General features: G+C 44.2%; 6 protein-coding genes and 1 long non-coding RNA gene across 14 annotated transcripts; 4 read left to right on the top strand and 3 right to left on the bottom strand.

Moving 5' to 3' along the window:
• Positions 1–4,693: 4,693 nt before the first annotated feature.
• MAP6D1 (MAP6 domain containing 1) lies at positions 4,694–20,394 on the top strand. The gene is made up of 3 exons (XM_069023902.1): positions 4,694–5,196; positions 15,495–15,612; positions 18,276–20,394. The coding sequence occupies exons 1-3, from the start codon at positions 4,694–4,696 to the stop codon at positions 18,351–18,353; spliced, it is 699 nt and encodes a 232-aa protein (XP_068880003.1). The 3' UTR covers positions 18,354–20,394.
• A 3,098-nt stretch (positions 20,395–23,492) lies between these two features.
• Positions 23,493–72,619, bottom strand: YEATS2 (YEATS domain containing 2). 5 transcript variants are annotated; one of them, XR_011152902.1, is made up of 32 exons: positions 72,559–72,619; positions 71,669–71,781; positions 68,456–68,553; positions 68,266–68,358; positions 65,028–65,270; positions 62,749–62,864; positions 61,432–61,593; positions 59,642–59,753; positions 58,096–58,140; positions 56,890–57,076; positions 54,947–55,186; positions 52,876–53,034; positions 50,360–50,463; positions 47,756–47,863; positions 46,534–46,707; positions 45,086–45,344; positions 44,154–44,315; positions 42,765–42,883; positions 42,264–42,419; positions 41,358–41,531; positions 40,406–40,601; positions 37,600–37,731; positions 37,250–37,348; positions 36,154–36,265; positions 34,730–34,803; positions 33,607–33,686; positions 32,467–32,668; positions 30,879–31,105; positions 29,659–29,733; positions 28,196–28,269; positions 26,794–27,102; positions 23,493–25,904 (listed from the first exon to the last, which is right to left on the bottom strand). XR_011152902.1 is itself a non-coding variant. In XM_069025108.1 (32 exons), the coding sequence occupies exons 2-31, from the start codon at positions 71,766–71,768 to the stop codon at positions 26,994–26,996; spliced, it is 4,191 nt and encodes a 1,396-aa protein (XP_068881209.1). In that variant the 5' UTR covers positions 71,769–71,781; positions 72,559–72,619; the 3' UTR covers positions 23,493–25,904; positions 26,965–26,993. The 5 variants fall into 5 exon arrangements, 4 of the variants coding, with proteins under 4 accessions (XP_068881209.1, XP_068881208.1, XP_068881210.1 ...); XM_069025108.1 differs by having other exon boundaries at positions 26,965–27,102; XM_069025107.1 differs by having other exon boundaries at positions 23,493–27,102.
• Positions 72,620–72,977: 358 nt separating this feature from the next.
• On the top strand, positions 72,978–74,914 carry LOC138114990 (uncharacterized). The gene is made up of 3 exons (XR_011152903.1): positions 72,978–73,096; positions 73,986–74,104; positions 74,300–74,914. It is a non-coding gene; the product is annotated as an uncharacterized lncRNA (long non-coding RNA).
• A 66-nt stretch (positions 74,915–74,980) lies between these two features.
• On the bottom strand, positions 74,981–97,131 carry KLHL24 (kelch like family member 24). 3 transcript variants are annotated; one of them, XM_069024956.1, is made up of 8 exons: positions 96,696–97,131; positions 94,604–94,774; positions 90,309–91,296; positions 85,145–85,329; positions 84,125–84,243; positions 82,863–83,051; positions 82,240–82,428; positions 74,981–81,056 (listed from the first exon to the last, which is right to left on the bottom strand). In XM_069024956.1, exons 3-8 carry the CDS (start codon positions 91,226–91,228, stop codon positions 80,856–80,858), a joined length of 1,803 nt encoding a protein of 600 aa, XP_068881057.1. In that variant the 5' UTR covers positions 91,229–91,296; positions 94,604–94,774; positions 96,696–97,131; the 3' UTR covers positions 74,981–80,855. The 3 variants fall into 3 exon arrangements, with proteins under 3 accessions (XP_068881057.1, XP_068881058.1, XP_068881060.1); XM_069024957.1 differs by having other exon boundaries at positions 94,669–94,774; XM_069024959.1 differs by lacking the exons at positions 90,309–91,296; positions 94,604–94,774; positions 96,696–97,131 and adding an exon at positions 86,739–87,318.
• A 17,437-nt stretch (positions 97,132–114,568) lies between these two features.
• Positions 114,569–136,092, top strand: KLHL6 (kelch like family member 6). The gene is made up of 7 exons (XM_069024674.1): positions 114,569–114,873; positions 119,875–120,040; positions 125,623–126,072; positions 127,815–128,052; positions 131,374–131,576; positions 132,515–132,728; positions 135,099–136,092. The coding sequence occupies exons 1-7, from the start codon at positions 114,614–114,616 to the stop codon at positions 135,398–135,400; spliced, it is 1,833 nt and encodes a 610-aa protein (XP_068880775.1). The 5' UTR covers positions 114,569–114,613; the 3' UTR covers positions 135,401–136,092.
• Positions 136,093–142,099: 6,007 nt separating this feature from the next.
• On the bottom strand, positions 142,100–143,368 carry GPR148 (G protein-coupled receptor 148). Its single transcript, XM_069024972.1, has one exon. It carries the CDS (start codon positions 143,293–143,295, stop codon positions 142,237–142,239), a length of 1,059 nt encoding a protein of 352 aa, XP_068881073.1. The 5' UTR covers positions 143,296–143,368; the 3' UTR covers positions 142,100–142,236.
• A 28,191-nt stretch (positions 143,369–171,559) lies between these two features.
• Positions 171,560–201,384, top strand: AMER3 (APC membrane recruitment protein 3). Of its 2 annotated transcripts, none has more exons than XM_069024351.1 (2): positions 171,560–174,583; positions 201,300–201,384. In XM_069024351.1, exon 1 carries the CDS (start codon positions 171,560–171,562, stop codon positions 174,563–174,565), a length of 3,006 nt encoding a protein of 1,001 aa, XP_068880452.1. In that variant the 3' UTR covers positions 174,566–174,583; positions 201,300–201,384. The 2 variants fall into 2 exon arrangements, with proteins under 2 accessions (XP_068880452.1, XP_068880453.1); XM_069024352.1 differs by lacking the exon at positions 201,300–201,384 and adding an exon at positions 176,731–176,783.
• Positions 201,385–201,982: the final 598 nt, after the last annotated feature.

Raw genomic sequence — 201,982 nt, 5'->3', positions numbered from 1 at the left:
GTCAGCTGTGGCTTTTCCAACTTACGTTTTTCATTTCTGTTGAGTTCCAACAAGCTTTCAGATCTTGTTAGATTTTACTACAATGATATATCCTTTTCATAATCACATGCAGGGGAAGAATGCCATACTGTGGTTTTTGACATTCTACCATGAGTTATACTGCTTTCTGTATTCTTCCAGTACATTGATTTGGGGGTGGAGGGGAGGGGGTATTCTTTAAGCTGTGCTTTCCTTTAAGGTTTTTCTAAGAATTTTAAACCTGTAACATTTGGTTCAGAATCTGCCAGTTTTAGAAAATCAGCAGCTTCAGCAAAAATAGATGAGGTGCCTGAGATCAGCAACACTGTAACCAGAAGTAACTACTAAAGTAAACCTGAGGGTGGTACCGTGACCAGTTCTCCTATTTCACAAGTAGAAACTGGATTTGGGGTATGCTGCGACTCTGTGCCTGTCCTGCAAGGATGACACTGAACCCATTGCAAAAGGCTGAAGAATCTCCCAGATATAAGCTGGTGCGTTCAAGCCCTTTAACTCTTTCCTGTCAGGTGCCTTGGTCCTCCCAGGTAGACTGACCTGCCAAAGAACATGTAGCATTTGTAAGAAGCAACTTGTGTTTTTACTTTACAGTAGTGCCTCACATAAAATACATTTTCTGTGGGGAAAAAGAATATGTAATGCTAAGTGGCACCAGTTTTAATAAATGATGGAATATAAAATTGGTGTAAACTCCCTGTCCCATGGCAGTGCTTGTTTAAATTTTTTTCTACATTAGAAAAAAGAGGCACTTGAGGATTTGTGACTTCATGTGCCTGTTGACATAAACACTCAAAAAATGAAGGAGCTGGAGTACCTAATATTCCTTTGCTCTGCTCCTGAACTTTTCTGGCTTTCAGTTTCCAATCTATGACTTAACAAAACAGGAACGGGGAGTGCTATGGTACTCTGGACAAGCATGCCAGTTCTCAGGGCTTCAGCCACAGTGCAGCCCTGCCTGCAGCAGAGAGAGGGCAGCCGAACATGCAGGGAGAGCACTGCTGCCTGCTCAGCCAGGGAGAAGCCAGCAGCAGCAGCAGCAGATGATGGCTGCCGAACAGGCTTGTCCTAAGGGAGTATTTCATGCCAGGGAAGCTCAAAAGCTGTACTTCAGACTACTTCACGTGCTGGGTTTGCATCTATTGTGTTTGTCCACTCCTTTTTTCTCTTTCTCTTCCTTGTGTTACCTCTTGTCCACTCAGCAACTTACCTAGTCTCTTCAACAATTATGTATTTGCTGAGAGTTTTTCAGAGATCATGGCTGAAAGCAGCAGGGAATAATACTGCAGGAAATACAGTGCCTAAACCCTGAAGAACATTGTATTTTACAGGTCTAGTAGAGTAAGCCAAAGTGGCGATTAAGTTCTTCAACATAGCAGCCAGTACCTCCTGCCCCTGTATCATCTGCCGAGAGTGAAGTCCCACTTGTGCTGTGTTAGACCTCCCTGCAGCGTGTTGCTGCACCCTTTCAGCTTGCAGGCAGGGACTCAAAGCACCTGAAAAAAACATCCTGGAACTGCCACAGAGGTTTGGAAGTCACCAGCTTTCCTGCCAGTGGCTGTGGTTTGAGGGTCTCATGCCTAAGCTTCACCTTAACTTTAGGCATAAGAGCATTCATCCTTCTAAAGGCTGTTCAGTATCTCAATTTTCCTCATTTATAGAGACCCTAGAGGTGTGTACCATATGTAAAGTTGTACAAAAATCTTCATGTAGCCAAGCAGTAGGTTTCATGTCATTTTGCACCTGAGCCTTTCTGCAGCATTGTTTGGTGAAGACAAACTCTTTTCTGTTCAAAATTACTTTAAAACTGCAATAGGAAAGTCGATTCTCAAGTCACTCAGACAAGGAATGCCCTGAAGTTACAACAGCTCATTAAGAGTACACAGGATACCTTTCTGGCAAGCAAATAGCCTTCCTGCAAAATGTGGCATCAGCAAGTGTCAGTATCTCAGCATTTAGTCACACCTTTGACTGATATTAGAAGAATGACAAAAAAAGCCCAAAATCCAACCCTAGAAAAAAGCGACAAAAAGAACCAATCAGCTAAAGCAAAACCAACCACACGGAAAGACTTTCCCCTCCCTTTTCAAAGAGATTATTGTGAATAAAAATACAATGTGGTGATTATGCAGACACTTGGCAGAGACAACAGCTAGTGTTTACGTGGGAAAATAGCAATAAGTATAAAGTCATGGTTAATCGTGTAGAGGCACAATTCTTCATCCTTTTTCAGTGGCTTTAAAGTCTGCTTTGGCCTTGCCATATTTAAGGAATAATTTGTTGCAGTAATCTGCTCTACTGTAATTTCACTTCAGTGTTAAAACTGAGCTTTCAGCCCCCATTCCTGGCAGCAAGAGCTGTTTTGCTTTCTGATTTGATGGCTTTTGTCTTACTGTTGCAGTATTCCACCCCTCCTCCTCCCAAGCTTTTAATCATGACAAATCTTCTAAATGCAGACAACTTTTAATCTCATCCAGCATCTTCTGGTTTTCCTGTCTGAGTTAGCCTTTGTGCCAATTTCATCCTACAAACTGTGATGAGCAGCTGCTCAAAGCACTCCCTGATGCTGTAGGTGGGCTCTGAGACATGCAGTGCCAGAGCTGAACTCAGTACTAGGAAGCGTCAGGCACAGGATGAGCAGAGACATCCAATTTATTCAGCAATGTATTTGCTAAGTCAGGCCTAGGAACAAGGATCAGAGCATCATTTGTACTGTGCCAGTGATAACATGATAAAACAGATGTTCTGTTTTCTCCCATGGCTGTAAAGTCTACTTCTCTTTACCAGATATGATTTATTTTTAAAAATTACAGCGTAGATTAGAGCAGTTCCAGAAAACCAAGATCTGCAGAAAATTAATAAATGTCTCCCTGCATATTTTTAAAAGTAAAATTATGTTTGGGGGGTTTTCAGACAACAAATGAAATGCATCCAATAGCCTATACAGTATTGTGACAAGAGTTCTGTGTTGGGATCAAAATGTTTTTACCTGACATTTCTGAGTCTCCTTGGCCCAGCTGACATGTGAGGGGGGGGTGGCGAAATCAAAACTGTTAGCAGCAGGGGAAAGTGCTAAATCAGATACTTGGGACAATAGGATCATCTGCAAAGGAATTTCTTTTTACCTCATGATTGTGTTTCAGAGAGAGGCCAAACACTCAAGGAGAGGTTCTGCCCCAGTCCATATCCACATTTCTAGTCCTCCTTTGCCCCAGGAGCAGGTGCAAATCTGGACTGAAGTGAGGTGCTAATCCACTAGGATAGAAACTGCTTAGCTGAAACAAAGCAATAAATCTTACCTTCTCAAGTTCCACTGTATAATTAATTTCTTATTAAAGCTTCATAGAATGGTGGGGGTTGGGTTGGAAGGGACCTTAAAGATAATTTCATTCCATCCCTCTGCCATGGGCAGGGACACATTCCACTATCCCAGGTTGCTGCCAGCCCTGCCCAGCCTGGCCTTGGACACTTCCAGGGATGCAGGGGCAGCCACAGCTTCTCTGGGCGACCTGGGCCAGGACCTCACCACCTTCATTAGGAAGAATTTATTCCCACTATTTAATCTAAACCTGCCCTCTTCCAGTGTAAAGCCATTACCCCTCTCTCATCAGATAACCACCTGCAATTGGATTATTACATTCTAAAATGAAATGCCTGTTCTGTTAGCCTTTCAATAGATTTTCTAATAGGTGGCATATCAGTTTATCTGCATTCTTCACTTCTACAGCTTTGCATTTCCCAGTTTGGTGACCCTTTGGGAGATTCAGCTTTGGTAATAACCCGCTGAATGGGGAATTGTGGAGGAGCATTATGTAATAAGTGGCTACAGGCCATAAGATGTCAAATTTCAAAAGCCTGACTTTATTCCCAATGTAATTCTGTCAGTTTCAATGGTTTGTGCCAGGACTGTTTGGTTTTGAACCTGAATGTACAAAAGGAAAGCTGTAATTTGCAGTCTCAGGCAAACAGTAAAGGATGTGGGCCCTGTATTAAGATATATAATAAATGCTTGGATTTTGGTCAATAGGTAGTATTTTTAAAGTGAATTGGTTGAACTGTTAATGTAAACGGAAGGAGATTATGAGAGGTGGGGATTTGTATGCAGCTCTTGGAAACCAACATCGCAAGGCTGCTGTTTCTCACCCAGATCACTTATTTTATAAGCGCCAGGTTTCGCATACAAACGCTTTCTCTAATCATAAGTGTTTACGGCTGCCTCGAAGGTATAACTCAGCAGTACCACGCAGCTAGAGGGGAGCAGCGCTCCTCGCCGGGCCGGCGCCCGTCACTGGGCGCGCTACCGCGCTCCCGGGCACAGAGCGGCTCCGAAAGCACCGACAGACAGCAGGACCCGAAGAAGCACGGGCAGAGCCGGTTCCCCCCGGGAGGCAGACGGGGGGCGCAGCCCGGCAGGGTCCGGTCCCGGCCGCCCTCCCTCGCCTCCGCACCGCCGCCAACCCCCGCAGCTGCACGGGGCTCCCGCCGGCAGCCGGGTCACGTGTGCGGGCCGTAATCCCGGCGAGGGGGTGTCGTTACCGGGGAAGGGGGCGGCAGGAGGAGGGGCTGCCGCCGATGAGGGCTGAAGCTGGGAGCGCGGCCGGCTGCGGGCGCCGGAGCCGCGGGCGCCGCTGCGGGCGAGGCGGGGGCTGCGGCCGCGGCCATGGCCTGGCCCTGCATCAGCCGGGTGTGCTGCTTGGCCCGCTTCTGGAGCCAGCTGGACAAGTCCGACCTCTCCGTGCCGCTCACCATCCACAACTACTCGGACATCGAGGAGCAGGAGGACGGGCCGCCCCAGCGCAGCGGGCCCCCTCCGCGGGGCAGCGCTCGCCCGCCCGCCCCTGCGCGCCGCCCGCGGGACCCCGCCGCCGCCGCCGGGAAACCGAGCGGCCGCAGGAAGAGCCGGGCGGCCGCCGCCGGAGAGCCCTTCGCGGCGGAGACCCAGTACCGGCGGGACTTCAGAGCGTGGCCCCTCCCGAGGAGGGACGACTTCCCCTGGGTCAGCGCCAGTAGCGGCGGCGGCGGGAGGGACGGGGCCGCCCTCCAGCCCGCCCCGGGACGCGCCGCCTGTGCCCTGCCCGGCGGCGGCGGGAGACCGGCGGTCGACGGCCCCGAGCAGCTCCGGCCGCGCTCGCAGGCGGACGGCGGCCACACAACCTCCTACAGGTAACCGGGCCCGGCGGCCGCCCCGCTCCGCCCCGAGCCGGGGCTGCTCCTGCCGCGGGCGGGGGACGCTCCTCCGCAGCGCGGGGCGGGGATGCCGGCGGGCGGCCGCGGCGCGGGGGAGCCGCCACCGAGGGGAGGGGTACGGGGGCTGCCGGCTCGCCGGCGGGCTCAGCCTCTCGCCGAAGCCGCCTTTGCTTTTGGAAGTGCGGTCCGTAAAAGCGTCGCTTATGCGCCGGGCGGATGCCTGGCCCCGGCGGCCCCTCTGCGTGCCGGGGCTGCGGAGCCGGCCTCAGTGCGCGCCGCTGCCCGCCCCGCGCTCAGGGAGAGGAGGGAGCACGCCGGGGTGGGATCCATGATGCCATCCCTGGCGCAGCAGCGCTTTACCCACCCGCTGCCGGGAGACACGGCACCTCCGACAGCCGGAGCTGCCCGCGTCCCGTCCGTGCCCAACAGCCGCATCCCTTAGTAGCATCATCGGTTTCCCTTTAAAACTCCTGGAATGTGACATTCAAGGCGAGCCAAATTACAGCCTTAAAAGATTAGTCAGACAAGAAGACATTGCAGGATATATATGGGCAATGGAAAAAACTGTCACAAATCATTTGTCTCAGAGCCTTTAAAAATTAAGTGACATGTTATTGATGTCTTCCTTTCCCTCTGAACTGTATGACCGATTACAGATGCTTGTTTTCTGGAACAAGAAGTCAGGTGGGATGCACCTAAATCCAACTTTTGTTCTTACTGACATCTCCCATGGGAGGAGAGGGATTTCAGCTCCTACAATGCTGCTGTTGAATACTGTATCAGTTTCATGTTGTTACCACATGCTCTCTCATAATGATGTGTGGCAGGTTTTAATATACCTATGAGGTATACTAATAGAGTAATTATTTTTATTCTAACTGATTCAGAAGTATTTAGGCACTTACTACCTATTACTATGTACCTAGGAGACATTTCTCTTCATCACTGCTATTCATTAGATTATTTATTACAGTGCTTTTAAGACAAACTGGGGGCCCCGGGGAGGATTACCAGCCTGCACAGCAGTGTTGCTTATCCCACTCCTCCTGCACAGGCAGCTGTCCTGCTCTATGTGCAGTTAACATGCACACTCTTAAAGGATAACTGCAGTGCTTGAATTTATGTGCTATTTTCTCCTTTGCCACATCTCACAGGACAATCACAGAGTAATTATTGGTTTTGAGGCAAAGCACTTTTCAATTTCAAAGCAGCAAGGAATTACTTCAGAGAAACCTGCGTAGAACAAGACTAGCAAGATTCATCTTCCAGAAACACATCCATCTCCACCTCGTTGTTGAAGCCTCCCCTGCCTTTTCAGCCTCACACCAGAGGAAGGCTGCATTAGACTGCATTAGAGCCACAGCTTTCCTATAGCTGTACAAATGCTCAGAGTCACTTCTCTCACCTTCCTTCCCTCTGACTTGTCTGTTCTCACATAGGGCTCTGTCATCAAAGAATGAGAAGTTTACAGATCACAGGACAAAGTATTGGCTGGGGCAAGATACCAACATGCAAACCAAAACAAAATTTCACAAAAAGTAAGATTTCAAGGTAGTTGAGAAGCTACTCACAGCTGAAAGAAGGAACAGTGCATGACAAGGATGGAGGCACAAGCCAGGGCAGCCACACCAGAAAAAAGTTCTCGTGTAAAACCTTTAAGCTGTTTAAAGGCACAGTAAACAACTGATGCAGACAGAACTCTATTAATCAAACCACTTTTGCCTTATTCCAGTAATTCCCATCGTTTCTTTAGATTATCACCTGGTACAACATCGTGTTTAAGTCCCTGTACCACTGAGCACACAGGAGTCACAACAAGCAGCAGGAGAAAAGTTCACAATAGCTTAACAGGCTGCAAGAGTCTATTTTCATTTAGACTTTTTTTTTTTAAGACTAAGCATGTACTTGGCAGAGTTACACTCATTTTCAGTTACACTTGGGTTTGTATTTGGTAGCTTCAGTGATGGCAGAGCCCAGGACCACTCTCACAGTCTGAAGCAGGGAAGAGGTGATCACAACACACCCATCTTCGGTAAGCTGAGCACTCACAACCCACAAGGACATTTCCATGAAAACCACTACAGTTCACTCCTCTCCTCTTATCATATTTTCCAAAGGCAGCACTGCAGGCTGCAAACATTTGTCCGATATTCAGGTAGTAGCCGAACAGCACCATTAAGGATTGATATTCTTCATCTTCCTCTGTATCAAAGACCATAAACACCCTCCTTGTTTATTAAACTGTCCCTTGGTGGCCATGCATAACCCCACTGTGCTCTGGCAATAGGGATCTGCCCCACTGCTTGTAGACTGTTCACCCCCAGAAGTGAGAAGGCAGCAGAGAAGTCATATCACCTATGGTATAGGCAGAGCAAGGGGGTTTCTCTTACTAAGGGCCATTGTGTCCTGAGGAGAAGGTTGGTGAACCCCATGATGTCTTTGGGAGTGTTGGACAAAGGAAGGGTGTCCTACAGAGACATGCAGGCAGAGAAGAGCAAAGGTATGAAAACACATGTTTTTTGTAAGACAGTCTCACTGCCTTGCTAGGGAGAACATTATGGAGATTCCTCCTTTTCTGCTTGCAGGAGTATCGGCCCTTTCCTGTAGGTCAGCCCAGTGAGGAGGTGGGGCAGCCCTGACGACCAGGTTCTCTGCATGGGGAGCTGTGTCCACTCTCCCAAGAAATGGGTCATTTGAGTCCTTTGTGCTCCAGGTGCTTCAGCAGGTTCTGTGCACAGCTGAGTCAGGCACACACTATGAGGCTCTTCCTGGAGGATTGGCTCCTGCAGTGTGGGCACTCCTGGTCAGTAGCCTCCACCTGTTCTTTGTGACTGTGTCAGGTCTCAGCAGGTGGCTGGGCTTGCTTAGTGTTAAAGAGAAATCAAGTCTGTCTTGAGCAGGACAGCGCAGAAGGGTTGGCATTGATACATGGTCCACTCCATGCTTTTAATGGCAATAGTGGTTTTCTTGCTTAACTCTGTAAGGTGTTGGGGCTTTTTTAGGTTTTGTAGTTTGTTTGGGTTTTTTTAATTCAGGGATTTTGATTCTGACTGCCTACTGTGTTTGTTTCTCTTAACACCCAAGTGTTGAGACCCCTGTAACATTCAGCACCATTTGACGTGCTTTTGTGTAACAGTGTAATTCTCCTGTGAGACTCATTATGCACTCTGCTTTAAGCTCAGAAGGAAACATAGCTGCACACAAAACTGTTTTGTGAAGCTGGTCAGCATGACCTAGCATTTCCCAGAACAAAATAAACCTCTGGGATCAGTGACCGAGACTGGAGGAATCTGTCTATGGCCAGAATAAAGATGAAGGTGGAGGGGGTATTGGAAGAATACCTGTACTCCTGAGCAAGCAAAGATTTTTTGTATTTTGAAAAAATAACTGAATAAAAGGTGGAAGGACAGCACAACTGCCTGCCCTACAAACTATTGCCCTGTGTCCCCAGATCATTGGGTAACTTCTGTCTCCCTCCAGTCCCTGAATTTTGGCAGGAGTTTTGCAGGGTCTGAATGAAGTCAAACCCCATGAGGCTGCATCATGGGAGCTCAGGCACACAGGCCAAGGCAAATCGATACAAGCTGCACTTGAAAGGCTAAAATGGGATGTGCTCCAACTGTGAAAGGATCCTGGAGACTGCTGCAGAGGGTTGCAGTAGATTACACCTAATTGATGCTGGAGGAGGCAGAAGAAAGTGCTGAGTGGCCTCTCTGCACCTTCCCAAGAGTTTGTCCTTTGGCATCACAGAAGTGACTTCTCCCTTCAGCAGTAAGTTGCAGGTGCTGTGTACTTTTGGCTTTGCACACAATTAATTGTAGTACTAGGTCTTGATTGCATTTAGCAGACATTCTAGAAATAGAGAAGTGCTTTACTTAGCTCCCTTAACAGAGGATAAGAGAATCTGGTGCTGTCAGCAGGTATCTCCAGCTGGCTCTGTTCTCTGGATGTCATCTTCTTACCTCGTTAGAAGGCAACAGGGATGAAGGCATAGCCTCTGTGCCAGGGCCAGTATTGCTGGGAGGAGAACCCTGTTCAAGGCTCAGCTACATGATAAGTCACTACAGACAACAGTTTTCCCTTCAGTAACCTGCCAGCTTTTGGAAAACACTTCAGACATGTAAGTGAAAACGTTGCACCAGAGCTGTGAGCAGTTGTTTTGCCTCTTTTCCCCCCACCCATCAGCTTTACCTGTATTGGCACTTGGGGAACTGGGAAATGACTGCAAATTTCTGCACACACACAATAGCGCAGGCCCCAGGCAGAGCCCAGTCTCTGCAGTTGGGGTTTCCGTGACAGGTATTTCGAGTAGGTGTGAGTCAAGAGCACCCAACTTATTTGCACTTGAGAGGCACAGCAGTGAAGAAGACCAAACTGGGGCTCTGAGATCAGGAGGGTTTCCTGCTCACCCAGAGCGAGCCATGTTGCTCTGATGAAAAGAAACCTCATAAAGAGGTATTAAGGGGAAAGGTGCCTGTTGTGCCATTGCTCATGATTTTTGGGAATAGTAGGTGGAAGATACCTCAGCAAACTGAATTCCCACCTTCTTGCACAAATACTCAGCACATGCCATTCCGTGACCATGAAGCAGACATCCCCCCACCAGGAGGGATACCACAGAATGAAGGGGAATGACGCTTTTCCCCATAACTATGAGTGCACTCACAGACTGTGTTACTTGGCTGCCTGTACATTCATCTGCCTTCAAATAGTGCCTGTGTAGAAAAACAAAGTGAACTGTGGTGACTCCTTCACATTGAAAAGCATCTTATTACAGCTGTGCAGAAAACAGAGAAAATACCTGCGCTTGTGTTCAGCAGTGTATGGGATCAGGGCACGCACCTGAGCTGGCAGGGTTAATAGTACTGTGTATGAGGAGCCCCATCCTTGATCCAGAAAGATCATTAAAGGCAAGCTTATCCTCAATAATAGCAGTAAATCTTTTATAATCAAGGCTTACAGTTATCTTTGCATTCTTAAGTATCTTGCTGCTTGGGGAAATTAATACTCAAGCCTCTGATTTTTATGGTATTTAAGAAGTAAGCTTGCTTGGTCCAGGCATTGGGATGGATCCAGAGAGAGTCACCGTGCACTGCATAGTCTGGCTGGGGCAGGGAGGGCTTGGAGGGGCATGGAGGTGTGTGAGGAGAGACAAAGCGAGGCTGGGAATAGGGGCTCAAGAGAGGGTGTCCGTTATGCAAACTATGCTGTAGAACTGAAATGTGGGATTCAAAGATGTCCCTTAAAGTAGGAGGAATTTCCTCCACTCAAAGTCCTCTCAGCCTTAGGTTAGAGTGAAAGAATGAAAAGTGGGTTAATGGCAGAAGTCAAGACCCTCAAACCTACTCACACATCGCCAGTAATATAGTTCTGATAAAAGGGAAGCAGCTGCCTGTCCTGTCACACCAGTGTAAGTGCTTCTCCCTTGGGCATCTGCCTGTGAGCAAAGCAAGCCCCTAAAACTCACCCTAAGATAACAGTTTGAGTCTTAGGGTTTTTGTCTTGAATTTTCATTCAAGTCTTTTGCTGTTGCTTCCTTCCTGTGACTTATGAACAGCTCCAGGTTCTGCCTGACCTTGCTGGATGTGAGAGTTGAGACAGGAAATATCCAGGTGGCTTCTGTTTTCCTCCTCTGTAATTCCTGTGTGCTGGTCTCTCTACCTTTCTGCTATGTCTTTTCTCTTCCCCTCTGTTTTTTTCCCTCGTTCAGTCTTTCCTTTCCCCTTTTCTGTCCTTATGCTGGGCTCTTTGGCTGGATAGGAGAATGGGCACAATCTGCCACTGTGTCTGTCCAAGGACTGGAAGGCACCCCACCGCTGTCTGACACAGCTCAGAGGAGAAGCAGTTTAATGGCTCCATTATCCAGGAGGGCTCCTGACTTTGTTTGTCATGCAGAGCTCTCACTGTGACCATGACTTGTAACATTTGCAATCCTCCATTTACCAGGAGACATCACAGCACCCTCTCTGACCTATGGAGGTCTTTGCCAACAAGTGGACTTAGCCTATCCCTTGGGAGAGCACTGCTGGCTGCCCAGCTCTGCCTGGGCAAACCAGATGCATGGCCCTAGCAGTAGCCTGTGAAGAGCTGTGTTGCAAACGGGGAGACATTTCACACCCCACACCTTCTGCCAAAACCTCTCACACACCAATCTGGCTTCTCCAGGGGACATCTAGAGTAGTATGTACTTTGAAAAGAAAATAACAGACACCCCAAGCTGTGCACAGAAGTTTCCTTGTAAAGGGAAATTTGGAAGAACGTTCATTATGCTGTTCAATTCTCACTGGTGTGCTGGGTATGAGAAGGAAGAGGGCAGAAGAATGAACACAGACTAGGTCAGGCAGCACAGCTTTGAGTTACGGTCAGCTGTACAGAATGAGCCTTTTTCTCCAATTCTTAAATAAGAAATGTTATGCAGTGGCTCAGAACCGCCATTGATAATTAATCATGTGAAGCAAACTGTGACATAAAGATGAGGTACTAAAATGACAACTGTTCTGGCATTGGTGGTGTATGACTATCAATGCTGAAGATAAATCTGTATGGAAACAGCAGCCTCAGCAATGCAAAGAGCACTGTTGGGATTCCCACTGCCTGTCTCCCTATGCCTAAAAGAAATGTCCCCCACCTTGGTGAAATTAAAAAGCCTTCTAGACTAGATTTTCACTAGGTCAGTGAAGTAAAAAGGATTTTGCAGACAGCTTTCTCAGCAAACCAGAAAACATTAGTGGAGCACATGAAATGGGGAGAGAGCTGGAGGCAGCACATAGGCTGGTCATCGTGTAGTTCGCAGCATCCAGCACCCTGAGCTGCAGCAGCAGCAGACACTGTGTTTGGAAAGAACAGAAGGATCAATCCCAAATCCATCATTCCCAAATCATGCTTGAAGTCTGCAAGGCCACACAGTGAATGATGGTGGGGGCATCTCTCCTGCCTGGCCCACTGTCTCAGCTGTTTGACAGCCTGGTACAGGCAGTCCTGCTCACCCAGGGTGGGGAGGTGGCACATAAACACCAGTTCAGTGAAACAGCTCTCATCAAAGCTGGGCTTCATCACAACACCCTGGTAATTAATAGTCTAGTGCTTTTTTTTTTTGTTTCTAGCCTGTACATTAGTTGTACTCCCACTTGCTCCTCCTCTCATCACCACAGGGGTTAAACTGTCCCAGCAGGCCACAAGCCTCCATCTCCACACTGCACTGATTCAAACCTTCCCCTGCAGACACATCCCCACACATTATAAAAGAAATGCCTTTTCTCGGGCTCTATTAACCAATTTTGAGAAGGAGCAAAGAAACAGTTGAAAAAGCAGTGATTTATATGATCAAGCACGGGGGCAACCCACACACAAAAAGCTGCTTCTTAATTCTTCCTAGAGTGAGTTAGAGGCAAAGAAAGAGCAGTACACAAAAAGCAGCCCTTCCCTTTTGATCCCGACTGTTTTAAAGCCTGCGTGCTACTCAGGAAGCCTTTCTCTTTCACAACCCCAATGGTTTAGTACTTCAAGTACCACTGGGTCATTTCTATTTAGGGAGATCAAAAATCTCACCTCTAGGTTGTAATAATGGAGGACAAAACAGAACCTAAAGAGAGCCTGGTCACTGAGTTATGCGCCTGGAGGCTTTCCCTCCATGCTAGATCCTTGGAGTCCTAAAGTAACCTGACAACTGCTGCTGTCTAGGCACAAGGGGAGGAGAGGGGTGCAGCAGGAAGAATGAAGATTATTATCTCCAGCAACAACAGTCAGTCTTACATGTTCATCCCCAGCAGCAGCTGGATGTCACGCTACACAGGGTACAACGGGGAAGGAAGACAGTCACTAATCTTGTCACTTGACATCTTAAACTAAGTAACATTAAAAACAGGTCATTTCTCTTCCCCAGGCTTTGATTAGATTGACTCCACTCATGACTCCAAGACTGGTTTCTAGTGAAGTCACCAGACTGGTATTTGGGCTCATGTTCCTTCCGACTCTTGGCTATGCAGCTGGAGATGGGAACATGTGTCTAACCTGCAAGGTTAGAGGCAGAGGAAATTTAGTTAGCTGTACTTTCTCAACCAAAGGTTATAATATTTCTTTCTTGTTTTAAGTACCTCAGCTCCCAAAAATAGCTAAGCTAAGCTCTCTGTTTTGCTCCACCCTTCACTTTTGGCTCAGAGTTCTGGGTTCCCACAGAGCAAAATCCCAGCTCCAAATCAGAAACGCTGGTGTGGTGTAGGACATGACTGTATCTGCCCTTATGTTTCTGATTCTGTGGGGAGCATTTCCTCAGTGCATGTAGGTGCCTCAGAAATAGTTTTGACTATCCAGGCTGAGAGGAGAATGGTTTGACTTCCAGCCAAAATGAGGGTCTTGTGATCCAAAAGGACTGTGTTTGGGGGCCTGCCAAATCAGCAAATGATCTGCTATAAAGCACTGAGACAGAGCTGGCTGCACAGACAGGCAGCACAGTCATTCATTGAAAGCTGGAGACACACTCCATTGCAGCGGGGAGACCAGACAGCACAAGGATGAATGGTTAGGAATCAATGCCACCAGCATTCTTGAGGAAATCGGGCTTTATGTGGAGCAGCAGGTTCCAGTTCCTAGAAACTGTGGGGATGTAATTGATGGTTTTGTACCATTTTCCTGGTATTTTGCCCAGTAGCTGTGTCCTCCCTCTGGCTGTGCAGTAGAACAGAGGTCAGATTTAACTCTGCTTTCATGCACATCTGGGATTCCCTGCTGAAAGGTTGCCTTCCTGGAGTATTGCTTGGCCAAAATCACCTTTCTTCAAAAATGCTGCCTTATCCTGAGGTGTTACAGGAAAGGAGCAGGAACGCCATCACCAGCACCAGGGGAGCTGCATGGGCACTCACCTGCTGCCTGAGCAGGCCCAAACAGCATGGTGCAGAGAGGTGTCAGCTCAGGACAGCAAGAACAAACTGATTATAAACAAGACTTGCAATGCACATAGACAGCCCTGGCTTTGCTTTCCAACAGCAGGAAGCTCTTCCATAGGACATTATCCATAATATACTAAAAGGATCAAGTCCAAACTATACATTCTAAAATAATATGCCACACTTATGCACTTTAAATTAGATATTTAAAAGAGGAATTCACAGCTATTACAAATATAGCAAATAGCATGCTTGGGAAAAAGGAAACTCAGAAAGGCTGTGATCAAAGATAAGCTTGACACATTAAAACAAGCCTATTTCCCTAGCCTGGGCATGGCTCAGGACTGTCTTACCCCTTGATCCTGTGTATAAGCAGGTAGTAAAATGCAGTTATTGAACCATGCCAGGGTATGAAAATAAGATTGTCACATCTCGGTTAATCACCTCTCCTTTTGCTACAGAAGCTGCCTGAATTGGTTGCCAGAGATACACAAACAGAGCAGACTTCTGTCTTCCTCTGAGCAACAAAACAGCTCAGTTGGCTGCTACCGCAGCATCCAGGCCTAATGGCAAGGGCATTAGTGAGGCCTGTTTGTGACAAAGGGTACAGGGAAGCAGAGGGAAAGCTGCAGAAGGAAGCTGGTAGCTGAACTAAGCAGACCCTGCAATGCTGTTCTTAGGTGCTCCTGAAACGTGCTGCCCCTTTCTCAGTGCAGTCTCTGCGCCCATTTCTCAGATGACCCTTGGCTGACTTATTCTTGGAGCAGCAGCTCCTTCTCAGACATCATCATGCGGATTTAAAGCACTTTCCCCCATCTGAAGGAAAATCATTGGCGTAAGCATCTGCCAGCTGAGACGGTGTCTGTCTTTGTATTGCATTTCAGACTGAGCTGCCACAGCTCTTGCAGCACAGCACACGCTGGCAAACATGCCTGCTGTTGAGAGAGCCACAGCCAAGTATGAGAACATCAGCAGGTTCTCTGCATATGTGAGGGCCACACACCAGACCAAGGGGTCTTACATTGTAAGTGGCCAACGTGTCAGACAATGTTTTACATTGTAAATGGTCAGTGGGCTGCAAAAAGTCACCCTGACTTCTTCTTATCCAGAAGGGAAGCATCAATGACCTCCAGGAGAGAGCACATTTTGTAGGAATAAAAGAAGAGTTAAGTCAGGGAATCCAGCTAGCCCAGTCTATGCCCTGTTCCATCTTTCAGTCTGAGCTTTCTGAGAGAGACAGGCTGGTAGTCCTCAGTATGCCTCAGACAAGTTCCACCTTGCAAGCTGATTGTATCCCACCTTGCCTTCTGGCTTTGCAACCACTCTGAGCACAAGTACCCTGTGAGAATGTTGTCTTTTACAAGTTCTTCTGTCTTGACAATCTCATTTCAGACAAGAGTATCGCCCATGGACTGGAGCAAAACCATCCAAGCCTATAAAGTCAAAACAAGGCTTCATTATCCCAGAAGACCATTTTGTTCAAGAGACAAGCTACAAGGCAGACTTTAAGGTAATGAGCAGTTTTTAAAAATCCTAAAATCAATGTGAATAATGCCCAAAGTACACATCAGGAACTCCTCATATTTGATCACTGCAGTGCATGTAGGATAAAGCCACATCCTCATTGACTACTGTTATGTCACTCCCCATTAGGTAATGTGGCCATCCCTTGCCTTCTAAAAGGCATGCTAGACAATGTCATACTGTAACTGATCATCATTCAACCCAAGACCAAAATTTTAAACTGCATGACAGAAAGTTCAAGATTTACAATTCCCTCAACTGGTTACCTTATATAAAAGGTGTGTGTCATCACCTCTCTGTGTGTAAGGTGCCATTAACACCTTCTGCACTAACTTGGAGCAGTCAGTGTGCACGAGCACTAGGGCTGCAGAGTGAGATTCAGCCTCTGGGCACAGGTGTTTGCCTGGGAATCTTTGCAGATCACTGCCTAAGGAACAGCACCTGCCCAGACAGCACAAAACTCCCCCTTGCTGGTGTGGGCAGAAGCTGCCCCTGCTATGAATGCCAAGGAGGACATAGCTGTGATGAACGGACAAGCTGCACAGCTCTGAGACTTCCTTGGGATTTTCCTGTGAGTTTCTCTATACCATCAAAGATAATTTTCTTATTGTGAAATGCATGTGCTAGTGAAAATCCCATGAGGAGACATTCTGTACTCAGCATTTTCCCTGACAGGGCCCTCCACACTCCCCATCCCCATAAGAAAGCAAAGTGCACACTGACAAGGCTCTGTTGTAGCTGCTTTTTGCATCAGACCACCAAAGAGAACAGCACCTCCCATCCAACCACGGGAGTTGTTCGCAGGCTGCACCGAGCGACTTAGAACGCAGAGCCGGGGCTGGGGTGGAACTCCCCAGCCGCAGTGTGCTGTGCCAGTAGAGGTAATAGCAGCTACTCCAGGGCCACATGTAAAAAGTAAATCTTTGCCTTGGAGGAGACAAGGAAGAAGTGTTTAATCAGCAGACAGTCAAGTGCCTCCTCCACAGAGGATTGCTGGCACACTGCTGCGACAAGGCTCACGATGGGTACAGCCAGCTATGCTGAAAGTGGGACAGTGACCTCAGGCAAAACAGAATTTGCAAACCTCACCAAAACTTCCTCCTTGCTCTGATTAGTCTGGGCTGCTTACTGAGGTGCAGCAATGAGGATAGACCTTGCATTTAACACTTAAACCTTGTATTTGACCCTTGTTAATTTAATTTTGCATTTTGACCCTAAGGGGTCAAAATACAGTGTTTTCCAATTTGTCAGATAGGATGCAAAGAAGGGGGTCCTAGATAAACCCCTGAAGGTCCCTTTCCCAGTTCTTGAGGAAGGGAAAGAGAAGACTAAAATCCCAGACACAAACACTTGCTACCAAGGACGCTGTACTCTGAATCATGCAAGCAAAGGTCCCACCTCCTGGAGCACCAAGGCACCATCAGAATCTTCCTAACAGACAGCATGGCAAAGGTGTAGTGAGGAATGAAGATGGTGCCAAGGAGCCACCAGTTCAAAGAGAAGTCAGACTCTCCCTGGTTCACACCTGGCCATTAGGACTTTCCCTCTTACCTGAAGTCCCTGGCTTTGCCAGACATGTCAGAATCAGGTTTATATGTCCTGACAGCCTACATGTAGAACTCAGGCTGCTGGTTCTCCCCAGCCACTGAGCTGTGCATATACTGTTTGTGACATCTCACTTGTTCCTTAGTGTGTCAGATGCATCCCCAGAGGAATGGAAAAATCAGAACAATGAAACAACAACAACCAGAGATCAATAGCTTTCCCTATTTCCCTATACTCTCTTTGCCTGTAGTTTTGCACTTCTTTCTTTGTTTGGATGCAGCATACCCAGCAGAGCATTCTACCCTTTCATGTTTTATGGCCAGATTCACCCCAAGTCCTGGGCTGGATGCACATCTATGGCCAATCCTACTTCAAATGCTTTGAGTTTTCAGCATTAGGGATGACAGAAGCACCCAGGTGTCCTTCATGCTTCAGTACAACTACAGCAGCTACATATTGCATGAAATTCTGATTCCACAGACATCAGAGAAAGCAACCATTGTTACCTTTGCCTTTCCTCCAGACGTGAGAAGTTTACATCCTTATCCAAGTCCATGCAGTTTAACAGCCTGGCATGTCCAGTAACCAGTTTTTCTCCTTTGGGTCCTCCAGGTCTGCACCTCTATTCACAGCAGACATAGATTGTGGCCCCATAAAGCATTACAACGGAACATTTTGATGGATCCTGGATGGCATTCTCCAAAAGGCTAAGGACCAGACACACACCACTGTAATTCCTCTCACTTAAATCCAGCACCCATCCAGCAGTGAATTTGTTGTGATGCTCATAGAGTGTTTGCCAGCAGGGCTTTGTGAAGAGGCAGCTCTTCATCTTGCAGAGGCCGAATCCAGCCAAGGCCTGCCCAGCATCCCAAGGGCTGGGTTACAACTAAACCCCTCCTCACTAGCCCAACATCACACCTCCCCTTGAATCAACCTGTGCAGCAAGGCCAATCTCACTTGATGCCTAGCCAAGGGCTAACACCTGTGTAGTGGTTACAGGGAGAGCAGATAGATCCTCATAACACCACAGTCTCCTCAAACTCTCTAGACAGTTGTATCCTGTGTCACACTAATGTTTCTCTCCCTTCCTCACCCCACTAGATCCCAGAGGTGAAGACCAGGTTCTCCCCCAACCCTTCTGCTGTTTTCCAGGCGCCATCACGGATCCTCAACGTGTGAACCTGGACCCTCCTCACACCCAGGCAGCTTAAACGCGGAGCTTCTGTTAAGATGTATCACTATGCAATTTTGATGAGGAGTGTTAAGGTCAAAGAACCGGCGTTATCGAAAGCAGCTCCAGTGATTAATGATATGCACACACACTTTCTGTTAACACAACAAACCGCAAAGCGCTTGGTTCAGAGCTGGCAAAACACACTGCAAGGAGTGACCTAGTTTTTCACAGGAGCAGGTTCATTGCTATGCCAGCTGGCATCACATTAGGAGATTGACTTTGGGCAGCAAAAGCAGGATTGCAGGCAACATCCCTACGCAGAAATACACAGGGTAGGAGGGAACACAATCGCAAGTGGGATGGATAATTAAAACCCAAACCAGTTTTATTTAGCAACACCCTCTTAAGTAGGCCACTGAAGGACAGGGAGTAGTCTGGCTGACTTCTGAGCTTCTTGAGGGGTTTTGGGAATAGCACCTCAAATGGCATCACCAGAAAGCACAGCTTCAAAGGGGCTGGTCTGAACTTCCAGAGTTGTTTTAGAAGCTGGAGAAAGCCAATGTCATTGAACTCTAAAATAAATCTGGCACATGCAATGTCTGGGGCGTTTAAGGCTGGGAAGCTGGGTATTTCCAAAATTGGAGAGCTGATGCAGAAGCAAGAGGGGACTGAACTCTAGGAGACAGCCCTGACAGCAGTGCACCAGACTGGTTTGGAGAGGAGTGCATGGATACTGTCAGGCACCCACCAGACCCCTCCAGAGGATCTAAGATACTTATGTAATTTGTATAGCTGTTCGGGTGAATGTAAATATTGTACATGAATTTTACCTAAAGCAATTTGTGATCCTTTAATGAAAAGGATATGCTTATACTTTTAATAAATGTTAACTCTTTGCATATGCAAGGTGGAAAATATTGCCTTGAAATTCCTAAATTATTGCCTGTATATTGGTAATGCTAATGCTAGGAACAACCACAAGCGAATGTTACTTAGAAATTCTTCTTAAAGAAAAATGTAATGTAGAATGTAAGCCATCTGTCATTTTTAAGATAGGCCGTTTCAAGTGTCATTGTTCTGAAGCTGATTTTTTTAGACTGCTGTGCATTGATCTTTTGCTGAGGTACACGTGTTTTAAGAAACCATTTTTTTAGCCTTTGTTCATCAAGACTTTACAATTTCTATTTCAATAACTTATGCAATATAATTAGTCTACTGCTTATTTAATGGATTTACTAATTATTTTAGAAAAAAAATTGAAAAACTTTTACTTTGTGTTTGCAACACATGTGTGTTGTCCAGAACAAAGGGAAACTATCCTCAGACTTGAACAGTGATCAGATGTTCATTCATCTGTAATGAAACAGACTTTTAAAAGGAGGATTTTTTCTTAACCTTCCTACTAACTGAAGTCTAAGGCAAATTTAATGAACTTCGGGGATTCTGCAAAAACATACATATTGCTGATAATTCCCGTAAGAACAATTTTTGAGCTGTTGGCATGTGAATAGTATTTGGAATACATGCAGACAGCATCTTCTCACTGCATGATGTGAGAATTTAATGGTGCCATCTCTATTCACTACAGTGGGACCGAACACAACCACCAGAATAGGGAACACCTGCAGTAAGCTGCATTTGGCTGGGATAAGGGATGGCTCTTCCCACACTCATCCTTGGATAAACCTACAGCAATCCCAGTGCTTGCCAAAATAATTTTTCAGGAGATTCATTTTTCAGGAAATTCATTTGAAACATTCAAACTGTGCTAAAAGTTTTGCATGTTAGATGTTTCTAAGAATTCAATCTGCTTGTTTAATCTCTTTATAATGTTTTTAACAGTTTTGTTCAAACAATTTAAGTTCATTTCAATTCTGGACTTTATTAACAGCCAGGAAAAAAAAAGAAAAAAGGAAATTGTCTATTATCTCTTCTTCATTGACTGTATTTCTTAAAAAAAATTACCCAGGTTTAAACAAATTGGTAATATAATAAGCTTGTATTTTATCAAATGGACTGGATTTAATTTAATAAATTAAAATGTATTTTGGCTATTGGTTCTCTCCTATATTTTTTGTTGTTGTTGTTGTTGTAAAATACAACCCTCAGGTATTCAACCTTGCAGTATAGTTTGTCACTGCATGTCTGTCTGCCCAGCTGCATGAGCAGGACAGCAGGGCACACTGAATGCCAAGCAAGGCGTCAGGGATGTATTCAGAGCCATCAGCAGTCAATTGCTTACTCCTGGAGCTTACCCCCAGGCACAGCCCCCAGCAAGGACAGCTCCCAAGGCACACTCAGCTATGGCCCAGCTGCCTGTCTGAGAGCATAGCTGCTTTCCAAAGGAAAGCTGTTGCTCTGCAGAATCCATAATCACTTACAGGACTTTCCCCAGACCTTTTCAAAGGGAAAGCAAACTATTCAGCAAGCAGTCCATGACCGTGAGTGGGAAGAGGGGGTGAACCAATGACACCAATGTGCTGCATTCCCTATCGAATGCACAGAGGTTAGATCCACTTGGATGTAGATGCCATGTTCTGAAGACCCCTTTCTGCAGTACCCACACTGTGCCCTGTAAAGTTTCACCTCAGTTTCATTCTGCCATCTCACATCAATCACAGGAAAAGGTGATAGCTTTGAATGTTAAAAGTGACCATTGCTTTACAGTTATTCCCAAGAACATTTCAGTCAGTAACAGTGCTGAAGACACAGCCGGCTTCCCTAGACAGTGCAACAGGTCTTCTAGCTACACCTCAAAAGACTTCCAGGAGAAAGCCAAAGTCTCACAAGCTGCTGCTCAATGAACAGAAGGAAAACTGAGCAGGTACTTACCACTGTAAGGTCCAGGGTGATGCCACTGGCTGTCAGTGTCTGCAACTTACCTGATTTGTATGAAAAACATCTGCCTCAGCCAAATTAAAAGGTATCACACCAAGTTCCTCTGAAGAAGTCAGATCTCCATGAGTTTTGCGGGCTCCAGGGAGCAGTGATGCCAGGATTGCTTCCAACATTGCTCTCACTCTAGAATTTGTCTTCCCAGTCGCTCTGGGCCCATGTCCAAGTCTCTCAAGGATTTTTGACTGTGACTCACACTGCAAGTAAGGGTTATTTGACACATAAAGAAGTGTCCTTTAAAAAGGAAGGCTTTACACCTGTAACTTTAGAATGTACTACTTCTAGGGTGACACTGAACCTGCTTGTTTTGTTTAATCCTGCTGACACCTGGCCTGTTGGGATGCTGAAGGTGAGTTTTGTGTCAGGGAGCGGTGAATACCTGCACTGCCACATGCTCAATTTAAGCTTTGGCGTGGGAAATACACCATTGCTCAGGAGAGTTCTTGTTGTGAACTTGAAGAAAAATTCACAAGCAGCACATTACTGATTTGCTTGCTTTCATAAAGTGCACATTTCTCTCTACATTACACTAATTTCTTTGTGAACAATCAGATGCAAACCTATCTCCTTTACCTTACTCAGACCCATTTCCTCTATCCTGGCCACTGCGGTAATGTCTGATCCTAAGGAGCAACCTGGTTTGCCACAAATGGATTGCTGGTGCCATGCAGCCCAGAGAGGCTGTGTTTGCTTCCGGAGCAGGAGGCACTTCTGTGGCATTTAGCGCTAACGCGGAGTTCTGCAGCATTTCCAAAGAAAGGCGCGTTGTCTACCCCCAGACACCCATGCCTCCTCCCCACAGGGCGGGGAGAACACAAAAGTTTGGTTACTTCACTTACTCTTTCGGTTTCTGTCCGTGTCCAGGGCCGGTGTCCAGCGCTGGCAGGGGGCGGTGGGATCTTTGAGGGAAGGGAGCTGAGGAGGGGTCTCTGCGAGGGGAAGGGGAATCATGGAGGAGGGGTATCCCTCTGGGGGCAGAGGGGGAAGTCTCTGTGTGGCGGTCTCAGTGAGGGAATGGGGGGCCTCTGTGAGGGAAGGGAGCTGTGGGAGGGTCTCTGTGAGGGGAGAGGCAGCCCGTGGCCCCGCCGCCCCCGGGCAGCTGAGGGCGCCGAAGCCCTCGGAGGAGCCGGGGCCGGCCTCCGGCGGGGAGGAGGCAGGAGTTAGCAGTGAAGGACTAAAGATACCATTCTGAGAAAGAAAAGTCGGCAGGGAAAGCATTTTGGGCTTTTGTTCCGGTTTTTTGGTTGAGGGGGGGCGGGGGAGGGTTGGGGTTTTGTTTTTGCCTCTCACCATCCAGCTTCTACTTGACTGTGAGTTCAACTAATTTTCCGAAGTCGAGCCTGTTTTGCCTGTGCAGTGACCAGTAACACGATGGCCCTGTTTTTATCTACAGCCTGCCTCGATGTGCCCAGGGCAGTGTTGGCGTCCCCATCTGTGGGAGGATTTAAAAGATACATAGATATGGCACTTGTGGACGTGGTTAACGGTGGGCTTGGCAGTACTGGAATAACTATTGGACTTGATGACCTTAGAGGTGTTTTCCAAACGTAGTGAGTGATTCTGTGGTACGTTATCCTGACCCACTGTCTCCCGAGTTGTGAAGGGAGGAGTGAGAGCGGCTGGGTGGGTGGATGTCTGTCGGAGTCCCTTTCCCGCCATGTGGCCCTGGGCAGGAGCCCTGAGGGAGGCACGGGGTTTCCCGAGCCCCTGCTCCGCCTCGTTCCCATTGGTTGGTTTGTGTTCCCTGCGCGCGCAAGGACCCTGAGTGCAGACTGTGAGGGCTCCTCGGCAGAGCCCCGGCCACGGGCTGGGGAAATAAACATCTCTGAAACATCTACCAACAATCCGTCTGTATATATTTCTTTTCCACGGGACTCCTTGTTTGATAGGCGTGTTACAGCATCCCCACTGCAACAGGTGTCTGGCAGCTGGCCAACCTCAACCTGCTTCCTTTTGCTTTTCAAAAGTCTTCCATACAAACCAATGACTTGCTGTTTAAACAGGTTGCTCTGGAAGATGAAAGGCTGGAGGAGCTCAGCTCCTGGCTTCTCTTCCCCCAGCTTCCAAAACCAGGAGCTTTTTAAAATAACTAGAAAAGGGAAAAATTACCTTTTCCTTCAGATCAATTCCTCAACTACAAATTCTTATACAGAACTAACTACGGCATTCTGAATACACAGAGCACAAAAATATCTGTGGATCTGGAGAAACTGAGTGACAGGTGACAGTCAAGACAATCCTAGCACAGCTAATAAAAGAATTTATTGTAAACATACGTATATTACACAATTATACAGTATAATACAGATAACATGAAGGATTTAAACACTCAGCATTACAAATAGGGGCAATATTTGTAAAGAGATCTTTAACTCTTCAGAAAGCCAGAGAAATATAGAAATATACGAAACATTTCAACACACCGCACCTGTAGCATTCCACAAACACCGGAACGGATGTGTGAAATTCCACAACCTCTAACTTATCTCCAAGCAATTCCCACAGGAACTTCTCACCAACAAATTTTTCTCCCACCACTATTCAAAATGCAAAGAACTTGTTGCAAACTTTTCCTACATCTGAAGAACTAAACAAATGTGTCATTTTCTATCTGCTTTTAACAGTTTATTTTTCTTCAGCAAACTTTATATACTAATAATATAGCATCTCCTAGGAGAATAACCTGTGGTTGCTCAGAAATGTAGCAATAGATCTCCACTACAAGAACCCCATTAAGAATGAGGGGTCTGTACCTGCCTGCTTGAGGGCCAGGTTCAGGACTTTTTCTGAAACTCCATTCCTCACAGAAAAGCAGGACACAGGCAAAGAAGCCACAATTTGCAAACAGATGCCCAAAGACAAACTCCTGCATCCTCAAAAGCTGCTCTGGGTGTTACAGAATCCCAGAAATAAAACCTGCAAGACACAGGGGCTGGAAATGCGTGTGTATAGAATCCCAGAACATGCTGAGTTGGAAGGGACCCACAAGGATCACTGAGTCCAACTCCTGACCCTGCACAGGTCACACCATCTGTCTGAGAGCATTGTCCAAATGCTTCTTGAACTCAAGACAGGTTTGGTGCTGTGCCCACTGCCCTGGGGAGCCTGTTCCCGTACCCAACCACCCTCTGGGTGAAGAACTTTTTCCTGATACTCAACCTAAATCTCCTCTAACTCAGCTTCATCCCATTCCCTTGGGTCCTGTCACTGGCCAAAAGAGTGAGGAGACTGGTACCTGCCCCTCAGGAGGATGTTGAAGACCACAATGAGGTCTCCCCTCAGTGTCCTCCAGGCTGAACAGACCAAGTGACCTCAGCCGCTCCTCATGCGTCTTCCCCCCCCAGACTCTTCCCCATCCTTGTGGCCCTCCTCTGGATGCACTCCCATAGCTTAATGTCTTTTTTATATTGTGGCACCCAAAACACAGTACTTGAGGTCACTGCAGATCATAGCACAACTGAGTTTGCCCAAAAGGCTGTTCCCACAGGACTTGCAGGCTGTCATGATAGTGACAGGGATCTTGAAAATGCCCTTCATAAAAGCTTTCATAAAAGCTGTGTACAGGGATGCCTGAAAGCAGTACAGACCCCAAGTTCACTACAGCCTACAAAGCATGGGGCCTGCAGTTCTCCAGCTACCTGGATTTCTCCCAACTCAACACTGAGCTGAAACATAATCACTGCTGCTCAACTTCATCACACTGACCTCCGCTGATAAAGTAATGTCAGGGCTAAGCTCTGCCCTTTCCTTTCACAGGCAATCCTGCACTCAGCTCACCCGAACAATCCAGGATTAGCTTTTGAATCCAGAGCATCTGTAATGTCCTTCCTAGGGGGCATTTAAGTCCTTCTCTGAATGCTGTTTGGATTTCATCCATTGGTCCCATTTCCTAGATTCAGGCGTCAGGTTCTGCCACTCTTACATTCAACAGAACTGCAGCTCCCTGTTAGCTGTGATGAACTGAGAGGGGCTTTCCTGCAGACCCTAGTTTTATTTAAGGTGGAGAAGACAGGTGGCATCCCATCTGAGGTACATAGTGCTTTCTTCGGTTTAACAACTGCATCAAACTTACACTACTCTCCTTCCAAGTCTGAAACCACCCTCTAACTGAAGCATTTTTCACAGTTCCTGCACACTACTGTAGTTACGATCACCTGTCTTCTAGCCCCAAAAAAGCACCAAAAGATAACATTCTGTTCCCACCCCAGGCCAAGAAAGATAACTGTAGTTTAATGTTTATAAAAGGCTTTGTATTGTCAAAGCACGGCACCAACAAGAGCGAGGCCTCAGTACACCCCTATGAGGTAGGTATCCTGCTCCCCATGCTCAGAGATGGGGAAACTGAGGCACAGAGTGATTAAATCAAAGGCCATGCAGCAGATCAGAGACCCAGCTGAGATCAGCGCACTGGAGGTTCTGGCTGTTTGGCCCATGCTCCACCCATGACAGCACTGCCAGACAAAACAAGCATGCTGAAAGCATGACAGTCCCACAGGAGTCCCACCAACTTCACAATGGCTTATTCGCACTACCAGCAAGCACCCATGGGGCAGGACAAAGGGGTGGTGGATGTGGGGTGGTCAGGATGTTGTCAACGAAGCTTTCTTCAGCAAGATGTTGATAGCCAGGCTGCAGACATGTCTCCCTCACCAGTGGTGTTCCTGAGACAGGTAAGTGCTGGGGTTAGTAGCAGAACTTCTTCCTGCAGTCAAGATATCAGAGATCTCCCCACAAGCAGCAAATCTTTGATTTTTCAATCCTACCAGGCCTCTCTGTGTTGAACAGAACTTAAGCCAAAGCAGTGCTGCTCCCACAGCACTTCACAGTTTAGGCTGATACTTGGTGAACACTGCTACCACATTAAGACTTGTACAACACAGCTGGTCATCTGCCCTCCAGCACTCTTCAAACCTTCTGGCAGCCTGGGGAGGCATTCGCTGGGCAAGCAAGGCATTTCAGCCAGCCCAAGCCCACAAACCCTAAATACCATCTTTGTTCCTCTCCTTTCCCATGCAACACAAGTGGTCAGTCAAATCTTACCAAGCCTGATTGGGGTTTGTTCATCTTGCTTGAGGCTGTGCCAGTCTACCCTTTCCAAGGTGACTAAGAAAGGTGGCATGACACCTCCTCTAGAGAGGCAAGGAATTTGGTTAGGTGACAGCTCAGTAAGCGACTGACAGGCTTACCCAGCTGTGTTCTCAGTCATGTACATCATGCTCAGGCAAGAATGGCCAAAATTGCTGCAGCCATCAGCCTTCTGCTCCCCCAAAACCACCCTAATCTACCCATCTACTCAAATGAGCTTTAAGACCTTTAAGAGCTGCCTTTGACTTTTCTCATATTCAGAGTGCCAAAGCAAGTGCCCTGCTCACTGCATGGGGAAACCAACTTGTATGTAGACTGCATTAAAAAACATAATTTCTCATGTTAAAAACCAGGTCAGTCTCACCAGCAGAGCTGTCTCAGAGGGACCAGGCCTGTGGAGTCTCTCACAGCTAGCAACTCGATGCAAACTGACAATGTTTGTTCAGCCACTGAACATACACTTACCAAGTAAACACTGACATTTAACAACTTGATTTGGAACAGAGCATCGTTTTGTTGCATTAAGGTGCATCTTTAATTGGAGGTAACAATCTAGTAGCCCAATGTTATAAATGTATGTAATAGTGTCCTACAGAAATACTGGATTTATCAACCCAACTTCAGTCATAAATCCACCTTTCCTGTAGCATCTTCTCTGCTCTATTTCATTGCTCCTCATTTAGTATCTTCATATGTTTGTTTGTGAGGAAGTCAAGAAAGGGAATATTACAGATGGCTTTGTGAATATTCATCACTGTGATCTCTCTTGGAGTCCTGCAGGGAATGCACCAGAGATGCTATTATAATACACAAAAAAACACATGTCCATAAAGCAGCAAGTCAGTAAATTTACCAATGGGAGGAGGAAGGAGAGAAAGCAAAAATAACAATCAAAGCAAAAAAAGGATATAAGAGCAGGTGTTAGAGCAATGCAGGGAAAGCATTAAAATATCACAGCACAAAAAAAGCCACTCAGATGACTGGGGGAAACCTGTTGGGCACTGGGGTAGGAAAAGCAAGTACTGAAGTATGAATTCTTGAACTTGTATAGCACAGTTGTTGTGTATGTACTTCTATATACAACATATATACATACCTATATATTATGTAAATATTTATGTATTGCATACAAGTGAATATTTAAACTGAGCATTTTCTCATAGTGTTTGGGTTTTTTTAATCAATTTAAGCTATCCCAAATCATGCTGCTGAACAGAAATCAAAATGTGGCCTAATCATTAGGTATTAAAAAAAACCTCTTTACTGTTGAGGGTGGTGAGGCACTGGACAGGTTGCCCAGAGATGCTGTGGCTGCCTCATCCCTGGAACTGTTTAAGGCCAGGTTGGATGGGGCTTGGAGCAACCTGGGATAGTGGAAGGTGTCCTGCACATGGCAAGGGGTGGAACAAGATGAACTTTAAGGTCCCTTCCAATCCAAATAATTTTATGATTCTATAAAAATCACTCAGCATCTGAGGCAGAAAGGTGTGTATCAGTAAAATAAAGAGATTATTTAGGTTGTTTAAGTTCTGGCAGGCCACAGATAAGTTGTCTACACAGTAACCTGAGATGGACAAGAGTGAGCAGGTCCTTCCAGCGTGGCTCTGTAGAAACAGGCCATCTGCCTCTGAGGCATGGCAATACCAGAGAATCCTGCCTTGGTTTTTAATGTTTCTGTTCCCATCCTTTCCCACTAGAGAGCCACAAAATGACAAACCCTCTCTTAAGGCTTGGGTCTTCTCAGAGTATAGTCCATAAATTCCCTCACTCTCATGGTCTGAGCCACACAAAGCCTGACTAAATTCCCGAAGCCACTGAAGTCCTTAGTGCTGGTGTAAGTGGTGGCAGAGGAGCCCTGGTGCTGTACCTGTTGTGAGGAGCTGTCTGGTACGCCACAGCGAGCGCTTGCCGTAGGATATCACTCATCAGCTGTTCAGTGGCCTGAGACAAGAGACAGCATTAGGAGACAGCATGACAAAAAGAGCAAAGGAACTTGCTATTTGCTCAAGTATCAGTGTAAGAGCAGCTGAAATCTTGGCTTGCTTCAATCCTCAGTCGATCAGCATAGGGCAGTTCAAGACACCTGAGTGAGTTTTATTACTTAAGACATGAGTTTATTTAACAGAAAGAGACCCAGAGATGCACAGAGCTCAGGCTGCAGCTGCCCAGCCTGGTTTCCCTCCAGATCTGCAGAGCAGTACGTGCCCAGCAGGGTGGATCCAATGTTCCAGTGCCTGTGCTTCCAAGAGCATTTCAGGACCGTTCCTCTCACACACCAGAGCTGGTTTTGTACATGGCAGACTGCAGATAGTCTCCTGGGAGCCAGTACCTGCATCCCAGCCCACTCCCTGTGGTCACCAGGCTTGTGTCAAGACACACCCACAGAAACCTCCCAGCCTGGGCAGCCATATGCTCAACACTTGGCTTAACCAAGGTTCAGTCAAAAGCTAATTAAGGCTCCTGGCTTTCTGTGCTGTATCAAGACCAGAGGAGAGGTTTCAGGAACATTCAGTGAGGAAAGCTGGCATAACTACAATTAGAATGGAGCAACCTGATGGCTACAATCTGTGTCTACAAATGGATGTATCTGTATCAGAGTTCAACTGTGGTAAGTAACAGGAAGCACAGCACAGGCACGCACATGACTGCATGTGCCACCTGGAATCAATTAACTTTTGTAAAACTCATCTTCTGATAAGCTGCAGTCTGTATAAACAACCCCAAAAATCATCTTTGGCATGAAATGCACCAGAGTGCTGCTAGAAATAATCTGTGTTAGCCTTCAGTCCAAACCCAAGAACTCCAGATCTCTGCTGTTCAAGTTTTGGTGCAAAACCATTTCTCTATTTTTCCAGAAGTGATGAGGATAGAGAAGGAGTTTCTCGCACATGGCAGAATTGTTACTGTCCACAGGAATTCAGCAGTCTCCCAGCAGAGACAACCTGGGCAAAGTAACTGAGCAGTATTTAGGAAAATATAGCTAACCTTGTATAAAATAATCAAGTCTTACACAATCTGAAAGATTCCCCCCAGTTCTGAAGGGAAGGACAAAGCAAGGGGTACTTTCAAAATTACAGAATGAGTCAGTATCTTAGTGGTGGTGAGAATTTGCAAATCACTATTCTGTGCCAAGCCAACAAATCAGTTAGAAAACTGAAAACCCACACAAAAGTGTATGACCCTCTTTGGGCAGCTATGTATCTATCTATTAATGCAGAAAGACAGACTTTGATTTGATAAATGCATATTAATATAGATATTCCATCTTTTTTTCTAATTGCTGAGTTGATACAATTACAGACAAGCCCTTCCTGTGAAGTAATTTCTTACCTTTAAAATCATATCTTCTATTACAGATGCATAAACATTCTTTTGTACCTCAGCAGGTTGAAAAGAAATCCCTATCTATAAAATACAAGAGAAAAAAAATTAGTATATCAAATAACACAACTCACATTGTACTACAATTAGATAAGATTAACAGAAAAAAACCCTATTACAAAGGGTAGTTAAAAGAGAAGCAAGTAGACACTACAGAACTTTCAAGCAGTATAATCTCAGGCTTAATTTTAAAAAAATCTGGGTAAAATTAGCACAGCCTGTAGAAATGCCTCTGAAAGTCAGAAGAAACAAAAGCAGGTTTTAGTTTTTGTTTCAGAGTGTCCACACAAAACCCAGGCTGCACTGGGTATCTTTGGGTTGAGAAGGGAAGCTCCATTTTAAAATTGTACGTATCTTCAATCCATCTGCTCATCATCTTTCCTGCACCCAGCTATGGCCACTGAAACCACTTTAAACAGTACTCCTGGCACAGAAGTTCCACATCAAAAGAGTGTTTCATCCCTCAGTTCCACTCTCATTGTGCCCGTGCCTTTGTCACCTACGTAGCAAGAGACCAGATACACTGCAGAACCAAAGTTTTGTCCCTTGGTGTCAGCAGGTGAGGTGGGGACGGAGATCCTTTCTTTCTCCAACAATTGCTCCATGCAAACCCCTCCTGCTGCTCCCATCTCCTCTGGTACAACAGCAAGCACTCTTTCCTACAAGCCAAGTCAGTCTCCTCTCTCGCTCCTGCTGCTGTGACAAAAGACCTCCCTCTCTTTTGCCCTGAACTGGAGGAAGACATCCAAGCAGTAGAGAAATTTGCTAGTAAGTTTTACCAGAATCCCTTTTCAGGAACTGCTGTTACATAGCATTGGTCCAAGCAACAAGTCCCCATCTTCTGCATGATGGGACAGGAAGAATTCAGTCCTAGTGCTCCTCATCCCTCAATTTATCCTTGCTTTTAGCCTTTCAAGATAATTTTTCTGTACTAAGCCCTGCAAAACAGCTACTCTGAAGTGAGCTCCCAGCTGGCACTCTTCCCTTTCCCCTGCCAGAACTGGCAGCTGCATGTCTTGAGTCAGAAGGTCCAGTTTTTCCAGGGCATTTATAAAAAATTCATTTAAAAGTCCTGAGGCCTATATAGATGAAAGAAATGCAACTAAATAAATGTAAGACCACAACTAGCTTCACAATAATTCTAATTAGCTTTATGATTCACTCATTACCTTCTCAGCAGTGTCCCTCACAAACTCTGATGCAGGCAAGGAAGCCATGTAGAACTTCATCTCTTCTTGCTTCTCCTCCTGTTCTTTCTTAATGTTTATTTTTAATGGCTCGCTGAAGTTGAGAATATCTACTTCCTCTTCATGTTCTGGTTCTTGTTTCAGAAATTGCTGTAGTTCCTCCAGTTTTCGGCATAGCTCCTCACCACTGCTGTAAGATGAAGGGCATTCTGAAATAGAAGCAATCAATTAAACACATGATGGGTTAGGGAAGGCTGTTTATAAACAGATGCACACTCAAAATATGGTAAGAAACTAAGGTAATTGCAAGTTATTTTTGTAGTGCCTACCAAATATAAGGATGAATAGAAATGCAAACAGTCATTGAGAGCCTTCTAATTATATCTTCATGACACTCATGGTTCTCTCCCACATCTGCTCCTACACCAACCAAGAAGGCTGCATTTTATACAAAACCAGGCTTATGTCAGTCTCCCAAACATTCTCACAGAAGCTTTCTAAGCATTTTGGCAACTGGCAAATCAGTCTGATGCTCTTCAACTTGCTTAGAGAAGTGGAGCTTTTACTATATAGGCACAATGTAGTGCTAAATCATCTCTTACATTGTAATGAGCGTTATCATGCTTCTTAAAAAAATCAGAAGGCAGGTTCACAGTGGAACAGCAGAAGGGTAACCTCTTCTCTGCATGATTGACACAAGCCAGTAAAACCTTCAGTGCAAAGCTATGCAGTAAACAGATTCTGCTCTTCCAAGACAAACACAAATACAGTGATTTAAATAAAAATATTATAAGGTAGATGCAGGCTTCCTTTCCACCTTCAACAACTGCAATGCAGGGCCAGACTTTATAACATATAATCAATACCCTACACTTCTGTGAAATACCTTAAATCCCTGAACGATCAGAACAGAAGAACATTCAGCTTTTGGAAAGGGATTATCTGAAGGTGAAATAAGATGGCGTAACTGTGAAGAAAGGACGAAATTAAGGCATGATTTTAATACATACTAAAATGAACTGTGGGGATCCTAGAGCTGTGCTAGTGGAATAATGTAATACAAAGCATGAAGCTTCACACAAGCCAATTCACCTCACTTTTGGAGATAAATTAACTCCCACTGAGCTCCACATTGCCACTGCCAGGTTTGTTTTTTTTGTTTTGTACCTGAACTCATTCATACTGTTTGCATGGTAAGTCTTAACAGAGGCTAAGCCTACCCAAGGGCAGAAATGTCATTACTCCCTATGCTAACTTTGTGTATCCACTTATAAATGATTACATTGTGGAGAAAAAATCATCTTTCATGAGATTTATCTACACTGAGCTTTCAAGAGCCCCAAAGCACAATAAAAACCAAGAGAAGCCCCAGAGAAACATCAGGACTGACAGGAACAAGGGACAGCCCCACTTGTAGGCCTGCCCTTACAATCTCCAAGTTTTGTTATTCCAGACTGAACTAAGTTAAAGCAAAGACAGTAAGAATCCCCTTCTCCAGATGTGCTTGAACACAGGCATTTAATAAACAGTGTCTTTGGCAGAAAGGAGCTTCCTGTCCCTCCAGACTCACCTGGCTCACTGTCTATCTGTGTCAGCACATCCTCAATGGAGTCCTCATCGTTCCGCAAGGCCTCGGGGTCAGGGGGAGTGTAGCCATGGCATCGACACCAGTGCACCACGTGCTTTGTTTTCAGGGGGGTGATACTGTGAAACCTGGGATGCTTCTCTATGATTTCTTGTAGGATCTTTCTCACTGTCATTGCTCGTTGCCACTGTGACCAACCAAAGAGAAAGCTCATTACAATGGCTAGAACACTTATGGTTAGCTTACTTACAGCCCAGAAACACAATCCAGGTTGCAAGGGAAACAGAAAAGGAACATGATTTTCTCAGAAGTCAGAGTGACTTCTGACAGGTCATTTAAACTTTGCTTTATCATCCAAAAAAAATCTCAAGAAAAGAGACACACATTTACAGGGGCCTTGTCACATTCGTCTTGACTTGAAATCTCAAGTAACTCAAGTGACTCATCTCCCAAATAACACCAAAGATGGCATAGTGCAAGAAATCCACTAGGGCAAAATATGTTCTTAAAATTTGTGTAAACTCTATGATCATTTAAGCTGGCAGCAGCAGAGGATCTAATTCAGTGTTAGTTAACATCTTCCCTGTAAAACTTCACAGCAAGATGGCAAAGTTATGAAGAAATAGAGGGAAACCACAATACAAAAGGTCCAGGTTAACTGAAATATTTATCTTTGGTGAACTGACAATCTATTCCAGCACTAGTACTGCTTATGTCAGATCCCTCAGTTCTCATCCTGCAGAAAACAGACACAATCCCCTAAAAAGACAGATAAAGGATGTTGGGTAAAATTCCCTTGACTGTAACATGCCACAGAGGAGAGATGAGGATAAAGTACTATCCCTTTGAAAAAAATTTAAAGTTTTAAAATGCTTCAAAAACCATCTTACTATAAATAAACTGAAAAATGACCTTCAGCATCCTTTCTGCTTGAGAAAGCCTGCGAACAATAAACTGGATCACCGTCTGAACACAAGTCAGTGCACCTTGCAGTAAGGGATGCTGCCATTTAAAGTCAGATTTATTCAGGAAACAAAACAGACAACAAGAAGGAAGGTTCCATAATTCAGAAATCCTTCTTGCGTTCCTAGTGACTGCTTATGAAACAGTGGATGAGAGAATTACCTCGGCTGCCCTCCTCTTCCCAATATTCCAGCTGTAATACTGTTCCACTGAACCGGCACAAAAAGAGCTTACATCCTCACCTAAAAAACCACAAAATCAAAAACTCTTTTAAATTTTCAGTAAGTGAAGTAAGATGAACTCTGGGTTTGATGTTATTCAGCAAAGAGGAAAAGGGAAATGCCTTTCATGCTCACAGGCTCAATGACTGCAACTAACTCTTACACATGCTGTGCTCTGTCCAAGAGAGACTGACACTGGTTTTTGGATGCAAAACCAGCCTCCCTCTTGGTCATATACAGACACCTGTAGCTATGGGCTGTTTTAAGCCTCTTTCCCACTGCAAGCTCTATTATGTACACCTCTAAGTCTGCCTTACTAGTCAAAGTCTCTACCTCTGGAAAACTGTTTTGCTTTTTTTTTCCAAACAAACTACAACATGAAAATGAAAAAACAGTGAAAAGGTTTCCTGGCGAAAGTGCAAGAGCTGTATGTGATGAAGGCTTTACTGTGCCTCTCACTACTCCTACTTTGCTGCCTTTGCTTGCAAGGGTCTGCTCTACCCAGTCTCCACTACCACTTGTTCAAAGTGCATTAGTTACGAGAGAAAGTCGAAACATTTTCAGTTATGTACATGAGTAAGAGGAATGAAATAATAAAGTACCACACAAGATTAAAATGTTTCTCTGCAAACTATCCCCTTTTATTTAAAAAAGAAGGCAAAAACCCCAATAACAAGCACATTTCAGTGTTGAGCTATGTTACTGTATTTGCCAGCTCACTGAAACCCTAGTGTTAAATTTAAAAAAAGAAAAAAGAAAAGAAAAAAGCACATCCATTAAGGACAAACCAGGAAAAAGAAGACCTACTTGCAGCCATTATGTGAAGAAGTGCAATCTATTTCTAAGGAAAAAAACAGATGAAAGATTTTAACTGCTAACAACATACTTGACTTTACTGGAAGAACCTAATTCTAAGCATCTTCAGAATAACCCCTGGAGTAAGCTCTCTAGGAGAATGGCTTCATTTCATTCCACCTTTTAATAACTTCTGTGGCTACGGAGTATGCAAGGCATTCTGTTGATACACTGACAATACAGAGCAAAGCCTTTCATTTACTGCTTACTTTTTTCAGCAATTAATGGAACCTTCTTCACTATTGCTGTTAAAAGCTGCTGGATGTTCTCCAAATATTCTATGCTGCAAGGGATAAAAAGAATCACAGTGAAGACTGCTGTTGAAAGCAATGAATCAGATGTAAAAGATTTTAAAATCACCGCATGGTTTAAAGTCTTTAGCCCCAAGGCATTACAAATAGCAGTGTGAGGATAAACTCTTACACCCCAATCCAGTGAAGGTATTTTAAACAGCCCCTCCTCTTGCCAAAATGTCCACATCTGAAGCTGCATCTGTCAGGCTGAAGAAACTGAAGACAAGCTTGGAGAAAACCCCTGCATTATCTTGCAAGCTGCAACACTACTTTGAGAGGTCACTAGTGCAGGTTGTCCCAGTAGGAAACACAGGATACTGCATAGGAAACTTTCTGTTTACGTGACTTTACTTAACCAGACATAGTCTATTTAACTCTCAGGAACTGTATTTTCCAATTGTTATCTTATAACAGATAATTTTCAGTGTGTAGTGACTGAAGATTTATTCCTGTCTCTTACACATACTCTCCATTGGGGTAGTGTCTTCAGGGATATGCCGAGATAACAAAACTTTTCAAAACACAGAGACAGAAAAGTTGGAGGAATCAAGAGCAGAAGGAGACATCCTACACACTGCAAGAAATATGCAGAGAAAATTCTGCAGTTTGAGTTCTGGTGAAAAAAACACTAAGAAGTACTTGCAAAAGCATCACAAACATGCCACTGGATTTCACAGCATCCAGTGATCAAATACTCATTATTATTTAATTCTAATTCTGAAGCAAAGCAGCCCTCATACTAAGTAATTACAGAAGTATATGAGTTTAGCAAGACTTGAAAGGCTAGAAGGTGGACAGCTCTACTTATTTCAGATGCCCCTGTTCAGAGCTGCATTTCACTGGGCAGTGTCACCTGACTAAGGACACGCAATGGCAATATACAAGCAGAGGATGATAGAGAGATTTTAGCAGTCTGTGATTTTAAAAAAGCCCAAAACAACTGCAAATCTTCAAATAATTTTTCCTCTTTCATGAACCCTGCATACAAATCCACTCACAAATGAAACATTGCAACACTGTCTGAAACAAATGCCACCCAAGAGGATTAGTACAGATACAGCAGTGTATGGGACAGAAGATTTAATAATTTATTATAAAAATTATAATTTATATACTTATATATAAATTATAAAAATTACTATAAATGATAAAGTATTTATAATTATAAAAGTATAAATATATTATATTATATATATATACATTAATTCTAATTTATTATAAAAAGTATTTCTAGGTCAAAGTAACACTACACACAAAGTAACACAAAGCATCCCTAGAACCATCTCCATTCCCTCACTACTTCAAAGATCAGAAATCCTTATAGAGAAATGAACAATTACTTGATAACATAATTCCCAAGTTCAGAGCTCTCTTCTGTTTTAACTGCTGCTTGGCCTTCTTGGGTACCCACAGAACTGCAGTTTTGTCCTGTTGAATCAGGCTCCATCTTAACTTCAAAGAAACAGAAAACATTTTAAGACAAAAAGTACAGCCAGCTTGATAAAAGTACCAGACAGTCTTGTGAGACTCCAGTAAGACTAAAGGTCTTACATAACATCCCTTCATTTATTGTTTACATTCTCATTGCTAAGCAAGAACAAATTTGACCTTCAATGCTGCTGAAAGAGACCTACCAGAACATGTTCCCCCCACAAATCTCCACACTCACTTCTCATCCTTGTCAGAAAACCTGCATAATCATTTGCTGCTGTTTTGCATATGACTGCCTGATCTACACTGAACTGCCTGGCCAATCTGCAAAGAGTTGCATAGAAAGCTACCAAGTTTTAACAAGAAGTGACATTTCGAAGTGACAACTATTTTGAAGACATCACTGATTCTGACACCTGAACTTTCTCATGTCTAGGACAGACCTCTGGTGAGACAGAAGCAGTGAGAGACGCACCGAACCCAAATAACCAGGCAGTCTGGTCATGCAGCTGGGATGGAGAGAGACATGACAGTTCTGCCATAACTGGACTTCAGGTGTGTCAGCTCTGCCCCGTGCTTTATTCTGGGAGGGACTGTAGGTACCTCTTTCCCCTCTGTGTGCACAGGGACATGTGCTGTCTACAGCTAGTGCTGCTGGAAAGCAACCTCCAGTCCATCTGTCTGAGAACTGCAGTCTGTGGTTAAATACTTACTGCTCTATGCAGTTCTGCAAATATGGATTGAAACAGTAAGTGTTTAAGCTACACCTTGTAGCTTTCTAGAACATTCTCATTTTTCTCCATACTTGTCTATGCTGTGGGATTTGTTGAAGGGGAAGTCACTGTTAAATTCCTAGTCCCCAGGTGTCATTTTAACTTGATTTAAACTCTACTAATAATGGAAATAAAGGAACCCACAATCATCTTGTCTACTTTCATAGGCCACTTGCATAAAGCAGCATCAGCTTATTTTTACTACTCATCTTACTAAGAAATCCCTTGTTACCTTTGGCAATGGATGCTGTGGAGGGACTTGGGACAACTGTACTTGCTGTTGTGACTGCTGAAACTGCTGAAACTTTGCTGGTAGAAAGTGACTGTAGCACTGGCAATAAAAAGAAAAAAGAAAGGAGGGGGGCAACGAAGAAGAAAAAGAAAATCAAATTTCATACACTTAGACAAATTAAAATTTTCAGAAGCAACACACTCTTTTTGCAGCACAAAGTTTAGGGATGAATTCCTTGCTACAATTTCTTCTATCTCTACTTCGGACCATGTATGCCAACAGTGACCAAGTGCTACCCTGTGTCAAAGGAGATTTTCAAACACCATCTGTCATCCTCCTCTGCCCTTTACCTTTGTTCATAGGCATGAGTATTGTCTGAACACCTCCAGAAGCTGTGTTTACACCGAGCTGTTTAAGCTGGCTGGGAACTGTCAGAACAGCCTGCTGTGGACTAGACTGATTTGAGTGGATTTTTAGCAACCCTGCAAGAAGAACGGAAGACAAAATGTTAAATAAAACACACCAGTTAGTTTATCTCCAGCTACTTCTCTCCCTTTCTGCTTGAAGCAGGATGGCATGTAACCTAGCACTGCCATCCTCTTAACAAGCCACAGTTTGGTGAGCTGTCAGGACGAGTTTTCCCTGACACAAGTGATGGCTCAAACTCTATAGTGCTGCACCGCAGTGTGCACACTGTTACATGCTGCACAGCACTCTGAAAGTTATAAAGCAAATCTCCTAATTACCTAATGAATCTTAAGCAAAGTTGATGTAACAAACCTTTCAACTGAAGCAGGCTCAGCAGAGTAAAACACTCTTGTCAGGACCAGACCTTGTGTTCAAGGCTGTGATAAGCCAGTGAACTACAGCTCTGTTGTACTCACACAGCTGCTCTCAGGGAGGTATCCCAGTGCCACTCACACCTCTGCAGTTCAGCTTAGCAGCATCCACTGCAGTCAGCAGAGCACAATCAACCCTGTTCCAACTATGGGACAAGCCCAAGGCTGCTGTGCAGCAGGTCTGACAAAGGACATAGCTGAACTGAGTGTCGTGTGTCTGTCTGCAATGTGCACTGAACACACCCATAAGGATGGCTAATCAGGCTGTGAAGTACATTAAACTAGAGACTGAACTAAATCCCTGAGTTTAGTCAAGGCCAAAAGAACAAGCAGAACATTCAGATAGTAACAGCATTATCAATGGCAGCACTCAGCAACTTCAGGAGATAGCAGCACAACTCCAAGCTGTGCCATAGTTCCATGGGTGAGGAGTACTCATCACTTATCTGCCAGCTCTCTCCTTCACAAGGAGATGTCATCTCCTTGTGATGACATCCCAAGACACCACAGCCAGCAGTCTAACACTGAGATTTGGGCCTATGTCCATCCTTTCTACTGGTAAACTGGCTATTTTCCATGTAATTGTATTCAGTCTGTAGCTAACTTTTCTTCAGATTGTGGAAATTTAGCAGGCTGCTATTTTAAAACATTGACAACAATAAACTTCTTAGTTTCACCATGGCAATTTTGTAATTATGATTTGTTTTGACTTAAAGTTTCCATTTTCTTTATATTATTATTATTATTATTATTATTATTATTATTATTATTATTATTACTAGTAGTAGTAGGAGTACTGAAACACAGCTGGCCTTCCAAGTACTAGACGTGCAAGGTCTGGTGAAGATGTATTGGTTTTTAGGGATGCCCAGCACTGGTCAGTCAGGCTTTCACCAGGCAAGAAGGCTCACCTAGTGGATGTCCTTTGTGTGGGACATACTGATGTGTCAGGGTAGGACAGCAAGGGACCCAACAGCAAGGCTGGTAAGAAGGGACTTTTTCAACATACCCTATCAGCCTGGTGGGTGGGAGACATTGCTTGATATAAAACAAGGGAAAATTTGAAATCCTTTTTAAAAAGTTGCCTTTAAAAACACAAATGTTCAGAATTTTAACAGTTTTGTTTGAGTTTTTGTTTGGTATTACATTGAAATAACATGCTTTATAGCCACTGTTCCTTCTGAGATTCTTGAAGAAAGAGTTTTCCACGAAGAAGTCAATGCCTCAGGTTACAAAAAACTCCACAAACAAAATCTAGACACCACTCTCACATATAAATGGGAGTTTTAATCTGAAAGCTGTTTAGTATGGCTTATTTCCTACAAAAAACCCCACCTGGCCACTTTCCTTGCACAGAGAAAAATACTGAATTGCTTCCTGCAGGGTTCTGTCAGTCAGTCAGCAGTCTATGCTGTTTATTTTCAAGCTCTGGGTAAAATACACTCATGAGAAAGGAGAAGTTTAAAAGTCTTGAGTAGAGAGGAAACAAGAAGAGCTGCTTCAAAAAGACACTGTCAGATGAGCTCAGTGTCAGTTACTTTCTCTTTTCTGTATTTTTACTCTGCTTTCACTTTATAAGAAACCACTTCAAGTGAACAGAACATGCCAGCAGGTAAATTGATCTAAACAAAAATTTCCAGTTTTAACTCATAACTCTCAAACCTGCTGTATTTGCTCTCCCTGACATGAAAGATGATGGAATACAATAAAACTAAACACAGAGAACTCCCCTTCACGTAAGGGTAGTCCATTTTTATTACCTCATTTTATTAACTTGAATGATCCAGATCCAGCCTACTTCACCGTATTTAATGAATTTTGACTTCAAAGGCTTCAGTTCCCTCTAATCAACATCCCTCTCCTTTTCAACCCCAACAGAGCAGATGCAAAGCCTCAGAGACAAATTCTGCACATGCAACTTCTCTGTATACAGTGGAGTTTCACAAACTAATCAAGCCTGTAGTACTGCTGGTATCTTCATCGTTTCCCCACTCAGTGACACACTGTGCTCCTGATAGGGAGAAAGCATCTTCTAGTGAGAACCTGGCGTGAAAACTAAAATCCCTCTCCAATACCAAAGGGCAACTTGTGCTGTTATTTGCAACAGACACAGTCAATGCCAAAAGGATGCCAAATTATTAGAAACTTCCTTGGCCAAGCCAAAAGTGATGCCAATAAGATGTTTTAGAAAGCATGAGACTTACACACTCACAAATGCAGGTGACTCTATATTCTTCCATTTACAGTGAAGACATCTACAGAACTCACACCTGGATTCTAAACTTTCTCTAGGAAAGGTGTGAAGGGAGTTTAATACCTGATACTGTAGCTTTTCCCGTCACAGGCGTTGGTGTAGTCATCAAGGAAGCAACACTTACAACACTGGAAGTCGCAGTCTTATTCACTACTGAGGAAGTAGACTGGCTCTGGCTTACACAGGTTTGGTGTTGCTGTCCAGATGTCTTTACTGCAGGAGTTCCAGATGATGAACTGGAACCTGCATTATCTGTTTGCTGCATAAGAGGCAGAGAGGAATAACAAATCCCTTTTCATGTCACAGGTGATTCAAAAATAAGCACAACAAGGTAATAGAAGCAATAAAAGTAGCAAACCCAAATACTTATCTATCAATTGTCAGGAAGCAAGAGATTCTCAAGCTCATATCTGAAAGCCCCCCCACAATGATGGCACATATAGAATGAAGGCTGTGGCAGCATGGCATCAACTCTCCACAGGTATTTGGGAGGCACAGATTAGGAGCTAACAGAAAGAAACAGGCTCAGAGTGAATTACACACTATTTTGCTGCCTTCCTCCCCTCTCCATGAACTGCAGCTCCACTGCAGGTGGACAGCCTGCATCAATTGGATACATGGCTGCATCCACCCACAAAAGCATTCATTTTAGAAGCAAATGTTTTGCGTCCTGCCTCCCTCCATGCCAAACCAGCTCCTTCCCAGGCTGCACTGTCACAGCTGCCCTGGGGTGGAGAGCAGTGACACCCTCTGCACACAGCCAGGACCGCAGCCACCGCCGGCCTCCGACGCCTGCTGGCAGCAGCTTGGGCACCGAGCACCGTGCAGGGCCTGTGGTCTCAGGAGCACCTACAGTCTGCTTACTGCTGCTTGATGCAAGGAAGAGCAGATCCACCAGCAAGCTGGCTGGGAAGAATACCAACAGTGGGACAAAACAGTACAAGTCCTTTCCTGGGACTGTTGTGGCAAGAGTGCAAACACTGCATTACAGAATACTGGCAGTGCTGTTTCTCACCTGGGCCACCCCGTTTGTGGGGAGGGCCATGGCAGGAGCAGCAGCCGTGGTGATGACACCTCCTGATACTCTCAGCACAGTGGTGCCAGGTTTGGAGAGCTGGGATGAGGCAGGCACTGATTTTATAGACCCATCTGATATTTTCACCAGTGACGTCTGTCCACTGGATGCAGCCTTTGAGAAAGAATGCAGCATAAGGAAAACAGTCTATTAGTTTGGGCTTTAAATTATTTTAGAAAACCAAATCAAAACAGAACAACAACAACAACAACAAAACAAACAAGATAAATGCTTTTTATGTTACTAGAAAATATTTTCAAAACACTTTTGAAAAAAATCAAGTTCTGGCAATAATCACTGGAACAAAATTATCACCTCAGAAATCAACTTTATCAGTGCTGACTTCGCAAATATATGTCTATTCATCTTGAATTTTGGATAATCAATTGCAAGTACTCCTGGGGCATTTGAATTTCATAGGGACTACTTGGTAGTTTTTAGAAAGACCTTTGAGGGACACCAAACCCAAATATTTTTAAGAGCTTTAGCAGGTGACCGATTTTTAGTGTTCAAGTATTTAAGCACATTTTTTCACCTGACTCTATTCACTTTTCCAATTCCATTTCAGTAAGAAATCCCAGAGCCCATTTGCAGAGCAGCAACCCCAAGCTTACACAGATTGCAAGCTGACCCCCTCTGAGAAGAGAAAGCTGGAAATCTGTAGTCTGATGAAAGTAAGCCTTTGTGTGCTGTCCTCATCGTGGTACAGCCAGCACCACAATTGTACAAAAACCCGCATCAAACCAAACAACTGTGAAAGGAAATGCTCTCAGTAATGTGCGGCTGTGGTTCCTTTACTTTATCTGAGAAAACTAGTAAGAGAGAAACACATCACTTGCACATTACCTGTGTAAACAGAGCTGTTTTCTGTCCAGTTATCACTTTTAGGGCTTGTCCTTGTGTGGAAGATGCTCCAACTCCTACACTGCCCTGAACAACTGATGCTGGAGTCAGCTGCTTCCCAGAGCTCTGAGGCAAAGGCTGGCCAACCAGAAAGGTGCCCTGCTCCAGAAATAAATCAGGGAGGTCAGCACTTTGAAACACAGTTAAGAGTCAACAGAAATCTAGGAGTGTCAATAACAGATAAAAGCTTGTAGCTATAATGTAGCCACAACAACATTTCATCTTCTGAAACAATGCACTGCTAATTACACTGGATGCTCCTGCACTAAGAGCTGGATACAGCCTTCTTGCTGCAGAACACTTTCTGATGGAGAAAAGTCAAATAAGATCCAGACAGCAGAATCCAAGAACGTTTCACACACTACAGAACCACAGGACATCCACCTAACACCACTGCAGCATGAAGTGTCAATGTGCTTCAACTGAGATGCTTGTGCCACTGACCTGGGGTGTCTGCTTCAGGATGTAGGATGTATAGGTGAGGTGCTGGGACAAGTTACTGCTTGTGCTTTGGGTTCCTCCTCCTCCTCCTCCACTATTTGTAGAAGAACCAGACTGAAGACCTGTAACCAGAGGAAAAGACTTGACCCTTTGGTAAAAAGACAGTGTCAGCTGCAAAAGCATCCCTGTATATACAGGTACTTGAAAAGACTTTGCAAGACATTTGGTGCCATGTCTTTTTCAGCCAAGTAACATTATTCAGTAAAGAAGAGTTCAGCTGTGCTGCTGTGCTCTCTTACAGCTCAGCTAATGCCATGAACAGGAGGAGCTATTGGGAAAACTAGGAGGGCTGGTGGGCAAGCAAAGCTCCTTTCAGGCTGTTTTAAACTTTCTATCAAATGAAAATGCTGTCCAACGGAAGAACAATCTTTTCATCACTCTTTTGCAGGTCATGGATCTGCAGCAAAAGCTCTGGAAACACTCTGAATCTCACTTTTTAATTTTACTTTCACTGGCTGTCAATGCAATTTTGTTAATAGAATAATGGATCATGGATACCAAGCTGTGGCAATTTGCAGTGAAACTTTGATATTGTTACATCTCCAGAAGGAACAGCCTGAACAGCAAATTATTTGCAGTCTCTCAGTAAGAAATGAGGGTAAAAAAAATACTCATGGCTCTGTCATAAACATCACAAGCATTTGATCTTCCTTGCTGCCAATGAGATTATCAAAGCTGAACTGCCCCAGCTGCCCCCCTAAATCTCAAGCAATGGGGCTCCCAAGACAAGTTCTACATCCCAAAAATACCTTCAGCAAGAATATCTACTTTTTCAGTAGACATGTACTCTATTGCTATGTTGCTAGGTATTTACAGCCTTATATTGAACTGAATAATAATACCTCAGGCAGGCCAAATCAGAATTGGGAGCAAAAGTTTTTCACCCAATCCATCTCCCATCCCAACGCCAGCCTCAAGAACAGCATTCTAGAGAAGGCTCACAGCAAATCCTTTCATCTACACAGTCCAAAGCCTGCAGTACTCATTCCCTACAGCAGCAGCACACTGCAAACAAAGCCTCACCCACTGGACTATCTCAGCAGGCTGTGTTGTTCTGCAGGTATTTCACTGGGAGTTCCATTCACTGGCCTATTAACAAAAACCACGTTTCTGCATTGAGAGCACAGCATGAAAAGCAGTTTCACTGAAAACAAAAGCCACTTGTGAGATCTCAGACTTAAAAAGCACCACATATGGGTTGTCGTGAACAAAGAAACCCTATCCTGTTACTGATTTCCACAGCACCAGGATGCTTTATAGCAAAAATGCCAAACATATTAATTATGCAGTGATTACATTATTTAACTCATTAGATTTCCCTGCAAGACTAACTAGCATTATTTGTGGCTCGCAGTATGGCTCCTTGGGGTATCAGCAGCAGTTTTCCTTTCCCAGAAGGGTTCTTGCTGTTGGTGGTAAGGTACAGCTTGGTGCCTGGTGGTAAGTTTGCCAAGTTTGCCAGGTTGGTGGCTGGTAACTGCAGTGTAGCCATCACTAGAAAGAGAGAATAGAAAGAAATAAAAGAGCTGCTTGCAAGAAGTAGTATGCACTGAAATCTGCCCAGGATGGAAGCACTCAGTGACATGCAACTAGCCCTCAGTAATCCCTCCTTAGCTGCTCTAACCACAGATTAACTCCACCAGTTATGCACAGACACTTCTTTTAATAGGTCTGGAAAAAATCTCTCTGCGTGCAGTCCCACTTGTGGCCACAGTCCAAAGTGGCACAGCCGTGGGGTCTGCAGGCTTCCTCCAGCCCCAGGCACCACACAGCAGCTTTCCAACAGCCCAGAGCCCCAGCCCGTGCTCAGCTAAAGCAGCTGTGTGCAGATGCAGACAGGATGCTTCTGCCCATACTCCTAGTACCTCTAAGCGCTGGGGAAGATGTGGGGATGAAATAGGGACACTTTGGCTCAGGCTGGCTGGATTAATGGGGAAAGGACCATAATGCCAGGCAAAAATGTGAGACCTGGCTCCATGAAAGCCTGCTAGGTCTCCTGCACATTCCCCAGTGTGTCTATTCCGATCTCCATTCCCAGAACACTGCATGTTTTAAAGCACGTGTGCTCCCTCTTCCCCCTTACAGATAATGAATTAACATTCTCTTTATTATTAATCTCAGCATGAATTTTCCTACAGAGCTCTGTGAAAAGTAGTAGAGATACTCACTTTCAAGTTTTTCTATCATGCATAGTTATTTTGCAGTTGAATAAATCATTATATAGACCCATCGCTAGCTATTAACAAGGTGCAAAATTACTCTACCTGAGCCTTGAGATGTACTTTTCTGAGCCCCTGTGGAAGAAACTTGCGCCTTCGTTATAGTCTGCACGGGCTGAGCAACAATTGTCCCTCCGCCTCCGCTCACGATGGCTTTGGCTACACCTTGAGTCACAACCTGCTTCGAACCAACGGCCTTTGCTACCGAGGAGCTGGACTTTGCCACAAGGATCTGGCCACCACTTATTGCCACCGCTTGTTTCACTGTTGACTGCAACGCTGAACCAACGGGAACACCAACAACCTGCAACAAACAAGGATGGGATGCACTGCTGGCCATAGCCATCATGGGAATCCTAGCTGGTACACGACCCCCATTTCCAGATACTTCAGGACGTGCATGGTCACAAACAGAAGCTCTTCATTCAGGAACAAAATTAAGTCGGCAAGAGGCCAATCCCAAGTAAAACGATAAACTGTTAAACACAATCAGGATCTCAGCGCACCCACAAAAGATTAAGTTCATTCAAATTACGGGGCAATTCCTTTTTTTCTGATTTATAAGCAATGGCTTAATTCCAGCTGAAGATAAAATTTGCCTTGGTGAATTAAAGAGATGCAGAAATTCAGTTTCAACGTATTCACGGGAAGAGATTCCCTGGGAAAACTACAGCTCAAAGCAGAACCCACAAAGTGCTCCAACAATTTTATGTGTTAACAGTAACTGCAGCAGAACATGAGTTTCTGCATACCTGCTCAAACAGGCAAGAAAGGCAGCAAAAAGAACAAGGAAATGTTGCAAAAGCAAAAGAAGTATTTACTTATGCAAATGTGGAAGTTCTCTATGTAATCTCTAGTGCTTGGCATGTCATTTGACTCCAGCCAAAATGGAAAGAGGCAAGAATGGAGTCAATTTCTGATACATCTGTCATCTTGTCACTGCACTGTGCCTTCTCAGAAGCTGTGTCACTCCTGTCAAAGCAGGACTGCATTGGCATTACTCCTACAGTAAAATGGCTGAGTTGCCACTCAACTAGGACTGCTTTCACCTAATGCTAGTTCTGGCTCAGCCTCTACCCTGCTCCCTATTTGTGCTGTTCTCTTGTGTTGCAGGCCTGCATTCCTAGGAAAGAATTCACCTTTTCTTATGGAAAGACCTGGATGAGTTTCAGCAAGAGCTGATGATGGCAGCCAGCTTTCTGGGTTGACAGTCCAAAAGCACCTCCACCCCCCTGTTGCAATGGCTTGGACAGAAGCAGGAGATGTCCCTGTACACAATAAAATGCAACAGTGCTTGTTCAGCCTGCTCCCTTCCCAAGGACTACAAGGAAGCAGGATACGAGCCCCTCTGCATACAAGAACCCAGCTAATCATGGCGCTGCCACCTGGGAGCGAGGCAGAAACGACCCTGCTCCCCTGGGAGAAGCACCAAGGGTTGCAGTAACACCACAAGACAGCTCCCACCCCAGCAGAGATGCCCACGTGCCCCATACCTTGGACTGCACCGTCCCCTCACCGGTGCTCACGACGGGTTTCTGCGGGGACAGGGCCAGCATGTGGCTGCCCTTGACGGTGACGTACTGCTGCACCGAGGGCTGCGCCGCCGTGCCTGCCGCCGGCACCGCCGCCTGCTGCGGCAGCTCCCCGGGCTCCTGCTTGATTATCACCTTGGCAAGAGGAGGAAACAGTTGTAAGAAAAGCAAGCCCCTTAAACCCCTGAAAATCGCTTGTGGAGCAGCCTGTCTGCAGGGGAGGGCAGGCATGCTCTGAACTCAGACGTGGTGCCCACCACCACAGGGACTCTCGGCTCCAGGTGAGGGCTGCTCCCAACACAGCGTGTGGGACGGTGTCTGCAGTGACAGAGCAGTCCATGTTTCAGAGGTGGTCATGGAAATTACAGAGTCACAGCAATTGCTGGTAGTGTTACAAATACCAGTCATCCCAACAAGGGACTTGGGCAGAGCTGACTTCTTCAGACCCTGCATCTCAGCATGGAGCCACGACACTTTAAAGTTTCAAATTCATGTTCTGAACCTGTTTTTTATTTCTATCCTGCAACATTACAACCAATAGCTATAGACACTGCAAATGATTATAACTGACATATACACAATTCTCTTGTGTAAATGTTTTATGTTTCCCCTGGGACAGCCCTACATCTAATCCCTAAGGGCAGTGACACAAAAAAGCCTGTTTTGGGGGGATTTTTCATGTTAGATTGTTGTAGGTACTGTAACTGGTAGGAAGCATTCTTCCACCTTTTACTTGGATCACCTAACATTGCCAGAAACAATTTTAAATTCCATGTGATAATATTTAAGGAAACATAGTCAGAAGAAGCAACATCTGAGATTCACAAATCACTGTTATAATATTTAAAGAAGCTCCTGAAAGATGTTTGCTTCTACTGCAGTTTTACTTCTAGTACATCCCATTAAAAATTACTTTCAAAATATCAGCCTGAACATAACACTGATTCAAAAAGAACCCCAGAAAGGATGGAAGAGGTGATAAAAGGAAAGATACAGCAGAGCCACAGGGAAAGAAAAGAAAACAAGATACATTTTTGAGAGATGCTACAGAGCCCTTAGCAGCAAGATACATTGGTTCCAGTAAAAGTTTTACAGGCACTGGAGTTCCATGGGTTGTGGCACAAGTCAGCATGAAATGACACTACCAGGCTGCCTGTCCCAGCACAAAAGTCAGGAGGAATACCTTTGTAAAAGCTCCAAGTCCTCCAGTGACTGATTTGGGGCTTTGCACCTTGGAATGACTCCCAATGGGACAAAGGGGTGGCATGGTGGCAAAAAGAGAATCCTCCTGCTGCAAACAAGAAGACATGGTGCAGAAATCAGTGAAATGTCCAATAAAAGAAATAAAACAAGTGACTGCTAATAAAGGGCAGCACGGACCATCTGGGCAGGCCAAATTACCTGGGCAAATAAGACAATTCCAAAACTCAGTTGACACTGGAGTAAAAGGAGCCTGACTTTCTTAATAAAATCCATAAAGCAAATTTTATTTGGAAAGTTACATCTCCAACAGCAGTAACTGTTTCTTACCAAGTCATACACAGGCAAAAATACCGACTCATGTTCTCTGATCAATTTTTTATATAAAAGTATTTCACTTAAAGTTCAAATAGGCTGAGGGGGCATCTTATCAATGCATACAAATACCTGCTAGGAAGGTATAATGAAGGTCAAGCCAGACACCACTCAATAGTATCCCCTGCAAGGACAGAGTCAATGGGTACAGATTGAAATACAGGAAATTATAAGGAAAACTTTGTTGTTATTGATGGTGATCAAACAGAGTAACAGGTTGCTCAGAGAGGCTGTGGACTCTTCAGCCTTGAAGATACTCAAAACCCAAAGACACATTCCCAAGGAACCTACTCTCTTTGACCATGATTTGAGGTGGAGTGGTTATCTCCAGAGGTCTCTGCCAACCTCAGCCATTTTGTGATTCTATACACAATCTCAGAGAGAGAAGACAGTGTAAGAAGAAACAAGTTATGGAGGGGAACATTCTTCTCTCAGAGGAATTTATGCTCTCCTCTACCCGGAATGATGCAGTGACACACAGTCCTTCCAGACAGAACTCACCAAACAAACAAAGCTATGTAACTAAACTAAAAAAAACATTTCCACACCTGCAAAATCATGCACCTGGCACTTTTGGGTCTGAGGCCAGCAGAGAAGTCAAGTGCATTTGAGGCAGTTTGTTACAATATAATTGCTCTCTTTTACAATCAATGTGAACCCCAAAGCCACGGTTTTACAATCACTTGGCCCATCCTTGGGTTGGATCACAACCAGAAATCAGGCCCTGCAACTCCTGGCATCTTCCTTGTACTGACACACATGGCTGGAAACACATTAGTTTTCAAGTAGGTTGGCTGTCTGCTCTGGTTCACCACACAGCTGCACAACTGGTAGCCAATGGGAGGTGTGAAGACAAGGCTGGAGGCATAACCTGTCCTCCCAACAGCAGCTGCATTTGAGACTGGCTGGAGAAACACAGCCTGAAGTCATTAAAATAAATAAAGAAAACTAGCACACAGTGAAGAGATGAAAAGTGGTGAGTTGCATAACTCACCAACCTGTAATATCCCACTGAACTATCAGACACACTCTTCTCTTTAAAAAAACCATAAAATTACAGCTTTTCCACCAACCAGAAGACATAAATCAAATGACATTTCTGTTTACAGAAGTATGATTTTTTTAAATGGGTTCTTAAAAATATCTTCAGTTTTTACCTTTGCCCTGGAAATACAGAATTCAACTGTTACTAATGATATGGGCCTACTCTGACTCATTGAAAACTTTTCAGTAAAAACTGTCCCAAATCAGTGAAAAATAAAGAATAATGAATTATTTTCAACACAGTTAAGTGAAATCCATCTGAGCACACAGGTTTTTAAAATCTGACTAGCTAGCTGCACACTTGACACTTAAAATGCTACTCCAAACGAACTGCTTCAGACAACAATCTGCAACACTTTTTCCCCAGCAGACATAGGAAGCATCTCAGTTCCAAATGTGAAGTGATTTGCTCTCTGCAGGCTGACTGGCAAGCCTTCCCCCACCATATCCTGCATTAATACTGTGGCTTGGAGACGCTCCTGTTTCCAGCAGCACACCCACCAGCTGCTTTCAGAGCCTCGCTGACGCCACTTCCCTGCCAGAAATATCATTCCTAGCACAAGATGTGGGAGAGATTTTTATGAGAGACAGTTCAGCTCTGTACCTTTTGGGCTTTGCAGATCAGAAGCATGAACTGTATTTACTGCTGTTTGTTTACACATCCAAATGTTACTCCACTGTTTACGCAAACATTTTTCTAAATGCAGGCAGTTGTAAAACCACTACATGAGTTATTTTCAGGCTGCTAGGAACAGCTGCTGTACAAAAATAATGAATAGAGTGAAGGTTTTGAAGTAGGCACCTCTGGTTTAATCATAATCTGTCACTAGGAAAGTGAAGAAGATCAAAGTCAGCTACAGAAGAGCTTTTTTGAAAGATACAGCGTTTTGGGAGCTGTGCCCTCCATGGATTTCCTTGCAGAAAAGTAAAAGAGCAGTGCCTTTAACAGATATGTAGGCAAGCCTAATTAGAGCTGCATGAAGTGACACTATCATCTTGTATAACCACCATGTTCTCCTATGGCTCCATCTGTTAGACACAGTAAACCTTCACATGAAATGACAATCTAAGGAATTTGCCTGAAGTGCGGAATTTTTAATACTAAAAAGTCCCATTTAATAGGAAGCTGAACTTTAAATGGGAAGTACACACTTAATGAGAACATTACCTTGACAGCTGAGGTGACAAAACTGCTCCCATGGGTCTTTGACACAGGAGATCCAGTCCCGTGAGAGGCCTGACAGACACTGCTCAGTTTGCTGGTCGGGCTCCCTGCACAGCAGGAAATAAAGTAGATGCTGGGTGAGGGCTGGGAGCAGGGCCACTGCACACATGAAACCTCTTCTAACAGGGAACAAAGCATTTCATTTCATCTTCATTCTCCATGAGGTACATCAGCAGGAACTGCCACGGGCACAAAATAAATCCACCACCAAATTTCCACCTGCAGAAACCATGGCCCAGAGAAGGTACTCTCCACCCACTGCTCTGTGTGCTGCAAGCAAATGGTCAGGAACCTTCCTGGGTGGCTGAGGATATCAGTAACTGTGCAAATTTGTGAAATTAGGACAGAACTTGCTGCTGTAGATGCAAAGTCCTCCCAGAAGCCCTCTGAACCCATACTAGCCTTGGACACTGGCATGGAGGAAGGCTTGGAGAGGGAAGGAAAAGGAAGGCCAGAAAAGGAGGGAGACAAAGTGAGGAGTAACAAGAGCAAGGGACAGAGCAAGGAGGGTAAAGGAAGAAACAGAAACAAGGAATGAAGGCATAGGGTCCTCCGTGGCAGATGCTCTTGCAAAATTAACAGATTGACACATGTGCCACAGCACTCTCCTGGCCCCCAAGATGGATGGGGGTCCAGTGGTAAACTTACCCTGCATTATCAGTGTGCACACAAGACTGCTCCTCAGCAGTCTTGTTACTGCTGTTGTTGGGCTGGTTTGTCAGTTTTGTTTGTTCAAGAAACACCAAAGCCATGGAATACACACATGAAAGCAAAAAAACAGTCTCTCCTACAGTTGTTCTAAACTTAAGTTTAGAAGTAAATGAGCAGCCATTTCTGAGAATAAGGGCTTTGGGAAGGCTGGCTTTCACAGAGTATGATGATCTCACCCCTTTTCTCAAATACAATCTGCAGCCTTATCAAAAAGTGCCCCAGTGACTTTTTCTGTAATACGCGTTATGCTCAATCCAGCCTGGCTGCTGTTGGCAAAAAGTCAGTTCCACAGACCCTCTTGCTCACTCACACAGGGTCTGGTGATGAGGCTCTCTCACAACAAAGCTGTTTGGGGAGGGGAGGGTATCAGTCTTCTGCTCTGCCACTGATCTGATCTGACTCATGCAGGATACAGGGGAGGCACAAGAGTGCAGGGAGGGAGAGGCAGCAGGGAGTCTCTGCCAGGCTACTCCGTACTTACATCTCAACTGTGGTGGGAAACTGCAGCTGTAACAATAACTGCACTAACGTTTGTATGTCCAAACGACCTGGTGCATCTACACATCCTATCCTCCATGTACAAACCTCTATTAGAAGAGCCCAAATGTTACCCAAACCATGATAAACCACTTAGACAGAGTAGACAGTCAGGCTGGAGGTAAAGAAGAAATAGAAAATAAGAGGCAGAAATCCCCCAACCAATCAAAAAACCCCCAAGTAATCAAACCCTACTGGTGAAACAGCATCAGTGTTACCAAGAAAGCCCCAAAACATACTTTAAAAAATTCAGATACAGCTACAGAGTTCCTACCAATTACCATACCAATTCCCTCTGTGATGAAGTTAAAATGAACACGACAGCTGTGATCCCTCAGATAAAGGGAGCAAGCATTAGTAAAAATCATTTTTGTGCTTTCCAGCCATGCCCAACAAATGGTTTGTGTTCCATGGATGCTGCACTCCTCACTTGGCCCTGGGTGTCCTGCTGAGATGCTGCGAAGCACAGACATACACAAACAAGCCTGTTTTAAAACAGACAGCAGTTCTTGGCCATATATCCCAACAAATAAATGACTTCTGAGGGACCCTTCCTCCAGCCCCAACACAAAGATTACTGACTGACTCCTCTAGCCATCACCTGTGTCCTGCAGTTCAGCCCTCCCTATGACCCCAGGCTTTGTCACCACTGAGGGAATCCAGTCAAGAGGAATACAAACCAGCTGGAATTGGACCAGGTAGAAGCTGAGAGCAGTACAAAAAACCAGCATGGCTGTTCTCCTTGGTAATCAGGGTCTCTGCAGTTCAACACATCTACTGTGCCCCACACCGGGACCCCAAGACTGATCTGCCAGTCACTGCGACCTCTCCATGCTCTTTGCCACATCCATGCCACCATTGTCACCCAACCACCTGTGTACTGTTTCTGCCTAAATCTGTGCAACATGATCTACATCGCTTTTTCCCCTTACCTTTTCATCTGAAAAGAACAGGCTCTCTTTGAAGAGGTATCTGTGAATTCAGTTTGGCTTTACACTGTGCTGCTTCCTAAAGGAAGCTGTGCTCAAGTCTGAGACACCCTCAGCCACGCACACAGGCCAGCTGTGCAAACCAACACCTTCCTCTTTCTCTGCTGAGTGCTTTTCCATCTTCACAAGCTGAAATGCTGCTGTTACACTGATCATTTTAAAGGGAGAACAAACTTGAATGGGTAAGACTAAGCCACTGCCTTCTGTGGTCACACTACACACCTGTGCTTGTGGCTGCAGCTCCAACCGTCTGTCCAGGCTTGTCCACAATAATATACGGGTTATTAATGACTGAGCTAGCAGAGCCTTGCTTCATGTGCACCGGAGTGGACGTTGGGGTACGAGGTAGCGGAGATGGACTAGGGGTCGATATTGGAGAACCTTAAGAGAAAAAGTCCAATGCTTCTAGCTTGTAAATGTTGTCAGAACATAAAAACATGGCAATAGTAGTACTTTTGAAAATGGCTTAGAGAAGGAACATTTTTTGAGGATGCATTTCCCAGCCTGAGTGAGGTCACAGGACTTGGAGAAGGAAAGAAGAGACAGAAGGAAAGGAAAAGGCATATAAAGCACTACAGCTCATACCTACCCTGGACATGCTCTGCCTACCAGGACAAGCAGGGCTCAAAGGTAACTTGAGAAGCCATTTGGTCCATCCCCGAATCCTGAGGGATATTACCTCCATCATTCTCACTGCCAAGACCAGTGCACCCAAGGAGATGAAGAAAGAGAGCTGAGCTCTCTTGCCCTTGTGCAGCCCATGGTACAGGCACTCAGAGTGGGAACCAAGGAGTGCCCCTAAAAAGGCTGTGTGGAACAGCCTCGGGCAGCAGGAACACCTGGGTTCCTTCCCTGCTCTGGTCCCTTCACTGCTCTCAATACAGCAGAAACCCTTGAAATCAATCTGTAAAATGTGCAACTTCTGAGTAACATGGCCAGGAGAGAGAGAAACTAGAGAAGAAAAAAGCTGCATGAAGAGGTAAACAAGAAATTCAGAGAAAAGGACAGGCAAGGAAGCAATCAGAGAAAAGAGCAGCAAACACCAAGCTTCACCTGCCTGTTAATCTACTTTCTTGGCAGTTACTGATAATTAAAACAGAACATAAATGCTCATCAAATAAAATCCCCATGTCTTATAAACTGCTTTGAAATCTGAAAGGGGTAGCCCTTCTCAGCAGACAGCAGAAACTTGGAAAAATATTTAGCAGGGAAACATTTAAATAGCAAGGATCAACAAAGAATAGTCCAAGGACTTTAGGAAAGATAGGATGGCCCCTGTAATGCCTGCTTTCTAGGAAGCTTTGGGAAAAGATCAAGAGAAGAGCTTATAATGAAAGAATAAATCACTTGGCATAGGTTAAAGAGTAAATCAACCTGAGTACAATTTTAAGATGTCAAGGAACAATACTGAAATTTAATTTAAAGAAAAAACAAACAAACAAAAAAACAACACAGCCAAAACAAAACAACATTCCAGACACACTTTAAGAAAATTACCTGGGAGCAGATCACCAGAAATCACACATACTGAGAGCTGGTGCTTCACCTTCTCTACCCTGAACATCAGAAAATGAAGAGCTGCAACAGGTCACCTTGCAGCTTCGCAGCATGTGCCACAGTGAGCTGTACACTAACTCTTTCTGATGTAAAACATCATCCAGTGATTGGCAGCACACCCAGGCAGGGAAGGGACCACAAGTGAAACGAGCAAAGCAGCACCTTGGCCATGGTTTGGTTCAGAAGCTGTAACATTGCTCACCACAGCCAGCTGGCAATTTAATCCAACACAAGGTGGACTTTTGGAAGACAAAGAGCAAAGCTGCTCCATCTGATGCAATATGACAAGCACAAGAGGGTCTATTTGAGTCTACAAGGTTAAAACTAATTATTTGCCCAGTAGTCAAGAAAAAAATTTTTCTTAATCCATCCCAGCTGCATGAAAGCAGCAGGGAGAAGAATGGCTTCTTCCCACATAAAAATATTCCACAAGGAAGATGTGTTTTTGCCTGGGCATTTCTGTGGGTAGCAGTCCATTTCAAGACTATCTATTTCATACTTAAGAGCATTCAGGAACAGCTCTCATCCTGCTTTTCATCTGTTGTGAACCATTTCACACTTGTATTTGGTTTTCATGGAACATTAAGAAGTGTGCTTAGCTCCTTATTCTAGAGTTTCCTATTGTCTGATGTCCAAAGACTGGAAGAAAATCAAGGGAAGGACACAAAACAAGTCCAACTGGTTCACTCTCTTGTTTTCCCGGGGGAGGCACTGGGGTAAGTAAACTAACATTCACCTGATACAATCTTGCAACTCATGGTGATAGGCTGGAAGGACTTTCCTGGTGACTCTGCAGGGCTTGGACTCTGACCTTGAGGCACTATTTTACAGCTAGCTGCAATGGGTTGAAAGGCTGAATTTCCATGAGAGCCAAAGGCAACTTTCTGTGTGGCTAATTTGGTGGGAGTCCGTTCTATCGAGGATGGCAGGGAATAAAACGCGGCATGTCTTTCAGTTTCAGCATTCCCAGAGAATCCTGATTAAAACAGGGAAAAGAACAGAAATAGTTCTTAGGCTGATACATCTAATTCCTTACTGTGCTTCTCTACACAAGCATAACTCAGGTACGACAAACACGCTCTTGAAGGAAGGAAGGAAGGAAAAGCAACTGGTGGGAGGCGTTGAACAGGGAGAAGTGAGGTAGGGGATTGCTCCTGCACAGGCCTCTTGGATCTGCTGGACAAGAAGAATAAAATGGTAACATGCACACCCTGTTCAGCTGTGGCAGGTGATCAGCCACCTCTTACACACTTTCTTGGAATGACCTTCCACTGAACAAAAGCTGCTGCTAGTTCCAAGTGTCCTTGGTTAGGGCTCCACAGGACTAAGGCTGGGTCTCCTTTGCAGAGAATCTCGCAGTGCATTTTCTGGAGTAAGAGGTCAAGGAGTCCAGAGACTGCCTTTTGAGCTGGGCTATGGAATCCACTTTATTTGGTGTAGAAGGAGATCAATTAACCTGGAGCTGCTGAGAGAAGCCACTGCCTGCCAGTGCAAAAAGAAGGTAGGTTTACTTCCTTCCTGTTGGCTGTAGCACTGCTCAGCTAAAGATGCTACAAATCTTCCTGTTTGAATAAAAAACCTGTGTGTTTAAAATTTGGTTGAGTTTGTCCTTTTCTAGCCCCAAGAAAAGACCACATTTATACAGCAGACATTCTTCTTGCTGAGCTTGAACACCACCAGTGGCATCACAGTGCCTATCAGGAAGCACAACCATGCACGGCACCAGCATACAGCCACTCCTTGAACACAGGAGTGTCAGCAAAAATCAAGAAAAGCATCAGACCATGCTGCACCTGACACTATTTAGAAATACAGCGTTGCTGTGTCCAGGTTTCTCACACCAAAGAATGTAAACTGTAACAAACTGTAACACACACCCCGGCATCTCAGTCCAGGTAACCAAGGTCTGTCATGCAAGCCTTGACACCAAGTGATCCAGAAAGCAAAGCTCAATGCCAACAGAGGCACAGCTCTTCCTACTTCAAACTACAAATCCTAGCAGCATGCCCACGAGGCCAACACTGCCTGTTCCAGGCAATCCAAGTGATCCTAAGGCCTCAACTGCTGCTCCACTGCAATGGACCCTGACTTTCCTGATCTTACAGGGGAAGGGGAAAATGAGACCCCGATGTGCAGAGATGCCATCATCCCTCAGACAAACAAACATGACTTTTTCAATCTCTATTCCCAACAGTACAGTAACTGCAGTTACCTAGGGATTTTTGTTCTCTCATAGTCAGCTCATGTTAACCACTAACATGTATAACTGAACGCACCACTAGACCAATTCCTTAAATGTATACACAGTCCCTAAAACATTCAGAAACCTAAAAGCCCCTCTGAAAATGGTCTGCCAAAGCCAAAACTACAAGTGCTATTCAACCGCCTTTTTTCCAACTGTATCTGCTCTTCCCTATTCACTACGTTTTAGCAAAACAGAGCCTGCTCAACAAACTTCAGATAAAAAAAACGAAACAAAACCGAACCGAACTCCAAAACCAAAAAATCAGTAACAATTTCTGCATTACATTTCAGAGCACATTATGGAAAATATGATCTAGGGTGAGCAACAAGCACGTAGCACCAGCAACCTTTAAGGCATAAGAGCAATTAAGAGGAGGTATCCAGCAGAGCCAAAGTTCCAAGAACTTGCCTTTCACCTACACCCATTTGCTTTACCTTTGTCCACAGAAGCATCTGGGCTGGAGTCCCTCAATTGTTTAATTGGTGAAGAAGCTTTGACTGGTGCTGGGATACTCAGTGGCAGTGATAAAGATGTAGGAACATCAGAAAGGTCAGACTCTGAAGACTGGGAGAAGAGATACTCCTCGCCAAGGGAATGCCTGTGTAGCTCCACATCCACTACCTTCCAAAAATAGGAGAAAGGACATTAGTATTTGGTAGCTAGGTAAAGATATAAAAACCAAAAACAACGATGTCTTTTTATTTTAATGCCTAAAAACCTCTCCCTTTGTTTCCCCCACCTCTACATAACATTTCCATTCATTTCAGGGACAGTTCCCAAAGGTCCAGCAGTACTTGATGTACGACAAAAATCTTGCAACATTGAATCCCCACAGTAAAATAGCATGTCTCAGTCCATGGGGAAATCTGAACTGTAAACACTGGAAGGATTATGCAGCCTAGCTCCAAGCAACCCACTAAAGAAAGGACTGCATACCCCTGTAGAGACCGGCATAAACCTGAAGCCTGCCTTTTCTGGTAAGGCCTTGAGAAACACACCACATGATCTACTCTTCAAAAGTGTTCTTTAATCACAGTAGACATTTCACATTAATGTTTTCTCCACAAACTGAAAAGCTGAAGTAATGCGATTTCACCATAAAAATTTCTATTCACTACAGTACAACAAGGGGAAAACAGTATCAAGAAAACTTCAGAAATAAAGTGAACTATGGGTTATTAATTAAGAGTTCATTTTCCATTAATGTCCTGAATCTTGACAGATACAGAAACTTAGAAGTACTTAATATACAGCAAAATTTCAACAGAATAGTTGGGTGATCCCTTGAACTTAAATTCTTTATGTATAAGCCCCGCACCACATCAGAACACAAATCAGAACATTTCGTACCAAAAACTTCACAAAGCAATAAAATTTAAAGCTCCAGTACAAGCCAAGTTCTTTGTGAAGGAAGAGCTGGAAACGGTGTCCCCTGAACCAGGAAGGAGAAAAAATTACTGTTATCATGAATAGTGACAAGGTGTCACAATCCTTTCATTCAACAAGAGAGCAAAATCTACATTCTAGAAACTGTGAAATCAAATGGGTTTGACTCTGTGCTTAGTCCCATGCATCTTTTCTTTTTAAACATCTTTAAGGGAATCAAAGCACAACATCCATCCCACGACCCTCTGACTCACCGTTTCTGCGCCAAGTGTCTGCAGGCCTGTGTAGGTCCTGTCCAGCTGGGTAAGACAATACAATATATTAGTCAGGGCAAAGCAATATATTAGCTAGAACTTACAATACAAATTGTTTGAAAGAATTTTCAAACTAAGTTGAGCAGCAGCACATTCAGTATTTTGAGGCCATAAGGTCAGAAATCTGTGGGCTCTGATAAGTGCCTTCCCTCTCTTCTGCAAAAAATTCAACCATGACCCAAGGCCCACACTAAAGTGGAAAGGAGCAAAAAAGTTGAAGGAAATGAGATTGCTGAGGGAGTATTTCCATCTAAGAGAAGTCCTCAGTCAGGGTCCTTTTTTTATTCCTGATGTCAATATAAGGAAATAATAATGAGAAAAACTCTGAGTTTTCAACTGACCAACACAAAAGCTATGTTTAAACTACAGTTCTTGATTAAGTAAGTGTTCACACTGAGCCATCAGCTGATAAAGAGGCATAACATTCCCAGGGGTGTTAAGACACCTATAGAAGCAGCTGGGTTTGAGAGGAGCACAATGTGCCAGAGCACAGGGGCACACGAGGTGCCAGCCACGGAGGAGGGCTCAGCTCACTCTTATGCCCTCATGGCAGCCACAGGCTCAGTATGGGAACAGCAAAGATTTGCTGATTTGAGCTCCTGTGTGCCATGGACTGGCTCATTTTTCTTCTGTAGGCTGAGCTTCCTTGACTGTCCATCACAGTGTTAATAATTTCTCCCCAGGTCATATCTCCCCAAACACGTTTTACTCACCACCTGCATTAAAAGCCCTAAGTCGCAGGGGAATATTTTCAACCTCCTCTACTGTCTATATTTAGGGTTGCAATGAGGTACCTTATTTATTCATGCTTATTTAGCATGAAATTCATTAATGCAGGCAGAGTTCAAATAAAACTAAAGCTGCTCAAAGAAACAGGAGACTAACCCAGCTCAGGACTTAAGTCCACTCATGCCAGGGACTATTAATTAAAAGGAAAACGAGCAATGGCCTAGTTTTCCAGGACTATAAATAGCTGCATACTATAAATCCCAAGTGTTACAGGGGTGAATGAGTTGGAAAAGGGAGCTCCCTTCAAAGGGAACATGGGCTGAATAGGGAACCTCAGCCCTCCCTGCCAACAACAAAGATCATCATTAGCTGATAGGTGCCTGTGCTGAAGGAACAGAACAGATGTGGTAGCCACTTTACCAGGAGGAAGACAGCCCTGAAGCACCGTTAGGTTAAAGCCAGTGAAAACATGATAAAAATCTCAAATTGTACAGAAAAAACAGGTAAACATTGCTTCTCTGAGCAGCTTCAGCTGCTGCAAGGCTGGGTTCCCTGCTACTGCATCAACTCCCTATAGCCAAGGTAAGAGGCTTTCCTGGATCTATTTTGATCCTCCAGCTCAACTATTCATATGAAAATAACCAGGAGGACACTCAAAACACAGAGAGGCAAAAGCACATACACAAGCAGAGCCTCTTCTAGATTATGCAAAAGAGCTCATTTAAATGCCTTTCTCTCAAGTATTTTGTTCAAATACCTTCAAATTGTGTATGATATCAATCCTTTTGTTCTGGCTATCCTTGAAGTGTATCTGGACTCTCACTGGAAATTCTCCCCAGCCTCTCCTGGTCAGGTGAAACGGAGGTTCTCTGGAAACAAACGGTGATTACATTTTGATGCAGAAGTGGTACAGCTTTCATCTCCCTCCTTTTCAGAAAGCCAAAGACTGTTTTTCTAGCTGACAACTTAAGCTATCTTTGGGTCTGCTATTCACCACAGAGAGAGTGTAATCACAGCAATGAGAATTTTATGGCTTTGGACAGCTGAAAACATAGTTTAACTTTACACAAGGGGACAGGGAAGAAAATGGTAAAACACTGTTGGATGAGACACGTGGGAAAGAAGTGTCGTATTTTTAAAAAAAAGACAAGAAAAGGGCTGTGCTATGCCAAATGAAAAACACTTGGTTAAAAAAAAAACAGTCAGCTCACTGCAAGGTGAGCTTCCAATACAGCATTTTGCAATCACTTCCTGCTGCTCCCTATCTAGTAGCAAAAAGGCACATGTTTCATAGAACACCAAGAGAACAACATACGGACATCAAGGAAAAGTTAATCACTATCATTCTCCGAGCTGAAAAGGAAGGATTTGTAACATTTACTGTTACTCTGTATTTCAGCTTGTTATTGTAAAAGCAAATGTAGTTTCTTCAACAGAAAAAAATGCCAAAGGTTTAAAGGCAATTTTTAGTCCAGAACATTAATGTTCACTATGATAAATGGGACTGTACACCAGAAATCAATTAACAAGATGGGGTTAAAACAGAAGATAACCAGTACTTACAACTGAGAAAGGCACAAAAGAGAGCAATCAAATGCAATTTGATATGTTACAAAGGAATCTGCTTTTGTCCTGTCAGGGTTGTCTTTTCAGAAACACTACTGAGGCATACCAACACTTCTTATCTCAGGTAAGTCTTCCTGGAGTTGCCTTTTAGTAGTTTAATTTTGCCAGAATTAAATTGCCATTCTGTACCTAAGCAGTCCTTCCCACACTCCTCCCTCCAGGAGGCAGCTGAACATCCTGTGGAGAATAATTTCTTTGGGAAGACACCAACTATTTTGAAGGCATGCTCCCTCAGTCTTGTCCAAGGAAGAAGGATGAAATACTGACAGGGCATTCCCCTGCAGCAGTCAAGAGAGAACCTACCCCACACCAGGGTCACAGCTTGTGAAACAGGTGTGGAATACAGGCTTGGCAGAGCACAGGGAAGCTGCCCCATTTCTGTAGCACCAGCACCATGACACTGATGGGGAAGTCCTCAAAGCACAAAGCCAATGCCACTGATCTCACTACCATGGAGAAATATTTTGGAGTGGGATATTCATGCCCAAACACACTTGTGGCATTAAAAATATGGGCAAATCAGATTTCTGAGATGCCTCTTCCTTTTCCACACTGGAATCGGTGGGTGGTAGAAAACACTTTGTTTAGCACCAGAAGTCTAACCTGAGCAGCAGATAGTGTATGTAACACATACAGGAGAGGTACAACCCACATGAACAGCACGAAATGCAACAATTGGATGCTTTCTCTCAGAAGGTAATTAAAAAAAACCCAAGCCAACAAACATTTTTGGCACATTCACATAAAAAAACCTTATTTATTTTTACTACTGTTTTGGAGTAAGCCAAGTTAAGCCAGAGGTTAAATACAGACATGGAATACTAAACCAGGAAAAGAAGTTGTTAATTTTCTAAAAAACTTGGCACTGTAAGCCTGGCAAGCATGAAGACTGGAATAGTGACTGGAATAATTCCTTATTACCTCACTTCTACCAGGTCATTAGGTTTGTAACTGGGATGGAGGAAGAACCAAACTTTCTTGACAAAATGATTTATGCTGGGTTCCCTCCGAGAGCCTCGGACGTACACCATCCATTTATGGGTTGACTGATCATTTTCTTCTCTCTTGTCAGGGGGAATGTACCTGACAAAGAAATTAAATAACAAACACAAGATAAAATAGACAAATACTGCAAAAAGTACTTCAGGAAAGATTAGGCAAAAAAATTTGGGATATTAAAATGCCTGTGGGAACCTTGCCCCCAGTACAGTTCTGCTCATTTGTCCTTACTCTGACAGTTCATCCAGGAACAGATACAGGTCCCAAAATCTGCTCTAAGTTTCTAACACATTTCCTCTATTTTAGTGCACAACTGCCATATGAAATTTACCCATTTAAACATTTGGCTCCTAATTAAGAAGACTTAATTTTAACATTCTACCACTGTCAAATTCCTTATCCTGTCCTATTCTATCAGGAAGCAAAACCACACCAGAACACAACATCAACAACTCAGCTAGCATAAATACAAAAAAATACAATTTTTCTTATAAAATTTTAAGCAGCTTCAGTCAATACTTATTTCTGGGTCCAGCCCTAGGCAGATTTTCAAGAAGCAATTCTGACTCTAAGTTTTATTAGCAAATGTCTGATATAGTCTATGCAAAAGACTGACTTGAGTAGAGCAAAGACAGAGTTAAAGCCTGGAATTGTCCAGTTTCCTAAAACTAATACCTTTCTTCACTCATTTCCTAGAAGATCAAAAGTTATATATATTTACCTGTCTTCTTCCTTTACATATAAATAAAAAATGTATGAATTAATTTATTTAGACTATTCTGAATTTTTCTCATCGTGGTTGGTGGTGCATTATTCTCTTGGGGTTTTTCTTCTGTTTCAGAAACCCCCACATTGTACCTGTGGACACACTGACTTAGCCAACTAATTCAATTAGCCAACACACTGAATTAGGACAACTTGCTTTTCCAGATTTTCGGGGGAAAACTTCTGACTTCTACCTGATCAAAAAAGGCTGAAAGACTTTCCTTGAGAGAGAAACAGATCTTAAAACCTCTGTACACATATAAATTTATAAATAAAATAACTACTAAAACACCTGTTCCTTCCACAAAAAAACTTATGCTGAGGCCAGAGGAGGGCTGCCTTGGGTACAGTGATTATTCAAGGGTAACAGCTCATATTGTGACAGCCTAGCAATTTAATTTGTCTCCTAAATGTAACTTTCTATTCAATTTAATCCTGAAATAAAGGACCATCCCTCAGGCTCTGGATACTAACTTGGAGACGTTGCCAACCACAATCGTTTTCTTCACATAAAGTCGTGAAGTTTCATCATTTGACAGTCCGGCATTTCGTTGTCCTGGTTTTTGAGAGCTTGAAACACCCAAACTGTCCTGAGGGTAGGGGAAGAAAAAAAAGGCAAACAAAAACCCAAACATTCCTCTTAAACATCATTTTGTTTGGTGCTAGAAAAGGAAAGTGTTGTTAAAAAAAACCCAAAACCCTGCATAAATGAAAGACCAACAAGGAATCATCCCTAAAAATACTTAAATTGCTCTCTAGGCACATTTAAGCAAGTCAGGCATGTAACAATGCTTCCTTCCTAGCCAACAACACACTGCATGGCTTAACTGAGCGGACATGGTGCGACATCCCATGGAGCTGAGCCATGACTTCAGCTTGGGTTTCAAAAGCACTGCCCCTGCACTATCTGAAATAAAACTGGGCACAGCTAGAATGGCATCATGTTGGTCACTAATAAGGAACAAAGCTCAATCGCCCATGAGTGGGGGCTGAAAATCTAAATCTTTCTCATTCCCAGTCTCTGCTGCTCTGAGACACTCTGGTGTTGCCTCATGGTGAAGAATCGAGGCTGGGTTTGAGACAGGAATTCAGCTCCAGCTGAGCAGGGAGAGCAGCCATAAACTGTCTGCCATCCAGGTAAATCCACAAATCCATGGCAATACCGAGGCACAATAAATCCAACCACCCTGTAACACAGCCCCAGCTATTAAGCAGTGGCCAACACTCTCAGTACAATGATCTGACCACCCACTATGCCAACACAAGTGGAAGTGTTGTTTGCATGGGACTGAGAGGCTTTTCTACAACCCTGTTGGATGAAGTGTCTGTCTGGAAAAAACGGGACCGCCATCCTCGAGTGACCAGGGAGCAGCCCACTGGATGCACCCCACTGACCACTCGCCAGACAAGCGTGGGAAGCACTGGATTCACTAAGGAACCATTTTCCCTCCTCTCTTAATTCAGGGATGCCTCAAAGTGAAACAAGGAGTCATGGAAGGCTGGGATGGCTCCTGCTCCTCATCACTCCCTCAGCCTCCTCTGCACTGGTCAAAGATGTCCTCATGTGCTACCCCCAAGCAATACAACTGCTCCACCTATGCCCTTAGCACTGAAACAAGTTCTGCTGGTCTGGTGCTTTACAGTGTAGGTGGGTCCACATTCTGTATGGCTCATCTGCCTTCTGCTACAGACCCAGGGCAGAGTTCCAGCAAATTGCAGCCCTGCTATCAAGGGTATCATGCTGTTTAACGGAGGCAGAATCACTGCTCTTTCTGCCATGTATTAGTGCAACTTATTCAGCTACGGAATGCAACCACATTCACTGAGATACACCCATTCCTGGCTGTACTCCTCTGGCAGGCCTGACTGCTTAAAGGAACTGAAAGGAAACTGAAGAGTTTCACCTCATCTACTAAGGCACATTTCACCTGCAGACACTGAGTGAGCCTCCCCAGTGGAGCTACCTGCAGCCAACAGGTGAAGCATTTGTGTGGCTGCACAGTGAGCCACAAAGGGAGGGACTGGATCCAGGTCAAAAATAACCCCCAAAAAGCATGAAGGAACATTGACAGGATGTATTTTTACTTGGGTCAGACTGGTTCAGTTAAGCAAATGGTGATAATGCACAACAGCAAACAGCAATATCAAGAGAAAAAACAATTCTGTCCTGTCTGGTCCCAAGCTGTGCACCCAAGCTCTACAAACTCACGCTGCCAGAGTAAGCTAATCCTCCAGTGTTACTGTTAGCACTACAGCCTGCTGAGAAGGCCAAACCCCTCCAGTGGATCAACCATTCTACACAATGCAGTCCCCACGAGCACCCCAGAGCCAGGCAGCAGCATTACTTCTTGAAAACAGTGCTGAGAACGACACACATTGCTCTCCTCTGCAGGCTCTACCTCCCGACCTGACTTCCATCCATACAGCAAAGCTCTGTGCTCAGGCTGTGAAGCACCTTCTTGCCCAGAGGCTATGACCGAGAGGGTGGCAGAGCTGTGTTGACCCCACAGCTCTCCCCGGCCGGCTGAGCTCGCTTTGGGCAGGACTGAGGTAAGAGGAGGTACCCACATTACAGACACTTCAGTTGGCCTTACAGCAAAGCCAGGCTGAGGGAGTGGGAGCAAGTGGTTGGAGAGGGTAAGAAACAGATCTTCAGCAAGGTGGGTGAAAACATGAAGAGCTCCTGGTGCCAGCACTGAGTCCTCAGAGCACACACCTCCAACAACTTGATCACCACTCGAGTTTTACTTTACCCGGCCAGCATTTCTGCTCTGTCTCTGGTCCAGGCTGTTTGTCAGCCGCTCGTCTGCCTCCAAGCTGCCATTGTCTTTGTCCAGGAGAAAGTCATTGTGCTGAGAGAGCGAGTCGCTCTCGGAGTGGTTGGCAGAGGGAGTGTCTGAGCCCTGGTTAGCTGGAGACGATGATCTAGAGGGAGATTCCAAGAATTTCTTGATTGAAGGGTGATTAAGAATTGTTGCATCACATGACCGGGTCCCCTGCAACAAAGAGGTCAGGAAGATTTGGTCACTATTTCCCCACAGCCCAGATAAAAACAAAGCTGCACCAGAAGAGAAAAAGTCAAAGAATGAAGAAAGAGCAAATATTTAATCATCTGCCCTGCAGGAAAAGCATATGCTGCAGAAGAGAAAAGCTTAAAATGGTTCTGTAGAAACAGTACCCCAAACTGGTTTTGGAAGGAAGAACTGCAGCCTACTCAACTATCTAGAGTGTCCCTTTGAAAATAACCTCTTCTCTTCCTGTGCAGACACCTCCAGTCTCACCACACACAGGAAGGCCACAGCTGCCCGGCTCTTGCAGGCAAGCAGGGTAGATAAGTGCATCAGGCTCTTTAGCTTTGATACTCACTGGCAGTCTTGTCAACACCTATGAGGCAAGCTACACCCTGTCTGCTCCCAAAGCTTAACAGGGGATAAATAATAATGTGCTTAGGCATGCTTGCAAACTTTCCTCAAAACGGACACCTTAGAGGTAATCTTAGATCCTCCTAAACCTGCACAGGGGAGGACAGGGCAGACAAGTGTTTAAATCTCTGTTTTTTTCATTACCATGACAAAGGCCCTTCTTTTTCTCTTGCATTTGCTTTTTACTTCAGAAGGAGAAGAAAAACATTCATCAACTCAAAACAAGTGTCCCTTGGCCACTTCTTGACCCAAGCACCAGACCTCCCTGTCACCTCGGTTCCACCTTGAACCAAGTCAGCAGGAACACCCCTCTGCAGCAGCAGAGCACTGACAGCCTCCCTCCAGTTCCTGCAGCCACAGACTCACACCAGAGTGGCACTGGCAGCTTCTCTTACAGGCAGTACCAGCTCAAAGAGGCTTCTTCTTCCCTGCCCAAACCACCCGGATCAGCCAGGCTGGAACAATTATTCATGGGGCATGTCACAAAGGAAAACAAATCAAGAAATGGACCTGGGATTTATTTGTTGCTTTGTTTGTTTTGTTACTGTTTTTGTCTGTTTGTTTTCCTTTGCAGGTTTATTTTTAATCCACATTAAGTTCCCTGACTCAGAATTCTGCCAACATGATTGAGGGGGAGGCAGACACCAGCATCACTACAGAGCAGCAGAACTGCCCTTGAGAGGTGTTAGCAAGAGTGGAGTTATAAACATTGTCCCACCTTGGCCTTTCAAGGATCATTCCAGAACTTCCTTTCCAACTGTCCATTATGTGCACAAGTGAAGCAATTACCAGATCTCAATTACCAGCTTAGGAGAGTTACATCCATATATCCAAGGGCAGGGACACACACACATCCTGTCCAAAAAAACCCAAAGCCCAAACCAAACCCACACCAAGAACATCTTTTGTTTTACCTCTAGTCAAGTAAAATGACCAACATCTTGTCAAATAAGTTGTGGGGAAACATAATAAACCACAATCGTGAGCAATCCCAAGCCTCAAACTCAGCAGCATTGGGTTCAAGAACTGTATATATTTATGAGAACAGGTCAGGAAGCTGCAAATCATCTTCCCAGAAGTTCTGAATTAAACTACAAAGACTCTTGTTCTACCAGAAGCAGAAACGAGACAATCTTTCACTGCCTGGTCAAACATACATGAGCCACAATTAAAAACAATGAAGAAAACTGAACATTGAGAATCAGCAACAATTTCAAAATAAAGGAGAAACTGATTTAACCTGTGTGCAAATCAGGACTTTTAGAAAAAGATTAAAAATGCAATTAAAGATACAGCTAGACTAGCCATAAGCTCATAAAAACTAAAACTAAATAAAGCAAGGAGGCACCAGCAAGTTTTGTGAATACCTCAAAACTATTACAAAATATATTATTTCTGGAAAGTGTGAAAATCATCAGGGAAAAAAAGCGAACACCCTCCATGGCAGAACAAGAAGAACAAGGAACAGTACAGCTCCTGCAGAGACATGATGACAATGGATAAAGGCACTTTCAAAGATTAGAACTTAGGTCACATTCTTCAGCTGCCTACACAAAAATCAAAGGGGGCAGAGAGATCTCTAAGCCTCCCAAGGCTACCACAACCTTTTCCAACTCCAGTTGCTCAACTCAAGCTCAGAGAGGGAAAAACAAGCTGAACCTTTTTGTTTTTACCTCACTCCAAGTCCTCTGAAAAGCACAACAGAAAAACCAGAAGTAGCATTGAGAGTAAGTGCTTGGAAGAGAAATTCTTATGGGACTAGAGTGAAAACCATGTTTGTAGCACCCATCTACAGCTTCCAAAAATCACTGGAAATCAGATCAACTTGACTTGAAAAGACAGTAACAAAATGCTTACATCAGTGATGAACTACATGTCATTTGGGAGCCTGCACGAGTCATGAACACCCTGCAATTAGCAGTCATTAAGGGCAGAGTGCTCAGAACTGGGGTTTAACTAACAGGGTTTGAGGTTTTTTAATCTTGTGAATTTTTAATCACTCTGTGACATCTCCTTGATTTATCTCCTGCTTTACTGCTGCCATCAGTCTGTTCACCAACCCACCAACAGACTGAAGGCCAGGGCAAAGGGAGGATGGTTTCACAGCACTGCCCAAGACTCAAGAAATCTTGAAATCTTTATTATTTTTCTTTTTTTCCTGAAAAGTCCCCAAATACATCTGTTGCCACTCTCCTCCTGTGAAATGGGAAAACATATTCCACACTTTTCAGGGCTTTGCAAGGACAAACTGTGCAGTGTCTGAGAAACAAGGTGCTCTCAGGGAAAAACTGAGGATGAGAAAAATAATGCAGAGTATTTCAGAAACCAGAGCCAGGGGCTGCTGAACAATTTCTCAACTGCTTCTTGAAAACTCCTCTTTGCCAAGTACCCGAGGCCCAGCAGGTGATGCAAAGGTCTCCTCTCCCACTGCCACCCCATTTGCAGTTCGTACTCCACTATTTCATTAAATCACATCTCAACACCAAACATCAGCTGAACAACCACTGAACTCCACACTTTCCTTTGCAAAGATTCCCTGAAGTCTTATTATTCCCAAAGCAGTTTTTACCTCTCCAGCTTTGAGGAGACCAGCAGAGGCATAATAGTTAGCCACAATGCAGGCACGCAGCTTGTCCATCATCCTTCTGGCTTCAATCAGGCGCTGCAAAAAGGAAAGAGAGTAATGACAAGCACTGCAGCAATCCCCCAGGCCCTGAACACCAGGATCTTAGGTGTTTATAAGAACAAAACCTTTATACCTGATCTATAACTTCAATTTCATGTTCTTTACTCTTCATTTCGACAGCAAACTGTTCCTTTATAATAGTCTCAATCTTCTGCACAGTAACATCTCGAGCTGTACAAGGCCATGCGTGGAAAATAAAGAAGGAGGAAGTAATTACATTCCTATTTTTGAGACTCTATTTGAAAATAGAAAGATCAGAAAACACTACAGAGTGAGAAGTGAAGGGATAGTAAGTCCAGCACACACACACATAAGGGGACGGATCATTTTCCTGCAAAAAAAAATTATGTCTTAACAAAAACCACATGTATCTTTAAAAGCTGGCTTACGTGGAGAGCTATATTTTTCCTTTTTAGGTCTGAGATGACAAATAATAGAAAATGGGAAGAACAGGGCCAGTTTGTTTACTTCTGCCTCAGTAAAGCTGTAAACAGTAAAACTCCACCGTGCTGGCCCAGCACAGTCGCCACTGCGATAGCGCCGGAGCGAGCTGGAACACTACGGACATTTTTCTGCTCCCCTTGGCCAGATTCACATCCAGGAAATTTACACCACCTCACGCAGCAAGAATAAAACAAACTCATATTTATATGTTCAGCCCTGGCATGAAGTGCAGCCTGCTCTGGAGTGCCTACAAGCTGTTTATTATGCACAAAGGAAACTACATTATCAAAAGCTGGTCTACCTCTTACAAAATCCTCTTCCAGCACAGCAGTCAAAAAAATTTAGCCTTTCAGAAGGAGTTTACTAACCTTAGTGGAAAGTATGTAGTTTAGGATTTCAAACTGTGCAAATACCTTACAGCAAATTAGTGGCTAAGAATGGAACTGGTGTATTATCATATCTTTCTAGGACATGTGTAAACACAGGAAGAACTATTCTTTTTGCTCTACACCTGCAGTAGACTTTAATATTGCCCTTCATTTAAGTCACCTCCATTACATCAAGGGGTTTCAAAAAAGTTCTGTTTTTATCAAATTCTACGTAAGAACCTGGCAAAGCAGGAATTACACTTCTAGAAGAAAGCCTGGAAAAGGTGCTCCAGCCTGTGTCAGAAATAGAGTGACCCCTCTATAAAGCAGATCAGCAAAAGATTCTGGTTTTCCCTGGAAAAATCTCACATTGTTTCTACATGAAATAGGAGGCAACAGCACCAAGACTTTGGCTTGAGCTTCAGAGGAAATGTATGTCTTCCTAAAAAGTACATATCTGTTTGAAGAGATTTCTAATATCCCCATAGAGAGGGGGAAGAAAAGCAATTAAAAGCTTTGCTGGCATCTTCCAGATAGCATACATAGTTTTACTGTCTGATCAGGTACTTACAACAGGAGTGAGGCACCTGATGCCTCTATATGCAACCGGGGTATCCTAAATAATTTTCCTTCTTTCCACATACATATATACACACACATGCATATATATGCATATATATAATGTGTGTGTTTGTGAGTGTGTGTGTACATATATATATATATATATATATTTATTTTAGGACCAGAAGTAGTTCAAGCCTACATTAAAACACAATTATGGTTAAATCTCTATGACTAAGGCAAAATTAAAAACCAGAGGGATATAATTTACCTCCAGCCATGAACACCATGACAAGGAAATTCTCATGTAAGGCTACACTTAAAATAAACCTCAACAGATTAAGGCATGAGAGGTATGGTTCAGAGAGGGGTAACTGCATCTCTTCCCAAGGCTGATGCCATGCCACGCCAGCATCATGACAATTTAAGCACTTTAGGATTTGTGGTTATACTATAAAGGCTTTTAAGAACACTTTATATTCATCTTTTTCGCAGCTTAGTGTCAACCACAGTCCCTCATTAGGATCATGTTAGTGAAATTTGTGTACTTAAAAGGAATTCTAGTATTGAAAGCTGGAGATCTTCCATGAGAAGAAAAAAGAAGCCAATTTGGAGGAACCTCCTGAATGCAAAGTTCACTTTGGCAAGGATAGTTTTCCAAGGCCCTGAGACTCTGCCTGCTCATCATCAAGACCTTCTGAAAAGTTGTTTCAGAAGCAGACTAAAAACTCGCCTGCAGTCCCTGGGACATGCCAGAACAGAGGGTGGTGACTTCTGGCAGCCAGGCAGGGCAGGCAGCTGGGAGCAGTGACATGGCCAGCTCCAGCACAGCTGCACTGGGCCCCCACTGGCAGGGCCCCTGCCCCACGTGGCAGACAGGACCTGCCCACATTCAACCCAGAGTTCAGCCTCCTCAGACTTGTCCAGCTGTACACCATCCTCCAAAACATCACCCACGAAGCCATCCTCTGTCCCTCTCCAACTGGCAGCTCCGGCTCTATTCCTGGATCTTCTTCAGAGCCCACAGCCAGCCTCAGTTTTCTCACCTCCCTGTTTGTCAGTTCTTCCCATCACGATCCTCTCTCGCTAGCTGTGCTATGCCAAAATTCACTAGCCTACTCCCTGCCCCCAGGGCAAGAAGCTCTACTCTCATTTGCCCAGAGAGACTGCAACCTGTCCCAGGCACTCTGCCAACAGGCTGGTTCCCAAAGCAAGCACATGCAAGCGTGCCAAATGCAAACCTACTTATCCAGCCACTCACTCCATTACACTTCTTTATCCACCTTTCCTTCAGTCATGCTCCTCTTCCTCTTCTCCTGCATGTTTCAAAGCCCTTTCCTACTCCCTAAATTATTCTTTCTACACTTCATCAAAGAAGCTCGTTTCTGCTTCATCTGCCAGTTCTTGCAAACATTCATCATCTTCCAACAGCCAGTGCATGTTCTGCAGGGTCGTGGGTCTCTTTTACCCCTCCTGCAGGGTCAAGGATTTTTTTTCTCCTCCCCATGCTGTACTGTGACCTCTGTCCCCCAAAATGTAAACAGCCTGCCAATCTTTCCCAGAGCAGACTCTAGCCACAGAACAAATGCACAGGCTGGAGCACAGCTCAGCACAGGAAGATGGATTGTAAATACTTTAGGAAGCAACAGGAACCAAAGCGCTGGGGCAGTGGAGAGCTTGTGCTCCATCTCCTATCATGCACCAAAGGCTGCATCCTCACGCCTTACTTATGGTCCAGATAGCAGGTAGGGATGACTCCACATATGATACATCTTCATTTGGCTACACAGAGCTATCACTACCTGCCTTGCTCAACATCTGTCCTTTGTCCCTTAACTCCTATCCCAGCCTTTTCCTGACCGGTTTACAGACAGCATGCACATCCACAGAATTTCCCATTCCACAGCTCCTACCTGACTGTTCGGCTGCTTTGTGCCGCTTGTTGGGATGTGTGATGGTGATCTCCTCATAGTCGGGGTCCTTCTCTGCGATCACTCTCTTGATCCCAGACATGTTCTCTACTCCACTGACAGGAAAAATAAAAGCATTAACGTTTCCCACAGTGACCTTCTGGGCAGGCTTCAACCTCTCACCATGGGGAGGCCTGTGATGCAAAAGAGCAGCGGCACCTCTCTGATGGGGGCTAGTGATCATCGCCCAGGTTCACAGCTGGGAGCTGGTTGTGTTCTGCACAGCCCAGGAGCTTCAAATGCCTCCTGACACCTGTGGCTCACCACAGCCCGGGTGCCCATAGCCCCAGTGGGGCTGCAGTGGCAAAGAGCCCCCGTGCCCTCCTGGTAAAGGGCTGCCAAAGAGCCCCGTGAGTGATGCTCGGGATACCACCCGTGGTCTGGCGCGTGACTACAGGAGAGCGGGGCTCCCTCCACACAGGCACCACCGTCCCTGGAAGGGGGAATGATGGGCACCCAGGTGACTGGGGCCGGCGGACGGGTCCCGGTGCCTCGGCACGAGCCCGGGGCTCCCTGCTGAGGGGGTCACACACCGGCTGTCCCTCGCCCAGAACCGCTCAACGCGAGCCACGACCCTTCCTGTGAGGGGGCAGCGAGTCCCCTCGAGGCAGGAGCACCGCGGGACTCGACCCGCAGGCGTGAGGTGGCGCGGAGGCCGCCGGGGGGGCGGTGTCGGCGGTGCCGGTGTCGGGGCCGCCCGGGGCGCGGAGGGCGGAGCGCTGCCCGCGGCCGGTCCCACGTGCGGCGGCGCCGCTCCCCTCCCCCGCCGCGCACACAAAGCCGCCGCCGCGGCCGCGCTCCTTCCCCGCGCTCCGCCCCGCCCCGCCGCTCACCGCGCTCCGCCGCTTGGCCCGGTCCGGCCCCGCCGCCTGCACCGGCCGCCCCCGCCCGCCGCGCCGCGCCGCCCGGGGCGCTCAGCGCCGGCCCCCGCCGGGCCGTCCCGCCGCCACCGCCGCCATGAGCGCAGGGCCGAGCGCCGCCCGTCACGGCCGGGGCGGGCCCGCGCAGGCGGGCAGCGCGCGCGGGGCGGGGCGGCCGCGGGCAGGTGCCGCCTCACGGCCCGCACCGGCCGGAGGGGCCGGGCGCGCGCGGGGCGGGGGCTCCCTCAGGGCGGAGCGGCCGAGCCCCGGGGGGCTGCGAGCCCCGGCCGCGCCACCCCCGCCGCGGGCGAGCACGGGCTGTGGGCAGGGCGGGAGCTCGCCCGCGGCAGCGGAGAAACCGAGATGGGTGACGCGGTCGAGTTCCTATGTGGAGAGATGAATGCAAGTGACTTGATCCTGACCTGTTGCCTGGAACAACCGTGTTTTAGCGTGTAAAAAGATTTGAGGAAGACTTTTAATGTGGAGGATATTTCACGAAAGGAAGATCGAGGTGCTGCAGTGTGTCCAGGGAATGGCAACGGAGCTGGGGAAGGGGCTGGAGCACGAGCCGGAGGAGGAGCAGCTGAGGGAGCTGGGGGTGTTTAGCCTGGAGCAAAGGAGGCTCAGGGGGGATCTTATCGCTCCCTACGAGGTTGTAAGGAGGTGGGGGTCGGACCTGCTTCCAGGGAACAAGGGACAGGATGAGAGGACATAGCCTTAAGCTGTGCCAGTGGAGAGTCAGGTTGGACATTAGGAAGAAATTCTTCACAGAAAGGGTGATTAGACATTGGAATGGGCTCCCCGGGGAGCTGGTGGAGTCACCTTCCCTGAGGGTCTTTTAAGGAAAGACTGAATGTGGCACTTAGTGCTGTGGTCTAGTTGTCAAGGTGATGTTCAGTCATAGGTTGGACTCGATGATCTCTGAGGTCCTTTCAGCCGAATGGATTCTGTGTTTCTATGATTAGCAAAAGAAAAGACCCAAGAAAGGAGTCCTGGGCTGATTGGATTGAGGTGCAGGATAGTAGGAGCCCACAGCATGGGCCAGGATGGGAGGTCTGGCCTACCCTTAGATAGGCTTCAAAAAACCTTTATACCATATTTAGTGCTTGTAATACTTCGTATTCTCTCAAATCAGAGCTAAACTAGTACAAATGAGTGCCGTTAACGCCATGGTTTCTGCTTGGTTCTGGCCAGGCTGCAATACCTCTGTCAGGCACAGCTAATGGCATTAATGCTATGGCCTGTGGCAGTCTCATGCTTTATGCAGTGAGCCCTGAATCAGCATAAATTAACCTGTTCACTCATGAATTTGCAAACTTATTTATGAGGCCACTGATTAGCAAGTTTATGCTGAATGTTCAAAGCTTAACCCTTAAAGTCCTTTTTTCTTCTGATTTCAGGATCACTACTATCCTTTTTGACACTACTAGCGTTTCTGCCAGGCAACAAATGTGAAGTATGGCAGATTGATGGAGACTGTTCTTAAATTAGTATCCTGCTCACCAGGAGTGACTATAAGGTAGTTCAATTTTATTTTCTTCCTTATTTCTGCTTAATGGAAAGAGGAAGAAGCTGTTGTTAGAATAGTGCCACTAGTTGACTATGCTTAAGACTTAAAATATCTTAAGGTGGGCTTTCCAGCTCTCAAAAATATTTCCATTGCTTTGCAGTCTGTGGATTCTCTTTAATTTTTTTTTTTTTTTTTTTTTTGCAGGTTACTTCTTTCTGAAGTAAGCTGAGCTTCTGCAAGCATTGAACTTGATTGGAAGCTGCTTTTGGCACTCCAGCCAAGAGCCACTCTGGGGCTGTACCCAAGCCTGGCCAGACTGCAGAACTGCAGCAGGCACTGCTAGCCTGCCACATTTTCAGTCGTGCTCTACCAGTCTTGCTCCTGCTCTGCCATGTGTGCGTGGGATCTTGAAATGGCCACGCGTCTAATTTTAGGAGAATAAACCTTCTACAGGATTCTTTCCAACCTGTTTTGCCAGTCACCTTCCCAATATTTTACCTTTTCCCAATTTCCCATGCTGGGCTTGTCTTCCAAGTCCATTCACATTCTTTTCTCATCAGAATACCCAGTACTAACCAATATTTCAACATCCCACCCCCTGCTTTTTACTTTCGCCAGTTTTCTTTCAAGTTTACTCCTCTGTGCAGCCTCCAGCTTGCCTTTATTCCCCTTGGTAGCAAGTTCTATGTTGAGGACAGAAAGATGAAGAGGAAAAACACCTGGACTGGGAGACAGGAGCAGAGATCAATGGAGAGAGACTGCACAAGGGGTAGAATCCAACAAGGTAAGTGACCCCAAAAAACCAGGAGGGAGTGTCCCTCCTTGTACCACCAACCTCCCCCCCTCCCCCAGAACTTCTCCTGAACTAAATAAACCACAGTGAACTATTCAAAAGGCAAATGTTTATTAGATACACTGAACTTAAAAAAACTTTCAAAGAATTATGCAAGAAGTATATTTAAATATAACAGGTGTTACTGCAATTGTGCTACATTACAAAATCACTTTTCAACTGTCAGCACAATCTGAAGACCTTAATGTTATATGCGAGATCCATTACATTGACTCTGGCACACAGTAAGTGGTCTGAGCTTTCCTGTTCAAATGTCATTTGTGCTGCACCAGGCTGTTCTTGAGGGCAAGATCAGCTCTCTGTGGAACTACAGCTTTTATGTTTTAGTAAATAAAGGAACTGGCAAGGAATAACAAGAACTGCTGTTTTCCTCAGCAAAAAAAGGAAAATCCAAATATGATTTCATGTGAAAATATCATATGAGTAATAGTTCAGGAGGTAAACTCTCTTTCCATGGGCAAGTAGTTCCTATTAATCTGACTCCAAAGTGCTACAGGTGCACCAAAAGGAGAACGACTCATAGGTCCAGCATTTACACAGACGAAACAGTACATTACATTCAAGTCTCTTGATTTGCTTATTGCCATGCTGCACCACATTATTGCTTCTTATTTTGTATCTTGAACAAGAGGTTGATGACTTCAGAGAGTTCAGAAATATCACAGAGGCTACTGACTAATACAAGAAACTGTACATGTTAAAGACAGGAAGTCAAAGACTAAACTCAGTCCTTTGTCGCTGAGGTGTGCTGGAAACAAAAAGAAAAAACCAAATACTGATTTCCCTAGATGAAATCTGCCGTAGCACTGCAATAATGGAAGCATTCTATGTATATTCTAAACAAGAAGTTTAACTGTTCTAATTAATGAATGGCAATATTTATTTCTCCTATGAAGACATTTAACAGTCTGGACAGTAAGACAAATCATAATGAAGGTAACAAACTGGGAGGAGTAATCCAAGCTTTTTTTCACAATAGATAAAAATACAGGTGAATTCAAGGCACGGGTATTTTCAAAATTAACACACAGTATTTTCTTTGGAGCTAATAATACAAACTAAGCCCTAATTACTAACAAGCTGTACACAGGGCCTTTATGTGCATCACTTGTAACAGCACTATCAGAAAGTGATCACAAAATTATTCACATACAGATGTGCACATAAACATATAAGCTTAGACTGGATCTCTACAGTAGAAAAAAAGAAATATTCCTGTAAATAGCTTACAGTTCTTAGACAGTAATGTTAACATGAACTTGTGTGTAATGCTGCTTAGAGAAGACGGCTGACACAGAGGCAGCATGCAGAGAACATGGAGTCACAGCTGGTTTGGGCTTGGTGGGAGGCTGCTGGTTTGTGGCAATGCTCACAGCACTGACACAATCATGATCCATTTTAATTAATGCCATCTGAAATAATTCCATACTGAGGAAACTTGTGTGTTAAACAAATTTTACAAAACCTAAAACACTGCTTGGCCTCCAACCAGATAGCAGGTTTCTGCTTAGAAAGTTCATCTTAGCCTGTAGGCTCCTTTTCTGAATATACGGTGCTCAGATTTTTTTTTTAATCAGGCACAACAAATAATTTCATTTGTAATTTCTTGTGTACGTGAGACTACATTCAGATGAAAATATTCATTGTGCCTCACAGTCATCAAGCCTTGTGAGTTTCTTAATGCTCTTGAATTGGTTTTTGCCATCTTCAGTGGTAAAAAAGAGCCCCACATCTACTTGTCTAGTTGGGCAATTCAGAAAAATGAACCCCTGGCTTTCCTGAGTATCGCTGCTAGCAGACCATAAGCATATCTGCATCTTTATTGCTCCAGCTGAGTTCAGTGAATTTACAAATAGGAAACATTTTTACCACCTGAGTTTCAGCATCTGGAATTACAAACTTATGAGCATCCAGAACACCTTGGTTTCAACAAGCCCAGCCAAACTACAACCCCCAAACACACTGGGTCTGCTCCTGCCATCTCTGAGCCCACTCCAATGCATTTCTCTTGTCTCTGCTCTTTGGAGGTGGACTAAGCTCGGGCTCTGCTGACCAGCACCCCACTGTGCCTCAGGCAGGGGGAAACATCACGTCACAGGCAGTGAGTGGGCCTGCTTCTTGTTCTGTCCTTGCAGCAAGTCAAAGAAAAACAGGATAAACAAAGTGTTTACCAAAGATAATGAGGTGAACTCAACTATTTTGAGGATGAAATTGAACAGGCAGTATCATCCAAGCACAGGTGACCAAAGCTTCCTCTGAATCTCTGTTGAGGTGAGCATTTCCTCTTCCTCTATCATCAGCCTCTCTCAAAACTTTGCAATGTTAAAAATACTATTTAAAAAGCTTCAGTAAATTATGATAAGTGTCTATATCAACATAATATGCTTTAGTATCTCTGCTTCAAGAGAGTACAAACAAAGCAATCTTTGATGAGAACTGCATTGGTGCCAATTAAAAAATAACAATACAATCTGGACCCCTTGGTGCTGGAGGGAAAAGGACAGTGCCCAATCTCCCAAATGCATACCAGACACACAGTATAAAATGATTTATCTGATGGTACACATGGAAGAGATTCTACAAATTATGCCTACTTAACCATTACCAAGGAGGGAGCCTACAGGTACAACTACATGACTACCAGGCAATGTACCAGTGGCTGATGGCTGTAGAAGGGGAATGCTTCAGCCAGAAGCCAAGGGCTAGAGGCTGCAGGTGGTGCAGTGATCAGTAAGTGATTCAGAACCTTCCAGAAGCCTGGCTGCAAGAAAGCATCAACTGTCTTTTCAATTAACATCACACTGCTAAGAACAGAAGTGGACATCAAAACACAGAAGAAAAATACTCATTTTTGTTTAGCAGAGTAAAGACAACTCCTGGAATTTATTTTTCAGGTGTGACTTGGAGATGCTTGAGCCCTCATATGTATGGTTGGACTGAAGTTACATCTTTGTGCCAGTGCTCTAGAGCTACTAAACCTACTACCATTTATGATGGAAATATTTTGATTATAGTAGATGACATTAATAATTTTCTCTCCTAGCTGAGACAAAGGAAAAAACTAAAACCAACTTGCTGCTCAAGCCCATAAACTGCAAGCATCTAGATATGCATAAGAGTGAGAGTTTAAATCTTGGAATTCATCTGTATCTAAGTGAAATGCATTGGAGAACAAGTGGCTCAGGAATGCGACTTCCAAATTAATACATCCTTCTAGAAAAATGGTACATTTTCATTAAATCAAGGTCAAATTGTTCTTTTCTAGTACATCTAAAAATAATTGTTGTTACAGAGCAGGCCAGAAGTGCAAATTATTTACAGAGTTAACAAGCAAGAAGAAAAACTCGCTGCCCATTTTAAAGAAATCATTGCATAAGTAACTGACATTTAGCAGTGCTCCACACCTGTAACTGTTCAGCTTTGAGACAGGTTCTCAAGAACTGTAAGCAGAAGTTTTCTGCATCTACACTTCTGCATTTACTGGTTCATTAAACACTATCATTTTCAAAAATATGTAACAGTACATAGATTTTTAAGAAAAGACAACTAAACTATAAAATGAATCTTCAAAACCATGGAAAGCAGTATCTTGTTATTTACAGAGTAGTGCAGTATTATAAACAGAGATTAAATGACACTGTTCTACACCTACAGAATAAGGACTGTTTAAAAACAGTATAGCATGACAACATTACAAGTCTGAATACAAACAAGAGGAAATAAAGGAGAGGGTATTTTTCAAATTGCATCTCTAAGTAAGTGCTCCTATAGTCTTTGACATTTTCATTTACAATGATGGCACAAGCTATATACACTGTTAGTACATAAAAATCAGTTACAGGGCAATTACCATTGCAATCAACAGACCTTATTTACAGGTACTGAAATTGCCACTCCGAAGTAAAACTTGGTGAGCAGAAGCAGATGAAACTTAGAAAAGGATTAATTTATCTGATTCATTTGTCTTACATTACACCAAGGGATTTTCTTTTTAGGGCAATGTGAAAGTACATGCTCAGGGACTGACCTCCTGATTGCATATCAGTGATGTAATGATTTGTATTTTATCAGTATTCTTACCATATCCAAAACAGTGTTTGGTATTCAGCCAGAAACTGAAATTTGTGTCCTTTCCTGAGGTTACAAGTTAATGCATCCTGAAGTACAGCTCCCAGTGCTCTTTAAAAGTCATGACCATGTTACTGAAAATGGTGACTCCCAGTTTGGCATAGCTTCACTGAGGGTCAGAATTTCCATCTCATGAAGAAATAGTCTGGGAAAACAGATGAGGAAAGTGCAGTGGAACAAACAACGTTCCAGAGATGGTGCTTGTTTTCACCCTCCTGAGCAAGCACAGAGACCAGAACCCCGAGGCCAGGGCTGGCTGTGCAGGGGTTTCATGGGGTTTTTCTGCCCTGGCACTGACCAACTTCCCTACTGGCTGCTGTCCTCAGAATTCCTTTGAAAGGCAGTTCCTGAGGTTTTTGGTGATTTACAGGAAATTGGTACACAGACGATATTCATTTTCCAACTCTCAAGTGCTATTTCAGTTTTTATGAACTTTGTGCCTCAACTGTACAACTGTGTACTGGAAATAAGGAGTCCTAGTACAGAAATCTAGGGAGGACATAAAGAAATACCTTTACTGCAAAAAACTCGACCCAATAATGGTGGTGCATCAAAATACAGGTGCTTCCTAGGCTTCAAAATTGTCCAAAACATGTCATATGGCTACATGGACAGGTCCACAGATATTTTTCTGGTGAAAGGAGGGACCTTTCCAGAACTTCTTTATCTGTGGCCAAGCAGCTTATACAGTGGTTTAACTGTGCTACAGTAAGTGATTGTCTGAAGAAAAGCCAAGAAATACTTGGTGGATACTCTGCCATCTCTGCAGATGAGACAGCCAAAATACTAATTTATAGCTGTAGGGCACAAAGGCAAGTCCCCACCTCTGTCATAAGGTAATTTTCAGAAAACTGGGAGAATCCAGAGTTCAACATCCTTTATTTCTTAAATAGTTTAGACATTGCAGTGAGCAAAGAGTGAACCCAGTAATTTTCCAGCCTTCACCCACACTATTCAAAAAGGTAAAAACTGGGATTCAAACTTTGCCTCACAGATGCATGCCTGAACCCACTGGTTTTTCCATGTCATGTAGCCTTGTACTTCTTTGCTGGATATTTATCAACACTGTGAATAAGTTCCACAGGGTTAAGGTACATTACCATCACTGCAGACTGTTGTAGTGGTTCACCAAACCACCAGTTTCTCCTTCAGAACAAAGCATTCCTCAAAGATTCTCGTATTTGTCCAATGTAGCTTGTTTTGTTGGCGTTTTGGTTTGGTTTTTTGGTGAGTTCTTTTGTTTGTTTGTTTTTTTAAATTCCAACCCATGCGTGACCTGACAAAAAATCTACTTGGTTAAGCCAAGTAATCCACTTGTAAGAACAATGCATATGAATTAGAATTGAGCTTTTTAAATTGCAGAAAATTATCCTAGATGATTCTTTGGGATTTACTTGCAGATGTTAATTTTTCCCATTAGCAGAACTGGAAACACCTTGCAGATATTGCTTTTAAGACACAGGCACAAATGCTGAAGGCACTTTCCCCAAAAGCTTTTCAAGATTTTAATTACCAATCATACACAGGGCAAACTTTCCGACCACCAGTACAATGTACTGCTCTCATATCAGAGCCCACAGCAGATGTAACTGAACTCTGGTTACTGGATAGGTTTGTAGACTTGTTTGGTAAGTTAAATTAACCCTTTTTCTAAAGGCACAGGATATAATTTTCATATGACACTTAGGCAGGGAATTCCCACTTCAGGAATCTTTAAAAAGCCTGTCTTGCAGCAGACCACCGGATTCATTCTTCTTCTTTTTTCAAGAAAAAAAAAAATTACAGTTTAAAGCCTTTTTCATTATATCTATGAATGGTCACACAGCCATGATACGATACTGGCCTGGGCATGGCTGCTACTCCTGTGATAATGCCCGTTGCAGGGTCATAACAGAGAATAGTGTCTGTGGCTTCACCATTTTCCCGTCTTCCACCAAGGATATAGATTTTTCCATTACACACAGACATGCCACAATTCTCCTGTTTCAAGAAAACACAAGGGAATACACAATTATTTCAAAAGCAAGACTAGATTCATGCGTGTCTGCCCCAGTGCAGGAGGGCAGCACTGTAGACTGCCTTTTGTAAACAGCCTGGCCTATACTATTCCCTCCTGAAAGGGCCAGTGCAGAAAGGACAAAAATTAGGGCAAGCAGCAGCACAAGCCTACAGGAAAGACTATTTCAGGTCTAAGCATTTACTACATGTAGCTCAGACAAAGGAAACAATGGAATACAACTGAACACTGTACTTACCATTTAAAGATCTGAGATAGGGAAAGGAGGAGAGAACAAAGGTTTTCACAAGAGGGACCACAGTAGGTACTATTAATGCAAAGAATGGAAACAAGGAGAAGCAACTTAGAGGAATAACAGATAATGAAGAGGGATGTAAATGGGGAGAGGAAAAAAGGCATGACTAAAAAGAGTGCACAAGGAAAGACAGTGCTATGTCTTACTTGAAACAGAGATAGGATTTTATTTCTTCCTTAAAAGCAGGCATGGAAAAAATACTCAGTTAAATAGAGAACACAGATTAAAACAGAGGAACAGAAGGAAGGCTGGGAAAAAAGAACAAACTTCTCTTAAGGTAATATCACAGAGTGTGTGACTGGTGTTTTAGAAACATGGGGAAATGTAACTGCTACACACACACTTCACTACTGAGAGGACACATGTTCAAACCCTGCTCAGTATCCCGTATGTGGAAGTGATAGAGCTCTCACTGCTGAAGTCAGCTGCTTTCTGTGCTATACAGTGGGGCTTTTTTACACTGTAAAAACAGCCTTCCTAACAGTATTTCCTGTTACATTGAAAGGCTTTAATCAATTATAAGGAAATTAATTCCTTCAGTCTAAAGGAAAACATGCAACAGAAGGTAATTTCTGTACAATGAAATCATCATCCACTATACTGTTCTTAACCGTACCAGCTCTCAAGCAGAGTCTGGAATGGCTAACACCTAGTGACACCTAGCTGAAAAGCTACTGGTTTAGAAACTTCCTCTTCTGTGAGGTTGAGTTACGGAGATGAAGAGGTAAAGCAAGAATGAAATCAGAGATGCAATTTTATCAGGGTTAAGCAAATGTATGCTTATTTAATGCCAAGATAACAACATCAAAAACTACCTTTCAGCTGTCTACAGGTTTTTGATTGGTAATTACCTGTCTGCTGAATGTGTTCTGTACATGCATCCAGTAGTCCTCGATCGGGTCATAGCAGTAAATGGCTTTGGTGAGCCCACCAGCAACGTAGATCAGGTTGTTCAGGGACACAGCCGTGATACATCTCTTGGCAATGGGGATGGTTGCACGGAGCAACCAGGAATTGGTATCAGGATCATACGACTGAACCTGGAAGGAAGGACAGCCCCTTCAGATTGAAAGCCCAACTTAAGCAACAGCCTAGCATGCCCACACAGATTATACAAGGAGAGACAAAGCAGCAGTACCGCCCCAAAAAACCAGAGTCAATGTAAATGCAGATCCATACATCAATAATTTATATATATGCACAATATTTGACATTGTTCGTGTCATTGGCTTCACAAGTTCTGTGAATTCTTCAATGTGAGTGTTCGGAAAACAATGTATCCATGAGAAAAGACCCCAGTAACAGTGTATCATATCACTCAATTAACATTTTCTACTCCGTATTTTTTTATTAGAATAATCCCACACTCCATCCAGCAAAAAACAGTTCAAGCAGATCTCCTGTAGGATCTGGTTTTAAACCAGCAATTCTGTTTGCTGTGGATAGAAGATGCAACCCAACACAGCTAACTGACCTTGTCAGAACAGGTGTTGTCATCAGGGCCACCTCCAATGACAAAGAGTTTGCCAACACAGCTGGTGACAGCTGGGGAGCTCACAGCCTCCTTTAGGGGAGCCACCTCAGTCCAGCGATTGGAGAACGAGTCGTAGCACTCCACACTGCTCAGGCGGTTCTGCCCATCGTATCCTCCGACCACATACACCTGCACAAAGTGGTGGAAACTACCATCATTTCGTGTTTACAGTAGGTACTACATTTAAATATAAAATTAAATTGATTTAAAGCTAATTTGCTAGGTTTGTCAAGGGATGCATTCCTCAAATTTTTAATTTATACACAGGAGGAGAAGAATATGGTGTAAAAATAAAAGGTAAGGACTCCCTGGAGAGTTCCATTCAGTCACATGAGGAATGACACTGCAAACACACACCAAAGCATAGTATTATTAATACTGCAGTAGAAGCTTCCTATTTGAATAGCATTTGTTAGAAAAGGCATTTCTCTGTATTCCTCTTTTTTTACATAACATTCAACAACAACAGCAGCAGCAAACGCCCAGCTGAGTTTATCTTTGCTTTTTGGCATTTTGCTTTTTCCCTACTTGCTTACAGAAGTATTTCCTCCTCTCAGTTCGTAAACTTTACTTTCTTGTCCCTTCTTTCATATTTAGGAAGCAGAGCTCCTTCCTATTAGTGTCTACCTTCTGCCCTCTGCTTGCTTAGCTGCACGTTTCATCTCTAAGGAGATCAAGTGACACCACATGCACATCTTTTCTAACTTCCACTAAGCGAGTCCCAACTAGGGGTTTCATGTTGAGGCACATATCCCTTCAACATACAGAAAAACCTCCCATTTCCACAATCCATGGGTTTGCTTAACTTCAATATAAAACATTAAATAAAACTGCTGACATTCAGAGTAGTATCAGTTTCTGTTAATAACTACAGTAACTGTTAGGCAGCACTTTAGAAGCCCAGGCAAATCGAGACGCTTCTTTGCTTCCCAAAAAATTGCTTCTTGGAAATAAGCCACTTCAGTGATGAAAAAAAAAACTTCAAAAAATAAATGACTGAGCAGCAAGATGATTTTCATGTCCGTGGGTAGTGTCTGATGAAGAACCTAATTGTTTAAATTGTTTAAAATAATTATTTGAAAATACATATTTTTTAAATAATTTGATATTAAATACAAAGTAATGCTTAAGTGTTTTCTCCACTGTTTTCTTATATACAGCAAACATTCCCACTGTAAAAAAAATAAATATACTTCTCTTACTTTACCCAGAAGAACAGCCATTTTATGTCTCCATCTGCCTTTATTTAAGGAGGCAACTCTGATCCAAATGTTAAGTTGAGAGTTATAAATCCATACATCCCGGCTATTAATTCTTCCACCTTTAAAATGAAACATATGCCAATTTGAGTAATTACTGAATAGGTAATGCTAACTATTAACATGCCACCCTAGAGTGGGCAATGAAAACTTTATATCCCTTTTTGGGATGTAATAAGGATCTACCAGTATTTATACATTACACTGAAAAAGTAAGTTGCAGTGGCTTTCGAAGATGAAATCACACAGTAAGTTGTTTTCCTCATGCTTTCCTTTCCCATAACGCTGAGATCACACTAGATTATTTCTAGAAGTTGGAAGGCATTTTAATGGCTTTTGCCCAAGCTCTTCAGATTTCCTGTAGTGTCACTACCCGGGTGAGACCCTTGAAATCCCATGCCTGGGGCACATCCCTCCCACCCACTGCTCCTCTGCCTGCCCTGTGAGCATCTCTTTCATTTCACACTTTGTTCAAATGATAGGCACACACACCTGAGGAGAGGATTTCTTTGGTTAAACCAACACACACTGGTGTCTAAACCATCAGCTGCACCCTGTCATTGTTGCTTGCTGAAGGACTGAATATGCTGCTGGGAAAAGTCTGCTTGGGATTTTTTGTCTGTAGTTTTCCCAGCTGTTGCTGCACACAGGCTCCTGCTGTATTTTAAAGCAGCTGTAAGCCGGTCTCTTTAAATACAATTGATGTCCTGGAATCAGCTGTAAAAAACTGCAGATTCATGCCAAACAAAAACTCCAGAAAACACTTTTGTTTATAGTAAGATTGTGCTGGGGCTGGTGTTCACAGCAGAAAGTGACTTTCAGTTGAGCTTCTGGAAGTTCACAGTACAAAGATCTGCCACACCATTTAAAAAGCAAACCAAAACAAACACACCCCACAAACAGCAACAAAATGAAAACCAACCAACCAAAGAAAGAACTCTTGAATTTTTTATGACTATTCACCTGAAACAAGAATATCATTCCGCAGAGCACACACCGCATACTCAGACTTGGTAAACTCTGGAAGTTTAGCCAGTGACTTCCACTCTCCTGTCACAGGATCATAGCATTCCGTGTATGGCAAATTAAACCCTCCAACTCGTTCACATCCTCCAACAACAACTATCACCTCAGAATAACCAGTTGATCTAAAAAAGTGAACACAGAAAATTAAGATGTAGGAGATATTTATTAGTACATGGAGGCCACACAACATTATCTTCAAACTGTATGAAAATCAGAAAAAATACTATTTAGCTTTAACTTCCACAACAATGAAAAAAGAAAATAGAAGAAAGTCATTTAGTAAATGGGTTTTCACCCTTTCCAGCTGTCTCATTACACAGCAAGTTACCACACTGACAGGTGCCCTGCATAAGCGGTGGAGTTGCACTGCACAATGTTCTGTGTAAAAACCATGTAATTAAATAACACAGAAAGCCCTTACTCTAATAATATTTTTCCTTTGACTGTACACCTAGATCCAAAACAGAGTTCAAGCAGGGCCGGAGACAATGAGATGAGCGATCTGTTTCACAACGAAATCAGACTTCATTCCCCTCCCAAGCTTTACAAAATTAATAGTACTTTACATCCCTAAATATTCCAAGTGTTTAAAAGCAGAAGGAATGTAGTCACCAAAATAAGGAAAACCAAAAAGACCTTAGAGCCAATGCACAGTAAAACAGAAAACAGCAGCGACAGGAGGAAACATTAAAGAATACTGAAATAATAAGTCAAACCTAAAACCAAAAACTAAAACTCAGTGTTATAAAACTCAGGAATAAATTAGGCATTAGACAGTCTGCAATGTACCCAAATAGACCTTTAAGTTCTATTCCACACACTCATCCTCCTTCTACTAACCAGATGCTTCTGCATTATACATATTCAATATTCACAGCAGTAACAAAACTTACCCAACAAAAATTAATCCACGTTTGAATGTAGAGAATGAACCAACTACCTCTGATGTGCAAATCAAACCGCGACCACCTTTATTCCTCCTTTCAGACTTAAAATTTCTTGTCAGCGTTTGTCAAACTCCTATCTTTTCAGGGCATTTTTAAAATAAAGCACTTTGCACTGACATAGTTATTTCAAGGACAGCTGTCAGTTAAGCAAAACTGAATGCAGGACTGATTTTATTTTTGATGAGCCTTTTTGTTGTGTTGTGCTTTGTACTGTGATCCCACTGTGAATAGGTATCTCATAGAACAGACATTCATATCATTGCTGAGTACTGCAGTCTTCTCTCAATAATAATGTAAAAAAGTTATTAATGGATTTGAGGTAAAAGTTGCATGACCTGTCCCTAAAATTCCTAACATGAACTTATCACATATTCACCTATAAATCCTGATGAGGCTTTCCCTGTTTTGAAACATCATGAATAAAACTAGTTAGCCCTTCTATCTCCTTGTCACCACACACCATATTGAAATATTCCTTACATGTTTCCACTCAGAATATTGTAAACAGGCAAAGGCAATGCTAAATGGTAACATCCTATAGGATGATATAAATGAGATGTGTCTGAGGAATGGCACTTACGCACCTGAACCTGTCAGAAGAAACTCTTGTCAGCTGCTCAGCTTTGAAGTCATGCTCCTCCTTGGTTTCTATATATTTACTGTTTACTGGTTTTTGCTTTTTTGAGGAACAACTCTGAAAAGAATCTCTCAAAGGGTAAGAGAGGGGAAGTTCCTGTGCCAACAAAGCATTACCCAGGAAAAGAACTTCCATAAAAGCAAGACACTCATCTCATAATTTGCCTTAGAAGCAAGCCCAAAGACACCAGCTGACTGTGTACAAAGAGGTTTGTCTGTGTTACTTTATAGATTAGAATTAAGGTCTCCATTTGCTCACTGAAAAGATGACTGTGCCAGATTATCAATCTTTGGTTTAAATATATATGAACTGAAAATCTTTGCTCAGAGAGAGCTCTTTATGAATTGCTGTGATGGAGTTTTTCAAGAAAATATTCATTTAGCACAATATTTCAAATCCAAAGAGAACAAAAAATTTTCCTAACATTTTAGTACCTATATGACCATATTCTTTCTTCCCTTAAGAAAAATTTTCTCCATTATATTTCCTAGAACAATTCTTGCACTGTGCAGGTTTTATGGTTAGTTTCACTTCCCCCCCCCCCCGCCCAAATGACAGAGGGCACATCCATTTTTTAAAAAGGTAAAATGTGGTAGGAATACACAAAAAGAACATCCAGGCAAAGGCTAATTCCAGAAAAGAACTACGGATATACTTAAATGAAGGTTAGAAAAAACTGTTGACCTCGACCAGGAAGCTTTTTCTTGTAGCCCTCAGAAGAAACAGTGTGAGCAAAGTAACACAGGCGCTAAAACAGGCTCTAAAGACTCCAGGAGACATTATCCCACCAAGAACAGGTGCATTAAATAGAAAAGAGGGAGTGGAAGACAACAGTGTCATACGATTCCATGCATTCCCAAAAGCAGACTTTCCAGGGATCCTGAGCTGCACACACATCTCTTGGTGAGGTGAGAACACCAACCAGCACAGCATGAGCTAGACAGAAGAACTTTCAGTAGTTCAAACAAATTACATTCAAAACCATGGTAAGTTCAGAAAATAAATTACACAAACCTTTTTCTTTCTCACTGTTCAATCAATTTTGGGTAGTAAATGAGGCAGCAGACAAAATGTAAAGTGAAATAGAAACCCATCTCTAAGTGGGAAAAATAAGGGACTACATTAAAGTTTTCCAAAGGCAATGAAAAAGGACATGTCAAAATGTATAAACATCATAACTTCTAGCTAAAGAGGACGCTCATGGATTGTTACCAGACAGCTTAACAGAAGCTCTGATGAAGAGTCTGAAGATAACTCAAAGCACGCAACAGGAAGAGCCCCTCCAGTTTTGGGTATGGAAACGTGATCCTGCTCACTGCTTGGACTCAGCTTGGAGATTTCATGTGTAACACAACCAGGAGGGACAGGACAGGCTTACAGGGAGCAGGAGATTTTGCCTTAAGATGTCACTGTGTTGTTACAAGTCCATAACTGAAAGCTCTTTCACAAAGACCTGCATTTGCCAACGATGCCTTAGTGGCAAAGGGAACAGTTATGCCACACTTCAAACATTTATTTACTTCAGGTAACTCTTCACTGGCTTCAAAAAGAAAAAAAAAAATCAACTTGTGAATTGCAATGTAGTCTGTTCTTTGAAAAACAAGCAGAACCCACTGCAGCCATAGGTGCATCCATAGCCATACAACCAATCACAATTTATTTCCCAAAGTTTCAGTAAAAGCACTGATGTGGGAATTTTTTATCCTGTAGCCTGTCTCCTTTTAGAAACAGTTTATATAGAAAAGAAGGAATTTTATATAGAAAATTGCAGGAAGGCGAGCAAAAAGAAAAAGAGTTCTCCATCGTCCTCTCTTCCCCAAGGCCCCTCAAAATGCCCAGAAAAGGTGTGATGAAAACATGGGGGAAGGGGGACCTGGCAACTACTTTAAAACATGATCTCTTTTTGCTATAGGCAACAGAAACAAATAGACAACAGAAACAAATGACAAAGAACTATTCCATGAATGTAATATAGAAAAGGGGAAAAAATTCCTGCTGGGAGGCCAGCCAGTTTTTCTGTTTGTAAATTACTTCTCTTGTTCCTGCCTACTCAAACTCCCACTGCAGTTTAATAAAGTCAGCAATAAAACCAAGAGTCCCCCTTGCTTCAGAAATCACCTGTATTAGGCAAGATACTTCATTTGCAAACTGGAGGACCATTCTGGGGATGCTCAGATTCTCAAGCACATACACCCCACACACTGACAAAACTTCTGAGTGTATTTGCCTTCCTCAGCCAATTAAATAAGAAAAGGAGAACAAACACCAAACCAAATACTGCAGCTTGCAGCCCCCTCCAGCTGTCTGAATTCCCATGGTCCCTGCCTCAGGCCCAGACTGAGAAACAATCACTGCAGGAATTTCCTAACTGCTGGGTCCAAACGCTTGCAAAGACCCCCCACAGCAGTGCACAGCTTAGAAAGCCTGGGAGCAGGGCTGCAAGGACTTTTAAGAAGAGTTTCTTCTCTCATGGCAGGACTGGAAACTGGAAAGCCACTAATGGGGCAAACATTGCCAAGTATTTTTTTTCCCCTTAAGCAAGCCTTTAACACCTGCCAAAAAAATAAAGGCTCCCTGCACAGTCACTGTACAGCAACCACATATGAGTAAGAGTAAACAAAGAGGAGTAACTCCTAACACAATCTCTTTGTCTAGACCATCATTGCATCACCTTAACATAACACGATTTTATAAAAAACAGCTTAAATCAGCTGGAGTTAACTATGAACTATTGTGTCTACTATCATTGACATGAGGCTGGGAAAATATTTTTCAGGAAAAAAAGAATCATAATAGCCATTGCTCATAAATGCCACTAATGGATTCTTCCTCATTTCTTCTTGCAACCTCAGTCACCTATTTGTGTAACACATTATTAAGTGGCAGCCATTCTGAATTATTAAAATGTCACCGAATGAGCATGAAATACTTCAGGAACTGTTTCATGATTCTTTAAAAATACAATATTTGGTTTCTTTGCAGTTAAGAACCAGTTGTTCTTCTGTCTAATACAAATACATGTGCTACTCCATCTGTAAAATATTTGTGATGTAGCAAGGAAATGCTCTGAATACATAATACCCCCATCCACATCCTTTGTGGTGTGCTGTACATTTACATGACTGTTACAAAAAGAAAGATGGGGAAATTGAGTGGTTTACCTGCCACAGCACAGTAAGCTCTCTTCAAGACACTGCTATTATATGAACTACCTTAAGATCTCCCCTAGCAAACATTAACCTTAAGAAAGTATTTTACTTGCAAGGTAATATAACTTCACTTACCTTTTCTCAGAGCAATGAAGTGGTCTGTGCAAAAAGAGTCATTTATGCACATTCTCAAGAGACATGTGAGCTTCACGCATGTGGGGAAGTACAGAAGCGTAACTGCAGCAGCTCCAGAATTTAGCAAAGTACAATTATCTGCAAGAGATTTTTCTCCAGGCATGTGTATATCAAACATCTGTACATCAAATTATGTCCTTCTGCAGAAAAAAAGGTTAAAAACATTTCCTCACCTGCGTGGCCTAGTTCTGGGAGACATCATCTCGTTTCCAAGGATATGGTATCGCCTGGCTTCGTGCAGCAGCTGATAGCACTCTGGGGAATTCTGAATCAGCTGGTCCACCTCCACAGTCTGAACAAAGTAGTTGGGGTGCAAGAGAGGGAGCCTGACATGCGTCAGGAGTTCGTGGAGCACCGGCCGGCGCAGCTCGACCGCGCGGTACACCCAGCGCATCACGGCCTCGAACACCATCTCCTCCTTACTGATCACCAGCTCGTCACTGCAAATGTAATCAATAAGCTCGTCCTTCCCCAGTTCCAGGAATTCTTCGTGCTGGGACACATCCTCAAACGTCTGCAGCGCGAAATTCCTGCACTTGGTGAACAGTGTCTTGAGCGAGTGCGTATCTGCGAAGCGCTGGATGCCCAAGCAATTGCAAGGATCCAGCTGCTCCTCCAGGAACTTGGCACAGGCATCGCGCAGAACGCTGATCTGGAAGAGACTCGACGTTTCGAAGAGATACTGCACGTTCTCCGTCGTGATTTTCACCTTGCCTGTGTACACGTACTGTAAAAAGCAATCCATGGCTTCGGCAAAAATGCCATTGATCTCCACCAGCATCTCTCTGCTCTCCCTGTGGTCGTTGCAGAACATGGCTCTGAAGTAGCTGCTGCAGGCCGAGAGGACGGCACGGTGGCAGGGAAACTCCCGGCCCTCCACACAGATGATGACATCTGTGAACAGCCGGCTGTCTCGGAATTCATTGAAGATCTGGAGAATGCTTTCTGCGTGGGATGATCCCGAGGAGAAGTCGAAAAACTCAGGGCCTGACAACGATTTTGGGTCCATTTCAAAAACTTTCCGCTTGGTTGCAGGGGAATCTCGTATCCCACTATCCTCTCTATTCAGTCTGCGTCCCAATATTAGTACCATTGTTACATCAGTTGGCTATAGAGTCATTGAGAAAAATTCACAGAGGTTCTCCTTCTCAGTGCAACGATCTGAAAAATTAAAACACTTCAGTATTCAGTCTGGCACACTCTTGGCTTCATCACAGGAATTAGACAAGATACTTGTTTGCTCACCCTAAGAACTGCTGAAATTGTTGACCTTTCTTGGAGGTGGTACAGGGCAAATCAGTGTGCACCTTGCCCAGGGCAGTGCAGCTCTATCTGCCACATGTTAAATGCAAAATATACCCAGAAAACAGCTGTCCTGGATGGCAATTTCTGAACGTCCCAGCACCACTGGTACTGCATTAGTTTGCAAGATAAAAAACCTCAAGATCTCAGCTCCAGCAAATCAACTGGCTGACAGAAGCCAAAGATTTCCTGGATAATGATCCAGAGCTTGAACTTTTCCCTTTTTTCAGTGTGATCCTCACTTCAGCTAGAGCCTCCAAAGTACTAATATAACACCACTAGTCAAAAGGGGGGGGGAAGACTGAAATTCTAAAAGCAAAAATTTAATAATCACTCCATTTTCATTAGGAAGTCTATCATAATGAAGTCTTTTAACACTAGTGTTAAATAACAATCTGTGATCTCCACAAATAACCTTGATTGTAAGTTTTTACCTGTTCATTCATAACACCTACAAATTAGTTCACTGATAATCTGTGACTTGATTAAAAATTAATATACTAGCACACAAAACAGAATGAAAGATGAACGAGATTTGTTTGTGTAAAACTACTGGAAATATGAACAAAGGGCAACTTGCTGAGGACAGGGAGATTTTCTGTTTCCAAAATACTACTGGCAAATAATTATTAGCTGAAGTTTTTGCTTGAACACCTTCCAGTTTCAAGTACAAGTATAAAGGTTCCTCCCAGCACGCAAACACACACTCACATTATCAGAGCACTGAAGTTGCAAAAATCAAATACTCAAACGTTTGCACATGCCAATATTAAAGTGTGTAAGTGAAGAAAATGCAGCTGACTTTGCAAATAGCGCATGTTAGAGGTAGTGAGAGCAACCAATCTACCACAACAGGGCTTTTTGCCTTTCCCGAGCTTAAAAATGACCTGGATGAATGTACACCAAGACACACTGAGGCAGCAAGAGGCAGGCAAAGCACCCTCTCGGGCCTGGCATTGGTACAAGTCCAAATGCTTGTAATATTTATTTGTATGTCTAAAAGGCCACAAATGAATTATTTTCAAGTTTATGGAAATTTTTTTCATGCCTCCCAAAGGCTTTATTCAGTTTCCCAGACTGCACAGTCAGGAAACACCAGCTCCTCACAGCAACTTCATTTCCTGATGAGCTCCCATCCTTAGAGCTGCAATTACCCAGTCCCAGACTGGCCACGTCATCACTTAATATAGAACACAATAAACGAGCTTTTTTTAAACAGCCTTTTTACACAGCACCTTTAAAAGGCACCATCTGAACAAAGAGCAAGGAAAGAATGCGTGCTGTACCTTATTCATTGAGAAAAGAGGTTCTAAAACGATCATGTTCCAAACAAAATTTTTTACACAAATTTACATGGTAGATTCTTGGTATAGGGCTCATTTACCCTACAAAATACTTTAATTTGACTTAAAATAGGACCAGTTGTCACTCTGATGCCTGAAAAACACTGTTGCAATGAGCCTATCTAATAACTGATTGCCTCAGAGAAACTAATGAGACACAAATGGACAATCTGATCTGTAGCTGACATTCTATCCACTGTATTGCACAATTACTTCACCCTGTAATGACACAGGCCTGACAAAAAACAACACCAACAACCGCCCCCAGCACCTCACCAGCTCTGCTGCTAAAATCCTACCCCCTAAATTGAATTTCATCTGCAACTAACTACATATTACTAGCATGAGAAAGTAGGCAGAAACAAAGCAGCACCAGCAAAGGGAAATATAACAATGCAAATAAAAATATAAACACTAAAGGCTGAATTCCAGTCTCACAGATTTAAATCAGATGAATTTCACAAAAGCTAATGGACCTTTTCCAAAGAAAGTTAGCCTGAAATGAGAAGCAAGACCCTGACACATTGCATAAAAGGGCAAAGCACAGCAACTAAGTAAAAATTCTTTAAGATATCTTTCTCATTATGTGAGAAGTTAAGACAGCACTGTATTATGCAATCACTAATAACCAGAAACAAGGGCTCTGGGTTACAACTGCTCACTGAAGGAAGCAATGTCTTCCTTATGCTTGGAACATCACAAAATTAGTGGTCAGCAAATGATTTTTTTTTAATGTCCTAATGATTTAAAGAAATGGGAGAACAAAAAAAAAATCCAGAGTAAAAACTAATCAAGGGGATAACTATCATACATTCACAAATAAGATACTAAAAAGGAGAAAGAATTCCACGTCACTGCAGAACTTACTGGTTTTGTTTTTTGTACTTTCCTTCAATTTCTGCCCAGTTAATTACTTCTGCAGGTTTGTTTCAGCAAAACAATTTCACAAGCCTATCAGTAACAGTGTCACATGTTCAGCTCTATCACATATACATGCTGCCTTCCTGCAAATCTTGCTCTGGCAGTTTTAAAATGTCACCTTCCAGCTGCCTGCCCCAAAGTGGGAAAGGCAGAGGAGAACCTGTGCCTGAGGCTGAGCTGGGGAAACACGGCAAGACAGACCTGTCAGCACCTTTCCTGTATGCAGAGGTACTTATATGCCTTACCTGCCTACAGGCCCTGCACTGTAAAACACCAGTCATTTAGAGAATTTAACACTCATATCTCTCCAGTAAGTTTAAACAAAGCAAAATACATTTTTTTTCCAAAGACAAGTATTGGGAATTATTTGATCAAAGAGAAAAAAAAAATACAAAATCTACTGGATTGCTTGTCTGAGCAAGGGTCAACAAGGATGGATCTTAAGCATTCAGAGTCTGCCCATTTGAAAAACTGGAAAGGAAAAGAAGATCACACTTGCAATCAACAGGTTTTGAAAACACTTTACAAACACAGAGATGGCTCTGACATGGATGTTACCTCACGCACATATTTCTGAATTAAGCTGGGTTCACCATGAGTTCAGGTTCCTCTATTTCCTTCACCTACACTGTAGGCTTGTCTACACAAGTTGTTCCTCAGAAATACCCTACGAGCCCAATTCAGAGGCTGGTAAAAGAGCTCATAAAACGTTTGCCCTGACACCTTCTATCAGTAAATCCTCTTATGCAAAATACTTTTATGTTGCACTAAACTCCTCCTTCCTCTACTGCCAAACCGTCCTGTGTGTTACCCCCGCTCCCTTCACCCACAGCTCTGCCAGCAGCTGGGTTTCTGTGACCTGTGTGTCACTGAGCTCCCTGGGCGAGGCCCTTCAGCAATACCTTGTCACCAGCTGTGCCTGAGCTCTGCCTCCAGAGCTTGCCCTCGGGGTGCAGTTTCCGAGTACCTGAGGCTGCGCTGGGCTTCTGCGGCTGCCAGTGGAGGTGACGTCCGGCCTGTGCCCACTGCTCCCAGCACCGGCGCTCGCCTGGCGTGGCTGGACCGCTGACCGCCTGTGAGGGGAGAAAAGGAGGCGCTGGGAAGGGGCGGGGAAGGGCAGAGCCAGCAGCACAAGACGGGTCCTGCCTGCTGTCACCTGGTGCGGTGTGAGCAGCAGCACCCCCCGGTAGATAACAAGCAAGCCGAACACCCCTGAGAAACGAAACCCAACTATGGCAACGGTGTTTTCATTCCGAGGCCTGGGAACTGCAGCTCAGGTTTGGCCAGTTCCGGGTATTTTGTGATTGGAGATAAGGCGGTCGGCAGGCTCGCTTCACCTCAGGTGTGTGGTTAGCACAGTCAGAGAGAACAAACTCCCCACGGCAGCAGCCTGGCCAAACCACAGCACGTGCTCTTTTTGTTTTGAAAGGAAGACGGGGGTGGGGAAAAAAAAGCATAACCCTTCCCTCTAATAAAATACAAACACAACATTTAGCTTTCTTTCGTCTTTTTTTTTTTGTGATTTATGAAAAAGACCAAGAGGCTGTTGGTTTTATAGAAGTCTTTTTAAAATAAAAATTCTTGGTTTACAACAGATATCGAAGATCTGAATGTCTAAGATGAAGTCTTTAAGAATACCGATTAACTAGTAAGCAAGAATTCATAGTGATCAAACTGATTGACATGGTAAGACTTAGTTGAACTGCAGAAGTTTTTATTCTCATGTAAGACACTATTTTGACTTTTAAAAAAGAAAGAATATCAAAATTCAATAGTAATCCAAGCTAATGACACACACACAAAAAAGCCTTAAGTGCCCTCAAAAGTCACCCAGCAAAAAACAGGAACTGATTTGGAAATGACAGTCATCATTATTATGTAAAACAAAACAAAAACAAGCATCGAAAAGGGACACCTTAAAACTGCAGAGCCCTTTATGGGCCGTTTTGTAAGCCAAAACATCCCTCAGAAAGGCACACATCCACTGAAGTGGGGAAAAAAAGGAGGGGAAAAAAGCACACTGCGCAGTATTATTCATGTATGGGGAAGAAACCGCAAAAAAGTCACAATCCTTCCCCTTTGGGAAGGATTCAGAAGTAATCCAGATTTTGCTAAAGCAAACCAAACCAGAGCCTGAGCCCCGGCCGCAGTGTCCCCAAGGCTCTCGGGGTTCAGCCAGATGCCAGCACACCTGACACCGGGCAGTGCCCATCGGGCTGGAGCGCGGCCCGGCCGCCCGAGCGACCGGGAACCCAGCCGGGAAAGCTGCAGAACGGACCCGCCCGTGCCCAGCCCCGGTACAGCCGGGCAAGGAGCCCGCGGGAGCTGCCGCGGCTCCATCCCAGGGCGTTGCAGCCGCTCCCGCAAGGAACAGCGCAGCACCGAAACCGAGCAAAGGCAAGGAAAGCGCGGCCGGAGGCGCCGGCACAAAATGGCTCCTTCCGTCCCGCCCTCCAGCTCACCTTCACCCCGGGCCGCCCGGCGCGGCCCCCCCGCGCCCCGGCCAATCCGCGCCCGCGGCCCCGCCTCCCCCCGCCCGCCCGGCCAACCCGCGCCCGCGGGGGGCTCGGGGCAGACCCGCGTTACGAAACGGCCGCGGGGGCACCGCGCGCCCCCTGCCCGCTCTGCCCGACGGGACGGGAGCGCAGCGCCCGCCTGCCGACACCGGTGCGCGCACGGGGCCGGGGGGGGAACAACAGCAGCACCACCGCACGCCACAGGACACACACCGCCCTGGGTCCCGGGGCTCCGGCGCTGCCAACAGCCCTCCTCCACCGTGGCACCGCCGCTGCGCGCTGCCCGCAGAGCCGCGGACGCGCTGTCCCTGCCGCCGCGACTAACGGTGCCGGCCTACCCCGCGTCTCGGCCCCGCGCCCCGGCTGTCCCGCAGTGGCCTCCCCACCCTCCCCGGGCGTTCCCGGCCCGCCGCGGGGCATCGCACCCCTCGCCCCGCGCCCTCACAGCCGGGAGCGCGCCCCTCCGCCCCGCACTCACAGCCGGGAGTGCGCCCTGCCGCGCTGCGCCCCGCGGGAGCCGCCGCCGCCGGGGTTGAGTCGGGTGCGTGGACGCAGAGCGGTGCGATGCGGAGCGATGCGGAGCGATGCGGAGCGATGCGGAGCGATGCGGAGCGATGCGGCGCGCTCGGGCCTCTCCGCCGCCGGCGGTCGCGCTGCCAGCGCCGCTCAAAACAAAGGGGCTGGCGGGGCATGTGACCTCCGAGCCACCGCACATGATGTCACCGGCTCCGCGCGGCCCTGGGAGCTGTAGTTCTGCCGCCCCGCCCGGAGACGGCCCCGCTGCTGGGCGGCCGTCAGCGTCCCGGGAGGAGTCGGGGACAAACGGCGGGAACGGGAGAGCCTCGGTGGCAGCAGCGATGGACGGCAGCGGCTTCCGTCGCTGCGAGCTCTTGCCATCGCCGTCCCTTTGCCGGGGCTGGGAGAGCACACCCCCTGGGTGCCGGGACCGGGGGGAGAACACCCCGCGTACCCCCCGAGTATACCCGACCCACCCCACCCCACCCCGTGAGCAGAAGCTTCGCGTGCATGGAAGCAAGCGGTGCATCGGGACGGCACCTTCCACTGGGACAGTCCCTTGTGCCAGCTCTGGGGAGCTCTACTGAAGCCCTCCAGCAAGAGCCGTCTCCCAAACTGAAAGCAACACCCTGTCTTGGGGTAGGTGTTCAGCCTACATGACCGAAACAAAAACTATTACGTGAAAAAAATTAACCAAGATAGAATCTTTGTCTACCTGAGCTACAGCTCCACCCAATTAATTCAGAATTTCCAGTTCCTCTTCAACAGTAACACAAAACAGTGTCCCTGTCCCTGCTGACCACGGAAAGCCAAGGTCATCTTTAAGCTGAGACACGGAGAGCTCTGCTGTCACAGCTGGGGGTCGCAGTGGTGGCAGCCACTCAACAGCAAATATAAAAGCAGGACCCTGGTGTCATCGCCCTGCAATTTCATGAGCAGGTCTGAGCCTGTCCTGGAGCCCACATTCACTTAATATCCAAAGTATTTGGACACTGGCCCATGCTCCAACACAGGCTGGTGGAACATGCCTGGGAGTATGGAAATTTATTTTTGTTCTGCCCTTTAGCATAAGCAAACTTGCAAGCCCATAATGCAGAGTAGCGAGCCGAGGGCAGGGACGTGCATGCTTAAATTAAGATCATTACCTGGTACTAAATGAGGCCTTATGCAACGTCGTGGAGCTGATGTAGGCAGGTAACTGGCTGTGTTCTCCTTCCTAGAAAGATGACCTCCCCCTCTGGCCCCTTACTGCCAAGGGAAAGGAAGAAATACAGGTTCTTCTATTAGCTCCCCACTACTTTACTCTCCTAAATGTTGGATATCAATCCCAGGCATAGTATATCTTTACCTTTTGGTGAACCTCCCAATCTTCTGATCCCAGGATATTCCCTCTTGGGCCCTTCCCGGGAAGCGTACCCAGCCGTGTGCTCTTGGCAGTAGCTGACTGTTCTCTGTCACTGAAACCTGAAGAGCAGCAGTGTGTACTCAGGACTCCAGGACTGACCCCCTCCGGAGCAAACTAGGCTCAGATTTTCATAGGCTAAACGAGCTCTGCTTTCTCCTGGGGTCAGGTAAATTGCAGCTTTGCAAAACAGTTAGAATTACTGATTAAAAATTAAAAGGCTAAGTTATGAAAATAGACTGAAAATGTCCATTGATTTTGGAAAATGTCCATTTGGTCTATGTTTCCACATAGATCTTAAACCTTCAAACATTTTCCTGTGAGCTAAAACTTAGAACTGCTAAACAGACTTCATTAGAAGTGAGAGCGTTCGGTCCATTTCTCATCCTCTGCCTGGAAAAGCAAAAGGGACCCCAAACAACATAGACAGCAAAATCAGCAGCAAGTTCACCTTGTACAATACAGGTCTGTTGCAATAATGTATTTCACTCACTGAATATAGGAAATATTAATGACCTGAAATCTTACTTGTTACAAAGACATTAAATCTAAAAGTATATGACCTAAGAAAAATGTTTTGCTTAAAATAGATTTCTTATCCTGTATTTCTTCTTGTCTGCCTCAGTTCTTTGAGTTTGTAACTCTTGGGGTCAATATGAAAACGTAGAGTTCACTTGAGAAAACATAACTGGGATTAAAAGAATGAGTCAGAGGAAGGAAAAAATCAAAACAGGATCAAGATACCTCTGAACTGGCTTGAAGGAGCTATCTGAAGGGACTATGTTTACTCCAATAAAAACTGCACGTGGCAAAAATATCTTGAGTGAAGACGGTAAATGGAGCATTTAAAAAGAAAATACTAATTCAAAATACTCATTGAGCAATCAATCATTTCATAATGTGCTCATGTATGCATGTGGTCACAACCAGGCACTTCCAGCTCTGAAAGCCAACGTCACTGAGGATGTCTGAAATTAAGAATACTTGAGTTGCCACTACATCCTATTGCTCTTCATTCCTCTGCTAGCAGGGGCATTGGCTGTTTTTTCTCAAGCTGTGCCAAGCATTTCTCTCAAAATAAGCAGTTGCACGCTGTCTGAGAAGCTGAAACCAATTATTAAAGATTACTCATTTCTATAAAGCTTTGTTAATACTTTTTTAACAATGTAAAGGACTTGTAAAGCATTTAGGCCAATGTTTTCCAAACATGTCGGTGATTTTGGAGATTTTGAAGGCTTCTTCAGGGCACTGGAAAGGTTAAAACCTAAAATTAGAAGCCTGTGTGAAGGTTTTGGCATGCATCCACCAATGTTCATGTGTTTTTCCGGTGGTATTGGATTTGAATACCACTGCTGGGCGCTTTTCAGACACATAGCACTGATGCACTGGGCCACCTAAATGGTCCGTGCATTCTTCCAGGTAAAGGTATTAGCTATTTTGGAAAGTTTGTGCCTGGAAAATTTCCTCTGCTGTGGGGAGCGTGGTAGCTTTTTTCTAAAATTAAGGAAAACCCAAAGGTTTTCAAGTAGTTCATACACAGGGAAAAACCCAAAGAAAGTCCATGATTAGTGCTCATGGACACCTATGCAAAATAGTCTGGGGAAGGGCTCAGATCTGAATGAGGGAAGAGGTGAAGATGAGCCACAACAACCAGAGGAGGAGGCTGAAGAAGAATAGGAAGGGAGAGGACAGTCTAAGCACCACATCTCTTACCCTGATCACTGATCGGAGAGAAGAGAGCAACATTAAACTGTGGACAACATTAAAAACCCTGAATGCAACACGGGGAGGGTATCACTGGGTAAAAGAGAGGATTTACACATTTGGGTTAAGACAAAGATGAGTGCACACTGGCAACTAATAACCAACACAAGGAACATTATGAAGAGCTGTGCAACAAATGGAGCAGAGATGAAACAAATCCTTCAGTACAAGGAGGGAGAACAGATTCTGACATTTCTATGAAAGTTTTAGTGGTCAGAAAGCTTAAAAAAAAAAAAGAGGTGTTGTTGAGTGACATCACTGCAGAGCCTGATGCAAGTATGCACAAAATGTAATGGCAGAAGCCATTCAGCAGGATTACAAATAGTGCTGAGCAAAAGGAAAGGTGACGTTACTAGGAATGTGTGAGGAAAAGCAGAAGAGTGAGTTCAGTAACTATTGCAGAATCTGCTTTTTGAGTATGCCCAAAAAAGCACTAAGGTGCAGTAGGTAAAAAGGAAGATGTGTGTATGGAAATAGCATTTAAAAAAAAAAGGCTGGATGAAATGAAGATGAAAGTACAGCCAAGTCTCTTCATGTGACAAGGGGATGATTCTCCCCTTCCACTCTGCTCTCGTGAGACCCCACCTGAGTACTGAACACAGCTGTGGTGCTCCTAGCAGAAGGATGTGGAACTGTTGGAGGAAGTCCAGAGGAGGCCACAGAATTGATAAGGGGACTAGAGTACCTTCCCTGTGAAGACAGGCTGAGAAAGTTGGGGCTGTTCAGCCCAGAGAAGAAAAGGTTGTGTGGAGAACTCATGGCAACCTTCCAGTACCTGAATGGGCCTACTGGGAAGCCAGAGGGGAACTCTTAGTCAGGAACTGTGGTGATAGGACAAGCAGTAATGGGTTCAAACTTAAAGAGGGGAAACTTAGGTTAGATATACGGAAGAAATTCTTTACTGTGAGGTGGCTGAGGCACTGGAACAGGATTCCCAGAGAAATTGTGGCTGCCCCATCCCTGGCAATGTTCCAGGGGGCCCTGAGCAACCTGGTCAAATGGAAGGTGTCCCAGCCCAGTGCAAGGGGCTCGGAATGAGATGATCTTTAAGGTCCTTTCCAACACAAACCATTCTATGATTCCATAATTCTGTTATTCTATGATAAAAGACATCTCACAGAATACAGTCAACACACCTAAATTTTCTAAAATCCTTCCCATTACTCTGGATTCTTTCATTATCCTACCAAAAGTCCTGTGGGTCATGTTGACTTGAGCTGCTCTTCTGGGATAATCAGCAGGTACACTCATTTAGGCTGGAAGGCATTTTTCCAGGACCAGTCCCTTTCAGCCTCTCCTCTTCCCATCGCCTGTTTGAAATGGCACCTGCACCAGGAAATGTCATCTGCAACATGGGTTGTTGCACTGGCACTTGCATAGGAAGGGCCCTGGCAAAAAAATACTACTGTCCCCAGTTATTTTTTCCATTTTCTCCCTCCTGGCTGACTCTGTAGATCCCCCTTTCCTTTGGACAGTTATGCTGCGCATCCTAGCCCTTTGCTCAGGCTGGCAGTGCTTCCCTGGGTGTCTCTGCTGTGGTGAGACAGGAGGATGGGGAAGGAATGGACAGTCCCCAGAGCCAGGTGCTGTGCTTGGTCCTGCATGCCCCGTGCCCAGCTGGGTGCTGTCCCACTGCCTGCACGCTCAGTGCTCACTCCTGCTCAGCCACGGAGGTTCTGAGATGACAGTTGGTTACTTCCAGTACACACAAAAGCCACCGTGTAAAACATCAGTAACACATTTACACATTTAGCACTGCAATTAGTATTGCCTGTCCCCCTGTACACCCTGGTCCTAGGCCAGCCCATGTTCCTATCCCATGCAAGTCCCCTGTCTTCCCACTCATCCCAGTGATTCCCACTCATTCACTGCTGTAAGCACCTCAAAACAAGGCCCATGCCAACAGTCCTCCTGAGCAGAAAGTATGTGTCTAATTTTTTCCACCCAGTATCTCCCATGTTCCAAGCTTGGGAGATGACTATGGGAGTTTAATTGCAGAGCTGAGAAGAATGAAAATTGCATCACTGCTGCCATAAATACTGAACTATTTCTTTTGTACAGCAGAGTATCGAAACACCATGAAACCAGTGCCTAGCTGGGGAGGTAGAGTGTTGTGCTGGTGTTTGTCCAGTTCCTCACTTTGGGGAGAAGTAAGAAACAAAGAAATGAAAGATGTTTGAGTTCTTGTTGGTCACACAGGTGATGACTTAAAGGGAGTTGTTCCTGTGGAATGGCAGACAGACACATGCAATCACTAACCCAGCAAGAGATTAGTAGGGACCTACAAAAACAGTTCCCTGAGCCCACGTGGTGTTACTGCTGTGTTCCCACCCAGCCCCGTAACCTCAAGCCCAACCACAGCCCCACAACTGTTTGCATTAAATATTCTCACAAGAGTACTTTTTCACACATCCCTACGCCACAGGCCTTCCCTTTATGCCACGCTGCCACAGAACACCCTACGGCAGAACTCCAGCTCTGCCCTTCAGCCACACTAAATAGCTCCTCAAACCATTTGCCAATGCCAGGACCAATTAATAGGCAGGAGCATTGCACCTCTTCACCTCCAAGACCTTCGGGCATTTCACAAGTTAAATAAATCCTTTCTCCAACCCAAGTAACCATGAAAAGCTTAGTCTGACAGTGAAGAAAACAGACAGGTTTCAAATAAACAGTATTTTGAATGGGCAGATGCATGCCAGTCTCCCAGAATAGAGAATCTCAGACTTTGAAAGCTGTAAGTGACCTCCAGGCTTGCAGATCCCTGCCACCACCTGCTTCTGGTGTGCCTCTGGCAATAGGCTGAGGAATAGAAAGTTTAGAAATTGGATACCTTGGACTAATACCCTTGCTACCCCTAATAGTGACAGTGGACAGCATGTTTGCAGTTGTATGACCAGCCATTCTATGTGCCAAGGTCCTCACACTGGTCTGGGCTGCTGTGCCTTTGGGGTGGTTCTTGGGCAAATATCTAGATGACATTTGCTGTCTTATATTCTTGTCTACCCCTTCACGTTGTTCATCAACAAAGCTTCATCAGTAAAGTTAATCCAGAAGAGTTAGTTCACCAGGTGTGATTTCTTCCTCCTCTGCTTGCAGCCAGAGCTGCTGAATGGCTCAGCATCTGCATTCTATTATACACTGAGCTGCTCCTCTGTTACTGGCACAGGGGTGCAAAGCAATCTCTCTCCAGCCTGACTTGGCTCTCCAAGGATGGAGGAATAATGGATGCCAGAAGGACAACTGGCAACTCTGTCCTCAAATCCCATGCTTCCTGCTTCCTACACACAGGAGAGCAGCAGAGTAAAAGCCCCCTACTACCCAAAAATCACTGGCTGGACTCACCATTCCCAGCCTGAAAGCCGCTGCCTTGTCTAAAAGTGGTGGGTGCCTTGGGCATGGACAGCTGGGGAGGGATGTGGAATAGCTGCTGTGCCCATACATCTGCTTTGGAGCAGCACTCAAAATCCCAGCTCAGATCAACACCTCGGTCACCCCCTCCTTTGTAAACAAGCTTTTGAGCACCTGTTCTGAGATATAAAATGGGACTGTTTCTGGACCTGGAATAATCCTATGGAAAAGAGTTGTGTGCTTCTCTAAACAAAGCCCTTAGCTCTATTAAAATTCTCAGCCAGTCTAAAGCAACTTCAGATCACTGGTCTTGGACAAAGATTTGTCACACGAAGACAGGAAAGAAAATGTTAGCCAAAGTAATCCCAGGAAAAACACTCATAATGAAGGTTTGCAGATTCCAATGCAGCAGCCAAATCAACACCTTGCTTTGCCAAAGAAACATTGTGAAATCTGCGGTTTACTCTTTGATCCTAAGCCTTCCCTACCCATGTTTTCATAAGCAGTATCATTAGTCAGAAATGATTGTAAAACTAAGATCGGTTTGTCAGTGAGCTTCTGATAAAAAACAAATTGACTTGTCATGTCACGGATAGCTGCTAGACTATGCTGACATGCATTAACCTGGATTATGTAAAATATTCCATATGGTATGATAAGCTTTCTTGGACTTTTTAATTAACATTTTTGTGTATAGGATACAATATTTCATAATTTTAAAAGGGGAGGAGACTGAAATGAGGAACAAATCATTACCATAAGCAGGAAGCAAAACAAGGCAAATATATGTCTCATTTTTTAAAAATGTATGCTATATTTATATTATTCATATTTTTATCTAAAATTTAATAAACCTAATAATGGCCTTTAACTCAGAAACACACTAATAAGAGCATGAAGTTCTGAAGAACTCCTGTCTTTCCCCAGGGCAGATATTATGGAAATAGCACTGGAATATTAAAATTCTCCATTCTCTTTTTAGGAGAAAATTTTGAAGGAAAAATTAAATTTTTCTTAATCGTGATTGGCAGAAAAATTACAGTAGCACTTCTAAAGCTAAAGCTCTATAATTGGAAGTGGCAAACATTTAAAAGTTCCCTGCTTTCTCCACTCTAAGATGGCTTTGATCTCCTCTTTCTCCAATGTCACACCTCCAAAATTTCTCACACGGTCAGCTGGGCTTGTGCTCCCTCCCTGACGCTCGGTAGCGCTCAGCTCCGAGCCGGGCTCCGCCTCCTGGCTCTGCCAGCGCCAGAGCTGTCACAGTTTCCACCCTCGAGGCGTTGCGGTGTTCCCGAGCTGCGCGCCTGGCCTCGCGCGGCTGTCCCAATGCCCTACATTCCAGACAGCTTCCCTGATGGATCGCAGAGCCCTGCCAGCCACCAAGGAGCCCTCACAGCACCTCGGCGGGTCCCTGGCTATGCCAGCGCCAAGGCAGGCGCTGACTCTGGAGGCTCTCGGGGTATGTCAGCACTGCAGAGCCGCAGTCCAGCGGCTCCTGTAAGGACACCTCGCCCCCTGCTCCTGGAGCTTCCCTGCACGCTCCCGTGAGGAAAACCAGAGCTCGCGGGCACCCTCGGCTCCCTGCTGAAGGGTGACACGGCAGCGTGCCCGAGTGCCGCTGTGCCCCACGAGGAGCTTGGGGCCACGCTCAGACGCCCACCCGCAGGGTGGTCAGCGGGAGCTGCGCGGTGCTGGAGATGCAGAGGGACCAGGCGGGGCTGCCCTCGATGCCCGGGAGCCTGCGGAGAGCAGAGCCTGGGCACGTGTCCTGCCTGGCCTGCATTGCTCACGAGGAGGAGGGCTGGCTCTGGAAACTCTATATGCTTTTCTGGCCACTGCTGCTGGGAATCTGATGTTCAGAGGCAGGCAGTTACAGCTGTGTTGAGCTAAGATGACTCTGATCAGCTTAAAAACCAAACTAGCAGAGGCATAGGCTCCTAAGAGCAGAATTCCTTCAAATTTCGTACGCAGGCAGTTAAAGCACACTCAGAGAATTCCCTTCCTCAACAGGAAATAGTACAACTTTTTCAGTGCTTCCTCTTTTTATATTTGAAATATTTGCACTTCACGCAATACCTTTATTTGCATACAGATCGTAACAACTCACCTACACTGTTTCTAACTTTAGGTCATTCATAATTCACTTACGTAAAAGGCAGTAACGGTTTTTGCTACTGGTAATAATTAGCAAAATGTACTTTTCTACAGCATAATCTCTGCTCAGATAAATATTTTCCCACCTGCTCAGCTACTTAGCTAACAATCTGCCAACTCAATTCTTCCGTAGGCTGCATGTAGCTGGAAGCTGTGAAGCAGGGCTTATCCACATCCCCAAGCTCCCTGGCTCACACCATATGATTCTAGTGGACAGTGTCTCTGTCCATGACAGGGGGTTGGAACAAGATGATCTTTAAGGTCCCTTCCAACCCAAACCATTCTATGATTCTATGGTTCATACAGAGTTAAGATTAAAGACCCTTCCTCTCTAAGTAATGTTGAATTCTCTTGAAAGCTATCTAACAACACTGCCTAAAGACCAGTTTCACACAAGTTTAAATTTCTTGCTAAAGAGACAGGTAAGACACCCTGCTGAAAAACTGCAGAAGTTCCATATTTTTAACAGTATTTTAAAACCTGATGAAGCTTCAGTTGCTGTAATGATGTAGAACTAACTGAGAACTACAGTCTGTTTTCCTAAACTAACATTCAGGTTCACCAGACATTCACCATTCTTGCCACCATTAAACTGCAAGTTTAAATGTCAGGTTTGAGCTAAAAAAAGTAGCTGCAGATGGAAAGAGTCAACTGGAAAATCAGATGGATGTAGGTAGTGGTTTTGTGCAGGAGAGCACTTGTATGTGGATGTATTAAGTCAAATTGCACTTTGACCAAAAGTTATGTATTTATTAATTGAAAACATGTAGATTTCTGCTTCTTTCCAGTTTGCTTCTTTCCCCTAGACCAAACAAGGCTCAGCTTTCAGCAGTCAACTGTCAGTGAACCAATTGATTACCCCCTTCATTATGTCAGAATAGGAAACACAAGAATTAATTACAGAAACTTTGGGATAAGTTTATCCCAGGGATAAACCTCCAGGGATAAACTTATGTTCCAAGAGTAGCAATATTTGCCAATGCCACCCCTATTTTTTTTTGATAGTTAGACAAGCTAGTAAATGACCCCATGTCAGCCAGCAGTGTAAGCTGTACCATATGATGGTCAAAAGGAATGACTGACTCTGTGATCTGCTGTGTGCACCGCACAGATTGTCACACCCTCTTGCAAAGATTCCTGCTCCCTTCTGTAACCATCTCCAGAAAAAAAAATCTCATTTGGCTTCAGAAAGTTTAGATTGGACTTCATTCTTTTGCTTTGGGTCCATGTGGGTTTCTAGTCTGATAGACTCAGTCCTGCAGGGAAGCAAACAAAGCAGCCTGATGCAAGTCAGCAAGTGGTGAGGATACAGAGCACACAGACCATCACATTGGCTTCTCCGCTTGTGGTCTTCCCAAGTAGGAGGTTGAGAGGCTTTACAACCCAGGAAGGTTATCTGTGTTGCAAATTAGCAGAATCCCACCACAAGGAAGGTAAGGAAGGACCACACTGATTTTGGGGCCAGCATTTCTAAGCTTCACACAGTCGAAAAACCAAAGCAAAATTCGGTCACAGCTCTGGACCATCACTCAGAGTGTGAACTCATCAGTTAGGTATGTGTGCACAGAGCTGGCTGAGATCAACAAGCCTTATGAGAAATAGAAGTCAGCGTTGCTTTAGACATCAATCAGAGACTAGCTTTATTTCCCATGGTTTGGGGTCACTCTGGGAGCTTTTCGCAAGGCCACTCAGCAAATGCTATGAATAGACTCAGGAACTCAAGTTTTAGTCCAACCAATGTTCCATTAACACCGAACAGGCCCTAAAACACAGACCTCCACATAATTCACTGCAATGGCAGCTCCCTCCATTTCCCAGCTCCTGCCAAGCAGAACAGCTCTCCTTCATTTCAAGAGCTGCTTAGTTGGTCAGGTTTTGTTATGCTGTGGAACAAGTGTCTGAGCTATAGTGCTGTTACTCTTGCCAAGGCTGTGTTCCTTACCTTGTGTGCTGGATGACAGAGCCTGGCTGCAGCAGCAGATGGAGGTGCATGAAGAATACAAGATCAAAATATCACTGAGGACAACCTCAGGCCTCTACTTCTTCTCGCATGGACCTTGCTCCTGCTGTCCAATTATGGAGGTCAAAGGTGTAATTTACTTAGAGGAAGAATTATTTGTGCATAAACAGCCACTGGCTAATAACACAGAGAAGATGCTAATAAATTCTAATGGGTGGCAGAGCTGACAGCACTAGACAAGTGACCTGAGCATCTTGTTACATAAACTGAAGCAAGAGGGAGTCTGATGCTGATGACAAAGCCTTTTTGTGAGTAACACGGGCAAAATCTCTTAGAGAACAACTCAACTCTTAAGTTAAAAGAAAATGGGACTCTTCTTTCCTACCAGAAACTAACTTTAGCAACTTCTTTCCCTCTTCACATACAACAAGAAATGAAGTAACTGCTGCTATTTCAAAGTTTCAAAGACTGATTATCTTGAGACGGAAAAGGAGGAACACTGTTGTCATGAAAAACCTGCAGCAGTGTAAGGTGTTGTTGAAGGGACATCCTTCTTCCAGGGAGAAGGAAAACACTGTTCTGGCTGGGGAAGGCTTGTTACAGTTCTCAACTGCCATGGCTGGCACCTACTGCATTTCTTTTGGTTCTTACCTACAGCCGCATTCCTAGGCCTCAGCCCTTCCAGTTTCATTTGGATGCATCTCATCTTGGGCTATAAAATCTTAAAATACAGTGCTAAGTGATGTCTCAGCTTGTTCTGCCTGCTGCTTTGGGAGTGACCATACTGCACCCCCAGACTGCAATTCAGCTGCTTCAAATAGAACAAACACTTAGTTAAATAGCAGCCTTCCTCCACCACTCCCTCAAAAGCTAATGAGCAGGGGATCAAAGATTCTTAAGCTCAACTGGCCCATTCACATGTCAGGGTGACCTCCATAGCCAGTAACACACATGGGAGCAATGTAACAACCAGCCTTCAAATACTGAACCCAAATAATGTGGCATTTACAGCTTGGTCAGCTGGGACCTCTCTTTTATACAAGGTGAAAGCACGGTTTGGAGTCACTCATCTGGATTGTTAGCACAATGCCTGACTATCCCGAAGAAAACAATACATGGAAGCAGCAGCTTTTCTAGAAACATCCTAGTGACTTAAAACACATGCAGAAACACTGAAAGAGCAAAAGATGGACAGGTAATAAATGCACCACAGCAGGGTAACACTGCAATCTTCTCTAAATAAGAGGCAATTTTCAAGAGTGAGGGGATGAGACAGTCCAGCTTCACAAAATCACCATTGTTTGCTGACTTTGAACAACTGCAGCTGCCCAGAGGGAGGGATATGAGAAGGCTCAAGCAGTAGTTTTTGAAATGGAAGGTGGCGCTGGTTCAGCAGAGGAAGTAAACTGCAATGAAACAAAGATTCCAATTTGCAGTTTATAGAAAATCTGATCCAAAAGTTCTGTATGTATTTTCAAAAACTAAAATCCCATTTGTTCTCCCATAGCTAAATTAAGAACGTGCTATTTTAAGCTAGTGAACATTATCCCAATGTACTGAAAACACAGACAAAAATCCAGCAACTTTCCAGGGTTGACAAGATTATCTCAGGCCTCAGCTATCTTGCTTTGCACTGTGCTAGAAAACAGCTGATGGTAAGATGAGCCCTGATACATGTCCAGCTGCAGTGCCCACCCCTGCTCCCACACCAAGGAAGTCTCTGCTCCCCAGCAGGGTCCTCTGGCTGTGAGGTGTTTTCTGCAGTGCTTATTGGGATGCACAGTGGAAACAATTGCAGTGTTGTTCTACTTGAAGAAGTCAAAACCTTGCCAAGACCTTTCTTCTGCTGTTGTGTCCTTCCCCTCTTGGAGGCCAGCACCTTTAAACAGGCTCTCTCAGATGAAGGAACGCTGCCATCCACAGCCATGAGGACGCATGTTGAGCCCTGGGGATGTAGCTGTCAACATGTGGTTGGGTGGCTTCAGCTTTGAAAGCTATCTGGAGTGTAAGAAGTATAAGGCAGAATAGCCTGGAACAGAAGCCACTTGGTCACAGAACACACATACTTGGAGTATCGCTGGTGGTAACAAAATGGACGTGGTCTGGAGCAGGAGGAAGAAGACAAATGGCAAGGATCACTTTGTGTGAGCTCCAGGTCAGAAATATGAAGTCACTGCCATCTGCAAGTTCAGCAACCTGCTCATTACTTAGAGTATAAAGTTTCCAGATCCCATTGTGATACCAGGATGGCTGAGCATCTTCTTTCTCACTCCAGAAAACTTCCTGCCAGGCTTTATCTGGCCTCTTCCTTGAGACAGCCTCACACTGCCATGTTTCATAGCTGGTTCCTCTTATCTGGTCTCTAAGGGCTCTGTTAGCTAAAGTACAATGACATAGGAAGAAAAACAAGTAACAAGAACTGTCAGAAATAGGTTCCTATGTTTCTGCCTTTCTTTAAAGAATGCCTCAGCTCTTTGCTCTTGATCCATTGTTGGTGGGTGTCCCAGGTGAGATTTCTTCTGTCCTTCCTCTTAGTCCTGGCCGCAAGTCCACGACTCTTTCCTGGAACCTTCTGAATCTTTCACTTTACAGGATGGGAACCAGGACTCCTGGCTAGTCTGGGCAGATTAATCTGTCGTGGTCAAACTTTACAGTGCTGAAATGCCACAGTGATGAGATCCTGGATTCAGGAACAGACAGTTGAAAATGGGCTGGTGTTCGCTACAGACCAACATTTAAACAGGGGACATAGTCAAGGGGGAACAGAAGACGCAGAGGTAAGGAAGTCAGAGCAGAATGGAAAGCAGCCTCTGAACTCAGCTCAAATGTACTGTACAAGCAGTACAGATTCATAGGTACCAGCAGCAGCCTGTGATGTTACAGAGCTCTGTAAACTTGCTATGACACAAGTGATGGATATACATTACTTGCACAGTAATTCCAGCCAGTTATCCCGTTCTCTCAAGCTGATACAGAGTATACTAGGTCAGCTCAGTATTCCTAAGGTAAAGACAATAGACAAACAAGTTGTGAACAGACAAACCTTCAGCTCTTACCAGTTCAGTGTTCATTTAGCTAGCAGGTAATTCTTTACTGAAAACAGTATAAGAGTGCAGACAGAACAAGAGTCTAAAGGCCAAATAGAAGAATGTATCTGGAAGCTTCTACCATGAAGTAACAAGCTGGATTTGCCCCAGGATTAAATAACACATTGCTACTGCAGTCTTGGGCCATAGAGCACGTCACGAGAGGAGCTGCCTGGTTGCTGGGTTTGTTGTTCCCTTATATCTGCAAAGACACAACACCTCAGCACTGTCCTCATGCTAGTCCAAAAAGTGAAACTAGCTACTATGTTTGCAGATTAATCCCTGAGCAAGGGATTCTCTGAATACAAGGCAGCCCAGTGTGTGGCACAAAGGGCAGAGATTTTCATTGGGATGTACTAGACTGAATTTATAGCTGTTATTGCAGTTTAGCTAGTAATGAGCAGGCTGCCACAGGGCTCGCTTGCCTGCCTGTAAATTACATTCTGGTGCTCATTGGTGGTCGCTGCTGCTGTGCAGCTGATCACCTCACTGTGTTGTGCCTGGGAGCACTTTGATGACAGCCATGGTGATGGGCCTGGGCTGGCAGGTGGCCAGGGTGTCACTGCAGTGTCTGTGCTGCTGCACTGGGCAGGCTGGAACTCCAGTGAGAACTGGGGTGGAACAGACTGTGTCCTGAGTCGGAGTCCATGATGGAGCAGAGATCTCCCTTCAGCCTATGGAGCACCCCATGACAGAGCAGGGGGATTCTTGAAGGAGGATGTGACCCTGTAAGAAGCCTGTGCTGGAGCAGATTTGCTGGCAGGACCTGTGATCCCAGAGGGGACCCACACTGGAGCAGCTTGTGAACTGCAGCCCACGGGAAGGACCCATGCTGGAGAAGTTCAAGGACTTGTGGTGGTACCCCACACTGGAACAGGGGAGACAGGGATTCCCCTGCAGCCCATGGTGAAGACTATGATGAATCAGCTGTGCCCCTGGAGCCCATAGAGGACTGTGGTGTGGACTGTGCCAATGGTGGGCTATAGCAGGAACCCCTTGTTTCAGCCAGGCTGGGGACAAGGGGAGGAGTCCATTGCAATGTTAAACCCTGTAACCCGGTCCAAAAGGACCTGGGGTGGAGATTGTAATGGATACACCTTTGTTGTAAGCCATGATTTGAGTTGTATGTTACAGGAATTACTATAACAGGAACCACCCCAATCAATGGAGGAGAAGCCTCCCAAGAAGCAGCTGCAGTGCAGAAGTGACCTGATCTAAGCTGGCCTTGGTGCCCAGGAACTCCACCTTACACAGTGCCTTTCCTGTCCCAAGTAGCCACCAGAACAGATGGAGCCCAAAGTCACAAACTAGATTAACTCGAAGGACATTTTGTGGACATTTGTGGACATTTTGTGGGCATTGTGCAAGGGCGATCCATAGACTAAGGGAATGACATCTGTGTATTATATCCAAGGGTGGGAGGTGGGGTGGTGGAGAATGAAGTTGTGCTGAGTAGTGTGGGACCTAAGCATGATGTGAATGATATGGAGTACGGGGTGGAATGTGTTTGTTTTGTCTGGGGCAGGATTGATTTTCTTCACAGTGGCTAGTGTGGGGCTTTGTTTCGGATTTGTGGTGGACACAAGGTTGATAATTTAGAGGTGTCTTTGTCATTGCTGAGCAGGGTTTACACAGAGCCAAGGCTGCCTCTGCTTTTTGTGCCATCCCACCAGTGGGAAGGCTGGAAGTGCACGGGAAGTTGAGAGGAGACGCAGCCAGGACAGGGGACCCCAACGGATCAAAGGGATATTCCAGACTGTATGACATCAGGCTCATTATGTAATGTGGGGGGAAGAAGGAGGACGAGGGGACAATTGGAGTGATGGGGTTTGTTGTCCCAAGTAACCATCATGTGTGATGGGCCCTGCTCCCTGGAGGTGCTGAACACCTGCCTGCCATGGGAAGCAGTGAATGGAGTCCCTGCTTTTCTTTGCTTCTGTGTGTGGCTTTTGCTTTGCCTATTAAACTGTCTTTATCTCAACCCATTAGTTTTCCATCTTTTGTCCTCCCAATTCTCTTCCCGGTCCCACTGGTGGGGGAGTGAGCGAGCGGCTGCCTGGGGCTGGGCTGCTGGCTGGGGTTAAACCACAACACCATGGCAACAGAAGTAAGGGGAGCTGCTTGTCAGGAAAAAAACAATTTTAGGGATTAAAAATACACCATATGGGTTGGCAATGGCACAGAAGGAGACAGACTGTGGAGAATGATCACTGCTACTAATAGTCAATAGTTCCTTGAGCTGCTGAGGTCACTCCTGCAGTGCAGTTACTGTGTAGCACACTCACAATACCACAGCCATCGACCGACCTAGTTACTGCAGGGTTTCCGTTCCCAGCACTCACAGCCAACACAGTCTTACTTCAATTTCACAATTAGTAATGCTTTGCTTAAAGCTTCAGCAACTGGAATCAAGTGATTGCTGCGGAATCTCAGCTTTGCTTAAACAGATAAGGACAATGTGAAGCTTCTCACCGTCAGAGAAAAGCCTGATAAGATGAATTCCCAAAGGTCAAAAGTCATGATGATAAACAAAGAGAACCTAGACCAAGATAGGGTTAAAGTATTCTGATTTTTAAAGCACACCTAGTACTTTTGAGAGGTTTCCCTAATTTTCTCATCGTATTCCTACAGGAGTACTTAGGAAAGAAGGGACTGGCTTTAGAAAAGGGAGCATTCATTAGCAAAAGTTAGCACAAAAGGCAGCAGGAACACATTTACATCAGCTGGAAAAGGAAAAAGCCAAAGGGCTGCACAGATTACACAAAATGAAGAAAACCCCATTACAAGGAGGTAGAGGAAAGCAGGAAGGAGATTTTTTGCTTTCCTTCCTCTTCATCTTCTAATCCGTCTCTCGCAGACCCGCTTTCACCTCCTTCTAGAAGAGGGGGAAGCCAAGCTTCCCATAACACTGTGAGCTCAGCTATACAAGCTGGAGACAAAAGAGGAAACCAAACACACAATAAGAACCTGCGGATTGGCAAAACAAGGATTCCTAGAAGTAATTATCACAAAAGCAAGGTTGGTTAGCACTCAAGCTACCAAGGTGAGGAGCTGGCCCTACATTCCTCTCAGGGTGAGATAGAGGTAAGCTTTTCTACTTCCCAGCGTGAGAGTTTCCTAAGCAAGCCGGGGATTTGCTCTGTTACTCTCAGTAGGCTGTGTTGCTTATTAATTCAGCTTGGATCAGCTCATCTAGGTGATGTCCAAGTAGATCTGGTCCATCCTTAGGTGAAAGCGAAACCTTCAGCACTGTGTGCTCCTGTCATGCTGGAGGATCAGCCCCAGAGCTCCCCTGCAGTGTCCCCACTGCCAGGTGAGCAGGCCTTGGTCCCGCCACCGTCCGTGTCTGTCTTGGGGACAAGTCAGATGCAGCTGTGACTCAAGCTATGCCCAGTAGTGAGGATGGTGGGGACGAGCATGGGTACAGTGCTCCCCAGGCTCTCTCCCTTAGCTTTGCCTGCTAGTCAGAACTGATGGCATGGCACTGGCTGCATGGACCACATCCCTGTGCCCAGCAGTGTAGCCTGAAGACACTCAGCTCTGAGATCTTTGATGCTGCTCCATGTCCTTAAGAAAGTTGTGCCCATTTAGCCTTAAAAAAAAGCCATGCAATGTTTGCCAGCTAACAAGTCATGAGGGACAGAAACATCCACTTTTAGGGTTTTCTGAATATGCAAGCATATTATTAAGAAACAAAACCAAACCCCAAATCAGCTCAGTTATTAATAACCACATACCTGCAGAAAGAAATATAAACTATTACAACTTTTTCCTTAGCAGCCCAGTCCACTAGGAGTGGCTTGATAGGCATGTGGTGCACCTATCAATACAACCAGCAGACCCAGATAACAGCGAGGGACTGGATTGAGGGTGGGAAGCAGGCTGTCCCTGTCACTTGTAATCTTCTCACATCCAGAGGCATCTTAGGGCCTTTCTAAACATGTTGATACTGCCTGAAAATCACTGAAAAAACCCACCCTTTGTTTGTGTTAACAGGATGAGAAAGTGCAAGGCTTCCTGTTATGTGTGTGTGACAGCTACAGATAAGCAGAGACCTCTGGACAGGAAATCCGCCCAACTTCTGCAGTGTGATTCGCCCGAAGCTGAGGAGCTCTTTTTAGATCGAAGCACCAACAGAATGAGACGGGGCTGGCCAGAAAATGGGGGACACACTGGAGAAGAGCTCTGAGGAGCCCGAGATCTCTTTGGACAATGAGTGTTCGATGAAAATGGGGGACCTGGTGGAAGTCTCGAGCTGCGAAAAGGTCAAGTTTGACGATACGGGTCTCTCTCTGGTGCTCCAGAATGGCCTGGAGAACCTTCGGCTTGAAAATTCCCTCACAGATGTCATCCTGTGCGTGGACAGCAGGGAATTCTCCTGTCACCGAGTGGTCCTTGCTGCAGCAAGCAATTATTTCAGGTAAGGTTTGTAACAAACAAAACCAATAAACTTATTTTGCTTCTTAGACTTGAACTGTACATCTCCAAGGAGTGCAAGCTGGGTGCTAAAGTCTGCAAATTTGCAGTGAGCCTCTAATTCCTTACATCTTTCAGCTTGTTTTTTAAACTTCTAGACTGAAACAAGGCAGGTGCCAAGTTGTGGATTTGCTGGAGTTCCGATACCAGCACTCACAAAGTCTGCTGGAGGCGTGCAAAGGAAGGCAGAGTATTGGCAGTCAAGTGTGTGAGAAAAGGGTGTTTTAACCAAGTATCTTTAGCCACTTGTCTTGTCCCTTTGGGACCTGGGCAAAAAGGAATACCTACTCAGATAACAGGCTATTTTTATTGAAATAGGGGCGGGTTTCTGGAACTTGCTGATTTTACCTGTAACCATTCTGGGGTAAAAATATACATTGTATTAAATTGTTGAGGAGGAAAGAGAAGGAATTTTCAGTCTGTCCTAGGGTTACTGGAAATCAGTTGCAGTGGGAAATATCCCCTTGAAAGCAATTTTGCCACTTCACCATCTCCTTCTGGTCCGCTTGAATTTTTCATTCTTTCAGTACAATAGACATTCTGAGGCTACTGGCCAACAAGAACAAATTTTAGACACACAGAGGAACTCGGTATCAGTTTTAGCACAGATTTTCCATTATCATTTAGACAACATCATTTAGGCCATCACATTTGCATGGCTGGGATTTTTTTCTTTTTTTCTTTTACTGCTAAAGTGGTCAGATGACTGAACAGCTACAGAGGAAACACGAGAAAAAAGAACCTGTGACCACTTGTGACATGAGCAGAAAGCTAATTTTAATGGAGTCTGGTAAGCTTTGCTGGTAGTGTCTGGAAGAACAGTTCTGCTTTTCTAATCTAGAATAGAGATTGTGTCTGTGAATATTTGGAGACAGGTATTATTTCTACAGAGAGACTATATTTATTGCATATGAGAAAATGTACAGTTAAAAGCAGAGATGCCCAAATATTTCTTATCAGCATTGTGTGCAGAATGGACAGCAGATGCACAAATTAAAATCAAAATTATCATAATGATATTTTGACAAAAAACCCCAATTCCTCTATAAGGAAAGGTGCTGCAATCAGGACTTCACAGTTAAAACTGGGCAAGATAGTTTTATGGCAACAGCTGTTGGCCAGCTTTCCACTGAGCCCTGAGCTACAGCCTGTCCCTTGGAAGGAGGGGGGATACCTGCCTGGAGGTCGTCTCATCCCAAGGCAATTGCACACATGTGCAGGGTCTGCCCCTCTGGGTGCTTCTCTTTGGCTTGGCTTCCCACAGAGCTGAGATTTATTACATCTCACTGTTGGCCTCTCTTCCAGTGCCCCTTGTCATGACTCTTTGGGTTAGTTTCAGTCATGTTTGGCACTTCTCAAACCTGAAGTTCCTGTGAGTTTGATGGAAGTCTGCAGCTAGGAGAGGACTGGCACCCATGGTGCTCCACAGGGTAATGAGCAGGGTGTCCCAGCCAGCCAGCACACACAATGCTCAGAACAACCACACTGCCCTGCTCCACTGGGCACAGCCAGCACAGAGCTGAGCATCCTGGGAGGAACCCCGAAATGTGTGTGAGAGGAATAACGAGGGAGAATGGAGGGCTCAGGAAGGGGAAGCTGAGGTTACTGTGAGGAGGGAAAGGAGGACACAAGTCTGCAGGGAACTGAGCTTCACTGCTTCTGCTGCTCACAAGGAGGCTTCATTCATCTTGCCATAATTCGCTAGAAGCTGCATGGCCCCAGAGAAAGAAGGAATTCTTAAATCACACTGTTCCTGTGAGTACTTTCCATGCTATTACAGGACCTCTAACAGCCATGCACCGGAGCAAAGCAAAGGGACCCAGTGACTCATGGGCTTCATTCCCCTGCAGGAGCAAGTTACACAACCCTCTTCCTGAGCGTTGGGTGCCACAGTGCAGGCAATCCACAGCAGCTGACTGGAACACAGTTAAACAGAGCTAACCACTTCTAGTCCTTCTTCAGCACTGCTCAAGAGTAGATAGACTAGTTCTTGTGACATCCTGCACCTGTAGACATAAAAACATTAACTCTCCATTTGCCTGTGTGATGGTAACAAAGAAGAGAAGGGAAATACCAGCTGACTAAGGTGGAGCAGTAGTTCTTTAATCCTGCAATGCCCAAGGTAATGGGAGAATGGGGCTGGGAGAGGTTGAAGCCATTTTCCAGAGCATCCTTGAGCTCCAGCATGATTGTTTGAAGTCGGGTTCATAATTCCAAGCATACGCATTCCAGTGTGGGTGGGTGCTTAAAAAGTGCTTCACAAACTGCAACCCCTCATTTATTTTATTGAGATTTCTCTAATTTTAAATTAGAAAAAAATTAGAATTTTTTCTAAATTTATCCATTTTTGGGTATCTAAATTTGGCACTGGGCCTTCAGATGTGCATTTCTTAGAGTACATATTGGTTCAAAGGTGCAGTTTAGAATTACATAGGGTCAAGAACCAGGGAAAGAGACAATGGAATTAGTAGCCACATCTGAAGGATTAAGAGCCTCCTGAGGGTAAATTCAGAAAGATTCAGAGGCAGCTTTTTAATCCCTAGGGGAGAAGCTCAGCCTGATCAGCCTGAGTGGTGTCAGGTGTTCCCTCTGGCTGGCACGCAGGATGGGAATGAGAACCACTCCATCTGAGCAGAAGGAAGGCCACAGGAGTCAGCTCTCCTGTCCAGCACTGCCCTATTTAGCCCTGCCACTATCTAGAGCAGAGTACAGGTGCAAAAGCACAGCACTTTAGATGTGTGATTTCTGCAGCTCACAGCCGTGTTACATGAATCCACACCCTACAAAATTGGGAGTGGATGGCAGCTCTAAACCAATTACAAAGATTAGGAGACAGATAGGCCAAAGCACTTTGACCAGACCCCTGTGCAAAGCCACCACCGGAATCCTGAGGCTGGTTTCTGAGCAGCCTTGCAAAAGTGTAACCTTGGGTGGCTCTGACTGACCCCATCAAACGCTCCGGTTTGTGGGACGGAAGTGAGACTCTCACCTCCCCGACAGGGGCAGTTCAATACAAGACTGGAGTCACCAGCTTAAGAGATGAAAGGAAGAAGAGCAGACAACACCTGCACCCTCCATGGGCCCGTTGTCATTCAGATGAAGCATCCGGCACCCGTGAATCCCGCACTATTGAAAGAGCTGTTCTGTGCCAACCTGCCTCTCCGTGCTGAAGCGCATTCCCAGGGAGAAGCGGGAACTGAGGGCTGCTGTTTTCAAATGGCCACCTGCCCACGAGTCCCCTCATACGTCACTTGACACTGCCAGAGGGAGAGAAGCTAAATGAATCCCAGTCTCGTGGCCACTGAAGTTAAGGAGCATTTGTCTAAATGCCTTTGAAATATTCTGATTTAAGTAGTAGCAGAAGCTGGACCACGAGGCAGGGCAGTGAAGCAAAAACCTCTAAGGAACTGAGTGAGTGAAAGGAAAAATGAGAATTTTGGCAGAACAATTTTTCTGACAAGTAACTTCTCTGCCCAAATTTCCTGCTCAAAAGTTAGGCCTCCCTATCTAAAGGCAGTTTTGCACACTGAGGTAACTACAACCTTGCTATAAAATTTCTGCTGAGGTAAGGAACAGGTAGTTCTTAGAGCAAGTAGCAGCTGGTATGTTCCATCCATTTGCCATTCATCGTGCCTAGCTGCTTTGCAATAAAATCTGTTTACATCTTGATTCCAGTAAGATGTGTCAATCAAACAGCTTTATTCAGGCACTTCTTTTACAAGAATAGTATGGCCTAAGTCTTGGAACTTCTTTCCATTTCCCAGGTTGCATTGTCCTGTCAACATTGTATATGACTAATAAAGAAGGGCTTGGAATGCAGGGTAAAGAGCGCTTCTAATTACACTTTAGATCTGCACATGTTTTTCACCAATGCAGTTACAAGTGGACTCATGTAATTCTGATCTGTTGAGACAGATTCCAAATGATGTGACATCTCATTCTCTGAATGCAATTAACAAGAAGGGGCTGATCAAAATCCTAACTAAAAGCAAAAAGCACTGGAAGAAATACTGAAATCTATGAAGTGAAAATGCAGAGGAAGATGCGTGTGTTTGTCTTGCAGCTGTCACAATGAAAAATGGATTTAAATAGCCCTTAGAGAATTTCTGATTTATACCCCACATTAAATATCTGCCTAGTGCCAAAGCTATGTGTGGTGGTCACCTTTCCAACGCAGTATTATCCATCAAAGAAGAGTTGGTATCAACACGTATGAAATCATTGCACTTTCTGCCTAACAGTAGTTCCAATTCATGCATATTCAATTGCTTGTCTAGCCAAGAGGTACCAACTCTACAATCCTAAAATTTAGCAGAAGAAGAGTCAGACTCTAAATCAGAAGAAAATCCATAAGCCATTTTCCCCTGGCCCACTGCTGGTATTAATGTGGTCAAAGATATGTTGGGAAGCTGAGAAGTGAGGCTCTCAGCCAGGTGGATCTGGTCTGGCCTCGGGGTTCAGTCCCAGCAGTGTCCTGCAGCTCGGAAGCAGGAGGGTATTGACCTGCCAAGGGGTACAAAGTACATGTGCTAAGTGTTAACGAAGTTTGGAGAATGCCAGGCCTTAACAAGCTGCATCTGGACTAGAAACAGACCGAGTAAGAGGCCAGCAGGTGAGACACCACAACTGCTCCACAGCGCCAGTCCAGACACGGGGACTAGTCCCACTCAGGCAAGGTCCCAGCTGCCTTTTGCTGCCATGGAGCCCCCGGTCTGCTGTAGAGAACAGCTCGGAGGTATCCATCATGTGTGCATGCCTTATCAAACTCATGAGTACAGAGGTAGAAGAGCAACAAAAAGATTTTTCTTGTTTCTTTTCAACGGGAGTAATTGCATAAAACATGAAGCAATCAGAGTGTTCTGTGTTGAAATCTAAATAGCCCAATGTTTTCAGAATGCTTCATCCTGACTGGAACGCAGTAAAAGATAAATGTCTTTCTTTCCAGGGCCATGTTCTGCAATGATTTAAGAGAGAAATATGAGGAGAAGATAATACTAAAAGGGGTTGATGCAGAAACCATGAATATACTCTTGGACTATACCTACACCAGCAAGATGCTCATCACAAAGCAAAATGTACAGAAAGTCTTGGAAGCTGCCAGCCTCTTTCAGGTACAGATAACTCAAATGCACTGACCCAATCTGACTGCTCTGGCAACACCATGTCTTACCGTGGTTAGCACACTGCCAACTTCCCTGATTTCATGGGTTCCGGAAGCATTTTGCTTCATATTTACTTACATTAAGGTAAAAAAAAGGCAGTGGCAGCCATGTACTGGAATTTTGCTGTGCTGAGTGCCATGCAAACAGGGGAAGAGCCAGGCTCTGCCTCCAAGAGCTGCTCCCACGTGCTGCCTGCCTGGCAGTGCTCCCCAAAATTGAGGTCAGCCTGTCAAGGCCAGTCAGAAGTATTAGTGGGCAGCAGCTGGCATGACTGGCCACAGCAGGAAGCTACTTTGCCTCTCTGTCTCCCCTGCCTTGAGATGGGGGCTTGCCAGCCAAAGTTAGCATGCTTCTTTGTAGAACTCGTGATGTAAAAGGTTTTAGTCATGACCTGGGTCTTGTGGGAAGTCAGACTTGGGCAGTGTTACTCAGCCTTTTGTCCGTGAGGTATTCACGTGTCCTGTAAATCATCTGTGAGGTTTACCAAATTGCAGTGTCTGGTACCACGCTGCAAATTGCTAACAAATTGTAACCAACATAACCTGCCAAGTGCCAATGTGTGTGTGTGTCCAGTCCTCTCATTAAGGACGGCAAGAATCACCCAACTCCATGACCATCGGGGTTCATGAGGGAGTTGCATCTTACATGGGAATTTTGCTCTGGAGTTCTAGAACTCTGCTTTTTAGAACACACATCCCATGAGGAGCAGCTGATGGAGCTGGGGGTGTTCAGTCTGGAGAAAAGGAGGCTCAGGGGGAACCCCATTGCTCTCTTTGACTCCCTGACAGGAGGTTGTAGCCAGGTGGGAGTCAGGCTCTTCTCCCAGGCAAAAAGTGATAGGACAAGAGGAAATTATCTCAACTTGTACCAAGGGAGGTTTAGATTGGATATGAGGAAAAATTTTACAAAGTGCTCCCCAAGGTAACTTTAATGTCACCTGGGCCCACAGTGCAGCAACTCACTGACATTTTCAGCACACCAACACGACCAACTGGTAGCATTCATTTTCAGGACACTTTTCTGTCTTGTGTTTTCTTCTCAACCTTTTTTCCTTAGGATCATTCCTCAGCTTTTTGTTTTGTTTTTTTTTTTTTTCCTTCTGGAACTACCAAAAGTATAAACATATATTTTTTCATGTATCTTCCCTATTTTTCATTAAAATTAAGATTAAATTTGATTCCCAAGACTGGTGCTTGAAGAAAACCATCAAACTCTGTTAGAATAAGGATAAAATTGTGAGGGTACTATAAGCAAGAATAGTAAACTAGAAAAAAATAGATAAACCTAGAACACCAGGAATGTTCAGCTAAAAACAGTGGTTGTTTTGGATACTATCGAGATTTATAAGGCCTTAAAGCCTCACATTATCAATGTGAGGGTTTGGGCTGAAAATGTGTTTTGTGCAAAAAAGATTTAGTAACTAATAAATCTTTGGTAATCTACTAAATCAAGCTGACAGAACTAGAGTTCTGCCAGCATGTCCAGCTGTCTGCCAGCTATTTATGCTGAAGAACAGAGTTGAAAGAGTCAAATGTTTCGTTTGGATATATCAACAGCTGAAAAGATTAATTCTGCAATTTATTGTGACATTTTTGTTCGATAAATTCTTTCAAATTAGTGACGTGAGAAATCCAAATTCAAAATAGAATCTTTTTATCTGACTAGCAAGAACTTGTGGCAGTCTTTTTAATCTTGCAGACTTGGAAAAGAAGCAAAGAATAAATACCTTGCACAGTTCTAGATATTGCAGTATAAATATTCCAATATAAATTATCTACTTTTCTCTAGAAACTGTTTTTGAAAAAGTTTTACATAATTATGCCTTCCCTTACTCCCTTCTAGTAAGTTTTGACCAAATGCAGTCAAAACTGACAGCAGGAAGAGGTGGAGGGCTATTTGGAGAGAACAGACATCCCTGCTGCAGTGTGCTTTCCTCTGGTGGGAAGCAGGTGAAGGGTTTGGAACAGGGAGCTGCTGAACAGCTAAGCCTCACCCTCAAGTGACCCAGACAAATTTTTTCCACCTAAAGCACAGTTGCAACATGAGTTCAATAGTCACCTCCTCTGTCTGGGCTGGTGGCTGCCCAGCCGCTGTGCTTGCAAGGTTGGTGCCCACCCTGGATCCCGCCCAGCACCCTCTGCCACCCACACTGCCTGCAGAGCTGCTCATCCTTTCACCTCTGGGAAGGGTCAAGATCCCAGCTGTTTCCCAGGGCCATGGCGGGGAGCCCTGCTTCCCTCCCTGTAACTCAGCAACAACATTCAGACCTGTCTACACTGCTCCTGCCCCACCAGGAACCTCTGCATTACCCATTCCCTCAGCAGCCTTTGGGTGGTGGAAGCAAAGAAATGGTGAGAGGGAAGCAGGCTTCTGAGCAGATGAAAAGAAACAGTATTGTCACCAAAGGCTGTGATGCCCGCTGGCGTGGAAATGCCACATGCAGTGGGAACAGTGGAGGATGCGCCGAGCTGCCCCCTCTAAGCAGAGCAGGGCTGCTCTACCCTCAGGGCATGGCTGAAGCACCACCAGCCTGGTGGCCTGACTGATCCCCAAAGCACCCCTTATCCCTGTGTTAATCCACTTTCCATGAACAAGGCACTCTAAGGGAAATACCGTTCCAATAGTGACAGCCACCCTGAGGCCACCGAGCAGAGAAGAGGCAGGGTGGCTGCTGCAGGCCGGTGCCACCGCGCAGAGCCGACCGTGCCTGACAAGGGGCACGATTTGCTATCAAAGGCCTTCAGGGCAGCTCCCGGTGGGAGGAGGGCTGGCAGGCTCGGAAAGCCGCCAGCTCCCGGGAGAGCAGCCCTGCAAGGGTGGCTGTGCCCCTCAGCCGCCCGGCTGGCTCCGGCCGGGGCTCCCTCGGGGTGCAGGTGTCACTGCTGAGCCGGGACATGCTGTCCCTGCAGCCACAGCAGAGCCGGTGGCCGAGGGCCACCAGCTGCAGGGTGCAGGATCCGACCCCGAAGTGTGCTGCATACAGAGAGGGATTATGAATGAGACCCCTTTCAGTCACCATTCCCTTCCCTTTCTGGGGGTTCTAGCCGGAGGCAGGGCTGCTGGCACTGCTTACAGTAGACCATTGAATCAAAGCTGGGACAAGCAAGGACTTATATGGGGAGAATAAATTTTACTATTCAGAGTGAAAGCCAGCTGGAGGCCAAGTAAGCATATGGGATGTCTCTAGCAAGTGAGAACCTGGATTCAAATGGATATTGGGAGAAGGACTAACTTATTGAAGAAACTGTTCCCAGGGAACAGGGCTTTTAAAGTGCCTGGAGCGGCATTAGGAGGGGTACTCAGTGGACAAGCAGAAAATTCAGAGCTGTACCAGAATAATCAGAGCAGATGAAGCAGAGGCTCAGGGGTGTCTTCATTCTGATGCTCTCTTGAGTCACCCACCTGCTCTTCTAAGACTGACTGACATATGCCCAGGAAGTTTTGGGGGAGTTTTAGGGGGAATTTAATCTCTAAATGAAGGCAGTGGTGGGGAGACAGGGCAGCGCAGAGATGAGGAGCAGAACCAGGGAAAGTCCTGCCTTGATTCGCTCCTAAGCAGCCCAGCCTCTCTGGTGAAGCCCTCAGCGGGGCCGTTTCTCACACCCACACCTCGCAGTTCTGCATTCGCCTGGCCACAAACAGCTACCCAGCAAGGCAGTGGGGCCTGCTGGCCGTGAGACCAGTGTGCACCGCCTGGGAGAAAACCTCTGCTGTCAGTATCGCTCTTAACAAGCCATGTATAAATAATTAGAGAGCTCTACAGAGGTTTGCTGCAGGCTCGTGAGAACGTTGTTTTGGGGTCTATTCCCAGACATGACTCGATGAATGACCTTGGCAAATCCTAGGTTTGTTTTTCTTGTGTCTCATTACTGACAACTTTGAATGCTTATGCTTAATAAGCTTAATAATGCTGATGCTTAACCTGCCTCAGGTCTGAAGCCTACCTGGTGGCAAAGTCCTTTCAGATCCTCAAGGAAATGCCCTGGTGAGTTCAAAGTGCTTGCCTTGAGCTAGCCCTTAGAGCAGGCAGGGTGAAGGTGGCAGGTGCTGAGGGGTCACCGAGCTGTGCCGCGGTGCCACTGCGGGCCACTGACATATTTTTATCACAATGGCGGCAACACATTCTGAGACCTCACATAGCCTCGTTCATCAGTCAGTTGCATTTCTCTAAACTTTTGACCACATCTAAATGTAAAACAGGAACCAGGCAGTCTGTACACAACGTCTACGATCACTCAGCTCTGATAAACAGTCTAAATATGTCAACACGACATTGATGGGTCTGGAAGATTCTACCCTAATTACTGAAACAAATCTACATACTACAGTGTTTAAAAATGTTTCGCTTCCTCTTTGCCTCTCAATTACTGTTGTGCAACTTTCCCCCGTGAGACAGCATGAGTTAAAATGGTTTGCTTGCTGCCACTGGATGGAAAAACGACCCAAAAAGCACAGATGGCAATGTACAACATTAGCTCTGATCCGTATTTATTGTGCTGCTCAGTGGCAATATCTGTGTCTGAAATCACAGAGGTGACGGAAAACCCATTAGGATGAAGCACTGTAACTGATCAGTTCTACCCAAAACTGGTTCCCAGTTCCTGAATAATCATCAGCAATCCAGCTCAGATCATAGTTTTTGGAAATACCCCACAGACACCTGTGGCCCAGAATATGTGCATTTGGGACACTCAGGTGGGATTATTTTGCCAAGGAAATTTATGAGTAGTTGTGATGCCTTATTGAATGCAAACACAGACAGCTCTCTGATTAAGGAGACTCTGTGTGTAAAATGTGTATCAATATTTTTTTCAGCCAATGGTGATGACAAAGGTCACTAGACCCTCTGAAGGCCTCCCCCACAACAGACTCTTCCCAGAAAACCCTGTCTGTCAGGAAGCTCAAAAGAATTGCTGATGGCCAATCTCTTCCTGCCACTTACCCCAGCCTAGGACTGCTGCTCATACCTTCTGGGGCAGCATGCTGGTCCAAACCTCCCAGACCTCAGCGCTCATTTTCCACCACTCTCACAAGGCCTCAGATACACTTGGAGTTTGGAGGGTGGGAGCATAAATGCAGACGGTGGAGCCACCTTCACTCTGAGTCAGCCAGACTCTGTTCTAGTTGGTCAGAGCTGACATGCAAGATGAAGCAGGGTAAGCAAATCAGAACCCTGGGGTCCTTATCTGTGCTTTGTAACTCCATGATTGCTAGTGCTTTGAGATCTCATGGAGGAGAAGGGAATGCTAGGAAACTCTTTTGTGAAACAAATAAAATTCATGACTGTCACAGGTCTTCTGCATCCTGCAAGAGGGAAAAGGAGCAATTGCATGCAGAGGAATAAAAACAATGGAAGGAAGAAATTCTCATTTCAGACTGCAGATCTTGGGAGATAACTGTCCCCAGATGATCTAATTCTTGTCTCCCCAGGCTCTTTGCTGTATTGGGCATGGCTGGTTGCTCCATAGCTCTCCTGTGATGCAGTCGCTCAGTAACCCTTCTGTGCTTATACAAGCTTTTTCTGCCCACAGTTCCTTCGCATGGTAGATGCTTGTGCCAGTTTTCTCACCGAAGCGCTCCAGCCAGAGAACTGCGTTGGCATCCTGAGGCTGGCTGATGCCCACTCCCTGCACAGCCTGAAGCAACAAGTGCAGAACTACATTATCCAGAACTTCACCCAGGTCCTGAACTATGAGGAGTTCCTGGAGCTGCCAGCGGACATCCTGTGCAGCACACTGAAGAGTGATGACCTCTACGTCACGGAAGAGGCACAGGTGTTCGAAACTGTGATGAACTGGGTCCGTTACAAGGAGTCGGAAAGGTTTTCTCTCCTGCCGTACGTGCTGGAGAACGTCCGGCTGCCCCTCTTGGACCCTTGGTATTTTGTAGAGACGGTTGAAGCCGATCAACTCATTAGACAGTGTCCAGATGTCTTTCCTTTGCTCCAAGAAGCAAGAATGTACCATCTGTCAGGCAATGAGGTGAGTAAAACAGGAAGGTATTAGCCACTCTTTGTAAAAGTCTCATGCTTCAGCTCAAAAATTGTTTTGGAAGGAGCAGTGCCACGGGGCAGAAAAAGGTACTCACACTGAAGTTTCACTAACTGATGCTACTGAAAAGTCAAAATGGGCCTCAGAATTTATCCTGCTGTCTTAGAGAGTTCAGAAGCTTTTGGTGGGTTGTTTAAAGACAAAGTGTATGGCTTCCTGTTTATGAACATCTGAGCTTGACCCTTCATACACACTCTTGCTCACTCTTGCTAGATGAAGAGCCCAGGTAGCTTCCCTAGTAAAAAGGCAAATGGTGTTGGCCCTGACACCTCACCCTCTCAGCTAATACTTCAAGCCTAAGAAAAGAGGAATAATTTTCCCACCAAACTGTGCCACAATCCGTAATGACTTTCAAATGTGAATATGTAACATCTTCCCCTGTTACTTATGTGGGAAAACGTTACATAAAGGGAAACATTCTTCCTCCTGTGAAGAAGACGGTCTCTTTCCCGAGAAGAGGACTGCCCATGTGCCGTTTGCAGAGGTCCTTGCACCCAAAGAGACAGATTAATCCTGACATCCAGTCGAGTCCTGTCCTGCCTGCTCAGTGCAGGCTGTGATGGAGTGCCGGTTCTTCAATTGCCTGACCCCTTTGGAAAGTTAGGTATCAGTCACATCTCCTTGCCCAAAGTACGGGGGAGAGGGGAGAGCAACCAAGAGGTCAGATTTCACAACAGGAGCAAAGCACGTGAGTGTGCGAAGAAAGGTGTACCTCCTCAGTCAGCGTCAGAGGAGGGCAGGAGCAAGCTGTGGGCCCATCACTCACAGCGGATGTGTCACTGGCACGGCGAGGGGGGAGAGACCAAGTGCTCCTTGTGCTGGGGACTGCATGAGACTCTGCACGGTGACCTGGGGCAGTGCCGGCCAGTCTGGTGGGAACTCCCTGAGGAAGCCTTGTCCCACTGAGCAGTGCTGTCAGGTGCATGCGGGATAGATAAAGGGAACGTTGCCCCGGGCTGAACACGCATTACACTCATCTTCAAAGGGACAGCCGCGAGAGGCAGCGCTGTCAGCTGCCCTCCCCCGGGGCTGACGCCTGGCAATGGTGGCAGACAGGTTAAAACAGAGTCCTGCAAGCTGGCAAGTTCTGGGACTCATGTTCTGTAAAAATCAGAATGTGCCTAATAATTTTCTAGACATAGTCAAAATGCAAGATTCATGTCTGTGTAGATAATATTTTGTAATATAGATAAATTATACCGATTTATAGAAATATGTTAAAAGCAGAAAGAGAAGTAAAACTTTAAGCAAGATGCCTCCTGACACAGCATTTAACCTGTGGGTCTTGTTTGCAAGCATTTCCTCCAAGCAGAATACGAGTTTCTAAGCACCCCTTGCACTCTTTGCTCCTGGTGAACACCTACCTGGCAAGTGACCTTCTTGGTGCCATCCTGGTAATTCCTAAAAGGATCTGAAAGGATCCCAGTAGGTAGACAAAAGCAACTAAGCCCACAGTTGGAAAAATCCTGCTGAAAGAAGGATAGAGCAACCACTATTGAATGCTTCTAGGACGCTTTTCAGGCTTTCAACTTAGAAAGCATTGGCTAATTGGTTCAGCTGATGTAAGCCTGCTGTGATTTGAAAAACAGGTAGTCAAAAAAAAGGTCACCTGGCCTTTCTGTTATTGTAGGTGTAAGTGCCTTGTGTACTCACTCTGTCTCACTTGCGTTTAGATTATTACAGAAAGAACCAAGCCCAGGATGCACGAGTTCCAGTCTGAGGTGTTTATGATCATAGGGGGCTGTACAAAGGAAGAGAAATTTGTAGCAGAAGTGACTTGCCTGGATCCTTTGAGGCGAAGCCGTCTGGAAGTAGCAAAATTACCAATCACAGAGCAGGAGCCGGAGAGTGAGAATAAAAAATGGGTGGAGTTTGCATGCATTACTCTAAAAAATGAAGTCTACATATCGGGTAAGGTACAAGACATTGGGAGTGCAAGAGGGGAGCAAAGGGTCCTCACAATTATTTCCAGCTTTTATCGAGACCATGCTTGAGGCAGCTTTAGAAAAATTAAGCACTATATTTTAATGCTTTGGCTTTGGCCACGCTCCAGAGAGCACTGGATGTGTAAGGACACTGCCTAGCTCTGATTTGAGCACAGGATTCCTTTTTACCAGTATTAATCTATATGCTTGGGTACTTGTGTGCAGCACCCTAGACAGTGACTGAGGTCACAGAAAGGTTCTTGGGAACAGTTTACCAAACATAAAGTGACAAATTGCTTCAGCATCTTCTCACAATAAGTCCATTTGAAGCTACATATGCATAAGCAAAATCCTTCTAGAATCTGAGTCATTCTGCAGAAGTCAGTCAAGAACCTGCAGGGAACTGCCACTGATATTGGGCTGCCCCTGAAAGCTGCCATCACAGAGAACTCTAGGACTGCCCACCCGTAGCTGTTACCTTGGCAGTATAAACTGTCAAAGCCAGATGAAATCCCATGGTCCAGACACCCAGTGTGGGGCTGAACAACTCATGGGCTGATCATCATCCCAAGAGCTTCAGGAGGTGTATTTAACTTCCCACACAAATACAGTTGAGCTCCACACAGGGGTTTGATCCCAGAGCTACAGAGATTTTACTCTGACAATCAAAAAGGTTAAAATCAAGCTTGTTAGCCAGTTTGAGAGCTGCTTTTGATGGCCTGTCAAAAAACAAGTTTGAGGATCTTGTTCTGCTTCCAGAGGAAAAGTGACAGCACACTGTCCATCGCTGTTGCATTACAGAGCATGATACAGAGCAGGGCCTTTATAGGTAGAATACTTTCTTTTCTGCAAAGCTAGCCACCAAATTCTATGCTCCCTTAAAACAGAAGAGTAGAAAGGAGGAGGGTAGGCCAAAGTGTGAATGCTTTGCTTAAGTGTGAATAGTGGTTCACTGCCTTTATTCAAATATCTTCCATTGCATTCTTTCTTTTGGGAATCCACATATTTTTGATACTTCATTACAATTTAACATTTATTAAAGCTTTATCCTGGGATAAGAATTTGATTACTCCTCCCATAACTACAAATAAAGAACGTTTTTCCTTTCAGCCCACCATAGAGAGTTTCTGGCATCAGTCCCTCTCTTAAAAGTTAGCTGTAGAGAGGAATCTAAGTCAAACATTCCAGCTAGGGAATATTCCCCTCACCTTCACACCCTTGAGTTGAGAGGTCTTTTTTCCATTTGCCTTCAATTTGTTACCCTTCCCTCCTTTTCAAGGCTTTTTGCATTCTTTTATTTCTGACATCTTTTCCAATGTCTCTTCTCCACCTTTATTTTACGGTCTGTCCAGGCTACCTCCAGGCCAGGCTAACACATTCCCTGCTGTGGTGAGTCTAAGCTGGCTTTCCCTTTGCTTCTGTTCTCACAGGTTCTCTTTCTTTCTTCTCTGCTTACTTGCATATCTCTGATTCCCTCTCTCCATTCCCTCTTTGCCTTTCACCTTTTTGCCCTTTGCACACAAATAAAAGGCTGAGTGGACCAAAGCTGTTAGCATTTTTTTTCTCAGCTAAACCAGTTATTAGTGTCTCAATCCTGATTAAACATCTGCTTCCTCCTGCATGTCCTTCTACTTTTGTTTTCATTCTTTAGCTCCTGCACTTTGCTTCTTCTCTAGCTTGACTTTAATTTTTCCTAACTTGATCTCCCCTTCCATGTGCTCATTTCCCTCCATATCTTTTGGAATACAGTCTGGAGTCTTCCCTGCTCCTTTAATATCTGAAAAATAGGAAAGTCCTTTGCACAAGATTATGACTACTGTTAGATCATGATTTCCCCAAAACAGTTTAAATGCTTTGACTGGATGGCCTGAAAAACTACATTTGTAGCATAACTAAAAATGACATGAACTATCATTCACCACTCTGATACTTTTACTAATTTAGGTACAATTTCTCTTCAAATTAGGAAGAATTGTTGTCCTGAGGAAAAACACAAACAAAATAAACCTCCAATTCTCTCAAAAATCTCTCCCTGTCCCCCGATGTGCAACAAATTCACATACTGGTCCAGCTCAAACTACTACATGAGTTTCAGCCTGTGGAGGAAAGCACAAGCTCATGTCAAAGGGGAATTTCAAGGGAGAGTAAGGGGAACACCTGCAGTCTCTCAGCCCCATTGTAGCCATGAATGCTGCATTCAGGCCCTTTGGCCACTTCAGCTATTTGAGTGCAAATAAAATTCAACACATACATGTGAAAAATACTGAGACAAAAGCATTACAAACGACTCTTTCTAGCATGCTAATTATCTCCCATTCAATCTGCTATTTGGCCAGAGATAGGCTTCATCAGTTTGCAGTGATCTGGCTGCAGTACAGAATACCAATGAAGGCAGACATTTTCTCAATGGAATATGAATTCTCTTTTCAGTATATTCACCAGTGAAGCAAATGTTTAATCAGGTTGCAGATGATGGAATAAGCTGCTCAGTCTGTAAATGTGGGTTCAGGCTTAACTAGATCTGTTTGTATTACAGTCACACCAGAAACTGTACGCAAACAACAGCGCTTGTTTTAAACACTGCTCTCTGCTTTAGCACAAGCAAAGATTCACTTGCAAGTCAGCTCTAGCATGAGTTTGCAGGGTCCAGTTTTGATCTTCAAGCTATAAATATGAAGCACACCCAGGTCTGTAGAGAAAGAGACCAGAAGGAGAGGCACAAAAATGAGATCCCAGCCACATGGTCCCAAGGTTGAATAGTAAAACCTCCAAGTTGTGCAGGACTATTATTGGTGGGAGTTCAGTCAGGTCTTTTGCTTTATGATGCAGACCACAGGGCTGGCTGGATCTGCCCTGCACAACCTGGCAGTTCTCCAGTGCAGGACTGTCTTCAAGGGATTTGGCACTACCAGCTGCAGCATCCTCCACTATCTTACTTAAATCATGTTTGTTTATTTGTCCCTTTGCAGCAGTTCTGCAAAGCCCTGGTGGTGCACAAAAATCTCCTGCATTTCACCCTGCTGTGTGGTTGGTTGTGCACTCGGTATTGAAATGAAAGTGGCTGTGGTCTGGTAAAGTGAGGAACAGTGATTTGTCTTCACTCAATATTTGGCTGTAGAAATTGTTCCATTTCCTTCACTGTTAAATAAACTAAATTCAGAAATTTTTATCTGTTGTAACAGGACCAGTTAACAATCAGTAATAATGACTTACATTGTGAGAGAACACACTTAAATTTAAACATATTGGAGTTTTTAACTAAATACAAGCTGTGCTATCATATTTACATGTGTCATGTACACTACAGGTGGCAAAGAAACAAAGCATGATGTCTGGAAATACAACGCCTCCATCAACAAATGGATACAAATTGAGTATCTCAATATTGGGCGCTGGAGACATAAAATGGCAGTGTTGGGTGGCAAAGTGTATGTCATTGGTGGGTTCGATGGCATGCAGAGAATCAACAGCATGGAAGCATATGATCCCTTTCATAACTGCTGGTCGGAGGTAAGAGGCTGCATCATGTAACATTTTAATCATTTGGAACATTTTAATCAGAAAATCTTAGGGCTTGGATTCCTAAAAATGGCCTTGTATAATTCTTTGAAGAACTTCTGGTCTTTAAAAAGCATACATATTTTTTTTCTATAGATATGCATACCCTTTAGAAGGTAAAAATCCCTGGATTGCCAGTCAGTCATTTCCTGTGAGACAGCTAATACCTGGCTTTCCTTTTCTTAGTTGGCTTTTAAAGTTAGTAGTCCGTAAATCAAGGAATAAGAATACAGTACACAGGAGCCAGAGCACAGGCTGAAAACTACTGCTCTGACACATTTTATATGTATATAAAATGTGTATATCAACCTGTGCATTATATATGGTGTGGGTTATACATTTAAGTTGAAACTACAGGTTTGAAGGTAAACAGGAAACCCCCCCCCCCCCCAGTTCTACTCACTGTACTTCAAGCAGTGAGAGAATTAGGCAACCAATTAATCCATGACAGTAATGAGATTAGGTATCATAACAGCAGATACAACCCATTGTCTCTGGATTATACAAAGCAACGTGGATGACTCTAACAATCACAGCTGCAAGTAGAAAGATCAGTATGAACAAATTTCTTGTGCTTTTTTGCAATGTATGTAAGTATGTAAAGGAGATCTTTGGCATTTCTGACATTTCCTAGCTTTTGAATTATTAATAAAGTAGTTTTAATTTCAGCATTTGAACAGAGCTTATTTTTATTAAATTTTATTAAATTTTATTAGGTCTTTGCAGTCTTAAGAAAAAGCTGAAACATATTTCTCCCTTATCCTTAGAAACATCATCTTCTGAACCCTGCTTAAAAAGGGATGTCTGACTTAAAATTCCCTAGGCTCTCTCCTCACAGGCATCAGTCTGACTGCTTCAGATGGTTACTAATGATTATTTTTGGTCCACAGGCTGCTCCCCTCCTGGTCAACGTGAGCTCCTTTGCTGCAGCCAGCTACAAGAAGAGGCTGTATGTGATTGGGGGAGGCCCCAATGGGAAGCTGGCGACAGACAAGACGCAGTGCTACGACCCCGCCACCAACACGTGGAGCCTGAAGGCTGCCATGCCCGTGGAGGCCAAGTGCATCAACGCCGCCAGCTTCCGTGACCACATTTATGTGGTGGGTAAGTGAAGCACCAGTGCCTCTCCTTGTCTACACCCAGCAGGGCTTGTCTCTGTGCTTCCGTGTTAGTTTTCCCCACACGCTCCATGGAGTGTAGTCATGGAGTCAGCTGGCTCTTCCCATTGAGCTTAGCGAGGGATGGGAATCCAGGACATTCACAAGCAGTAGGGAAAGGTCACCAAGTCAAAATCCCTGTTAGCATGGTAGCTATCTTGGAAAGCTGGAGGTAGCCCAGAGACAGCTTAAAGCCATCCAAAAATGTGTTCATAGTGGCAAGGGCATGATCTCTTGGCTACATCATGTCCCGTCTCCTCTCCAGGGGCATTGCACAACCCACTGCATACAGGATTTATGCAGGGATAAGAGTACTAGGAGCAGGTCATAGGAGCAGAGCCACTGATACCCAAAGACCCAGAGCTCTTCACTAGATTGCACCAGGGGCTAATTCAGTCAACCATCAGAACTGGAAGAAAAACTGGAAGAACAAGAGTTTGATGGTGGTGAGCTGAACTATGGCAGGAGGAGGGAGCCTGCACACATCTCCAGATGGTGCTGGAAAAACCAAAAGGAAAGAAGAACATTTGTTTCCAAAACGGGAACTCTGAAAGTTTCCCCTCCCTCTCTCAGCCTTGGTGCAGGGAATTTCCCACTTGCAATATAATCAATATGGTGCTGAGAGCTGGCATGGAGCTAGAGTATTCACCAAATAATTCATGGTTCTCTGGAGGGAGATTTATAATCTGCATGTGTGTGCACACATATATATACACACACCCACACCCCTTTTGTTTACATAAATACCTCATGCTTGTCCTCAGCACAGGAGTTGACCTTACCCTGTTTGTACAGGATGACAGAGAGAGAAGGCACATGACTTAGGGGCTAGCTGATATAACTCCTGATAAAATGGACGTGATACCAGTCACATTCATTCAGCATCTTTCAGCCAGGAACATCCACGAGTAAATATCTTGTTTACTTATCTGAGAAACGAATCTACTTCAATTGGATAGAAATCAGCCCCTTCTGAAGTTTAAAGGATAAAAGAGCATTGGTAACTGCATCCAAAGCAATCAAATTACCCAGACTGATGAATTACCAACTGCCAGGTGAATCACTACAACTAACAATGTCTGTTTTCAGTCTGTTCCAATTAAGTCACCTCTCAATGATTTGATCACCCCTCAGGTCCTGGACCAGTTTTGTCAAACTCAGCATCTATAATAACTACCACAGATAAATGCTCACTTTGCCAGCAGGGAGGATCCCAGGCACTGCTGCACCTCATCAGTAAGACCATGGCTTCAGGGTTTCCCCAACCCTATCCAAGAAGATGGTGCCAGACTCTTTCCAGTGGTGCCCAGGGACAGGACAAGGAGCAATGACCATAACTGCAACCTAAGAAGTTCCACCTCAGCCTGAGGAAGGACTTCTTTCTGTTGAGGGTGGCAGAGCACTGGAACAGCTTCCCAGTGAGGTTGTGGAGTCTCCCTCTCTGGAGACATTCCAAACCCACCGTGATGTGTTCCTGTGTAATGTGCTCCAGGTAACCCTGCCTTGGCATAGGGGTTGGACTCGATAATCTCCAGAGGTCTCTTCCAACACTAACAATTCTGTGATTCTGTACAGCTACTACAGAAGACACATTCAGTCCCTGCAAATTTCAGAATAAGAACCATTTAGCTGTTGGTAGTCTCAGGAGTGAATATATTTTCATAGCCTTTCTTAAGAATTGAGGTATTGACCATTTTTTCAAGAGAAAAGGACACTGCAAGATTGAAAAGGTGTACTAAAAGTTTAATGAATGACTTCAGTTTTGGGAAACACAGAGAAACGGAAGGTCACTCTGTGTTTAACAAATCCATAGGAAGATTATTGATTCAGTCTGACAAACCCTAAACAAGGAAGGGTTTTTGAGAGCAGCCAGCTCCAGGAAGAAGGAAGTTTGATGGACAAATGGACAATGAAGTAAGAGGAGTGAGTGGAAAAATCCTATACCCATTTCTAACAGTGATGGTTTACTACAGCTGGTACTCCGTGATCTAAGCTCTTTTAAACCAGATCATATTTTTCTGAAGCTGTGTCCTTAGCTGGAGCAGTAGGTATGAGAAAGGTCTGTTGCTAGATGCACTGTGGTCACACTGAATGATCACAGCCGTTTGTTCTGGCCTTAAATTCCACAGCCTTATGAGTGGCCTTCTGCAGCTCAGGCTTTCAAAACAATAAAGCATCCTGTGACCTTGTTTTTTCTTGGCTTTGGGGCAGAAATCTTTCTTACGAATGTCAGGAAGAGAGTCTTGTTGAAGTGGATGGTTTAACTAAACTCGCTTCAGGAATGGTCAGTGCAAACAAATATCCATTTCCTTCCCAGGTGGGGCAATGAAAGCGCTCTACGCCTACAGCCCCCAGGAGGACACGTGGTGCCTGGTGACTCAGTTCACCCACGAGCGAGCCAGTTGTGGGATTTCTCCTTGCAACAACAAGCTGTTTATCACCGGGGGCCGAGATGAAAAGAACGAAGTCATTGCAACAGTGCTCTGCTGGGACCCTGAAACTCAGAAGCTGACAGAAGAGTGTGTCCTGCCTCGGGGGGTGTCTCACCACGGGAGCGTTACCCTCAGGAAGTCTTACACGCACATCCGTAAGATTGTGCCCGGGGCAGTTTCTGTCTGAGCGAAGAGAAACCCAGTGCCTCCGTGCCCGGTGGCACAGACTGCAGTGAGGATGGTTTTTAGCTTCAGGTAGCAATGAATGGAAACACCACCACAGGTCCTCTGGGGGGTATCTGTATATATGCTCAGTTCTTGCATTTCCCCTGTATAGTATATCCTTAAATTATCTTAATTCCTTCCCTCCGTGGAAAAACAAAGGGACCAGATGCAGTTTACTCCTGCCAACACAATACCTCGAATCAGGCAAAGAAATGTAGGTGGGAAATTAACTTCCCAGCTATATCTGCCCTGAAATGTGCTTGAACTGTCTCAGTCTGGTCCCAGAGTTTGGTCAACTATTTATTGTGTTAAGTTGGATTTGCAATACTTCCTAGTGAAAAAAGAGAAGTTGCTTTTGGAATTAAATATTTGTGACATTGGTGAAACATAATGTTGTGTCTTCCGAAGCTGTGCTTTTCCCCCGCAGTGTTTGGCACATTAGATTAAGTTTGAACCAGCTTGTTTGTTTGTTTGAAGATACTTTGTTGGGTTTTTCAGTTTTGCATGACCAAAAAGAATCCACCTCAGTTTGCAAACCTTGCTCTCATTCCCAAGAAAGAGACTGCACAGGCTGCAAATGTAAATGAACGCTAATTTGTTTCCACTGAACATTCACTGCGGCTGTTTTCTAAATAAAACAGACCAAAACCTAGTTTCCCTTTTCTTTGTTCTGCGCCGGGTGACTGTTCTGCCTGAGGGCCTTTTCCTCTCCCGGTTGTTGTGCCCAGGCAGAGCAGTGGAGCCCGACTGCTCCATCCCTGCCTCCATCCCCACTGGGTGGCAGTGCACTCCCAGGATTTTTCTCACGGGTTTTGGTTTCCTGGAACGCAATCGTACAAAACAGTCTGCTGGAGAGAAAAACAGTTCCAGGTACTGTTCCCAGCCTGGTTCCTGAGATTATCACATGCTGTACCAGAAGGGGCAAATGTTCATCAGGCCAGGAGGGCCCAAGTCGCGAGTCCCAGCATCTAGGTCAGTTGCAGGGAAAGAAAAACAAACATTGAAGAGGTCACGCCCGGGACGCCCTGGGACACTCTTGGCCAAAGACTGGGAACATATTCCCGTGCCTCCTCCCCTGCCTAGCTGCTGGAAAGAGCCAACTCACTATTAAATCAAGACAGAAAAAACTGTGCAAAACAAATCTCTCCAAGTGGAGATCAGTGATTCCTTCCAGCCTTCCCTCCCTCTCTGTAATTTCTCCTTTTGCCTTATACAGTATTAAAAATAATATTTCTGTCATCTTAGGCTGAGAAAAAAACATGGGTTCCTGAATTTCAGCACACTAATTCCAGAGAGCTCAGTGATGTGGCAGTGCCTGCAGACAGTCCTGGTGCAGGCTGAGCACGGCAGACAGCCTGTGGGGTGGGTGCAGCCTTCCAACAGGTCTCCACTGCATCCTTTCCTCAGAAAAACTGCAAGAAATCCTGTTTCTTCTGCAATTTGCCCCATGCCTTAAACTCATCTCTGTAATTCCAGCCAGTCCCCATATTTTCTCACTCTAATTTTCCCACAGGCCTTCCATTTTCAACTACTTTTTAATTGCTCCCCTTCCTTCTTTACATTCCTGTCATTCTGCAGGTCCAGCACATCTCACACTTCCATGCTGGCTCACACTCTCCCATCCCACTCTGCTTTTCAGAGGGCATAAAGAAATACCCTCCAAGCAGAGTATTTAATTTCAAAAGGATTTTTTGAAGAACAGTTGCCTTTGACTTGGCTGGTCTAGAGGGACAGAGAAAGTGGATGAATGGGGAGTCTCCCTCTCCCCTTGAGGAGCTGCATTTCTGTATCTTTACCTATTGGAAAAACTAATTACAGCAGCTGAAGCTGACTAGTTCTTCCCACTGGGAATCATCCTTAAAACCAGCAGATCTCAGGAACGGGTTGCTGTTTTTTTTTCCTGTAATGTCCATAGCAAAAACTTGTATACTTTTTTCTTGAGAAAAATAAATCACTGAATTGGAAAAAAGTTGTTCAAATAAACTTCCTAATACAAATTCTTAACTCCACATCTCAAAGGCAGAAATCAGCCTCTTGTCTCTCCTAAGGTAGTTTCCTAGTCACATGTGCAAACCTTGGGCAATCATAAGCCAAAACAGCCCTCACTAACAAACACGAGACAGCACAACCACAGCTTGGCTCCTTTCCCTCTCCTAACTCATGAATCTCTCAGAAATTCTGACGTTTTAATAGTAGTGCATGAAGAATTGAGTTTATTTGCCTCTCTGCTCTTTGTACCTTCTGGATTCGTGTTGCAATCTGCAGGGCTTGAAGTATATTGAAAAACAAAAACATTGGAAATCAGTAGTTTTATACAGACAAAAATCACAAGGTTTGTGAAAAAATGACAAGAACCAGCTGTGCTGGGCACTCATTTGCCAGCAGCAAGGTGGAGGTGGGGACAGGAGACAATAGAAATCAAGTTTCAAGGAACCTTGCAATTTCCTTTTCCTATCACAGGCTCTTTCTCATCTGCCGTGCATACCCGCCTCCGGCAGGGAATGACCACAATCACAGTTTCTGCCCAAGGAACACAGAGTATCTCGATGTACAAAACAGTGACCAAAGAGCCGACTCCCCCTGCAGGAGCTGCCTGAGCTGTCTCGGGGGAGCTGGTGCTGTTCCCCAGCACTGAGACACAGCCCTGGCGTTCTCGGGGCTGCCCCCAGTGCAACCAGGCAAATGCCACTTTCCTTCTGCCCTATTCCTGTATTACACTTCCAGTAGAAAATGATACAGCCAACTGATGGAGCAGAAGTAGACACTCCAATAGTAATTACTAAAACTGCAGGAGGTTAATTAGTTTAACTGAATGATTACTCAAATGCTTGCAATGAACTGTACCTCAAATCCAAAGCTGTGTGCTTGTTTACCTGCGTGGAGATCCTCTGTATCTCCTGACTGCGAAACTGATCTCATTTGAGGCACAGACCTATCTCTGATGTAATGATGTCTGCAGTGATGTATAGCACAGCCCCAGCCCCTGGAATGCAGGTCTGACTCCCTTCAGTCGGCAGGTTACAGACAGCAAACTGCACTGTAAATCCAGCTGGGAGGGGGAAGAGAGCAGTGGTAAACGTTGTGACAATCTTGGCTCAAGAAAAGAGGGGAAAAACTAACAGGAATATATTTAGGCTATAAAGTAGAATACCTTTAGTGATTCATGCTATTGCAATTCATTACAAGATTACTGCCCCCAGCTGCCAAATCACATGTTAAAGCCAACTGCTCTCCATTTCGTTTCAAATTAAAATGCAGGGCAGCCACAGTGACGTCCAAGAAGTTCACTTATGTGACCTGGGAAAGGTCGATTACTGGGCTCTGGTAAACAGTCTCAGTTTGAATTTCCAGAGCTTATGTGGAGACACCCTTACAAGGCTGGTGATCACTACACCCGAGAGGTTCTGGAAAATGCAGAAGCCAAACATTTTTTAAGACAAAACTCGAGACATTTATGAAAAGCATTGTAGGAACCTAGTGCTTGTGACATTGCCCTGGCAAGCCCTTTGATCCTATTCAGATAGACTGGGGAAATCCCAAAGGCAAATGGTTCAGGCACATGGTGTGTTTCTTGTATGCACGCTATAACCCGCTGCTTTGTACCCAAACAGCACAGTAAGAGTCCATGGGAAGAAGTTGTTTACAAGCAGTCACTTAAGGAAAATATACCTATTGAATGTTAAACCATTTTAAAGAGAACTAATGTCAGCTTGCAATGATCTTTCTTAGAAGATCATCTCCACAGAGCAGTGTTTTGTTTGCCGGGTCCTTGTGATATCACTGTGGGCGGGCTTTATACATACATAAACTTGCCGCAATCACTGATTCACTTGTGTCGCTGTTATCCCCAGAGAGACGGCGAAAATCACGACCTAAGTCCAGGTCAGATGATATGGCTGAAGTGACCTCGTTTAATCACCCATACCTTTTATAGCATGGTTGGCAAAAGAGAAATTACATGATTGGCCTATTGACCCACCATCTCTCAAGGTGATAGGTTGAGCAGTAAGACACCCATTTCCAAATATCATTCTTAAAGAAGGAAAATAATTTTCACAGTTCTCATAACAACCTGCAGGTGTAAAAATGGTTTACATTCTCTCAAACTGTTGTCCATCCAGTTCACATGAGAACGAAAGCTTTCACAGAGAAGCTGTGGGAAGCTGGATTTCTCTAACTGCCCTCTCATGAGAAAGAAAAGTTTCACAGGAAAATTCTTCTGCCAGCCCTTCCTAGCATCCACACACTTGCTCTGTCTTTCAGCATCCTTCTTTATGTTACCAAACTTCTAGTTGTATTTAAATATATCCATGGGATGTGTACGTAAGAGAGAGTTACAGAATTGGCAACAGAATCCTGCCCAGGAGATTATACCTTCATAATTGTCAGAGGTCAGCAGGAAGACCAAGTACTGTTAACCTGCTGTTACACAAAGTCACCTATGGCTCCATATGGAATTACCTTTATGCTATTTACACAGTGATCTTTATGACTTATCATGAAAATTTCCAATAGAGGTAAACATGAATGGACCTTGCATGGGTAAAACAACCTGTAAGCTATCAGCATCCTTGTCATTGAGCACTGGCATAAAAATTTGGCCCAGGATTTGAGAGCCTGGGGATTCACAAGTACCTCTTCCATTCTTGATCTTCCAACATGCCAAAGGGGTTCAGCAGAAAGAATCTGACCCAGTATGTAGACATTTTCCCCATCCTTCCTAGTGTTATGGAAGACCCCTGTTACAGGCTGAATATGAGGTACACAAACATAATTTCTGTGACAGGTGTCAAAGGTACATTCATCTTGGAGAAAAATAAAAGCAGCCAGTAAAAAGCAACTTCTTGATCCTTTTATTGAAGAGGATTGAGAAGCACAGAACCATGGTTAAAGCAAATATGCAATATTCCAGTTTATTCACTTGCAACAATTTTACCTTGGAGATACTTCTCACACAAGAAGTATCCCTTAGCAGCAAAGCCTCTAAGATGTCTCTGCTCATTCCCCCCACCTCTGAACTGGAATTTGTTACACCCTCAGTTGTGCTGATGCAGCTATTTTCAGAACATCCTATAAAACAGATAACTGAGGTAATCTCAGTCAAAATGAAAACACCACTTCTCTTTGAAGAGATATTTTTAACCTGCAACCCCAGAAGCAGTTGCATCAGCAAACAGGAGAGAGCAGACACTGCAATGTGAGGAGAGTAACAAGCAGTTCGGGAATGAGGAGAGAAGATCAGCAGGAACTGCTCGAACTGGCTTCTCTGCCAAAAACATTTCATGCAACCAGACACCGATCTTCTCCTGGCTCACACTTAGTGGAACTCTTCAGATGAGTGTGAAATAGCCAAAAGCCACATTCAGCACTTTCTGTGTATCGCTTTAAGCAAACAGAAGGTGGAGAGAGTCTGCACAAGGAAAATATTGCACAGAGTGAAATCAAGGACCTTTTTCTAAAGTCCAATGTATTTTTCCATAAATATTATCCTTAGAAATACAGAATTCTTTTCTCAAGTCCAAGGAACAGAACAGCAATTTAAATTTCCCACACTGATGTTTATGTCTAATGAAATTTTGGTTTCTTCAAAAGTCAGAAATATGTTTCACTTGTCTTCTGTAGGTAGGTGGCTGATTTGGAAAACCTAACAGGCTCTTACAGGATCTCATTTTTCTTGCCCCGATACACCAACCAGCTCTGCAGCCTCTCCTCCTGACCTTCCTAAGGCTTTGGTGGCAGGTACCCAGCAGCAGCTCTGACATGGTGTAGCTGTAAACTGAGATCAGGCTGCTGGAGAAGATTTTTGGGAGGCAGAACTTGGGAACTTGCCTCGGCAGAGACTCAGAAGCGGTGTTTATGCTTATTTCCTTGCCCCAGGTCCTGTCTGAGCCACGGTGTGGGTACCCCTGTACCCAGCCTGGCACCTCTCTGCTTCTGCCCTGCTGCCCCAGCTGCTGGGCTCAGCCTTGGCCAGGTCAGCTCAGCACGGCTCCAGCAGGGACCTGGGGCTCTGGGCTACCCCAGGCTCCCACAGCACCCCCTCATCTCCGCAGGCACAGCAGTTCTGTGCCCAGCAGGGAGGGAATGCCACCTGCTGCCCCCTGCTTGTCCTCCCTCACCCACCTCTGTAACGACCTGGCAGTGTCATGTGCTGGGCTGCCCAGCAGATACTGATCAAAGCTGGCTTCCCATCAGACAGAGATTTTATCAAACATAAATGTTTTGCAGATTGTCAGACAGACTGCATAAGGCAGCGAATACACTAGCACACTGCACAAGCTGAGGAATGGTGTTTCACTGAGTGCAGCAGTTTCCAGAGGCACCTCTCAGTGCGTGTTTTAAAGAACAGGACTTTGGCTGCCAAACTTGCAAGAATATACCGTGTACGAAAGAAATGGTTGTTGTTTTCACAGTGTGTTTGGTTAAGGATCCTCTGCTGTAGGTGATGCTGTCACAAGACCTGTAGTTACTCCTTTGTATTATCTATTTCTAATTTTCTTTTTCCAGAAAGGCATCTGCAACAGGTGGGTGAAAATGACCTTAATTCAAGATCTCCTTCTAAAAGTCCCGCCTTTCACATCAGAACAAAACTTGGAACTTCATCCAGGGTAGCATATTCTCAGCTGTGTCATGATGAAAGATCTGTGGCCTTTTGGCACAGAGGAGGCAGTGATGAACCCATGTCTTCTTACCACGGGTTGATCACTTCTCCACTTCAGAAGCTGCATGATTTCCATCAGTCCTGCACGATAACAAGGTAAGGACAACTCCTCCGCTGTGGCTGTGCCCTGCGTTGCCTCAGGATGGTGGTGGAGAAGGTGACACCATGCGAAGCTGCTTCCTCCTGACAATGGATTTGAGAGAGGCTGAGATCTCTCTGTATCGAAGCCCATACAGAAAAGGAAACAGAACTTTAGGAAGAATCATGAGGACATTGCAGACTGTCAGGGAGACCAGGATTCCTGTCTGCAGTCTGATGGCAACATTAACACACAAGAATGATTCTATAAAAAGAGCCAAGAGTGGAAAGAGGTAAAAAAATAACACAGTGTTGTGCATTAAGAATGTCACTCTGGCTCTGGAGCAGATGCTCTCCCATATACCCGAGTGTTTGGTTTTAAAATACAGAATAGCATAGCAACCAAATATTACAGACAGGCAGAGAAAGATAACTGTGCTAGAAAGCCAGAAACAGAGTTTCACAGTTTCAGTCCCATTCAGAGTTAATATTAGTATTACTGGAACTGAGCATGCTTCCAGGACACAGGGCACAAAGCTGTGCGTAGTCCATAGCACACAGAAGAAAATCCCAGAGAAAGCTCCGGAACACATCCATAGTAATACAATGATTTTTTTAGTTCGTGAAGGAGGCAAAATAACAATGTAGCGCAAAGGAAACGAAACAGCTATGTACGTGTCCAAGACTATTGCAACAGCTGTGAACAGTCCTCCACAGTAAGCCACTGCCAGCAAAAATAAGAGGAGGACACAAGCTTCCTTTGGGAGGTGTAGATGTGCTGCATTGAGAGCAGCTGACAGGGTGTAAAACAACAGGTAGATCAGATCAGAAAGCAGAGTATTTCCCAGCAGCATGTACCTTGTTTCCTGACGGATGTCAAACCGAGAGAAGATCACAAATAAGATGGTAGGGATGATGAGGACACCTGCCACGAGGCAGACAACTGGAGAGATTAAAAACATCTTCATGTTTGTGCCTGATGGGGTGAGAGACCATTCCTCCAGCAAAAAGAGCAAAGTTATGTCATCCAAATCTGAGGAACTGTTGAACTCTGTCTCCCTGAGGTGGGGCACAGTTCCATTTGCTCTCCTTACTGAGGCACAGCCAGGGAAGTCCATTTCCTTAGGATTTTGGGATGATTGTCTGACTTGGAGAAAGCAGATCTTCTATGCCGAGTCCTTAGAAAGGCAAATGAAGCAGAGGATGCAAAAAGCCCATGGAAGCAAAGTGATTTCTGTAGCCAATTCTACCAGCTCTCCTCAAGGACAGAAAGTTCAAGTGAATTCTGTGGTGCCAAAAATGGTTTTGCCTAAAAAGGAGATTTTATTTTCCTTCTGCAAAACCTAATGTTTAGAAAAGAGAATGAATCTCTGGGTGGCTTAAAAAAGACTAAATCCCTCAGCTAGCTCTATGAACAGAAGTGAATGGGTTGATCATTTTCAGTAATTTATTTTTCTCATCACATTATCACTCCAATGAGGCAGATGAAATATTAACTTGATTAAACAAATATGCGATGATACAGAGCAACATACCATGTGTACTGATGTAGAAGAGTCATAAATGTGATTGTACCAATTTGTATGCAACAACACAATTGATTTGAAGTGATCAATCAAAAATGCTCTCAATCCTGTTGTAAAATTGTAGCACAATCACTCTAGTGAACGAAATGATCTTATTTGTAGATGAAAACCATTTTTGGTTCAGTGAATCAATCCATGTTATTCATGAATGATAAACCTTCCCCTACCTTTTTTCATGCATGATACACAACACTGAATTCTCACCTATTGTAGCCTTCCAGTCAATCTGTGCATTGTCTGGGATGAGTGACATACACTGTCATGAACCAGCATACCCTACAGCAGACTTGGCACTTCCAATGTCCATTTGGAGACCAATTCCTGGTTTCCTGGCCCGCACACTCTTGCTGCACTGTGCTGCTTTTAATGCCAGATCTCAGTATCAGAGCTGGGGGTGCAATGAGAGAATTGTGAAGGATCTGGACTGCAGAGAAGGAACATTTCAAATTCTTTCAGGGGTGGTGTGACCAAAAGAAAAGCTTATTTTTTTTTTTTTTTTAATAGGCCCACCTAACTTGGCATTATTGTATTCATTTTCTTCCCAGCGCTACCAGCCCACAGCAGTGCAGCTTCTCTCCATAGAAGGGAGGGCACAGCTCACCATGCAGAAAGTCAGAAAGTCCTGCTGTGCCATGGACATGCTGCCTCAGGGCATGCCAAGTACTGAAGCAGACAGCTCATGAAACTCAGCACCAGTCATCAAATCTTGTGCACATTTCGTTTCCTGTCACACTGATAGCTGGCATCCATGGAACTGGATGTTAAGATAGTTGACAGGGTGCACCATATGGAACAAAAAGATGGAAGGAAAAACCAATGATAATTTTAAGCACGGTATTTCTGTTGCTATGGTGTCTGGGGCAGGCAAAACAAGGTGATTGTTTTTGCTCACTCAATCCTGCATCCACTGAAAAGTGTGTGAGCAATATTGATGCAATTATGCATTTGGCTTCAGGGTCATGCCCTGCATCTATAATTGAGTCACGAAACAGTTAATACCTTAAGTAGACAGTAGTATTCAAAACTGTTGAATTATACTTTTGTCGCAAAATGGAAGGGAAGGAATGAAAACTCATGTGTGTAAATCACTTCCAACTGTAATTTCAGATCTCTGTTAATAGTGGAGGTGTTTTCTGCCTCCCAGCTCCTGGCACTCCAAGGATGTCCTATTAATGGTCAGAATCTCTAATTTCCATATAAAATCACAACTGTATTTTCCACCAACTGCTTAGGATTCAATGTGAAAAAACAATAGTTCATTGTCATATCAGCTGCACACTTTTGGCTGATAGAAAAATAAATCATAGAATGGTTTGGGTAGGAAGGGAACTTAAAGTTCATCCAGTTGTAGATGAGTGACTGAAGGCTCACTCAGTTGACATCCTCATGACAAAGGGAAGGTATCTCATGACTCTCTCGTTCAGCCCACCTACAAAGAGTACCACAGAGCCCACAAGGCAGAACAGGTGCACAGCCCTGTGTGTCCTGTGCTCAGCTATTCCTCTGCTACAGCTGGCAGAGTAAGCCCTAAGGCATGAGCTTGTTCAGTTTTAACTGTGCTCCTGTAAAAGTCTTAGGAGTGCAGGAGGGCTTTAGTTTTACAAAAATGGACAACAGCAAATAACTGGAAGGCAAATTCAACCCCATCAGACCCAGGCAAGTTCAGCCAAAGCCACTCCCCTCAGACTTCCACAGGGGCTTTTAACTGCTCAGTATAGTTGTGCTAGATTTAGAAATAGGAAAGGTTGGTGTCTTGGCACACTGATATAACCCAGAATAGGTGGTTCTGAAGAATACCTGTTTGTTGTTTCCTTTCATTTTCTTGACCTTAGGAGGCATTTCCACGTCTGGACACTTGCAAGGGGCTGACAGCTCTGAGAACCACTCCTGAGGATTCTGAATTTAGCTCCTTTTGCCATTGCACCTCAGCGTTCAATAGTTTGTGGTGCCAACCTGAATGATCCTCTTGAAATTTCCTGCAAACCTCTCCTTAATGCTCTGGTTATTGATTCTTTTAAATGCTTTCTAGTAAATTTATGTTATGTGGACACACTTTTTACGTATCTTGCTGATGCAGACACACTGTATTAGCAGCCTCTCCTCTGGCTCTTATTCTGTATTGATTTTCAAGCTGAGCCACGCACTGTTAATTACTTTACTCATTTCTGCTTCGATAAGCATCCCGCTGAAAGCTTAGTTATATTATCTGATGGGTTTGGGAGATCTCAGAAAGGATGCAGCCAGCCATACTGAGCACTGTAACTTCTGCAAAGACTGCACTGCATCGTATTCTCTTACTGACTATAAACAGGTATTGTCAAACTGAGCAGAAAGGGTTAGAAATATTACTGTCTTACAGCATTTGGCACAGATTTAACTGCATACGCACATAGAGAAGTTCCTGCTTCACAGAGTTTACCCGATCCATTCAACAAGTCAACAGGTACACTGCTGCCTGACAGGGAGCACCAGACAACAAAGGGAAGCCAACAGAATAATGCTAGGATTTCTCCAGCCCTTCATCCCAAGAGACTGTGTTAGGAGGGGATACCCAGAGGAATGCCCACATTCACCTCTGAGGCTCCCTGGGTGCCATCATGTCACTGTCTCAATGTGATCACAGAGTCTTTGATGTGACTGCATATTCCAGCATCACACACCATGTCCCAGCCTGAAAAATGTATACTGTGCTGTGGGTCTGCCCCAGAGACTGCTGCTCCTGGCCAGGAGCCCAGAGAGAGCAGCGTAGAAAGGCTGCCTCAGACTCCATCACACCTCCTCAAACAGAAGTGTTTTGGATGAGACAGTTGGGTCCAACAAATCAATATTTTTACTGGGATGTTGTTTCATGGGTCTATTTCCAGCCATGTTTAGTAACAGAGCCTTGGCCTCAGGAGTCTTCATGTGCTGTTAGAGTTTCTTCACCTTCCTTCCACGAATGCCCCCTGCCCCTTCCAGGCTTATGTAGGGCCAGAAGGCACCTCCCTTGCTGGTGAAGCTTTCCCAGTCACGAATAGCCAAGTGCCCATGAGCAGGCCAACTCCTCCCAGAAGGGCAGGAAGAACCAGGTTTTTGGCTATATCCATGTTCTCACTCTGGGGAAATGAGCTGCTGCTGTCAGTGAAGAAAGTAATCAGAGCAGTCTAACTGTGGTGTTTTCCTGGTTTAGCTTTCCCTTTTTCTTCTCCTTTAAACAAAAAGTCAGTTAGAAGACAACTTTTTTCTAAACCTTTAAGATTCCCTCTAAACTTTTCTTCAAGCCACAGGGAGAGGTACAACTTGTCCGTGCCTCAGCCATCTGTCCCCACGTGGCTCCAGAAGGATTGTTCAGTGCCCTGCTTGTTATTTGCTGTAGATAAGAGACATACACACTGCTCTAGTAACTGTACAAAGTCCACAAATCAGGCAGAGCAATTACTAAAGTTAAGGGAGTGAAAAAATGGGTGTGAAAACTAAGCACATATTACAATGCTTTGAAAGGTCAAAGGGAACCCGGAACAAAAGAAAACAGGGATTAGAAAGTGCTGGTTTGAAGACGTTTTAATGAGGCTCTCAAACTAAAGAGGACATTGAGAGAGACTGGGAGGACTCAGCATTAAATCCCTACATCACTTTTTCTAATTCCAAATACCATCAAGCCACAGTGATCACAAAGTCAAAATAAATTTTGTACCAATTTGGCCTTGCAGATGCAATATGGAGAAATAAGATGGATGTCAGAAGAATGGAATTCTGAAATATTTGACAAATATTTCAACAAAAGTTTTGAGAAGTAACAGTGTAAGTCCCAGACACCTCCTGCTTTCCTGCAGATCACTGCATGGCCCTGACTGCTGCGAGCTGAGGCCAGCAGAACTCACCATTTTCATTCCCCAAGCCTGGCAAAGCAAAGACAGACAGGTTTTCCTCTTTTGTGCTGAAAGGACACACTAACATGTTTTCCTGTGACAAGCTGCAGATGTGACCAGAGATTTATAGCAAACTGCTACTTTTCATGGTCATTTATGGACAGACTCACAGGATTCCAACAGAAGCCATCCTAGACTGTTCCTTCGACTCAATGATGTCTCCTGCCTTCCTACTTTTTATAAAAATGCATCTGTGAAACAGGACAAATAGCCTACTAAATAAGGCCTATTTATAAAATATTAGCTTCTTTCCTGAAGCAGTTTAATTTATAAGGAGAAATCTTGCTTAACTTTTGAACACTATACAGCAACACCGGTGCTAACAGGAGTTAACTGCAGAAATCTAAGTCCTTTAGATAAAGAACAATAACATCATTCTTATCTGGGTATTTAGCAGCTATCAGAAAAGATTAAACCAATATTCAATATCACACAGAGTGATGAGCAGAACTAGAAATACACATCTGAATTTGTGACTCCTTGACTCCTCCTTTAAGACAGGAGAAAGCTCCTTCTCCTGAGAGAAAGCTTCTCAGATGGGGAGATACATCCCCCAACCTCCTTGGAGCACCCATCCATCTCAGGCTGTCTTTCTGGTGGTGGCTGGCACCAGAAGTTTTATGTTCCTGTCCTGTCTCACCTGCGATGATCTCCAACATTGCCTAGGAAGGGCTGCTGCAGGTAGGCAAAAGCAGAAGTTATCTGGCTCTGTCCCTGTCTTACTATATCTTGTCTCACGTAAAAAGCCAGGCAGTACAGGAGAGGTGTAGCATAATGGGTCCTTGAAGGATGGCTTGCTGAGAAGGGATACAGATGGCTGCAGAGTGTTAAGTGCAAGCCAAAATGAAATACCAAAACAGAGCTGGAATTAGAAAGGGTAGAAGAGACAGGTTGGCATATACAGCTTGACAGGCAGGGGCTTCAATGGTGATGCAGCAGCCAAGAGGACCCCAGCCACAGCTGCACACTGTCACAGCTCCTCCCTGAGAGCTGGGAAATGCTCACCTGACTGCACATCCCGGGGGCAAAGACAATATAGGAATCAAGATGGAAGGAAACACTCTAGAAGTGGAGTTGAAACAGAAGAGGGAGGAAAAATGCAGTGTGAAAGAAAATACACGTTATGTCTTCCTATTCATGCCTTTTGATGACAGCTGTGAGTGAATGGATACAGTCTGTCCATGGCACAAGGCACAGCACCATCCTGGGGAGGAAGGAGTCTCGCTGCCAAAGTGAAGATGCTCCTTTCCAGTTCCCAGTGCTGCACCTAGGAACAGCAGTGATTCCTGGCTGGCAAAGACACTGAAGCAACATTGATTCTCTACAATAACTCTACGCACAGGGAGATGCTGACCTTATCTCGCACTGATGGAAGCAGGTGCCAGGCACAGCTGCCATATGGCAGAGAGATTAACTGCCAGCATGTGCTGAATACGAGTCACAGTCTTATAAGCCAAGCAGGGAACATGCCGTGGGCCGCATACACAGTGCCATTCACAAGCTCTGTTGTCCCTTCCCAGCACCTCCTTTGTTACTTATCCAGCACAGGTGCTTAAAAATTAGGTTTTCTCCACATGAGGTCTGACTCTGCCTTGTTCTTCTAACAATGGCTTTGTACTGCTACCACTCATTTCCATAGCAATGCCCTGTCGTCTCACACCCAAGGTTCAGACTTCCTGATAGGAAAACACTGTTAGGGTGGGAGTACAAACACAAATGTTCCAAAATTATAAAGAGAAGAGAATTCTTTTTTTTTGAGGGGGAAGAGCAAGATGTAACTTTACTACTGTTATGTAAGCCCACATTAGTCTTACTCTCCTGGTGACCTCCACAGGCACAGGGCGGAGGGCACATAACCCCCTGGTATGTCCAGAACTTCTCACCAAACTGGCAGAGTTACAGCTCACAACAGGGAGAGACCAAGCCATGGACAGAACAGCAAGCTGAAATCCTCACTAGACACTGTTAATATAATTTCTAGTTTAATTATTTGTTTATTTCTTCTCCAGTCCCAATTCCAGCTCATTAAGCGATGTTCATGAGAAGCACCAGAGGAGATACATCCTCTCTTCTCCTTTACTCTTGTCTTCTGCAGCACCAAGAGCCAAAAGCAGCTCCAAACTGCCTCCAGGTAGCTCAGAGATAGCTCAGCTGTCCACAGGCAAATGCCTGTCGTGTAGGAGTTCATTACATTTACAGCTACTGGTGAGTAGTTTGGTTTACAGTTTACAGTTTGGTTTCTAGAAATCAAAACTATTGTTCTAACCCATTCTTAGCATTTTCTCAGGAATTCCTAGGTCCTTTTAATTGAGCTGTTTTTTCCTCCCATAAAGCAGCAGTTTCTTTCTCCAAAGAAAACATTTCAATGCCAGCCCAGCACAATGGATAGCAGCTACGGGAAATATAAAGATGCACAAAACTGCTATAGAGCACAAAAGCTTCAAGGCAACATATACAGGAATAAAACTTAAATGAATTAGCAATCATTATTAATAAGCATTTCAACAAGCTGTGAGTTGAACCAGATCAGAACTGCCCCAGTCTCTCACCAAAGTCCCGCAGTGATGCTCTGGGACAGTTCAGGGGCACACGCTCTTGTGCAGTTCCCATTCCTGAAAGCACTACCACCATCAGATGTTCTGGCAGTCACCCCAATACCAGCTGCCCCAGCACTCCTCCCCCTTTCAAACACCTGGTTCCCCTGGGAAGCCGACAATATTCTCATGATTTTGGATCTTGTGTCCAAACCAGCGCAATGACATCAGTGCCAGCTCCAGCTCCAGCACAGCAGCTGTGGAATTATGTGTGCCATCCCCCAGGACACCACCTCAACCCCTGCCACTTGTGTCTCTTCATTTCCTGCCAAGTATCATGCCAATTTCTTCCACATCAATTTCTAAGCTGAGACCTCCTCTCTGCTTATTTCTCTCTCCTGCCTGCTGCTGGAGATTGGAATGATGGTGAAAATGAGACACACAGTGCCACTCTTCATCCCCAGCTCTCTGTCCTGAAAGTCTCCTACAATGCCTGTTTGTGAACCTCTTCAGCTGCTGTCAAGACCCTCTGTGAGGCAGTTTCTTATGTGTAGCACTGCCCCCCACTTTTAGTTGAAGCCATCACGTGTCTAAGGCTGTTTCTGCTCTTGGCAGCCTGGCAAGCTGAGGATTCAGCATAAGGGGAACCCCCCTGCTCCCATACCCTCAAATCTGCACCACCAGTCTCACAGAATCAAAGAATAGTTTGGGTTGGAAGGGACCTTAAAGACCATCTAACCCCCCTGCCATGGGCAGGGACACCTTCCACTAGACCAGGTTGCTCAGGGCCCTGTCCTGCACATCATTGTCCAAAATCCCTCTTTGAGCTCCTCTCGATGCTGGAAGGTTTTATAGGGTCTTCCCAGAGCCTTCTCTTCTCCAGGCTGAACAGCCCCAATTCTCTCAGCTTGTCTTCATCAGAGAGGAATACAGGCTTTCCACACAAGTCAAAAGTTCCTGAACCCCTGCTGTCTGCTTGGGCTGACACAGGAGATGCCTGCCACGTGGTCTGCACTTGGTTTCACAGCCAGTGTCTCACCTTGACACTGCTAAAAGCATTACAGAAGCAGTGACCTCAGCCCTGAAGGGAGAGAAAGGCATAAAAGGACAGACCAGAGGAAGGCAGGGGCCCTTGAAGCTACACCCCAAGCTGTTTACTGGCAAGATTCCAGGCCCACTCTTTCTGTTCCCAAAATAGAGAGAAGTCTGTCCCATTATAAACCATCAATAAACACCAGCTTGGGGACTTTTCCCCCCACCAAGCAAAGCCTTTCAGTCTGTTGGGGAACAGCTTGCAGTGGGTTAACTCCCTCTTTGTCAGACCAAGATGGGGTCCTTGGAGCCTCACAGGGTGTCTGCAGGGATACAGAATTATAAAAAGGTATTTGTTTTTGTAAATGAACTGGAAGAGAGTCAGCTCCTCCTACCCACCCTTCATGCTGTCCTTTCTGGTTCTAGTGTGCTATAAATGACCAGCTTCTCTGATAATTTTTGCATAATTGGGACTGTTTTCAGCAAGTGGCCCAACAAAAGCTGCTCTGAACTACTAAGTAATTTACTGATTTTGTTTTCAATTAATATAGTAGCCTTAGGAACAAGCAGCCTGTGTTCCTCTTTTAGGCACAAGATCTCTAGCCTAACGGAGAGACATCTAGAGGTTAAGCAGCATCTCATCAGCTCAACAGTGGGAAGAAACATGTTCCTACACTCATGTACCTTATTTATTTTTCAGAAGACCTCTCCTAATCTGGAAATTTTAATCAATTTTCACCTGCTCTGGAATTTCCCTTTTTCTGCCTCCAGACTATCCCTTTCCTCTTCTCATGGAAGTGTCATTCCTGCTCTGATCTTTTCCTTGGTTAGGTGTTGGGATCTTTTTGGGGGTGTAGGGGGTGGTGGAGGGAAGGGCTTTTCTGTTCAAACCTGTCCTAGGACCTGATCAGCCCAGGCCTCCTGTGTCTCTGTGGAGTCCAATAAAGACAGCAACAAATGCAATACCCCAATGTCCTGTGCCTTGGAATCTGTGCAGGAATTGGGCCAGCCGTGAGAGGATGCACGGAGGAGGAGAGAGAGATTGTGGCTGTCTAATTCAGTGTGCTCTGAGCAGGCAGAGCGTGGAAGGCACCTCCATCTGATCCACTTACATTTCTGCACTCTGATCCCTTGTGGGAACTGGACACGAGTGGTTCACGGCTGCTGTGAGTGGCACAGAAAAACCACTCTTGCCTGCCCCCTGCTACGTGCATTTCCCCCTTCAGGCCAGAGCACACAGGTTCTTGCTACTGGAGCCCCCAGCAGAGCTGTGACTGACACCTCCAGGGCTCACTTGGTGTGCTGAGGTGCACTTGGAGCCACATCTACCTTGAAACACTGAAAAGGATGGGCCAGCCTGGTTTGGACTGGGCACAGTTTGTCTTTTGTTTAGCAGACCTGGCCTGGGTTTGGAGCTGCTACAGTATGAGTGTGATGACATTTATTATGACAAGGCAAGACTGTGTACAAGTACCCTTTTTCACAGACCCAACTCCCACAATCGCAAAGGTTGGCTTAACCTGAAAGCTTGCCTTTTCCTTCACAAATTCACACCAGTAGCAGCGCTTAAAATTATTCTAACTGCAATTCACATGCTCACATCTATTCTCAGCTTCTGTTTTCAGCCTTGAGGTTGTCCAGATTGTCCCTTTGTCCTTTTAAGACCTCTGCACTAACCACACTAATCCTCAGTAAGCAATCAAATCTCCCCATCTGCGCTTCTACTCTTTCCCTTGGCACCATGGTGCGACTTCTCTATTTTAATTAACTCGAGCTGGATGCCTTGTCAAGACTTAGCTGCTCTGATTTCTCATTATGTTATCATAATACCATTTAGCAGCACCACCCTTCTCAGCAAGGAAAACTAATTCCAGCCCCTTGAAGGCAATGTAGTGAGACACAGAGCACTCACCAGGGCCCACAGCAATATTTGGTCTCATTCTCGTTAACCTGCTGCATTTTCCTCCCAGTGAATGCACCAGTTCTGCCTACTCACAAAAGCACACTTTAGGATATGTTTTCTTCTTTTGTTTTTGATAGTCATGATCACTTAATTTCAACTTTTAACCCCTCTGAGCACTGCTTGAATGCCAACCACATGTACCTTATTAATAGCAGTTTTAATTTACTCATTGCCAGCCACAGTTGGTAGCACCCCACACCAGTGTTTGCCCTTTTCCTGCCAAGCAACTCATTACTTCAAATTGTCCTGAACCTATTTCATATTTTGCAGCCATTTAAGACCTGAAGTCCATGAGTCACTTCACAAATGAGAAGGAAGACTTTTGCTTTTATATCCTTCCAAACCTTCAACACCTCAGACTCTGTCCCTTCCTCAGGCCTGTTTTCATCTCTTAAATTGCTGTATGATTGCTGCAGGTGCTGTGAGCACCAAGTCAGCACAGGACCTGTTTCACATGAGCTCCTGGTCAGCTCCTTAGTGAAACTCCCTTTGTAAGCACCTGCACATCAGCAGAATCAGACAGTCTGTGCTACCCATCCCCCCTCAGGCTCACATATCCAGCTTTGTAGTGCTTGTTTGACCCTAATGGGCCATGAGTGGTCCTCTGGAAATAAGGAGCACTGAAAAGGCTGCATGGAGCTTGGAGCTCTTGGCAGGAAGATGAGACTTGTGTCAAGCATCCAGCAATTTAATGCTAGGCAGCATCAGCAAAATGCAAGGAAGGTGTAATTTGGGCAAACAGCAGTGACTTGGAGGAACAGACACAAGGAAGTATTCTCTGTCACACTCCAAGGAAGATGCCTCCAGAAATGGCCTCCTGTGGGCTTGTCATAGGCTGAATAACCAGAAGGGATCTCTTGCAAAATCAACATTGAGGTTATTTAATGCAGTTCTTTAAATGTCAATAATGTTAGTTTACATCCTCTGAAAGTGTTCTGTGTTTTTCCAGTCTTAGGAAACCCTGCCAGATGTAAATATTTTAAGCAGAACAGGTGCAAGAAGCCAACTGAGCAGGATGTAGTATCACTGCTCTCTCTTTTGTCAATGAACATGTATGAGAGTCTCACAGCCTAAATTTTCAGGTCTCAGTTTGTTGTTTGTGAATGAAAAGCACATTTAACAGCCAGTTCTATAGCTCCCACACACAAGAATACAGGATTTTAAGCATATATATTCAGGGTACAGGTTGACAGTAAAAAAAGACAAGGATTTTTAATGTAGGAAGGCTGCTCAGTTTCAGGAATTTAGATGACTTGAGCTTGCCCTACGTGAATTGTGGAAAAGAGGGTTTGTTGACAAAGCTCACAGTGAAATTCAGAGCCAAGTTGTTTCCGTGTTCGCCCGGACACGCATCCAATGTTGGATGTGCAGGGCCATCTAGTGGGAAATCTCTGTGTGCAACAACAGCCCAAACAAACTGTTTCACAACAGCCTGAACAAAGACATCTTTGGCTGTCACATCTCAGAAATGCATTTTACGAGTTTTTCTCTCCAGACGGGATGCTTCCCTGCTGAGACAGTACAGCATCCCCAGGAGAGCCTGTGGAACAAGGAATCAAGCCTGTCTTGCTGCAGGATCCTGTGCTACAAAAGGGCACATTTCCTAAAATTAATTTCTTTTGGCCAATGACTTTGGGAAGATTTCTCAAAAAAAGGAAATAACAACAACAAGACCCCCCAAACCCTAATTTTCAGTTTTTCTTCTCATTAATACAAGTGCAAAAAAGGCTCAGTGGCACTATCAGGCAGCACTGTGTGATAGAGCAGAAAGGCATTGGTTCATGTGTAACACTCCATCTCTGGTATTGGATTGAATTAATCAGATAGTGGTGCTGGTGGGGTTTACAGCATTTGCAGGGTTACCTATAAATTCCACTGTGAATCTGGAAAACAACTAGGTTTTCCAAAAGCATGGGAAAATCGCTCATATTTAAGTTTTTACCATTTTCTCATGTTTTATTTACTACTACATTAAAGCTTATAAAAGCATTGCTGCTTAACAAACCGGTCCCCCCCGATTTACATATGAAGTAATAGTTCAAGCCCTGTAACAAAGCCTTCTTTTCTGGGACCTTGTTAATCAACTGCTTTTGATGTTTACCTGCCAGCAATGCAGCTTTTCTGATTTCTAATTAAATTGGAGTTTCTTTTCCAGCCTTTTCCCCCCCATGGAGCCCCTTACACAGCCTGTCTCTATCTAATTTCATGAAACCTTTAAATAAAGGCAGTATTTTCTGAGGCCTCTCTCACTTTGTCAAGTTAGGCTAAGCCTGGCTAATAGGTGTAGAAGTTCTTCAAAGGGAGGGGCAAGTAGGCAGGTACAAAGAACAAGATTTCATAAATCTTTCTGATCTGGAAATTAAGCTAAAAAGAAGCTACAATATTAAGATAAATGTTCTGGTTAAAAACTCTTTAAAGCTGTGCAACCAATTATTTCATTCCATGAAAGCTGACATTGACTATTTATTTCTTCTTTATTATTAAATTAAAGAACAATTATATTAAATAAGAATATGCAGAGTGTGAAAGTAGAGTTTGGACTGTTCTCTAACCAACCAGCATCTTTCTTATAAGTACAGCAGTTAATATATTAGTACAAATTATGCCTAATTCAACCAGAAAATTGAAAAAGCCCAAAAAATTAATTGAAACAATAAATCCTCACATTCGCCTAAACATTTTTTTCTGCCTAGAAATATTTCAAATTAATTTTAAAAAATGACAGCTGTTCTTCTGACTCCTTTTGCCCACACTTTCCTCCTCTTCCTCTCTCACCCGAGTGCCCTGTGTATGCACTGCCCACAAAGCAGGGCGAGATCCAGAGGGACCCTGGAGCTGCTCTGGGGCCTCTTGCAGCGCTCATGTGGCAGCCCCAGCCCCAAGAGCACGGAGGCCCCAGCTGGAAGTGCAGGAGCTGTGCCCCCTCCCCCTGCCTCCTGTCCTCAGTCGTGTCCCTGCAGAGCTGGGCTGTCACCAGCACGTTCCCCACGGCTCGGGATGGGGGCTGAGCACAGCCAATAATCCACTGCTGGGCTGCTGAGAGCAGTGTCATTACTCCTGTTTGCTTCAGAAGTGGGTCTGGTGTCCCCCTCCTCACAGAAAGGGCTGATGACTGCCACAGTCTGACAGGCACATCACCTCCACTGAAGGCTTTTGTCCATCTATGAACAGCCAAATGGGAGAACTCTGAAATAAAGCACACATTACTGATATGCTCGGACACTGAAGGGATGTGACAGGCCAGCACCTCAATAATCAGAACTACATCAGACATTTCACCTGGAAACAGCAGCACACATTAGGTAGATTTGGCAAAAAATTCACAACTTCAAGTACCTGTTCAAGTGTCGAAAAAAGACCTTTATGGGATGGGGAAAACAATATTACAGTCAGTGAATCTAGAAGCCCTGATCAGAATGTCTTGGGGTCATGGTGCCAGGCACACAGACTCACCTGGGAGCCACTGCTGGGAAAGCAGATGATTCCTGCCCACCTGGCTTCCCACTCCTCCCCTCACTGCCACTTGTGGGAAGAAGATCACAGCAGTTCACAGCTGGCCTCCTCCCTGACTTATGCTTCTCTGCATATTACCTGGGCCTCTTCCACTACTCAGGTATTTCAGCACCTTGTTATTTTAGGTAATTTCTAATTACTGGGGCAATTCTTCCCAATCTGGAGCAGACTAACCTGAGTTTGATCCATGCTGGCATTAGGGAAAACATCTGTAAAGGGAAAGAGCCAAAGGCAGGGAAATCTGCCTCCTCCAGCCCCGTCTGGCACTCCTGTGACTGATTTGCAGGGCGTCCACCACAGACCCCCTCCCCTTCAAGTGAGGGGATGCAGCAACATGTCTAGTACAGAACTTCATGCTAAAGCAACAAATGAGGGAATCAAGGTCTGTCATCCTCATATCATTTCTGTCAAAACACACATACCTACATGTGAACCCAGACTTCACTCTTGACTGGGCAGCTCATTTAATGAGCTGAGGAAGAAGTTAACTCATTTTGTGGTGGGATTCTGTCCACTTTGGGATACCACTCTGTCAGTTCCGAAAGAACCAGGCTCTTTGAGACACTGCCAAGCTCCAAATAATTTCACAGCTATAACTGTGCAGTCAGCAGCACTCCCCACTTCACTCTCATACACCTCCCACTCAAATTCTGCAAACTCATCAGTCACCTGCTGGTTTTTTTTTTTTTTCCCCACAGCAAAATCCCAACATATCAAGGGCCTTGAAGCACCTTAAAGTGTCTGATTTTCAAGAAAAGTTAGACTCCTTGTTTCAAACCAGTTACATAGATACTTTTTTTGAAAGGTGCAGGTTCTGGAAGTGCATTTTAGTGCAAGAAATTGCCATCTCCAAGACCAGGCTGAATGGGGCTTTAAGCAATCTGGTCTAGTGAAAGATGTCCCTGACCATGGCAGGGGGGTTGGAATGAGATGATCTTTAAGGTACCTTCCAACCCAAACCATTCTATGTTTCTATAATCTCTGTATTAAAGTTCAAGAATAATTTCTAAATCTCTTTCCCCAAATCAAAGTGTCCTATTTCGCAGGCTTACCACCCTCCTCAACACACAGCAACAAAGAACAGAGCATCCACCCCACACTAACACAGCCCCACTTGCATGGTCCCACTGCGCTTGGCTCCGGGCTGTCTGTCCTCCCAGCAACTGTTCCCTGCACTGGCACTCAGCTACTGGCTCAAAATGGCTTCTGCACATTTGTTAGAGAAATGTGCTACAGATTAATGTGCTTGAGTCCTGCCTAGGCCTATCAGCTGGCTCAGAAACATTAATAACCCCTCTGTGAAGAATCAAACTGCTGCGAGAGATTGTTTTGTTGGAGTGATGGCAGCAGCCAAAAACATGAAAGGATAAACCCAAAGAATAGTACTCAGCAAATCATCCCTCTCTAAATAGCCTGCCAGCTACAAGACACATAAAAGATCATATTTTAAAACTTGCTGGTAATTAGTGTAACTGCAAACCAAATGATGACCTTGGCATTGTCAATACTCATGATCCATTAATGGAGCATTTCGTTAGATGCTGAGTCCTTTCAGTTTCACTGCTTTATTTACTGTTACTGCAAAAATACATTAGTGGTCATATTTCACCACCATGAGACCCTTGCTTGTAATGCCATACTCTACCACAAACATCATTTGGTGATCTTGAGGAACACAGAGGTTTCACCTTCCAGCTGTGATGGCAGCTCAGGCAGCAGCAGGCAGGAAGCTTCTGGAGTTGGCCACTACCACCCAGGATGTGGAAGGCAGGACAACAAGAGCAACCAACACTGCCAAGATTATCTCTAGGTCTGCTAGCCAACTGCATTTAAAACTGTGTGTTTTATTCTCTTCTAAGATTTACAGCTTGCCACTTCAAAATGAAATCTGGCCGTGACATTGCCCCTAACAACATAAATCAAACACACAGATTTATTTCAAAAATGTATGTTCCACCAAGTAAATCAAGCAGAAGCGTTGCTATCGCATTGTTACCACCTGCACTGCTGGCAATTTCAAAGGCTTCATCTCTCATCCATCTTCCAAATGTTCTTTTGTTTGTCTGCATTTAAATACTGACTGGAAGACCAGTGGGATTTTACACACAGTGCAGGGCTACATGTCACAGTTCACAAACTGGCTGTAGTGCTTGTTTTCCTCAAGGACCAACCACCTACACTCAGCCAAGAGGTTTCTTCCCTCAGAACAGGACTTGTGATTTGGTTCCTGGCCTCCACACGAGCCATGAGGACTCCTTTACAAGATCCTGTGACAGGTGTGTCTTCTGCAGTGTGAGCAAGCCAGCTTCTGTACAATGCACAATTGTTTATTTCATTGGGATATGAAATAAAAGCATAGAAGCAGTGGAAGGGAGCAGTGAAAGAGACCAGTGAAAGGGAGCAGCAGCCTGTCCTGCTCACAACTCGGTGTGCCACTGTCCCTCCATTTAGATATGAGCCTGCTGTGTTATTGCATTTATCCTCACTCACTTCTTTCTTGTTTAAGCTGTTTTGCTTTTAGGCCTCCTTTGATCCCAACTTTATTGTTTGAAAGGCTGTCCCATTGAGAGCCACTGAAAAAATTGCTGCCTCACTGATGGACTGTATGTATTATTTGAAGCTGTGTATCTATGGCTACTTACACCTATATATCTCTTTTTTCAGCTTCCTGACTGAGTCTTTAACAAAGTCTTCAGAGCATTCGATGTATTCAGGCAGAGAGCAATATAAAATTAAGCAGAGAAACCAAGTCACACAAAACAGTAACAAAATATTTCCTATAACCTTCCCTCAAGGCATCACTACAGCATCTTCCCCAGCAGAAGCTGAGAAAATTTTGCTTATAGGTTGCTCTGGGATGGCTGTGGAATAGCACATTTTGCCATCCCCATGCTTTGTGCTGAATAATTATTTTGCCTTTCAGACAGCAGTGCCTGCTAATGAAGTTCAATAAACTGGAGGTGTTCTTGCCTCATCTGGACAGATGTCTATGACACACAGGCATATCTGGAAGGAAAAAGCTTCTGAAAATATGCCTTGTATTTAAACATTTCTGTAGTCATGTCCCTGAGGTTTCTTGTCCCTCCCAGGTGTTGTCTCTGGTCTCTAGAGCCCTGGAGTTTTTCCTGATTTGGTAAAACAATTCTTTTGACATAGTTCTTCGTAGCATATAATGCAGCTAATTTTTCCACATTGATCTTAATAGACAAATATTTATTACTCAAGAGCTTTTTGTTTAAAGCAGAAAGCTTAAGGGCAGTCACTACTCCAACAGAAGCAGCTGGAGAAACATCTTCAATACTTTCTTTTCTTCCTCAAAAGCCCTTTAAATTCTTTGGGGCAACAAGCAGTTCACAATCAGTCATCCACAGTCCCCAGGATAGCAATAATGAGACTGTGATCAGTCCCATTCTAAAGGCACTTGGCATTCCTTCCTGCCCCTGATGGCATCATTGGTGCAGCTGGGAGGCCTGGCTGGCAGGCAGGACAGCCAAGCTTTTTAATACCCTACCTGCTGCACCTCATCGTGCCCTTGACTGCAAATATGGCAACATCAGTGCCTCACAGGGAAGACAAGCAGGAGACGTTGAGGCAGAGCATCCTTGCAGAAATCTGTGGATAAAAATCTCTTTATTTCCTTTGCTAAGTACTGATGTTATTAACAGCAATTCACAATTCTAAAATTTGCTCACCAAGCTCACCAAGCAACTGAGAAGAGAGTAGCAATTAACTTAATGAAAGCCCTGGGAAGGAGTCAGATAAGTAGCAAGGATTGCTCCCTTCAACCTAGGGCAGTCTCCTGCTAGCAATTCGGACAGAAAAAGCTCCATATCCCATTACCAATTCTCTTCGACATGCAAACCCAAGAAATACTGATAAGAATCCATGAATAATTAAGTTTAACCTGATGTTAGCAGAAACTGGATTGGGGATGTTAAGCTCTTCATTAGTTCACTGGCAGGAAATAGCCTGGATCAAATTCATTCTGTAAGCAATTCCTTGGAAACAAATAGAGCTAGCTCAGCAAACACTTTTCTTCTGAGTCTCAGGGTTAAAGAATCTGCTACATTATTCCATGGCACAAAATTAAAAAATAGCATAGACTGCTTTTTGTGAATTGTTTATGCTAATAGTTGTCTTTAATCACTGGATGCAAACATTTCCTACCCACCATGAGGAGACTCAGGCTTCCATGTTCTGGGAGGCTGGGCCTGCTTCATCTAAAAACTCCCTCTCTGTTTTTCCACACTGCCCCTCATGAAGGTTTTCCTCCACCTTTCCCCAACCCTCCTCATACCAAGGATCTCTGCCACCCTGGTCTTCCCTCGCCAGGGACTGTGCACTCTTTAGTCCCTCTTCCTTCAAGGGCCCTCCTCCTACTCACCATGCCAAGGGCTGCACGCATCTGCTGAACAGATGGCAGCTGTGCCATGTGTCCCTCATTTACAGGTTTTTGATTTCCCTTCCCTTTTATGCCCACCGATGCCCCAAACAATTCTAGATGGGCTGAATTATTCAGAATTAATCAGAGAGGATGATTAGGTTCTCCAATGGCCAACATTTTGAGCCAAGTTGATCAACAGCCATGGTGAAATAGCCTGAAATGAAGTGATAGCAAAAAAGGATAGTTGAGGGAACTGCAAGCTGAGGACTGTTTAGGAAGTAAAAAAAGCTCTACTGTAATGCATGAGGGCTACCATGGATCAGCTGCTATTCAACATACTGTGCATTTAGCAGTGTGTGCAATGGCACTGTGATTTAGGTCAATGCAGGTTATGGCCATGGATAGCAATGGCCATGGACGGCTGATGGATTTAAGCTATTTCCCATGAGGGAGGGAAATAAAAGGCTCTAAAGCTGGAAATTTCTGTCCATATGGGCATCCCAAAGTCAACATCCTAAAACCTGGAATTCTCTCATCATGGAAGATGCTTTACCTGAATCTCCAAGGACAATTTTGGGTATCTCATCCAGGTCTAGAGTGATCCTCTCTAACTTCTTCAGCAAAGGGACAACCGGTCCCATTTGTTAGAAATGAGGACACTACACGAGAGCTTTCCCAGTTCCTGAGGAGCAGCAACAGACTGTTCTAGAGACTGCATGTATGGAAACTACCTGAAATGATGTTAGAGGTAAGAGCTCCTCCCTGTCCAGATTATTTTCTCCAATTCCTTGTTTATTGAACTTGATTTGAACATGAAGTAGGCTTTAAATGTAATTCTAAGTGCTCTCTGTTCCCTACATCCTTCTTCACATGGCATATTTGGGTATATCTTTTCTGATGTACCTTTAACTTTAATGCCTACACTTCAGAGTTCAGAAACTCAGCTCAGAAATTGTATGTGTGAATAACTTTCAAATAGAAAATCTAAGCTCCTAGTTTTGCTCAGACAATACCAACACCAGCCTGGAATCAGCACCAGAATCACAGAATCATTAAGGGTGGAAGTAGACCTGTAAGACTATCCAGACCCACCACGATGCTCATGGCTAAAGCGTATCCGCAAGAGCCACATCTGCGTGCTTTATGTACACTTCCAGTGATGGGGACTCCACCACTGCCCTGGGCAGCCTTCTCCAATGCTTGACAACCCTTTTGGTGAAGAAATTTTTCCTAATACCTAATCTGAACCCTTCACTGACACAACTTGAGGCCATTTCCTCCTGTCCTGTCCTGTTCCTTGTTACCTGGAGGCAGGGTCCAATCCCCACCTGGCTGCAGCCTCCTTCAGGGAGTCTTAGAAAGTGAGAAGCTCCCCCTGAGCCTCCTTTTCTCCAGCGTAAACACCCCCAGCTCCCTCAGTTGCTCCTCACCAGACTTGTGCTCCAGCCCCTTCCTCAGCTCCACTCCCCTCTCTGGACACACTCCAGCCTCTCACCATTTTTCTTGAAGTGAGAGGCCCAAAACTAGTACTTGAGGTGTGGTCTCACCAGTGTCCAGCACAGGGGGATGGTCACTGCCCTGGTCCTGCTGGCCACACTATTGCTGATACAAGCCAGGATGCCATTTGCCTTCTTGGCCACCTGGGCACAGGTGACAGCTGTGAGGTCTGATTCTCATGTCTATCAGCACTTCTAACATGCCTTGGTGTTACTTTGAGCAAAGAAGGACTTCAGCATTTTATGGGCCTTCTCTTTCCAAAACAAAGGGGAGGCTCTCAAAAGCGACATCACTGCAGAGCAATGAGGTACTACCTGAAAATTTGGTGGCTTCGTATACCCCTCATGAAGAAAGGTTCCTCCTATACTAACACAGATATCTCATGCAGAATAAAACCCATCAAATCTATTTCTAATTAATGTATTTCTTTTCACGATTGTTCTTAATCCACTTGCCAGAACTACTAGGATTCACCCACAGCCTGTTCTTTCCTCCCACCAGTCTCTTGGTGAAGTCACACAAAGGCTTTCTACTTGTTGCAGGTTGGATTTAACCCATTTTTTTCCCCCCAAGGTGTAATTTTCCAGTCTCTACCATCAGGGGCACTTGAGTGGCTTACTGCCTGACACTTGGAGCAGGAGCACTCTGTTCTGCCAGCTTTAAAGTTAACAGGCTGATTTTTCAGCTTTAGAAGCTTAGACGGCATAAAAGTTCAAGCTCCTTTCCTCCCCTGTCTCCAAGATTCAGCTAAAGCACACAATGAAAAGGAAGATGAGAACAGGTAGCAGGTTAAGGCTTTTGTTCCCTTTCTGCTGTGATATGGAGACAGAAGAGATTAGCTCTCTGGCTGATGCACTTGCTCCAGTTGTGAGGGAATGCTCATTTTCAGTTCATGCAGAGCTGGAGATTTTCTAAATGCCTCCATGGATTGGACTTGTCTGAAGTTGCTCTATCTCAGACATCCAAGAGCTGCCTGTTTGTTGCCTTAGAGCAGCTGAAGTAGCCCCTACATCAGGAGGGCATCTTCCCTGCAGATACACCAGTCTGCAACAACTGCTGTGTTATCCTGAGCGCAGCTCTAAAATGCAGCTCACACGAGAGCTACTGAAGTGGATTAAGCCATTGCTTCATGGCATACACTCTGGCTTTTAAGAGGCTCCTATCATGCCCTCAGCAGAGGTGTTTCAACAAGCAGGAAAAAGGCAGGGGGCTTGAGAGGCTATGTAAAGGACTTAGATAGGAATTAATGGGACAATCAAGGTACGATCAGGATGGGAGCCCTTCAGGAGAGAGGGCTGGGGGAAGGATGCCAGCTTCACACTTTTGTGAAATTAGAGCTCTGGTGTTTGTGATGGTAATAAACTCACCTATATAACAAAGAATGATGTTGTAACATCAGATGTTGCCTTCACTGCACACTGAAGCAGAAATTAGACTGACTGTAAGGAGAATTTGGTAAATGATTGTTGAAGGCGGTATGAGGCTAACACCAGGCACTCCAGCCTTGGGCAGCTGAAATAGTCACTCTTTCCCCTCACACCACTTTGCTCCCACATGAAATCTCTTCTGACCAGCTGTAGCACAAGCTCTGCAAAGGGTGGCACAGTCCAATAGCCTGCATACACTGCCAGTGAAGCATCACACTAACCTAAAACACATTCAGATCACTTCTCCTGAATCCTAGTCTGAAACAAAACAACATGTGAGAAGTGAAATTAATTTGGATGTATTCCTCTCTATTAAATAAGCAGTCATATAGAGAGAAACCAAAATGCTGGATCAGAAACTCCTGAGCTTGCGTCCTGGGCTTTTATTCCTGAAGCAAAGAAGGCATTTCCATGGCATCAAGCAGACGGCTGAAATAAGCATCTTTCCTATATCAAGCTCCATGTGGAAGCTTAGGATCTATGTAAGGTATGAAAAAGCTACAAGCTGGAGGAATGAGGGGGTGGGGATGAAGGAAGAAGGAGGAGGAAAAGACAGGGGGGTGGAGAGTAACACTGGAGAGCAGCAGTGGTCCAGCCCCTCAGAATCTGAAAGCATCACCGGAGCCTCCGGATAAAGACCAGCTTCAGGAGCAAGGCTAGGAGACAGAGGATTTCTGCTCAGTAATAAAGCATGGTGAGTAGGATTTTTGTGATCTGCCTCGCTTGCTCTGGTGCAATGGCATTTCTTTTGCTCTGACACAGTGACTCTGAGTGACTATTATTTTGGGATGACTGCTTGGTTTTGAAGCATTGCTTTTTACTTCTTTCTCCATACATCTGACAAGTCTGTGCCTGTATTTATAAAAATGCACATCCTATCTCCTTTTAAAGCAATAAATTACTGAGGACAGCCAAAGCTGTCAGTATTAACACTTTGCTGTCTGGTACCAACAGGCTGCTGGTCAGGGTAAAAAAAAAAGCCCTCTTTCCTTCTCAGGTATGCAGTGGAAATTTCTGCTCTGCTGCCTTCTCTTAGCAATACAGCGATGATACGGAAGCTTCCTGCGCAGGAATTAAAGCTGCCCTTTTACATGATGTAATTGGAACATTTCAAGCAGCTACGTTTCTTTCAGCCTCAGGTATAGAAGAAAACTGAGTGAGGGGTGCAGAGGTTTTGTCAGAGAAGGAGCCTCCTTTTGTCATGGTCTCAGCCTCCCTCTGCCCTGCCACACACCCCATGCGTGGCTGGGGGAAGCTGTGGGTGCCCTGGATGGGGCCGGGGGAAGCACTGGGTGCTGCTGTGCTCCCAGGGATCCCTCCTGTCAGCACGCAGCAGGACAGTGTGCTGGGAGTAGAAACATGGTCAATTTTACTACGGAAAATCCTGAGCTCCACGAAACAGTTGTCAGGGCTTAAAGGAAGGTTCAGACTTCCCTATAGCACATTGCTAATAAGATTAAGCATTTAACTACACATCTTTCTAGTATTCTGCTACAGAGTCTAAGATTTTACTTTGTGTGCTCAGTGGAATGAAGGTTGAATTAAAAACAAACCAATGTGCTTTTCACTGGTTCTTCATGAGAAAGCCATTGCCTGACCTAAATGTATATGCAAATAATTAGGCATCCTGGGTTACCCAAGAGAGACAAATGATTAAGGGGAATGATACAATACAGCCACTAACAATGATGAGAGGAGTACTCCTAAGGAGAGGCGTGATCTCAATGCAGGTTTGTGTGTCACACAGGCGTCTTTAAAAATAAACATTCTGCTGTTTCCTGAATCATGACTGTCCCTGATTACATCCTCCATCCTTTCCACCCTGTTCTTTTCTGCTTCCTAATGGAGATGAGATAGTAGCAGGGTAATCAGTTTAAGAGAGAAGATGAGCCCTGCTTTAAAATCCTCTTTGGTTTTTACCAGAAGAACTGTTATGTTTATTTGCTTACTAGAAACAGTGTTACAATAACTGCAGTGAGAACATCACTATTCTCTGGCAAGGAAGCCGTATTCTGCTTTGCAATTAAAAATCAAATTAACAGAATGGAATATATGTTCATGATTATTACTAAGTATTTCCATTATTAACTTCCATCTTCTGAAATAGAGAGTTAATGTTTTTGCCTGTAAATAAACAGTGTTATTCCAAAACTACCTCCCTCACACACACTTTACTGGGAGCACCAGCTGTTCCTTATGTGCTGCTAATTGATTAGATACTAAACACTAAAAATTAGTGCTGTTCACTGACTTTAAAAGTAGCTATGGCTTTCACCACCTCATGCTTGCTTGTTTTTGCATTTTAGGACTTCCAACTGGTGGCCAGTAAAAATCCTCCTGAGGTTAAGAAACGGGAGAGCCTCCCAGAGTGCTCTGTTCTTTTCCCCTTTCCCATTACACAATGTATCAAGAAATATCTTTAAAAAGTATTCATCCTAAAATGCATGGATTTGAAGCATAATGCATGTCCATATACCCAAACCAGGGAGATGCTTTCGGGAAATTTATTATGCTACAATTTCTGATGGAAAAGCAGGGTAACATTTTCAAAGGTACCTCTGATACTCAGCATCTTAAGTCTGATTGATATGAAGCCACTTGTGGAAAAGGAATTTTGGACTCACTCCAAACTTGTATTCAAAAACATAAAAGCAGTACAAAGTGAGGTTTTCCCTTCTTTTTGAATTACAAGGCCTAAAAGACTATTCAGTGTTTATCAACTTTTTCATTTAATAAAAGGAAAATGCTTGGAGGGAGGTGAAATTCAGATGCCAAGTGACATGCAGAACTCTGCTTAACAAGAGACAGCAAGGCACCATCTCCACAACCTGCCAGTTGTAAGCGTGATCTAAATGTAAAGAAATCTAAATGTAAAGAAAGAACACTCCTATCTCCCCTTCAAAACCACTATATTCTGAATTGTATGTATTTCTATCTCCAAGAGAGATAATTATACATAAATTACACATCAAATGAACAAGTAAGAGAGGTCCAAGATGGATAGCTGGAAAGATTTTTAAGTAAATGAACCTCAATTATATTTTTTCCTACTTGAGCAAAGTTATTTTGAACCAAACTTGCTGAAGCTGGAGACTTTATCTAAATTTCCTCTTTGTAATAGTATTACTTCTACCCATGCAACCTCACTGAAACAGATACTTCTACTTTCCCAGCAGGATGATATTCCTAGAATTACATGCAAGAGGATTGATATTTTACCTTTTCTTTGAAGATAACCTGAACAAACCTTTCTACTCTGGTATAAGCTAGCAAGATACAACAACTTTCACCCAGCCCAAAACACGAAGTAAGGCTCTCTCACATTCCACCACTGAGGGAAACTTGTAGATGGCTGGCAGAAAGTGTTGGGGGCCATGGACAGAGGCAAATGTGACCCCTCTTTGACTCACATGACAGAGGCAATATCTGGACAGCTTGAATCCTGTCTCCACCCACTTTCCTAATGAATATCTAGTTCCACTGCACCCCTCTTTGGCCCTTGTATGTTGGCCTGGACTTAGGAAGGATTTAGGCTGTCTGAATATGGCTCTTATTAACCAGAACAGTTACCTAACTCAGTCTTGTTCAGGTCCTCATAACCCAGAACCAGAAGCAATTGCTTTGACTGTCCTAAAATCAAGTCTCCTCAGCCCACAGGAGTGTATTCATCTTTCCATTCTAAAACTTTAATTTACTTTTAGATGAATCACAAACACAGTAAAACCTTCTGGTTTTATGAGAAGGCTGTCACACACCCTGCACAGATGGTATATGTGTGAGCATGAAGTATCTCTGCATTTTATGAGCAGTATTATCCAAATTTAAAAGAAAACCTTATTTCCATTATAGTATAAGCCTCAAATCTGATTCTAATTGCCTGCCTAGACACCTGTGAAATCCTAAAAGTGAGCAGCTGGTCTGATCAAGCCAGATAAAAAGTACTGTTTACTGTAGATGGGAAGCCTCAGTGCTGCTGCTGCACCAAATCTTATTGTAAAAGACAAGTAAACAGTAGCCCAGTGTAAGATTCAAGGATGTCCTTTATTTAAAATCATTCCATAAGCAATTTTGCAGATAGTAAAAACCCATTAATTTGTTATTTATGAAGAAAACATTGAGACTCTCAGTACACTGACTGCTGGTTTCCACAGGTTTCTGTTCTTTACAGTGATTTTTAATTGCAAATTGTATTTCCTTTGCAAAGGTGGAAATCAGGCCCTAGTATATCTTTTATCCCTGTGGAAAAGGCAATATACTGCAAGTCCAAGAGAAGAATAATTGTAAAGGAACAGAGACAGGCACTAGTGTAGCTGAGTGCATGGGTCAATAAATCCCAGAGAAATGTACTATGTTTTAAATGCCTACGATAATATTTCATAGAATTTTGATTAGCTTTACACAACCACTGGAGGGTAACTTTCCCTTACAGCACTTTAATCTGTTTCTAACTTCACTGGTACAGCTTCTGGGGTTAGAGATAGAACTTGTGTCCCTGCAGAGACAAAAAAAAAGGTATCTTGGTATAATCCATTATAACCAGAAGGGCTAGAAGTATTAATAGATATAGGAAGAGAGAATCATCACATAAATATTTCTGGTCTGTTTTTGGAAAGAAGTTCATTGGTAGTTTATATCACATGAGTATGAAGAGAAACCCAGAGTATGGGAAGTTACAAAACAGCAACTAAGAAGAATGTTTTAAAAAATCTGCAGACTCTGGTAGTCTGCCCTGAAGAGCCCTCAAAGAAGTTGACTGAGGAGGTCCTGCCTTTCTTGTTGTTCATTTTAAATAACATTTTTAATGGGGAAGTTTTACAAAGATGTGACAGTCTTAGAATTAGCAGGATGGCACAATGAACTAGGTACGAGGTCTGGCATGAATCCTGAGGGAGTATTAGAGAAAGAATATATGGGAATAAATAGAGACATTAAATAATTAGAATATATAGTTAGTGATTCTATCTATCTATCTATCTATCTATCTATCTATCTATCTATCTATCTATCTACTAGATATTAAAAAACCCAACAAACCAAACCACAAAACCCCCACAAAACCAAAACAACAGCTAACACTTTTTTCCTCATCAGAAGAAACTGAAAAGGTAGCACAGGCTACCATCAGTGTATCTTACATTATTATACTACAGATATTTTCAGTAAAAATGTTACTTGGGCCATTTTGGCTTTCATGTTAAAACTGTTCATCTAATCTATAAAAAAAAAAAAAAGATGCAAGAACAAGCCTTGAAATTTCTATACCCAGTTATCAAACTGGTCATCCATTGTGCTTCTTATCAAGGAGATACAATTCAGATCAAACATTACTTTATTCCAAAGATTAACTTATGTCATTCTAAATTCTTAGCTTTAATACATTTCATACTTGACAGTAAATAAATCCATCCCTGAAAGCCTTTTTAATGCATCTGTAGAAAAGTTCCCAAGTATGCAATATCCTACAAAAGTGACCTTTGCTTAATACTCAGAATGGGCAGAAACAGCTGCAGGACTTCAAAGAGTCCTACATAACACTGTTGTAAGGCTGGCACTTGCCAATGTCACAGACCTCTAAGGAGCTTCTCGGCAGCATCAGGAGCTTCCCACAGGGACATGGTACCTCCTTCTACACTTGCAAAGGACTGAGATGTCAGACACTTTATTTCTGGGATATTAATAACTGGTCTTGCATCAGCTGTTTCTGATTGTTTTCTCCACCCTGCTGGAGTTCTGCACACTGAATTGCTTGTCGATCACACCTTGCTTTTCAGAAGAGGAGTGTAATCGTGTCCCAGTGACCTATTTCTAAATATGCAAAACAAGTTTCCCGCAGCATCAGTGAACTCCAGATACCTGTCAGTGTAGTAAAATGTTTCCTGGCTTTCATTAAGGATGTTCTGTAACATTCACATGTAGTGCCAAGCGCAAATAAATGTGCCAACATCTCAATCACACTGATAGATGCCCATCTATCGCTACCCACCACGTTTTCCACCGCATGTCAAATATTCACACTTTGCCATTACATTCTCTACCTTTTGTCACTGACCTACATTTAGTTGTAAATATTGCTAATCACCTGCTAGTTTGCAGCTTCTGTAAGAAAGAGGCTGTCACTGATCTGCCTGCTGGAGAAGTGCTCCCAAATACACAGTCCCGCATCTTGTGAGTTGCTGGTCAGTGTGTGGCTGTTCCAGCCAGGCCTGGCAACTGAAAAGCTTCTGGAGGCTACAGACAGCTATTATAGTTCAAAATAGACAGAAGACTGCTTTAAGTTCTCTATTAGGAGTACAAAGGCTTGGCTTGGTGCTGAATTTAACATCTCCTGTTCAGTGTCTCCAATTGTTTATTTATGTCTAACCAATTCAAAACAAGATAAATCATTAAATGAGGTTTCATTAAGGAGAGATCAAAGCATGCTCTTTCAAGAACAGGACTCTGAGTTATTGTGCTGCTTCCCACCAAGTAAAAATCTGGTTGCTCTAACAGCTTTTAGGTAGTGCTTGCTTCGTCCCTGACCTACCTTTATGTAACTCCATTGACTTACTCAATATTCAGGTTGATGTATGACAGGAAAGGGTCAAATGTTTCTACAAAAGAACTGCCGGAAAACTGAAAGTGACATGGCTAAAATAATTAATGACTAATTAGATTAATGAAAACATAAAACAGGTTCAATACTAAACTATATAGGCAGAGCCTGAAATGGGCATTGATACAGGTACTAGAGTATTTTTAGAAACAGCTAATCAATGCACAGTGCAGATTCACTGTGGCGATTCCTCTGTGTGCTACACGGGTCTTTGTAAATTGGAGATGACACTTTTGTCATGACTAACAATGATTTTCAATATGGCATTTTTGATTTTTGACAATAAAAGTAGCTGTGTAGGAAATGATACATTATGCTCAGGGGGAAGCAAAATCAGTAATTCAGTTTCTGCATGCTTCCAGGGTGGTACCAAGGTTTATGGATTTTCTATTCACAGATAAGAATTATTTTAATATAAAGTGAGCGTCATGTGTCAAAAGTTTGATCTGTTTTCTCAGGAGATTTCCCAACTTGGGATCTTTGTCCTCCTCTAAGGTACAGATGTATGAACTGCTGCCTCCCTGATGCACACATTTGCATGTTGAAGTTTTTCAGGCATTGCTTTTTGTTGATGCCTCTTCTACCTTCAGAACAGAACCTTTACCTTGTTAAAAGCCTTCCTGAAGTCATAATCCTCAGTGCAAATCTGTGTATTTCTAACAGACAAAATGTTCTCTGAGCCTCAGCTACCAACCCATAATGTGCACTGTTTTCTCCTTGTTGGATCTTCCAGCCAACACACCCTTAGTTTCACTCAATCTGTTCCTCATGCAGTGCCATGACTCAATGATGGAAATGTCTGGTGACAGACAAGCTCAATTTTTTGGTGCTTAATATTCCTTCCTTTGTTCTCCAGTTGCTTTCAAAATTTACAAGTGCTACCCACCAACCTCACAATGGTTGTGTTCTGCTGTTTTCTTTACAGAAACAGATGTGAGGAAGCAGCATGGAGCTCAAGAGAGGAAAGACTTTCATAAAATCCAGTGTACAACATGAGAAAGTGCCACCGGTGCATACAGCTCCTACCAACAAAGATGAGATGGGCAAAGACAAAAAGGCAGTTCTGGGGGGAAACCAAAGTGTGGCTGAAGTCCAGCTGGCATGTTTGGCCACACACAAGAACTACAGATTTTCTACCAGAGCAGCAAGGAATGGAGCTGGTGATCACAACCTGGAAAAATCATCTGGCTCCTCCTACAAGCTTGTAAGGAAGAGTAAAACCCATGACTGTGTTACTGAGGCAGACAAAACAGAGCACTGCAGCCCCAGCAGCAGGGCTTGCGAGGAAGGTTTTTTTGGAAAGGGCAAGGGCCGACTTGTCAATAGCATCAGCTTTACAGGGATGTCCAGCTCCAGCAGTAAGAAGGAGTGTGTGGTCAGCCCCAGCCAGTCTGCATGCAGCAGTCAGATGATCGATTACAGGAACTTTGTGCCACAGATGCCTTTTGTACCAGCTGTTGCAAAAACCATTCCCAGGAAGAGGATTTCCCTCAAGAGATCTAAGAAAGGGCTCAGAGATATATTTCACATAAGAAAAAATAAACCAGACAGCCTCTCATTTCTGGTGGAGAAGGACAAGAACCTGTCCTCTCCAGGCTGCAGGAGTGAGTTGTCTGGACGTCTTGCAAAGTATCTTTTCAAAACTGGAGAAACTTGTGCAGCTGATTGCTTGTCACAGGACTGCTCAGACAGTGAACTGCAGTCTGACTCCTCCTATGACTACTGCAATGCCCTGTGTGAAGATGTTGCCTCTCTGAAGAGCTTTGACTCCCTCACTGGCTGTGGGGAAATCTTTGCTGATGAGACCTCTGCTCATCTGGAGCTGGAGAACAGCAAAGACCTTCTGCTGAGGCGAAGCAAGCACAAAGACAGCCCTGGCATGGGCTCCTTCCAAGGAGGGGTGGAGCAGCTGGCCTCTCCTGGCCAGAATGAGACAGTGGAATTTGCAAAGTTTTGGGACAACATCAACAAATCAGTAAGGCTACATCAGAGTGCTCTGTTTGAAAAGAAGTTACTGAAGATACCTAGTTCTGACATAGAAAAGGATAGAAATCAGGCTGCTGTACCGGTCACAGACCCCCAGGAGTCACCTGATAAAGAAGGCGACAATTCCAAAGACAGCTCCACAGAAACAGAAACACCGAAAAGTGAAAACCAGGAATCCACATCCACAAGTGATGAAGGCTACTATGATTCATTCTCTCCTGGACAAGATGATGAACTGAAGGAAGCTCAGACCCCTGGTGTCCCGGGTAGATTTCCAAGAGACAGCTACAGCGGAGATGCCCTTTATGAGCTCTTCTATGACCCAAATGAAGTTAAAGTAAACCCTATCCTTGATGATGACTTGTGTGCATCTGAAAGTGTTTCAGAGCAAGCCATTGAAATCCCTTTGTCCATTTACAGCTTTCATGTTGGAGCTGAGGAGAACATGGCTTCCCAACCAACTCTAGATATCATCAGCCAGGGTTTTTTCCACAGCACATGGAAAGGCAAAGAATGCTTGCTAAAGCTCTGTGATACTGAGCTTTCACTGACCATGGGGATAATAAACTGGCTACGAAAACACTCAGGACTCATTTCCTCCCCTGATTCTCTTCAGAGTCCTCAATCACAGCCAGAAAAGTCTAATGATTCATTGATCCTGCCCAGTCACAGTGCAGAGCAGAAAGGGAGCACAGAAGCTCAGCAGGAGACACCAGGCAAGGGTGAATCTAACATATTTAATGTATGTGTGCCTTTGGAGGAAAGCAAACACACAACCCAGGCCTCTTCAGTAAACATTGCTGGAGGTGACCACAGCCTGGACTCCTGCCTGAGCACATCTAATCTGGGTTTCCAAGGAAGAGAAGGGAGTCACCACAAGGACTTAACTACAGCACCTGGGGCTGTGGAAACCACCAGATCATCAAGTTATGCACCACAATCACAGGCTAACAGAGACACTCTGCAGACATCTTCAACTGAGAGTGAGAAGCTAGCAATTTCATTGGGATGTGAGACATCCGGAGATAAAAACCCACTGCCAGAAAAGCTGAACAGAGAGAGTGGCTCCCAGAGGTCTGAAAATCCTTCATTAGATGATAATCACGAAGTAGAATCATGTTACTCCTACAAGACTGCTGCGACCTCACTCCGAGATCCCCTTGAGAGGGAAGACAGAAATAAACCAATGTATCACTCTATCTCCTGTGACAAACCACCACAGCCTCTAACCCTCAGTCACTTCCAGAGCTACATGAGCCCAACACCAACAGAGAGCAGCACTAACATAGTGCAGCTCTTAGAGCACTGTGTAACACAGGTGGCATCATTAAAAATTAGCTATGAAAACAAGCACCTAGAAGACAAATACATCGGGAATGAAATGAACAGTATAATTCATAAGATGTCTCAGTACAAAAACAAGTTATTTTTGCAAAATGAATGCAACTGTGTTGCTCAAAATCCAGAATATCCCAGTATTCCTAGCACAAACCAGTACAACTATGAGACAAGTTTCCAATCTAGCAGTCTGTATCATTTGAAGCAAAATGGGGAGCAAATTTGCTCTGAAGATCAGAAAAGTAGAGCAAAAATCACCAATGAGGTTACTCAAAGCAAGATAAATTTTGAATACGCCCAGCTGAATAATCAAGCACTCTCCTATTTAAAGGACTTTGGTCTCAGTTCGAGTGATTCTGGCCCTGAGACATCTCTTAGTAGACCAACATTTTTACCTCTCTTTAACTCTGTCTGCCCAGACATAGCTGGTACCTTCTCAAAAGCCTCACACAGCACAGCTGTCTCTCTGTCTGACTCTCTGCAGTCCGAGGAGGCCAAGAAGTGCAGCCCAGGGCCCTGGAACTATGCAGACACCCCCTGCCATGGCCTGGCTGGAGGGAGTGCTCTGTCCCCTCTCCTAGAGGCAGTGGCCCGGGATACAGCAGTGACAGCCAGGAACCACCAGTGACACACCTGCATGGAGAAGGTGAGTGCTCAGGGGAAGGGTAAAATTAAATGTGAAACAAATAACATCTGTTCCCATCTCACAGAGGGACACCTAACAGCAGTGGAGTCTGAGGTATTCAGGGTCTGTCATTTATGCAGGGGGTTGCATGAGAAAGCCAGGATCTGCAGTGTGAAACGACAGTGCAGAGGTGCCCTGTCCCTGCAGTTGCACACATACGGTGTGCTGTCAGGCACAAGGGAAAAGCCACAGTACTGTGCTCCTGCTCCTAAGTGCACCCAAAGGATGTCCTCCTTCTTCCAAGCCTGAGGTCTTTCTTCAGAAGGTGCAGCTGGTCTCTGACCAAACTGTGCTGTGGCAGAGCAAGAGTTGAAGCCAAGGCATGCGCCACATGCAAGGCTTGACAGGCTTCTCAGGAGAGGGATTACAGGGTCTGTGCTGCAACTCAAGCATTTGAAAATCCTTCAGCCACACTCACATAGTATAGGGAGATCCAGAATCTGCTCTGTGCTGTGGGTAAGAAACAGCTTTGCTGCAAACCAGAAACAGCTGATGAAGCACACAGCGGTTGTGCTGGCTCAGGTTTACCTGTCATGTGGGGCTTTAGGCCAGAGTAGGTACTATGTGTATGGAGAATTCTAACTCTGTGCCAGCTGAGAAATCCTCTGTCCCCCAGCTGCTGAGAGGAATTTGTTGTAGGAGTAGGAAACTTGGGTAAATTCTCTATCATGTGCCCTGCCAAAACTGACAGAGTGGCTGGGCTCTGCCCAGCCTGGGCCTCTGAGAAGGCCCCTTTGGAGGTGGTGGAAGACAAAGAGGAGGCTGCAGCATGGCCCAGGATAGAGAATTAAGGAACAGCTCACTATTGAACAGAAGGATACAGGGAACACAACATTTCTCTGGCTTTTGCTGCTCACAGCAGTGTGACTGCTTTCTGGTCATCTCTAAAGGCTTCCCAAGCAGCACAAACTAAAAAGGACAGTGTTTCTCTCTGCATGAGGCAAGAACACCCTTACTTTTAAAAGTCTGGGTAGATTCAGCCACCTGCTTTTCTATTTACATCATTGTGAAAATGACCTTGTCCACAATGACAAGTCTCCCGTTGCAGACAGGGATATTTTTCAGGGGTCTGCATGAAGTTAAGGGCCAGAGACTGTCAGTCTTCCATATCTTTAACCAACACATTGTTTAGTTATAATCTTCTCATCAGTAAATTAGGTCTTTCTCAACAGAAAAAAGTGATCTTGGTTTTTTTCCCATTTTTGTTGTAAACAACACTGCATTTGTGGTGGTTCTTCTGATTAGCCAGTTACCTTTTTGTGTCACCAGAATTATTAGCAGAACTTGCTGTCCAAGGACACACCATAGTCCTTAGAACTACTCATCTCTTTTAGATATTTCTGAAATGATAGACTGAGTACAGATGAAGCAAGGTTTGGGCTTACAGCTAGCATACGTATGGAACCACAACTAGGCACAGCTTCTTGGGGTTAGAAGAACAGATCAATGTATACATTGGCCTGACATTTTTATTTTGCTGTGAATGTTAATCCACAGGGTACTGCTAGGAACATCCCTGCCTTTGCAAGCTAGGAATACAAAGGGATTCTAATTCTGAGGAGTGGCTTTCTGATAGAAACAGAGAAGGGAGCCATGGCTGTGCGACTGTCAGGAGTGGTAACAGACTGTATCTTGACACTGAACAAGATGTAACACAAGTAGACATTACTGGGCTTGGGGCACATTCTTTGCGTTGTATCAAGTGGCAGCTGCTGTGTGCCACCACATGCCAGCACTGATAATACCTGCCATGGCAGGAATGGGACCAGGCCACGCTTTCACCTGAGTTCCAGAGAAAAGACAATTCAAGCTTTTTTCCAACAGAGAACCGCTGATTTTTGATAAAGGTTTCTCAAACAGTAAAATGAATTAAATTTTAGATTATAGATGGGATTTATGTATTCATAAAGTGACTTTGAGGACTGGGCTCATTTTAAGGAATCATTTAACATCAGGGTTGCTGTTTCTTCTAATTTTTTACAGAAAAAGAATTTAGACAATCGTTAAAATGTCATTTACCATGGTTAAAAGAACTGGCTGTGGGGACAAACGGTGGCATGTGACTGAATTTTCCTACCCAATATTTTCTTGCCTGCCCACATTAACAGATGGCCTACAGGTTTGCCGGAAATTTTAAATCTTTGTGGAGATGACTCAGGAGCTTTGCCTTAATCACGGGGGTGGTAGTGCAAGAGAGGCAATGTACAAACACGGTGTCACCTCCGACTCCATGGAGACAGACAGCACCGAGAAACACTCCTACGCTGGACATGACTGTGCAAACTGCAAGAGCTTATACAAAAAGAATAGTCTAAAATGCCACACTTGGGAGCTGTGAAACAAGTGACAGATCCAGAGGGGGACTCCTCCTTTGTCCCTCAGAACAAATGCAGCCCCATATCCTGCCATGGACTCCCAGGTCTGACCTGAAGGAGGTGGGAAGAAGGTCACCTTTCTTGCCATTGGTTGCAGGGCAGAGGAAAAGCCCTTATCGAAAGTCATTAAAATCTCCAGGTTTTGTCAGCCCATCTCAACAATATCCCAGGACCCACAGTAACAAACAAGCCCATCCTCTCTGCTCCAAAGAGTGTGCAGGGTTCCCCTGGGCCATGCCTGGTCTCTTGGGCTTTGCTACCCTGGCAAACAGACACAGGACTGTGATGAAGAATGGTACAAGAAATGCCAGTCACAGCTCCTCTTCCATTTCTCCCTTCCCTGGCCTTTTAGAGAGAAATCTGCAAATGCCTTGTATCTGAGCTCACCAGGAATCTGAACCCTGACTGTAAAGGAACCCCAGGCATTCTCACATGGGAATATGGAAGGCTTATTTAAAAAGTGGGAATTACAGATAAAAAATTGCAATGAAAACCATAGTTTTCATTCTTCAGTGTCTAAAGGTTAGGACTTAGGAAGTGAACTCAGTCCAACCCCTGCATACAGGGAGGATTCCTAGATCCATACATTCATGGATCATAGAAAACAAGCACAGAAGTTCGTGATTTTCCACCAGATGTTTTTCATCAGGAAACTTCATCTTCAGAAAGGAAGCACAGTCCTCAAGCAGTGCCTTGGGAGGTCTTTTCTTGACTCTTAAAATATCTGGAACTGACCAGACAACGCTGGATGTCACAGCAGTTGGACACATGCAGAACAAAACACTCTCTGCAAACAACAGCATTTCAGACCACTGAGCCATTTCCACCACTTAATGGGTTTTGAACTGCATCTTCCATTAACTGGTAGATGTGGCAGAGCAACAAAACCTCTTGTGCTCCCAACAATATGTGCTCACTTCATTCAAATGCAGAACTGCCACATTATGCACCAGTTGAAGATTTTGGATGTGTTTCAGTGATAGCCCTGAAAGGAGTGCATTGCAATAAGCTTGCCCTCAGGTCAGAAAAAAAGTACATAACTGTCAATCAAACAGGAATTGGTATAATAGATAGGGCAGCTGTAGATAAAAGAAGACAGCATTGCATATGTGATTGCTGTTATCAAGGAACTGAGATTCAGAAGCAGAAAAAATACAACCAAGGCACTGCAAAGTGACAGAGGAATGTGTATCTGATCCTCACTAACTGAAGGTCTACTCAAGTCTAGGCAATTCCTGTAATGCTTTTTATTCCCTCCTGGTTCAACTTCACTCCCTCTCTCTTAAATAAGGTTGTACTTCTCCCAGACAGGTAATTTCTCTATCTGATAAGTATAGAGAAGGCAGACTGCAATATTTGGATTTGATAAAAAGGAAAAGCAGAATGAAGTCTCATCCGCATATAGGCAGTTTTCTGCTCAAGCAGGGTATTATTTCTCAAAATGGTCAGAGAGATACCTTAACAGATGAAAAAATAAAGGCAGAACCTCTGTGCACACAGCAGGGAAAGTGTGTGGTAGCTTCTGAAGTTTGGTGTAAGAAATCCTCCTATTTCCATGCTCCCTTCATGGCACAGTAAAGGGATGGTCTCTCAAGCTGCACAGGATGGAACGTAACAAGAATACAGCACAGAGACAGCCAGCACATTTTCTGCACTGGAAACGCCTCTGGCTCTGAAACACACACCTGTGTAAAGTCAGTTGCCCGGACCATGCTGCAGTGGATATTGAAATCTCATCTGACAGCCCACCGGCCATACACACACACACACACACACACACACACACACACACACACACACACACACACTCCTGTTACTCCTGTTCAGACAAATGCATCACAGAGTACAAATGTACTGTTTGTCACATGTGGTACCATGGAAGCAAAGAGCGGGGAGACAGAGGTGACAGGTCACTGCCTCTGCTAATACATTTGAATGTTAGTCACCATGTGCTCAGATACTTGGGCTAAATGATAAATTTAAACGATTTTCTCCTTCATTAAATGCTGTTGCTTCTGGACTTGGCTCTGTCTCACTGTACTGTCTTCATGGTACTTTGTCATCAGTGCTAATTCTACCCAAAATCAGAATTCTATCAGGAGGAAATGTTCTTTCCAGAGTACTTGCTAGAGGAGGGTTTTTCCACACAGTTATCAGCACAGATAATCTCTTAAATGCCAGATGCACTATAATGTGTTTCATTTTAAAACTGAAGAAATTGATTTGCTGCTTTACCCGCTATTGCAGCAGGATGGTTTCCATGGATACAGCCTTATAGGGACTCTATTTTCCCCCTGTTGACAACAGTACAGAAAGCTAAATTCTCATCTTCACTGCACCAGCATAAATTTGAAGCCAGGGGAATGATTCCCAGATTTAACCCTGAGAGCAGAAGTTGGCTCCCAGTCTCCTTCAGCCCTGAATTTGAGATTTCGAAGGGGATGGCAATGGAGGGAAAAAAGGAAAAGAACAGCAGCATGGTCTGAGGGACAGGACATATGAAACCCACAGTGCCTCTGTATGAGAAAGGGGGAGAAGTCAAGGCAGAATGCAAACACACTAACTCAGTAAGAGGTTTTGTGTCTTGCCTGACATTTAAGTGCAAAAATACAAGTCAGATTTGGGCTACAGAACTTCGGCTACAAAATTATCTGCATGGAATTGGGCCCTTTTTGTTCAAATGAATCAGTTGTTACCATTCTGAAGAAAACCTGCTTCACTTCAGGTCAGGAAGGCATAAGAGTGGGAAGAAGGGGGAAGTGAGAGCCTTGTATCCAAAGCAGGCTTCTTCTTTCATCTAGGAGAGAATCTGGCCCCCTCTGGAATACAGAAAAACTGAATGCAAAGGAGATCCTCACCTTGAGAATGGGCTGTAAGAGTCTGATGGCAATTATACTCACAAGTCAGCAAGTAAAAAAAGAGTAGGATGAAGAGCCTGGTAACTTCAGTTTTTTGAATCTCAAGTGTAAAATATTTCGTTCCATTTCCTGCATCAGAAAATACAGAGGCAGAAAGAGAGGCCTCCAGACAACTCTCTATTTTACCTTTGCCAAGGGGCTGCAGTAGGTGTTTGGAAAAGGAGTGTCAGAAACAGGGCAAATGGAGAATTTTGAAACCTGACATAATCAATCTCCTATCTTCTGGCAATCAGCACTCTCTGAGCTAGACCTTGGCTCCTCCTGGATGTCTGGGTTTAATGCTCCCTCCCTTTTCCAAACTCCCTTAAGCATGGGAACTTCAAAGCCTTTTAATATCTGTTATGAACCTTTCATAGTTTAATGTCTTTAAGGCACCTCTTAAAATCTCATGTCTTTTGTGCTATACTTATCAGTTGCGCTTTGCAAAACTTCAAAAATATTCCTTTAGAATTTTCTCCTTTTCTGACATCTGTTTGTTCCTAAAACAGGCACTGTCCCTTTTGTGGTCTAGCAACACTGGGAAGATTACAGACCTTTTGTGATTCAGGGCAGAGGCCATGCCTCAGTATGTAAGTCTGAGGTCTCTGTGTAAATGAAGACAGAGTTCAGGGAGATGGAAAACACAGAAATCCCCAGCATCAACAGATTTTCTGTATTTTTCTAAAAAACCCCACCAAACAAACAAACAAAACCAACTCAAATCCAACAAGAAAACCCAAAACCCCAACCCCAAACCAGATAATTTTAAATCTGCCTAAACTAAGAGTAAAAAAAATAACCATCCAGTGAAAGGCATGAAGGACTTGTCATGAGCACTGGAGCCTGCACTGTTTTGATGAAATGTCCAAAATGAACACAGTTCCCCATCAGGTCTTACAGAAGGCTGTTCTGTTTTAAGCAAACTCTCCTACTGCTCAGTTCTTCCAGAAAGATTGGAAGGTATATATCTGGTGTGACAAGTTTCTTCTGTCACTCAAATCATGGGGACTGCATCTCTTTTACATTTGAAGGTGAGAAAGATATTCAAAGTTCTTGGACAGAAATAGAGCTCAGGAGAAAGAGACACAAAGAAGTACTGTATGTTAGGGTTTTCCTGTGGAGTAAGGAAATATTCTGAGCTTCTCTCTACAGGCATGTGGCAGGCCTGCTCAAGGAAAGCTTAAAAGATCTTGTGGCAATTAATAATAGTGTCAGCCAGTGATGACAACTACACAAGTGATACCAAGGTAATACAGCCATAAATTTCTCTCCTCCCACAATCAGCTATCCTCCACTTTGAGGTGATTATATTATCCAAGGGGAAACTGTCAGTCTGCAGGTCAAGATACAGGAAAGATTACTGGAGTTCCATAAAGAGGAAGGTCCTTTTTGTCTTACAGAGAACAAAGAAGGGTATTTCTCCATCTTCTCTTCACTACTGCAATACTTTCCTTTCCAAATCGATTTATTTTTCCTTTCATGACAACTTTCCATCTAACTTGCCCTAGACAGTCTCAACTCTTCCCTATCACATGCTTCACGTTCTTTCTGCTCCCTCTTGAGACTGAACCTCTTCAAAACCCTTTTCCCCTTCCCATACGCCTGTGAAGCTGACACCCCCTGGCAGCTCATTACCCCTACCAGACAATTCTCCCCACCCTCAAGATCCTGGAAACCCCTCTTCAGGCAGGTAGTTTCCTCCCTAGACTCCTAAGTTCCCTGCATCCCCACCTCAATGGTCTGAAGCAGTGGGGAACAGCTGGGAAATGAGTTCCACATAAAAGAAGCAAAGCCATAATTTAAACCTGGCCCTTTGCTGTCATGGGCTCCTCTCCCTCTCCCTGTTTCATTCTGCAAAGGAAATGTGCAGACTCCACAGACTCCAACCATGCAGCATGTTGTAATTGATTATGCACAAAATGGAAACAGAGTGCTCAGCACACTGAGAGCAGACATGTTTGCCCAGCACACAGGGTGCCATGCCTGCAAATGCCAGCCAAGCTCTGCTTAACTCCCCAGAACTGAGCCTTGTGTTCTGTGCGTTGCTGACGCTGCACAGGTGCAGACGGTCACTGAAGGATGTGGGAGGATCACAACCTATGGCCAGGCAGGATTAAGGAATTTTGACACCCCCCCAACCTATTTGTTATATTTCTCCACCTCACAGCCAACAGAGGGGAAAAAAATCAAGTCAAGGTGGCTTTGGGTCTGTGATACACAACCAGGGAGCTGCAGAGAAATCAATGGCAAGAGAAATTCTATCTGACTTCAGTGGGATGGAGAGGGACCCTGATTTACAGCAGGAGACATTAGACAAAAGATTGCATCAGATATTTTCACAGCTCCAGCTTTTCAAAGAGATTGTGCCCTCCGCTTTCAGCTGCACTTTTAGGAAAAATCTGATTGGGTGTTAGCCTTAATTAACCCTGGTGCAGTTGCATTTCTGAAATAAGGGAGGGTTGTATTTCTCACAAACATTAATGGGGCTTCTCAGCAGCAGAAAAAATACTGAGGAAAAGGAGCAGCTCTTCCATCTGTGTACTTAAAATAGAGGATGCTGCAATTTATGGCTCTTGTAGAAATAAAAGCTCAATTTCCCTTCCTTAGCCATTCTGTCTTCCCTTGAACATACAGGCAAGTAGGGTTTTGCTCTGGAAAAAGCAGTAAGTAGACTGTTGCTATAGCAACCAACTCCCTGAAACCCATTTATAATTAAGATGGTGGTCTAGCCACCCAAAAAATACATCCTGCAAAACCCCCAGGTTTGTTGCTTCCCGAATAACGACAGTGTGTTTTTACAGTGAGTCCATCTGATCTGGGCAAGGTTGGTTAGGTGGGATGGCAAGAGTGATTATGTCTTTGGAAGTAGTTTGCTACTGAAATAGCAAAAGGATGCCAGGAAACAGCAGGGTTGCAATGCAAGGTGCTTTTTTTTAGCTAGATTTCTTAAAGCTTCAATCAATAACAAGATAGTACTTGAATAATTTCATCTCTCGAAAGTATTCTTCAACTATAATCTGTAAAATTTTGAATAATATTTACAAATTTAAAAATGCCCTCAGTTTTTGTTTTTTTTTTTTCCCAATTCAAAAGCTGTTTTAATTTAAAATCATGCAATAAAACTAATTAATAATTTTTCTGTTAGGAAAAGGTATGTTAGTTTTCCCATTAGTGTTTATGAAAGGTGATGACAGCTAAACTGTATGATTGAATGCAACCCTTGAAACATAAATTAAGAATGGATGAGATTATTTTAACAATGACATTTGTTGCTGAGGGCTGTATAATGTGAATGATAGAAATGTGAAGGTTTTATGAGATTTTATAGATACAAATATATGAACAGACACTTAAAAGGAAGATTTCTGTCTATTGCTCCCTTGACCTCTGAACTTCAGATTTTGTATTATTAAAGATAAATATACTGTACCCACCAGTCTCTCCAGAAACTGTAATACCCTCGACCCACAGTGGTTCAATAAAATAGCCCTCCACCTGTGCAAATATAAAATGCTGGGACAGCTCACTGTTTCTAAAGTAAGACTAGTGTCTCTTGCAGCATGTTGCAAACTTACTCAATTAAAGGGCCATTAAAGTATTAAATATTAAAAAATAATCCAAATACAAAGCAGGCTATGAAAAGAAATCCAGAACCCAGGCAACTTTCATTTAACTGAATAAAATTTATTCGAAATATTTATTGTTTATACTTTACTCCCATTTTCCTACTTTTTGTTTGTTTTCTTGGGAAAAGTTTTTTTCACTCTGTTTCCTCAATTTTTCAATCAGCCATGGTCTAACATTTTATAGACCAGTACTAACCTCAGAACCACAAACTGGAAACCACCGCTCTACAGTGTACTTTCAAAAATTCTACATTTCATGATCATAAAAGAAAGGTTCCACCTTTCTAGTCCCCTTCCAATAAAAGATTCTTCTTTCTAGCTTGGTTCTACCCCTTATTAGTCACCACTGCCCACCATAACACCGTTCCCAACCTGCTGCTCCTCTCTGTGCCCTAACTGCATTGTAGGGAAGCTGTATTTTTGTAAGGCCAAATCCTGGATCTCATTTTTAGCCTAACAACCAGTAAACACTATTAGCAATTTTTATTGATTGAAACCAATAGGATACTGCTCTCAGTACCTGTGGGATTTCCTCAGAAATCAATTTCACTTACTGCCATCACGTATATGCTCATGTGAGCCACACTGTGTTCTATGTCCCAGATCAGCAGGGTAGCATTCTTCCCTGAACTGAAATGTGACCTGTGTCAGGAGGTATGCTGTCTCCCTTTATTTGATAAAGAGAAAATGGAAAAGTCTATAATTGCATTAGCTATTATTGGATACTATTATTGCCTTAATCCTGAGTAGCAAAGTGACCTCCGATGTGTTTTGGATTATCTACAGACAGACAATTGAACTTCCAAGTTGCCCACACTGGCAAAACACCAAACAACCCCAAAAAGAAAACAAACAAACAAACAAGACCCACAACATACCCCCCAAAGAAAGAAACAAACCCCAACCCTAAAAAAAACCCACACACCAGTTTCTCCATTCCTTTATCTAATATTATACCTTGCAGTCTATCAAAAGGAATGGAAAATGAGGCAACTCAAATGAACGTACATAAATCATCTGGCTGCACATAGACTATAATTACAAATTTTCATCTAGGAAACACAAAATTCTTTATGTTGAAAGTCAACAGTGAATAATATATCCTTACATTTACCCATTTTATGTACTTCAAACTTTGGAGATAAATTCTTGTAAGGTACAACCAGTCTCCTGTAGAATTGCACTGTAAAGTTACTTTTCTAAAACTATTGAATGCCCCCCAGAACAGGCTTGGAGATTAAGGGCAGGAGACAACAAAAACAGCCCAGCTGGGTTGCTCTTCACCTGTGCTGAGCACCAGGCAAGCCAGTAGTGAGCAATCAGCAAAGGGAGAAACACTGTCCCCTGCAAGCTAGCACCACTTGGCTTGGGCAGGATTCACGCTGTGCACCAGCCGTCCCTTTTGGCAAACCAGGAGGCCACTGACTGAATTTGGAAATTGAGGTGGTGGCCAGACCTGTGCTGAGCTGAGCTGACTACGGCATGAAGTTAAAGGAAGGTTGCAACCTGTATAGTCTTAAAAAAGGCAGTGAAGATTTTTATGAAGTACTGGTAGCTGGGAAAGCTACCACTGAAACATTGGCAACAATCTAAGCAGCACCATTTGGCTACAGGCACTTATTTTGTTAGACTTCTCAAGGTCACATACCTCTTCCCTGCATATGCCCAGGATATACACACAGTGTATAAGACAGCTGGTCCTCCTCAGACAACAAAACATCTGTTTTTAGGTTCCATAGATTTCTTCAAGTGCTGACAGCTCTCCATGATTTGGGATTTTCAGTGGGCTGGGAACACCTGGATAGTGATAAAAACAAAGAAATATGGGCTTTTGTGAGGGCATTGTGGTAGGACCAAACATTTTTTGCATGGAAGAGCTTCCATCTGGCCTGGCCTGCTAGAGCAGCTAAGAACCATGAGCCAGTGTTCTGGGAGAACACCAGACACAGCACATTCCCACACATTTACATTGTGAGGCACCTTAGCCAGCCCTGTGTGCGCAGTCTGCTTAATCCTCAACCCACGGATCATGGAGCATTAACTTCAAATCCACTGGTCCCCTCTGACTCCACGCAGTGCTTTGCTGGGAAGCATTGTTCCCTACAGAGCACAGGCTGTGCACTGTCCTTTCACATTCCCTGGGCACAATCTGCTTCAGTGCCCAGCCGTCCCATCTCTCTCCATGCTGGCCTGCCTGTGGCATAGAGCAGGCATGGACTCTGGCCCAGGAATCTCAGTGCCCCAAGCAGCCCAATTGTTTCATCACTGGCCGGTTCTATTAATAACTGCACTGTTAGTCACTGAGATTTCTGATGGGATGCTACATGTCTTAAAAGAGTGAATGCTTCACGTAGCTTCCAATTAGCTGGGAAATGTGTTCTGGTTCTTTGCCTAGAAGGACAGAGACAAGGGTAGCATTGTTAGCAATGGACTGCCACCTCCTAATGCTGAGTTACAAGAATTAGTGGGTTAGTAAACTACCACTGACCTTCTTTTATTGTTTTTCTTAATTACTCATGAAACTTTTGAAAAATGCTATTAAAAAGATATTTTAAATTAACAGAAATTGGGAGAGTATGTATTTAGAATAGATGAGATTATTTGCACCTCTATGGAAAATGGTAAAAAAAGGGACAAGATTCCTAAATATGTTTTAGACTGGCTTCCTCAGTGCTCTGTAACAAACCAGTTCAGAAAAGCAGTCTTTTTAAACAAAGTGCCTTTAGGCAATTGTGGACCCTGAGCATTCTCCATCAGGATACGATGCCAAATTTTCTTCCTTCTATTCATCAGACTCAACCGCTTCACAATCTTGTGCTACTGCCCTGCTTCTGCCTCCTCTTTCACCTCTCTCCACCCTGGTTCCTTTCTGCAGGGAGGGGAAGAAACACAGACCTGAAGGCCTCTCCTGCTCCAATGAAAGAGGCTGCAGAGAGAACAGTTTGTTATCCACCTCCCTCTGCCTTTGCTTGGATGTCTTTTGGACACTAAGCCACAAGACTTCAGGAAAGTCTCCCAGGAAGGGACTTACAGACCATATTCTGCTGCTACTGGTCCACCTGCTCTCCTCTTAACTGTGTCTCTTTGCCTTGAAGCAGAGAGAGTGCCTCACCTTCAACCTGACCAGAGGCATTGTTGTCTCGATCCTGATTTTATTTAATGAGCTCAGGAAATCTATAGGAAGTATTCTGTTACCTAATGATATGGCAGTCATCCACAGCATAGAGATCAATAAACTTCCCCAGCAGCAATTTATCACTCAGTGTATCACACAGCAATCCACTGAGTGCTATAACTGAAGGCACAAAAATTTAAAGTGAGCCCAATACACTGATGAATAATGGCCCAGTACAAATCACTTCATAGGTGGAAAAAAAATCCTACTGTAAAGACTGTTTTCTCTAGCACCCAGGAAAAAAAACCTTAAGTCAGTTAAGACCTAACTATTAACAAAATAAGTGACACAAATACTGAAAACCTTGTTTTGCTGTGCTTTCTGACAGGAGATTCCTGACTTTTTACAGGAACTAGTTACTTAGTCTACAGTAACATAAATATCCAAAGCAGCATAATCAACTGAAAAATCTAGTAAGTTATTGACACACAGAAGAGTTCTTTGTGTTTTTGAGGCACACCTGAAAAATCCATTTAAGAGAGAATAAAGGAATGTGTGTTCATCCAAAAAGTCAGAAAAGTTCATCCCTGTAGCTTTAATTTTTTTCTTCACATTTCCACTTGTGCGGTTCCCATATTGGAGTATTGACAAGATCATGGGTAAAGTCCCATTATTAGAACAATTTGCCAATATTTCAGGAATGTTCTCAAATTTCCCTTTCATTAATTGGCAGAACTAGTAATTTCCCCAGGTTTAACTGAGAAGTAGAGATTTCTCCATTGGGTTATTTACTGGGCAGTGGTGCTACTTCTGCTTCTTTAAGAAAAGTCAGTTCTACTTTCCTGTGACCATTGTTTGATCTCTCTTCTTGAAAGTTTGAACATTTAAAATTGTTATTGGTAATAGGCTAAACTCCCTTCTACTGAACCTTGCTGAAGACCAGCCCAGTGACAGGGAAAAGCACAAACCAATCAATGCTGCCTAACAACAGATCTAATTTTGCCTAAAGGTCAGGCTTTTCTTCAAACACAGTCTCTTAAAATGTCAAATACTTCTAACGTGGCAACTCTGAATCAGTTTATAACTTGGCATTATTTCTTAACTGCACTTCCATGAACATAAATACCTAAGAGTATGAAGCACACTGCATGAAGTCCTTCACTGATTTCTCAAAATCTTGTGTGTTTTGTGCCTTGGGAGCTAACTAAAATCAAAACCTTTGCATTTTTATCACAGTTCCGAGTTTGGAAAACATCTGTGGTATCAATGAGGTTCACTTCAAAGAATAGCAAAGCATGAAGGCTTAGACTCAATTTGTAGTAAAATAAATTAACAGAAATGACAAGATTCTGGAAATTCTTCGTAGAAATTCACAAGGCTGAACTCACACCTTCCATAATTCAAGAGTACTTCTGAGTACTCTTGAATATTTCTGTTCTCATAAATGAGAGAGGAAGAGAGAGAGAGTTATGATCAGACAGATATGATAGACAGAAACAGACTCCTGTCAGGGAGTTGTGGAGAGCAAGAAGGTCCTCCCTGCACGTCCTTTTCTCCTGGCTGAGCCTCCTCAGCTGCTCCTCATCAGACTGGTGCTTCATCCCCTTCCCCAGCTCTATTCCCTTCTCTGGACTCACTCCAGCTCCTCAATGTCTTTCTTGTTGTGAGAGGTCCAATTCTGAACCCAGGATTCGAGGTGCCTTAGCAGTGCCCAGCACAGGGGGACAATCACTGCCCTGGTCCTGCTGCTACGCTGTTTCTGACATATGAAGGAATTGCAGTAAGCTACATACTAGTGGAATTGAGGTGTCATATGATATCACTTTCTCTTCTTTATTCTCAAAGTTTTTATTAGAAATTTTAGCCATAAAATATAGAAAACTTACTGTCCTTTTAACCTCTTAAGTGACTTTCTGAAGAGGATGCAAATGGAAACTTGAAATAAGACACATTATTCAGTTATGATGTCTAAGTAGCCACTTTTCATCTTTTAAATAAAACAGGATGCTTGCATACTGCATAGATCTAGGCTTTTACACTGTACGGCCTTTTAGCTGATTTATCTGCAAGAATACAAATGCTTACTAAACATAAATTATAACTGTGTAAGTACTCTGCTTTATCATGTAGAGTTTCCTTCCCCAGAAGGTCAGGAGCAAGAAGAATGCCATATTCAGCTGATTGTGTTGCAACTGGGAACCCTTGGACCTAATTTCCCAGATACTCCAACCCATTCTATATTCACATCATTTAATGGACATGCAAGTTTACAATACAACATGTCCTAATTTTTGGACTTGGGGGGAAGGGCTACAAAACAGCCTGTGCTGGGTTATGAGATGAAAACAGGTCAGTGATTCAATATTTTCTTACAAAGCACTGGGTGAACAACATTAACTGATGGTAAAGGTGATAGTAAGTGACAGGACAGATTCTTAGGATTGATTAAGGACCATAAATCCACTGGATCCTCTCTTCAAGATTGCCGGCGTGGAAAGGGAATACTTGGGTGGCTAGGAAAAAGCATTCAACAGTATAATCAAACTTTGGCAACATCTCTGTGTCACACATTCATATTGGCCAATTTCCAGTTGGCAGAGCAACTCCATAGGGTCTGAAACAAGAGACCACAGAGCAGCCTACTCTGATGACTGAAAAAGAGGAATGCAAAGATGACACAGAAATACTTCTTCTCCATTTGGTGCAGTGCTGGGCATAGTTCGAGTGTTCCTGAAGAAAACTCAGCTGCACTTGTGCTCCTATCTTTTTGTTCCCTGCCAGGCTGAGACTGCTTTTAGAGCAGAACCAGTAACCCTAGTAGTACCTTGCATGTTCTTCATTTTTACCCAAGCAAGTCTGCCTGGATCCAAGACCTGTTGCTACAATACCAGACTCCTGGTAATAACTGTTGACCAAAACCCTGCCAGACTTGCCACAGAAATGGTGTGTTTAACGTGTAGCATTAGAAGAAAGCTTATGGTGTCTCAAGAGAATTATGTTAAACCACAGAAGAGTTTGCAGAATAACTAACTTAAAATGAGGTTTTCACCTGGCAGAAAAGCCAAGGATGGCTTAACTTCTGTAGCTCTCAGGATTACCACAGTCTGAAGGAGGCACTCATTTCTTTGCAAGAGGAAGGGAAATGAGCTCATCTCTCAGCACAAAGTCTGCCCCACTGTTCACAGCCCTTGTCATCTGTTGTACCCCATCACCGGCAATGCAAACAATTAAATCTGGCAGGAACCTAGAGGTTACAAAGCCCAAAGGAAGTAATTTGGGCATTTGCACTTTGCCTACCCCGAGGTGTTTATCAAGGCACATCCTAGACTGACTCCCTGCTTTTTCTTCCTTTTTTTTTCTCTAAGAGACTTCTATTGCATAAAACCCATAAAACCATACAGGCAGTTCTAAATAACAGCATCATAAAACTTACAGAACTTACTACAGCCCAGGACAATTGCTGTATTTATGTCATGAACATTGCTAAACATAGCACAGGAAGACTTCCTTCTCCTTTCCTCCTCACCCCACGCATGGCTGACAGCTACATTTATCAGATTCACAGCCTCACAGTTAAAAAAAGAAGTTCACTTCCAAAATTAAAATCACCTCCTTCAGCAATGTGAAGAGAGTCACTTATACTAGTTAAGATGTAATTTATATTCATCTCCCTCATTATGTGTTTGACATACACTGAACCTAAGCAAGTTTTCAAAATAGATCTTTTTAAAATATGCTAAAAATCAGAAATTCTTAGAATATTTGCCTTTTTATCCTTTCAGAGGCAACTGAGTTTCTTTAACAACGATCTGTTGATCTGAACAGATCATGGCCTGATCTCTTGCTGGAGTTTGACTAACAGGACATAAAAAGGGCAAAAATACATTGCCAATACTTTAGAATCCTGCAGAAACTGTCTTTTAAAAAACAACTGCCAAAGTGGATCAGTTCTAAACTGCAAGCTTAAAGCAGTCAAAGACTTTGGCACCATCAGTGCTTTTTCTTATAGGCGTTATCAGACCACGAACACTTAAATTTACAGTCTTGTGTGCCTAAATTTAGCTTTTAAAAGCAGATCCAAAATTCTGACTCAGCCTATATATTTCAGCTCTACATATTCCATTGGGTCAGACCATCAGGCTATAAAACAGGGAAATTCTAATTACATGAAGAAAAGAAATGGAGGAATAGTCAAAACTATCCTGCTATTGAGCTAACTGCAGGCAACAAGGAGGGCATTAAGTAGATCAGTTCATCAATAATGGAATATGGAGACTTTCAACACTAAATAGGTCAGTGGTACATATTTCTGTTTTACCCTTGGATAGTGACTCAGTAGCCTACTCACAGTGAACTCACACTGCCTTCCTTCTCTTCTTACCAGACAGTCTTCAGCATCACAAAATTCACCAAATCCTCCCATCCCTCTAGAGAGCTCATGAGCTGAAAATGTGTGGGGATTGAAGTTGGATAGTTGAGGCTGTCATGCAGCAAAGTTGCATTGAGAGGTGCAGTGGAATTGTTCATTCTCTATCAGCTAGGGGTTTGTAAGGAAACTACCCTGTGTGGCTGCTAACAGGTACAATTCCACATAAATCCAACCCTGATTTCTGTATTTAATGGAATGCCTGCCATCAACTTATGTTGCAGAGACTGTCACAAATCCATGGGGTTTTTCAGCTATATGAGTGGGTTCTAAATCAGTACCTAACATGACTACACCACAACATTTTGTGGTACTTATATAAAGCAATACTGGTATTTTTACTTTTGTGTTACTTTTGGTTCTTTGACTAAGAAAATACCAGCAGAAGAATGGAGATGAACTATTTTGAAAGCCCCACTTTTCTTTATAGGCTGTAATAAATTATTTTTCATTATTTCAGAAATAATGGAAAGGAAATTTGCTCTTTCTTCCTCTTTTTCAAATTGTTGCCACAGGGATATAAGTAGAAAACTGCCCAGCCAGTCTATCAGATACTTGCTGAGTCTGTGCTGAAGTGGTTTCAAAGCTGATAGGAGAGGAGCTGTCCAGTTAAAAGCCAACATCATCCAGCCCTACAGTAGGGTAGCACAAGTGGAAATGCAGAAGCAACTGTCTACTCAAAATTGTGGGCAACCATGGCATCTAATAGCTTCTGTAAGAATGCTGTTGACTGGCTAACAGAAATCTGCAGCAGGATCCTTGCTGGCCACAGTAATAACCAGCCAGGAGATCTGAGGGCCAAAGGCTGTATAGAAAGCCAAACAGATTACTAATCCCTGAAAAGATTTAATAGGCAACATTTTTACTGTGACTAAGCTAAATAGGAAAACCAAAACCAAACAAAGTTATTATTTCTCTAGGACTACATAGATGGTGACAGCTCAGTGTGGCATAACACACATAGGAAAACTGAGGGATTCCATAACATAATAATTCTGAAGACCAGATATTAGTCAGTCTGGTAATTTCAACTGTTAAATAACACTTCTTATTTGGGTTAGCACAGGCACCAGCTAATACAGAACACATTAGTTGTTCTCTATTCATAAATTTCACTGAGAGTATTATAAAAAGAAGTCTATTCCTATCTCCTAAACTTTACAAAACATTCCTTATTACGTCTTTTAAATCAAAACATTTGATTGAAAATGCATCTAAAATTAATAAATACTCTGGAACATAGAAATTTTAAGTCTAATGTATTTGCCACCCCAGGGTGCTTTTCATTTGTTCTCCTCACTCTTCTTAACTGAACAAGTAATTTACATGAGTAATGAAAATAATCTTATTGTGCAGCTTTTAATCTATTATTCAATAGCTAAAAGGAAAGTAAAAGTCACCATTTCTATCAATAATTCAGCCTCGGTGCTAATGCAGCCATTCAGCTGCCCCCCTCACAAGGGCCTCATGCATTTTTAATGTGTTGGCTCTTTGTTAGGAGGTCAAAGATGTGAATTGTGGTTAGAAACACAGTTACCAGGTGAGGGAAGGTCAACTGAAGAAAATATTCCTGTTGCAAGTGAAACAAATTAAACTGGCAGGAGTGCAAAAGAAAACTGCACAGTAAAGTCCTCAGTGCCTGACTTTGCTGAAGACCAAAAAGATAAAGCCCAGCTGCCAAGGCTGCCCTGGCTGGTAAAGAACCAGGAGCTCTCAGCAGTGCCAGTGAAGCTGAACAAACTTCAGCCAGGTTGGTCTGATGGTGTCATACAGTATGTGTCCCAATTCAGCCTCTCCTCAGGTACTGCTTGTTACCCTACCTGGATCCAAACCCACATGCTGGGACAGGCACTCTCTCCAGAGCACCATAGACAGAGGTCAAGGATCTGATGACAGCAGTATTTCCCTCAGAGCCAAATTTTTACTGGTTTAGATGGTACTGTAATTTGGAGACCTGCCACTAAACTTCAAACCTGGGCTGCCTGGACCAGATATCACCATCTAACGAATCCACCTGATCTCTTCAGCTTTACTTCCAGTGAGGCATTTTTAGAGAATTGCTCTTTAAACACCACAACAGTTTTGAAAGCCCCAGAGGGATGGATGGCTTCCTTGGTCTGCCTTTCTTGCAATGTGTGAATCAAACACCTGCAAAAAAAGAACTCAGTTACCAAGGCTTTTTTGTCTGCTAATAACTCCCTCTGAGAGTGTAATTTTCTCTAATAGTATGGTTGTCTTCTTTGGAAAAGATTAGCATGTCAAGAAGCCTCTTCAGGAGGACTGCACAACCTCCACAGGCAGGCACAATCTCCTCTCAAGGGTGGCACAGAAAACTCCTGAACTGACACTAGAGAGACAGATGAACTTTTAGTCCTCACCCAAGAACTGGTGCTTGTGACCATGGCACCAAGCAGCTGCTGGCATCTTTGCATGCCTTCCCATTCTGTCAGACTGAGGGGTTCTGGTAGAGATTGAGCCCTGCTCACAAGTTTCTGGAAAAAGCATTCCTTCCCTGGTATGAGAGGCTGTCCCAATCAATCTTACTCCTCTGCTAAAGGGTCGACAAGTCAGCTGAAGCTCTGTACTGGAAATGGTTCCATTTTATTTTTACCTATTTAGGTTTAAACTCTGCATAACCCAGCACATTTTATGGCAGAAGAGGTACAGGATTTGCCTTATTTTATCATGGCTCAAGATTAAGCCAATAAATTTTTATGTAAAATTTGGCAATTTCTCTCTAGCTCTATTTATTATTGCTGTCCAGCCTTCTTCAATAGGAGGAAGGGATATTAATTTCTTCCCAAGAGTGAAAGTGTTCATTTTACATCTGGAGTTGTTCCAGATGGAAAATAAGGCTTGTTTCCCTGTGTGTCACATCACTGCTTCATGTAGATTTCCATTACAGTGAAGCTTAGCAAAAACTTATACAGATCTATATAATGGTTTTTTACTACAAAAACACACAATGAGCCCTATAAATACACTAAAGAGGTAAAAATGAGCAGGATTTTTTAAGCTCTAGCACCAAGATGATCATAGAAAACCTTCAGGAAAAAGTCAATTGCAATTTCAGTTTTGCAGGAGCAAAGAATAAAGATTATGTAACCATTTCTGTTGCTGCCACGACCACATATTCCAGACCTCTGATTTCCTACCCCTTTACCCTCCTTCTCCCCACATGTTAAGTACTGTATCAATCAGGATCAAGTTTTGGGGCTGTACTCTGAAGGGCTTGAAATGATGTCTAGAAATGACAGCGCAAAACAAACACCTGTAGATAGATACATGCAGATGGAACAGTACAAGGAAAATGAGAGTACCCGTTGGCCCTGCAGAAATAGAAGTGTCATCAAGGTTTTCATACTTTTAGGAATGGACTTCCAACTACAAGAAGCCCCACAGAACAAAAGATGACATTTCTTCATTGGAAGCGTAACAAGGAGACAGTGCAGACTCTAATTGTTGACTAATCATAAATAAGAATCAGTATTTAAGTAGACTAGGATACAACGGACAGGCAGAGATTGGCCCTCAGAAGCCTTGGAAGGGGTGTCAACCACCAAATCATGGATGTTACAGAGTAACATAAATGAGGGAAAATACACAAAGCAACATGTATTTGGGTTTGCATAACCAGACAGAAAAATACTGATTTCAAATGACAATATTCTGAGTAGATATGAACAGGCAGGACTGTGCTTATGAAGGCCAGAGGAAAGGGAAATTTTGATACCTTAGAAGTAATGTAAACAGAACATGAGTTACAGCCTTAGACATACGGATAAAAAGATTTTATGCGAAGAATAAAACAGATGCAGACACAGCCTGGATATGAGAACAGGCAGAGAATTTTGAGTCAAAGAGCAGTGCAGTGACTTGCAGGATAGTGGGCTGTACCAGCAAAAGATAAAGAGTTGGCTCAGGAAAATTAATTGTGAACATACTTAGAGCAGTTTGCTACTTACTATTGGTTGCTGGGAGCTTGTCTGCTGACCCTAACTTTAGCAAGTCAGCAAATATACCATAGATGTGCAACACAAAGATGACACAGGGTTCATTGCAACCCAGACTGAGTGTGCCCTGCAGACACAGCCAGCTTGTACTTGGCAATCAATGAGCCAGATGCAATTGTAACACTGCTAACTGCCTGTAAATGATGCATTTTTTAAAAAACTGAGCCATTTGAGAGACTGTATTGCATTCATTACCATTTCAATCAACAGCAGCACAATGCAGCACTGACAAGATTTAAATGACTATCCAATATAAATAATCTGAAAGGCTCGTGATAGCTGGGGAACAGATTATTTACAGATTATTTCATTATAGACTTCCTATTTGGTTAAGATTTTGCACATGTGAACTTGTCCCATGCTTCAGCCATAGCTGTGTAGGCAGATCTTTCAGTGAGAGAGATAAGAAAAGAAATAAGGTTGAGGGAGGCATAATGGAGGCATGGAAAATTGATTTTCAGACTGACAGTGACCTTGACTCAGAGGTTGAACGCGAGCTGTGAAGCAGACAATGAGGACGGGAACAAGCTGCAGAAAGCAAAACAGTAAACTTTGTTTGGAGTTAGAGGTTACAGACAAAATCTGAAGGCCTGTCCCTGCCCCCATAATCAAGTGCAGTAAGCATGTGATGATATTTTAACTTGCAGGGATTGTTGGGTATTTATGAAAGCACAACAAGGCTCACACATTATTTCTCTCACAGATAGCATTTCAGAAGGATGTTGTTCAAGCCACTTGTGATGAAGAAAAAAGGAAGAGAAATTTCTATACAATGCATCAGTTATTTTATCACATTCTGATAATTTCTTTCGTTCACATGCTCATAAAATATTTCATCTAACTCATTTTCTGCTCTGAAATTTTTTAGGATGGGTCTGAAGTCACACAAAGTTTTACAGAAAGAATGTAGTCATGAAGGAAGAGAAAAACACTGGTTTCTGATAAACCACACATGATGCAGTTCAGAAAAGCAGGGAAGAGTGGCTAGAGTGGTCTAACATTTGCAGTTTGTCACCTAGTTATGCGGTCAGACACAAACTGTTCAGAACTACAGAACAACCACGGACCACATTACTACTATATGACTGTTTCTCCAGCAAGAAGCAGTTAAAGAGCCTCTGTCTTTATTTTCTTTCTGTGCCTCTTCTGTTGTGTAGCTCAGGAAAGCAGGAGCTGCAAATTAGGCTAGGTCCACAACCAGAATGCTTTGTCAGCACAGGTATCATGTATTATAATGTTATGCAGTATATTATGCTGGCACAGCATTGCAAGGCAGATACAGCTTATAACAGCAAAAAAAGGTTTTTACAGTATAACTTCTTGATTACCTGGGAGTGACAAGTTGGTTTTTATGCACAAGTGACTTCTGGAAGCATTACTGTTTGTCAGGTCACACCCCAGGTGCTGATCTGTTCATAACTGTGCCATTGCAAAATCTGTAGAACAGTCCTGGCCTTTGAGCCATGGAGGAACATCTATTCTACCCAGAAAACACTGCTTTGGCTTCTTAAAACCTCTGGAGTGGCATATAAGGGCTGGAGAAGGATAGGGAATATGCAGTAGATTTTTTCCCTGTCTAAAGCTCGTTCTGACCCAGACTGAGAATTTGAGTTCCACAAGCAAACAAAACTGCACAGTGTTCAGAGATATAATATTACAGCATCAAGGTCCTCTGGCCCTCGCACAGAGATCTTCTGAGCTCACAGGGCACCAGCACGGCTGCAGTATTTCTATGTGGGTGGTCAGTCTTCAGCAGGATTGAAGTCCAACCCACTACTGCCAGTAGTATTGGGAATTTCCTACAAAATGTGTTTCTGAATAGAAATCACAGTACTTATTTTTATTAGCACGCAGAAGTGTGCTCAAGATGCCGTTCTGAAATGATACACACCCTGAAACTGAAGTGACTGGAAAATAAAACCCCTCAATTTTTAAAAAAATCAGGCCAATTTGTGATTAGTTTTTAAAACAATACTTTTTTATGGGAAGGGAGTTTCTGAATATCTCCATGGCAGACCATTAAGATAGAATATCTGCCTGTTCTGTGCATGCTGATTATGTTCAATTCTGTTCTACTGTAAAATCTTCTCAGTAGTGAGGCATTTTCCTGTTTTCCTGGGAGCACTTTTTTATTGTTCCAGTAAAACTGAGTTTTCACAAATAATATTTAAACTTCTGAAAAGCAGTATATTCCCCATCTGAAAATCATTCCATCATAAAATTCCCAGCTAACTGTCAATCTACACAACCAGCCAGAGCAATTAGCTCTGCATGATAGCAGAGCTATTAAATAACCTTGGCATCAAGGTCACAGCAGTTCAATGGCCAGGCTAGACAAAGAATGCTTCAGGGCATACCCCCATGGTAGAAACAGCTCTTGCAAAGGGCCTGCCTCAATTTCCCATTCCCAGTGTCTACTTAAGTTAAACAGCTTTTTTTTTTTTTTTTTTTTTTTTTTTTTTTGGGTGGGTGGTGGTCGTGGGGCAGAGGTGGGGGGCACTGAATCTTTATTCATCTCTTAACTGATGTTGTTATTAGACTTCCAGTTCTTGACTTAGAATCAGCTTCTCCTGTTCAGCTGCAATCAAGCAGCCTTTTCCCCTAGCTTGGAGAGCCCATATTAGCCCCATCTGCCATCAGATACATGGTCAACTTCACTCATCCAATCACTCTTGATTCTAAGGCTGACATAACAGGCTTTGCCCAGATGAGAGAAGGAGAAATCTTACAATGCAGGATTCTGCATCCCAAGCCCTTAAGGGGACAGTGGCCCTACATTCTAACTTGCTCCTGACATTAATAACTCCCAAGACACTCTTCTCTCTAGCAAAGGATACATCAAATATTTTTAAAGCAGATTTCCTTAGGCACATGAGGAATTGATTTTGCAAAACATCCCTTTTGGCCTTAAAGGCCCAGTGTTCAAAGTATCTACAATGAGGCTTAGAAATTCAACTGATAAAAGAAAAAGTCACACCATAAAAAAAAAAAAAAAAAAAGAAAAACCATCAAATGTGATTGTAGGAGGAAGGAACTGAGAGTTGGAACATCACTGAGTCTTTCAGTTTTAATTTGCAGGTAGACTGGAGATGTCATGAAAACTTCATCATAAAAGAGGACCAGCTTAGGAACAGAGTAGTTTAATAATGCCAGTAAGGATTGAGCTCTAGGGAATCTGCAGATGAAATGACTGAGCTGCTGCCTAGGCAATACTAAACAGTCAGGCATTCTGTGAGAGAACTGGACTTTGTAGGGATGCTGTTATCGGAAGTTACAGGCTGCAATCGCCAGACACACAGTCAGGACCCGAAAATTCAGACCTACCCATCACCCTGCTGCAGCCCTCTCCTCGTCCCCCGACTGCTACTGCTGCTCTGCTGTGCCACCTCGTGCTCGCCAGCTGACACTGCTGCATGCAACGGGGCACCTGCACGAGGAGTGCATCACTGAAGTCCTTCATGTTGAACTTTCTGAGACCAGAGCAATGTACACCTATGCCCGGTGACACAGCTGTAAGCAGGACACGTGAACATTGAACGCTGCACTGTCAAAATCCTTTCTGTATTCTTGTGAAGGCCGAGATGCTCACAGATGTTTTCAGACTTTCAGTGATTACAGACAGAGTTTTGGGTTCACTGCAGTTCAGATCATTAGGTAAGAAATTTCTCACAACTGCTACCAGAGCCATTGCACTGTCTGCTGTCCTTGTCGTCTGGGCTGTCAAGCAGCATGTCCCAGGGCCCAGAGCAGGGAACACACATTAAGAACCTCCCCATCCTTTACGAACGTTGATGCTGACATGTAGTATTTTGAATAACCACATGACGACCTCGTGTCTTTTACTTACCTCACTGTAAAATGGATGACACTTGTTTATTTCTCCATGGTGACAGAGCTTTGGCGTGATTTTTCACAGCAGATGGAGCCTTAGAGATCTGCAAACGACATTGCTTTAACTAACTGGCAGAAACACCTTTCTGACGACAGGGCACACACTGGGAGCTTCGCAGAGTACATTCAACAGAAGGAAGCACAGCAATCCAAACAGCTGAAGAAGGCCTTTGCATTTAGCAGATTTTCGTATCATTTGTCCCGGCATATTCTAAACCTCTTTGATTCTTTCAGGAACTGCTGACATTCAGGTTACATGGGGACTTCCGGGTACCAAAACCCTCTCTTTTGGCAAGCATCCTGAATGACTCGGGAGTGGCAAAGAAACTCTTCTTCTAAGCAAAAAATTGTAGAAATTATTTAACTTGGGAGTCAACCTGATAAACTCCTCACTGCAGTCTACCTGGCCTCATCAATCCTGTCACAGAAAGCCCAATCACAAAATACATGCATTAGGTAAAAATGCTGCCGCTGGGACCCTGCAGCCTGAGGCTGCTCCAGCAGAGCCACACAGAGGGGACGTACCCAGGGCCTGGAGCCGGAGCTCAGCCGCGAGGGGTCAGTGCTCCACCGGCAGTGCTGCTCCACCGGCAGTGCTGCTCCACCGGCAGTGCTGCTCCACCGGCAGTGCTGCGCCTGGGCGCCGCAGGGAAAATCCGCTCGGCGCTGGGAACCGCTCCGCAGCTCCCGCCGGCACTGCACAGTGCGGGAGGGGGAAACTGGTTCATCAGTGCCTTCTAACCCGTGGAAAAACAGCCTCCAGATCAAGGAAAACAGAGCGTAGCAAGCTGATGAATATCACAAATTCCTGTGCTGGCCTGCCAAATACCGCTGCAGTATTTGTGTTTGGGGTTCTCAAAGGATTAGGCCTCCTGATTGCTTGGGAAGCGTGCCTGGGTCAGCAGAGCAGGCAGGAATGCAGCTGTTCCCAGCACTTTGAGCATGGGCACAAACTGGGGAGTCATTTCTGCTACTGCCTAGGGACACTGACAAGCTGCTTGTGTACAGGAGACCCTAAGCATCAGTTTCTGAGTAAGAAGAACCTCTTGAGTATTGAAGGAGTACAAAGATGCCTTATATTTATATTTCCCGTTACATGAAATGTAAAGATAATAAGGGGACAACAACTGTTTTTTTTTCTTAAGTAAGCCACCTCTAGGCACATTCTAAGATTTTTCTGGTTTCTGGGGTGACTTTTATCAGTTGAATTTCTAAGCCCTATTGTATGTGCTTCAAAGCTTTCACTGAGAACTGGGTGAGAACAAGCTCCCACTGACACAGAGATGGCTTTGGTGACCAAGTCCCGTCCTGGGGACACCCTGTCCCATACATCAGGCAGGTTGCCCTCCACTGCCTGCCCAGTCACAGTTCTGGTGCCTGTTCCTCACAATGGGCAGAGGCTGCAGCTGGCACAAGGGACTCAAGAGTGCAGCAAGAGCCACACTCTGAATTGCATCTACGAGAGCCTGTTAGTCCCAATACGCCAGAGATGTCTATCTCAGCTGATATGATAATATTTTTTAGGAGTACCTTAGGCAGGTGCTTAGAAAGAAACATCCAGGGGAGGAGTAGGCATATTCTTTCCTCTACTGCCTCATTCAACCTGGACTTCTTCATATTAGAGCCTTCCAACCCATGAAAAGAGTAATTTAGATGAGCTTGAAAAAGGGACTCTGCCTGCAAGAGGACACAAATGACACCAGAGAGAAACAGATTGATCTGTCCAAATGTATTTTCTCTCTTTTAGTGCCACGGCTGTCTGTGACAGCAGCAGAGACAGAGATGTCACAGGAAAGGAACAGGACAACAACAAAGAAAGGGAAAGCTGAGAGGTCTGGGCTGGGTAGGAGGGGCAATGGGAAAGCTGCAGCTGTCAGGAGAATATTAAAGCAAAACAGAACTGATTGTAGCTTTCCACCTTCAGTTCCTTAAGTGAGGTTCCTCTGCAAAAAGACTGGGAAACCATCAGACTGTATCACTGGAAAGAATAATGTAAAAATATAACCACATTTTTAGAAATAGTGAGAGCTTTGGGGATTGCTTTACTCATCTCATGAAAATTCAGAAGCCTACTGACAAAACTCATGCTAAAAAGACACTTGCAGGAAGATGCTGGTGGCATGTGGTACAAAGTTGACAAGTTACTCTAGACTAGTTTGTCTAAACAACAGGAAATTCTTATGTCATAGCTAATCTGGCCCTGGCTGCATTCTGGTGGTAGCCAGTTTTTATTTCTGGTTTTAGTTATTTTTCTTCATTCACTCACCAACATATTTTAAATAAACACCTGAAACAAATATGTGAACATTTAAGATGTTTTTGCTTATATTGCAGGTGCAACACTGAAGAATCCATTTGTAGATATGGATGCACCCCCCCAACACAGTATAGCATGACAGTTCCATGACGTTATGCCAAGACCAGAATCAACAAGGATTTCTCTCTAGAGATCTCACCAGAGGTGTTGCAGCAGAAAAACATGCCAGTCTGTTGGAATGACAGGCACGGTTAGGAGTTCTGGACAACCACACACTCCTGAAGCCATATTTGCAGATGGCTGGTAACTAACGCTTGTTTTTAAAAACAAAAACAAAACCAGACCCAAGTTCAGTAGGATTTTGAAAAAATTCATGCCATGATAAGGTTTAAGAAAAAAAAATGATAGCATATTTCTGTCATATTGTGCCACACAACAATTGAAAATATCACTATATTTTTAGAACACAGGAATGTGCAGAATGAGCTTTCATTTGGGAAGCTGTCACGAAGAGGTAAAATTGTTTTCTGTTGTACTAGTTTTTCTTTAGTTTTAGAAAAAAGCTTTATATATGTTATGGCAACAAAGCCACAAGGTTCTAGACTGCAGATTACACTGGTATGGCAAGATGTACTGCCTAGGAAAAGGTATTTTTTAAACAAAAAAAAAAAAAAATCAGGAAGCAGAATATAGTATGCCCTATATTGTCCAAAGACGTGTTTACCATAGCAGAAATTGTGAGTAGAATAATGAGTTATAT

Source organism: Aphelocoma coerulescens, chromosome 9 (genome assembly GCF_041296385.1).
Source record: "Aphelocoma coerulescens isolate FSJ_1873_10779 chromosome 9, UR_Acoe_1.0, whole genome shotgun sequence".
In the NCBI taxonomy this organism is placed as follows: domain Eukaryota; kingdom Metazoa; phylum Chordata; class Aves; order Passeriformes; family Corvidae; genus Aphelocoma; species Aphelocoma coerulescens.
Note: the sequence above shows the minus strand (reverse complement) of the source record. Positions and strands in the feature narration are given on the sequence as shown.

What these genes read in the sequence shown, in the direction of transcription:
- MAP6D1 (XM_069023902.1), top strand. Translation starts at nt 4,694, where the DNA reads ATGGCCTGGCCCTGCATCAGCCGGGTGTGCTGCTTGGCCCGCTTCTGG. An exon ending in GGCCACACAACCTCCTACAG is followed by an intron (nt 5,197 to 15,494) that starts GTAACCGGGCCC and finishes ATCTCATTTCAG; the next exon opens with ACAAGAGTATCGCCCATGGA. An exon ending in GCTACAAGGCAGACTTTAAG is followed by an intron (nt 15,613 to 18,275) that starts GTAATGAGCAGT and finishes TCACCCCACTAG; the next exon opens with ATCCCAGAGGTGAAGACCAG.
- YEATS2 (XM_069025107.1), bottom strand. Translation starts at nt 71,768, where the DNA reads ATGTCTGGGATCAAGAGAGTGATCGCAGAGAAGGACCCCGACTATGAG. An exon ending in CACAGCATCCATTGCCAAAG is followed by an intron (nt 36,266 to 37,249) that starts GTAACAAGGGAT and finishes GTTTCTTTGAAG; the next exon opens with TTAAGATGGAGCCTGATTCA. An exon ending in TAGAAGATATGATTTTAAAG is followed by an intron (nt 28,270 to 29,658) that starts GTAAGAAATTAC and finishes CTCTTGTCTCAG; the next exon opens with GCCACTGAACAGCTGATGAG.
- KLHL24 (XM_069024956.1), bottom strand. Translation starts at nt 91,228, where the DNA reads ATGGTACTAATATTGGGACGCAGACTGAATAGAGAGGATAGTGGGATA. An exon ending in CCCAGAACTAGGCCACGCAG is followed by an intron (nt 85,330 to 90,308) that starts GTGAGGAAATGT and finishes TCACTTTTTTAG; the next exon opens with ATCAACTGGTTATTCTGAGG. An exon ending in AGAACACATTCAGCAGACAG is followed by an intron (nt 81,057 to 82,239) that starts GTAATTACCAAT and finishes TTCTTGAAACAG; the next exon opens with GAGAATTGTGGCATGTCTGT.
- KLHL6 (XM_069024674.1), top strand. Translation starts at nt 114,614, where the DNA reads ATGGGGGACACACTGGAGAAGAGCTCTGAGGAGCCCGAGATCTCTTTG. An exon ending in GCAGCAAGCAATTATTTCAG is followed by an intron (nt 114,874 to 119,874) that starts GTAAGGTTTGTA and finishes CTTTCTTTCCAG; the next exon opens with GGCCATGTTCTGCAATGATT. An exon ending in TGACCACATTTATGTGGTGG is followed by an intron (nt 132,729 to 135,098) that starts GTAAGTGAAGCA and finishes TTTCCTTCCCAG; the next exon opens with GTGGGGCAATGAAAGCGCTC.
- GPR148 (XM_069024972.1), bottom strand. Translation starts at nt 143,295, where the DNA reads ATGGACTTCCCTGGCTGTGCCTCAGTAAGGAGAGCAAATGGAACTGTG.
- AMER3 (XM_069024351.1), top strand. Translation starts at nt 171,560, where the DNA reads ATGGAGCTCAAGAGAGGAAAGACTTTCATAAAATCCAGTGTACAACAT.